At 39.1% G+C, this 288,358-nt stretch overlaps 6 protein-coding genes, 2 long non-coding RNA genes and 1 other non-coding gene across 12 annotated transcripts; 5 read left to right on the top strand and 4 right to left on the bottom strand.

Moving 5' to 3' along the window:
* Positions 1-57,323: 57,323 nt before the first annotated feature.
* LOC137093481 (uncharacterized) lies at positions 57,324-60,091 on the top strand. Its single transcript, XR_010908471.1, has 4 exons — positions 57,324-57,685; positions 58,228-58,320; positions 58,848-58,969; positions 59,688-60,091. It is a non-coding gene; the product is annotated as an uncharacterized lncRNA (long non-coding RNA).
* A 34,164-nt stretch (positions 60,092-94,255) lies between these two features.
* Positions 94,256-196,966, top strand: tmeff2b (transmembrane protein with EGF-like and two follistatin-like domains 2b). 2 transcript variants are annotated; one of them, XM_067459059.1, is made up of 9 exons: positions 94,256-94,738; positions 123,066-123,175; positions 138,710-138,860; positions 155,303-155,329; positions 166,755-166,851; positions 181,496-181,644; positions 186,384-186,507; positions 187,164-187,322; positions 196,341-196,966. In XM_067459059.1, the coding sequence occupies exons 1-9, from the start codon at positions 94,567-94,569 to the stop codon at positions 196,435-196,437; spliced, it is 1,086 nt and encodes a 361-aa protein (XP_067315160.1). In that variant the 5' UTR covers positions 94,256-94,566; the 3' UTR covers positions 196,438-196,966. The 2 variants fall into 2 exon arrangements, with proteins under 2 accessions (XP_067315160.1, XP_067315161.1); XM_067459060.1 differs by having other exon boundaries at positions 94,258-94,738; positions 138,710-138,839.
* On the bottom strand, positions 189,379-231,018 carry LOC137093972 (uncharacterized). Of its 2 annotated transcripts, XR_010908581.1 has the most exons (4): positions 230,882-231,018; positions 203,593-203,735; positions 189,718-189,774; positions 189,379-189,518 (listed from the first exon to the last, which is right to left on the bottom strand). It is a non-coding gene; the product is annotated as an uncharacterized lncRNA (long non-coding RNA). The 2 variants fall into 2 exon arrangements; XR_010908580.1 differs by lacking the exon at positions 203,593-203,735.
* Positions 209,716-230,284, top strand: cavin2b (caveolae associated protein 2b). The gene is made up of 2 exons (XM_067459058.1): positions 209,716-210,548; positions 227,561-230,284. The coding sequence occupies exons 1-2, from the start codon at positions 209,991-209,993 to the stop codon at positions 228,452-228,454; spliced, it is 1,452 nt and encodes a 483-aa protein (XP_067315159.1). The 5' UTR covers positions 209,716-209,990; the 3' UTR covers positions 228,455-230,284.
* Positions 231,019-231,277: 259 nt separating the features above from the next.
* Positions 231,278-231,359, top strand: trnas-cga (transfer RNA serine (anticodon CGA)). Its single transcript has one exon. It is a non-coding gene; the product is annotated as a tRNA-Ser (tRNA).
* A 225-nt stretch (positions 231,360-231,584) lies between these two features.
* nabp1b (nucleic acid binding protein 1b) lies at positions 231,585-238,386 on the top strand. The gene is made up of 6 exons (XM_067459062.1): positions 231,585-231,809; positions 236,094-236,232; positions 236,327-236,398; positions 236,485-236,572; positions 236,652-236,718; positions 238,067-238,386. The coding sequence occupies exons 1-6, from the start codon at positions 231,716-231,718 to the stop codon at positions 238,255-238,257; spliced, it is 651 nt and encodes a 216-aa protein (XP_067315163.1). The 5' UTR covers positions 231,585-231,715; the 3' UTR covers positions 238,258-238,386.
* A 1,330-nt stretch (positions 238,387-239,716) lies between these two features.
* LOC137093968 (uncharacterized) lies at positions 239,717-244,418 on the bottom strand. Of its 2 annotated transcripts, none has more exons than XM_067459056.1 (2): positions 243,168-244,418; positions 239,717-239,856 (listed from the first exon to the last, which is right to left on the bottom strand). In XM_067459056.1, exons 1-2 carry the CDS (start codon positions 244,401-244,403, stop codon positions 239,854-239,856), a joined length of 1,239 nt encoding a protein of 412 aa, XP_067315157.1. In that variant the 5' UTR covers positions 244,404-244,418; the 3' UTR covers positions 239,717-239,853. The 2 variants fall into 2 exon arrangements, with proteins under 2 accessions (XP_067315157.1, XP_067315158.1); XM_067459057.1 differs by having other exon boundaries at positions 243,386-244,418.
* Positions 244,419-260,360: 15,942 nt separating this feature from the next.
* Positions 260,361-261,899, bottom strand: LOC137093480 (uncharacterized). The gene has a single exon (XM_067458289.1). The coding sequence runs from the start codon at positions 261,869-261,871 to the stop codon at positions 261,113-261,115; it is 759 nt and encodes a 252-aa protein (XP_067314390.1). The 5' UTR covers positions 261,872-261,899; the 3' UTR covers positions 260,361-261,112.
* A 7,347-nt stretch (positions 261,900-269,246) lies between these two features.
* LOC137093745 (uncharacterized) lies at positions 269,247-271,561 on the bottom strand. Its single transcript, XM_067458591.1, has 2 exons — positions 270,960-271,561; positions 269,247-269,367 (listed from the first exon to the last, which is right to left on the bottom strand). The coding sequence occupies exons 1-2, from the start codon at positions 271,559-271,561 to the stop codon at positions 269,247-269,249; spliced, it is 723 nt and encodes a 240-aa protein (XP_067314692.1).
* Between the last annotated feature and the right edge of the window lie 16,797 nt (positions 271,562-288,358).

The following is a 288,358-nucleotide window of genomic DNA, read 5'->3' as shown; positions in this document are numbered from 1 at the left end:
ACACACACACACACACATGTCATGTTTCCATGTTTTATGGGGACTTTCCATAGGCGTAATGGATTTCATACTGTACAAACTGTACATCCTATCCCCCTACACTGCCCCTGCCCCTAAACCTACCCATCACAGGAGACATTCTGCATTTTTACTTGCACAAAAAAACTCCTTCTGTGTGATTTATAAGATGTTTTCCTCATGGGGACCTAAAAATGTCCCCACAAGGACAAGGATTTCGGATATTGCCATCTTTGTGGGGACATTTTGTCCCCATAACGTAGGGATTACCAGGTCACACACACACACACACACACACACACACACACACACACACACACACACACACACACACACACACACACACACACACACACACACACACACACACACAGACACACACACACACACACACACACACACACACACACACACACACACACACACACACACACACACACACACACACACAAAAGAACACCGTGAGGAACTTCAGTGGTTTTATTTTACAGTTGACTGCATCCTTTTTCATTTATGAATATTTATCTCAGCTGTTAGACATCAGACTGACTGGAAATACATTTTATAAGCCTATTATATTGCTGTTATGCCTACTCAATTTCTTGTCTTTTGTTGTGTTACATATTTTCTTGAGGACTGTAAGTGGTTATAAAAACTAAACGCCATGTTTTATATAATACTTAAAACTTTGAATATTTGAGTAAAAGCAATAAACTTTATTTACATTTATTTATTTATTTATTTGACTGTTTAGTTATTTTGCTAGAATTCCTTATTAGATGCATGGCACCAGATGTGGGCCTCCATGCCCATCCATGCTACCGTTACCGTATATGATATGAGTGGAGGGCGTTGGGGGCCCACATCAGTGTTTTTTCAGGGGGCCCATAATTCCCTAGCTACAACCCTATACACAGTGCATCGCAATTTGGTGTGAAAGGGACAGCATAGCCGCAGACCAGTCAGGGTGCCCATACTGACCCCTGTCAACCGCCAAAAGCACCAACAGTGGCACGTGAGGCTCAGAACTGGACCACGGAGAAATGGAAGAAGGTGGCCTGGTCTGATAAATCATGTTTTCTTTTACATCACGTGGATGGCCAGGTGTGTGTGCGTTGCTTACCTGGGGAACACATGGCACCAGGATGCACTATGGGAAGAAGGCAAGCCGGCGGAGGTAGTGTGATGCTTTAGGCAATGTTCTGCTGGGAAACCTTGGGTCCCGCCATCCATGTGGATGTTACTTTGACACATTCCACCTACCTAAGCATTGTTGCAGACCATGTACTTTCTTTCATAGAAATGGTATTCCCTCGTGGCTGTGGCCTCTTTCAGCAGGATAATGCGTCCTGCCACAAAGCAAAAATGGTTCAGGAATGGTTTGAAGAGCACAGTAACGAGTTAGAGTTGTTGACTTGGCCTTCAAACTCCCAATTCTAAAAATAGGTGGGTGCACAGTGTGTGTACACTCTGCTTATTACAGGCACAGTGACGAGCAGCAGCACACTGACATATATTACAAATAAAAGAATTACAATGTAAAAGATTATTATTGTAGCCTACATAAAGATAAAAATGCCTATATATCAAAGTGTTTAGTCATTGAATGTATCAGCATGACTTATTGCTACTTATTTAACCGATCTTGGCAATACACACATGTATTTAAACTGACTCATCAGGTTGAGGGTGTCTATATTCCACCATGTAAATATCAAATCCACCATTTAAGGTATTTTATATTTAGTCCGAGAGCGTATCAAAGTGTATGCACACTATACTGTCCATGTCCAGAAAGGGAATAAAAACATCATCAATGTAGTCCATATGTGAGTCCATGCACCGGTCGTGCTAACCATTTCTCCCATCGTTAAACTAGCAGAAGTGGATTCGGACACTTTATGAGCTTAGATTGTTCAAATAGGGCACATTAAATTGAAAACAGCAGATGAAACAAACATCAATGCAACATGATTTGGCACATTTTTATTCCACTAGATTTTTAAGAGGATATTTTTTTGTGTGACATCTTATCAGTCATTGACCCAGCTAATAATTAACTAATCATTCAAACACCCCCTGACTAGCATGTTTTAAATATTTATGATTTTGCAAATCACTGTATGCAATTTTGATGCCGTTTTAATCTTCCGTTTTAAGCTTCATAGGCCTAAAATATCTTGAAAAAAAGGTTAATAGAGTGTAAACTGCTATACACATTTGTGTGTATTCATAAATCTAGTCAAAGCAACACTCAGGTCCTCTAAAGATGGGAGGATTTAGTCATTTTCAGGGGAAAGAACTTTCTGATTCTTTCTGTTAATGTAATTCTAAACTCTTATATGCGATGAGATTCTTTTATCCTCAGCACACATGCTCAACGGGAGGCTTCTGTATCTCAGATACATCTCTCTGGTTCGGGGGAGGGGGGGGGGGGCGGGGGGTGATAAAAGATTTTTTTTTTTTTTTTAAAGAAGTAGAATATCTTGAATTGAATATTACCGCACCACCTCCCGCAGTGAAAGAAAGGTAATTTACAGATGGAGACAGAAAAAGTATCAGTGCATCTGCCTATCCAAACTCACTCTCTGGCATTTTTTGGCTTTATAATTAATCTGTTTTCAAAAGTTTGCAATGTGACAGGATTCTAGTTACTTTTCAAAGCTCCGCCAGGTGCGCAAGTTTTCTTTGGCATGTTGTGACTGTTTTATCATTGTGGAAATGCTGTGAAATGTTGTCTTCATGCTGCTATGAAGATGTGCGTTTTACAGCCGTACAGAGCTACAGAAGCTGAAAGACCTGTCATTTATCGGCAAATCGGCTCAAAGCGACAGCATGATTTATCGCAGATAAAAACAAATCTTTCTCTCAGATAACTCTTCGCGGTTTCATTCTCCTTTTTACCCTGCAGTAAAATGGCATTTAAACAGTGCAATGAGAAGTCCTCTCATATCTTTTTCTCTTTTCTTCTTTTATACGCACGCACACATAAACACACGCGCCTCTTTCCACACAACAAATTGACAGGGTGAAACATCTTGTTTTTCTGAGATGAGAGGGACGAAGAAGATGGGATGTAGCATGGAAAAATCTTCAGCTTCTCTGGCTTTAGTTTTCAGATAATGACACATGGTCGTGTTAATGTATTCAAGACCTAAAAGGTCATGCATATTAATAATCTGCTTTTAATGCTGGTTGTGTACACGAGTGTTTCCGCAGTCGTATGGGAAGAATCCTGTAAGAATTAAAAATGTATCTTCGCTCTCACACAGGCCTTTGACCTTAGCCCTCCTTTGAGACGGGACACGGTCTTTGCAGATTTAATGTCATTTAAAAGTCAGATCTCTCAATATACATTTGTTAGCACACAAGGGATCTTCTCCCAACCCTACGGAGCTGCCTTACATAATAATGGCATGTTTACTTTCCAAGCTCAGTGAAACAAAATCTAAGTTGTCTCATTTCAATGAGCTGTCATATGATTACCAAATGTTATACATTATGTTTATTCACCAATGTTTCATCAATTGTTTTGTGATTCATAATAGATAGGCTATTTATTGTGACTTACAACTTACCCCACATTTAAATTGAACTTTAATTCAGAAAATATGCATCGAATTGATAGGCATTTATGTTGTATAATGTAATATTTCTATTTTTAAAAAAATGCTGTTCTTTTGAATTTTCTATAGAAAATGGGGAAATTATGTTGAAAATTCAGCTTTTCAATCACAGGAATAAATTACATTTTGAAATATAGTCAAATAGAAAACATTTGTAATAATATTCACAGTATTAGTGCTTTTACTGTATTTTTGAGCAAATAAATGCAGAACTGGTGAACATAAGAGACTTTTTGCAAAAATATAAAAATATCTTCCTAACTTTTGAACAGTAGTGCCCAGGAAGAAAAATGTTTTTGAACATGTAAACTGGCACACTTTCTTCATTTCTACTATATTAGCAGTGTAGCAATAATATGTTAATAAAAAAATTATATTTCTAATACTACTACTACTACTACTACTACTACTACTAAAAACTTGCAATAAATAAAAAAATAAAAAATCTCACTGCCACCAAACTTTTGATAAGTGTTGTACAGGGAGTTGAATTAAGACATGTTTATATTGCACATACATGTATATATATATATATATATATATATATATATATATATATATATATATATATATATATATATATATATATATATATATATATATATATATATATATATATATATATATATATATATTTGCAATAATAGACATAAGAATGGAAATGTTAAAATAATAATAATTAACAAAACTTGTTACCAACCAAAAAAATAAATAAATAAATCCTTAATATCTGACACCTTTTGTGAGTTTTGTGCAATGCTAAACTGATAAAGGATGATAGGAAGCTTCCAAACTAAGTATTTGTTTATTTTATTCTGCATAACTCATCACATTCGGAGTTGCTCTTTCTGCACACAAAAATGAAAAAGATATTTCAGAAGTTAGACCTGAAAAAAAAAAAACGTTTTTTGGGGGTGTTTTCACAGTTTTTGATGCGACTGCATGAAACCGCTCTATTTCTTTGCCTCGCGCCTTTGAGAGGATCAAAGACCTTTGCTTTCAACAGCATACTTTTACTCCATTATATTTGACTAGAGGTTATCAATGTTGGGTACTTGTAAATATATATTTATTTATTTTCCTTTTTTGATTTTTCTATCTCTTCCAACATTCCTTTTAATATTACCATGTTTTTCTGTGGAATTTCTCTTCTTTTCTGCAAACGTAACATAGACAAGCACACTATCACAGCAGCACTGCTTGTTTCAAAAGTCTTAAAAAAAGTTAATTGGTTATCATTTTCACAACAGTCCAGTTGAAGTGTAAGAAAATGACTTCCGAGCCCTTAAACCAGCCCTCGCTTTTAACTTCTGTCTTGCCAGACACTAAATTTCCCCTATCCAAGGCTTTAGTGTTTGAAATCCAAAACACTAGCGTGTCGTTTCTCATCAAAACTCTTTTAATGACTTAAGCTGCACTGAACTTTGATCCAAAAAGATGATTTACGCTGAAATCAGGCTTTCTTATGAAAACTTTTCTGTTGCATCTTTTTCTCTTCATTATGCCGATAGACATGGGTGAAAAGGCGAGTATATGGATACAGCTGGCAATTAACACCAAGTTCATCCATGAAAAGAAACAGGACTGAGAGAGATGGGAAGAGAACCCTTGATCATTATCATCTCAGACTGTATGAAGATTTCAGTGCATTAATACGCCTGCACATTTTGATTTTGCCCAGTGCTTATAAGCTACTGCTGATGAGGACAGGCATTGTAAGAGTTTCTAATGCTCACACATGCAGTCCAATTTGGTTTTCAAATTTCAAATGCATTTGGGTTTTCTTATCTTTAGAACTGACTGTCTGATATGAAATGTGATCCTTTTATGGTAATGATGTAATTGCCAACACAATGCCAGGACATTTTCCCATGCAAAAACTGAGAGCTGCCACTGTGGAAAGGCGCAACAGAAATGTTGTCTCTGCTCATGTCTGTCATGACATCTGAACTCAATGGAAGAATATTTTATGCATTCATGTCTATACCGTCCAAAATGCTGAATCTTCGCTCAGTGACTGCAATTTGGTTCAGCTGGTTCAGGTATGTTTAATTAGGATTGGAGACAGCGGCACAGAACTAGTTTTTCAGGGGTGGCTTAAAACTTGGAACATACTCTGCAAAATAAAATAAATTTGCCCTGGGAGCGAGAACTTTTTTCTCTGTTCTTGCGGAGTAGGCCTATGTTGCAGCCTTAATATGTGGTGACTTAATCACTTAATTTGCATCTAATTGTGATTGTGTATAGCCTGAGTGGAATCCCTTAAAACAGTAGAGGAATGGAACACAAATCGAATGGATTTCATGTTATTGCTCTTTAAAGGTCCCGTTCTTCCCGTTTTTGAAGCTTTGATTATGTTTACAGTGTGCAATATAACATGAGTTCATGTTTCGCATGTAAAAAAACAGTATTTTTCACACAATTTACTTATCTGTACACCGCTGTTTCCTCTGTCCTAAAAACGGCCTGATGATTTCCTTGTTCTATGAAGTCCCTCCTTCAGAAACACGTAACGAGTTCTGATTGGGCCAGCGCTTCCCGTGTTGTGATTGGACAGTAGCTTAGCGCACTTTGCCCGGAAAGGTTCCGCCTCTTACCATAACGGGGAGATGTAAGCATAGATATCCATAATAAGGACTAAATATCTTACGGCGGAGTCACCATCGTCATCACCGACGGCCATCTTGTCACAGGCAAGCGTTCTGTTGGGCTCTGTGGAACCTGATGTAAGATGAGTGATATGAACATAAATACTCTTATCTCGCTGAAATCTTGACGGATTTACAAATGGTTTGGTTTCTTACAAACGTTATTAACATGGATACAAATCTGGATGCTTTAACACATTGAAATTGCAGCTTTTCGTTTCGATAAACGACTTAATCATGCAGCTTGTGTATCACGGCTAACTTACATGCACGTTATCAAGGCTGAGACCACAATCGAGCTGTTCAATTATGTGGGTTTTATTGACACCAATAACGATTTTATGACAACCAATCTTTTGTCTAGTTAAAATAAACTTAGTTTGCATGTTTTTTTAAAAAAAAAAATACAAATTATTTTACTATAATAGTGATATTCTTATTATAAAAGCATATATATATAGCTCTGGAAAAAATAAAATATATATGTGTATAAATATATATATAATTTCTCATGTTGCCATTCGGTACACAGTTTTAGTAGCCTATATATTGATTTAACATTAAATACAATGTGTGTGTGTGTGTGTGTGTGTGTGTGTGTGTGTGTGTGTGTGTGTGTGTGTGTGTGTGTGTGTGTGTGTGTGTGTGTGTGTGTGTGTGTGTGTGTGTGTGTGTGTGTGTGTGTGTGTGTGTGTGTGTGTGTGTGTGTATTCATTGCACCTATTTGTTCTGTTCAATGTTACTTTCATATTGAAGTCCATGGTTATAATTATTCATAAGTATGTAGTGTCATAACTACATCTCTAACATTTATAGCAAACGAAACAGTTAGTTTACAGTTACTTTGTTAACAAGTTATGGTTATTTGAAAGTACATGCACAATTAAAACACACTGTTACGAGTGAGCGAGCTGCCTGTGACAAGATATGTCCAGCAGTTGCGGACGGCGACCTCCATTGGCCAACAGCGTGCACGAGACATCTAGCCTTTATTATGGATATCTATGGATGCAAGCGCTGAATGCACGCTCTTCTCCCCGTGGGAGAGCAACAGGACCACGCCCCCTTTTTTGCGTGTTCTTGTGGGCGGGGGTTTAGTCAACAAACGGTTCTAGTGACGTCATTCCTGAAGGAAGTGCAGGGGTGTAGTCCAAACCGGCCATTCGCTGTAGGCTTTGAAAGGGAACTTCTGTTAAATAAAATATCTCGCTTGGCATTGAACTTTGAGCTTAATAATTTTACAGGTATTATTTATGCTCTAACAGCAACATTACACACTAACTAAAGTTTAAAAGATGGAATCGCGAAGAACGGGACCTTTAACAAACACTGGTTAGCACTGGATCATCATTCCTGAGCAATGCTTGCCTTTTTCCGTGGCATATTCTTTTCCATACAAGGAGTCTCTGACAAAAACATGATCTAGCCATACTTTAAGCATAAACGGTAGATCAACAGGCTTCTAGTTGTCAGAAAAAATGGCAAAATAATGTTATTTAAAAAAACAACAAAAGATCACAATTGCAACAGCTTGTGTTCACTTACATTTGTGTTGCAAAAAAACACTTTTCTATCAGAACCTGCGTTAACTTCTTAAGCAATTTGAGCTAGAGTAGCGCGTCTGTTGGTCAGACCACACGGGCCAGCCTTCGCTCCACATGTGCATCAATGAGCCTCGGCCACCCATGACCCTGTCGCCGGTTCACCACCATTTCTTCCTTGGACCACTTTTGATAAATACTGACCACTGCAGATCGGGAACACCCCACAAGAGCTGCAGTTTGGAGATGCTCTGACCCAGTCGTCTAGACATCACATTTTGGCCCTTGTCAAACTCGCTCAGATCCTTATGCTTGCCCATTTTTCCTGCTTCTAACACATCAACTTTGAGGAAAAAACGTTCACCTGCTGTTATTCAGTTCCAGCGAGATGTGTCACTGTCCGTGGTGCTGAAAGAATTCACTTTTAGAATTATTTCTATGACCAGACATTTATATTCCACTTAAAGATGAAAATGATGATCACGTACCAAAGGTAGCAATAAACCCATTAAATGGCATGTCTTTTAGCTTAAGGAAAACATGACAGTATGAAGCATCTGTGCATTAAAACTTTTTGAGCAACACAGGTGGATGTGTATTTCAGTGACTCCAGGCAGCCCATGGGAGCTGTAGTCAGCCATAGAAAGAATGATGAGGAATAGATTAAACCGGGAAGAGCAAGATCAGAATGGGGCCTTTGGGACAGCTTTAAAGTATGGCAATGTACAGACCATAAAGAAGGAGATTTCACCTGGCTCAAACTCCCAGCAGTCTCAGCAATAAACAGATACAGAGAAATATCTTCCCTGTCACAGAGTAGATCTGTGAACAGTGATAAACCTTAAGAAATCAACACCACTGAGTGCAGCATGTAATATGTCATGCTTTATGATGTTATTTTATGAGCGCTTTCCATGAATACGTTTCAAAACAAGGGCTCAAAAAGGGTTACACTTTATTTGAAGGGCATTGTACTTAGTCAAATAAGTGCTTACTATAGAGTCATGGTTAGGGTTTGGTTTAGGGTGAGCTATTTATAATTATGCATAATTTACTTTTATAATAAGTACATATATACACTGTAAAAAAAAATATTTAGAAAAAAGTTACCTGGTTGCCTTAAAATTTTGAGTTCATTGAAATTAAAATTTTGAGTTAATACAATGACAATTTTTTGAGATTCGACAACTGTTATTAAAATATTATTAAAAGATTTTGTAAGCATATTGGGTAATTGTGTGTGTGCTATTTCTGATGAAATAAAACATGCCAAATAGTGCTATTTTCATGATTTATCAAATTTTTTATGTGGTTCAGATACAAAAATATCTTGAGATTCTATTTATTAAACAAATTTCCTTCATTGTATCAACTCAAATTTTTAATTTTAATAAACTCAAAATTTTAAGTTTTTAATTTTTTTTACAGTGTAGTAACATATATCTACATCACCTTACAATTAAGTGTTACCAAAAACGATAACACTACATAAGGTTTTATTTGTTAATATTACTTAACTACATTAGTTAACATGAACTAACAATGAACAATGCCTCTATTGATTCATCTTAGTTAATGTTAAAGGCACAATATGAAAGATTTCTGGATTAAAATATCCAAAAACGACTATAACTGTGTTGTATATTTGGTTGACTTGTACTTACATTATCCCAGATGTTTCCCAGAATGTTTAAAACATTCTTATTACAAATGTTTACATTTTATTCTACGGCATAAAGTACATCTGCCTTACCCCGCTTGTGATTTTTGAAGTTATGTCTTGAAAAAGGCGGTTGCTAACAAATGGCTAAATGGGACTACAGAGGCTGTCGAGGAGATGGGTAAGACAGGTAAACTCACAGGTCTGCTTCTACAGCCTCACTATGCTTATGATTGTCCTCTTATAAACTATTCTAACTCAAACATTCTGGGAAGATGTTTTAAGATAAAAACTGGAAGAGTTGTGAGAAGCTTGGTGATGGTGACGCTGAATTTGTGTAGTTCGTGTAGCTTACCTGTAATTTACCTGTAGATTTTGACTTCTGGCGACAGCATTTAGACTTAAAAAAATTCATAAAAGTTCAGTTCATCTGTGATAATTATCTTGATGGACAATAAGTGGAAGTATCCAAACATTGTTGATCGCAAAGGTTGTTTTTAGCGATAATCCAAAAGTCTATGGGAAACTCCTATTGGGTTTCTCTCGAGGAACCGGCATGGTGCTAACTGTCGTAAAAGCCTACAAAGTGAAGTCATACCTGCACCACTCTATGGGGGAAATATTTGTGGAGCTATGGAAAAAACAAACAAACAAACAAACAATATCTTTCCTCACATACTCTTTGGAGGATTCAATACTGTCCTCTTCGACCAATCGGATGCTCAATGATAATCTATAGCCTTGTCAATGAAATCACTCATGTTGTTAAAGATGGCGAATGATAATTGGTTCGGGAAGCAACATGTGGTCTGACATGTTTTTTGTTCATAATAAAAGATTTAGGAGTCAAAATCGCATAATCTGATGTAACAGACAAACATATTGAGTCTGAACCTGGCATAAATATTATTCATGCACAAAATAATCATAACTATTAATTTAACCAATTTAACCGTTATCCTGCAGCCAATCTAATTTCCACGTTGTGATTTACAGATAAGCTTGCACAGAGTTGAAGTATCATAAACAAGGTAAGCACCATGAACCTTTCTTGAAAACTGGCATTCAGTTTATGCATAAAGATCATAACCTTCAGGCAGTGAAACATGCACCTGCTTATAAAGTTTTGGCTTACTATATGAAGCCGGTCTGCAGTTTATGTGGGTTAATGTAGCTGGAGGGTAAGTTGGTGAGGCCAAATTTAACAATAAGCTCGGTTTAGTCTAGGGCTTTGACAACACTGCAATTTAACAGAAACCGCAATAGGCCTGAACAAATCTGCCACAAGCCTTCCTGAGTACATGAAAGCAACAAAGTGCTTATTTTGAAATATTCTGAAGTTACTCAACATGTAGAGGGCCTGACTAAAGAGTTTTAGTAATTCAAGAGAGATAGAGAGAATTCACACACAACTTTAATCCAATCACCTTTGCAATGAAACAACAGAATGTAAAGATTCCAAAGAAAATGAAAACAATTCACTTGATTACTTTATACATAACGACACACAAACAGCTCTCTTGGGCCCCATTTACACTGCATAGTTCAAGTGAACCAATTCCGTTTTTTTCCTCTCATGTGGCACAGATCGGATATGACATGTGAACGTGTAAGCAGGAAAAAAACGCCTGAATTCCGATATCCTCAGATCGGATTCAGGCCTCACTCATATGTGGTAATAAACCCGATATGATTCGGATGCGTGCATTAGCGTCTGCCCTGTAAGCGGTCAAATCGGATATTCCCCAGTAAATGCGAGTCGTACGTCATTGAAAAAAAGGACGGAGGCGAATGACGTCAACTCAGGTGGACACAAACTGCCAGTGTTGCCGAGTCTGCGGTTTTCATGCGGAAATTAGCTACTTTAACACAGTTTTGAGTTGCAATTGGACGGGTTTTGTTGTGAAAACCTGGCAACCCTGTCTAGGGCTCTCCTCTTTTTCTCCGCCTTATGAGAGAAATGTTTTGCCGATCTTTAAAGATGTGTGGAACACTGCAGATAGCAAAACATTGTGCAATCATTTTGTCTGCGTCCATTGCATATCGCACTGTTTTACTTCCTTTCACTGGTTAAGAACGTCTTGGGCTGTTTCGCCAGTGTACAGTGTAAATGCAAATATCGGATACGTGTCACTTTTGAAAAGATGATGTAAGCGGGTCGTCAAAAATTTCGGATATAGTCACCAAATCGGAATTGTGCATCAAGACCTGCAGTGTAAATGCAGCCTTGGACTCTTTATGCCTTCAGGCTTTCATATCTGCATCTTTATGTGTAACTCTTCAGCCCAGGAACAGTTCATCCCTCCACCAGAGGGAGCCATCACCTGAGTTCTAGTGACACTTCCTGTTTGTAGTCTTACTTCCTGTTTGTAGCTTTATAAGCCACGTGCTTCTCTTAACACATTGCAAAGTATTACCAGTTTATTCTGCCATGCCAAGTGTTTTCTCTTGCCATCATCTTTGCAATGTTTTTAAACCCTTTTGCCTGTTTACTGGATCTTCTCCTTGTCTGCCTGCCCAGTTTTGTTCCTGAACCTTGTCTGGACTTTGATTATTTCTTTTGCCTCTCATCTTTGATTGTTTGATCATTTAATTGTTCTTTCTCAATAAAGTTCCTCTGCAACATGGATTCTAATCCCCCTCCAGCTATAGGTTCGTTATAGAATACTTCGCCTGACCCAAATCCAGCTGTGGTTACACAGCTCAGAGCCAGGATCACTTATCAAGGTGAATCTTCAAGCTGCTAATGAACACCTGACACACTATACCCAGTCAACGCCTTCCCCATGCACTGACATGGTAAGACTGGCACTGCAAGAAAAGTTTGATAGATCTGCTGACAAATGCAAAGGGTTTCTGAGGCAGTGTTGCTACAGTTTCCAGTCAAAATATTGCTCTTCCAGTGACCGTTTTTACAGAAGATAACCAATCATGTGTTACAGCGCTGTGTTAAATGGCTGCATTGAACCTCATTCATTTTCAGACCGTCACCAAACTTAAAATACCTACGATATCATGTAATCCTCCTATCAAAAGCAAAGTAGTAGATAATGCACCCATTGGCACCAGGCAGATTACCCATGAAACAATCCCTATCCAGATCCAAGTAGGAATTTTCCATGTTGAAAACATAACACTCTATGTCATGTTGTCTAATCAGGTTACCCATCGTTGGTACTCCATGACCCACTGATCTTGTGAAAAGAAGGGCAATTGCTTGAAAATGCACGGTGCCAGGTTTTGCAGTCAGCGAAGGCAAACAATGCAAAAAAAGAAGACAGTAGGCCTACATGTAAAGGCAATGCACAAGAAGTCTTTGGATAGACAAAGAAATCAAACGCGAGTAAATATCAGCGTGGCTTTCCAACGAGAACTGAGGGACCTCAAGGGGCTAAAAAACGACTCAATACTGGCTGTATTTCTACTGGACAGGTAATCTTTCATTTCGATTATACATTTTTTTGGTTTATGTTTTCATGAAGCATGTATCACTAGCACATGTAGCTGCCTAATATAGCTAACATAACATTACTTAACATAAAGTTACAATTGTATGCACTTAGCCATTAGTAGAGATGATAAATACTCAATATGCTTAGCTCAAGTTGATCGCTTTCGTGTTGAATCGCTCAAAATTTAACTTTAGATAACAAAATGCATGTGTAAAAGCTAGTACACCGCATCCAGGAACTTTTTTTTAGAACTAAGTTAGCTTTAGCTACTACTAATCAACAATGCTTTCATCATGGAAACTCTTACATGCAAAACACAGTATATGTTATGAACCTTACACGAAATACATCTTCATCACAGTATAACTGATGTTATTGGGGAATTTTTTTTATCAATGCTACTCGTTTTTAGCTTTGCCTTATAAATATAACTAGCTCGTTACAGAATTAAACAAAAATATATTTTCTAGCTTGATAGTGAGTACTAAAAGACATCTCATTTGTTTACATTCATACTAATAAAGTTCATTTTTTTTATTACATGTGATTCTGACATGATTTCCCTACATGCACACTGCTCGTCTGAGGTAAATAATGCGTCTTCCAGCTGAGCGGTCGGTGAGGCGTGGTTATGTATTTTGGGGGCGTGGCTTTGGAAAGAGCCCAGAAGGGAGAAGGTGGAGTGAATGGCAAAAATGAGCTGTCTTTAAAACAGTCGTGAGAGGTCTACAGACACTCAAATTTTATGCTTTCTTTTTTAGAGTACTTACATTTTAATTTTGTATTGATATATGAAGAACGTTTAAACAAATTTGGAAAATACGTTTTTTAACCAATTCTTACCTACCCTACCTTTAAGTACTGTTATCCCCTGCCATTAGTTCCCCAGTTTTTCAGTCACTTGTCAATTTCAGAGATCTTCTCAAAAGCTCTGTAATTGTCTACATTGATATTTTCAGAGATATTCTCAAAAGCTGTGTGATTGTCTACAATGATATTCTTATCTACTCAAAGACCAGGGATGAACACATTTAACAAGTCAAGACATTACCCAAACGTCTACTCCACCATCAGCTTTGTGTGAAGGCAGAGAAGTGTGAGGTTCATACCACCACCATAACATTCTTTGGCTATAACATCCACCCCAAGGGAGTAGAGATGGATGATCACAAGATCAAGGCAGTCACTGAATGGCCAGCTCCCACAACCGTCAAGGAACTACAAATATTTCTTGGTTTTGCAAACTTTTATAGACGATTCATAAGGAACTACAGCACTGTTGCAGCCCCTCTCACTACATTACTCAGGAAGACCCAAGAAGTTGACTTGGCCAGAGAATGCACAGGATGCTTTTTAACAAACTCAAGTCCTGCTTCACCACTGCTCCCATCTTAAAACTTCCATATCCAGGGCTCCCCTTCATAGTTGATGTGGATGCTTCTGACAATGGCATCGGAGCTGTATTCTCCCAGCATTGTGGTTCTCCAGGTAAACTCCACCCATGTGCCCTTTTCTCTAGAAAGCTCACCCCTGCAGAAAGTAATTACGTTGTGGGAAACAAGGAATTGCTGTCCATCAAGTCTGCTCTAGTGGTGTGAAGACACTGGTTGGAGGGATCCAGATACCCATTTCAAGTCATCACTAGCCACAAAAAGAATATCAAGAAAGTACCCAAAATCTTAGACAGAGGGTCTTATAGTGGGTGCACACTTCCCAGGGTTCAAGTCACCCAGGAATCCAAAGAACTACAACGCTGGTAAGTAACTCTTTCAGGTGGTCCACTCTTCTCCATGCTGTGACTGAATATGTCTATTCCTGCCATGTCTGTGCACAAGTTTGAACTCTCCGTCAACTCCCTGCAGGGCTGTTGGAACCTCTGCCCATCCCTCAACGATCAACAATCTGGTCAATCTTGGCAATATACTTTATCTCAGATCTCCCTAATTCCAATGGTTTTACTGCCATCTGTTTCGTAGAGGATCGTTTTTCTAAGTCATGTCATTTGATCCCCATGAAAGGTCTACCCACAGCCATGGAGACTGCAGAGGTCCTGTTCAACCAGGTTTTCAGGGTGTATGGACTCCCTAAAGACATTGTTATTGACTGGGGACCACAGTTCACCTCACGGTTATGGAAGGGCCTTTTATCATCAGTTAAACATCAATGTTAGTTTAACCTCTGTCTATTACCCTCAGGCTAATGGTCAAGTGGAAAGAGTGAACCAGGAGATTGGATGCTACTTGCTCTCCTATTGTAGTCGTGAACATCACCAATGGAACACTTTCCTGCCATGAGCTGATTATGCCCAGAACTCCCCCACTCATCTGACTTCCAGCATAATCACCAGCTCATGGCAGGAAAGTGTTCCATTGGTGATGTTCATGACTACAAGTAGCATCCAATCTCCTGGTTCACTCTTTCCACTTGACCATTGGCCTGAGGGTGATAGCACTTCAGTCGCACTTCAGTCGAGGAACAGTTCATCCCTCCACCAGAGATAACCATCACCTGTGTTCTAATGACATTTCTGTTTGCACTCTCACTTCCTGTATAGCTTTATAAGCCATGTGCTTCTCTTAACACATTGCAAAGTATTGCCAGTTTATTCTGCAAACCAAGCGTTTTTTCTTTCCATTGTCTTTGCTTAATTTTATTTTTATTTTCTTTCTCAATAAAGTACCTCTGCGACATAGATTCTAATCCACCTCCAGGTATGGGTTTATGTTAGGATTCAAGGACTGGAATGGATCGATGTTTTTCTGCTTATGCAAAATACAGTTTTATCCAAACTGAGACTGAGGAAAATCAGATGTATGAATAATATGGCACATGATTTTCTAAACCAATGTGTGTAAGTGTGTTTGCACTCATAACGCATACATGTGGAAAGGTCACTACGGTTAAATGCACCCTTAGAAATAAAGGTTCAAAAGGGGGTTTCATAGAGCAGCAAACTATAGATGAACCATTTTGGGATCTGCAAAGAACATTTCAGTGAATAGCTCTCTTGTACAGGATTTACAACTTTCTAAATGTTACTTATTTATGAATTTTGGATTTTAAAATGGATTTGGATTTTATACACTTTTTAATTTTACTTAAAGGTCCATGTTTCTTCAGTTCAGTTCTTAAAGCGAAACAACATAAATGGCAATTAACTGTATACATTATTTTCGAAGGCAAATAATTAAAATTTCTATTATTACTCTAATTAATTCACAACATCCTCCCCATGATAAACAATTGTTCTTCTCCTTCAGATGTAGGTGCTGAGCCTGTGGTGGAAAGCAAGCGTCAATGCCGTGAACTTGATGTGAGCAGCGAGTGGTAGCCAATGCAGAGAGATGAAGAAAGGTGTAACGTGGGCCCTTTTGGGCTTGTTGAAGAAGGCAAGGCGTGCATCTTGATCGCACACGATTGAAGTCCAGCCAGAAGCGTTTTGCAGTTGGCAAGGATAGCAATGACCAGGGCCTGGACGAGAAGCTGTGTTGCATACTCTGTTAGGAATGGGGCTAGGAAAGCACAAACCTGCATGACTGAGCTGCCCTTGAACTGTGGTCTTTAAAAGGACAGCTGGTCAAAGATAACTCCAATATTTCTGATCAACCTTGAAGGGGTAATCAAAGACGAATCTGGCTGGATGATGAAATCGTGCTGTAGAGTCAGATTGGCAGGGAAGACGAGAAGCTCAGTGTTTGCCAGATTGAGCTACAGGTGATGATCTTTCATCCGTGCCAAGATGTCCTCCAGACCACTTGAGATTTGTGCAAGTTACTGTGGGATCACCTGTGAGATAGGATTCAAACCAATGGAGTGGAATCCCTGTGATGCCTAGTGATGAGAGTGTGGAAAGAAGAATCTGATGATTCACAGTTTCAAATGCATTAGATAGATCAAGGAGGCTGAGGACTGATGATTTGGAATCAGCGTTTGCAGTCTGCAGGGCATAAGTGACCAACAGTAATACAGTCTGTTGAGTAGCCCCTTTTGAGACCTGATTGGTTGGATGTCCATATCAGGTCAGACGGGTTGTTTGATTTGCACCATTTTCTCTCCGGTGCCCTGAGTTTGGTCTGGTGTTCACGAAGAAGCTGTAAGCACCACACTGTTTTCTTCCCTGTGTAATGTTGTGCACCCACAAACGTCATTGTGAACCGGCTTTCTTCTCCCCGTTAACTTCAAAGCCAACGCAAGATCCAACTTTCTCAACATTTTGTATCTCTGCACCACATAGCACTGTTGTTGCAACTGTTGTTATAGCAACAATAAATACACCCTCAGCTGCTATTTGGTACCAAATGCTGGCAATGTTTTTTTAGTTTTTGTTCTATACTAAAAGAGCACTCTTGTCAACTTTTTCTTGTCAAAAAAGACACAGCCTTCGTGCTGTAACGTTAAATGTTTACATTCAGAACGTCGGGCCGGAAGACAAACAGAAGTGGATGAGGGCTTGCTTTTACACTGTAAAAAATTATTTAGAAAAAAAGTTACCTGGTTGCCTTAAAATTTTGAGTTAATACAATGACAATTTTTTGAGATTCGACAACATTTATTAAAATATTATTAAAAGATTTTGTAAGCATATTGGGTAATTGTGTGTGTGTTATTTCTGATGACGCAGTGAAACATGCCAAATAGTGCTATTTTCATGATTTAAACAATTTTTTATGTGGTTCAGATACAAAAGTATTTTGAGTTTCTATTTATTAAGCAAATTTTCTTCATTGTATCAACTCAAATTTTTAATTTCAATAAACTCAAAATTTTAAGGCAACCAGGATACTTAATTTTTTAAGTTAAACCAACAAAAAACAACCAAATTTTTTTACAATGTATGAAATGAAGTTTTTGTTGGGATGCTGGAACTGTTGTTAGAACTGATGAAGAGATCGTATAGTTGAGCTTTTGATGAGCTGCGGGAGAAATGGATTCCAGAGCTGGATTGGATTTGAAGATGTAGGCTGCTGACAGACCATTTTGAAATGGGTGGAATCGGTAGATTAATGACAGTAGAATGTAGAGATGAAGTCTGTGAAGAAGATTGATGAGGAGCAGAAAAAATGGGGATCTTAAGGGCGGAGGAGAGAGCAGTCTTCTGAAGCCTGGTTTGTATGAGTGCTGGGTTTTTTGTTTCTGTGTTTGGATGTGAGATCTGATCTTACGTGAGATTTGACTTGGTGTCTCGGGAAGAAAGGACAATTCATCGTCTGAAAGGAAAAGCTGGATTTCCAGAGTGTTAGGCATTGTTCAGTATGGCATTACCAGATGCTGGAACAGCTGATACTGATGAGAGGTAAGCAGCTGCTTATATACTCTTGCTGTTAGCTTTTGATTGGAAGATTGGATTGGCTCGCTCCTCCCTAAATAACTTTTAGGAACTTCACAAAGACAAAATCATCCCTTTCAGTCCTTCACTTTTGCTTAGATTTACTCATTGTTGTCCTCCATTTCTCCTTAAATGCAGCACAGTTGTCATTTGCAAAGGTCCAAGCCAGCTGTAGATATTATTCGTTTTGCACCAGTAGTAAGCATTTTTAACATAATTTGAGATGAAGTCATCAATATAAAGTGATTCGTTTATTGTCTTTACTACCTCAGGAAGTTGGGCTTCGTATTCCTTCAAATGCTTTCTCACTAAAGCTGCCAGAAGGAATGTGCTGGGGGACACTCCAAACACCACCTTTGTTATTTGCTTCCAACCTTTGTCTTCATGGGGTGGTGCAATGAGCCAGAGGAATAGCAAGTATACGTTGCATAGCAGCCAAATAGAAATATTAACAACTGCCTTACCTAATATCCTTGGCTTGGACCAGGCCAGGTTACAGAATGAAATCAAAGAGGGTGGTTCTGAAATGAATTCCCCGACCAAACCCCCCTCTGACACAGGGCCTGCTTCCACCATACCTTTAACGATGCCCTGCTCAAGGTACAAGGTACGTTCAAAACTTCATTATATCTGTCATACAACAGTATACTGTACATCCGACTGCAACATTCTTTAAAGTCCATCAGATCTTTTCCTTGCAATTCTGTAGTTATGCATGCATGCTTCTTCAGAAACATTGGACATTGTGACTAGGTCCTGCACAGATAACCTAAAAATGCTCTCAATGGCCACAAGTGCATGTGTGATTCATTCTACTTGGCCTGACACTATACACCAATAGTAATCTGCAAATCATTGTATGACAAGTGCCGTGGTCTTAGTAGACTGCCAACTGCAAGTCTTTTAGTTTCAGCTCTGCTTGGATGTGCTCAGCTGGAATCTTCATGACAGCGATGCACACCCGGGGTGTCTCGTGTGCTTCGACTTCAACGACTTCAACTTTCTGCTCCTTGTTCCAGAATTACAGCTGTGTTGCACTTTGTTACAGATGATGCAGAGCTTTAAAACTCTTACTTTGGTCTCACCAATTAAACTTTTCTTTCTCTGCTCAGAATCTCTTTCTGTAGAAATCCAATAACTTCTGAGACCTTCCATTCATCACTGGTTCCTCTTTGATGACTACTTTTGAGAAATGTCGTCTGATATCATCTGTAACTGAACAGGGCATGACTCTGATATGACACCCAATGATTCTAAGCTATGGATCTGTACTTTACATTCTTTGTAAATTAGTCCCAGAGTAGTCAAATCATTGGATTTCTTAATAGGGCAGAAATTCAGAAACTTGGTCATATGGGCATTAATAAGCAGATCCTGTCTTCTTAACTGGTTTTGAAGCAGTTTGTTCACATCAGCGTAATTGCTGTCTGTCAACATCATACGGCTATTGCCGGGTAGATATGCCTTAAAGTAATGTTTTTCTCAGCGGGTCATTTCCTATCAACCTATGTCTTGCAAAAGTCTCATTTTTGGAACCGCATACAGATCTTTGTTTTCGCCGGATTCTTTTAAGTTGCTCTGCCCTTTCGGATGTTGCTTGCTAGTTTCCCAGGTTTTCAGCACCAAAGCTTGTTGTGTCTTTTCTTCTTAGCAAGCGATAATGACCACTGACAACTTTCATTCAAATAAAACAAACTTTACTGAAGTTTTGTGCAGTATTGGGATGCAGCACACACACATTGAATTACTCTCTCTCTCTCTCTCTCTCTCTCTCTCTCTCTCTCTCTCTCTCTCTCTCTCTCTCTCTCTCTCTCTCTCTCTCTCTCTCTCTCTCTCTCTCTCTCTTCCCTTTTTTCTTTGCTGCGTATTTTCACTGCGTCTCGCACTAAGCATTCTGGTAAAATTTATTCTTAAAGCTGAACAACATAACTGGCAATTTAAACAGGTCATATGTTTTACTGTAGACAATTAAACAGCCTATTATTGCTATTATTACTCAAATTATATATATATTTTTGTTTTGTTTTTTGTGATCGTGTCATGTCGAGCAGTGTCATGTCATGATCGTGTCACGTCGATTCACCTTAGCTGTAGACAGACAAATTACTTGTCGCTGGAATCGCATCACTTCTGGCTAGGACACACTGAGGAAACAAATCAGCAGACACTATTCAGACCGTCTAGACTGTGAGACTTCCTTCAATACATCTCTCATCTCTTTTCTATATTACAGAAATTATGCTGATGGCTAAGATTGGAGTGAATTATACAGAACATTTAATTTATTTGCAATTATGGCAAACAGTTAGACCTGGCACTTGTCTTTTTTTCCTTCCCACTTGGTTTGATTTGAAGGTTCAGTACTCTTTCAAAAAATGTGTAATAGCACCCCCCACCCCCCCACCCACTCCTGTAAAGCAGTGAAAATCATTTCCTTCAATGGAGGGTAAGCTTTGTGGGGGAAAGTGTTAATAAACAGTCAATGATCAAGGTCGATTGTATCTAGCCGATCAAAAGGAAGTGGAAAAATGTGGCAGACTGCAACTCATACACTCTAAAAAAATGCTGGGTTGTTTTAACCCAATGTTGGGTCAAATATGGACTAACCCAGCAATTGGGTTGTTTTAACCCAGCGACTGGGTTGTTTTAATCCTTCGGTTGGGTTAAATATTTGCTTTAGACAACCCAATCACTGGGTTAAAACAACCCAACTGCTGGGTTAGTCTATATTTGACCCAACATTGGGTTGTTTTTTACTCAGAATTTATTAGAGTGTACTGCATTAAGAAAATGTCTCTATTAGAATGTAAGACTTTTCACGAGTTTGTGTGCCCATATAATCTTAGTGAAAGTGGTAAACAGATTTGGCTTGCTGTCTGCTATTGAGGGGCTCGGAGAGGATATTCTACCCGAGCTCCGATTGCCCCCCATAACAGGCAAAATTGAATGAATAAAATAATGAATGAATGAATGAATGAATGAATGAATGAATGAATGAATGAATGAATGAATGAATGAGTCATTTATATAGCGCTTTCATATGTACTACTGTACACCCTAAGAGTTTTACACTCGTGTCAGGGATCTCTCCTCAACCACCACCAGTGTTGTGTACACAATTGTACAAAAGGAGGAGCAGGGGAGGAGGAGGGATGCTGCAGGAACTAAAAAGGGGAAGAGTTAAACTGCTGGTTTTATACCTTGGTATTAATTGAAAGATTAGATGGGCGTACTCCTCCCGAAATTACGTTTATTAACTTCACTTAAAGTTAACACAATAACATACAAACTCAGTTCAAAAGAAGCTGTTCCCTTCCACAAACATGATTTGCAGTGGACCTCCCATTCACCAATTGCAAAGAGCTTTTTGCTTCATTACTTCTGATAAGCAACAAAGGCTCCAAATATAAAGTACTGTCCATTTTATCATGAAAATCAAACAATAAATGCTGTTTTTGTACACTCTTAAATGTGACAACTGGCTTTATAGCTGACCCAAGTTCAAGTGGCAGTGTGGATCTCTTCCACTATACACAAAATTCAAAAAATGTAGCCGAATATTCTAACCATATACATAACAAAATCTTAAGAGATTAACACCAAACAATCTGCTGATGTCATTGTGAATAATCAGACACTGGTATTGGTGGAGAAATGTCATATCTGTGCGTGTCAGTAAATATGTATATGCTGTACTTTCAGTTACTTTTTAAGGAAAGAAACTAAACGTATATGCAATTTATTTATATGACTATGTGCATAGAAGTAGATTTATGCAACAATGTACTTATCTCACTTGCACAAAAAACATTCTATAAAGTGCACACAATGTATCAAAATAATATTAATTGCAAGCAGAACTCTATGCTTGTCAGTTTTCCACACGACTTCATCTTGCATAATTATTACCACATATTTTGCCACGGACTTGCACCACAGTACTTTGCACATGTATATAATTAAATAAGAGATGATCCATTCCATATGTCATAAAAAATGACTTTTTAAATGTTATTTTTAGTTTCAGTGTTATAATTTTAAGCACAAAAAAATCTGTCAAATTCTGTCATGACAACACTAGGGAGAGATTGGCATGGTAATATATATGGCAATGTAAATGTATTTGGTCTTGGAAGAATAGATCTGTTATGTGCTGCTGTTGCTGCAGAGCAAGTACCGAGGCTTGCTACTGGCAATACATTGCTGTGAGCATGTAAGAAATGCTGCTGCTGCTGCTGCACATATAGCACATAAAACAACCCCTGTAGCAGATCTACACAGGTGGAGCTAGGGAAGGTGGAGGGTTTCTGAAAGTGCACTACAGACTGTTAACAGCAAACTCTGCCTGAAGTTGAATAATGAGCTGCAGCTCATTGGCTGCTGATGCAACAGCAACCAATCGTGTAGATAACGATGTGATCGCTAGCAAACGAGTTAAGAACCGATCCGTCTGCGGCATTTAGAATTTCAGGCCAGAACATCTGTTTAAGTGTTTATGTGTCTGATTTGATCTTATTTGAGTTTATTTGATTCATGCTGCATTAATGCAAATGTATCTGAATCCAACAACTGTCTCTAGGGCAGAAGAAATTATGGACCAACTTTAGAGAAATGCTTTCTCATTCGGTCCAAATAGAATAACCTGTACCAGAGAATTCGAGATTTTCTATATGCCAGAAAAAGAATAAGAGACAGCTGTGCCCTTGTTAAAATGTAAATGAAATGGCTGCACTGTCCTGCTTTTAATTTCAATACTAGATGATTCAGTCATTTGGAAATAACGTTCATGGTTTGTGTGCCATGTACTCGCTTTTTTTATGTAAAATCATAATGAATAGATCCTCTAATCATTTAATATTGTACAAAGTAGTGTCACATTCATTAGCCACTGGTTAACCTTTGTTTAGGCTTCCTGTTTCCTTCAAGCTCAGATGGAGTGATTGAGTCCTTCATGGTGTCAGGTACACATGTGTACCACATAGGGCTCTTTTACAGCCACTTATAGGGTCAATTGGTGCTTAGAAATCGCAAGCACAGATGGCATACAGCAATTAACATAAATTAAAATCCCCACTCAATTTCAGTGATCGGCTGTTTTTTGAGTCCCAAATGGATGTCATATCCATCCTACCGATTGCACCTACTGATCCCTTAATGGCATTTTGAACAGTCCCTTTGTGAAGTTTGGATAAGTTTTGATATTAATGTATAAATGAAAACAAAGAAACTGATTTCACAACATGACTTTGTTTGCAAGTTGTCACACCTCACACTTTTCACTTGGAATAAATATAGGATACAAAACGTTTAATTCTGGACATGATAACAGTTTGAAAATGTGAGTCATTTCTTTATTTCCTAGCACACTAAAAAGTTTCTGGTCTAGTTTCAGGCCTCTCCAATTCAATTTTTTTTTCTAATGGCCAAACTGAATTTCTGTGAATTAAATTTTAGCAATTGTGGCAACAGTCTTTAAACATGGGCTCAATCAGAAATAATGCGTTGAGCCAATGGTAATTTACCAAACTGTGACATTGGTATTGGTCCAATTAAATATTTTAAATTGTATTGTTTATTTCTCACTGTCCCAAAAGACAAAAAGGATTAAAAACTAATATATTAAGCAAAATACAGAAAACAAACAACAGGGCTGACATTTTATCACATTACTTTAAAACTAGTATAAATCAGAAAAACTAGAAGTCTTCTCCATAACAGGATGTCTTGCTGAAGAAAACTTGATGTGGTGAAGAAAACCGTCACTGAATAGGCTAAAAACCTAATGAAAAAGTTCCCCGGCATCACAGCTGGCAAGTGACAGAACAGAAGTTTGTGATTTATATAATGAGGATGAGATGAATGGATGAAAAAGAAAATCGCAAGTTTGACGTGTTTTATATTAAAAGGCAAATAATCCCTGAAAGAGACTGACACACCTACTGCAATCTAATGGCACTGTTTATTATGGTCGCATGGCGCACATATCACACAAATGACTTCATTTACTTATTACTTATTATTTTATATTAAGTGAGGGAAATAAAAATATGGGCTACCACATGCACTGTAAAAAAAAATATTTCAAAAATAAGTTACCTGGTTGCCTTAAAATTTTGAGTTCTTTGAAATTAAACATTTGAGTTGATACAATGAACATTTTTGAGAATCGACAACCTTTATTCAAATATTATTAAAAGATATTATAAGCATATTGGGTAATTGTGTGTTTTATTTGGGAAGATTTATCAGTTTTTTTATTGTGGTTCAGATACAATGTTTCTATTTATTAAACTAATTTCCTTCATTGTATCAACTCAAAGGTTTAATTTCAATAAACTCAAAATTTTAAGGACACCAGGTTACTTAATTTTTTAAGTTAAACCAACAATATTTTTTTACAGTGCATCAGATAATTATGTGATAAGTGGATAATGAAACCAGTGAATGCATGCACTTTCAAAAATGCTGGGTTAAAAACAACCCAAGTTGGCTTGGTAATGGACAAACCCAGATATTGGGTTGTTTAAACCCATTGAATGGACCCATTCAAGCAACCCAATTTCTGGGTTTGTCCATTTTCAACCCAACTTGGGTTGTTTTTAACCCAGCATTTTTTAAAGTGTGAACTTGTGATTCTACTAAATATATTTTAAACTTCCTACCGGGTCATAAAACAAAATAAATTGGGTTGTTTTAACCCAACGATTGGATTGATTTAACCCTGCGGTTGGGTTAAATATTTGCTTAAGACAATCCAATTGCTGGGCTAAAATAACCCAATTGCTGGGTTAGTCTATATTTGACCCAACATTGGGTTGTTTTTTACCCAGAGTGTATGCTCACCAACATAAACCGGCATAAACCAGCTGCCATGCTTCAAAATATACCTAATATGTTGGGGGTTTTTTTCAACAGGGAAGTGCCACCTACAATGATTAGCTGAACTTTACATATCATTGTTTTCTTGCGCCAGTTGAGTTGTTTTTTTTAGCCTTCCTTCACTGATACTTGCAGGAAAAGAACACTCAGCCCAATGTTTTAATTCTCAAGTGCACACCGGCCTTTAAGCCAGATGGGGCCTGATTGGGTTTCTGATATCCAGAGGCAATCTTAATCACTACCAAACACACACACACACACACACACACACACGCACGCACGCACGCACGCGCACACACACACACACACACACACACATTCTGATGAGAGAAGTACTTCTGGGAGAGATAATGACCACTAAAAGAGGAGAAGAAAGAGATACAATCACACCATCAGAAATTAGCCATCCTCTATGTCCTGATTAGCTGCCCTGGAAGAATTCAGATATCTGCTCTTCTAAGCACCTGGACCTGCTCGTACACCATTTAGAAGTTAATGTAGATATGAATTAAAAGAACTCGACTTGCTCAGCATGATAATGGTGCATAAAGTGGAAGTGAATCAAAAGTACTTCAATAACAATTTCTTTCACAGTTTATTCCCTCAACAAGCTGTCAGACTGTGTTTTAGAGGCCATTTATCTGTCAAATTATAAACTGATGGAGGTGAGGGGTGAAAACGTGTGTGTGTGTGTGTGTGTGTGTGTGTGTGTGTGTGTGTGTGTGTGTGTGTGTGTGTGTGTGTGTGTGTGTGTGTGTGTGTGTGTGTGTGTGTGTGTGTGTGTGTGTGTGTGTGTGTGTGTGTGTGTGTGTGTGTGTGTGTGTGTGTGTGTGTGTGTGTGTGTGTGTGTGTGTGTGTGTTGGAATGAATCTGTGTTTGAGCACACTAAATATTACTGATGTCCTAGCAGTGCTTTGCCACTGTGCAGTTTGCCAATGCAATGCAGCATTCACAGTAATTAAACACACAAACGACCACACACACATGCAGTGAGAGAGGTAAATTATTTCACAGCAGGATGAAAGAAAAAAGGAAATGTAGTTTAAACAGAAAAAAGTTTACAATCACTTTTAAACTTTTCATCTTGATTAACATATACAAGAACTGCTGCAGAGAACCTTATATCAGGTTTAGTAGAGTGAGTATCTAATAAGTGTAATTAATGACTAATGCATGCACTAGCAAAACTAGGAAATAAGAACAGGGGAAAAAAGAGTTTCACTAAAGAGGGGTTTTTTTTAACGAAGCTGGCTGACGTATCTTGTTTTCACAGGTAAAGAAACTAAACTCAAAGAACCAAAAAACAGATGATATGTGACAATATGTTTTCAAATTCTGAGGTTGTTATGCAGATGTTTATGCAGATTCTAACCTTGTCATACGTTTATTTGTCTGGGGAAAAAAATATTAAAGGGAATCATTTTGATTTGATAAGGGAATCATCTATATAGAGGAGATTCCATATTGAGTACTGTACATTGTCTAAATGCACCGTTCGTTAATTTATCAATACAGCAGCCCTGGAAAAACTGTGACGTCATCGCCCAGCTCAGTTCAGTTCTCAGACAATGTTGTCAAAGCAGGCAGAACAATAATATTAAGAATAATAAGTGTCTTATTCTTATTATAAATCAACTGAACAGAGCTGGATGATGACATCACTGTTTTCTCATGTGACCTACAGCAACATCAGTGTAGCAGATCTATTACTCTAGGACCCAATATTGTCATATCCATTACCATGCCAAGCACTCCGAGAGTTGTCATGAATAGCTTTTTTAGAGTAGTAATGAAATAGCCATTGAAAAATGTGTTGAGAAATGTGTTTGTATGCATATAACACATATAATGTGTGCTAGATTTAGACTTATCTTCCTTTTAACATAATTTAAAGCATATCTTTAAACACAATAAGGTCTTCTTTGTCACATCTTCCTCTTTATGATGCCCCAAATGTTTTCTATGGGTGAAAGATCTTGACTGCAGACTGGCCATTTCAGTATGTGGATCTTTCTTCTACATAGTCATGATGTTGTAATTGATGCAGAATGTGGTCTAGCATTGTCATGTTGGAAAATGCAAGGTCTTCCCTGAAAGAGACAACGTCTGGATGGGAGCATATGTTGTTCTGGAACTTGGATATACTTTTCAGCATTTATGGTCCCTTTCCAGATGTGTAAGCTGCCCATGCCACACACACTTATGCAACCCCATACCATCAGAGATGCAGGCTCCTGAACTGAGTGCTGATAGAAACTTGGGTTGTCCTTGTCCTCTTTTTTTCCGGATGACATAGCATCCGAGTTTTTCAAAAAGAACCTTACATTTATATTCGTTCCATTTTACATTTTTTTGTCCATTTTAAATGAGTCTTGGCCCAGAGAAAACGCCTGCGCTTCTGTATCTTGTTTAGATATGGCTTCTTTTTTGACCTATAGAGTTTTAGCGGGCAATGGCGAATGGCACGGTGGATTGTGTTCACCGACAATCTTGTTATTTCCATTACAGTAGCATTCCTGTATGTGATGCAGTGCCGTCTTTGCCTTGTTTATACTTTTGCCTGGCTCCGCAACACGAGCCTCCACTGACTGCGCGCACTCCTCCCTAAATGGGCGAGGCATTTATACTTGACGCGTTCGCCGTTGTGCTATTCTTTGAAATGACAGATGGTGTTTCTTAGCCTGATGTGGTCACAATTCTTCTGCAGTAGGGCTCGTCCGCCCGATGCCATGAGCTGCTCCCATCAAAGGCAACACAGGCCCTCCTGGCCAGGTAACCAGGCAGCACACCATTTCTATGCGTATTTGGGGGGGTCTCTGGAGGCTGTCCTTGTCACTTTGCTTTTGGGGGGATACTCTGGGTTTGAGCAAAAAAAATTAGAGCCCGAAGTCTTGCACTTTGGCGTGCAAGGTTTTGCACGCCAAATACGCATAATCTTTACTCTATTTAATTGATGTAAGTGTGAACTCCAATCTTGGCCCTTTTTAGCTCCAGTCCCAATCAAACACACCTGAAACAGCTAATCAATGCATTCATAGGCATTGACTAGCTGTTTCAGGTGTGTTTGATTGGGGTTGGAGCTAAACTGTCCAGGACAGTGGCCCTCCAGGACCAAGATTGGGGACCCTTGATTTAGACATTCATTATTTAGACAAATTTGAATATTGACCATTTATCAGTTATCAGCTGTAATGTTAAAATAACTACCATCTTATTGTACAGTATCAGCCAGCCATATCGGTGCATCATAAATAATTAACATCCCTTATTGTTTTATTACAACATAAAACCTTTTTTAAGTAATAAATGATAAATAAATGTCATTTTTATTTAAAAGGATTAATGAAATTATGAAACTAATTATGGTTGAATAGGGGTGGGAGTACTACATAGATAGTATGTGAAGTGAAACACAGCCAATTTTGTATCACCCACACACATTAATTACCCATGAAAACATGTAATTAGACAAATATGTCACTAATGCCCTCGTTCATTATTGGCATTCTGTTTTCTTCCGTATGCATGTGTATGAAAACCTGCTATACTTGGCAAGCCCTGGCCTTTAGAAAACATAAAAAAAAAAAAAAAAAAAATGTAGTCTGGAAAAAAAAACAGCTGTTTGAAAGTTAATGGCTAAAAGCTACAGGAAACAAAGGCAAAAGCAGAGGGAAAAACAACAGAAACATTCATGAAAGGATTTGTCAGTAGGAATCACCTTTCATCATGGAAAATGCACCAAATCATAAAAAAAAAGATCAGCAAAAATGAGAACAAAACTGAACACATATAGGTGCAAACTATAAGAGAGAACATGAAGTGTTGCATGTATGTTTCATCATGTATTCCAGTATATATTTTTATGAATTATTAATTTCTTTCCTTGTACAGACATTCATTTATTATTTTTGTGGTGTAGAGGGAGTAAAATATTTCTTTGATCATGCTCTAAATGTGGGCACTTAGTGTGTAATAATGTTTTTGTTCAGTTAAGTGGTCATGAGCTTGAAGAATTTTCTCTGTTGCTGATCTTAAAGATGTGACAGAAACCCCATTTGAGAATGACGGAACTACCCTGAGAAATCCATCAGAAAATTCTGCCCTGCAGTGCAAATACACGATATAACATCCACCATAGTGCAGAAACCGTAGCAGAGAGAGGTAGACATGCAATGATTTGGGGGAGATAGGGTTATTGAAATAAACAGAACCAATATTCATCTCAGTGTCCTTCACCATCAGGACAAACAATCTAAAGGAGAGTATAAAGGACAGCTGAGAAATATCTGAATGTGTTTAGAGGAAAGCTGCAATAATTGACCCATGATATTCTAAACAAGTGTTAAGGCTATGTTCAGACTGCCATCAAAAATCAGATTTTTTGATCATAATGTAACAGCCTCCTCCTTTGCTGAGTTTTTCTTGTGATAAATGTGGATATGCCTATGTTGTTACCAATGCAACCCATGCAGATATGATATGTCTGGACACAAATTTGATCACTAGTGTGGACAGTCTGCCTGAAAAAATCTGATTTGAGAAAGTTTTGTGTGTGTGTGTGTGTGTGTGTGTGTGTGTGTGTGTGTGTGTGTGTGTGTGTGTGTGTGTGTGTGTGTGTGTGTGTGTGTGTGTGTGTGTGTGTGTGTGTGTGTGTGTGTGTGTGTGTGTGTGTCAAATCAATCAATAAATCAATCAATCAATTAATCAATCAATCAATCAATCAATCAATTTTATTTATATAACGCTTTTGTTAAATAAGACAATATTGCAACAAAATTTGATTTGGCTATACAGTTGTTCTGGAGAAAACAATGATGCTATCAGCTTGTTTTAATTTATCATATAGCGACAATGTTGGCAGGTCAGTATTATAGTTAATTAAAGCTGCAGTCTGTAACTTATAACTCTAGTGGTTAATAAACAGAACTGCATGCGTCTTGCGGAAGAACATTGCACCCAGATCTACTTCTCTCTGTTTATGTCTATGGCGGATCACGTAGGTACTGTGCTCCTCCGCAGTGGTACCTACCGGTCTGGCCTGAAATAGTCCCAATATAAATACTTATTATAAGTGTACCATAATGATTCAGGGTAAGACAAAAACATGGTTTGGATAATGGATTCATGTTGTACATTCTCATTATATAATCTTTGTAAATCTTGAACACAAAAAAGTTACAGACAGCAGCTTTAATTAACTTTATTTGTATATTTAGTTAAATAACTTAGATCATAATTTCAGTGTCCCCAACTGAGCAAGCCAAGCCAACAGTGGCAGTGACAGTGGCAAAGAACCAAAACTCCACCAGGGCATGATGGAGAAAAATAAACCTTGGGAGAAACCAGGCTCAGTCGGGGTGCCAGTTCTCCTCTGGCCTATTAACACACCGTGTATGATTATTATTCTGGCAACCTTACAGGTCAGAAATCATATTAGATCGGAATATTTTACGGAAAATAACATTTTTACAGTATTTTCTTGTAACTTTGAATTACGTTTAAAACTATGTAAACATATTACAAACAATATCTGTAAATAAACTATTTGACTGTTATTTTAGTGATTATATCATTAATGACAAATTACAGTAATTCTCAGTTTCATACAGGAAAATCACTGTATTATTTATACAGTATTTTTCTGTTTTCATAAATAACATACAAATTCGTCGTTCCTGACCCTCCAGGCAGGGAAAAGAGTCGCGCTAACGTTCAGGGCTTGGTCAGACTGCGCAAGCATTTCTGCCCGCCTCCTGGCAGCTCTCTGAGTCCACCCCCTTCACACTCGCCGCCAGTGTGTCTCGAGGGGCGGGGTCGGCTCAACCTCTTGCCACTCCCACGCCAGGGAATGGAGACGCCTTAGGCTTTCTCCCCCTGAGTCCGTCGGATCCCATTTCCACTACCCGTTTTCTAGGAGACACGGCTCAGTCTCTCCAGCAGTCAGTGGACCATGCGTTTCCCACTCAGGTCATCGCAGCCTCCTGGCCACATATGGACGCGATTCCTCCACGGAGTCCCACCCTAATCAGGTATGCCACTGCACTTCACTACTCCTCTTCTCTTTTCATCCAAGAGTGGAAACGTTTTCTAGGAGTGTCACCCTGGGTGCTTCACACAATTCAGCTTGGCTACACACTTTAGTTTTGCTGCCCCCCCCCCCCCCCGAAGATCCAAATTACAGCATCCCTCTACCGCCTTCTGAGGGTGTCAAGGTTGCTTTCAAGCCCTATCAGTGTGGCGAGACCCTCTTTTTCTCCAAAGAGGTGTCAGCACGGGGGTCGTTTACCTTCGCCAGATTATCTGGACTAAGGAGACTCAAGCCTGGCACGTTAACTGCCCAGAGCTAAGAGCGGTCTCCCTGGGCCTTCGGCATTTCCTCACCCTCCTCACAGGGCACCATGTTGTTGTCAGCACAGACAACATGGTGGTAATGTCTCATGTGAATCGCCAAGGGGGCTCTCGGTCGCACACCCTGGACAGGCATGCGTGCCGTCTCATCCTGTGGGCCAAGGGCAAATTCCTGTCCCTCAGGGCAGTCCATATTCCCGGGGTTCTGAACCTCACGGCAGACTCCTTTTCGAAGCAGAAACTCAAGTCAGGGGAATGGATGTTAAATCCTCTCACAGTAGCCCAGATCTGGGAGCGGTTCGGCAGAGCGGAGGTGGACCTCTTCGCTAAGATGGAGTTGTCCCAATGCCCGCTTTGGTTCTCTCTAAGTCCTCCTGCGCCGTTTGGAGAAAAAGAGGGTCTCGCCACACTGATAGGGCTCGAAAGCAACCTTGTGACACTCTCAGAAGGGTGCCTGAAAAACCTCCCACTTGGAAGAGTAAGCTTCCTCATAGAGGGAGCTATGGCATTAGCGATGGTCTCCGTAGCCGTAGCTGCCAGTCATTTACCGTTTTTTTTACTTTTTTTTTTTACAGTGTAGGTATCACGCAAGAGACGAGTTTATTTAGCATGGCGCGTCGATGTGTGTGTGTGTGGTCCTGGCATTCCTTATGTTGTACTATGCTCAAAGGGATAATAATACAATATTTTGTATGTAGTGGGGACATATTTTTGTAACTCTGAGGAAAGCAGCTTATAAATCATGAAAAAATTTTATATATGTAAATATTGTGAACGCTTTCTGTGAGGATTGTGTTTAGGGGTGGAGTTAGTGTTAAGGATATACAAAAATACAGTTTGTACAATATAAAAATCATGTCTATGAAATGTCCCCTTAAAACATGGCAGCCCAAACCGTGTCACATGCACACCGGGCTCTGGCCTGGTCATATCCTGAATCTTCTCAAGGCTTTGATCAACTTAAACAAGCTTTTACCACTGCTCCTGTTCTCATGCACCCAGATCTTGAATTATCATTTGTAGTAGAAGTGGATGCTTCGACCACTGGAGTAAGGGCCACGCTTTCTCAGCGGCAGGGGAACCCTCCATACTTCACCCATGTGCTGCCTTTTCTCTGAAGTTATCTCAGGCAGAGAGAAATTACGACATTGAAAATCTGGAATTAATGGCTATTAAGCTAGCCCTAAAGGAATGGAGGCACTGGCTCAAATGGGCTCAACATCCCTTTTTAGTGCTCATGACCACATAAATCTTGAGTAAATCCACTGGTCTCACTCCCTTTTAGTGCATACTCGGCTTTCGACCACCCCTGTTTCACTGGGCAGGGAAAGCATGGAGGTTCCAGCTGTGGACCACTGTTTTAAGGAGAGCAAAGGGGTGTGGAAAACACCTCATCAGGAAAGTTTGGCACCAGAGCCAGGCCAATACCCAAAGATCAACCATCCTGAGCAGAAGGTCAGGTTCTCAACCATGGAAATCCAGCTCCGACTCCCATGTAAAAAGTTATGTCCAAGATTTATTGGTCCATTTACCATTGTCAAACAGATTAATCCAGTGATTTACCAACTCAAGCTTTCTATAAATTATCATATTCATCACAATTTGTAGACTGGGAGGGTTACGTCCCCAAGGACAAGTTCAGGGTCGCAAGAGATGATATCCTCGATCCTTCTTTAATCACCAGAATCCGTGTTGTACATCCCAGCCATCCAGCGCCTCAGGGTAGAGGCAGACCCAGACATTGGGATCGCCGGTCCGCAGCACACTGGGCTCTTCCTCTCCATCATTCATCCACTCATCTCCCCAGAGTTTTAATGAGCCACACCTGAAACATTTCATTAGAGTGTGTGGAGCAGATATAAATGCTGAAACAAAGACCTTTGTGTCTTAGGGCGTTTCTCAAAACCAAATACACAAACTTCAGATGTGTGGCCTTATTAGATTAGACTTGGTAAGTTCGACTCAAGAGAATGAACTCCAGAGGAAGTCTGGGAATTCTGCAAACGAACCAGCAGCGTTCTTGATCACTCAGCTCGCTCTGGCTACTCCGGTTATCTCTGTATGTATTTTTGACACTACAATAAAACAAAATATGTTATAAAACACCACTCTGCCTCTATTCGTTATTCAAAAAATAAATAAATTCTTGAACATATTAATACAGTATATGGTTCATTCAATATGTGTGCACATATGATTATCTTCACAGTAATAGGCTACAATTAAATATGACATAAAACACAACCAAGTCTCTTTTTGTTAAATGTCCATTTTAATTATCAAAGAAATAAATGAAACTTCACTTTGCCCTCAGCTAAAACTAATAGCCAGGGAACAAATTACAGATTCATGGCACCAAAGATTGGCCGTTAGATATAAACAAGACAAATGATATCTCATTTTTAACAACTACCGAGACATCAGAGCCAGTGCAAACGGCTGAAGTTCTAGCAGAGAAAAGGCTGCTTTCAGCGGGGTTAACGAGCACCGAGCACCTGCTGATCAACTGGACCTCACAATTTCGAAAACGGCAGATCAAGTTAAAATATGCGCTTTATAAATAAACCACATATTTGAGCTTTAAACAAGTACATTCTCACCTTAAAAGTATTAAAACTACATTTCTTGATGCAATAACAGTAGTATTATTATTACATTTACATTTATGCATTTAGCAGGTGCTTTTATCCAAAGCGACTTAGAATTGAGGAGTACAGGAAGCAGTCATGAAGAGGCGAAGAAACGCAAAATGTGCCCTAAATACAAAGGTTTGGATATTACTCAGAGTAGCAAAAACTAGAATAGGGAGGGAAAAGAGAAAAATAGAGGAGGAAGAGTTAGATTAGAATGTTTGTTTTTTTTATGATAAGATTAAGTGCTCATGGAAGTGATGAGTTTTTTGAATGAAGCGAGTGATTCTGTCGTCTGTATGGATGATCATTCCACCAACCAGGAACAGTGAATGAAAAAGTTCTGGAGAGGGATTTCATGCCTCTCTGTGATGGTACCACAAGCCTACGCTTGTTAGCTTGTTACATTATACGTGGGTTTTACCATTGTATGATGCTTGTTGTTTGGTGCGATATGCATTTTGGGATACTGGTCTGTCTGATGTCCACACAAGTCTCCTCTCGATGCATCCTCGATAAAAGGGGTGGATCAAGGACACATCTGGTGATTTGAACTTTGCTTGGCTAGATGTGAACTTTGAATTGGAACAGTACTTGGGCAGTGATTGATGACGATTCACAATTCCATGAGCAGACAAGTAGCCAAGAACGCATGTTGAGAAACAGCTTTGGTCTGACTTTGAAAACTGTAAAGAACCAAATTCACAGAATGTTCCCTGTTATGATTATAAGGAATCGATTCGGATCAAATAACACAAAAGGGTATTGAATTACAGTGAAAGGAACCGTAATACATATTAAATTATTAAAAAATTATATTTAACACTTTATCAATTATTCGTCCAGCGATATGCTGAAATTAGAGTACGTTATCAATCTTGAATCGGGATATTACCCGTTACAACGGCAATAATTCTCTGGCCCGTTTGGGCATCCTTGATCAGTTTTACAACCGGTTCAGGGTTCGGAGAGGGGGGTCTCTGGAATGCTTTGTCGACTCACTGCTGGAATATATATATATATATGTTTAATCATTCGAAGGGACACAATTTAAGTTTTAACTTACTTGAGATGCATTCTGTTCTGTTTCTTCATTTCAAAGTGTTAGTTGGAATCCCCACGTCAGTAATATCAACTGCAGCCCTGGATGCCGGACCTTGTCAAAAGATATCCATTTTGTCTGGTGTGCTAACCAGCAAAACGTGTCAACAGAAAGTCTTGTCTTGTACCTCAAGAGTCTATTAACTCAGCTTGAGAGTTTGACTGAGAAAGCCAGAGAAGAGCAGAACCGTGAGATGCATAGTCTTAGTTGTTCATGTTTAAATGCTCTGGCCAGTACAATTCCAACAAGTGTTATTATACCAAGAGACAAAACAATGGAAAATTACTGCTTCGAGTTTGAGTGTTTGAGTTCCTACAGTAAATCATTCATCATTTGATTTTACCAGGAGGGATGTTCACAAAAACCAACTGAGAAAACCCCTCCAAATCAAATCGTTCAGACTCCTCCACCTTAGACACAAATAACTTCATGCTACCGTGACTGATAATATTTTATTTCATTGCCTTTGTACCAATCAATAAATATCTATTTTATGAAATCTAACAAAAATGATTAATGATGTTATTTATGGCCTGAACAGAAGATAAATGAAGACATTATTCCCTCATTTTATGAACTGATACAAAATTCAAGACTATTCTGTTTCTTTCTCTCTCTTTTGTCATGTTGCTTTTCTTTTTGTTTTATAAGAATAAATGTGAATGTGAAAAACCTCTCCTCTCAAGTGTGCATAACAACCCTTGAAAACAAAGAGCTAGGTTCACTTTACTGTACACGGGATGTAATAATGTTTTGGTATAGAATTAACCATTTTTTTCTGCTCCGCTTCACCTCAGCACATCATTCCAAGTTTGTGACTATTAATAGCGAATTCTCCATGACATGAGTCTGAACCAATGGCATAGGATTTTCAAAAGCATGCTGATGTAAACAAAACAATCTTACTCATGCTGACTGTCAGATCCGAGGCAAGCACACAAAGCCACCTCAGACAGTGCACAATCATATCCACACATACACAGAATTACAGTATTTCAAAATATGTCTCTGTATTCACGCATACATTTTATTTTATGCCTTAAGTGAACGTTTGGTTAACTGTTGGACACTGGATGTGTAACATTATATCCATGCATTACACTAGGTCTGAATATATAGGCTGTCTGTTTAACCGCCTTCCATAACTTACAGAAAAAAACGTGACTGGCTCAGCATATGACATCGGACATAGTGTAAGCGTTTTGAATTGCGAGAGGCGTAACACTTTCTTTGTAAGTTGAAAACAGAAGGCAGTCTGGCAGGAGCTAGATATTTTAATTCATAAAGTTTTAAATATGGATATCTTTCTTACAAAAATTCAGCAATTCACCTCAAAGGGCCTTTATTGTGGATTACTTATAAAATGGATGTATGCACTTTATTGGGGTTCTAATTTTGGGTTGCCCTTATAAAGCTTGGATTAGCCAGGACATTTTTTAATATAAATCTTATTGTATTCGTTTGCAAAAAGAATGTCATACACACCTAGGATGGCTTAAGAGTGGGTAAATAATGGGCTAATTTTCATTTTTATCTCTGTCCTTCTTAGGTGTGGTTGCTAGGGGATTTTGTTTTTGAACCTTCAGAAAACCTTAACTTGGTTTTTGTCAGAATTTACTTTGCTGACTTGCTCAATTGTTTTTTTGTCTGACAAATCATAAATCATTTTGAAGTTTTCTTGAATAGAGAATGAAAATAATTATTTTTTTTTTGCTGTTGAAAATTTGCTCATTGCGACTCATTTTGCCAGCACGGGTCAGATATATATAAATATTAAATGCATGAACGTCTCAGGTTACGTATGTAACCATGGTTCCCTGAGAGGGAACGAGACACTGCGTCGAAACACTACGGGAACGCCTCTGCGTGGTTGCTTCATGAAGCACTAGTGAAATCTGTCCAATAGTGTGGAGATACGTCATAGGCGGGTGACGTCATCGACCAGGAAGCGAAGCTATAAAGCACACACGGACAAAACGGTCGTCAGCTTCTAAAAAAGTCGAACAAGTCGGTCACAGGCATGCCGGGAGTATGGCATCGCGACGTAGTGTCTCGTTCCCTTTCAGGGAACCATGGTTACATACGTAACCTGAGACGTTCCCTTTATCGAGGGAACTCGAGCTGCGTCGAAACACTACGGGATCGAAATACCCATGTCGCCATAGTACCAAGTGTCTGTGAACTGCTCAACCCACAAACACCCGGGAACCTGGGGTAGAAACTACATCTAAGTTGTAAAACCTCACAAAAGTGTGCGGAGAGGACCACCCTGCCGCATCACACACCTCTTGAAGAGAAACTCCTGATACTAGAGCCATAGAGGCCGCCATACTCCTGGTTGAGTGCGCTCGGACTTTCAAAGGTGAAGGCTGTCCAGCCAACTCACATGCTAATGAAATAGCCTCAACTATCCATTTGCTCAACGTCTGCTTAGATGCTGGTTTTCTCTTACTCGGGGACCCAAAACACACAAACAATTGATCCGATTTTTGCCACAGGGCAGCTCTGTGGACATAAGCATCTAGGGCCCTCACTGGGCAAAGCAGATTTAACCTCTCCTGGTCTTGGTCAAGGAACGGAGGCGGAGAGAATGCCTGCAGCATTACAGGACCTGCTACATTAGTCGGGACCTTAGGAACATACCCTTCCCTCGGGAACAAGAATGGACAGTTTTTAACGTTAGGAACTTCTCTGGTACCTCTTCAATAGTCTCAAACGGGGCTAGCATTAGGCCTTCTAATACTATGGCCAAGTCCCAGGTAGGCACCACCCTCGAGCGTGCTGCAGGCCTCAGCCTGTAGGTAGGCAGATATAGCCGCCACGTAAACCTTTAGAGTTGAAGGGGATAACACTGTGGAGAATTTTTCTTGCATAAACTCTAGTACTGAACCAACCGGGCAGTGAACTGAATTTAAAGAACGGCCTGTGCACCCTCTAAACTCTCCATTAAAGGGCGTATAGTCTCCTCGTAGAAGGTGCTCTGGAGTGCAACATGGTTTCTATCACCTCAGTAGATAGACCTTATTCTACGAGCTGGGCCCCCTCAGAGGCCAAGCCTACAGTTTCCATAACCCCGGGCGCGGGTGCACTACTGACCCCTTCACCTGGGAGAGAAGGTCCCTCCTGCCAGGGATTTCCCACGGGGGACCTTCGAGGAGAGACACAATGTCCGACAGCCATTCTCGGCCCGGCCAGAATGGAGCTATCAATAATAGCTGGGGCCCCGTCCCGGCGGACTCTATCCTGGAAGCAACGCCAGAGGGGGAAAGACGTACAGACGTGGCCAATGTGGCTGGATACGTGAGGGAGTAAAATAGGGGACAGTGCGTTGTCTTGCGAGACGCAAACAGATCCACCTGAGCTCGCCCGAAGCGATTCCAAAGGAGTCTCCATTCCCCCGGCACTACGGAGTCAGAGCTGCATCCATGCACTTCGTGAAAGTGCGGGGCGATAAAGCTAGGCCGAATGGCAGCACCCGATACTGCTTCCCCCTCGAAAGCAAACCTGAGGAATTTTCTGTGCTGCGAAAGGATGGAGATGTGGAAGTATGAATCTTTTTGGTCTATTGTGACACACCAGTGCTCGGACCTGATCTGACACACGATCTGTTTCAGCATGAGCATTTTGAACTTTACTCTCTTTACTGCCCTATTTAACTGACGCAGATCTAAAATAGGCCTTAGCCCCCCATCCTTCTTTGGAACTATGAAGTACCGGCTGTAAAACCCGACTCTCTGCAGTGGGGAGGGACCCTTTCTATAGCCTCTTTTCGCAGAAGAGTCTGTACCTCTTGCTCCATGACCAGAGCCTGCTCGGCGCTTACTACTGTAGGAGTAACCCCTCTGAATATGGGTGGGGTTAACCCGAATTGAATTCTGTACCCTTTTTCTATTGTGAGCAGGACCGATTTTGAGATTTTTGGCAGAAGTTTCCACGCTGCCAGAAAATCTACTAAGGGAACCAGCCTTTTAAGGCTGGCCTCTGGATTAGAGGTCTTCACGGGGCACCCGAGACCCGTGGACCCGGGATCCGACCCGGGACCCGTACGGGTTCGGGTCTATTTTTTAAATGGTCAGCCGGGTCCGGGTCGGGTCCTAATCTATTACTTCGGTTCCCGGGTCTGTTAATGTTGTAGCCTATGTAATACGTCAATCGGACTCAGAGAACACCTGGCCGTGAGAGTCAGCGCGGCTTGTGTGTTTTGTGTAACTTACAAATTGCTAAATTAGGATAAGAAAAGTGTGAGCCGGGAAATGAGGTTTAGAAATACACAACAACAACAAAAACACAAGCGCTCTCTCTCTCGCGCGCGCGCGCGCTCTCTCACTCTCTCGCGCGCGCTCTCTCAGCCTTTTAGAAAGCGGGCAGATTTAATGCATGCGCGCGGTAATAATGTACTCAAGAATATATTTCAAATCAGCAACAAGACCTCAGGTGAACTGTCACATAAATGTTTTCTGTGATGCTCAAATTGCGTAAAAAAAGGCTCATATTTCAGGTTGCTCCAGCTGACGCGCGAGTGCAGTCTCAAGCGCGTGTTATGTTTCTATGGCAACCCGAGCTTCCGCAGACCGCAGTGACTGTAATGACTTTAAAAATAATATGAATGAACCGTCTTGTTTAATCTTAAAGTTCTGCTAGTCAGACTCAGAGAGATTATGGCAAATAAATAATGGTAACGCAAGCGGCCATGGCACTAAACGAGCAATAGTTATTAGTTCAAAAGGGCAAACAGTCAAAGTTATTATGCGAATTAACTCATAAATCCGTCACTATGAAATAAAATTGACTTTTACAGCTGAAATGAGTGAATTAAGCATGCTTGGAACAATTAATGAGGAATATTGTAATACATCACAATCAAGGTACAAGGGAGACAACGGCTATATCGTTAGGTAGGCTGACTGAGACAAAGTTATTTTTCGCAGCTTGTTCATTAACTTGTTAACAGCAGTAACGTTATATTGTGTAATATGAGACAATCGGTCCAGTCGCGTCTGTGTCTTCCCGGCGGGTTCGGTTCCAGCTATCAAATAATAGACGGGTCCATGTCGGTTCCGGGTAATATATTTTTGGCATTTTTCGGATCTGCACGTGTCCGGGTCCAGTTTTTGAAATAATAGACGGGTCCAGGTCGGGTCTGTGTTGAACATTGCGGGTCTCTTCGGGTTCGGGTGCGAATTTTTGGACCCGTGAAGACCTCTACTCTGGATTTCTCTGGGCGGTCAGCCCGATGTCCTGTAACTGCATACCGGCAGGAAGCAACCGAACTGACCCCCTGAGGGCCCTCCTGGGAGGGCACAAACATCCCCACGCCGCTACGTTTCAGGGCGGACATGGAGATATATGTTCGCCGGGGACCGCCGCGCCCTGAAGCACCATAGGTGGCAGGGTTGGCAGTCCGGCCCCCCAATGGCATCGAAAGAGAACGGGCGCCTCGGCAAGCCGCACTCTCCCGAAGGTGACTGCCTTTGGAAGCCCTGCGCTTCTGGCGTCAGGACTTCTTCTTTGCCGAGGCCTTCCTAGAGATAATGACAGACCTTAAGTCTGCCCTACCTCGGGAAGACCTCGGCTGAGCGCGTTGCCCAGACCCCCAGCTGTCTCTCTGTGGGGGAGCCCGTGCAGCCACGCTCTCTTTTTGCTGCGCTCTGTAAGAGGAGGACGCACTCGGCTGGGGCTGCTCCCGCCCAGCAGCCCCAGAGGGATAAGATTTGAGGGGGAGAAAACGTTGGAATGCGGCTGCTTGTTTCTTTGCCTCTTGGAACCTCTCGACGAATGTGTTGACTGAGTTGCCGAAGAGGCCGGCCGGGGAGATAGGAGCATCCATCAGAAATTTCTTATCTCGCTCCTTGATGTCAGAAAGATTTAGCCACAGATGTCTCTCCGTGGCCACCAGGGCTGCCATAGAGCGGCCGATAGATTTGGACGTCTCCTTGGTGCCCCTGAAGAGACAAATCTGCAGCCCTCCTAATCTCCGCTATTGTTTCTCTCCCCACTTCCTCACATTCATCATCTATATCCCTCAGCAGGTCAGCCTGATAAGCTTGTAAAACAGCCACCGTATGCAAACACGCGGCTGCCTGACCTGCTGCCGAATACGCCCTGCCCACTAACGCTGATGTTGTTCTAACAGGCTTAGTGGGCAGCTGCGGAACCCTCAGCGACGATGCAGACTCGGGGGAGAGATAGCTCGAGAGCGTCTCTTCCACCTGAGGCATCACCGCATAACCATGGCTCTTCAACCCCATAATATTAGAGTATTCACATGTGGCGGGGTTGAAGACTCTGAATGATGCCTGTTTCGCCCAGGACCTCGCCACCTCTGTGGTGGTGGCGGGAAAAACGGTAAGCCCCGCTTTGGAGGTTGTGATCTGGATGGTAGGAAGCGCTCGTCTAATTTACTATACTGACGGGCTTCCTGTTTCTCGGCTGGCCAGTCAAGACTTAATCTGGCTACAGCGCGAGTCACAACTTCCAAAAGCTCCTCTTGAGCGTGTGTGTGTATAGGTGAGATGTGCTCTTCATCATCCAGGCTCACAACATCTAGTTCCTCGGAACTGGAATGCTGCTGCACCTCAGCATGAGCAGAAGAAACCGCAGAGCATGCTTCTAACTCGTGAACTGAGGCGTGAGATCCAGCAGGTAAGGGCAGAGATAGGGGATCGCCCGTCTCTAACCCCGCCGCTAGATTCATTTGCGATCCCCAGGACGCGAGCCTTCACTGCGCCTCGGCAACAGTGGGACCCGAGCCCTGAGGACCGCAAGCCGAACCACCCTCCTCGAAGAGTGCTCGGCGTGATCAAAGCGTTCTCATAGAGAGCTTTTTGCAATGCTCACAGCCAGCCCCCTCGAGAGCTGACTGGGCATGCTCTAGTCCCAAACACATTACACACAGCTCGTGTGTATCCCCACCCGTGATGTAGCGTGGGCAGGGAGTGACACACTGCTTGAACTGTTTTTCTCAATAGACAACACAAACATGAAATGGACAAACAATATTCACATAGAGCGCTTGTGAAGACACAGAAGCTGACGACCATTTGGTCCGGGTGTGCGTTATAGCTTCCTGGTCGATGACGTCACCCGCCTATGACGTATCTCAACGCTATTTGGCCAGATTTCACTAGTGCTTCATGACGCAATCACGCAGAGGCGTTCCCATAGCGTTTCGACGCAGCTCGAGTTCCCTCAATATAGGGAATCAGTAATTCACAATAAGATCATTTAGTTTACATTTCATGCCAACTCAAACTAATTTAATAAATAATCTTTTTATAATATATAATTATATAGCAGTGATGTATCCTATAAAAAATTCCAAGAAAAAATATAAGGTAACACTTTATTTGAATGGTTTCTTTAGAATTTTTTTTTTTGGGGGGGGGGGGGTTGCTAACTAATGCTGTCTTCACGTGCTATCAGAATTACCATAAATACTAGTGTGGTGTGGCAAGCAGCGGGGCGAGGGACCGCGAGAGCGGGCCGGTGATTAACGTTCACGAGTGCCAGCTGCGTGGCACACTGGTCTCGTCTCGCGGCCATGTAACGGGAGCATATAAGGAGGAGCAAGGACAGCGGAAGACGAGAGAGGACCAGGCCTGGAATTTTATGTTTAGTTTTGTTTATGTGTTTGTGGGCAGTTGTCCGTGAGGGGCTGCCCACGTTTTATTTTGTGTGTGTTTGCGGGCAGTCGTCCGTGAGGGGCTGTCCGCGGTTTTACTTTCATTTTGTTTATTTATTTTGAATAAATGTGTTTGAAACGTTCGCCGGTTCCCGCCTCCTTCCTTCCCATCTACAAACCGTATTACATTGGTGCCGAAGCCCGGGAGGAAGGAGGGACGCGCTGTCGGAGAGCCCTCGCTGCTGAGGGGGATCGCGGTGCTGAGGAGTTCGGGCAGCGCGGATGAGGAAAGACCGCGAGGGCTGCCCGAGGCGATGGTGCTGGAGCGGGAAAGGTGGGACAGAGACCTCGCTGCCGTGCCCCTGGGTCGAGGTGGGGTGGCTGCCGTCTGAGAGGGAGCGGAGGAGTCGCCGCGCTTGCCGGGGGCCGGAGCCTGCTGCCATCCGCCTGATAGGGGAGGAGCAGGGAGCGCGGGGCTCGCTGCCGGGTCCCTCGAAAGGAGGAGTCACCGCCGGCCGCCAGGGGGCGGAGGAGGATGGAGCGGCCCACCAGGCGTCCAGTGCCATCGCACAGCACCGCGAGGAAGAGCCTCTCGGCGGGCGGAGGGCCGAACGGCAGTGTGTCTGGGAACCGGACCAGAATTTTTTTTTTTTTTTTTTCCCTTCTTTCTTTTTTCCCTCTCTCCCCTCTCTCGTCCGCGGGCTCCGTGGGCTCCTCGTGCTCCCGTCTACATTTCTCTCGCCTCTCTGTCCTTACCCCCAGGTGCTGCGGCTGCCGTGATCGGCCCCCCCGGGAGAGGGGGGGAGGGGGAGTAGAGCGCCGTCTCGGGAGTGCCCCCCGGCCTGCGAGGGGCGATGGGGGTATGTGGTGTGGCAAGCAGCGGGGCGAGGGACCGCGAGAGCGGGCCGGTGATTAACGTTCACGAGTGCCAGCTGCGTGGCACACCGGTCTCGTCTCGCGGCCATGTGACGGGAGCATATAAGGAGGAGCAAGGACAGCGGAAGACGAGAGAGGACCAGGCCTGGAATTTTATGTTTAGTTTTGTTTATGTGTTTGTGGGCAGTCGTCCGTGAGGGGCTGCCCACGTTTTATTTTGTGTGTGTTTGCGGGCAGTCGTCCGTGAGGGGCTGTCCGCGGTTTTACTTTCATTTTGTTTATTTATTTTGAATAAATGTGTTTGAAACGTTCGCCGGTTCCCGCCTCCTTCCTTCCCATCTACGAACTGTATTACAACTAGTTTTCTGGTTAATAAATTGGATATGAACGGCCTCTCAAGTCAAAATTTGAATACGATGAGCTTGAAATCATGACATGAAGTGGGAAGACGAAATTTCCGATAGCAGGCGAAGGCAGTGTAACTCTTACTGTCTGCTTAATATCTGCTAACACTTTATCCTAATGGTCCCCAACATCTACAGACTATCAGTCCCTTTGCAAGGGTTAACCTCTACCCTTAACACTAATAAAGTACACTAATAATCAATTTAAACTCTAAAGAGAGTGTAGGTGCAATGTTACTTATAGCCAAAATAATTTCTAAAGGGGACCATTAAAATAAGTGTAACCAAAAATACATTTTTTATTTGATTTAAAAAATATAGATTAATATCAAAAATAAATATGGAATCTAGAAGTGAAAAGAGAGACAACAGTATGATATGCTTTTATGACTTCATAACTCAGAACAACTTTTGACAGATGAAGAAAAGGCTTCATACCCCTCTGTATGAGATTAAGTTCTGTGATATAAACTACATATACAGTGGGTACTGAAAGTATTCAGACCCCCTTAAATTGTTCACTCTTTGTTATATTGCAGCCATTTGCTAAATCATTTAAGTTCATTTTTTTCTCATTAATGTACACACAGCAACCCATATTGACAGTAAAACACATTTTTGCAGATTTATTAAAAAAGAAAAACTGAAATATCACATGATCCTAATTTTTCAGACCCTTTGTTCAGTATTTAGTAAAAGCAGCTGAAAAACACCCCCACAGCATGATGCTGCCACCACCATGCTTCACTGTTGGGACTATTGGATAGATTATATTTTTCTCTACACATACTGCTTAGAATTAAGGCCAAAAAGTTCTATCTTGGTCTCATCAGTCAAGACAATCTTATTTCTCACCATCTTGGAGTCCTTTAGGTGTTTTTTTGTAGCAAACTGTCATGTGTCTTGCACTGAGGAGAGGCTTCCGTCGGGCCACTCTGTCATAAAGCCCTTACTAGTGGAGGGCTGCAGTGATGGTTGACTTTCTACAACTTTCTCCCATCTCCTGACTGCATCTCTGGAGCTCACCCACAGTGATCTTTGGGATCTACTTTACCTCTCTCACCAAGGTTCTTCTCCCCTGATAGATCAGTTTGGCCAGACGACCAGCTCTAGGAACGGTTCTGGTCATCCCAAACGACTTCATTTAAGGGTTATGGAGGCCACTGTGCTCTTAGGAACCTTAAGTGCAGCAGAAATGTTTTTGTAAACTTGACCAGATCTGTGCCTTGCCACAATTCTGTCTCTGAGCTCTTCAGGCTGTTCATTTGACCTCATGATTCTCATTTGTTCTCACATGCACTGTGAGCTGTAAGGTTGAATATATATGGGTGTTTGGCTTTCCTAATCAAGTCCAATCAGTATAATCAAGCACAGCTGGACTCAAATGAATGTGTAGAACCATCTAAAGGATGATCAGAAGAAATAGGCAGCACCTGAGTAAAATATATGAGTATCACAGCAAAGGGTCTGAATACTTAGGATCATGTGATGTGTCAGTTTATATATGTATATATATATATGTCAACAATTCTGTGTTTTCTGTCAATATGGGTTTCTGTGTGTACATTAATGAGAAAAAAATTAACTTAAATATTTTTTGCAAATGGCTGCAATATAACAGAGTGAACAATTTAAGGGGGTCTGAATACTTTCTGTACACACTGTATATAATATAATTCTAAAATGTAGAATGTGCAATGTTTTTGCACTTTTATTGCATACTCACTCTAAGTCTAAGGGTTATCCGGGTGTGGGTCATTAAAGTTAAGCTCAAAGGCCAAAAGAGCTTAGCAGCAGTTAAACTGTTAGTTAGTTAAAGTATTAACTAAAGAGAAAGGTTTTTTTTTTTTGCTGTGCTTGTGATGCCAGGCAAGAATTTAATTTGTTTCTTTAGGATTTGGGCCAGAATCAGTAGACAATGCCAGTTTTTACTGCTAATTTGCCAGCGTAAATATTGAACAGTGTACAACCACAGATAAAACCCTTTGGTACTCCTCTTTTCCAAACATACGGTTATTGTTAATTTGATTAGGTTTTTAAATGCATCTGTAAATTACTGAATATTTCATGCTACTCTAAATATAATATTTTTTTCACACAAATATCTTGCTTGTTTTCTCTTGCTCAGAAGACACTGTGTCAGCACACTTAGGAAGGTCTAATAATTTGAAATGGTATTTCATTATCCCCCAGCCTCCTTTTTACAGAAATGCTTCTGAAGTTGTACGAGTCCAAGTTTTCTTTGCTCTTATAAAGTGGGGCACCACGAGCCACAGGCTCCAAATATTAGAAAGCAATATGAACAACAGATGCTGAGGCATAATTTGAGCACTGGCTTCTCTCACTTGTTCTTTATAAATATTTCAGCTCTATTGCAGGGCCAGAAATTCCAAATAATGTGAAAGAAGGTTGGCACGAGCTGCAGGTATAACCAAGCCTAGGTATTGTCAACCTCCCAAAGGAGACATAAATTCTTCTAAGTTCGAGCTCAAGTTGTTTAGTATGGTCGGTACTTTTGAGTCATTGTGAGATCGTTCACTGAGCCGTATATGCACATTCCCGGGAGGTTCTATATTGTTTAACATTTGTCTTGGAATTGATTCTGAGCCTATAAGCTACTCTTGTTCCAGTGTGTTATGATGATCACTGTATATTCTGCTGTGTCTGCACATTTAATCTTACACCATGGAAGCTCATTAGTAAAGTTGGCCTGGAATCAATTCATCAGTTTTTCCCAAAATTTATAAATAATAAAATAAATATGTTACACACACATTGTTCAACTGCTTGATGCAAATATCTAATCAGCCAATCACATGGCAGCAACTCAGTATTTTAGCCATGTATACGGTCAAGACGATCTGCTGAAGTTCAAAATGAGCATCAGAATGAGCAACAAAAACAAAAAAAAAGTGATTTACATGTGATACAAGTGATTATTTTAACATGTTGGTGCCAGACATGCTGAGTATTTTAGATACAGCTGATCTACTGGGATTTTCATGTACAACCATCTCTAGGGTTTACAGTTAATGGTTTGAAAAAGAGAAAATATCTAGGTGCAGTTATGTGGATGAAAATGCCTTGTTGATGCCAGAGGTCAGAGGAGAATGGCTAGACTAGTTTGAGCTGATAGAAAGGCAACAGTAACTCAAATAACCACTTGTTACAACCGAGGTCTGCAGAAGAGCATCCCTGAATATGTCCAACCTTGAAGCAGAAGGACAAGAGCAGCAGAAGTCACACCGGGTGACTTCTGTCAGCTAAAAACAGGGAACTCAGGCTACAATCCGCACAGGCTTACCAAAATTGGACAATATGAAACTGGAAAAACGCTGCTTGGTCTGATGAGTCTAAATTTCTGCTGTGACATTCAGATGGTAGGGTCAGAATTTGGCATAAACAACATGAAAGCATGGATCTATTCTGCCTTGTATCAAGGGCTGCTGCTGGTAGTGTACTGATGTGGGGGATATTTTCTGGGCACACTTTGGGCCCCTTAGTACCATTTGAGCATTGTTTAAATGTCACAGCCTAGTGCTGTTTCTGACCATGTCCATCCCTTTATGACCACAGTGTGCCCATCTTCTGATGTCTACTTCTAGGAGGATAACGCACCATGTCACAAAGCTCAAATCATCTCAAACTGGTTTCATAGTCAAATAGCCTTCATAGTCACCAGACCTCAATCCAATACAGCACATTTGTGATGTGGTGGAATGGGAGATCATGGACAAATCTGCAGCAACTGCCTAAAGCTATCATGTTAATATGGATCAAAATCTCTGAGGAATATTTCCAGCGCCTTGTTGAATCTATGGCTCAAACATAGGTGTATCTTGTGGGTGGGACAGGTGAGACATGTCCCCCCTTTTTGCCAGGTTCGATAATGTCTCTAACACTTTTTTAAACATTTCGTGGCAGGGATGTACCTAATACAAATTAATCATCTCTAGTTGAACAGCAGAGCATTTATTGTGTTTGTTTGTTAAATAAGAGGTGATCTGGCGCTGTAATGGGCTGTTTTTTAAATCATGCTGAGCATTTGTTAATGCTGTTATCAGTGGCGGAAGACAGCTATGCTCTCTTCACTGATCACTGAACGCCATAACTACTCCGTTTCTATTTATTCACTAACGTGAAGAACCTTAGAACTAACAATATATTGTATTATTGGGACTAACAATATATTGTATTATAGTAGATGTAAGGAAGGAACTATCATGTTAAACATGGTTTTATGTCAATAAATTAAACTCAATGTACAATTGAAATTGATTTCTGGACATATTAATGTTATTTTTTTGGAAATTGTTATTGTTACACCACCCACACACACTCCTGTCCCACCCACATTTTATAACAAAGTTATGCCACTGGCCATGAAGTATTAAAGCAGTTCTGAGGGCAAAAGAGGGTCCATATACTGTAGTTTATAGACCCTAGCAACAGTATAGCCATTTTTATTTTTGATTACTATATTTAGTAATAAAAAACATACCCCCCCCCCACACACACACACACACACACACACACAATATGGTTACACACACACAGGAGTAACAAACAAACAAACAAACAAACAAAAAACTACAAAAAAAAAAAAAAAAAAAAAAACATCTTGCTAAAAATAAGTCTCATAACAATTCTTAAATTATTTAATTCTTCAGAAGGGGACAATATTTGGAAGAAATGGGTCTTAGGTAGAACAATAAAGATGTTTATTCACACTGATATTCTCCTATTTTAACTCTGATGTTGTTACTACTAACATATTACAGTGCAGTTAATATTTAATATTTTCCTAAACATAATTGGCTTCTGAACCGGTAGACTACTAATTAACTAAACAATCTGTACAAGACACAGTTATGTCCAATAACACCACAGTCGAAATGCATTTACATAGATTAAAAAAATAGTAAAAGTACAATAAATACAGGCTCAGGTTTTGCCAAGTATTGTATATTGTCTGTTATATTGTCAACATAATTCGTCTTATTTTGTCAGTGGGAACTGTTCGCTGGTGATGAATGATGTTTATTAAAATAGAATTCAAATCAATCTCATAACATGCCAGACAACATCCTATATTGGGCCTTTGGTTTACTGTGGAGGGAATCAATCCCATTAGACTGAAATTTCTTGTTGGTTTTACCTTTAATAAAACCTGCTGCAAACATACACGTCTGTCTCAACTGCAATTTTATATATATATATATTTATTTATTTATTTTTATTTTTTTAATCCCACCCGCTAAATCACAGCTCCAGTATATGATGCATTGCTGACTATATCCAGCACTGTGGTGAAAACTGTTAGTAGCTACTTTAGTTGAGGTTATTATTTTAATTGTAGTGATCATTAAAAGTTGAATTTGAATGTGCTCTCATAATGTTTCTCAAATAGCATCAAGACAGAATTTGGGTTAATTACCTTGTCCATCGCCATCATCTCTGCCCTCTGACTGCACAGTAAAGTAACACACATGACATCATCAACATATTCCGCTCCACATTCATTCAGCGAGTAAGAGATCTGCTTAATGCCCTGTGCAATCTCTGGCTGTTACATGCCTACAGCTCACCACAGATCTTTTATAGATCATCTCCCCATCTGTTTCCTTGTTTCCTTTCTTCCCTTTTCTTCCCACAGAGAAAGAAGAAGACTCTTGTGTTCCACTTGAGTGCTTCCATATTCTCCAGATGCGACACAAGTGTTTTGAGGTGCTCTTAATGGAAAGCAAGGGAGCTCATAAGCTCATAATACCTGTCAACTGGCCTCACGGGAAGATGGTTTTACATGTATTCAGGCATCAGTGTTTGAAGTGCTGTTTTATAATCTGCCAAGCAGGGGCTGTTTGCTTCATCTGTAATTCACACCTGAGACTTGGTCATAAAGAGAACAGATTCTATGCTTGATCTTAGCCACAAGGCTAAAAATGACACAAAAAGAAGGCTCTCTCTCTCATCTGGACTTCCTGATAGAGATACGTACACAATATTAAAAGAAAACAGTTATGCTCTTAATTATCGTTCACTATTAAAGATAAAGGTTTCAAAGGGGGCATTTTACAGTGATCCACTTTCAATGAACAGCTTTCAAAGCAGCATGAAGAAAATTATTAATCTAAACCTTTTTACTATAAAGAACCTTTTATGCAATATAAAGGCTCCAATGATGGTAAATGGTTCCTATTATGCTCATTTACAGGTTCATATTTTTAAAAACAATTTTCCTAAAATGTTTACTACAATCATTTTTCTTATAATTTACATTGTTGCAACTGTTTCACCCTCGGTCTGAATGGTTAGGCATGTGTGAATGTGATTGGTCAGAAGTGATTGTGATTGGTCTACACTTAGAACGTGTATCAGAAATGTAACGGCCCTTACAATAACCGGCATATTTCAGCTCCTGGTGTTATAACTATTTATACTACTGTAAGGTTTTGATTTCAGTTGTGTTTAATTGATTTGAGGCCAATAGCAACAGTCAAGAAAAAGTGAGAGATAAAGCAAGGGCAGTCATGGCCTAATGGTAAAAGAGTCAGACTTGTACCCAGAAGGGTTCGAGTCTCAGATTCGCCAGGAATTGTCAGTGGAGGAGTGACCTTCCACCCTCAATACCAGGATTGGATGGGTTAAATGGGCAAAAATTGCCCACTTGAACGGGCAAAAATTCACCATACTTGGCCACACATCACTTCACTTCACTTCACAGAACAAGCTAATCAACTCAAACACCTTCGCTAGATCGACCTGAGTAGTATGTTTCACAATGGTATTTCTTAATTTTATACCTTTCTTATATTTCAGATATAATGTTATAACAGTGTAATTTCTCCGTTTAAGGATTAGTTCACTTTAAAATGAAAATTACCCAATGATTTACTTACCCTTAAGCCATCCTAGGTGTTTATGACTTTTCTTCTTTCTAAAACACACTCAGTTAATACATATCCTGAGACTTCCAAGCATTATAATGGCAGTAAATGGGGACCACAAGTTTGAAGCTCAAAAAAGTGCATCCATCCATCATAAAAGTGTTCCACATGGCTCCGAGGAGTCGATAAAGGTCTTTTGAATTGAAGCGATGCACTTGTGTAAGAAAAATATCCTTACTTAACATGTGATAAAGTAAAATTACACATACACACACACACAATACATCATTGTATAATCCCTGGATAACTTTTGATTCCCTAAATGTTCATGTTGTTTACATTATATGCATTTAGTGCAGATTGATAACAAAACACAGGCATTTAATGTAGTTTCACTCACCGCCTGTGGTTTCGACTCGTGACTGGGAACAAACAAACACGCTTGCACTACTCCGTTGCTGCTCCAGAAAAACAAACTGCATCCACTGTTTCCTTAACGCTGGGTTATTTGGGAAGCCGAAAAGGTTATCTTTCCCTAACGAACAAAAACGCACTTCTTTAGTGACACTGTTGGTTTTGTGGTCTAAAAACATGACAGCACTGCCGATGGTTCCCGTAACCCAAATGAAGCATATTTCTGGGCACACTCTTTCTCTCGCTTGGGTTGACGTATCGGCACTCATCCAAGAAAAGTGCCCATACAAGCAATTCTGTTTATGAAGTCATACTCTAAAAAAACTATCCGAAACATATTTGAATCCTGAAAGAATGTGTTTGGCACAGAAATACTCTGTCATACATCCAACTATTATTATTATTTTTGTTACATTTTAGCTATGTTTACCATAAGATTTCAATTCTTCAACAGTGTAAATAAGTCAAAATGCATGAAATAGCATTAGACCCCCCAATTTAAATATGGAATTTTTTCTTACACAAATGCATGACTTTGCTAGCCTAGAAATCTAGACGCACCCTAGCGGCAGCAAATATAATCTGCCCACGAGTGTCGTCTAGCAACTCTTGCCGGGCCAATCACATTGTGTATAGAGTCAGTGGGCGGGGCCATTTTGACGACGGCTGAGTTGCGTTTGCGTGCTTCTAGTAAACACAGAATCTGGCGAATGGCGGTCTTTCGAATCAGCTTTGACTCTGGAAGACTTGGAGTTAAGCTTTTCTCTGAGAAAAGAACAAAGAACGGCACTGAAGTCATTCTTAAAAAGGGAAGATGTGTTCGGAGTTTAGCCGACCGGATACGGCGAAAGTTTAATCTATCAACAAGTTCCGTTACACCTTCGTTGCTCTGGTTGGTTGTAGCGCTATCCTATCACGTGCAGAGGGAGTTTGAAAGACAACCGTTTATCCCGCCCCTCGTATTTGAACCCTGTCAATGGTGAGTTTCCAGACCAAACATCTTGATGTGGGTCTGGCTTGTCAGGCTATCACTTTGCTTCAGAAGGCCTTAATTAACTCCCGGAGCCATGTGGAATATGCTTATGATGGATGGATGCACTTTTTTGAGCTTCAAATTCGTGGGCCCTATTTACTCCCATTCTAAAGCATGAAAGCGTCAGGAAATTTATTAATATAACTCTGATTGTCTTCCTCAGAAAGACAGTCATATCACACACCTAGGATGGCTTGAGGGTGAGTAAATTGTTTTGAAGTGAAATAATCTTTTAACGTACTGACCTCCTGCATCAAACTTCAGGAAGCAGTGGAAAAAACGGGGTCAGAAAAGAGGAGAACAAAACAAAAAGTTGTTGTTGTACTGCTGAGGAAAAGTGTCAAAATACATTTTAACCATTGATTCTTTGATTCCTCTGCTGTTTAAAGTTCCTGTGATGATGTCTTGCCCCGTAGTAGAAAAAAAACAACCTTTTCTGGCTTTAAAACTACTTTTGTTTGTGGTAAACCAAAGTAGCCAGCAAGCAGATATTATGCAAATGTGTTACGTACGTCATGGAAATAATGGCTATAAATGAGGCGTTTCAGGCAAGTGTTTTCTGTTGGAGAGATTATGGCTGTGCATTCAACAAAACATTTTAGCTAGCTGAAAATGCCAGGTGCTCGTCTAGGCAGCTGTGACAGCTTAAGAGCTTTTTTTATTTCCTCCCAGTCGAGGCGCTTTGGTTGCTATAATACGGAATATCTGTGGAAGTGTTTCAAGTATCTGATTTCACATATAGTTTGATTATGAATATAAAAATGACAACACAATGAAAAGTAGACATGGCTTAACATGTAGAAATAGAGGACAGTTGGTCTGTGTAGGATTTGACCCGCCCCTCCTCCATTGTGATTGGATGGTTATGTAAAAATTGACATTGAAGAGCGCAACCAGAAAAAATAACTGCGCTCAGCATGAAACAGATGCATTAAAATCAACTGATAAAAAATGACCTCTGAATATATGGTCGTCAGGAAAAAAAAAAGCTTTTGGTGGACACTATGCCTATACCTCCATTTGCAGTGGACTTTGCTCTTTAAAACTTTGGGCATTGTCCTTTAAAATAATAGGTTCTCTTAAAGGTTCTTCATGGAACATCAATGCCAATAAAGAACCTTTATTTTTAAGAGTGTTGTATGCGCACACACTGCACAAAGATTTGCCATCCATTAATCCATCCATTATCTCAAAAGACAGCATGTAAATCATTCTATTTATCTCTAATGTGGCTTGCAGTGAACAATGGTAGAATGTCCTTTGAAAATGACAAAACAAAAGCAAATTGTGTTGATTTTGGGCCAGCTTCAGTTTAAATAGGAACCTACAGCATCCAAATGCATGATGAATCTGAAGGCTGTATTGATTATAGAGAAAGCAGATTGTTTGGCTATGAACAATGTCTGGCATGCTGCTGATAGTCTAGTCAGTGAGAGAAGAGGAAGCAAGAAAACAGGAAGATGCCCTGTACATAAATTATTTTATAATTTGTTAAGCCCTATATGACAGTTAAATTCAAGAATACAGTGGCTTCAAAATTCCCATTTGATATAGGGCAATTTAATTTGTGTAGTAGAATAAAACTGGAAAGTCTTGAGTAATGTTAACCACAAACCTTATTTTATTCATAATCCCTAAAACCTATAACCGCAAAAGTAAATTCCAGAGAGAATCCATGGCTTTAAAATGCTGATTCTCTTTTGCATTTAGGACTACAAACTAAACAGCTCTATTGAATTTATTTTTTCGCTTATATAATAACATATAAATCATGCATAACTCAATTCTCTTATATTGCAGTTCAGACCTTGAACCTTACATTGCAGCGGTTACTACTGTGTCACTTTCAAAGAGTGCAACACATTTTACATTTAGTTAAAAACACATGAAAGGCATGTCGCTAGACTCTTTTTACCGAGACACAAGCCTCTGTGAAATATCACTGTGCCCCAGTAAAACACTGATAAATCCTTGTCTGACAATGAAGATTATACTATTCTAACCTGATAATAATTTTTTAACTATCGATCTAATCGGTCGAAAGAGTTTTCAAAAAGGTCAGAAACTGTTCATGACTCAGCTTGAATAATTTGTACAGTTTACTATCGCTGTGTTGTGCTGGCTGTGTGGTAGTAACAATCGATTGGTTGCTGCGAAGGGTTAGTTCACCCAAAAAGGAAAGTTATCTCATAAATGACTTACCCTCATGTCGTTCGACACCCGTAAGACCTCCGTTGATCTTCGGAACACAAATGAAGATATTTTTGTTGAAATCCGATGGCTCAGACATGCCTTCATTGACACCAATATCATTTCCTCTCTCAAGACCCATAACGCACTAACGTCATTACAAAGCCCATCTCACTACAGTGGTTCTACAATCATTTTATGAGGCAACGGGAATAGTTTTTGTGAGCAAAAAAAACAGCTAAATAAAATAACGATATAGTGACTGGCCGATTTCAAAACAAAGTTTCGAACCATTATGAATCAGTGTATCGATTCATGATTTAGATCACTTATGTCATGTAATTTCAGCAGTTTGATCCGAATCATGAATCTATGTGAATCAAACTACATACTCAACTTATACTAACCTGAACTCTACACTACACTAACATAACAATTAACTGCAGTCTACTAATTCTCTAATGCCCATTACATTACATTTTTTGTAATGCTCTATGGCCTTGATAATAGCATGTCATTTTCTCCCTCAAACTCCCTCATTGCCACCTGCTGCTTCTGCTAGTGATTGCTTTTAGAGGGAAAAGCTGCCCATAACTGCTGGTCTAAGATCTGTTTTCTTCGTAATAATAGTAATAATATTATTAAAGCTGCACTGTCACTTTTGCGTCCGCTAGAGGGCACCTATTCAAAATAAAGGCGTAGTTTGATGAAGCCAAGTTTGAGCTCAGAATCTTGGGACATGTGGTCTTCACCTCACAGCCGGTGGAAAAGAATCGGGATAGGACTCGGGCAGAAATCATGTTGATGGATGCAGTTATTAAAGTTACTGTAGTATGAAGCAGAGCAGGAGTTGTCCTCACTGGGCCTTACTAGTTAAAAAGGCTTATATATCGGCCAAAACATGTTTTTATTTATATCTGTTGTTTTGCACATGTTTCTGTGATGGGTAGGTTTAGGGATAGGGGTTGGGTTAGGCAACGTGATCTCATGAAAATACGTGAGTATTTTAAGTTACCAGCCACCGGCTCCCATAAATCGTGGCATTAATATTGTTTATTTTATATCCAATAGTCACATCAATACATGTTTTCAGTCACATTTATTAAATGCATGTTACTAAGTTAATCAACCTAATATAAAATAACAGAAAATATAAAATAACATTTTGCTCTCGTGACTTCTGCTACAAACTCATTTCGGATGACTAGATAATGTTAAAAGAAGACTGAATTTTAAAACCGTCAGATGAATAACATTCTTGCCAACCATTTTGCAGTATTTAGCTTGTTGTTTGCTGTGAGACATAAAAAGGCATTTTCTCCTATTCAGCAACTGGCGATCACAAGATACACCAAAACACAACATCAATTCACAAAACACAACACTTTATTCGTTCGCTGTAATCCAAATCGTTAGAATCCATATGTTTGCGAGAAACAAATCCATTAGCCTTCCATTAGTCTTCATCTCCTCTCAGTAGCGCGACGGTAAACATCAAATCTCGCGCTCGTTGTGAATTCAAATTTAAAAAACGCGCCCTCATGAAGCGTTACGACATGATTTACGGCAGTGGCATCGAACGCTCATTGGCTCTCGCCTGCTTCGTCACAGATTTTGACATGCCGTGTTTCAGTCGATTTGTATTTGAAATGGGAAACGCGCAACTTCACGGAGAGAAGCCAGATTAATATTTTCATTGATTAATAGCTACACTCTAAAAAATGCTGGGTTAAAAACAACCCAAGTTGGGTTGAAAATGCACCGACCCAACAATTGGGTTGTTTTAACCTAATGGTTGAGTTGTTCTTACCCAGCAATTGGGTTGTCTTAAGCAACATTTAACCCAACCACTGGGTTAAAACAACTCAACCACTGGGTTAAAACAACTCAACCATTGGGTTAAAACAACTCAATTGTTGGGTCGGTGCATTTTCAACCCAACTTGGGTTGTTTTTAACCCAGCATTTTTTAGAGTGTAACATTCTGCTCTGTACCTCATACAAAACTATTAACGTTATATACCACCATAGAGGACAGCGACTGCAACACATCTTCATTTGAACTACTTTTGGTACCGCTTTTGAAATTTTTGCAATAAATAAATTATTGTGAGTACACTGGTCTGTCTGTTATGCTTTGATTTATAACAGTACGTTGTTTTAATAAATGCTAATGGGTAGGTTTAGGGGTAAGTGTAGGATTAGCCGTTCAAAATATTTTTTTAATGCTATATTGTTATCAAAATCGTCATTTTCCAACGTTTTACCTTTTATTTTCTTTATGTTCTGTATTAAATTGGTAGGTTTAGGTTTGGGGTAGTGTTAAGGGATCGTACATTAATCCAACACAGTCTCACCCCTACTCGTCAAATGTTGCCGAACGGTCAAGGGACCCTGACGTCAGCTGTTGACGCACAGGGTACCCCTAAATCGCCATTTTTCGACGTACTGGGTAATCCACTGATTTCAATGAGAAACCTAGGACGTCATAAACAGACGTGTTGGGCATGTGAATGTTATCGTTATGATGGAATATATTGGTGTATAATTTTTACATTATGACATGTTGGAGTGTGATTCTCAATTTAATCAGCCAGCACAATTGTATTTACATTTATTTACGCTACGATACACGTTTGAAACAGCAGTCAAACCCCACCCCACCCTAAACCTACCCATTTGCGTATTATATGATATAAAACACAGACTGTAACAGACAACAGGCACACTTTATTGAAAAAGTCCAACTATTCCGAGGCCAAACGATTGAATTGTGTGAAGAAAAGACCCAAAAGCAATCACCGTCTCTATCCGCGCCGCGCGCCGCGCGCGCCCCGGCGTCACACTGAAGACGCCACAGGTAGACCCCTCGGCGTCACGCGATGGACGAACTGGGAACCCAATTGCTTTCAGTGGGAAACCTTTGGCGTCAACATTAGACGGCAATTCTATCAGTATGAAATCGCGCTGAAGAAGTCTCATTCAGAACACATCGCGATGTTTGGCATCAGATCACGTGTGCCACATGTTGGTGAGTAGTCATACATATTATGTCCTAATATTTGATATAAAGTATTTTCTGCTTGTCGTTATCGATCATGTTCAGTCACTGCATTGTATCTGTCATCATCTCCACTGAGGCTTTGCATTTCTTTGCTTTCTAAATAAACACACCTTGCTAATAGGGTGATTAAACACTGTCACGTGACGTGCTATAGACCTTTAAACATTTGTTAATATTTAATAATAATTACTAGTGTAGTTCCAACGTGGGATTTGTAGTAGAAGCACAATAAAAAAAAAAATAATAACAAAAAAACACTTGTCATGCGTTTACCACAGTATTGGTAGTTTTAATGTGATATTTGTTGTAATTAAACAGTAACCACAACAATTGATATTTTTAATGTGATATTTGTTGTAAATAAACAGTAGCCACAACAATTACCATGCTTTAAATGCATTTTAATGTAAAATCCAAATATTGTTATTTAAATAGTATACTTTATAATGCTATATATTATATATTATGACTTTTTTCTCTCTTTCTTTTTTTTTTTTTTACCTGAAAAGACCAAAAGGGCCTCTCGGACTCAGTCAACCCATTCTTGTTTGTGGAGAAGTAACGGAGAAAACCAAAAGCTGCAACAGCAAATATTTGTAATGGTATGTATGTGTTGGTTTGAACCCTTTATCAAACATTTTATTTAGCATTTGTTGTTACTTATTCTTACAAATCCCATATCTCAATCAGTAAGAACATATTCCCGAAGTCTTAATAATTCACAAGATTTAACAAGTTGTCAAATTCGTATGATTCTCGTACATATAGCTCTGAAAAAAATGAAGAGACCACTTAACATGGATTTCTAAATGTTAAGTGGTCTCTTAATTTTTTTTCCAGAGCTGTATTTGTATATGAAGAGTTCAGATGCAAAAGCCTCAAAAAGCCACTTCGGTCACATGACATCAGATATTCAATTATTTTTTCTTAATCAGATCACTTGCACTGTTTATAACGTCCCGTTTGCATGTAAATAATTTATGTGATCACAAAATCAAGTGAGTTATCTACATTTTCAAACAAATTCTTATGATATAGCTTGCTATTACATACTTTTAACTGTCTTAATTTATATGTTTTAAAAACAATAGTATTTGCACAGAGTAAATGATACTTTCTTGTTTTACAGAAGAGAAGAAAGACCAGACCTTATATCGAAGCAAGCTAAGAAAATAAGTCCTTTGTTTAGGGTGAGGAAGGAAGATGGACATCTTGTGCCCGAAGAAGACAGAAAAGTGCGCAAGTCCATTGGTAAGTCTTGTATTGAAGCGATGCTGTAATATGTAGTACAAAATTTGATGTTGATCTCTCAAAGGACTATTCATTTCAACAGGGATCATTCTTTCTACTCTGATAAAATACGTACCATTATTCATGTCTAAATATTTTAATAACTCCTAAAATAAGCAAATGAGGTTCTGTATCTTGGATTTATTTAAAATGGTAAATATTTGTTTTCCCTTTTTGATACAATTATTATTACACTTTTGGCCTTCAGTTCTTAAAAACTGCACCGTCTGTTTGTCTTAGATAAAAGCAGACAAGTGTGGGAAAAAGCATTTAGTTGTTATAAACTCCATGTATTTCTCCATTGTTTTGTAGACCATGGATGGTTCTGGGTAGCTTTAGAAGATAATGAGTTGGGACATATTAGGAATCAAATAGTAAATGTTCTTTGAATTATGTGAAATATCTGGTTAGTTCTTTCTAAAAGATCTACTGTTTAAAAGGTTGCTGTTGATATGGGTAAATTAGTTTTTGTTCAGTACTTGGCTAATATTATGGGCTGAAATATTATACATAATGCTTCAATGTGTATATTATTTTATGTACTGACTGCTGCTTTGTAAATTTAAATCAGGAATCGGCATTTCTGCCCATTTTGAGGTGGAGAGTTTACTGAAGAACATAGGTTAACCTGACTGTACATTAAACTTAATATGAATTGTGTTTGTTGTTTTACTTTTAGACCAGGACTGGAGAACGCCGGATTATACGACTTCTTCCTCTGGTTGAGAAAAGGCTACACAACATCAGTGATCACATCATCTGTACATTGATTATACTGTAGGGTACAAGTGGGCGAACTGTTTAGAAGAAGAAGAACTTGAACATGATAGAGGGAAGAGACAGAAACCAGTCTAGTTGTAATAATGAATCATTATTTTCCAACACTATATCAAATCTGTTTTCTGTATCATAGTTGACTGGATGGGATTATGTGGCACTCATTTGTGTGGCTTCAGCAGCTGTGAATGGATTAATATGATGTTAATGTGTTTTTTAAAACCCATTTTTATTTATCTTGAATCTTATTTGACTTTATTCTACTTTATCAACTGTATACTGTATCCTCCAATAAAGTGTTGAGTGATAAAGTATGGTGAGTATTGTGTATGGTGTTTGGTACAGTAAATACACATTCAACAAGTTTATTTAGGTTATCTAATTAATTACCAAGAATATTTTTACTTGAGAAGTAAACATTTTTTATCTGGTTATATTATATTTGGTACAATGCTCCAAAAAGTTGTATATACTTGCATGCTGTGACAAGTATGTCAGTTTTCAGTGAAATAAAGGGAAGGATTACAAACACTTCAAGCTTAACTGAAGATGATCCATGTTGATCATTCTGGTACATCTACTACTGCAATAAAAATTAAAGCATGCACATTTTCGATGCCAGGTACGTGAAGAGGGTGTAGATGAAATTGTGACAATGTCTCTTGTTATTTTACTTAATGGTGCATGGTCCTATATTTAATAGTAATAATGAAGTGTAAATAATATAAATAGTTTTTGTTTACCCTGGAAAGTGGATAATGGCAAGTTGTTGCAGGTTCATCCATTATATTTATTAGTGTTTATCCATAAAATAAAAGAAAACGTAATAATTATTATTTTACAACATTTCTTTCAAATATTTCTGTATTTCATCAGATGGTCTTACAATATCAAAACCTATACACAAGCATGACGTTAGAATAGAAAAGACAAAATACTCTGATATTTAAATGTGACTCAAAGTTTGTTGTCCGTGATGAGGAGAATAGATCTGTGTATGTTGTACTGCCCTTACACCTCCAGGGACCCAGTAGTGGCCCCTTGAAGAGCAAAAAAAAAGCATATTTCAAATGGCTTTAACTCAAAGTCTGGTTAGCGTATCACAGAGAAAATTGGCAGGACAACTGCATATGCAATGTTTACTAAATAATGTTGGCCACAGTTTTCAGACATATATGGAAAGCTGCCATAAAGGTTTTTTTAAAAGTGCTCACAGTAAAATATACAATTTCAGCTTGGCCCTCATATATGTCATATAGGTTTACACAATGAACATATTTTAATATCCAGTTGTCCATTAAATATGTTATTTACTTAACATTTATTGTTTCATTATGAAACCTTTTAAACTACATTACCCATATATCTGTCATTGTATCAATGCAATGGGAAACATGGCGCTGTAGTTCATAGAAGTGTGCAGAAATGCTTAGGGTTAGGGTTGGGTTCTCAGTAAAGGAGTCATTTCTCACAACATAGCGACACTTTATAGTTAGCTTAACGTATTACTGACGTAATAACACCAAAACATACTTTGTAACATGAAACGCCGTTTTATATGAGTTAAAACAGATAGTCCAATCACAGCGCGTTCTGCGATAAAGTCACAGCCAATGACAACCCAGCTGAACAGAGGCGTCACACTTACTTGTCCATTTATGGTAAATTATATCACATCTCATCCGGTTCAACTGAAGGGGTAGATTCCTTAAAGAATTAATATTTAGGCTAAATATTATATTTATTATAATAAATATTAAATATTATTTATTCTAAATATAGGCTAAATATTTATTTATTCTAATTAAATAATAAAACTCACATTTTAAAATGAAAGTCTTCTTTGTGTGGTTAAACTGATGCATAATAAATATATTTGAAAGAGAATCCTTTTTCTATGCAATGGTCTACAAGCATAAACTTCTTTAAGCCATCCTTTACAATCTGAACTCTTGGAATTAAAACAAATATAACAAAAGCACAATGAATGCACACAATTTTGTAAGCATATTCCAATATTTAATGTCAAACAGTTTAAATACAAATGTAGTGCCCATATATATATATATATATATATATATATATATATATATATATATATATATATATATATATATATGCAAAAAAATAACATTTTACATTCTAAACTTTAATACTATATATTTGCGATTATTGTTCACTTTTATTGTAACTAAATTAAATGGCAATTAAAATAGTTGATGATTATTGTAAATGTTAACCATTTTCAGTAAGAAAATACTTCTATAAAGTACATTCATGTTACAGTTACATTAACAAGGTAGTGATATAATGATAGTGAAATAATGATAGAGGTAGTTATGGTGGACATGTACTTTAGTGACCATTGTAATAAAAGTTTTAATGAATAATTATTGATTTCAAAAGGTATTAACTCTCACTATCTTCATTTGTTCAAACAAACAACAAATGCAGAAATATACATTGGACTATAGCATCATGAAGTCAATGCATGACTAGAACTAGTGGATGGCAATAGATATGTCCTTCACTAAATCTCCTGATGATAAAGGCATAGGCAGACATCAAGAACAGTTTATGAATATTGGTTCTGCATATATCAAAGAGATCATAAGACTCCACAGACTCCACATGAAGACTTTGAGACACTGTGACAGAGCAAAGGGTGCACTTCACTGGACATGTCCCATGTATGCCCAAACAACAACACCCAAAAACACTTATGAAGTGGACACCACCAGGAGGACGCACGAGACAGGGAAAACCAAGGAAGATATGAGACAGATGTTTCACGAAGACCTCAATGCCGGTGTTCCATGAGAAGATGTGAAAACGTGGCCACAGATCGAATATGTTGGAGGACACATGTTGCCCAATGTGCCCAGGACAGGACATGATGATGATGTTGTCAGTTTATACATAACTGTAGGATTTATTTCTGTAAAAAACGATGCATAATTAAATGTTAAATACATTTATGTAATAAGTTCACAGATATGTGTGCATTCCCATTATTAAAAGTATATAATAGCAAGCTATATCATATGAATTTGTTTGAAAATGTAGATAACGCACTTGATTTTGTGATCACATACATTATTTACATGCAAACGGGACGTTAATAATAATAAAAAATAATTGAATATCTGATGTCATGTGACCGAAGTGGCTTTTTGAGGCTTTTGCATCTGAACTCTTCATATACAAATACAGCTCTGGATATACTATACTATTTAAATAACAATATTTGGTTTTTACATTAAAATGCATTTAAAGCATGGTAATTGTTGTGGTTACTGTTTATTTACAACAAATATCACATTAAAACTACCAAAAATATTAACAAATGTTTAAAGGTCTATAGCACGTCACGTGACAGTGTTTAATCACCCTATTAGCAAGGTGTGTTTATTTAGAAAGCAAAGAAATGCAAAGCCTCAGTGGAGATGATGACAGATACAATGCAGTGACTGAACATGATCGATAACGACAAACAGAAAATACTTTATATCAAATATTAGGACATAATATGTATGACTACTCACCAACATGTGGCACACGTGATCTGATGCCAAACATCGCGATGTGTTCTAAATGAGACTTCTTCAGCGCGATTTCATACTGATAGAATTGCCGTCTAATGTTGACGCCAAAGGTTTCCCACTGAAAGCAATTCCCAGTTCGTCCATCGCGTGACGCCGAGGGGTCTACCTGTGGCGTCTTCAGTGTGACGCCGGGGCGCGCGCGGCGCGCGGCGCGGATAGAGACGGTGATTGCTTTTGGGTCTTTTCTTCACACAATTCAATCGTTTGGCCTCGGAATAGTTGGACTTTTTCAATAAAGTGTGCCTGTTGTCTGTTACAGTCTGTGTTTTATATCATATAATACGCAAATGGGTAGGTTTAGGGCGGGGTGGGGTTTGACTGCTGTTTCAAACGTGTATCGTAGCGTAAATAAATGTAAATACAATTGTGCTGGCTGATTAAATTGAGAATCACACTCCAACATGTCATAATGTAAAAATTATAACCCAATATATTCCATCATAACGATAACATTCACATGCCCAACACGTCTGTTTATGACGTCCTAGGTTTCTCATTGAAATCAGTGGATTACCCAGTACGTCGAAAAATGGCGATTTAGGGGTACCCTGTGCGTCAACAGCTGACGTCAGGGTCCCTTGACCGTTCGGCAACATTTGACGAGTAGGGGTGAGACTGTGTTGATTAATCAATAAAATGGTCAAAGGGAAATTATATAGATATCTTTATGATATAACAAAAAAAAATGTTTTTACCAGTATAAAGTTTTGTATTCTTAAAAAAAAAAAAGATTTCATGATGGATTCGTAAATATTTTACGTTTTTTAGCCGTAAATACTACGTTTAAATGTTGCAAATACGTCTATATTTTACATTTTAGCACTTCTCCAAACGTACTAAGACGTACGTTTAGTCTCTTTGAAAGTAACGTATTAATACCTACGTATTAACGATGAGACCAGGCTGGGTTAGGGGATAGAAAGTATCATTAACCTGATATAAAATCAATGGAAGTCTATGTAATGTCCTCACTAATATAGTGAAACAAACCTGTGTTTGTGTGTGTGTGTGTGTAATTGCATGGTGCCTGACAGATTATCCTTTAAATCCTGTACATTTATCAATTTAAAGTGTCTTACGTGTGATTAGACACCTGGAAGATTTATCATTACAGTGATTTAGGCCTGTTGGAGAACAAAGCAATGCTGTGTTTTAGTAAGACGCTGACTCAATCTGATTACTCCTCACTTACATCTGGGCTGCTGACAAATACAGGTGTTTGCCCTCATCAATACTTCCTTCAACTTTCTGAATTATTGATTGCCCTGAGCTCTGTCTTATTTTCTTCAGCCAAACATCTAGCTGGATACAGTTTTAAATTCTTTGAAAATTGTAGAAAAATGGTAGTTACACCGCCTATAGGCTCATAATAATAATGCACTCTTTAAATAACACAAAAAAATACTTTCAAAAAAAGAAAATTTGTTGCCTCAAAATAGCAACGTGCCAACAATGTACCTGAACACACATTGTTTTCAGACCAGCACGCCCAGGGGCGCAAGTGCATTTGCTATTTAAACAACCCGGCGCAGGATGTGAAAATAATAACCATGTCAGGCTGAAACTAGCAAAAAACACTTGACGCACCTACCGTCACATTGCGCCAGTTGTACGATTGGGCCCATTGTGTGGCAGCCTCAACGAAGGAAAAAAACTAGAATTCAATTATTACTGTGAAAAGGCCCCGTTTACACCAGGGACTAGATGATGATGTAAATGATCCGCTTTGAAAATACCATGTTTTTTTTTGTGTCAGCTTTTAAAAGCAACTTTGTGACGAGCAGCTGGCGCTAATATGCAATCACACCACTGGCCTCATGCCGATCTCTCATGGCTCTCGCCCGCCCTGCTTGTCACAAACATGAACTCTGATTTAGATACCAACTTTTCCATATAAGGCTACCAAATCCTGATTATCTGTGTGTAATAAAGTTCATAGATGGGAAGGAAGGAGGCGGGAACCGGCGAACATTTAACAACTTTTATTAAATAAACAAAACGAAAGTAAACCGCGGGCAGCTCCTCACGGACGACTGCCCACACATAACAAGACATAAACAAAGCTCAACATAAAGTCCAGGCCTGGTCCTCTCTCATCCTTGCAGTGGCGCCACCAGGGGGTGGCCAGGGGTGGCCACGGCCACCCCTGGACAACCCCTGGCCACCCCACTGGCCACCCCGCTGGCCATGGCGTAGGTTTGGGGGGGGGACGCTTGGTACTAGTCCCAATCAATATTTAGAATAAGCAAAATGACGCGTCCCGTATCAAACCAATACGGACGCGATGCACAAGATTGGGTTTTAGCGGCGCTTTGCTGCCATAGCGACGGAGTCTCGAGAGTCGAGAGCATGCGCTGGAAACTTGCGCGGTTTTTAAAAAACATGTCGAGCTCGCGTCCACAGTTTGAACGCAAGAGGATTTCCAGATATAGGGCTGAATAAAAAAAAAAGGTATCATGAGTGGGTCTGTCCAGTAACTTAAGATGAACCTAAGACAAACTGCACCCTTTGCAGAGAAGCATTTCAGTGTCTCAGACTGACTGACTGAAAGCATGCGATGACAGACACATCCGTGAACTAAAGGTAGGCCTATTGTTTTTTTAATGGATAATATAATATTCCATACATTATGAGAGCTTGGCAGACTTATTTTTCTAGACATTAGAACGGTTAATTAATAGATTATAGCCTATTAATGTTATCAATTTATCATTTAGCAGTTTGATATTTAAAAAATATTTAGATTAAAATGGGACAAATAATTACATAATAATATAGTCATAATAGTAAATTAATAAAGAGGATTAAACATTTTTGAATTTCAGAATTGTCTGTAAAGTGGTTACTGGTTCAGAATGACTGCTTAAAGAGACAGTGCACCCAAAAATGAAAAATCCGTCATAATTTCCACACCCTCAAGCTGTTCCAAACCTGTATGCATTTCTTTATGTAGAATACATATGAAGACACATTCCTACCATGGAAGTCAATGTTGCCCCCAAAGCAAACATTTGGTCACAAACGTTCTTCAAAATATATTCTTTTATGTTCAACAGAACGAAGAAACTCATACAGGTTTGGGACATCATGAGGGAGAGTACATGATGACAGAAATTTCATTTTTGGGTGAACTATCCCTTTAAAGTACACCAATACAGGCTACTAAAGAGATCTTTAGAAATAAATAAAATAATCAAAAGTAAAATACTTTAAAATGTGTTCTGTTGCAAGTTTACATACTTGATTCCATGTTTATTGTTGAGCTGCTGTCATTGTTTCATTGTCACTCTTATCACTCTTTAACTGCCTAAGTTCATTAATTATTTTCAAAAACGGATTCAAAACTGATTTGGAAAAAATAACATACACACAAAATAACTTATTTTCAATATAAAAAGTGATTGTGGACTGGATATTTTTTGACCTTTTATCACAGTCTTGGACATGTCAAAGATTAGTAACAACAGCGGCTCTGATGCATTGTTAGTTTGTGTGCAGCATCAGATTTAGATTTTTTTAATCCCTCATTTATATGCAGTTATTATACTCTATACAAATGCCAGAAACTAAGCTTCTTTTTTTTTCTTCAGCACAGGCCTATCTAAAGGGGTAATGGTGCCACCTGGTTATCAACTGTAAAAATTACACATTTTACCTCTTCCCAACTGGGAAAACCACCAACAATCAAGAATGCATGATTGGTGTCATGGCTTTCCAATAATTTTTTTTGGCTATAATGGAAGTATATATTTGTGTGTTTTTTTTCGTTTTTTTTTTCAAATCCGTTTTGAAAATCATTATGAACTTGGAAAATAAAGAGTATTATTATTTTGGTACTGGATAATTTGAACTGAAGAGCCTCATAAATTAATAGACTTATTAATAAACTTTGCGCGCTCAGACAGCAACAGGTCAGCTCATGCCCGTCAGTCAACAGTTTCAAAAGAAGTTAACGTTAGAAGACGAAGACTACTGGTAAGTAAATAAGTAAAAAAATATTTTTTTGTAAAAGACGACGCGGAATTATGTGTCGTGACGTGCTACAGGCCGGTTTACTACACCAGTAGAATACAATTCTGAAATTATGGTTTCTAGTTTTGGTGTGCCACCCCAAGATTTTAAGTGGCCCCATCTGGCCACCCCTATGAAAAATTTCTGGAGGCGCCACTGCATCCTTGACTGGTGTCGCTCGTCCTTAAATGCCTCCGAGCTCCCTCATGAGAGGACTCGAGACCGGTGTGGCTCGCAGGTGACGCTCCTTCGCAATCACTTCCCCGGTCTCACTCGCTCCTCCCATGTCCCTCGCTCGTTCACCTTGCCACACTGTGCTCTCAGAATACATATCAAAATATGGTCCACATCTTTTGTCACACTGTAATTTTTTTGTTTTGTTGGTTTAACTTTAAAAAAAGTAAGTAACTGTCACAGACACACCAGGCTCCCACGTCACAGACTCACAGTGCACGCTCTCACCTGAGTACTGATCACCCACACCTTCAGCTCATCATCACCACAATCACCAGAAGCACAAAAGGCACACACACACACACTCATTCACTGTCCGGTCTCATTTGTAAAAGGTACTTACCCTTCTGCTTACTTCAAGGACTCCTTCGATGTTACTTACCTATCTCCAGCGTCTGCTTCCTAGTCTTCAGCGTCTTCCAGTGTCCAGAGTGTGTGTGTTCCGTGTCACCGCCAATCGCCTGATCTCCACGACAGCCATCTGCAAGTACACACAGAGTGTCAACCCAGAAAACCTTCACAGACAACCCTGCACATCAGCCAAATCCCTCAGCTGCACTACTGTTCAGTCTACTGGTTCTCACAATTAACCTGTTCACTTTACCCTCTGTCTCCGTAGCTTCTGTACCATAACAGTAACATGATTCCCTTAAAATTTTGAGTTGATACAATGAAGGAAAATGGTTTAATATCGAAACGCAAAATATTATTGTATCTGAACCACATATAAAATGTGATAAATCATGAAAATGTGATGATGTGCATCATCACAAATAAAACACACACAATAACCCAATATGCTTACAAACTCTTTTAATAATATTTGAATAAAGGTTGTCGATTCTAAAAAATATTCATTGCAATACATTTTTATATAAATTCATTGCAACTTAATTTCAATGAACTCAAAATTCTAGGGCAACCAGGTAACTTATTTTTTATATTTTTTTATGGGGACAAAAAGCCTTTTTGTTTTTATTGATTGTACTAAAATACTTTCTACTTTCTGCACTAATCTATAAGTGCAAATAGGCCTATCCAAATGTTGTACCTATCCATCCATCTTCAAATTTCATGGATTTAAATTTTTTTCCACCAAAACTTTTAAACAAGGCTTTGTTAAACCAACAATTATTTTTTTGTTTCTTTTAAAAAAAAAAATAGTATTTGAATAATCAATTTCAATTCTGATTCCTTACATTCAAATTGACATCCTACAAATCTGTATCCTATATATTTGCTACCTCAGTTCTACTTCTATTTAAATTCAGGAACTGAATTAAATTAAATTCTAAATGGCTCATTCCCCTGTTACTGCATGCTGAAAAAGCACAAAAAGAAGCTTTAGTCTCTAACGTGGGTTATCGGATCACAACATTTCTTTGAACCTGTACTTCTCCTTGTTCACTTGGGATTGGGTGTTTAAGTGTAAGTTTGTGACACTACCAAACTTCTGGTTGGCGATGAAATGAAGACTGTTGGACATTTGATTACACAATTACTGGACTGACACAAATATTCATGGAATCAAACAGTATTTTCATGGTTTATTATGAGTAAGTGAGAAAAGCACAGGGCTCTTTTGAATTCGATTGATTCTATGAAAAGTCCATAAACACTTGAATCTGGTGATCCGCATCCCTTCGTTTAGAGTAAATGTGCTCTCTCATGTTTGAGAGTGGAGTGCTTGCATTGCTTCAGTCCGTTTTATTCTCTCCTGGCCTCCTCTTTCCTCCCTTGAGTGATGATTAGCATGCTCGCTAATGCCTGCTAATGCACTTCTCTTCACTCAAGCCCCTTATCCTGCTTGCTCCTGCGTGGGTCTAAATAAAGACGTATTATTGAGCTCCCAATATCACCATGACAATCATTGGCCAGTGCTATCGTTCCATTAGCGTTGACAACAAAAGACAGGAGCAGTCTAATTCATCAATCGCCAAGCATCACTTTCAGGGAACTCGTCAATGGATCGTAGCCCTAATGGTGATCTCAGCTTTGAGCTCAATATCATCAAGTTGGCATTTGTGATTCAGAGCTAATGGAAATGTTGCAGTCTCTGACCGAGAACGACCTCAGGAAGCTATTGTCTGCTATCGCTAATGATAACGATGCTAGTTCATGTTACAAAAGAAGGTTGAAAAGAAGGGCAAAAGTGTCATGCTTATTCAAACTAGTGGATGTGCATAATTTAAACCAAGTGGACTTTAAATGTAACTTTTTAAAATGATTAATTTGTAGGTTTAAATAAGAGATGTTTGTCTAAAAATTCTATGGCAGAAATCATTCGTTCATATAGCTAAATTTGGTCATTGTGATCACTAATTGTAAAAATTAAGGGTCATTTAAAAAAAGAAGAAAATAAATGTAGATTCTAATTTAGCAAGGATGAATAAGGTCTTAAATTGGATGAAGGATAAATGTACCGTAGTAAAAGCATTTATAATGAAATGTCCTTAGAACTTTCTATTCATCAAAGAGTCCTTAAAAAAATATATCATAGTTTTCACAAAAAAGCAGCACAACTTTATTTATTCATTTTTTATTGCTTACAAAATATTACTTTTTGAAGAGGTGATGAATTGAGGGATGAATTTTCCCTTGAGCTTTTGATGTATAAAAGGTCATGGTAATATAAAAATATCCTGTAAGTTTCAGAGTTGAAAACTTCTTTGTTAGTCAAAGAAAAGCTTTTATAGACACCAGGCTCAGCAAACAATCCTGTGCTTCATACTGATGTCAGTGCGTGACTAAACACCGTCTCTACAGAATCTACAGCGCGTCTAATCCAGTAGCCTCGCCCACCGACTCATGGAGGGCTTGTGCTAGCTGGTCAACAACAATTTCATGCTGAGGAAGATTAAGATATTGCGCTATTCCTGGTTGTGGAAGAACACAGTCGCTGCATAAGCTTTCTTCTGATCCCAATATTAGAAATGAATGGTTAAACTTTATTTTTAATAAAGTTCCAGCTCACGTGGGGACCATGTTCAGTTCAGTTCACAGCAGAATAGTTTGTAAACAAATCTCCAGTCGATGCTGGATTTGGATCTGACTGGAATGGTGCAACACACTTATGTGAGTAAAACGTGTTTTATATGTATTAGTACTGCATTGTTATAGACTGTTTTGCTTATGTGTACGTGTCTAACAGAGCATACCTTTAGTACGCTGGACTCAGACATATATGGGCCAGGGCTCGCAAAGCCCGCAGGCCGATGAATCTCATTATATTCCGTTCTTGTTCTGCTATTCTCTCTCTCTCTCGTTTACATCTGAAGGGTGGCGCGCGCCAAACGTGTATGTGTGTGCGCGTGGGTCACCCTTATATCGTCCGATATAAATAATAGTCCAATCAATTGCGTGTCGATGAGAAATAAAACTTGTGTTTGTTTGATAAAGACGTTTACGAGCTCTGTGATCGAGAAAATCATTCTGGTTGTTGCTTCTCCCTCATTCTCTCCCCTCTCATGTCACTGAACTTACAGCGGAGCTTAAGCTCATTAAATATGCAAATCTTTTCCAATCCTAGCCGAGGGCGTTTACTTCCAAGTCTCCAGTGCGTCACGCCCATCAAAACCATTCAGGAGAGAGCCTCAAAACCAGTGTAGAAAATAGCCTATTACTTATTATTATGATGTTTTTGAATGTAAAAACCACACGAATGTCATTAGTTGACCTCAGACAACAGTATAAAACAATTTTAAAAAAGCCAGTTCATAACACCTTTAGCAAAAAGCTAGTAGGAACTATAACAAGCTTCTTCCTGGGTTGGTGACATCAAAAACCCTAAAATATACATAAACCCTGCCCCAGAAACACACATTAAGGGTGGTGGGGGGTTATGTACTGTATTTAATTGCAATACAGTACATAACACAAATGCAATAGCATGTCATAAAAGCAAGATGACAACATAATTTATAACCGTAATTCAACTAAAATACACCTCTATCTTCATGCAGCATATATTCTCTGGCTCTGTAGGTATTTTATAACAGTTGAAGATTTTTAATCACATATCAGCTACATAAATTCATCAACTAACTATTCAGAAACACTGCTGCATTCTACATAAGCCCCTTTCACACTGCACGTCAGACCCGCAATATTTCTGGAACATTGCCGGGTCGCCTTCTGTGTGAAAGCAACCACGTCCCGGAATTGATTACCGAATTGAACCCGGGTCAAGGACCTAGTAACATTGCGGCATTCGACCCGGGACGAGCGCTGTGTGAACAAAAGCCGAAACTAATGCCGCATATTAATTACTATTGCCGTTAATATTAGTGATACATGTCATCTATAAAAGAGTGTACAAGAGAATTGCAATGCTGACAAAGAAGCCTTATTCAGTTGCCTAAAAACATTTAAATTTGAAAAAAAAAAAAAGATTAAATGCTGTGTTTGTGGTATACAGGCGTGGATCAGCTGCGCTCGGCAAATGCGGCAAATGTGTAGCTACATTTTCTTGAGGTAAAGGAAATGGGATATTTTGGTTTGCTATGGACAACGGTAACCAGAGTGAACAAGCAAAATACAAGATTTCGCAAATGCGTTACAAATACCCTGGGGCTAAGCCCCCCCATCTTCCAATCCTAGTGACGTCCCTGAGTGCGTGTCTTAGGCCGTGTGTCCACTAAAGTGTTTTTAGCCAGCTGAAAACGCTAGGTGCTCAGCTGAAAACGCCTCGCTGTGAGTGCTTGAGAGCGTTTTGGTAGGCAGCGTTTTTTCTCCTCAGTTGAGACTTGCTTGTTGTTATGATATGGAAAATCCGCGGATGTCTTCCTAATTTCACAGGTAGTTTGTTCCTGTATTGATTCTACATTGTATCTGCAATTTTATATAAAGTATTTACCCTGGCATTTGTTTTAAATCATTTTGTTCCGTTATTATTGCTTGATGTCATCTGCAGACGACACGCAGAATGTGGCGGTTGGTCTGTGTTGTGTTTGTCCCGCCCCTCCTCCACTGTGATTGGACGGCTGGGTGAAAAGTGACAGTGATGAGCTCTGCGTTTTACTCAAAGTTGAACATTCTTCAACTCTCGGCGACCAGTAAAAAACACTGAGTGCTTAGCGTGTGAGCGTGAGATACTCGCTCAGCGCCTCGGTGTGCTCAGGCGTTCTAAAAATGCGGAGCTCTCATTTAAAACAATTGAAAACACCAGCCAGCAGTGTGAAAAAACGCTTTGGTGGACACGCGCCCTTAGTGAGGTAATCGGAGCTGCTAACACAAGCTCTTGAAGCTCCGCAGCTCATTTGCATTTAAAGGGACACACACAAAAACTGTGGGTTATAATAATAGCTATACACTCTCAGGCACAATCACAATTTGTTTGTGACTGACATAAAGTCTCTGCTCCCTCCCTTAGGAAACGGGGGTTACAATAGGTAATCTAGACGTTCTATTTCCTGACTGGTTCATTGGTTCATTGTGTTCAGGTTTTCCTTGTTTAGTGATTAATCCATGTGTGTAATTATCCTTCATGTTCCCATTCTCTTCCAGCTTAGTCTAACGAGTTCACTGGAGTCGAGCAGCAGTAAGAACCCATGTGCTGTTTATTAAACATAAATGTGAACTAAAACCCAAAACCTGAAACACATGCTTTAAGTCAGACGCTGATCGATCTGGTTTAGCAGACCAATAATGTCTTAATTCAATTAAGTGTGTACTTGATGGTTGATGACTAAGTGACTGTGTATACAATATCAGAGCTAAGAAAATGGCGGAAACACTTTTAAAGCTTCGGCCTCCATTAAGGTTAACATACAAGTACAAACTAGATAGTGTCCATTTAATGTACTTAGCTATTTTGTCACTATAATACTTAAGCTGTTGAGTTAGAGCCAAAGGCAAGTTCCATCTTCGTTCAGCGAGCTGGGCTGGTAAGTGAAGCAAGCTAATGCAATTATGAACTCAATTAAGTCGCAGTAATAGCGTTTCCATGAACGGGACCTGCTAATCCCTTGACTGAAGTGTCTGATAGTGGAAGGCAGCAGTGAAAAAGTGACAATGGGTCTCATTTAACAATCATGAATACATTCACACAGAACTTGTTCTGCATTTTAAAAAAATGCAAGAACTGCTTCTAATTTGTCTATTGACATTGATGAAATGCACTGCATGTCAGAAGTTTATGCAATGAAAATGGGCATAATTTGCTCACCCTAATATTGGAAATATTTTGATATTAGCTGTTCATTTTGTTCTTACATTAAACATGTTCCAATTTTGTATTAGACTACAATGGCTTTCATTTAATGGACAAAAACACATTGCTTAAATTATCTTCTAATGTGTTCTTATCACTCAATGGATTCTATTTCATGTGGCCTAAATAATCGCCAACACACAAAAAACTCTTTAAACCAAAAGATCTCATGTTCAATTACAAATACAAAGACAAACTTAGATGTTTAGAATCAGACACTCTGTGTGGACAGGCAAATTTCCTGTTGCTGGTACATTGTGTTCAAGATATTATGTTATGTTATGGTTGTGCAGTATACCCTTATATAAAGATAAGAATTGAATTTTTTTTTGGTATTATAAATGTTCTGTGCATATAAGAAAGACTTATATGAATAAGTAGAGAACGAAACAATGAAGTTTATTCATAGTATACTGTAAAAAAAGAAAAAAAGAAACCATATTAATTAAGTTAAATTTACTTAAAAAATGGCAGCAATGGGTGCCAAAAATTCACTGTAAAAATACAGTGGCAATGTTTCCATTATTACAAAATGGAATATTGGTGTCTGTATATTTCACAAAGTGATGTATGTTTACCAATCTACTCAAATCTACCAAAATCTGATTCAAATGGCCGTCCATAAAACAATAAATACTTCCATAAAACCATCAATTCTTGATGGTGCAGAGGGTTATACACAAAAATAATCATCAAGGTAACACACATCGCACAAAAATAATGCAATAAATATTAACTAAATAACAATAAATGTAACAATGTTATTACATAATCAATCACACAGGGATTTTTGGGAATATGCTGTTACTGTTTTTCACTGTCATTTTAGTTTTTTTTTTTTTTTAGCAAAAGCCATAAATGACAAACTATGACAGCAATTTACAGTAAAATCAGAATGCTATGTTAAACCATTTACAGCTTTTCGCAGTAATTTATACAGTTCAATTAACAGGTTTTTACTGTAACAATTTTACAGGTTACTTTACAGTGTAATTGAGCTGTGCAACTTATTTTGTTTGTAAAATGTATCAAACAGCCCTGAAAAAGCTTGACAGAAAAGTCTGGAAAACTATTTGTTTACACTTTTCACATCCAGAAAACAAAGCAGATGTGACAAATGCAATAGGAAGTCTTGATGAGGCGCTCAGCATGCAGACAGATATTGCTTTTGTTTATCCGTCCTCTCGCCATCAAATCGAGGCCTTGCTTGAAATACCACAATTTAGGAGATGTGAGAATTGCTGCACATCAAACGCAACGGCTTCCTCTCAAACCCCCAAAGATCTAAGAATAGAGATGAACAAATGCAGAAGACACAGAGCGGATCTTTATACACACGTCCTCAAAGTGAATGAGACCTCCAGTGTCTATACAGACTAGAACAAATAGGTTGCTCCATAGCCCCGAGAAATCTCCCATCAGACACCTCTCCCTTGGAGCAGATCACATGATTAGCCACATCTATCACAACGACTTTGTTTGTGGGCAAAGAAATAGCAGTTTGACTTAATACAATTTAAACACATGAGAGAGGGAACCGAGGAAACACATGCTCACATGTGCACTTGAAAATGAACAGATATGTCACCAGTGAAAAAGAAGTCCAGGGGACGTTTCTCAACCCAAAGACTGAATACCAAATTTGTGCCAAAACATGCTCCAGGTCATCGAGGTTTGGCTGGTTAGCATGACCAGCTAGTTGATGTCTACCAAAGATGATCTTTCTTTAAAAATAATCTTCTTTTTTTAATCTTTAATACCTCATTATATATCGTATATGCTTTTTGAATTCTCACACATAAAGCAAACAAGTTTGAGCTTCTTATTTCACACTGTTGTGTGAGTTGATGAATGTTTATATATGAATAAAGGCCTAAATTCAATCTGTTTCTTAGGGTGCTTTCACATCTCTAGTTCGGTTCATTTGGTCCGAACCAAGGGCAAACAATTATACATTGTTGCATTTTTCAGCTTTTTTGGTTCCTTTTCACACCACACTGATTGCTTTGGTCCGAACCAGTTGAAACGAACCAAAACACAGGCACGTGACAACATCCACATCACTCACTGGCCATGGCGTATTTCCTAAACTGCTTTTCGATTGGTCAGAATTTACGTGTGGGAAAATTCCAACAGAAGAGGCAAAGCCAGCAAACTATAACAAACACTATGAAGAGACGACTGCGCGGGCCAGTTTTGTCCCTGGCCATAATCTACTACACTGTGTGTATTTACCACAGTATGCAAACAAAACATTTCTATGATGAAGCTCGGATGCGACATGAAAACAACGTTCTAATGCACTGCAGACGGCGAGCGCGCATCGCTCGTCACTTCAAGAGGAGGCGTGCATTAATTATTAACTCTTGACATGCTTCCATCTTCCGAAAATATTGCCAACGATTTATCAGGTAATAATATCATGCACACAATGTCAGCGCAGCTAACTACGGCAGCTGGTTCAGTCCAAAAATGATCAGTACTTTTGCAGTTGGTTCTGTTCGAGGTCGGATCACGTTCTCACCACAAACAAACCGCTCCAGAGTTTGTTTGAAATCGTACCGAGACCACCTCTTCAAGGTCTCGGTACGCTTGTTTGGTCCGCACCTGAGAGCGATTGCTGCCTTCAGACCTGACCAAACGAACCGCACCAAAGAGGGAAACGAACTCTAGTACAGTTCAACCGAACTAAATGAGACAGGTGTGAAAGCACATCTTACAGGTCTGAGGGAGAGTAATTAATGACAGATTTTTTTGCGGAAACAATCCCTTTAAATTCCACATAACCAAGAAAACAATGTTTAAAAAAATGATGTTCTGAATGTTCAGAGAACATTTAATAATAACATTTGTATGTCCTTATTGGACCCCACTTTATATTAGGTGGCCTTAAGTACTATGTATTTACATCAAAAAATAAGTACAATGTACTTACTGTGTTCAAATTGTATTGCAAAACACCTTTGCTGATATTGAGGTGCGATACGGGTAGAGTTAGGGACAGGTGTGGTGGTGTGGGTGAGTTTAAGGGTTTAGGGTTGAGCGAGAGATGTGAGAAGAGCACACCAGTCTCAAGTCCTCTCATGAGGGAGCTCGAGGTCATATAAGCACGAGTGACAGCAGTAAAGGACAAGAGAGGACCAGGCCTGGACTTTATGTTGTGTTTTGTTTATGGTTTATTATGTGTGAGCGGGCAGTTGTCACTGAGGGTCTGCCTGCTTTACCTTTGTTTTGTTCATTTTAATTGATTTAAATATGAAATGTCTTTAAATGTTCGCCGGTTCCCGCCTCCTTCATCCTTATTCTATGAACGCATTACAGTTATCAAAATTGGTTACACTTTATTTTATGGTTAGGATTAGGGTGTGGTTAAGGGTTAGTTGCATGTAATTATGCACAATTTAATTTAGAAATTAATATAACGTGTAACAAGGACATTGTAAAATAAAGTGTTACCGCAAAATTCTCTTGTAACTGTCACAGACACGCCAGGCTCCCACGTCACAGGCACACAGCGATCACTATCACCTGAGTATTAATCACGCACACCTGCAACCCATCATCACCCCCAATCACCCACAGAGTCACGCACACACACGCAGTAGTTGTCCGGTCTCGTTTGCAATTGGTACTAACCTCTTATGTTTACCTTGAGGACTCTCTCGAAGATACTAAAGGCGGGCATACACTGTGCGAATTCGGACACTCGGAAGGTCGTGAGATATTGCAGACGCTACGAGTCATTTAATTTGATCATCGCATTAAATCAGCTGGTACACGGCACGACTGTTTGCACCGCGAGCCGGCCGCGATCACACCAGTTTTCATGTAACACAGACACCGGAGCTTTCAATGTTGCTGCTATTCGCCTTATTCACCTGGCGGCCATTTTGAAAACTCTAACGCCGTTGTGGGGTACACAAACCCGGAAGCTGGACTCCGATACAGTACTAATCAGTAGCAGCATTCTGTTTCACTGCACTTCATCACTCAGGAAAAAATCCTACAGAGGACAAACCTTACACCGTTTTCCGGAGGATAAGGGATTACATGGAGAGTGGATTAAAAAAATATCAGAAGGGATCCTGGTCGTAATTTCTGCATTTTCCTACAGACGAAGTTCGAAAGACTCAAGCAATAGCAAGACTGGGACATGTCAAGTCAGCTTTATTTAGCGCTTTTACAATACCGATTGTTCCAAAGCAGCATCACGGTGTAAACAGGACAACAAAATTTGATTTGGCTGCAGTCATTCATGAGAAAACGGTGATGTTATCAGCTTATTTTAATCTATCATATAGTGTCAACGTGGACAGATCAGTATTATAGTTGATACAGTTAATTTACATGTGGGAGATATGTGTATGTATAAGCTGGATCTTCATATATGTAAAATAAAATGTCCATTTATATAAAGAATAAAGTACAATTTTATTACACATGGATGATGTCTTTCATAACTTGACGACTGGTCAGAACATCAGAAAGAAATAAGTCATTCAAAAACATTGATAGGCATACTGGTCTAGGTTTGTAAGTGGTAACTATGTACATTTATTGGTATGGAGGAATACAAATGGCCTGCTTGTGTATTGTAAGTATGGAAAAACGTACTAGAAAAGGGCAAAACATTAGAAATTACATTAGGAGGAAAATTAAAAAACATTAACAAATGAAAACTTTATACATAAACATATTATCAGTGATGCATTACATGATTTTGTTACACACAGCAGGCAGAAAGTGAGTGACACAGAATGCTGCTACTGATTAGTACTGTATCGGAGTCCAGCTTCCGGGTTTGTGTACCCCACAACGGCGTTAGAGTTTTCAAAATGGCCGCCAGGTGAATAAGGCGAATGGCTTTAGATACAAAAAAATAAAGAAAAAAGGTGTGAAAATGATTTGTTGAAAAGCAGAGAACAGCCATTCCTTTTAACCGAAACAACCAGAGGGAGAGAGAAGAGTGCACGTGAGAGAGAGAAAGTGTGTGTGTGTGTGTGTGTGAACGCAGTATGTGGCAGCCACTGAGCTAGTCATATAGATTGAGCGTATGTGACGTGCTTGTGCATGATTTGGCAATAGGGGACAGCTGGTAAAAATCGGGCCGACTCCCCGAACTTTTTAAACATGTTTAAAAATTATTGTAAGGTCGGGAGGTGCTCTTAACGTGCTCGGCTCGTCTCGTATTTCCTCTCATATGGTGCGAGCCGCGACCATACGAGCATCCACGATGTCCACGCGATTTCTCCCGAGAAAAAAAAATCGTCTGCGAGTTCGTACGACAGCAAAAATCGCACCGTGTACGCCCGCCTTAACCCTTCTTCAACGTCATCTCCCAAGTCTCCAGCGATCTCCAGTGTCCAGCGTGTGAGTGTTCAGCATCATTCCTCTCCAGAGCCCTCTCCTACAATCTCCAAGTGCACCCTGAGAACTCAAACCAAGACCCATCACCAGCATATCAGCATTCCGTCAAGTTATTACTCTACTTTCTATGTAAAGCACTTTGAATTGCCATTGTGTATGAAATGTGCTATATAAATAAACTTGCCTTGCCTTACTGGTTGCTAAATAAACCTAATTCACTTACCATCTTGTCTCCGTAGACTCTGTACCCCATAACAGTAGCATGTTCTCCAGGTATAACAGATCTCCTTGGCATACGCCAATCATTTTATATACGTATATATAATTATCTATTGATTATATATATATATAGTACAGGAAGTTACTTTTTTCATAGTTCTTAGTTGACAAAATGTACATAAAACTGCACATAAGAAGTTGGAGCTATGGCATGATAGTGTTTGCTCAATACATGTAAAGAGTAAAAAGCTGTTTGTTTATAATGCACATTTGAATATCGCCTCTCTCTCTCTCTCTCTCTCTCTCTCTCTCTCTCTCTCTCACACACACACACACACACACACACACACACACACACACACACACACATGTTTGTTTTTGTGAATTGTGGGGACATTCCATAGGCGTAATGGGTTTTATACTGTACAAACCGTATTGTCTATCCCCTTACACTGCCCCTGCCCCTAAACCTACCCATCACAGGAAACATTCTGCATTTTTACTTTCTCAAAAAAACTCCTCCTGTATGATTTATAAGCATTTTGAAAAGTGGGGACATGGGGTAATGTCCTGATATGTCACCATTTTCTGTAATACCTGTGTCATACACATGTTATTATACACATTTTTGTCCTGATATGTCACAAAAACAAGCACACACACACACACACACACACACACACACACACACACACAAACACACACACACAGTTCACAGTATCAGTTTCTACTTTCCTGCAAATAAAATGCAAAAAGTCCAAAACATAAAAAGCAAAACAGTAATCACAAAAACACCCATAAATATGATAGCATTGCTAGCTTCGAAAATATTAAGCTCCCTCAAGAGATGCAATTTATCTTACATGATTTTTGGACTCTTCTCAAGTGGCAGAGAGAAATGTCAAAATCATCAGAAAGAAAAAGGCAAGAAAATGAATTATAATTTAAACATCTGAAAGCCATGGCAACAAAGAACAAGATTATTTGGGTTCATCAACATATCTCTTCTTATTTAATGTCTTTTTGGGTAATTAATTCAGCACCAAAACCAAACACCAAAGAGAACAGTGTTTTTAAGTAATGAAAAAAAAAAAAAAAAAAACTGGATAGCCTGGGTGCCAGCTGAACTCAGCCCCGCCTACAACATTTGAGTTTGGGCAGTTCAGTCTGGACTTGATCCATAGAGGAGTAATTATGCCCGAAACTGTTCGGACCAATGAAATTGTCAGGGCGGGCTTTAGACGATGAAATGTCTGTTATTTTGCATTCCTGGGTCTATATATCACATAATTGAGGTCACTTCAACCCATGGACAAGGAAAAAAACCCTCGGGACAATTGAGGTTTTTCCTGGTTGGGTTGAAACACATCCCATAATTACAGCCCAATGGAGCAGTATCAGACTCAGATTCTGACTAGAATTGAGTATGACCACGTCAGGCTAGGTAATAGGGGCTAATCCAGTTTACTGATGTCACTCATGGGATTCCAGACATCATTCAAGACTCATTGTATTGTCCCCTAACACCCGATCATCAACACCACAACAGACATCAACAAACCACCAAATGATTTAAATATCATAGAATTAATGTGCATGTTTTATCTGGTAGAGAATTTCTTAGAGTTGCAATGCGTTTGTAAAATATTCCTTGTGGGATGCAATTTTGTATTTTTTATTATATCAGGTATTTTAAGCTGTAATTTGGTTGTTATGGGGCATGTTGTCACATTTCACTTCCATTCTTTCGGGGTAAACCAAGAAAAAACGTATACACTCACTGTATCAATGAAACAAAATCACATAATTGTATGTGGTTTATAAAAAAATACTCTGATGCCCAAGTGGATTTACACAAACTGAGACAGTCAAAAAGCATTAGATTGTGCCCTGCTCTCCTCCTAAATAGTGAATATGCCATGGTGTAAGCACAAATGGCTTTTAAAGGGAATGGGAGATGAGACTCCAATTGGTTTATTGCATGTTAAGTCCAAAACACACCCGTGACTCATTAAGAGAATAGGTACAACCCTTTTGAACATGCGTTGGGAACGCCAACCATTTTTAACTAACAAAATTAGATTCAGACAAACCCTAAGTGCACCTGCGCCATGTGCTGTGGAAATGAATGAATATTCTTTTAATTAAAAAACACAAACACACTCCAATTCATATTGATGTTTCCAGAAGAAAGGCTTTGTACAGACAAAGATCTGAGTCTTCAAATCAAATAACAAAGCCTCCTACTACTTCTAGACAACTTCTTGACTTTTACTTCTATCCTGCTGCGGTGAAGGATATTAGAGGCTATTATTTTATTTCATTCTCTCTGAGCCAATCAATAAATATACACTATATTTCATGAACCACAATGAAAAATGTTTTTTTCATCCATAACAGAAGATAAACCATGACATTACTCCCTCCCATTACTCTCTCTCTCTCTCTCTCTCTCTCTCTCTCTCTCTCTCTCTCTCTCTCTCTCTCTCTCCCTCTTCCCTCACACACTTGCTGTTACTTCATTCCTCAGACAGATGAGCCTCTCATTTATAAGCTCCAAAAAAGCGTGCTTTTGTCTGTGAATGACAGTGATATTATTTTCTCTTGGTCTGCGTCCTGCATGCTCTAATCAGCCTTGCCTCCCGGAATTGATTTATTCAGATGTGTATCAAGCTGAGCCATCTTTGAACACTTCAATATTACTTTATGTTCCTTCCCCTCCCTCTGCATTTCTATTGTACTTCTCTTTGTTTTATTCATGGGCAAAATCAGCAGCGGTCATGATCTCAGCATAAATGTGTAGCTTATTCTTTCACTTGCCATTGGATTTTTTTACTTTTTGCCTTTCGAATCCCCATTTCATGCCTGACCTGCTTTTATGGAAGAACACCAGAGATCTGGATTTGCATCCAGCTTTGACAAGTACCCGTAAAATCTACTATGGCTTTAAAAATCGTAGTATCTTTTTATCTTCTTGAACCCCCACACGTCAGTATGAAGAGTTGAATGCTCGGATACATAAAGAACCGTGTTGCGTGTTCGACTGCAAAAGACTTCTGCTGATCGGGCCACAAATGTAGATATTATGAGTGTATTTGCATTTTCACAACTCTACACTTGAAAAGTACAGAGAACATGACAGTGAATGTAGATTTACCTTCCATATCCATCCCAAAACATGCTGGGGGGAAAAATACTATGGTGCCAAATGTAACCCTACTGTATAATTTTTAAAACACAAAATTCTAAGGCCTCTAATTATCGATGTGATCAAAACTTTGCTGAAAAACTTGCTGTGCACAATCTACTACATGCTTTCTGTTGTCTGATTGAGTTTATCTTTTTTTAGCAGGTTATAGGCTTTTAGTATAATTCTTAAAAACGTCCTGCCTTTAGATTGAGGCATTCTTGTCATTTTGCTGTGAAATCTTTACAGATTTTTCAAAAGAAAAACTTTTATTGTTAATAATATATTTCAAGATTGAAAATACACTTTTCTGGATTGAAGGTTTAGGTTTGCTTGATTATCCGTGTATACATATTTTTAAGTGTTAAAATGTAAACTAAAATTTGTAAGAACATTTACTCTCAATCATCATTGTACATGCATTATGTTACAATAAAAACTACAGTACTTTGATAATAAAACTATTCATTTCAACATCATCTTATGTAGACATATTGTTTGGAGATATCATTTTTGAGATAGATATTTTCATGCATTCTGCTGTACTGTTATAGCCTGACAAGCCAGACCTACATCAAAATGTTTGGTCTGGAAACTCACCATTGACAGGGCTCAATCCGAGGGGCGGGATAAACGGTTGTCTTTCAAACTCCCTCTGCACGCGATAGGATAGCGCTACCACCAACCAGAGCAACGAAGGTGAAACAGAGCTCGTTGATAGCATAGACGGTTGATTTATTAAACATTCGCTGTATCCGGTCGGCAAAACTTGAACACATCTTCCCTTTTTAAGAATGACTTCAGTGCCGTTCTTTGTTCTTTTCTCAGAGAAAAACTTAACTCCATGTCTTCAGAGTCGTGGTCAAAGCTGATTTGAAAGACCGCCGTTCCCCAGTTTCTGTGTTTACTAGAAGCACGAGTGCAACTCGGCCGTCGTCATTATGTTAAGCCCCGCCCGCCCACTCTATACACGATGTGATTGGCCCGACCAGAGTTTGGTTTTTACAGCTCAGAAGGGTATTGAGTTGCTAGACGACACTAGCGGCAGATTAGATTTGCTGCTGCTAGGGTGTGTCTAGATTTCTAGGCTAGTACTGTTATAGAATTGGTCGGTATTACTGGGAACGCCCACAAAAAATCATATTCGTTTATGCCGCGGGGGGAAACAAGCTATTTGAATAAACACAGACCTTAAACCCACGTAGACCTTGTTAGGTGCTTGATCTTTATTCTTTGTAATGATTACAATTGATTTTTGTTTGGTGCAAAGCTGAAAGGTTGCTGTGTTCTTCACCTCTAATAAGTAAAAAAAAAAAAAAAAGGTATAGTATTGTATGTTACCTGTAACCACTAATGGTGAGTTCTGTTTTAAGTCAAGTCTGTTTAAAGTCATCATTGATTTTTGTATCTGTCACTTTGTATTTATTATAAACTGCACTTGGGTTCATAATGCTTGACTCCAGTGGACCATTTATTAAAACAAACAAGAAAAATGAATAACGAAACAAATAAAGCTACATGCATGCAAGACAACCGAGAACGGACAGAGGTCTAGACTTTATCTAGACCTTTATCTAGTTTTATAATACATTTAAAACTTACAATATATGTAATAAACATACTGTAAATTAAGTACATAAATTACGTAATGTAAGTCTTCATCGTGTTTTATGAAGCAGACGTGTATTATTTGGGGGAGCAGCATGCATTTTGATGAGAAAATGACACCTCAGGCCATTCTGTTGGGTCGTTTGTTCTATACAGTTTAAGTGCAAGATTGTGTTCAGTTTTAACTCTGTTTCTTCCATTTAGTTTTCTCTGAATAAATTGTTTATTGTAAGTTTTAAATATAAAAAATATAGGTAACACTTTATAATAACTAACGCTATGAAGCCTTAATAAATCATTAGTAAATAGTTAGTTCATCATTTATAAAGCATTAATATACTTTAATAGGCAGTTTATAAATACAACTATAAATGCTTTAGTCTTGATTTATAATTATATATATATAATGTGTTTAATAATTGTATTTTCATACTTGATAATTTATAAAGTATGAAAATAAAATTATATATATATATATATATATATATATATATATATATATATATATATATATATATATATATATATATATATATATATATATATATAATGTGTTTAATAGTTGTATTTTCATACTTTATAAATTATCAATTTATCGTTTCTAAATTAATTAATTATTTTTTAGTTTTTAACTTAAATTTGATATTAAGTTACTAGTTGTACAGTCTCCATTTTTGCATTTTGAAATAAATATTTCTATGTGCTATATTCCTCGGTGTTATGTTCGTTTCCTTTTTCTGTTCAGAAGAGAAATGAGTCTTTGTAAAGGCCTTATGAGTTATAAATAGTCCTCACTTTAGATGAGCTCACAGAAATAGTTAACTTACAACTACTAAATGTTTTATAACTACCTGAATTAATCATGAACTACAGTAGGAATACATGTTAATAAAGCATTTATTAAACACTGAGCAACTATTACTATATGTCTAAATAATACAATGTATAAATGTACATTTAAATGGTTTATTAACCCTTTACTTACACTTTATAAAGGATCATATGAACCACTGACAACAACTAAATAACTGCTCTGTAAATAATGTACTTAATTTAGGAATGATAAATTAATCATTTATAAAATAGGAAAACACAATTATTAAACACATTATAGATTATAAAAAAGAATAAAGCATTTATATCTATATTTATAAACTACCTATTAATGTCTATTAATGCTTTATAAATGATGAATTAACTATTTACTAATGCTTAACTAATGCTTCAAAGTTTGTAGTTATTATAAAGTGTTACCAAAATAGCAATATATTAATTATACCTAGCTCATTCATGTTAATTCTTAGTACAATAACTAATGTAAGAGACAAATTTAAATATTAAGTATAGGTTGAATTAATATTAAGAATAGGTTGAATGTTAATGAACAATAGGCTACATGTATCAACCTTAGATGATGTTAAAAATGGACTCTTGGATTTCTCATGTCACTAGCTTCAAATATACCACTTTGCTGCAGAATGACTGCATAAAAGCATCCAGATGGATGTAAAAAAAATGCAAATAGGCTAACGTTAGATGGTAACAAACGTGACATTAAAACTTTGGTTCAGACTTGCCTGTGTTTTTGTCACGTTGTTTTAAGGTAATAGTATCCTGTTAGCCTCGATGGCATTCATACAGAATCTAGTCAATTAATGAATGACTTCATAGTGATAGGAAAACATGTATTGTAGTGTATTACATAATGTTTTGTTGTCAATGTTTTAAATCTGTTGAAGACCCGCTCTGTGCAGTGTGCAGCCTCGTGTATCAGTCGCTATAGCAACGGACGCAACACGGAAATTAATCGTAAAAACATACATTTTATGTACACTGTAATTTTTTTTTTTTTTTTTAAACAAGTTACCTGGTTAATTTTTAAATACCTTAAAATTTTGAGTTCATTGAAATAAAAAAAATTGAGATAATACAATGAATTTTTTTTTTGAGAATCGACAACCTTCATTAAAATACTATTAATTTTGTATCATTAAAAGCGTATTGGGTAATTGTGTGTTTCATTTGTGATGACGCAGTGATACATGCCAAATTGTGCTATTTTCATGATTTATCACATTTTTTTTATGTGGTTGAGATACAATAATATTTTGAGTTATTAAACCAATTGTATCTTCATTGTATCAACTCAAATTTTTCATTTCAATAAACTCAATTTCAATAAATTTTAAGGCAACCAGGTTACTTACTTTTTTTAAGTTAAAACAACTTTTTTTTACAGTAGGAAAACTAGTGGAGTAAAAGTAAAAGTTGAATACAAAAATTGAATATGATCAATAATAAAACTCAAATAACCGATTCTCCCCAAAAACTACTCAAGTAGGCCTACTGTAACGAAGTAACTGAACTTTGTTACATTACACCACTGAGAATGAGCTCTATATTATCCGGCTACTACATGAGCCATACAAACCGGATATATCAAATATGATACTCAACAACAACAATCACACATGCAATTTTTGTTTTTTGATTTTTGAATTGAACAACCTTCTAATCCAGTTATTGTGGAGCATCCACACTGTACATGCCGGTTAGCAGGTAGGCTAAATGTGAGAAGTTGAAGACCCACTCTGGTGTCTGATTTGTCCTTGCCTGTATCTGTTCTTCTCTTAAATCATTCACATTTTGTCCTGAAGAGAGAAAGGTAAAGACAAACCCTGAGGTCTACATGATGAAGCCAAGATTTATAGTTAAACAAGAGCTATATAAAACTCAATAGTCACAGTCGGGTCAAGTTGACAGATGAGAACACAGACACGCAGAATCAGGTTAGATATACCTTGAGGGAGTCATCGGATCGGTTCGTCTTTTATTGCTGCCCTGAATGCAGGCAGAGCTGGGACAAACCACAGATGCACTCTTGTGGTTTGGAGGTGCATGGCCCGTCTGTACAACTGCAATACAATCTAAAACACTCTCACAAGGGTAAAGTGCATTCCGAAATTTTACCACAAGGGTGCATTCAACATATTCATAAAAAAAGCTGTCTTGGGAAAGCTGACTGTGATTTATGAAGTTTTAAAATTGTATTCATCACATGTTTTCATTTGGAGGAAATTGAAAGTCAATGTCAACTGATGTCATTTATAAGCTACTATGCAGCACATTTTCATGTTCTCGTTTTAGTGGACAAAATATTAAAAACTTTTAAAGGTGGTAATCATATTAATTTTGTATTAACCCTGTAGCCCAAGATTGGTTTCTGACTGAAACAAAGCAAGGCTGAGCCTTGTCCGTAACTGGATGGGAGATCAACTGGGAAAAACTATGCTGGTAGAGGTGCTAGTGAGGCCAGCAAGGGAAGCTCACACTGTGGTCTGTGTGCCCTAACACCCTAGTATAGTGATGGGGACACTATACTGTCAATAGAGCTCCGGAGGTCACGTGACCCATTCTGTTTACGACGTCGTTTTGGCAGGAACAGCCGGCGCCAGCATAAGTTTCAAGGCAACGGAGTTCACTGCGCACTTTAATTCAAAAGACATAGACTTGTACATAGCAAAACTATTAAACATAACATATAACCCTATGATACCCCCGGGGTGTTTTCACATGTATTGAAAAAGGAACCGATAGCTTTCCTGTCAGGACACCGCATTAAACTTAGTTGAAGCCTAAATCTACATATAAACGAAATATTTACGGAAGCCTCCAAACAGGAGTAACAGTAACAGAGAATAGCAGGCAGACTGAACTGCATCGATAAGCTCTTGTTTTACATAACAGACTTCAGGTGCGTCTCTATCAGTCCCCTAGTTCAGTAGTCCGGGCACTGATCAGGAGTCATGTCCTATGTCCTGATCTGTGCCCTGACTACTGAACCAGGGAGCTGATTGAGACGCACCCTTCAATTCTTTACTCATATATGATAACATACAGACCTACATGTATAATACGCCATAAAGTGTGTATCATATGCACGCCAAAACTCATTTTGGCATATACATTCCACGAGATTGCAAACTCGTACTATTTATACCCATTTTCGTGAGATCGGGCTCCATGGACATTTCCAAAACAGCGTGCCAAATAAAGTGCCTGTCAAATAAAATCAGTCATAATTAATAAATGTTAATTTATTTCAGTATTTATTTATTGATCCTTAATTTTGTTTCAAAGAGCCTTTCTTGATGTTATTTATGTATAAAAGTATAAATGTTATTCATGATTAAAGGGTTAGTTCACCCAAAAATGAAATTTACTCACCCTAATGTCGTTCCACACCGTAAGACCTCCGTTCATCTTCAGAACACAGTTTAAGATATGTTATATTTAGTCCGAGAGCGTATGCAAGTGTATTCACACACTATACTGTCCATGTCCAGAAAGGTCATCCAAAGTAGTCCATATGTGACATCAGATAGTGACTACGACTTTATTCAGCAGTTTTCTCTTCCGTGTTTGTTTCAATCCTCAAATAAAGATTGGAACGGTTGTGAATCAGCGTATTGATTCATGATTCGGATCGCGTGTCAAACTGCCAAAATCACGTGACATTGCCGATCTTCACTGTCACTTTTTAACAATGTCCCTGCATGCTAAATAAAAGCAGTTGTTTTTTTTCAAAAGACAAACAGAATCTGTGTATTACAGACAAACTTCATTTCTAAATGGCCAATAAGTATGTATACAATGGCAATACATTAAGTTGAAATTTGTTAATCCAGCCACAGTTTAAATATACTAATATGTAATGTAATTTAAGCACTAAATGGAGAAGAAACTCTTACATTATCTGCACATTTTAATATGCTCACGACAGCCTCAAAGTGATTGGCTGCCTCTGATTTGCATAATGCTTTTGTCCCTCCCACCTCCGCACTGGTGAACACATAGTTTATAAATACAGTCTATCCCAATCACCGAGCGACTGCATGTGTAAAAGCAGCCCGGCATATTCATTTAGTAAAAGTTGCAGTTCAAAGGTACTGCATAACAGAAGCGACTCTGTAGATGTTCAATTTAATTTCACCAGATAACGCTAATCTTTCTGTTCAGCACCGAATATGAGTGCGCTTCCCAGAAAATCGTTATGCATGTGTTGCCGTTACTTCAATAGCATCTTTACAAAAGTTTTCAATTAATCACATGGCTATAAATAAGTACTTCAAAGGTCAAGTTCAACCAACCAAACTCATTCCAGTAATGAAAGCAAATATCGTTTCAGTTAAATTAAAAAGATCTAGAGGAAAGCTCCATTAAAGCAGCTCATCTGAAGAGCACAATAGGAGTGCCGTCAGTGTGAGATGAGGAAACCGAAGCTCTGCATGTAAAAAGGAAGTGTTAGACAAAGGCCTCTTTAGCCATGCTTAAAATATGGTCTTCTTGTAGAATTAGTGGAGGAGAATCATTTAACGGACTACATTCTCCCGTTGGCAGTCATATTAGTGTTGTAACAAAGACAGTCTTGGGAGCCCTATTTTCAGTCTGTTAATTGAATTGTGTGGGAATTGTTGTGCTGAAGCGGTCCTTAAATAGGTGGCTGGCAGTGTTAGACATTAACAGACATATGAGTTGACATTGCAGATTACACAACATAAGAAAAGGAAAAGAATCTTCTCTCTCACAGCGCACATCCAACCACATACACATTTGCACGCTTGCATTCCCTTGCCTGTATGCGCAAACAATGACACACACGATTAGCTCAAACACTCTCCCATTCTTTGTCTTCACCTCTGAGCTGTCTCAATTCCACTCCTCACCGAGATCCTTGTAAAATCCCCAAAATCCTGCTGCTGTTGAGCAGAGCTTCTGTCCGATCCCACCAGCTCAGAAGTGCATTACAGCACAGCTGGATTGGGAGCAGGGCACACCGAGTGCTGTAACAGGACGTGCAGTTGAGCTGGGAGCCTGTCTACAAAAGAAAAAGGGACAGGGAATGAGGAACAGGATAAGTCTGAGCCTTAATGCTGATGAGGGATTAAATCTGTCCATTGACTGCTGTTAAAATAATTATTTTAAAAATTCAAATAAAAGTGCAGCAATAATCTGATAAAGCTATGCCAGCCGTACTCTCTATTGCTCATGAAAACGGTCTGCAATCAGTAATCTGTTATTTTTTCAGGATGAGTCAGTCATATTGAATATTATTTTTGTCTTTAATAAAGACAGTTAATTTATGTTTTCACATGCCACACATTCACTGATAAAATACTTTTGCAGTTTGGAGTATAGACCACCAATAATCTCTATGTATTCAATAATAAAAGGTTTTATTGTTTAACATATCATTTTTTACATTTATTTTAATGATCAAATACACTATATTGTTCCAATCACTTCCCTTGCCAAGGATGTATAAAATAAAGTCCATAGGCATGCAGACGCTTCTACAAATATTTGTGAAAGAATGGGTCACTCTCAGGAGCTCAGTGAATTCAAGCGTAGTACCGTGATAGGTTGCCACCTGTGTAATAAGTGTATTCGTGAAATTTCTGCACTACTAAATATTCTACGGTCAACTTAGTGGCATTATAATGAAGTGGAAGCGATTGAGAACAACAGCATCTCAGCCCCGATGTGGTAGGCCATGTAAAATCACAGAGTAGGGTCAACGTATGTTGAGGCACACAATGTGCTAAAGTCGCCAACTTTCTGCAAAGTCAATAGCTATACAGACCTCCAAACTTTGAGTGACCTCCCGATTAGCTCAAGAACAGGGCATAGAGAGCTTCATGGAATGGGTTTGCATGGCCGAGCAGCTGCATCCAAGTGCAATGCAAAGTGTCAGATGCAGTGGTAAACACGCCGCCACTTGACTCTAGAGCAGAGGAGACGTGTTCTCTGGAGTGAAAAATCACGCTTCTCTGTCTGACAATCCGATGGATGAGTCTGGGTTTGGTATTTGCCAGGAGAATGGTAATTGTCTGAATGCATTTTACCAGGTGTAAAGTTTGGTGGAGGGGGGTTATGGTGTGGGGTTGTTTTTCAGGGGTTTGGCTTAGCCCTTTAGTTCCTGTGAAATGTTGGACAATTTAATGCTGTCAAAATTATGGGAACAGTTTGGAAATGACCTCTTTCTGTTTCAACATGACTGCGCACCATTGCACAAAGCAAGGTCCATATGATGATCTATGGATAAGAGAGTTTGGTGTGGAGGAACTTGACTGGCCTGCGTAGAGTCCTGTCCTCCACCTGATGGAACACTTTTGGGATGAATTAGAGCGGAAACTGCAAGCCAGGCTTTTTCGTCCATCAAAACGCTTCTAAAAGAATGGTCAATAATACCCAGAAACACACTCCTAAACATTGTGGAAAGCCTTCCCAGAAAAGTTGAAGTCAAAAAGCTTATGAATATACTTATACACTTTTTTCTTATTTCCTCAGTTCTTCAATACCATTTCCTGCTATTGAATTTCTTCCCCAAACTTGAACCAGAGCCTAAAAGATTTAGGTTGAAAGATGTTTACATCACAGACTAGAACTGTGGTTCTCAATCTGCAGTCTGTGAAGGATATAGCATGAGCTGATTGCCTAAATGAACAAATCGACTGAATAATGAACAAATTAAGTGATTGTTTACATTAATTTTTGATTAAAGCAGATTATGCTGTTTTAAATGTTCAACCTTCTTTAGTCAACGTTTGAGCATGAAAAAGGTCTGCAAAGTTTCCAAGCACAAAGTCACCCCAAAGGGAGTTATTCTCTATATCAGTAAGCATTGTTTCTGAACTCCACGAATGAGATTTTTTTTTAACATTCAAAGCATTTTTCAGATCTACATAACGTGCGTCAGATCTTAAAGTGACGGCAGCATAATCAACCAGTTGCTGTGATGTCTGTCATTAATGTTAATCAAAGAGCAAAAGTAACAGAGAAAATTTTAATTTATTTATAATTTATGTAGTTAAGACTTTAAAGTGTTTGATAACTTTATTCAATTTCTGTATATATGTCCTATCTGTTAGACATCAGTAGGTTATCAGTATTAGTGTGTGACACTGGCCTTGATTCATAAAAAAGATGTCATTATAACAAATATAAAAATATATATACTGCCTTTATGTTGTTTCGACATTCATTTGGAAAGTTACTGCACAAATTATTACAATATAAATAAAATATTAAAAGCTCAAATGTTTTACTTTGTTTACTCACAGAAAAATGTGTGATTAATTAGTTAATTTTACCTAATTAAAACCTATTCTAGCAGACCATAAACAAAATCAAGATTTGTAAAAAGGATTAATATGGCTATTTTAAATGTCTCTGTTTTCTCAGTTACTCATAGTTAAATATCACGATATGTACTGTAAGTGTGTGTTCCAAATTCTTAGATAGTGAAAGTTGCAGTCTGGCAAAATTATAGATCAATTTATGGGATTCTATTTCAAGACTCTGATATAAATGGAGGATCATTTGTACATTATTTGCTGTAAAACCGTAGGTTTCAGTTAGTTGGTGGTTTGCCCAGATTCAGGGTTTTACTGTTGAAGTGGTCAGCAAACTGAAAAAGTTTAAGAATCGCTGCTCAAGGATACAGCTGATCATACAGTCAACAGAGTTATTGAAAACAAAGCTGGAAGAAAAATCTACAGAAAAGAAATAATGCAAAACCTGAGCAGGGTTGTAGAAAAATGGAAATCAATTGAGTTTAAGCCATGCATCCTTATCCCGAGAACAAGCGCAAACTAGGTGTGACAGGAGAGGAGAACAGCTGACGGACAGATAATTATGACTGACACACCGCTTCACTGATGAAAGGAAACACAGAGAAGCATGCAAACTCACTCATTTAAATGTTTACGCTGAGATACGCAAGGGTGTTAGAAGAAAAGTGCTTATGCATCATTTCCTTTGGACAGTGAAACTTGCATATGCTTAATCAATGTTTAGCTGTGAATGTTGTATGGAATACTGTTTTCCCAGAATGCATTGCAAGTGTTGGTTTTGTAATCTAATGGGATTGCTGAGGCAATTATCACTATTTCTCACCCCTGCAGGATGCGAATACCATAAAAACAACTTTGTAGGCCAACCCATTATTATTATGGTGTTAATTCTCTTTTATGCTATGCCTGACTATAACAATTTAGACAATTGAGTGTTCAGTTTCTGCTTGAACGAGTTTTACAGATGCTATTAGACATTTTAAACTGCTAAGGTTTATCAGTTATATAATATTATTAGGTCAATTATATGGCACAAATGTAAACCAGGGCCTGCATGGATTTGAACTGCCAGATATCACAAATATAAACAGTTCAATAGACTTTCTATCAAGTTTTTCACACCTCTGGTAATACTAAAGCCTTACATGTGTCAAACTAATTTTTAAAATCTCAGATTAAAACCATACATGAACACTCTCTTCTTCCAATTCCGTCTCGCGGGGTGCTTCTGTGAGTTGATTCAGATTCGCGATTCGCATAATGAATTGTTCAGACCGCTTTGCGAACCCGTCTGATGGACCCTACATGGAAAGGAATCGACTCAAGTGATTCGTTCAAACAATTCGTTCGCCAATCCGGCGGTATCAGCTAGTTGCTTACATTTGCAACTGTGTTTTTCAGATGGTTGCAAAAGTAACAAAAATGTCTGAAGGCATGCGAAAACGGCCAACCTATTACGTCGAAAACTACATTTATCGAGTAGCTAAAGCATTTTGTTGTTGTTGTCAAAATGACTTGATTAGCCTAAACATCTTTGTAGGCTGATTTCTTTACCGAGTGGGGTAACTGAAGGAAGTCTCACTTGCACTCTGATCTCCGCTTGTGATGCTGTATTACACGGCTCGGTACCCGCTACACCCGATATAGCCAATCCGCGCCACCGTGTGCCCTCCTCTCACCTTCATCATCACCCTCATCCTCACAGTCAGAGCCAGACACCAGCCGAACAAGACACTCTCAGACAGACCTCATGTAGGAAGAGAGAGAGAGAGAGAGAGAGAGAGAGAGAGAGAGAGAGAGAGAGAGAGAGAGAGAGAGAGAGAGAGAGAGAGAGAGAGAGAGAGAGAGAGAGAGAGAGAGAGAGAGAGATACTTAAGCCAGCGCTTTAGCATTATTTTCCTCTCAGAATGGAGTGATCAGCATGATCAACTAGTGGATCCGGACAGCTTTTTCAGGTCCATGCTTGGATGTAAATATCTTTCCATCTCCGCTTTGAGTTTCATCACTGCAACCGGACACTTCCACTTGTCAAGACAGTCCAACCGCACCGGTATCAGAGCACATAGGCTACATACATGGGGATCATCGCAGCATTGCCCGGAAGATGTGTATCACTGCTCCGCAGCTGAGATCTGTGTCGCCTGCGCTCGTCGTGGGATCGGATCCCTCGGTTCATGTCTCCGTGTCATTCCCGGTGAACTGAGATGGCTCTTTGCGCTGTGCTGCGACAGACACGCAGACCGCGGCAGGAGAATTGGACACATTTAGTTTTACTTACGACCTATTGCTTTTTTTGCATATTACCACTGAAACAACTTTGCGCGTTCCCATCATCGCTGAGCGACTGTCAAACACCCACCGGGTGGAACTGCTCCGGTAAGAGACCCGAACACGCGGCTGGCTCTGTTTAACTCTCTCCAACGCCGTGCACCTTTGCGCGTCTATTATCGCAAGTTTGTCTGTTTTTAATGGGGTTACTAATTAATCATTGAGCTGGGATTTTATTTAGAATAACTTAGTATAGCTCACACATATTAATGTTTTGTCCACCTTGGTCAAGCAGGGGTCAATCATTAAAACATCTAATCCGAGTTGAGTGTTTGTGTAGGTTATAGGCTACATTGGATGTAATGAGATTTTTAAAAAAGTGGACTGCAAAATAATGGCAAACAAACATCTTTCGGTTGTCACAAAAAAGCAAACATGCAACGCCACCGGTCGGCTATCTGACTCAGGAACAAATTACTTTTAAGGAATCGTTCGAAAATGACTAAACGACATCACAAATTATCGAATTCACCCAGTTTGGACGAACTCACTGAATTCTTCAGAGACAGCACTAAATCAGCATTTGAACTTTCTAAACTGCAAGTGATTTCGATATTGAGCACGTCGTATTGTGCTACGAATCTGACATTTTAAATCAGTAGCCTATTACTGACTCAGTCTTGTATATTTGTTGTAATTATATTTTAATGAATGACATTAAAATATGCCAACTTGAATGATGTAGGAAACACTGGGACCTATGCAAATCGAACCTGTTCTGAAAATCTAATTAAGATGATCTTACCAAAACTGTCATTTTAAAACTACAACACTGGTAGCACATCTCGTCAGGAAGAAATATAACTTGGACTTATGTGTCGACTGTCAGGAGGAAAAATGGGGGTGTAACAGCTTGTCCACATTTGTACCTGTTCTATCCCATAATGTATTAATAGGGTGCATAGTATTACTTTAATGTGCTAATATGCGTACGGCATACATGTGTGAGTGTGCTGCTCAAGGGACTAGCAGGTAGCCTACCATTTTTAGTGTGGCTTGTCATTCTGAAAGGTAGCTCACATTTTTGAGGTACCAGCAGCGATTTTTAACCGCTAGGTTTACCAGTAGGAATTTGCATGTGAAATCTTTGAAGGCTATTATCTGGCCCCAAACAAGTACATCTGGTGCTGCTTTACTCTATATCAGTGGAGTAAATGTAGCACTGAAAGGGAGCGCTTGTCAGAGATACTTTGGGAACAAAGGCCCCGCTGTGCAATTATGTTTCTCTTTAAATAGCTGTAGGGGGGCAACAGTCTACAAGAAATCTATCTGTTGCACAGACCTACAGTGCGGTCTATGTGAGATGATTCAGTGCTGAACCTCCTTCGTAAAACAATTTACTCCCTATATAGACACATCAGTAAGAAATCTAATTAAAATGAATGGAATTAGAGTACAGCAGACCTGTATATTTGCTGTTGACATGTTCTTCTCTCCTCTCCCTCCTCCTGTGTGTTGGGCTGGGCTCCGTCATATCGATTCCTTCCCATCGCGTAACCCCACCACAGTGCTGTCACATGTGTTGAAAGCAGAGCTTGATAAAATAAGCTGTCAGATAGACAAGCTGCCAGATGGCTGGCTTGACTATATTCCAATACAGATCTATCAGAGTCCATTACACTACAGGTCTTTTTGTTGTAAGCTTATTTTCTCTTTGGCAGACTTACACAGTCATGCACAGTAGTTTAGGCAGGTCACACCACTGGTGAACTATTGAGAGCCCCAAGGAGCTAATAAAGTGATTATTTGAATGTTTAAATGACCCATGAATGCTTGCTTGAGTCTTGAAGAATGGTACACTGCCAATCATACTTCTTAAAGAGCCCCTATTATGAATATAACCTATCATTCAAGCTGAATGTTCAGTTTTCAAACCTTTTTTACTCCAAGGACCCACTCTTCTCTGAAATAAATACCGCAAGGACCCCCTACCACCCCCACCACCAACACCTTTTTTTATTCACACACAAAAAAAACTTTATCTTTAACCTTAACCTTAAAGTTATTACTTTTCAGCTCCAACACTGTAAAAAAACAACAACAAAAAAACGATGTCTCCAATCGAAAATTTTCAAGTGACTGATCGCATCAAAAATTTTCAGTTGGCTGAACTGAAATTCTGTGAATTGATGCAATTTAATTCACAGAAATTCAATTCGGCCAACTGAAAAATTTAGATGCGATCAGTCACTTTTTTTCAGTGAACACAAAATTTTCAGTTGGAGACCTGAATTTTTTTTACAGTAAAGGAATAATTGCTGACAGGCCACGGCCGTTGATTTATTTGAAAAAATAATGAACACCCGAGGTGGTAATGCGGTCACAAAGCCTTAAAGTAAGAATTTAGTCTTGTGTTATATTTAAAACAATACAAAAGCTAAAATGTAAAAGAAAAAAATCTGTAAAATGTACTGGCAGCTTATTTCTTGGATATTATCCAGTAATTTTGCAGACATTTCCGTTAGCCCTAAAACACAACGCAATGAGGGACAGGGAAAGTACCTTGTAATTTTTATTAGAAATAAAGCTAAATAATGCTACATATATTTGCCAACAATTAAGTGAACAATGGAGTTTGAAAATTTACATTGAAAATGTGTACAAAATCTAATGATCTCTTGAGATCATAAGGTTTTTCACAGACTTGTGGATTTCATGAAATTGTGGATTTAACATTTATTTTGTCACCCAAATTAGTATATTGATAATATATACATTTTTAAATTACAACTATTTTTAATTAAATTAGAAATGCAAAATGGAGGCACTTTAGCTAGCGGGCTCAGACTTCTGGACCCCGCTCAAAACAAGTCTAATTATCTTACGAAATGTTTCCTCTGAAGTATTGTAAAATGTATCTTGATTTGAGGATATTTAACAACACTAAAATACTTAAAAAAGAAGATTTCCTGAGAGCACCTGACTATTGGGCCTTTCATCTGCAAATTTCTCTCCTTTAGACTGTGAAAGACCACAGGGATTAGTCTAATCCTGCACCTCAGCGCTTTATTCCTCATTCCTTAGACACTCAGTACGCGGGAGTCTATTTTGATTGTGTGTGTGTGTGTGTGTGTGTGTGTGTCAGAGAGGGAGAAATATAAAGACTATGAGAGTGGAAGGTCTTCAGGGAAAGCTTGTCTGAGCTCCTGGGCTAATGAGGAAGTTGTGGTGCCCTATTTTGGGTTTCTTGGGGTTTTCCGTTCGGTTCTCACTGTTTTATCCCGTCTTTAATGCCATTATTGAGATTTAATCTAGTAGAGCAGAGGAAGGATGCCACTACTCAGTCAAGAAAAACGAGGAGGAAGAGAGTTCTCTCCTCTATTTATCTCTGTTCTGCCATCATTACTTGGCTCAGAGGAGGCATGACTAATGTATGCCGCCAGGAAGATGTTGCAGGGCTAATTGAATGGCTAACGCAAGAGTGTTTGTGATAAAACAGTAATGCTGCTTGGCTCATTCAGGGAGAACGAGCGAGTTGGTATTGAATGGTGGAGTGTGAGTTGTGTACCTGGAGGTGAGCAGGAGAAATAAAGGACAGTAATCGGAGAAGTCCCTCCAGAGTGCACGCTCATAAAGCTGAGTGGTTAGGAAGAGCACCATGTTTAAATATGCATGATGGCAGATGTTTCTGTTTTTCATTCTGAACAGTGTTATTTCCTCTGTTCTACAATTCCTAAACATTGTAACAAGCTCACACACCTGAACAACATGTAAGCATAGAAGCGTTACAGACGATTCACAGTCTAAACCTGTAAATAAACAGAAAGGTTTCGGTCTAGTGTAAACAAATAAGAAATATTTAAGATTCTTTACCTTTTCTTGGTTACTAATCTAAGAAGCAATCATTCATCAATTAAAACAAACACTCTAAAAATGGCTGGGTTAAAAACAACCCAATTGGCAACCCAGTGCTGGGTAAATATTGGACAGAACACGTGCTGGGTTAAATTAACCCAGTGGCATTTTAAAAAATCTTTCGTGCATTAGCCTACTGTAAAACTAGACAATCATGAAAGAACAAATGAAGAATGCATGTTTAGACTGTTAAAACAATCATTTTTATTGCTTGACAAATGGTACAATACACACATGTGTTAAAATTGGCAACAATGACAACTACAAACCTAATATATTCTGTCAATTTTTTCACGTTTAAATCGAACTTTTATTTTGACGGGTTGCCGTGACTTTGAGTCTCTGTGTTTATTATATGACACGCGCCCCCGTCATTCAAACAGAGACGCAAAACATGGAAGAGTAATATTTAAATAGTATTTAATATACACAGACACTCGTATATATTCGGCTACAGTCTGGAGCCCTGCGTGACGAGACTGAACGCAGCTGCGGGACCGAATATAGTCTACTTGTGAGTCGATGCAATACAGATCATACTATCGTATGGGGATCATGGTTCTGTGTAATCACAAACTGTATTAATCTATCGTCTCACATGCCAAACGTTACCTAAACTAACACGAGTCAGTACATTGCATCGGATTCTGAGGTAAAATTTTTGTCGTCTTAACGTCATGTAATCTTATATTTGTTGCCGCGAAGAAGAAAAAAAAACTATAATTATGCTAATTAAAATGATTATTAATGAAAATATACGAACTTATCTTTAGTTATATCTGCAACCAGTGGCTTTGCCTTTTGCATTGTCCTTTCAAAATGACAGTTTGGGATTGAATTTAAACGAACCGAGGCGGGAAGCACGTGAAACAACCAAGCACTGGGTAACGTTAGAATCAACCAAGCATTAGAATCGACCCAGCAGGTTTAACCCAACGACTGGAAATTTGAAACTACCCAATGGTGTTTAAAATGTGATCAAATAAACCAACAAAAATTACCCAACAGTCTTAAACCAGCATTTTGGGTTAAAAAATAACCCAGCATTATTTAGAGTGAACCTGTTTCATATAGTGTGTAAAATTTTAAAGTGTACAATAAATGAGTTATTGTTCCAAAAAAAAAGAACTGATTCTGAACTGCCTAAACAAGTCAGCAATTCTGCAGTTCCAGTATAGGTTTGTTACAAATTTGCATAATGCCATTGCTAGCATATGGTATTCATTGCGTCAACGCCTACTTCATTGTGACTATGTCTACTTTGACAAGCTCCCAAACACTGTGGTTGTAGCTGAGGCCTGGAAGAGTTTGGTTTGTGTTGTCCGCTTAGCATGTGCTTCCAAAGGATAAGGACACAGGCTTGAATTGATACAGTAAAAATGACGCCATCATGCATCGTTCGTATCATTATATATATTAACATGTGCCCTCAGCAGTAGAACAATCACAACAGATAGCACCAGAGTAAGCAAAGGAGGGGTTAACTGAGGGAAAAAAGGGGATGCTGCAATGTATATTATGAGATCATTGAAATGTTTTTCACCTTGATAAACCTAGGAGATATCCCAAATTTAGGAACCTTTAAAATAGCACATTAGGGACACAATATGTAGATTTTTTTTGACTAAGATCTACCAAAGCCTTCATATCAGTTTGCTTTATGACTTTTGACCTAAATCTGTTTAGGCCTAAAGCCACAGTTTTATGTTCTTCAAATAATTACACAATTATTTGACGCATTTGCATCAAACAGTAGGCAATTATGCGGTATATCCTAGGGGTGCAAAAGATTTAGAACACAGCCCACAAATTTGGATGGGGCTGGAGTTGCCAGCTGCAAAGAAACAAACATCAAATTCAGTGTTTGAACAATGATCCCTACGCACAACGAGCAATGAACACAAGACAGTAGGATCGAGCCCAGTGCATTATGGGTGTAAGAACCCTATCTTTTTAGCCAAAGGGAATGCCACCACCATTTTTCTCTGTTTGTCTAGTCCTCTAGTACCAATTTAAAACAAAACATTGTCTTTTAACTGCGTAGACAGACAAGTTTTATTAAAAGCAGTGCCAGCTGTGATTTACCCATTTAAAGTTAGCTAATGTACATAATTGAAATAAAACAATGAATTTGGATGATGGAAATTACAAACAGAACTGGAACAATCTAGTGACTATTTTCTGGTGTATTCATATACTGTAAACTTTCTCAGTATAGAAATAATTATGCAAATGCATTCACAAATGATTACCGTTTACCATGTTAAAGGTCTTCACAGGTGAAGATTCACAGCCTCAGTAATTTAGGAATAAATCTTGTCTCGATGAGATTTGATGCAAGGCATAGCTTTAAATTGCAGTAAATTGTCAAATAATTTATCTTATGAAGTGTTATTCTCAGAAGCTCACACTTTGCATAGTAAAGGGCTGTTGGGTGTAGGCTACTGGCAAAATGTTTAAAAGTAAGTAAATACTTTTTGTAGATAAATTATTTATGCAGTCATTGCTCAATGAATCCGTTTACATGAACAAAATGCTCAAAATGCTCATCAGCCATATCACCCTGTAACCCAAGATTGGTTTCCCACTGTAGCTAAGCAGGGCTGAGCTAGGCCAGTACCTGGATGGAAAAACTCCTGGGAAAACTAGGTTGTTGCTGTAAGATGTGTTAGTGAGGCCAGCAATAAATGCTCAACCTGTGGTCTGTGTGGGTCCTAACACCCTAGTATAATAATGGGGACACTAAAAGCACCGTCCTTCGGATGAGACATTAAACCGAGGTTACATGTTGTCTTGGAACAATCCCAGGATGCCCTTTAGGAAAATAGTAGGGGTGTAACCCTGGCATCCTGGCCTGTCCATCATGGCCTCCTATTCATTCCCCTCTCCTGATTGGCTTAATCACTCCTCTCCACCAATCAGCTGGTGTGTGGTGGGCATTCTGGTGCAATATGGCTGCCGTCGGTGGATGCTGCACATTGGTGGTGGTTGAGGAGATTCCCCCCTTCCATGTAAAGTGATTAAAGAGGTATATAAATGTAACAAATTATTAGTATTATTATAATTATTATTATTATTATTGTCAGCTAGACTTCTTAAAGTGATATTGCTGTGCTGGTGAAAGTATATTTAAGTGTACATGACGTTGCATAATCAAATGACATTTTAAAAACATGAATCCTTCTTTGGTCTGACTGAAATCATACTGCCAAAAGTTTTGGGACGCCTGCCTTAACATGCACAATACCTTTAATGATATCCTATTCTTAATCCGTTAGTTTTAATATTGAGGTTGGCCACCCCTTTGCAGCTATAACAACTTCAACTCTTCTAGGAAGGCTTTCCACAAGGTTCCACTGATGTTGGACGAGAACGCCTGGCTTGCAGTCTCCGCTGTAATTCATCCCAAAGGTGTCCTGTCGGGTTGAGGTCAGGACTCAGTGCAGGCCAGTCAAGTTTCTTCACACCAAGCTCACTCATCCATGTTTTTTTGGACCTTGCTTTGTGCAATATTGTGCATTCACGTTAGAACAGGAAGGGGCCATCCCCAAACTGTTCCCACAAAGTTGGGAGCATGAAATTGTCCAAAACATCTTGGTATGCAGAATAAGGATGTTAACTGATGACCATTTGACCGATGGTTGACCGTATCAACGTTAACCGATCAAAGTTGTCGGTTAAAAAAAAAAGATCTCTAAATTAGGCTATTATAGACAGTGGACTTAACGCTACTACAGTTAGAAATCTCATTCCAAAATCTTTTTGTGTAAAGTGAACAAATCCCTCACACTCAATTTTTCATAACTCGCCTGTTTGTACTTAATAAACCAATAAAAACATTTGCCGCGAGGTCACAGCGTTTGGGTTTGTGCGCTTACAAGGTTTGCAAAAAGTAAACAGGCTAAAACACTCGAGGTTAGAGCCAGGGCAGACGACAGTATGAAGCGTGCAAAGAAAAGTAGTGTGGGACCATTTCACCAAAAAGAATGACAGATGTAAGTTGTGTGATACAGTGCTTAAATACAGTAGTAGCACATCATATTTCTTTATTATTGTTAGCACTACCTCAAACTAAAAAGTGGCGTCTCCTTGGAGCTGTCATTTTCTTAAATGAGGCAATGTTTCAAATGAGCTTCTAACGCTAGACAAATGCCTTTATTTTCAACGCGATCACCTTGTACCCGAACCATTTCGAAACTAAGGAGCCATTTGTCCTCCGATTACAAACAAGCTTCTCGGTGCCGCGTTTGTGGGACTCATGTTTCGCACTGTAGGAGATTTTAAAAAAGTGACGTGAGTGGAAGGGAGACGGCGGCGCCGGGACAGTGTGTGTGTGTGAAAGTGGGAGGCAGAGCAGAGCGGCAGAGAGATGCGACAGAGCAATTCAACCGGCTGATGAGGCTCGGTGGTCGGTCAAGAAAATGTTTAGTTTTAGCCATCCCTAATGCAGAAGCAGTAAGAATTCCTGAACTGAGAGGCCAAGCGCAATACCTGAAAAAAACTCCACACCATAAGCCCCCCCTCCACCAAACTTTACACTTGGCAAAATGCAGTCAGGCAAGTATTTTCTACCTGGCAACCATCAAACCCAGACTTGTCCATTAGCTTGCCAGACAGAGAAGTGTGATTCGTCACTGCAGAGAGATGTCTCTGCTGCTCTAGAGTCCAGTGGCGGTGTGATTTACACATGTGATGTAAGGTTTGGATGCAGCTACTCAGCCATGGAAACCCATTCCATGAAGCTCTCTATGCCTTGTTCTTGAGCTAACATGAAGGTCACATGAAGTTTAGAGGTCTGTAGCTGTTGACTCTGCAGAAAGTTGGCAAATTATGTGTACTCTGGCCTCAGCATGCACTGACCCCGCTCTGTGATTTTACGCCGCCCACCACTTTGTGGCTGAGTTGCTGTTGTTCCCAATCGCTTCCACTTTGTTATAATACCATTAACAGTTGACCATGGGATATTTAGTAGTGAGGAAATTTCATGAATGGACTTATTGCACAGGTGGCAACCTATCACGGTACTACGTTTGAATTCACTGAGCTCCTGAGAGTGACCCATTCTTTCACAAATGTTTGTAGAAGCATCTGCATTCCTAAGTGCTTGATTTTATACACCATTTTGCTATAGAAGTGTTTGGAACACCTGAATTCAATGATTTGGAGGGGCGTCCCAATACTTTGGCAATGGAACAAATGAAGAATAACACAGCACAAGATAAACAAACATGCAATAAGCTCAGGATGTCTAAAACTTTGAACAATAAACAGGACAATTTTGTCAAATTCATCTAAAATAATTCTGTATTTTCAGTTTCAGAATCATTAATAATTTTATTCTGGTGTCACCATTGTCCTGTGCATTGGGTTACCAGCATTAAGTCTAAGCATATTCATTTCCACCCCCAATGTAATAGCAAAATGTAACATTTTAATAAACAGTAAATGTTTTTTTAATGGATACGAGAGAGGTATGTATCAACTCGTTTTAGTTAAGGGAATAACATAGTTTAATATGAAAAAGCAGTGAAGTATCCCATTAACCTTTTACCATATGTCTTGGAATATTGCAATAATAATATATTCTGAGTTCAGTATTGTGATATGTATCGAATCGTGACTTGAGGGTATCGTTACACCCCTATCCGGCAAGGATTTGTTGCATATTAAAAAACAGAAATTTTCTAAAGCAGAAGTGATTGAAATCACATGAATGAAAGTTGAAAATACCTGCCATTTGCAAAAACGTATCGTGTCTTTAAGGTCACTCTCTCAGGCATTATGTTCCCTCCATTTTCAAAGTGGTTAAAAAGGTTGCTCTGTCTTGGAATGCGTGGAATTCATGTGGGCTCCTTAATTTGTTAAATTAGCACATGTAATAGAATTTTCTGCATTCTGGGAAAAGAGTTATGCCCTTGAAACGTTTCAGATATTAATGTGTGTATTTTTGTCTGTGTGTGCTCACAGCCATCCAAACTCGCATTGTGACGTGATTCTCCAGATAAAATCTTGAGCGAATGTGATTTGTCTGGCTACACGAGACAGACAGGAAACACTGTTCATTCGATCGGTACTTATGGGCAGCTGTCACATGCAGCCATATGGTGGTGAAACCGAGCTTGACTCCCAGGGGCTTTGGGTCGATGCTCCACAGGTGTGCCAGAAGGTGCGAAGTTCAGTCCTTATTAACCTTATTAAACACAAACACAATATTCCAAGGTTACCTCCAAAAAAGTCACAGACAGAGCTACGTCCTTCATTTAACATGAGTTCTGTTCCTGCTTGTCTATTTTTGAAAATGAAAGCCAACAAGCTCAATGGTAGATTAATGATGAGTGTATAAATACTACACTAATGGCCGGGCTATTCTTACTGGACCATCTGTTACGAGCGACAGGGTAGTGCTCACTTACATGCATTTGTTATTAACATGGCTACCATCAACAAACGTCAGTGACTGAATTCAGGAGGTGTGACAGCCCAGAAATCACTACTGAATACTGAGATTTCACTGTATGGGAAATCTGTTTACTACAATGTAAAAAAAAAAAAAAAAAATGTTTTTTTGAAGTTGATTATTGAGGTATGTTTTACGAAAGAATACTGTTCTTTATTAAGAAGCATTTATTTAAAACAATTCAAGACAATTCTTGATTTATTTTTATTTTTTATAGAATATTGTTTTTATTTTTATTGAGTATTTATTCTAAATGATGTATCCATGCTCATCATTATCTCATTGGGCCTCATTCGTGAAACTTTCATAAATATATGAGCAAATTCGGAGTAATTTGTGCGTTAAATGGACTTTTACGAAAACTCTGCTCCAGTTTCACAAACGCTTTGTATTCGCCTTATTTTCGAACGCGAAAGTAAACATGGGTCCAACTTCCGTTTTTTGTGCGGCGCTTCTGTTCCCTTGCTTCCCTGGGCTAACTAACGTTATCTGAACTAAATTAGGGAACTATGTCGTGGGAACATTTCCATAAATCGCTGCATAATCGAAATGGCAGGTCAGTGCCACACCCTCAAACTATTCACGAGTGGGAGGATGACATGAAGTGGCCTCATATAACGTATGAGGACATATTTAATTCTTTTGTGTTGTCACTTGGTTTCTACAATGCGCAATTACAAAAGTACTGAGGCGTATCAATACCTCCACAGTGGAAAAGTTTGCAAGGTGTTAATCAATAATAACATCGATGACCTGATTTTCATGAAGGCTGATGTCCAACCAAGCCAAAGCAAGTCTGACGTTCACTCTGCATGGATTCTGACTACATCAACCGGCACTATTGTGTCGCGGGTCAGGGGAAATCCTGCATTCACGCAGCAGCGATCTTAGTTTAGCAAACAGCATAAAACATACCTAGACTACTTTAAACTACGTTAGCACCAAGCTAATCTAGCAACACCTGTACTAGTGCTAATTCAAATAATTATATTGCATTTATTGCTTCCAATTTTTTACTAGCAGGGATGAAAAAAATACAAATATATTAAATTATAATATACTGTTGTCAGTGATATACATACAGTTCCTTTAACATTGCCTTGCGTAGCAATTAAAAATCCGTTATCTTGCCTGTCTCTGCTAACCTCTTAACACGTCTCCTTGGATTTTTTATTGGGACTTCGTAGCCCAGCCACTTTTCTGGTATCGGATGGTCCTCTGTAGGTCTTGTGTGCATGAAATGAAAAGAACAAACATACGGTCGCTTCGTTGGTTTCTTCAAATTTAAAGCTTTTAACCACAGGCGAAGGGATTCCTCATTCTTCGGCGGGGGGTAAAGGTCATAGGGGACGCCTCGCATCCACATTCAGCTCTCGTACGCGTTTGATGAACAAAACACTCCAATTAAATCTTTCGTTTGTACCAGTTATTATGACAACCTCTAACTGCACAACCAATCCCGGTCTTCCTCGAAGCCATAACGATGAGTTAGTTGTTACAAATGAACACTTGTTCTACGATGAAAAGTTGGTTAGCTAGGAAGTGCCAGACCGGAAGTCTCACACAAAAAAACGTCAAATGGCCGTGTCCGTATTTCCGTAAAAAATAAGGTTAATACCACAGATTCGTTAGTTAAAAGTGTGTATTTTAGTGAATTCCAAACATGTGTAAAAAGGATGCGGGTGCACTCTTATTCATAATTTGCATATTCCCCGCCCATGAGTTACAAATGCAAATGACGTGACCAGGAACGCTGTAGACTCTTCTAGAATTCTTTCTCAGGTTTGGATCCAGGATTTTGCATAAATGTTGAAGAAACTAATTGGCCATATGACTAGCGATAAATATTAAATGATCGTGTGTCCACCAAGGCATGTTTTAGCCAGCTAAACACCTGGTGCTCTTGTGAAAATGGCCAGCTGGTGGCGCTTGAAAGTGCTTTGCAAGGGCACTAGACTCTATACACGATGTGATTGGCCCGTCCAGAGTGGGGGGAATACAGCTCAGAAAGGTTTTGAGAGTTGCTAGACGACACTCGTGGGCAGATTAAATTTGCTGCCGCTAGGGTGCGTCTAGATTTCTAGGCTAGGCCTGCCCTACATGGTGCATCAAAATGCAATGTTATCAGTTTGCCTAAATTAGAACAGAACATTCAAATGTTTTACGCACCATTTACTCGTGGTAGGGAGCAGGTGTATATTTATTTCGTGCCAACTAACATTTTGAAAATATGAACATTTTCATGAATCCGAAAATTTACGTCAGAGCGGCTTTACGAACGATTTACACACAAATTCGTTCTGCTCGTGTTTCATGAATGAGGCCCATTGTCATTATCTGTGCCCTCATTAATCTTTTAAATGGTTCATGAATTGAGAAATACAATTTTCCTTGGGATATTGACATATAAGAGGTAATCATACTAAGAAAATTCTTTACGTTTCAGAGCCGAAAACTTCCTCTCGCCAAAACTCCCATTCTAATAAATGAATCTCTTATTTACATTGTGTTTGCACTGTAATGATGAAAGCATTTGTGAGAGTTGGAGAAACCGTGTTACAATGATAAGGGGATTCATGTGCTTAAGATGTGTGATCGGCTACAATAATAGAAAAAAAAATGTAATGCTATAATCAACATTTTTCACAATTAGCCTTGAGAGCTGTAATAGTAAAAACATGATATAAGTTTTCGAGTGAGTTCCACATGTAATACATAGCTATTTCAAATATAAAGATGTTAGGTATTCACAGCAGTGGGCGTTTACACTAAAGTCTCACAGCAGACGGCCCTTAAAACAGCGTTCATATCAGAGGGCTAAAATCTGGGTAGGAAAATGCCTTTTATTGCTAAATTATGACAATATTTGATATAAAACTCATAGGCCTATTAAGATTATAAGTGCATCCCTTGAAACATTATAGAACAATAAAATAATACAGTTCATGATCCCTTCAATCAACAAGATCTTTTCTATGATGACGTTGTTAGAAGATCACAACAATGGCAAAGCTCTATCATCAGTCATCCAATGACTTACCCATGGACAAAATCTGGTCTCACCTTACATTTATTCTTTTTCGAGGAGCCATTTCGCTCAGATATACGTCACAAAAGAAAAGTCTATTACAACTTTAATTTCATGCTGAATTTAGTGTTAGCCTACATAGCATACCATTTTTGTAGCCTTATTATTTGTGAAATTTACTAGCAATTATTGGGTGAAAAAAATTCTACTCCACATATTTTCAGTGTAAAATTACTGTTTTTAGCAAAGATGAGAGCTTTTTTTTTTAGCTGTAGGGTTGCCAGACGTCCCCGTTTTCAAGGGACAGTCCCGTTTTACAGTCCTGGAATGTCCCCGTTTTACAGCTTTTTCAAAACAATCTGCAGATATATTGCAAGAAAAAAAAGAAAGAAAGAAAAAAAACCCGTCCAACCAACATACCAGCTGGTTATAGGCGCAATGGTGTAGGGATTATTTTCACCAGCAGAGGGCGCTGTGAGCTACGCTGACTCTACTTGATCGCGCATGCACCGCTACTACTTCATGAAGAAAGTTGCAGAGAGGGCAGAACTCCATTATTGTCAAATATCAAAAGAAACGTCGTTATCGCTTTTAAAGTAATTTACTGGTGTATTACTTACTAACTATTCATGTTAAGTTAAACTAATACTGTTTTATGTGCTTTATAACAGAGCCTCAACAGGGAGAGGGATTGTTTTTTTGTTTGTTTTTGTTTTGTTGCAGTCACAAAGCAGTGATTAACCTTACCACACATCTCTAAAAAAACAATTACACTTGCATCAAATACATGTGCAGAATGTACTTTCTGCTTTAAAAAAGCCTAAAATGCAAAATAACAAGACGAATTAAGAATAGTAAGAGTTATTTTCAAGCACAAACGTAATAAAACATTTGAAGTAAAAAAAAAAGGTCATAATTATAAAAATGTAAATATTAAATACAATTATAAAATGTCAAAATATTTGTTAAATAGTTTTATTCATCATATTTATGTTGATTTATTCTAGTAATGTGTTTTTGTTTTGTCATGTTATTCGTTAATATTGTTTTGAACTGCTTGTTATTTACAATGTTTAGAATGATTTGAAACAATATTTTAAATTGTTCTCTGATATCTAAATAGAGGGTATGTGGCTTATTTAAGCTAAATATTGTCCTGATAAAGTTTTACAGATCCATTTACAACCCTAGAAATTGTCCCTAGGGTGTAATGCTCTATTTTTGCCTTATTTGGAAGGGTCATGCATATTAATGCAGAGTTTTGCTCTGTTTGGCTGTTTCACTGCACGGCTCAATGACAGCTAACACATCTATACCATCTGTAATGACAATAATTTTACAATAATAGCTTCTTAACTTTGAATCACGAACTGAACTGGGTAGCGCGTAAATATGTTGTTTACAGTAACGTTACAGTTTGACAGTAGAGTACGGACTTAAAGGGGGGGTGAAATGCTGTTTCATGCATACTGAGCTTTTTACACTGTTAAAGACTTGGATTCCCATCCTAAACATAGACAAAGTTTCAAAAACTAATGTTGGACGTTTGATGGAGTATTTCTGTGTCAAAAATACTCCTTCCGGTTTCTCACAAGTTTCGGCGAGTTTTTTTCGAGTATGGGTCTACTTGACGTTAATAAGAGCGGAAGGTCCTTGTATGGGCCGTACGGGCTCTTCTCCCGGTAGGGTGCGCGCGCGCGTGACTAGAGCACGTTGTAAACAGTCTCTCAGATGCAGATCCAGTCGTCCGTGAACACTTATGTGGCGCCGCGCTCCACTTTATTCCTATGGGTGACGTCGAGCGACTTTAACGCTTCAGCACAGCATTCCGGGAAGGCAGCGCTGCATTTGAACCGATTTGAACGCAGAAATGACGGGAAGCTTGACAACATCGTTTCAGTTGCGTCTCAAAATGGATTTACACGCCACTGCTGTCACAGGACTTTACCAAATCATACCAAAGAAGTGTGTTTTTGACGGAGTGGTCCCAGCGATAAAGCTTCGACGGTGAGTTAACTTAAACTGCTTCAAATGTCTCTGCTATTGGCTACCGTCGCATGAGTAAACATCAGTAAACGACACGATCGCGTGCTTCGTCATTCAAATGCGCTAACGGTTACTCCATTGTTGTTCTCTGTATAACGTTACAGTATTCTGACGTGCAAAACCGTTTTGCTTGCTACTTCTAAGGTCTAGTCGCATACAATAGTCCATAAACCGAATCATGTCCTCATACACTGCGAGTAAACACACAGAAATGTGGAGAGGCCATTAAATACAGTAACTTACATACCACAGAGACGGACGTCCTGATGTTGCCGTTTCTCCTGTTCAATTTATTTCTCCCTCAGATTTGATTGTGGATCATTATCTGTATTAGCTGAGATAGATGGGTTTCTCCACGCTTGAGGACGTCACCGATTTGCGCGCTTGTCATTCTTTAGCTCCGCCCACACGATACGCCTCCAGGCGCTCAGTTTTTTCCGGAAAGACTCGGTACAGCCTATATTTCTTTTATAAATATGATAAAACTAAAGACTTTTCGGAGATATGAAGGATGCAATACTACTCTATAGCAGAGTTTCCGCTAGAAAAAAATCGTGCCGGTCAAAGTGACCGGCAGAGTTTTCGTTTTCCGGACATTTTGATGATATGCCGGTCAAAAACTCCTGAAAGCAGTTTATGTAACTTTAAAAAAATGACATAATCAGGCCGTATATGCAACATGTTTATTAGCCTAACTTTCAAATAGACGGAAAAAAAACATGAACGTCCGATTGACGTCAATCAACCAATTTTTTTAACTCATAGGTGTAATTTGCGGGTGGGACAGGTGGGACAAGTCCCCACTACTTTTTTAAAACATCTTGCTTCATGGATTAACCTAACTAATACAAACAAAACATCTCTGGTTAACTAGAAAAGTATCATTTCATTCGTTTGTTAAATAAGAGGCGATCGCTCGTTGCCGCTGTTATCAGTGCTGCAGATTTCTCTCGCGGCTCATGCAGCCTTCACACAGACGAGCGCTTTAATCTAACAACGCCGTTGCAGAGACTTTCTGTTTGTTCCGGTCAGATCGCGAAACAAAATGCACAAAAACTGTTCCTGCTCTTGATGTACAATCACTGATGGTATTCGGTTTTGATGAGAGAGAAAATAGGCTACGAGGGCATATTAGAAACGAACTTCTGACAAGTTTAACAGACTAGACCAGTGATTAAGCAAAGTGTGCAAATCTATTTGCCTTTATTCACGTGAAAAATCTTGGCACAACACTATTGTGTTTAGATGCAATTAATAAATTTAATTATAAACTCAGTATGTCTCATTTAGTTGGTAACATTTAAATTGGCCACCGTGTGAAATGACAAAATCATATAATAGAATATAACAGTATACTGATAACTGTAAGCAGGTAAGCACTACAAGATGTTTTTGAAATCATTAGAGAAAACGACAAAATTACTTACTCACAAAATTACGTGTGTGAATAAGTGCTAACTGTTTAAAATGTGCTTGCACCCGATCATATTCAGTAGAAGGTAAAAAAAAAAAAATCCCTTAAACTTTAACATCCCGCTCATGCCCATCGCCGTGATCATCTGTATCAAGCTGGTTGTTTACCGTGTGAGTTCTGAACACTGCACTATGCTTATTTAAATCTTTTCGTTTCTACACATATTAGACTACATATTCCTCATGTCTGTGAGGCAAGCCTGCTGAGTTTCAGTTTATTTGAGACGCGCTTCAGTTCATGAGCAATGAAAGCGATGGCTTCCGCGACCTAGTCTACTTATTTATTTATTTCTTATTTATTAAATACATGCAATTAACCGAAGAAACCTTTATTAAAATTAAGAGACAATTTGTACAAAACGAAAGAAAGGCTTTTTACTAAACAAAACTTAATATTAAACTAAATATAACCACCAAAATCATTTCTGACCCACTTGAATCTTTGCACTTATAGCCTATCATAATCAGATGAAATCTAAAAATAATATTATAATATTTAAACATAAATATGAAGAAAAAAAACATTGTTTAATGGCTACAACAAGTATAGTAAGCTACAGATTTATGTCATGTCTGAGCTGGATTTGAACGAACATCATTTTACCGGTGGGTTCATGAGCACGCGCCTGCGGATTATTGAGCTGATCACACCGGCTCCGCTCCGCTCATTAGTCATTACAGGCTCGTTCTCGATACTTAGCCTACACGGGCAGGGCCGGTCTCTCGGGTGCATGGGCTCGGGCAGGGTTGGGCTTTATTTTTTTGAGCCGATCTACGCTCAAGTTCTGGCGAAAAATGTAGTGCTGTGCCGGCCCGTTGTCATAAATTGTTCTCGTGATGGAGCGGTAGTGGAGCGCTCTCGGAGCGAGTAAAAACCTGAACGCTCCGACTATTAAAAAAAATCGCTCCTCACTCCATTCAAAATCTCGCCGCTCCACTCCTCGCTCCGCTCACATACTCTGCTTCGCAGGCTGTAGAGAATTGCAATCCTCCATAGCCACGGAGCGCTGTCATGACAGCGAAGGCATCACGTCGCAGGCTTACGGTATCGATAAGAGGCAGTTTTAATCTGACAATTTGACCGAAAAGATTTCATTTTGTCGGACATTTAATTTTTTTCCCGGCCAATGTCCGGTAATTACCGGACAACGGAAACCCTGCTCTATAGGTACTCAAGATTGACATGAGATTGACTGAAACTGAGTGTTTCACCCCCCCTTTAAAATTTAAAAAAAAAAATGTTTTAATTATTAAGCCAAACAAAGTGATGTAGAAGCCACTCAAAATAGTCAGTGTCATGTTTACTATGCACCCGCTGAAAAATAATCATACTTCAGTTCTCAAAAATGTATATTTATTTAACGAATTGACTAGAAGCATTGTCAAATGACTATCGTTTCAACTTAGATGGTGGAGAAGGTGACATTAGCTACAATGATCGAGTGAGCTACAGCAACTTAACAGTAGTAGTAAACATAGTTAGCTTCTGAGTTGTGTTGATGATGAAATTTAGGCTAATTTAGATTTCAATCCGTCAAAAGGCATCGACATGCGTATCTACTGTTGTATTTTATTACGACACTGGCAGAAAATAATGTTAACCTTTGTCATTTGACATACTGTTGTGCTATTTGGAGTTTCCAATTGTTACTTTACTAGCATCTTGCATTGGATCTAGACAACACAGGGGATATTATCGTAATGTTGTCTTACTAAGAAACTTTCAATTTAATCAGAAATGGGTTCGACAGTCAAGAAGTGGATAAAATCACTACTTACTCCTTGTAGTAATACGGTTGGAATTGCCCCTTTCTTCAGCTTTAGACGCTGAGCGGATCCTGCTTGATATTGTCCCAGGTTATAAAAACTGTCCGGGGTGAAATGAGCCGAGAAAACAAACAACTTTGAATTAAATTGTTGCGGTATACGATTATAGATAAACATCATCCATGACTTATGACATTTTTTATCTGTGCGAAGGGTATGAAAAGTCCTCACATCCCCTGCACAGCATGGATCATAACATTTATTTCCACGATCTGCCGTTTTCGCTATCCTCTCGTGACGCTAGTTTACCTGCTGAACTCCCGATGATTCGGCTGTTCAGTTCCGCCTAACAATGAACATTGGCTGGCATGCAAATGTTGGGGGTGTGCATATTAATGATCCCAGCTATTGCGTCACAGTTGCCGTTATGTTGAGAATCGCTTGTTTTTCCGTGGTGTTTTTCACAAACAGGATTTACATATGAAACAGGAGGCAATGGTGTTTGAGACTCACTGTATGTGATGTTCATGTACTGCACTCTTAATATTTCACTATGGCAAGGTTAATTACATTTTTCATTCTAGGGCACCATGAACTGTTAGAGTTACAACATATAAATCAAGTCATTAGTTTATTTCTATTCTGTCTATTCTTTCAGGGACTGTCACTCATGTCAGAAAGAGAGTAACTAAAGTAACTTATGAGACATAAGAGATTTTAGTGATATTTTGACTGCTCAAATATCAAATGTCCCCGGTTTCCATTTCAGAAATTCAGAGAGTGTAGCCTTCCACACACCTAGGTCACAATGTCCGACTAGTCATCTAACAAGATTAAAAAAAGATTTTTCGGTTGCAATATACTAATAATTATTACTAATATTTAGTATGATTGTAGCATGCTGTACTGTAGCCTTTTAGTTTATACAGTGAACACTTCTGGTAAAGCTGCGTCTTTGCAATGTAGCATACAGTATACTGTATTGTGATGTACATAAAAGTGAAACTAATTATACATTTTTTTTAAAAAACAGTGTACGTGACTTGGTTCCATCCATCTGTTATTTTTTTGGATAGTAGCAGGTCTGAATGCGAGCTTGCAGTCCAATGTAGAAAGGGACAAGATTTAGAAAATAGGTTGAATTTCTATTTCATGCTGACTTTAAATTAATCCCTTTGGCACTGCCTGAACCGCCATACACATTCAGATTAATGCATTTAGCTGTTGCATATTTTCTTGCTCTTAAAATTTTTTTTGTTAAAAAAATATTTAACCTTTAAAAAAATGTGTCTGAAGATCCCTGCATTCTGTTTCATACACCACAAGAATCCATTTTATGTCAAAACCCTTAAGAAATATGACCAATCAGGATAAGGTGAAACTAAAGCCTATACAGGGTTTGATTAATCATGCTGACAACTCAACAACTAGCTGATTTTGAAAATATGTGGTTTTGTACATACTTACTTTTACAAGATACCACCAGTGTCAGGAACAACTAGTTAGACTGTTCAATATAATCCTCCTAGGACCCAGGAGGTAGCTGTCTATAATGCCTGTTTTAAAACAATAGTGTATAATAAAAGAAATGTATATTTGAGGGTATAGGCTAAGCAAGCAGGCTAATCAGCTAATGTACGGCTCCAAATATGCTAATCTTTTATCTTCCGAAACTTAATTAAGAAAACACAAAGAACGATAAATGTTTAATTTCATAATATTTAGCTTTATTAATATTATATGTAACATAATTTAAAAGACATTAATAGTAATAGTAAAATAGTTGAGACAACACCATAAAGCAATTTTGGCGGATTTCTAATCAGGCACTGAATAGAGTAACCAATATAAATTATTTCAGCCAATGGAGGTCCTTTGGAACTAAATATAAAAAATAATTAACAATAATGAAAAACAAAAGCAAGCATTTCTAATTTTTTCTGCTGAAAAATTATTTCACATTTATTTCCATGTTAAAAAAAATAAATCTCTTTAATGCTTCCTTTCCCTGACATCTAAGAAATATAGCACATTACACTGTTTAATATAATGTCTCTGTTCATAAACACAACAGCGGTCTGGTAGCAAGAACTCACATTAGTGTGAGCTTTAGGTAATACTGCTGCAGATGCTTGGTAGCTTTTGCACCCTGCGGGTTAATGATACTCAATCCATTTGCATATTCATTTATTCATTTAGCAGATGTTTTAGTTCAAAGAAACTTTGCCCCAAGTTCATTAGCACAGCATATGCAAGCACAGATTTCTTGTGATGTGTTGTTTGTCAGCAAATGTTCTGATATCTCTGGTGTCACCTTTGGTATACTCTCAGTTCTGTTGTTGTCGTTGTATTTCCTATACCACTTCCTGTGTGATGTTCACTGTTCAGCCAAACAATGTAGCTAGCTAAGCTACCAAGAAAAATGAGCTAAGCTGAAAACTTTGATTACAAACTTGTTCTGTTGTTTGCTATATTATATAATCATATTTGCAATAAAGTCAAGTATTTGAGTAAATGTAATGAGTTACTGTACTTAAAGGAACTGTATTTCAATTAATGACATAAAATGGCCCTTATATTTCACTAGACCTTAAGAAATCATGTTAAAGGGATACTTCACCTACATCAAGATGTTTGGTCTGGAAACTCACCATTGACAGGGCTCAATCCGAGGGGCGGGATAAACGGTTGTCTTTCAAACTCCCTCTGCACGCGATAGGATAGCGCTACACCAACCAGAGCAACGAAGGTGAAACAGAGCTTGTTGATAGATTAAACATTCACCGTATCCGGTCGGCTAAACTCCGAACACATCTTCCCTTTTTAAGAATGACTTTAGTGCCGTTCTTTGTTCTTTTCTCAAAGAAAAGCTTAACTCCAAGTCTTCCAGAGTCGTGGTCAAAGCTGATTCGAAAGACCGCCGTTCGCCAGTTTCTATGTTTACTAGAAGCACGCAAACGCAACTCGGCCGTCGTCATTATGGCCCCGCCCACCGACTCTATAAACAATGTGATTGGCCCGGCAATAGTTAGGCGATTACAGCTCAGAAGGGTATTGAGAGTTGCTAGACAACACTCGCGGGCAGATTAGATTTGCTGCCGCTACGGTGCGTCTAGATTTCTAGGCTAATACTTCAACGCTTTTTGATATTAAACTATGTTATTCCGTTAACTAAAACGAGTTGATACATACCTCTCTCGTCTCAGGTCGTGTGGTGACGATCTGATAGCATTTTGCTTAGCCCACTAAGCCCAGTTCATTCATCAAGTTAGAAGCCACCAAACACCTCCATGTTTCCCTTAAATACAGTTACATGAATAGTTGAGCGATCAAGTATGGTGACATAAAATAAAACGTGCCGCATTTCAAAGCGGATTAAAAAGGAGAACTAAAATGTATGGCGGAATAGCACTTCTGAGAGTACTTCGACTCTACGCAGTAAAAAGTCACGCCTGAAACATCTCTTAATTTTTGACAATTTCTGTCAATGGGGGAGGGGGAGATGTTAGGGAGGATGTTTCAGTCATTTGAAAGTGATTGCAGTACCAGTTTCAGTACACAGTCTTACATACACTTCCTTTAAGTATCTTTTTAAATATCTTTTGGCTTTGTAGTTGTACTGATTATCAAAAATATTAGCAAATTATACTCTCTACTCGACTATATATTTGACATGGTTGTAAAATAAGAAAAAATGGTTCCTCCCTGTAATCTGCGTTCAATGCATGCGAGTGCTGCCAGATGACACGTAATTTTCACCGTCATCATCACCCGGATATATTCGCCAGAAGACACGTGTCATGTTTACGAAGAAACTCACTCGTGCAAATATTGAGTTATTGTTCAAGTCTTGCGCTTGAACGGACAAACTCACACACGAAGTATGTCAACATGTCCATCCTAATGAGTATCCAAGCAGACATAGTCTGTAGGCTATATGCCTTAAAGGACAACTCCGGCGAATTTTTGCGTTTATCTTGATCGTTATATCTTTGTGAGTACAGTCTATAGAAAAAAAAAAATGAACCGGATTGGTGCTTGCAACACAGAGTTATTACAGTTAATGCTCAGAGCCCCCACTCAGCTAAAACGGCAGCTTTGGGGGCATACACGTTTGGGTGTCTTTGTGCCTCTTAACAGACACAAAATGCAATTTTAAATGTCTGTCCAACATGAACAGGTCCCTTACATGACAATGAGATGCGTTTAGCCACTTAGCCATTGTTTAAATTCATCTAAACAGTGTGTTAGACGGCTATCTCGCACTGAAGTATCTCACGCTGAAGTCCCGTCGGAACTCAGCGGTAGCCGGAAAAAAAGGCAGTCCAGTTGGGAGGAGTATCGTGTGTGTAAAGCACGATTATTTTATTACTGCACATCTTTCCTCAAGCCGTGTGTGCCCAAATGGAAGAATAAAAAAAGTTTACATTACCTCCACAGTGGTTGCCCGTCTTCGACCACGGAATGGCATTTTTCTTTAGTTAGTCAAGTGTTCGCTGCAAATTTTCACATTCTGTTGCCACAATTCGGAAAGATACAAACGGGAACCATTTCTTCTTCACTTGTGAGCCTGATCAGATCATCACTCTAGTGATGTCGGTCATGAACGAATCGTTCTTTTTAACCAGTTCTTTTTAGTGAACCGGGCGAACCAGTTCTCCAAATCAGACTAAATCGTTCTAAACGGTTACTCACTTTCAGACATGAGTGACAGTCCCTCCGAATAGAAATAAACGAATGACTTGATTTATATGTTGTAACTCTAACAGTTCACTGAATTGAGTCATGTTTTGGTGAGAGATCTAATGAACTCACAAACCGCTGATACTGAGCATGCGCGAGTAACTGAACGTGCAGCGGTCCTCAGATCAGCAGGACAGAATCGAAAACCGTTTCTCTTGGACACAATACTGAGGACCGACGAGCCGATGAGCAGAGCCTCTTCTTACACACGATGCTCCCAACTGGACTATTTTTCCGGCTACAACGGAGTTCCCACGGGACTTCAGCACGAGATACAGCTCCACCGATCCACTGATCGGGCAGGCCATGTAATACAAAAATAATATTCCAATCAATTGCGGGTGGATGAGAAATAAATCATTGTGTTTGTTTGATAAAAACGTTTAAGAGCCCTGTGATCGAGAGAATCATTCCGGATGTCGCTTTCAAAATAATCCTTCCCTCATGTGAACTGAACTGACGGGAGTTGTGAAGCTCATTAAATATGCAAATCTTAGCCATGGGCATTTACTTCCAAGTCTTCAGTACGGCACGCCCATCAAAACCCAGCATTCAGGGGAGAGCCTCAAAACCAGTGTAGAAAATAGCCTATTGGTTATGATGTTTTTGAATGTAAAAAGCACACAGACGTCATTAGTTGACCTGCAGACAACAGTATACTTAAAAAAAAAAAAAAAAGCCAATACACGACACCTTTAAGACTTTTCCTCAAGTTGTATTGGAATTGGTGACTTGTAATAGAGTAATTTTCACTGTAAGGAATCTGGTTTTCAGATACTATTACACCTCTACATATTTGTTCTCTGCGATATAAAGTACTGTACTGTTGTATCTAACACCATTGCAGAAGAAAACATTTTATCTGAGCTGTTATGGATTTGCATTCTGAATTGGCTTAAAAGTCAGCTATTGCAGCTTGATTCGCCAATGAAATGTAGTTATTTTTAATGAGTCAATCAAAATGACTCGCAAATGAGTCACACAAACTCTAAAACATCTCACTTACACACTGAAATAGTGTTTAGTTGGAGTGGTTACCAAATTAACATCTGACTCACTTGCTGAACCACAAGCCATTACTTTCAGTTATATTCGATTCGAAATAAGAGATGCACCATACTATAATGGACAAAGATGTTCTTCTGCTTGCGTACATTGACCTACAAACAGTACATTGACGTCTAAAGCCACTTTTCTAATTTCTGTTCAGTGCTTTACTTTATGCTGTGTTCCAAAAGTAATGTCTTTGAATGATCTTTATTAAGGCTTTTATCAGCAAATATGTGGTTCATTAGATTAATTAATCTGCATATCATGTAACAATATATATATATATGTGTGTGTGTATGTGTATATACATAAGCAATGAGTGAACATTTAGTCCTCAAAGTTGATGTGTTAGAAGCAGGAAAAATGCTCAAGTGTAAGGATTTGAGCGAGTTTGACAAGGGCCTAATTGCGATGTCTAGATAACTGGGTCAGAGCAGCTCCAAAACTGCAGCTCTTGTGGGGTGTTTCCGGTCTGCATTGTTCAGCATCTATCAAAAGTTTCAAGGAAGAAACAGTGGTGAACCGGCGACAGGGTCATGGGTGGCTAAGGCTCATTGATGTACGTGGGGAGCGAAGGCTGGCCCGTGTGGTCTCATTAAACAGACGAGTTCAGATTGTTCAAGAATTTAATACTGGTTCTGATAGAAAGGTGTCAGAATACACAGTGTATTGCAGTTTTTTGCATATGGGCCTTAATAGCTGCATGGTCAGGGATGCTGACCCCTGTCCAACGCAGAGAGCACCCACAGTGGGCACGTGAACATCAGAACTGGACCACGGAGCAATGGAAGAAGGTGTCATGAATTACATTTTCTTTTACATCATGTGGATGGCCAGGTGTGTGTCTGTCGCTTACCTGGGGAACACATGGCACCACTATGCACTATGGGAAGAAGGCAAGCTGGAGGAGGCAGTTTGATGTGGATATCCCTCAAAGTACTAGTAATCATAAATTAAATAATTGTCAAGGAACTGTAATAATTAAATTCCTTATGTTATTTTAGTTCAATTCGCACAAATTCTAAGAGGTAATTTTTAATGTGAAGCACTGAATCCACTGAATATAATAAATGGAAATGGAAGTGACCCCAGCACTGGAGTGCCACAACTCCTACGCTAAAAATTCTCTATTGTATTTGCGTTTGCAGTGTCATATGGTGTGTGTCGTCTTTCCCTTCCACTCAGCCTGCCTGTCTCGGGTTCATTATCATTCCTCACAGACTTACTTATCCTGAGACTTTGGCTGCTTGTCTTGTTTCAGCACCGCTGTATCACTCTGTGCCGCCCCCCTATCCCCCCCCCCCCACTCGCTCTGTCTCGTGCGCGAACACGCACGCATACCCCACTCGTTTGTCTCGGCTAAGTAGTCTGCACCATCGCTGAGGATGATGGGCTGCACAGCCAGACACAACTGATCCGGCAATATTTAAATTTTATGCATGTCTCATCTCAGCAAGAGAAATCATACCGCCCATCTGTGCTCTGCACTCACTCTCTCTCTCCCTTCCTGTATCTTATTTTCTCTCTCCTCTTCTCATTAATTTGGACTCGGGTCAGTTTGTCTACGAGTTTCATATACTTATCAATATAGCATGTTTTACAAGATTTTTCCAGACTTTAAATTTGTTCCAATAATCCTGCAACCTGTCAGATAAACACTCCATATAGATCTTCACGTTTTGTTCCCCGTTTTTTTTCCGGAATGTCTTAAGCATGGCATGATATTTTCTTCAGAAGAATTCAGTAAATATGAGAAGAGCTTAAAATATACAATTTATTAATATATTTATTTTGCAAAAGTCACAGTAGGATCAAAACAACCTTTTTTTAAATAATATATATTATGACATTTATATATTTTTAGAGTTCACATTTAAAAGTTTGTGCTAGGTTAGATTTATTAAAGTATTTTTCTTAGCAAGGCTACATTTATTAGATCATAAATACAGTAAAAATAATAATAATGTGAAAAATTATACAATTTAATATAAAATGTTTCTATATGAATATATTTTAAATTGTAGTTTATTCTTGTGATGCAAAGCTGATTTCAGCAGTGTCCCTGAATCCGCGCCATAGCGCTAATCTTCAGTGTCACATGATCCTTCAGGAATCATTCTTATATGCTCCTTTGATGCTCAAGACACTTTTATTATAATTATCAATATTTAAAACATTTAGGTTTCTTATTATTTTTGTGTAAACCACTACAGTTTTGTTCAAAGAATTATTTATTTTAAATATAATATTTTGTGACATTATAAATGTCTTTACACCTCACTTTTGATCAATTGAATGCGCCCTAGCAGTCAGTGATGTGTACTAAAACCATATTGCACCTTTATTGTATTTAAGGACTATTTAATTAGTGTTCAAATACATGCTAAAATTTCAACGTGTGAGCACTTTTCCACCCACTGTAGTAGCGATCAAGTAAAACTGTCATTTGTAACAGCTTTTAATGCACCATAATATACTGTATTTTTACAGTAAAGTATTTTGCTGGAAGTGCAATTTTCATCTCACAGCATAGCATACTAGAATATATTTAATGCCATTTTTCTTTTGTCAATCTTAAAGAATGAATTAAAATAAAAACAAATATTCTTGAAATGTATTCACTAATCGATCCTTTAATTCAAATGAACTATATTACTTAAAAAAAAAAAAAAACTTTTTGAAATATACTTTTAAAAAATGTACTCTAAGGATTTCAAGAATATGATCAATACATTTAAGTGCACTTTTTTCACAAGGGTCGTTATGGTTCCATGTTGTAACGTTATACAATGTGACGTCTGCTCGGCCCATCCTGTTCTTTGACTTGCAGATGGTGAAGCTAATGAAATATTCATCCTGAATAATCCTGTTCATCTTTGTGTTTACAGGGAGAAGCCTTTGAGTTTTTACTCAAGGCACTAAATAGTATATAATAGTCAGATATAGAGGTTGTGTGTAAGGTTAGATGTCACACATTTAAGGGTTTTGAAACATTGCTGATGGTATCTGTCTGTATCTTACTTTTATTTGGTGTGTGAGAGAGTTCCGTTTGAAGTTTATTTAGTAATATTGTAAATGGGTTATTTTCTATTAGTGTGTGTATTGTCTGCTGTATGCCTATATGAACTTACCATTTATGTTGACAGACAAGTAGAAAACCTCAGTGCATTAAGAGACATCCTGCCCACATTCTATGCAGGTCTGTAAGCTGGGCTGTTATGACCTCAAACCAGGGACACGCTCTATTTTATCAAAGCAGCTTTTGTAACAGAGTATCTGTTGTTTGCTTCTGCAGTCATGATATGCTTTAGCTTTAATATCCTCTTTCCAACTTGGAACCAAAAGTCCTTTTGTCTCGAGGAAGTAATTCTGTGAGGTTGTTTCACACCAGTGATGTGTTTATTCAGTTTTAATGAACTACAGTGCTTCATCTGACCGCCGGTGCACTTAGGGGAAAGATTGGTGGAGATGTTGAACCGATATGAACTGATTATGAAACATTCAGTTCCATTTTTGAGACATTATACACTAACTTGGCTGCTAAATGAGATCCTGTGACCCGATCTAACTGGTATTGTGAAATCATGAAAAAAAAAAAAAATGTGCAAAAATATACTAATAAGATACTAATAATTAATATACTAAGAACTGTTTTCTGTTTTAATGTATTTTGTAAATGTAATTTATTAATGTGATAGCTGCTTATAATCCTCTATATTCCTCTTTATACTGATCTTTTTGCCAATACCAATAATTTTTTTTTTGTATGGAAACGATACATTTTTTGACAAGAACGAAATCTTTTTGTAACATTATTAAATGTTTTACTACACTTTTGCCATTTTATGCATTTTTGCTAAATAAAAAAAATTCTTCAAAAGAACCAGACCTTCAAAAATAGTTTTGTACAATATCTGTTTGTAATCTATAATCTATATGTGTGTGTTTCTTGACAGGATTCGAAGAGCAGGACACTGATCTCTTTCTGTGCGACACAAACACGTGCAAGTTTGACGGCGAGTGTCTGCGAATCGGGGACACGGTGACGTGTATCTGTGATTTTAAGGTAGGAATCAATGCTCCTCGGATACTAACATTTCCATGCTTTATTAGCTCCATGTGTTGAACGCGTGACCGTGTTAAACACCACATGTAGAGTAAACAAGCTGTCACCAATTAAAATACGCCTTTACATGCCTTCTCACAGAAAAAACACACACATTCTCTCGCTCAGTCAGAGTGCTCTGCTTCGCTCAGACATCATGCATCTGTGTCTTGTTGCAGGCCAAGCTGCATCACTCAGGTAAATAGCATTATCTGTCTGCTCGAGCAGTGCGCGGGGGGGAATTTCCTTTGATGCATCTGCTCGATCGCCCGGTCTTGCTCGACACAAAGATGCCTTGTGCACTTAAGAAGGGTCACGCTGCATTCATTTCTGCCCTTAATACAATTGAGCGGCACTAACGCTAGTCTGGGGCCATGTGAGTGCCTCTAGCTGTGGTGGGGAGGGTTATTGGTTAAGTATCATGCGCAGCAAGAGACGGTACCCGCCGCTTTAAGGGCGTGTGTGGGGATGCCCTACTCATGCGGTTGGATGCTGCTGCCCAAAGCCCTGCCCTGCCTCCAGACTCCTAAACTGAAAGTGGAATGGGAGATGTGTGTGTGAGAGAGATGAATGGATGTGATTCGCACAAGTTCACTTACTGACACACTATTGATCCAACTCTCATACACAGAAGGAGGAATGGAAGGCGGTCAGTCTCTTTCTGGACCACTAGCTGCACCAAATGGAATTGCAATCTGTTTGTTTGACTAACCTGTTTTGTTGAAGGCATAAAAACAAGGGCACTTTCAACTGGTGTTGTTTTGGGGTGGTGCTTCCTGTTTGTCCAAACAATGGAGCATAGGGAGTGTTTAAAACAGTGTATGGGTGCTTTCACACCTGCTTCATTTAGTCCGGTTGAATCGTACTAGAGTTCGTTTCCCTCTTTGGTGCGGTTCGTTTGGTCAGGTCTGTCTGAAGGCAGCAATCGCACTCAGGTGCGCACCAAAAGCGGACCAAACAAGCGTACCGAGACCTCCTTGAAGAGGTGGTCTCGGTACACTTTCAAACGAACTCTGGAGCGGTTCGTTTGTGGTGAGAACGTGATCCGACCTCGAACAGAACCAACTGCAAAAGTACTGATCATTTTTGGACTAAACCAGCTGCCGTAGTTAGCTGCGCTGACATTGTGTGCATGATATTATTACCTGATAGATCGTTGAAAATATTTTCGGGAAGATGAGCTTGTCAGTTAAGAATAATTAATGCATGCGTCCACTTGAAGTGACGAGTGATGCGCGCTCGCCGTCTGCAGTGCATTAGAACGTTGTTTTCACGTCGCATCCGCGCTTCATTATAGAAATGTATTGTTTGCATACGCCCGCGCAGTCGTCTCTCCATAGTTTTATTATAGTTTGCTGGCTTTGCCTCTTCTGTTGGAATTTTTCCACACGTAAATTCTGACCAATCGAAAAGCACTTTAGGAAATTCGCCATGGCCAATGAGTGATGTGGATGTTGTCACGTGCCTGCGTTTTGGTTCGTTTCAACTGGTTCGGACCAAAGCAATCAGTGTGGTGTGAAAAGGAACCAAAAAAGCTGAAAAATGCAAAAATGTATAATTGTTTGCCCTTGGTTTGGACAAAAATGAACAGAACTAGAGATGTGAAAGCACTCTATGAGTGTTTATTAATTCCACAGCTGTTTTTGTTTTGTTTTGAATGGTTGTTCTCGAGTCCCTTGTTTTATCCTGAGCAGTTAAAGGGTTTTCACCCAAAAATTTAGTTCACCCAAATATGAAAGGCCTTCATTGACACCAATGTAATTTCCTATCTCTAAACCATAAAAGTCACTAAAGATTAGAGGTCGACGATAGTGGATTTTACCGATACCGATAGTTAGGTTGGACCTCGCTTGCCGATAACCGATTAATCGACTGATAGTTTTTAAAAAGATACTAGATTAAAATATAATAATAATACAGAAAATAACAGGTAAAAAAGCAGTGCTGAACTTTATTACAAGAAATTTAAAAAAGTACTGAACCATGAAAATGTGTTAAATTTCATATGTAAATATGAAACTATTAAAATGAGTTCTAACAGAAACAAAATTCTACAGAAAATAACTAAAACATTAAAATATTACAAATTAATGTTTCTTAAGCTATAACCTAGAAACATGTATGTAAATGTCAGGTAACAGACTGCAAATCCCATTTGTTAACAATCATGTATTTATTTAGCTAGCTTACATGAACTAAATGGATTATGTAATGTACATTTTACAGCATGTATTAATATTCGATCAATACAATTCTACCTTAATCATTCATATTAGTTCATAGTGCATAAAAAAGGTTAACATATAAAACTAACAATGAATAAAACTTCTACAGCATTTATTAACCTTACTTAATGTTACAAATTGAATATTATTGTATTATATTAAGTGTTATCATTTCATATAAATCCAAACAGTAAGCTTTTTTAGAACAACGGTTTTCTTATCAAAATAACAACATATGTATTGACGTCTAATGTGTTTATATTTTTGTTGGATGCATGATACAGTTTCTCACATCAAAAAAAGTTTCTCAGTAACATCGTTTTAAATGCTTGAGGTAACCGTTGCTGCTAATATTAGCATCCTGTCAGCCACGATGACAAAATACATATACTGCTGTTCTTCCCCTGCTAAAGCATCTAGTCAACAAATCAATTACTTTATAATGATTTGGCAAGATGTACTGAAGTGTTCTGTATTCATACCATTTCTCTGTTGGTGTTTTAAACGCGCGTCAGATGTGTCAGCGCGATCTGTGCAGCGTGAGCGGTGAAGCGCGGAGCCTCACGTGTTAATGTAAACAATATAATAATAGTTTTTCATTTGGCCTCTCTCTAGAGGCCGCTCTCGCGCTATATAATGCCAGCAGACCCTTCTCAGAGCTCTCGTAGGTTACTGTGTAATGACAGCAGCCTTCTCAGCCGCTCCCGCAACGGACGCAAACCGGAAAAACTATCGGTATTGATTTTTGCCGGAAACCGATTGTTCCACCAATCAGCTATCGGTGCCGATTAATCGCTACAAAGCCCATCTCACTAAAGTGGCTCTACAATAATTTTATGAAGCGACGAGAATAGTTTTTGTGCGCAAAAAAACTAAATAATGAGTTATTCGGAATCGATACACTGATTCATAACGGTTCAATACTTTCTTTTGAAATTGGCCCATCACTATATGTCGTTATTTCTTTTTTTTGTGCACAAAAACTATTTTCGTTGCTTCATCCAATTATTGTAGTACCACTGTAGTGAGACGGACTTTGTAGCAATGTCTTTAGTGCCTTTTATGGTCTTGAGAGAGGAAATGTCAATGGAAGCCTTTCTGAGCATTTGGATTTCAGCAAAAATATCTTCATTTGTGTTCCGAAGATGAACGGAGGTCTTACGGGTGTTGAACGACATTAGGGTGAGTAATTATTGACAGAATTTTCATTTTTGGGTGAACCATTTAAACTGCCCAATGTTTCTCCAGAAAAAATCTTTCAGCTCCTGCATATTATTCAGTTTTCTGAAGTTTTCACCGCCCGGCTCGTAATGCATCATGTTTCCTTCTGGCACATCAGTGAATGTTTAAACCTTTTTTAATACTTGTGTTTGAGTCCCTCAGTTGTCCTCAGTGTAAAAAGACTGATCTCAAAATCGTACAGTCACTGCTGGACAGGGTTCAGATATGCAAAAGATGCTGGAAAACTGAAGAATATGCAGGATTTTTCTGAAGGACGTTAGGCAGTTGAACTGCTAAGGACAAACAAGGGACTAGAGAACAACCATCACGAAAAAAAAAAAAAAACACATGGATCATACAGGTGACAACATACTGTATTAAGAATCAATGGTTCATAAACTTTTGAATGGGGTAATTTTAATAAATGCAGCTATTTTTTGTCTTATGTAATAAATGTAATTTTTTAAAATGTAAAATACAGTATATTATTCAGTACAGTACTAGTCAAGTCAACTTTATTTATATAGTGCTTTTACAATGATGATTGTTTCAAAGGAGCGTCACAGTATTAAACAGTAAAATATTGCAACAAAATTTGATTTGGCTGTACAGTCATTCTGGAGAAAACGGTGATGTCATCAGCTCATTTCAATTTATCATATAGCGACAATGTGGGCGGATCACTGATATAATTGATATAGTTAATTTAGTAATTAATTTTATTTAGATATATAGTTAAAAACTTAGATCGAAATAATACAATAAATAGTTTCTTTTAATTTAGACTTAAATTTAACTGAAACTGGGCTGTCATTTCTAAAAATTTTAATATCCTGTGTGTAGTGGCTGTTAGTGTATTTTCATCTGCATAAAAGTCAAGCAAAATGCTTTTTCCCTCTTTATGGCTCTGAGTCATGTTCCAATTTAGAAAAGAAAAAAAACACTTAAAAACTCATACCGACACACTTTAAATTACACATCTATGCATGTAACTGTCATACAATAATGGATCTAAGAGAGGAGGTGTAGCATTGAGGTGTACAAGTGTAGCATTCTTGCACAAAGCTTAAATCGGTAATGGAAAATCAGAAATGGAAATGTATTGGAATAAAGGTTTTCCTTTTCTCAAATAGGGTATTTTAAAATAAAAATGTACTAGGAATTATCTTTTCTGTTATTTTATTGAAATATACTGTTAGCGGCTTTTGCTATGTTTCACCACCAGTTTCACTTCACATCAGGAAAGGCCTCCGTCCGCTTGCGATCCCCCGACATCACAGAAAATGCCACCCAAAAATCAAGATATATGTGGCAACAATTATAGAGGTGTAGATTATACAACTCATTATACAATCTTATATAGGTTATATTGATTTTCAGACTTCCACAACTTACAGTAGATCTGGGTTCTTCATTCCTGGCACTGGAGAGCCACTTTTCAAAGTTTAGTTCCAGCTCTAATTACTGTTGAACGCACATCAATAACGAATTAAGGTCTCTAGGTTTGAATAATAATTTAAAAAAATACAAATAAACCTTTACAAAAAACAACAACCAGGTGTGTTGGAACAGAATTAGCACTAAACTACTGAAAGTGGCTCTCCGGGACCAGAAATTAAAATTCTGGCATAGATGAACACACATGACCAGCAACATATACTATTACCTATTGGATAAACAGAAATATGACCTGTCCAGTCATGGAGATGTCAACAGGATCAAGGCTATTATTTCTAAACATTACAAGAACCAACGATAAGAGTAAAGCAATGAGAAACCAAGGAGGCTGTGGAAGGACGGGGCAATTTTGGATTTATTATAATATTCACCAAAGCATGTTACTCATTTCACATGCAAAAAGCTATTTTTTTACATTGAAGTATTAAAAAAGCAATAAATAAATAAATGAGTAATTTCAAGGGTCAGAGAGAATGTGGAAAATTATCATTGAAAATAAAATTATAAAGAATGTATTAAATGAATATGGTGAAGAACAAAGGCTGTTGAAGGATTGGGCACATTTGGATTGAGTATAATATTCAGCAAAGCACTGTTACATATTTCACATACAAAAAGGGCATTGGCATTGAAGTCATAAAAAAATCAAATAAAATCAACTATTTCAAGGGCCAGAGAGAATGTGGAAAATTGTCCTGAAAAGTGGAAATAAAATGATAAAGAATGCACTAAATGAATATGAGAGAGAGCATAAAATAAAAAATAAAATGACGATGATGATGATGATGATGATGATAAAGAATTTCAAGGGTCAGACAAAAAGGGGAAAATGGACATAATGAATGTATTTAATGCGCATTTTTCAAAATACTATTTATCAACAGATTTATTTTTAGACCAGAGAAAGAAAATGATTATTTACTGAATGAGTGTGTGCAGTGTGACACACTGCCCCTTCCATCACCTGCTTGTATATATGGCCGCTTGGGGCCTGGCAGCCACAGGACAAACAACACAAACACACACATGATTGCTGGTATTCTTAAGAAGTAGAGCACTCCTCTCTAGCTCGGAAATACACTAATACACGCACACTTTATTCCTATAATTATGAGGACATTCCATAGGTATATGGTTTTTATACTGAGCTAATGCCTAATTGACAAATTTTCTAATTCTTAACCCTAAAGGCCAGACACACCAAGCTGCCCAACGGCGGGCTGTTTGAGCGTCGGTCCGCATAGTTTATTTTTGTGGGTTCCGCACCATTGGCTCTAGTCAGACACTGTGGGGGGGGGGTTTTGGGGGCGGATCAGACTCGGGTCATCGCTGAGAGAGGGAACTCTGATTGGCTGTTCAGCTTAATGGAGCTGTCAGTGCACATTCTGCACAAGAATAAAAGCGAAAATGATGAAAGCAAGAAAGGAAGTCATGACGGTACAGACAGAAGGCTGTTCTAATTTTACTTCATCTTACTTGAGCCAGGACTTTAAGTTCAGCTAGGAGGGAATAGTGCTATTGACAAATTTAATTTGTGGGTACATGGAGAGGACATAAATTTTTCTCAATGAAAATATAAATTAAATCTTTCTCAACTAATGTTGTAAACTATAAAGGGAACCCTGCCAGCTGATACAGTAATTAAAGGTTAATTCAAAACTTTGTTTTGCATGTAAGAATGTTTTTATAATAACTAAGTTAATTATAACTTTTAATGATATTAGAGTAAAAAATATAATTAATATGCAATTTATTTTGTAATATAACTGGTAGTTAGGAGGAAGAGATGCTCAGTTTGTGTGCACTCCTGTTTGCTTGAATTGATCTATCGGTAAGCCTCGTTTCCCTTAGTTACTGTCGCTAACTCTGACAAACAAACGGTATCAGTGTGAAAACCTTATGTTTGGTCTGGAAACTCACCATTGACAGCGCTCAATCCGAGGGGTGGGAGAGACAGTTGTCTTTCAGACTCCCTCTGCACGCAATTGGATAGAGCTACAACCAACTAGAGCAACATGAAGCAGAGCTAGTTGACAGATTAAACTTTCGCCGTATCCTGTCTACAAAGCTCAAAACACATTTTCCCTTCTTAAGAATGATTTCAGTGCAGTTCGAAAGACCGCCATTCACCAGCTTCTTTTTTTAAGCTTCAAGTTTATCAGTGTCCTTTTTTACACAAAAAAATCACTGTAAAGGTACTTGCACACTGAACGCGAATAAAGTGTCTGTAGTAAATGATTTCCATGTTGAGTCAATGGAAAGGTGCGTTGGCTGTGTTTGGATGTCCTGCAGCGCCCGTTTCACACCGCGCGATGGATGCGATTCCACCTCACGCGATGATGGCGCGAATTTTTCAGTTTGAAAACAAAAGTGGAAAAGAAGACAATGCTAAATAAAGTCGTAGTTTTTGCAATTTGATGTCACATATGGACTACTTTGATGATGTTTTTATTACTTTTCTGGACATGGACAGTATAGTGTGCCTACACTTAGATACACTGTCGGACTAAATATGAAATATCTTAAACTGTGTTCTGAAGATGAACGGAGATCTTACGGGTGTGGAATGACATTAGGGAGAGTCATTAATGACATAAATTTCATTTTTGGGTGAACTAACCCTTTAATGCTTAATATGTTTTTATGAAAATGAAAAGAGGCAGAGTGGTGTTTTATGACATATTTCTTATAGAGTGCCTTGAACGCTCTATACCTTTCTATTTTTAAGTCACTGTTAAAAACTTTTCTATTTTCTTTAGCGTACTGATTACCCTGATGTGTTTGACTTTTAAAAATTGTGCTTTTTATTTTTTACTCTGTTCTGGTTTTATTTTTATGTATGTATGCTATTCTTGACCTTCTGTAAAGCACTTTGGTCAGCCTGGGGGCTGTGGGAAATGTGCTATATAAATAAAATTGAACTTGAACTTGAACTTGAACTTGAACGCGCATCTATTTCGCTTCAATTGCTCGTTTTCTAAGCGCATCCAATTCGCTGCGAATGCGCGAATGGTTTCAAAATTTTCACGTGTTAAATTACACGCGGTAGACGCAATTTTGACGCTCTATTCGCGTTCGGTGTGAACGTAGCATAAGAGCTGAACAAACAAAGCATTCAAAGTCTCATTCACAAACTCTCTCTCAAATTCCAGCTTCATGCATTCCTTTTTTATCAACACTTGAATATGGGTAAGTTTCATAAAAAAGCAACATTTTGAACAAAAAGCTGAGAAAATCACGTTTTTGTGGAAGACTGTATCCAGATCAGATTTAGAACGATGATCAATCACAGATTAAGTAGATTGAGTCCATCAACACCCCTAATGCTTCACAGTCCTGTAGCTCGTCCTGGGTCCACATTTCAAATTAGTTAGTTTTGATTCATATGGTGTTTAATGTTGATGATCACGTTATTTTGCATATGCATCTGCTTAAATACGATCCCTTGATTTCTGCATCTTCCTCATGTGTGTTTTGATTAGGAGATTCTGTACTCATTTAGAAGATGCGTAATAGCGCCCCCTAGCGTCCGACAGTGGAAAAACACGGAAACCCAGAAAATTTCAGTTTTTGGCCGGGAAGCATTTTCTCACAATTAACAGAAAATTCTGTTAGTTGGGGAAAGAGTTTATCGTAACTTAATGAGAGTATAACAACCAGAAAATTATCCCAGGATACCTGGAACCAGTGTTACAGTACCCCAGACACATCATTTTACCATTTTCATGTCATTAACAGCACCAAACTGATCAGATGAGAGCTCCAGATTTTCCAATGATTCTCTATGCCACTGAAACCCAAAGATGTCCGATTTCTGGTCCCCGTGCAACTGATACTAAACTGCCATTGGCAGTATGTTATGCCATTTTAACAACACACACACACACACACACACACACACACACACACACACACACACACACACACACACACACAATGTACAGTTTTTACATTTATAACCTTACCACTAAACCTACCCATCACATAAATCTTCCTAAATGTTTACATTTTCAAAAAACATCACTTAGTATGATATTTAAGTTTTTTTCTTCATGAGGACTAAAAATGTTATTTGATATGTGAAATACAATGATATTTTAAATATTTTAAAAACAAGAAGATATTGCCATCCCCATAATGAGGGGTTTAACACACACAAACATACACACGCATTCAACATCCACAGACAGAGGCCATCACCTTGGAAGCGATATGAAGAACTGAGTGCTTTAGCTCAATAACGCTAGCAATAGCTTCCATTAGGAGCCACTATCACAGTAACATAACCTCCACACACACACACAGGAACATGTTCACCGACTTTTGCCCAGCCCCTTTCCTTCTCCTCTCTTTCTTTTTTTCCCTCACCTACCAATTCATTACTGTATCTAAGAGCTCTGATTAATTCAAATGTCTTTCTCCAGTGCTTTTTTCAACACATTTTAGTCTAGAGTCAGATAGTGTGTGTAATTTGGCAATATTTTTGTGACAGTTTGAATGCATTGATTTCCCAGGAGCCATGTGGAGTCATCTCTAATGTATTAGAGACTTACAGTATAAGATACTCGGGTTTTCATACAGTATTGCTTTAATATTACAAGACATGTTTCTTGCTCTTTTAATTAGGGGATACAGTGACCCCTTTAGGTAATCAAGGGAATATCCCTTTATTTCAAGTTCCCCAACAAATTGTCTTATGATGAAACTAATTGAAAGGTGTATGCTAATTATGTTTAGACCCTTTTTTGACAGCACTGTGCTACACTATAATGTGTTACTACAAATTGCGCTTTCGTTAAAGGAATAGTTTACCAAAAAATTAAAACCCTGATGACATTCTGAACCAGTACATTGTACAAAAAAAAAAAAAAAAAATCTACAAGTCATGGCACCATGTTTATTTTTTGATTAAGTAATTTATCCAACTGCAACTTGTTTTAGGTGCCAGATTAAATTTAAAAGAACTGAAAAAAAATGAGTTGAAATGCCAGCATATTTGATTATACTTAAAAACTTAAGTTGAGTTGCTGTTTTAAAATTCTTAAGTGAATTTAATTTTTTATGCAGTATATGGCTCTTCTGTGGAAACTAAAAGGAAACATGTAGGCGAATGTCTTTTAATTAATTAATAATTTCATACTTCTCAGGGAACTTTTGTTACAGAAACTGCATCCATTGCATCTGCCATGTTTTCTCACTGACGCCCATGCACTCGGAAACTTGAGTTTCCCCACACATAATTACGACATTGTGGTAATGTTCATCTCGTAAATATCTTTCTGACATGACTTTAATGCACCATAAAACTTGCCACATTAGTCTAGAATTAATGTGCAGGTGCAGCAAGTGTGAATATATCATCTGTTTAATGTTGCTCATCCAGTCATATATAAAATGTATTAATCTTGAGTCTTTTGTTTTTAAATGTTACACATGTGAAGCTGTTTCAACACTGATCCCAAGCTTATCATTCATGTGCTATTCATAATCTTATCTTCTAATTTGCATCCATAAACTTGAATCTAATGAGTTGGATCTAAATCAGTAAAAAATCTAATGAGCTAAAGTTCCTTTGATTTTTAAAGCAAGACACTCCATTATTGAACAGACATTACTACATTGTATACATTAGCATATTTTAAACTATATTGGAATATAAACCATTACCTCTCATTCTCTTAACACACACACACACGCTGTGTTTTCATGTTTTAAGGGGACATGTTTTTTTATATTTATGTTACCAAACATTTGTTATAACCGTAGTAAATATAAGTAAAGTTTAAATGCCAGTACAAATTACTACCATATTGATTATTAACAAATATACAAATATATACAAATTATGTTATTGATGGCCAACGGACCTGTCATTTAACAATTAGCTTGGTTGCCATCACCGGCATTTCTTTTATAAATTAATGCATCACTTCCATTTTTATAGCCTGACAAGCCAGACCCACATCAAGATGTTTGGTCTGGAAACTCACCATAGACAGGGCTCAATCCGAGGGGCGGGATAAACGGTTGTCTTTCAAACTCCCTCTGCACGTGATAGGATAGCGCTACAACCAACCAGAGCAACGAAGGTGAAGAAGAGCTAGTTTGAAGATTAAACTTTTGCCGTATCCAAAATTTCGACTAGCATCTCCGACCGACTGAAACATCTCGGATTGACGGTGAAACCGAAAGCATCAAGCTCTGATCACTTTTGTCCCCCCTTTATAAGGCATTTGTTAATTTGTATTGCGATTAGATTGTGATTTGCAATATTTTGAAAATAAAATAAAATTGAGGAGTCTTTGAGAAAGAGATAATTTTTTTCTTTGAAAAAAAAAAAGTAATTTCAGATGTGTTAGAAAATTTTCAGACTTAAGCATAGTTACGCTAGTTATTTATTTACAATTATTTTCATTTTTTTTACATGATTACCAGATCTAGTGTAAGGAAATAAGCACAGAAAGGTCAGATCCAGAGCTGCTGTGTGTATTACCACATGATCACACTCCTCCTCATCAAAGTAGCCGGTGTAATCCACATCTGGTAGCCGAGTGTTGTTCTTTGCTCAGGTTTTAACGAAAAGAAAAAGTTAAAATCGTTTAAAACAGACGTGATAACTGATTCAAACGAGTGATGTTCCACGGCGGCATCCATCTTAGTAATTTACAAAATCTGCTTCACCGTCACTGCGCTGTCGTCATCGTGTAAAGCCCGCCCCAAAGTTTCTGATTGGTGCCGCAATTTCAACGGATTAGAAATGGGTTTGAATGAGCTCTTTGCCAGACTACTTGCAGAGCAAATCCAAATTTGCCGGAAGTTGTCTGGGTTTTTCCAGGCTAGCTGACTTCAAAACTCCTGAAGTGTTTCCAGATAAGTATGCCATATTTGTCAGACATTCAGCCAACAAGCCGGGCTTGACAAGGCTGAGACTAGATTTCAAGGGAGGACCCAATTTATGGGTTTATATTTCATATTTATAAAAATAAATGTAGCTAAAATCTTAAAGTTGCATAACTAGCGACTTTCTCTCATTTATCTTAGCTTAGCTAATTCTTATTTGTCAAGGTTATTTAATGGATTAGCTAACATGACCTAGCAATAAGCAAGTTAATTGAAGTTGAAATTAGCTTTAGCTAAGATTAATAAATCCTATACAAATACTGTTCATTGTTACTTCACATTAACTAATGTATTTAACTAATGTTAACAAATGAAACCTTATTGCATAGTGGAACTGTTATTTTTTAGCTAGCTTGCCCAGCATCACTTCTGATCCTGTGGTAATTACAGCAGCTGTAGTTTTGGATCTGAAGCTGTTCATATGCATGATATGTATAACACTGAGACCAGGCTGGTAGAAGATACCTGTTGTGGCTCTCCGCTCTGAGTGCCAGGACACAGTGAGAGATGCAGTTCTACAGAGCAAGAAAAATGATATGAGAAATAGATGAGAGCAGTTACAGTAAATGGAAGAACAGGAAGAAAGAATTTCTCTTTAATGACATGTTTAATTATCATCGTCAAAAAGCAGCTGCTGGTTGAAGATGTATAAGGAAACAGCAGTTATATCATATTTCCTTCCTCTCTATTCATTCTTCACCTGTTATTATCCATTTCAACTGTTCAATTCTTTATAAATTCCATTCATCTCTCAATTCTGTCAATCACACATCATAAATGCTGTCTTTTTTCTGCTTATATTAAAGGTTTGAGCATCAGCCTGGAAGCAATGCTGTGTTTTCTTCCTGGGTTGACTTTTGTGAAGTCAGTGAATTGAAGTGTGAAGTGTCTACACACACCTGTTGAAATCTTGTTCTGGAGTATCTGCCTCCAACTGCAGATTCGTGGTCCTTTTTCTGTCTAATTTGTTGATTTGTACTGTTTTTACTTGCTTTGCCTCACACATTGTATCAAATTACAAGACTGAGATATAGGTGTTTGGAGAAGCATTGTAAAACATGACAGCAGTAAATCCAGCAGGTTCAGAAAAACAAAAATAGAATGTGTATATTGTGGGGTCCAAAACTAGATGGAATTTGTTCCCCAATCGTTTCCATTGTGGTCATTTTTGACTGCGAACAGAGCAAGTGTGACTAATTTTTTTTTTCCAGAACCATTTAACCTTTTTGAATCATGGCCATGACTTTTTTTGTGTGTTCACATAGCAAGTGTTAAAACCTTTAGCAAGTTTTGTACCATTACAATGAAGTAAAACATTCTAAATAAACAAAACGTAAACTTTTTCGGTCAAAATGACAGAAGGGCACCAGAGGGCTAATGGGACTTTGTTGAGACTTGGTTTTAAAGAGTTAGTTCACCCCAAAACTAAAATTCTGAAATTAATGAATCACTCTCATGTTGTTCCAAACCTGTAAGACCTTTGCTCATCTTCAGAACACAAATTAAGATATTTTTTATGAAGTCCGAGAGTTTTCTGACCCCACAACGACCACATACAAGGCCCAGAAAAATAGTAAAGACATTGTTAAAATAGTTAAAGGTCCTGTTCTTCGCAATCCCATCTTTCATACTTTAGTTAGTGTGTAATGTTGCTGTTAGAGCATAAATAATACCTGTAAAATTATAACGCTCAAAGTTCAATGCCAAGCGAGATATTTTATTTAACAGAAGTTCCCTTTCAAAGCCTACAGTGAACGGCCGGTTTGGACTACACCCCTGCGCTTCCTTTAGGAATGACATCACTAGAACCGTTTGTTGACTAACCCTCCGCCCACAAGAACACGCAAAATAGGGGGCGTGGTCCTGTTGCTCTCCCACGTGGAGAAGAGCGCGCATTCAGCGCTTGCATCTCCCCGTTATGGATTAGAGGCGGGACCTTTCCGGGCAAAGTGCGCTAAGCTGCTGTCCAATCACAACACGGGAAGCGCTGACCCAATCAGAACTCGTTACGTATTTCTGAAGGAGGGACTTCATAGAACAAGGAAATCATCAGGCCGTTTTAGGACCGAGAAATCAGCGGTGTACAGATAAGTAAATTGTGTGAAAAATACTGTTTTTTTACACGTGAAACATGAACTCATGTTATATTGCACACTGTAAACACAATCAAGGCTTCAAAAACACATGAAAAACAGGACCTTTAATAGTTTTCTGTGCAAAAAAAAACTAAAACAAAGACTTTATTCAACGATTCACGTAAGCACCACAATGCATGCATGTGGTGCTCAGCCAATAGTGAGCCAGCATTCTGCTGTAGAAACCGGAAGTGCTGCACTGTGTGAATAGCCTATATAATAAGACTAGTGGAAGAGGGTGACAGGGAAGAAAAGAGATTGTTGAATAAAGTCATTGTTTTTGTTTGTTTTTTGTGCATGAAAAGTATTCTCATCGCTTCATTAAGGTTGAACCACTGGAGTCACATGGACTATTTCAACAATGTCTTTACTACCTGACTGGCCCTTGAAATTGGTCGTTTAATGTGGGGTCAGAAAGCATTCATCAGAGAAAGATTTCATCAAAAATATCTTAATTTGTGTTCCAAAGATGAACGAAGGTCTTAAGGGTTTGGAACAACACACGGGTGAGTAATTAATGACCCTTTAATAGTATGTTAAAGGGATTAACCACCCAAATATGAAAATTCTGTGATAATTTGCACACCCTCATATTTTCAAGAACGTTGACGTCCAAACAAAACGGACCATTGACTTCCATTTTATGGGGGAAAAAAACACGTGGATATTTCTCAAAATATCTTCTTTTATGCTCCGCAGAAGAAAGTAAGTCGTACAGGTTTGGAAAGATATAAGGGTGAACTATCATGTCAGTATAAAAGTTAAAATACACTATAGTATTATTAGATGTTTGTTGATAGTTAGGGTAAATGTGTTTCCATTTACATTTAACTGGTATAAACATGACATCTGAAACAATTAACATGACTGTTCATTTCAGAAGTCCACCGACTTCACTGCAATGTAGGCCTACATATCAGTGGACATTTCCAACAGATTCAGTGTGATTCATTAAATCACCTTCTCTGGTGTTTATGGCTGGCTGCCTGTGATTTATAAATCACGCTAGAGATTTCAAACTTTGAAAGAGTCACCCTCCCGCTCGTGTCTCTGGTTTGTCCTTCTCACTTGTACTCTCTTTTCCCCTCAGGCCATTAGTCAGCACTTTTGTTTGTTGTGAGTGTGTGTTTCCAGTGTGTTTGCTGTGTGTCAGTTGTGTGCGCATGTGTGTATTCAGATAGATTGATGACCTCTTGTTTAACGGCTGATGTAAATAACCTCTATGTTCTTCTTTGGGGTTGATATATGAATGAAACCGGTTCACCTTCTGTGTTCTTGCCTCTGGGTGACCTGCTTCCTCCAGGCGCCTCACCACAGCTGGCCACAACGACACCAGGGGTCTTGTGTTCCCCCCTTCTGTGCTGTAGGGTCACGGTCAGGTGTAATACCAGCCATTATTTCACTATTCACTATCTGCATGCTTGTACACCCGAACAGGTGTCTTGTGTTTCAGAGCGGCGATGTAATTAAAGTTTGTCCTCATCTGATCTCGACCATTAAACATTTACAACAGAAACATGCATCTGTGACACCTGTGTCTCTTTCTCTCTTTACAGTGCAGCAGTGACTACGCTCCAGTGTGCGGATCCAACGGTGAGAGCTATGAGAACCACTGTCTCCTGCGCAAAGATGCCTGCAAATTGCAGACGGAGGTGGTGGTGGTGTCAGAAGGCGCCTGCCCTGTCGGTACGTCCTTGAGTCGTAGAGGTGACTGCGTTTTTGCCGATAAATCTCCATGGCTGTAATCATTAACACTTTATACAATAAGGTTCTATTTGTTAACGCAACAGGTATCAGGAACTATCAAATAACAATACTTCATTTCTAAATACTGTCGTACCAGTGCATTTAAAATATTTGAAGTTGCATTTTGGAATGTGTATGAAATTATTTTGTGAATTAACTTTAACCTACTAATAAATGCGATTAAACGTCTACAATTTACTAATGTTAAAGGCCCACTGAAATCAAAATTGAAGTTTTTTAGCTTTTAGTATGACTGCGTTCACCTTAAAGTTATGAATAAGCTGGTATGTTCCAAAACTATGACAAAATTTGCATTTAGGAGATATAAGCATTCAAAATTTACAGTCTCTCACTTCCGTTAAAACGAATCTCAGATTTTGATGACATCATCGCAGACTTCACTTTCTCGTCAAATCTTCTGTCCAATCAAATGCACTCTAGAATCTAAAGCCCGCCCCCTACACTGCTGAACCTGCAGCTGAAATCGGTCAGTTGTTAACACACATTTACTAATTTCTACATGGTGAAAGGCACATAGCACACTAAGTATGTGATAGGAAATGATTCAGTGTAAATATGCTTTCATTTGAGACGAATAAAGTCTGTTTTCACGTTAGTTTTACGCACCACAGCAGCACACACACACCAACAGCTCTGGTCTAAATTCAGAGCACAGCGCCGATCATATGCGCAAGTCAGTGCAGAGAAAACTGGCTTCACCAAACAGAAAGGTGGCAGACCTTTCTGTTTGGTGAAGCCAGTTTTCTCTGCACTAGTCAGACTGTATATTAACGAAACGCTATTGGCTGTTTCAAAAAAGGGGAGGAGCTGCTAACAGCTGGAGCCGTTTCAACACATTGAAGATACAAGGCACTTCAGTGGGCCTTTAACAAATTGTACCTTACTGTAGTTTTATACACAAAAATAGACCAAATCTTAATAATTAAACACGTGAACCAACTAGGTATCGTGAACCAACACTGAATAATAATTTTACAGCATTTATTAATTCTACACTGTAAAAAATTATTTAGAAAAAAAGTTACCTGGTTGCCTTAATTTTGAGTTCATACAGTTACTACAATAGTTAATACAATGAACATATTTTTTTGAGATTCGACAACCTTTTTTAAAAGATTATTAAAAGATTTTGTAAGCATATTGGGTAATAATGTGTGTGTTATTTCTGATGACGCAGTGAAACATGCCAAATTGTGCTATTTTCATGATTTATCACATTTTTTATGTGGTTCAGATACAAAAATATTTTGAGTTTCTATTTATTAAACTAATTTCCTTCATTTTATCACTCAAATTTTTAATTTCAATAAACTCAAAATTTTAAGGCAACCAGGTTACTTACTTTAAGTTAAACCAACAAAAACCACCACAATTGTTTTACAGTGACTTTCACTAATACCTTGTTTAACATTTCAAGCTGTATACATTAATATTTGCTAATGTATTACTTTTTATTTATTTATGAATTAACTTTAACCTATTCATAAATGTTTAAATATTGTTATTTAATGACTTACTAATGTTAACAAATTGTTCCTTATTTTAGTGTTACCAAATCTTTAGAAATAAAATCTTAGCTCTATTTGAGAAGCAAATCCACAAACATGTTTTCAGAGACTGCGGTTATTTTTCTTACAATTTATTATAACCTTTTCTTTTTTGGCTCACAATGTACCCAAAACATAAGTTTAAGCTGTGTGTGTGTGTGTGTGTGTGTGTGTGTGTGTGTGTGTGTGTGTGTGTGTGTGTGTGTGTGTGTGTGTGTGTGTGTGTGTGTGTGTGTGTGTGTGTGTGTGTGTGTGTGTGTGTTTAATATTGCTTTTTAAACAGATTTGACAGTAATTAAATTTTATTCCATAAAAATAATATCGTGTTTTCCAGATTTTTCAGGCAAGTGAATTTTAAATGCAACTTCCCAACCAACTAACCAAACAACCAATAAATAAATAACTACATACATACAGTACATACATATGTATACACATACATGCATGTATATTTAACAAGTTGCACAAGGGAACTGAACCTCGGCCATTTTGCACATTTAAAGAACTGGTGTTCCCTCAAAAAAAAAAAAAAAAAAAAAAAAAAAAAAAGGTGGGGGGTATAGGGTTAGGCTTAGAATCACTCTATTTTCATGCATATGCGTTTGAGCTTTGCCAATAAGTGTCAACAAATTCAAAGATAAATTTAACTGCAAACTTCCATTAGCAGGGAGCGGTGGTATGTCAACGTGCCCTTGACGCTCAGAGGCGCAAAATTCCACAGAGAAACATCCAGCGGGGTTCAATCTGAGTTCTGACTTCTGACAGTGCTCGGGTTCCTTAGAGCCACACCGCAGAGGAAATAATGACGATTATAAGCTAAAATAATGATCATTCACTGACAGCTAATGACTAGTGAGAGTGACAAATGCACCTGGTGTCGGGTGATATACAGAACAGTTAGTTCTGAAAGTTAATGCTGATTATAACACTTGTGAAACGTGGTATATGCACTCACAGGCAACTTTATTAGGTACACCTGTTCAACTGCTCATTAACGTAAATATTTAGAGCAACTCAATACATTAGACATGGACATGTTCAAGACGATCTGCTGAAGTTCAAACTGAGCATCAGAATGGAGAAGAAAAGTGATTTGAGTGACTTTGACATGGCTGTTGGTGCCAGATTAAGTATTTCAGAAACTGCTGATCTTCTGATTTTCACGCACTCAACCATCTCTAGGGTTTACAGAGAATGGTCTAAAAAAAGAGAAAATATCCAGTGAGCAGTGGATCTGTGGGTGAATATGCCTTGTTGATCCCAGAGGTCAGAGGAGAATGGCTAGACTAGTTTGAGCTGATAGAAAGGCAACAGTAACTCAAATAACCAGTTGTTACAACCGAGGTCTGCAGAAGAGCATCCCTGAATATGTCCAACCTTGAAGCAGAATGACAAGAGCAGCAGAATACACACCTGGTGACTTCTGTCAGCTAAAAACAGGAAACTCAGGCTACAATCCGCATAGGCTTTTAAAAATTGGACAATATGAGATTGGAAAAATGTTGGCTGGTCTGAGTCTCAATTTCTGCTGTGATTTTTCAAATGGTATAGGGTCAGAATTTGGCATAAACGACATGAAAGCATGGATCCATCCTGCCTTGTATCAAGAGTTCAGGCTGCTGCTGGTGTAAAGGTGTATGTAAATATTTTCTGGGCACAATTTGGACCCCTTAGTACCAATTGATTGTTGCTGATTATTGCACTGGGCGCCCATCTTCTGATGGCTACTTCCAGTAGGGTAACTCACCTAGTCACAAAGCTCAAATCACCTCAAACTGGTTTCTTGAACATGACAGTGAGTTCAGTATACTCAAATGGCCTTTGTAGTCACCAGATCTCAATACAGTAGAGTCTTTGGGATGTGCGGGAACATAAGATTTGCATCAGCCGACAAATCTGCAGTAACTGAGTAATGCTGTCACGTAGCCTAGAAATCTAGACGCACCCTAGCGGCAGCAAATCTAATCTGCCGCAAGTGTCGTCTAGCAACTCTCAATACACTTCTGAGCTTGAAAAACCAAACTCTGGTCAGGCCAATCGCATCGTTTATAGAGTCGGTGGGCAGGGCTTAACCTAATGACGGCAGAGTTGCGCTTTCGTGCTTCTTCTAGTAAACACAGAAGCTGGGGAACGGTGGTCTTTCGATTTGGCTTTGACCGCGACTTTGGAAGATTTGGAGTTAAGCTTTTCTCTAAGAAAAGAACAAAGAACGGCACTGAAGTCATTCTTAATAATGGAAGATGTGTTCTGAGTTTTGCCGACCAGATACGGCGAAAGTTTAATCTATCAACGAGCTCTGCTTTATCTTCGTTGCTCTGGTTGGTTGTAGCGCGATCCTATCGCGTGCAGAGGGAGTTTGAAAGACAACCGTTTATCCCGCCCCTTGAATTGAGCCCTGTCAATGGTGAGTTTCCAGACCAAACATCTTGATGTGGGTCTGGCTTGTCAGGCTAGCTGTCACGTCAATGTGGACAAAAATCTCTGAGGAATGTTACCATCACCTTGTTGAATCTGTCACAAAAAATGTATGCAGATCTTGAAGGGGCAAAAGGGGGTCCAACCTGGTACTAGCAAGGTGTACCCTAATAAAGTGGCCAGTGAGTTTATAATAATATTTAAAAGAAAAACAGGAATAAATTATGAATGTACAGTATGAGTATAGAACTATTCATTTAATTGGTCTTCAAAAACTTTAATGATTTTGATGTTTGAGTTCATATTAAAATCTTGTGTTTTGATTGTGGACATTTTGGCAAATCTTATTTCACTGCTATAGTAGAAACACAGTGTGGAAGTTCAACACACACCTGCTGTTGCAGCTCCCCTTACACACTGCTAATGTGTGTTGTGTGATTTAAATAAAAATGAAATGTATTACTGAAAAACATGAAACATTTCAAAAAATACATTTTGTGCAGGCTACAGTTTGTTTTGCTCAGGAAGGCGGCTGAGATGCAGGTTTGACTGACAGTGTGACAGTGTGACAGGTGATCTTTTGATGACAATTCCAACACATCTCTGGTACAATATTACAGAAAGTTATAGTGTTAGAGAGAAAGAGAAACAGAACACAGTGCTGACAGAGGTCACCGGTGAAGACTGATACTGAAATTGAATCTTTAAATAACATTTAATATCAGAAACAATTCTTGTTTGTGTTCACCACTTCACCCGTTGTTTTCCCCTCTCATTTCTTTCTCTTTCTTTGCCTTTTCTTCATTATCTGATCAATTATCCGAAGTGTAGAGACACAGCTACAGGAAGGCTGTTCAGGAAAGCTCAAGGGAATCACAATCGGGCTTGTGTACTGCTATAACGGCAAATGACTTTGTTCCACCTTTTTCCATTTTTCTCACACAGATACACACTTTTACTCATTAGAGGTGACTTCACACACACGTATTTTGATCCAGTTACTATGTCCTCTTTTTGTCCTCTGTCTTTAGCCCAATTTTTGACATGTTTTATTAAATGAGGAAGGCAGCTAATTTAATCAAGAACAAAGATAAATATTTCTTAATAAATATCTGCACTACTGTTGAAAAGTTCCAGTCAGTAAGGTTTTCATTTATTTTTTATAAGAAAATAAGTTTGAATGATATCTGAAGTATCATATAACACTGAAGACTGAAGTATTGATGCTGAAAATTTAGCTTTGCCATCAAATAAATAAATATAAAAAATATATTTAATAAAAAACATTTTTTTTATTGTAATAATATTTCCCAATATTACAGTCTTACTTATTTTGCTCAAATAGATGCCACTTGGTGAGCCTAAGATACTTAAAAATAATAATAATAAAATAAAATTAATTAAAACAAATATTAAAGACCACAAACTTTTGAATGTTATGAATTATGCAAAATAATATTTTTTTTCTTTTTTTTCTTTCAATAACTTGCGTAATAGATTTGAATGGAGTCAACACTATAATTTGTGCAACGATTGTAAAGCAAGGCCGTAAGTCTTGAACATTGGGGGGACCAATTTTTTTAAAAAAATATAAAGATTAAAATAAAGAATAAAGAAACAGGGAACGAAATTCTAGATCTAATTCTAGTTGGAAAATAATAATTTTGGGACTATTTGCAAATAACATTTGCATTAATTTGCGTCAAATATATTGTAAGTCTCTAAGAATTTTTGTAAACCGTGTCGATGGTCACAGGTTCTAAGTCGCCCTCATATAGTTTTTTTTTTCTTTATTAAAAGATATTCAAAGATTCTATATTAAAGGGTTAGTTCACCCAAAAATTAAAATTATTTCTCAGCCATCAGCTTTAAACAAAAATATCTTCATTTGTGTTCCGAAGATGAACGAAGGTCTTACGGGTGTCCAATGACATGAGGGGGAGTAATTAATGAAATCATTTTCATTTTTGGGTGAACTAACCCTTTAAGAGCATGGACATGTTTTTGTGCATTTTTTTGGTAGTGATTTCACCAGAAAGAATAGAGTCCCCGCAATGGCATTAAGCGATAGATTGACGTACTCATCTATGTGAAGACTGTGAATGAGACAAAAGAGAACGTAAACCCAGCCTTGTCCCCCTCAATGTCTATGATGGTTACGGTTGTATAGTCCAAATGATGTCATTTCTTGTGTGTTGTAATTAATATTACAGTTTATGTAGTGGAGAAAAATAACAGGTAGGTAACAGGGCTGCACGCAAAATATGGGACACAGTTAATTGCTACAATTCAAAATGGCTGTTTTCATCAGCTTTGTAGATTTGGAACAGGCCACAATTCCCATTTTAAGTGGGGGATACAGACATTAAATATGTTTAAAACAAACTGATTTTCATGCTATGTGAATGTTATGTTTGATACAACATGTATAACAAAAACAGGGGAATGTAGAGTCCCAGCCATGGTAGAAAAGCAGTCATTTGTATGTGTGATGCAGAGATGTAGGGCTGTTCAGAGGCAAAGGCAGTAATCAGTGTCAAGTAAAGTGGGCTACATTTCCTCACAGACCACAAATCATTGTGTGTGCTATATGAGTGTACACAAATCTGACTGTGTGTTTGGAGACAGAATAAACACAGGTCACAGTGTTCTCAAATTGATCACCCATTACTTGTAAAGAAGAGAAAGATAGCGGGAGGTAGTTATAAATCAGACCCTGTTTTGTGTGTGTGTGTGTGTGTGTGTGTGTGTGTGTGTGTGTGTGTGTGTGTGTGTGTGTGTGTGTGTGTGTGTGTGTGTGTGTGTGTGTGTGTGTGTGCGTGCGTACATGTGCTGAGGAAGGGGCAAAGCTGAAGGAAGATGGAATCGGAAAAGTCATCATTAGTATAATCCATCAGAGCATCTAGACGCTCCCCACAGAGCAGTTTGAGAGTAAGACGGGCAGAGAGAAAGAGAGACAGTCTGATGTAATACCAAAAGGACAGACTCAGACAAATAATTTGGCTAATTATGGAAGATCATGAGTGCAGCGGGGATTGCTCTGATCAGCAAAGGGAACGAGGAATGATCTGGAGAATGAAAATGCAGACTGAAGATGAAGAAATGAGATGCTGAATACATAGAGCCTCTGTCTCTCTCTTTTTATTTCAGACAGCCGAAGTGTCACAGGTTCAGTGTAATGTGGTCCTGTAATTGAGTCCCTCATTAAAACCACAGCCTCATGAATATGAACGAGCTCAGCCTCATCTGCATACCTCATCTGCGACTATTTGTGCTACCTGTGACCCAGCAGGGGACACAGAAGTTTGAGAAGGAGAAAGAGAGGAAGTGAGAAACTGAAAGGGACATTGCAAAATATTGTTTTTTTAATTTGTTCTTTTATTTGTTCTTGTTTTTTTTTTTTTTTAAATGTGTGTTGATTTTACATGATTTAAAGCAGCACTAGGTAACTTTTGCTCTCAGGGTCCCCCTACAGTTGGAAAAAAATATTGTCCTCTACTACTGTCGTAAACTCTGTCATCCTACATCAGGGGATGCGCGTGTGCATTTGTTGACATGACAACCATGATAGCCCTGAACTAGTGATGAGCGGGTTGTCTCATAACTCACGGACCCCGTATGTCTATTTAATGGTCGCGGGTGCGGGGCGGGTTGTAAAAATATATACAGTGGTGCGGGGCTGGCCAAATAATTTCATAAAAGCAGGACCCGCGGGTTGGAAAAAAAGCAGACCCGCGCATCACTAACAGTTACCCTGAACACTGTTCACATGGAGTTCTGCTTGCGTCGCGTGTGAAATGTCTTTATCCCAGGTACAGTCAGTGGCATATGCTTCAGCATGTCATATGAATATAATTTAATGGGTTTTATTTTTCTCAAATGCCAAATGATCACGATGCTCACGTTTACAAGCCAGCGTCATTATAGTAGCCTAGTCTATTGGTTACCGTTTTACAGAATATGATACTTCAATTCAATGTTTGAGTGGGTAATCACCATAACAAGCATGACAGCATCGGTCGGGCGCGCCTCCTTCAGCTCACGCCAACGACCAAACGCTGGCCCAATGTTGATCCTCGTCCTGCCTTTAATCCCATCACTTTTTCGTTTCCTCTTTTTGCTTTCCTCCAACAAAACCTTTGCTTTCATATTGTTCTGTGCTGCTTCGGACATGGCTATAACATCTGACAAACAAACGATAGTTGGGCTTGCACGTCCAAATGCAAGGAAGTGGGGGTGGTGGTGGAAGTGACGTATATGCCGTAAATCAGCGTATTGATTCATGATTGGGATTGTGTGTCAAATTGCTGAAATAATGTGACATTGGCGATCCGAATTCTGAATCGATGCGCTGATTCATAATCGTTCAAATCTTTGTTCGCAGATTGAAAACAAACACGGAAGAGAAGACAATGCTGAATAAAGTCATAGTTTTTGTTATTTTAGGACTAAAATGTAATTTTCAATGCTTCAAGAGATTCTAATTAACCCACTGATGTCACATATGGACTACTCTGATGATGTTTTTATTACCTTTCTGGAAAGGGACAGTATACCGTACATACATTCAATGGCGGAACAGAAAGCTCTCGGACTAAATATAAAATATCTTAAACTGTGTTCCAAAGATGAACGGAGGTATTGCGGATGTGGAATGACATTAGGGTAAATAATTATTGACAGAATTTTCATTTTTGGTTGAACCAACCCTTTAAGTTCTATAGGAACTACAGTTTCAGTAATGTCAGTAATTCGGAAATCTTGTTATGCATTATGGTTGTACTTGATATGCATTTTATGCATTTATACTTGTTATGCATTTACACAACAAAAGTGTTTTGTTTGTTTCAAAGGGCAATTTTTTTAAACCGATTCAGTTATTTTCTCTGTGTAAACTAATCTGTAAATGTGTCGAAGTGGTACACGTGTGTATTACGTGTTAAGTCATAGACATGCGTGTTTATGGGTGCTTTCAAACCTGCCTCATTTAGTTCGGTTGAATCGTACTAGAGTTCGTTTCCCTCTTTGGTGCGGTTCGTTTGGTCAGGTCTGTCTGAAGGCAGCAATCGCACTCGGGTGCGCACCAAAAGCGGACCAAACAAGCGTACCGAGACCTTGAAGAGGTGGTCTCTGTCCGCTTTCAAACGAACTCTGGAGCGGTTTGTTTGTGGTGAGAACGTGATCCGACCTCGAACAGAACCAACTGCAAAAGTACTGATCATTTTTGGACTAAACCAGCTGCCGTAGTTAGCTGCGCTGACATTGTGTGCATGATATTATTACCTGATAGATCGTTGGCAATATTTTCGGAAGATGGAAGCATGTCAAGAGTTAATAATTAATGCACGCCTCCTCTTGAAGTGAAGAGCGATGCGTGCTCGCCGTCTGCAGTGCATTAGAATGTTGTTTTCATGTCGCATCCGCGCTTCATTATAGAAATGTATTGTTTGCACACTGTGGTAAATACACACAGTGTAGTAGATTATGACCAGGGACAAAACTGGCCCGCGCAGTCGTCTCTCCATTGTGTTATTATAGTTTGCTGGCTTTGCCTCTTCTGTTGGAATTTTCCCACACGTAAATTCTGACCAATCGAAAAGCAGTTTAGGAAATACGCCATGGCCAGTGAGTGATGTGGATGTTGTCACGTGCCTGTGTTTTGGTTCGTTTCAACTGGTTCGGACCAAAGCAATCAGTGTGGTGTGAAAAGGAACCAAAAAAGCTGAAAAATGCAACAATGTATAATTGTTTGCCCTTGGTTCGGACCAAATGAACCGAACTAGAGATGAGAAAGCACCCTAAATGCGTATGTGTGCATGAATGTATAGTCTTTCTTTACCAAGTGACTACTTGTCTAGCATGCACAATAAAGCGTTTTTAGCCATTTCCACGGATCCGTTTGAACAGAGATCATGTTGATAACCTCATCTGTACAAAGAAACAAATTTCAGTTTTTAATACATTATTTTTGCGTAAACGTACCCTATTACAATAAGTTATATTATTAATGATATGTCTATTTCAGTCATGAAACTAGCTGATAAGTCCTTTACATGCAGTCTGCAAGAAGCCACATCATTACAGCATGGCACAATAGTCTGGTTCACTGTTTGCTGTAATTAATCCTTCAGCACGTGCTCAGATTTCCTCTGAAACCCTCCACCTCCTCCAGCTCCACCTGCCTAGATCTGCTACAAGATTTATGTATGTCTATTTATGCAGCATATGTCTGTATAAGCAATAGCAAGTTTACTTGCTCTGCAACAGCAGCGTAGCATATCTAAGTCAAGCATATCTAATCCGCAGAGACTAAAAACATTAACATTAGCCAATGTGTAAAAAATGGATGACATTGTGATCTGTATTGAGAGCAGGGAGCAGGTGGAGGAAAGTCTAGAGAGGTGGAGGTTTGCTCTGGGAGAGAAGAGGAATGAAGGTTAGTCGCAGCAAGACAGAATACACTTGTGTGAATGAGAGAGAAACAAGTGGAACAGTGAGGTTACAGGGAGAAGAGGTAAAGAAGGTGCAGGATTTTAAGTACTTAGGGTCAACAGTCCAGAGCAATGGGGAGTGATGAAAAGAGGTGAAGAAGCGTGTGCAGGCAGGTTGGAATGGGTGGAGAAAAGTGTCAGGTCTGTTGTGTGATAAAAGTGTACCAGCAAGAATGAAAGGAAGGGTGTACAGGACTGTAGTGAGACCAGCGATGTTGTATGGTTTGGAGACAGTTGCACTGAGGAAAAGACAGGAGGAAGAGCTAGAGGTAGCAGAGCTGAAGATGTTGAGGTTCTCTTTGGGAGTGACGAGGATGGATAGGATCAGGAATGAGTACATCAGAGGGACAGCACATGTGAGATGTTTTGGAGACATAGTTAGAGAGGCCAGGTTGAGATGGTTTGGACATGTTCAGAGGAGGGAGAGTGAATATATCGGTAAAAGGATGCTGAGGTTAGAGCTGCCAGGAGGTCAAGAGGAAGACCAAAGAGGAGGTTTATGGATGTAGTGAAGGAGGACATGAAGGTAGTCGGTCTGAGAGAAGAGGATACAGAGGATAGGACTAGATGAAGGCAGACGATTCGCTGTGGCGAACCCTTAAGGGAACCGCCGAAAGAAAAAAAAGAAGAATGTGTAAAAAAAATAGTTGTTGTCTCTAGCCTGTTGCCATCCAATTGGCCTTTTACCAAAAATATTTTTTGTGTAATGATTATTACCATATTAGTTATTTCCATACATACTTTTGTATATAGCACAAATTATACAGTTTATTCCGAATTCTAAATATTTGTCAAATGCAAAGAGTAGACAATTAAAATTCGCTAGTTTACTGCTTTATGGTTTCACAAAATAATAGGTCTATTACTAAATTAGGAGATATTAATCAAAAGATTATTGTAAAGTGGGACAGCTTGTGCTGCCTTTTTTATAAAGACCATGGGTTTATAGGGCAGTTCATTTGTCCTGTATGCAAAATTGTACTATCCATAAATAAGACACAGTAGGTATACAGGTATAAGGTATACAGTAAAATATTCGGTCATATAGCAACAATCTTTAATGTACTCTTTGAACATGCAGTCAAGCAGTTTGACGTTGGAGTCAATGCATGAATTCAGATCATTTAAACCAAATAAGTTATTAGTTAAATTAAATTAATTTATTTATTAATTAAAAAAAATTAAAAACCCACTTTATAATTGAAGTGAAAATATATATGTATGTAATGTATTGTATTGTGTTATATAGCCACTATTATTTTTCTGATTAATATTTATTAGATTGCAAAAAAATAAAATAAATAAAAATTACAAAATAAGGATGAATAGTTCCAAACTAGGTTTTTGCAACATTTGAGGTGTCGACAGAATTTATACGCGAAAGTTAAACAGAAATAAATGATCAATGAATGCCATTTCCATCAGCTATATCGGTAACATTTTGATGCGCTTTTTTTGTTGCAAAAAATGCAATCCTTAGATGGAAACCTGGCTATTGCCATATTCAAAAATCTGCTAAAACTATTCAGAGAGATGTCATGATTGAAGTAAAATGAATTATTTTGCAATAATGCATTATCACTTACTTAGAAAAGTTAATATATTTTTACAGAAAAACAAGACAAAAAGTTCTGATTAAGAAAAGCATTGTTGCAGTGCTTCAGGAGAGGCACAGTTCGGAATTAAAGGAATAACACATTAAGGCCTCGCCTTCCTGTGGCCATCTCAAACGAAGATTTATATTTGTTCTGGGCGGGGAATAATTGGTGGGGTGATTGATGGGAGGGCACAGAGCTATAAGCTGCTCCTCTCCATCATAACAAATTGATGAATGTCAGATTTTCCCAAAGCTGCCGTCGAGCCTAGGGGCGGACGGAGAGAAAGACTGAGAGCGAGAGAACATAGTACAGTCTAGTCATAGCGGCTGTGCCCTTGAACTTGAGAGAGAGAAAGTGGGGTTATCTGGGGCTACCTATTGTTTTCACCTCAAATGAAACCACAAGAACTCCATTATTTATATTTTGAGAGGTACAGATGCAGCTGGAGGACAGATTTATAAGTGTTAAAAATTTGAAAGTGACAGCCACCCACCCTTCCCTTCCTCCTCTAATGTATACATTTCCCTATACAGTTCTTATTCTTTCTACCGCTAGTTCTCAGTTCTGCAGATCAGATACATTGGAATTATAAAAGCTCAGTTTAAGTCCTGGGAACGATCTAGAATTAGAAGCCTCAAGTGTATGTTAGTGTTCCATAAATGCCTCTTTTAAGTTGGGCTAAGAGAGAAGTGCACTGTGCTACATTGACTTTTGTTTTGCATGAAGTCTGTGACATTGCTTCTATTCTTCTCTGCTCTGCCTGTGCAACCTTCACCGACTCAGATAAAGCTGTAAAGATTCATAATAGATAAGATGGCTATTGGGAAAATGACACAACAGGTGAATTTATATTTGTAATCAAAGCATGCACTAAACCGAATGAAACAGGCCACATGGCAGGCAAAATTCTTAGAGAATAGAGAACTTCTAACCTTACACAGAGACAATTTTATGTGACACTTATTAGGGCAGGTGAATAAACCAAATATATGCTTCTCATGATCTAAAAAACATTTTGATCTCTAAGTATTATAAAAGAGGCATAGCGCAAATCTGCCAGTGGTGAGGAGGGAGGGGTGGATATTTATATAATATATATTTAGCGATATAGCATAGGTAAATATAAATAAGAATTTAAGAATTTGAAATTAAATCATTACAATGATTAATAAATTATTGTCAATAATGAATACAAATGTCACATTCATTTAAATTGCACCATTTGGTTTTATTTAAAGCTGCAGTCCGTAACTTTTTTGCACTCTAGTGGTTAATAAACAGAACTGCATGCGTCTTGCGGAAGAACATTGCAGCCGGAGCTACTTCTCTCTGTTTATGTCTATGGCGGATCACGTAGGTACTGTACTCCTCCGCAGTGGTACCTACCTGTCTGGCCTGAAATAGTCCCAATATAAATACTTATTATAAGTGTACCATAATGATTCAGGGTAAGACAAAAACACGGCTTGGAAAATGGATTCATGTTGTACATTCTCATTATATAATTTTTGTAAATCTTGAACACAAAAAAGTTACGGACAGCAGCTTTAAAGGGATTTAAAGCTCTAAACAAAAATGAAAACTTACATTTTTCTCATCAGATTTACTCAACCTCATGCAGTCCCAGATGTAAAAATAAAATAATCTGTATAATACTAGTGTATGACCCTCAAAGTTGAAATTTCAAAAACCACACAAACGTGAAAACGATGGTAATTCATATGACAACGGTTGATGAATCGCTGTCTTATGAAGCAAAACGATAGATGTACTAATGCTAATATTTTAAAAAGCTAATTTTTAAAAATGTTAATATTTGAATAATTTTGAAGGTACTGCAGGTGTATCCCTCCCCCCTGACTCGAGGTTGCCAGATAGGCTGCAGCTGTGGTAACTAGAGCAGATCTGGCAACCCGGATGCAGAAACACTACTGACTTTGTGATTGGTAGATAGGTGGAGGGCGGAGCTTCAGGCCACAACAAAACATGTCAACATCAGTTGAGGGCTAAACAACTTTTAAATGACAATATCCTGGCCAGACTACTGTTGACAGTGATATAAGTATTTGTAATTAACATGATTTCTTAATGTCCAGTAACATATCAGGGTCATTTTATGATTCATTGAAATACATTTCTTACATACAGTTCCTTTAACTATAAACCTGATTTCATGCAAAAGGTCCCTGAGAGTGTTGTAAATGGTACATGTTGGCCTGAAATTATGGTTTGTTGGTCAAAATGTTACAAATATTAGTATTTTTCTGGAAAACACCATTAATTTAGCTTCAGAAGACATTTGCTGCATCTCAATTCGTCTACCTATACTACATCCTAATGTTTTGTACTCTTTTGGTGAAAAAAAGTACATACTTCTGAGCAGTGGCGTAGCACCAAATTTTGAGCCCTGGGTACAAACCATCTTGCTGGGCCCCCGTACCATGTATGTGTATGTATAGAAAACGGACTTCCCTGCCTCGGGCCCTGGTTACTCAGTACCCTTTATCCCCCCCAGTCCCACGCCCCTGCTTCTGAGGGTGTAGTAGAAGAGGAGGCAAGCTTTGGGACATACTACTTCATCATCTTTAACGGGCTGCCCTGTCGCTTCGTTACATGCATCCTGTCACTGTTTTTAAGTGCTCTGTCAATCATCTTGTCACAGCTAAAATCCTCCACATTCAGTGTAATTTAATTTCCTACAGTTTCGGAGAGAAATGCTGTAGCACGTTGACCTAGCCTGGGTGCCAGTCGAACTCAGCCCCGCCTACAACATTTGAGTTTGGGCAGTTCAGTCTGGACTTGATCCATCGAGGAGTAATTATGCCCGAAACTGTTCGGACCAATAAAATTGTCAGGGCGGGCTTTAGACGATGATGGACAGATGATAAACAGTAACGTAATCGTCCACGTCATCAAAGGTGCTTGGGTTGAATTTGTTCCAATCCTAAACATAGAACTTGTTCGTGTATGCATTCACCTTCACTATTTCTCTCAGAAATGATGATTGTGTTGGTAAGTGTATCCTTTTTTTTGCAACACTGGCAAAAATCGCAAAGGGTAAAATGTGTGTTATTTTGGCAAGGTTGCCTGCTAAAATTCGCATTCCTGGGTCTATATATGTCACATAATTGAAGTCGCTTCAACCCGCGGGCATGGAAAACAGCCCGCAGGAAAACCGCAGACTTGGCAACACAGTGCTGTTGAGTTCTGTTGAAATTTGACAACTAAAGTTATGTGTTGCTCCGTTGCTCTGATTGGTTGTAGGTCTATCCAATTAAGGTATTTCCTGGTTCGGTTAAAACACATCCCATAATTACAGCCCAATGGAGCAGTTTCAGACTCACATTCTGACTAGAATTGAGTATGACCACGTCAGGCTAACATTGATCTGCCATTCGTGAGTCTTTAATGCGGAGACTCTCGTGTTTGAAATTTAAATATAATGATGTGTTTAAAAGGTAATGGCCAAACGTATCATTACAAAAGTTATCAATGCTATTGCAGATGAAATATAATGTATATAACACTGAATAAATATATTTTCATTAGGTTAGAGACTTTTAACGCGTGTTTGTAGTTGTAACCGAATCCTTGTCCAACTCGCAGTGGGTTTTTGGCAATATTAAGCAATATTAAGAGTGTGCACGGATCTGCACTTTGGATTCTAAAAGGAAATAGACAGTAGACCATCTGGGAATCTTTGGAATACTCATTTCAACATACTACGATTTGGGACATACTAATTCTGTTTTCAAATTCTATTTAGGTGCTTTAACTTTGGTGGTCCCATATATATGGACTCACATAATTTGATCTTAATTTGTGTCTATTTAACGGAAGTAAGACAGATCTGGTGAGAGAAATTTTATTTTTGGGCGGAGTATCCCTTTAATATCAATTTGACATAATGCCTCTTTTCTTGATTATTAATTAAACTATAACATGTTTCTTTTCTTTTATTAGAAAAATAGTTTGCTTAGTGAGCAAAGAGGGCTCAAATCCTAACCTAATTCATTTTAATGAAATGAAAACGCAACTGAACTTGACAGCCAGTAATCAATAAGCATTTTGTTCCACAAGAAAAAAAAAAGTGCACGGCTGGGTAGATGATGACAGAATTTTCAGTTTAATGCAAATGATTTACAAAAACAGCAACTCATTTGACAGATGGATTTTAGAGGTGTGAATGATTGATTTTTGTCACCTTTCGTATCTATGAGCGTGCAATCTAATTACCAAATATATTGTCATTTTGTTTGCATATTGTAACTAAATCTGTTTGAATGGATATGACACTTCTGTTCCTGACAATCTGTTTTTCTGCTCTGTAGATGCTGGCTCTGGATCAGGGGATGATGGTGAGTATTTTCAACTCATATTTAATTAATATGGAGCGTTACAATAATGATCTCATATCCAGTGGTGTAAAGTAACGAATTACAAATACTCTCGTTACTGTAATTGAGTAGTTTTTCTCAGGAATTTCAATTTTTTTTAAGTAGTTTTAAAAAAGTGTACTTTTACTTTTACTTGAGTACATTTTAAGTTCTGTATCGGTACTTTTACTGTGCTATTTTTCCCAAACCTGCCTCGTTACATTATGTTTATTTATTTTCCTGTCAACGTGATTGGCTAAGACGAATAATCAGTCCTGTGTGTCCATGCGTCATGCGCGTGACTCCCGTCAAATCAACCATAGCCAGTTGAGAGTGTGAGACACGCGCGCTTTATGAAAGGGGGTGCTGGCTAATGTATAATGAATGAAATCGTCAAATTGCCTTAAACAATTACTACAAATGGACCGCAGAATATTACATTTTCTAATAAATGCATAAATTGTCTGTATTCTGTTAGCACTGCACAATCTTGCGGTGCCATCTGCTGGAAATTTCATTTAGCTCGATTATTTGCCAGGCTTCAAAGTGCATTAGGCATTAACCGATCATCATTGCTAGATCTTTGTCCCTTACGTCGATTTCATTTAACATGTAAGCGCATTAAACCTGCTTTCTGTCAGCTTACTGTAGTGCATATTTTAATGTAATGTGTTCTCACATGGCGATTTAAAATTGTATGCCATATTTACAGCCCGAAAGTTTGGACATTACTACTTTTAATGTTTTTGAAAGAAGTTTCTTCTGCTCATCAAGCCTGCATTTATTTGATCAAAAATACAGAATTTTTTAAAAATATTGTGATATATTATTACAATTTAAAATATTTAGTATTTATTGTATCATACTTCAAATTATCATTTATTTCTGTGATCAAAGCTGAATTTTCAGGATGGTTCCTCCAGCCTTCAGTGATCATGATCCTTCAGAAATCATTGTAATATTCTGATTTATTATGAGTGTTGGAAACAGTTCTGCTGCTTAATATATTTGATGAATAAAAGGTTCAAAAGAACTGCATTTATTCAAAATAAAAACATATTTTCAAATAATATAAATATCCTTTACTATCAATTTTTATCAATTTAACACATCCTTGCTGAACACAATTATTGATTTATTTCAAAAAAAGAAAGAAAAACCATGACTGACCCCCAATTACTGACCAGTAGTGTATATTGTTGTTACAAAAGATTTCTATTTTTAAAACATTTACTTTTTTTTTCTTTTTTCTTTTTCACTTTTTATTCATCAAAGTATTATAAAAAGTATCACAGGTTATGAAAAAATATTAAGCAGCATAACTGTTTCCCACTTTGAAAATGAATCATCATATTAGAATGATTTCTGAAGGATCGTGTGACACTGAAGACTGGAGGAATGATACTGAAAATTCAGCTTTGTATCACAGAAATAAATTATAATTTAAAGTATAATAAATTGAAAACAAATAATTTACAATTTTAATAATATATCACAATATTAAAAATTTTCTGTATTTTTGATCAAATAAATGCAGGCTTGATGAACAGAAGAAACTTCTTTCAAAAACATTACAAATAGTAATGTCCAAACTTTTGGCCTGTACTGTACATCAGATAAAACATCAGATTTATATTTAAATTAGGTTTATTTTGTAATTGCAAGCAAAAATAATCAGTGGTGAAAACCATTTACTCGATGTTACTCGAGTTACTTGATTCTTATTTCTATTCTTTTTACAGAGAAAACGTCCAATGAAATTAAAGCATGAATGCGTCTTGAAAATAAATAACTTTTCTTTGAGAATTTTTTTTTTTAATAAATGTTTTTTTTTCTACGTAAAATTATTAATGTACAACGCTTTGCAACCTATTTTAATAACCCACAAGAAAACCTCTACAGAATAGTTGTCATAAATGTTACCAGATTATTGGTTGATTTCTCAAATATTACATGGCTGTTTTTTTAGTGCTAACAGTCAAAAATAAAAATAAATATTTCTTGGTGATATCATGTTTTTTATTCTTACTGAGAATCATCCATAAAAGAGTAAGGGTATAAGGTGGACTAACATTCATAGCATAATACTCACTACTCACTACTCTTGAGTACTTTTAAAAGAGCTACTTTTTACTCCTACTTTGAGTAGTATTTAGGACAGGTACTTTTACTCAAATTTCATTTTTTGACAAATAACAGTACTTCTACTTGAGTCTGCTTTTCAGTACTCTTTACACCACTGCTCATATCTCGCTTTGTCTATTCACATCTGCACACACATACACAATCACTGAATTCGGATGGCAGCAGCTTCTGTTCGCCTCTCTTGATAGATGTGAATATGCCAGTGGTACTTATGAAGTGAATCCAGGATGAAGAATATCACTCTAGAGCATTGCTAATTAAAAAGAGAGAGAGAGAGAGAATGTACTGATGGGAAGATCTAGAAAGAGAGTAACAGAAGAAAGAAAGCGAGATCGAGGGAGGGATTCTCTGAAGTGAGGGATGATATCTATTCTGAAATATTAGAAACGTTTGACTGAACAACTAGGAATTAATGTGAAACAAGGAATGGAGAGAGAGAAACTGTGAAATAGCAGGCATTTTGCTATATCATGCTATATAGTATGACCTTACCAAGTTGCATGTTTATATCAAACATAATTTGCATTATTGATTAAGTTTTGTGTAACAGTGTCTTCACTTTTGATAAAGTGGTGTGACACAAAAAGTAATCTGAAAATTGTTCATTCAAGTGCATTCATCAAGGTCCAATCAAGCACATTACATTCTGGGATGAAGTAATGTAGTAAACTCTGTGTATACTGTGCACAGTTATTGTATGCAGGGAATACACACAGTTTAAAAATAAAAAAGGTACAAAAGCTGTACCCTTTCACAAGGAACTAATATGGACCAGGTACAAAATAGTTTTGAGTTTGTACAGTCAAAGGTAGACACTGCTATTTTTTTGAACACACCCCTTTCAACTAATTGCCCAATTGCACAGCCTTAAGAGCGTGCATATCATGAATGCTGGGTCTTGTTTGTTTTCTGAGAATCTACTGAACCTACTGGTAACTTGTTTGCCACGTAGCAATAAAAAATATACTAAAAACCTTGATTATTCTGGTTAGTCACATTGTACTGCTATTATTTTGAACAAGACTGTGTGTATATATATATATATATATATATATATATATATATATATATATATATATATATATATCTTTAAAAGGATTGATCACCCTAATGCAATCAGGATAAATAAATAAAAAATTTTCATGGCATATAAAGGCAGTGAATAGCAACTAACAACAAGCTTTAAAAAAAAAAAAAAAAAAAAAGATACAAACATATTATTAGATGGTCCCACATGACACGTGTTGTATATCCCACATTTTCTGTGGGTAAACCATAAGGTTTGGTAAAAAAAAAAAAAAAAAATTCCTTGGCTGTTGGTCTTCTGTGCATGGTTGAATGACGTTCACTTTCGTGAGACTCAATTAGGATTGCGGTTCATTCCGACCCGTTCAGAAAAAGCATACACGCACAAAAAGTTTTGGGAAGTCAAGACTAAGAAAAGAAAATGTATGGGATGCATGAGATCATTCTGTGATACGTTTGTATATTTTTTTAAAAGCTTGATGCTGGTTGCTATTCATTTCATTTCTCCTTTTGTGGTCCGAAAAAGAAAGGACGTACAGCGTTAAAACAACACCAGGGTTTGATCAGGGTATAATGACTGAATTTTCATTTTAGGGTGAACTATCTCTTTTAAGGGAAAAATAAGCTACAAAGGTACCCATAAAGCAATGGTTCACCTGAAAATTGAATATTTTCACTCGCATGAAAATGTAATTTACCCTCAATGATGGTTACCCTCAAATTGTTCCAAACCAGGGGTTGGTAACCAGAAAGTTGACTGTAGTCATTGACTTCCATAGTATTTTTTTTCTACTGTGGAAGTCAGTGGCTACCATCAAGTGTCTGGCTAACAAAATTCTTCAAAATATCTTTTTTGTGAAGAAATAAATTCATACAGGTTTGAGGGGGAGTAAATTATGACTACATTTTCATATTTGGGTGAACTATTCCTTTAACTTTTGAAAACGTACCACTCCAACCGACAGATTTTGTACCTTTTTTTAAAAAAATATTATTTGAGAGTGCAGATGACCTAGCCTAGAAATCTAGATGCGCCCTAGCAAAAGCAAATCTAATTAGCCGCAAGTATGGCAACTGTCAGACTTCTGCGCTGGGAAAAAAACAAACTCTGGTCAGGCCAATCACATCGTGTATAGTCAGTGAGGAGGGACTTCACCTTCGTTGCTCTGGTTGGGTGTAGCGCTATCCAATAGCGTGCAGAAGGAGTTTGAAAGACAGCCATTTATTCCACCCCTCGGATTGAGTTCTGTTAATGGTATGTTCGCAGACCCAAACATCTTGATGTGGGCTTGGGTTGTCAGGCTACAGATGACCTCCTTCATTTGCCAAAATGCTCTACTTGACTTTACATTTCCAGAATGAAGGATAATCACAGCCATGATTTTTTTCCCCACTCATTATTTGATCAGACTCAAGCCACAAAAATTCTAAATAAAATGTATTTATTTCCATGATGTCCATGTTTGAGAAATATTGCCTTGTTAATGTTTCAGTTATTATTCAATAAAATAGTGGGCACTAATACATTGTGAACTGTGCAGAATTAAGAAATTATACAAGGTTTCCATTTCAAACATCAGCCTTTCATATGACTTACATTAAGTCTTTAATGCAAGCAACGTGTGCCTTTTTGACTACCACACGGAAGGCATTGCAGATAGAGTTATGGAAAGCCAATTGTAGGAGGATGCTACTGTAAGAAAGCAGAAAGTGCAAACAGTAAACAGTGAAAACATTTATTTGAGATTGGAATAGAAAAAGAGCCCGACAAGAAATAAGAAAAGCACACTCACCTAAAGGATTATTAGGAACACCTGTTCAATTTCTCATTAATGCAATTATCTAATCAACCAATCACGTGGCAGTTGCTTCAATGCATTTAGGGGTGAGGTCCTGGTCAATACAATCTCCTGAACTCCAAACTGAATGTCAGAAGGGGAAAGAAAGGTGGTTTAAGCAATTTTGAGTGTGGCATGGTTGTTGGTGCCAGACGGGCCGTTCTGAGTATTTCACAATCTGCTCAGTTACTGGGATTTTCAGACAACCATTTCTAGGGTTTACAAAGAATGGTGTGAAAAGAGAAAAAAAACATCCAGTATGCGTCAGCCCTGTGGGTGAAAATGCCTTGTTGATGCTAGAGGTTAGAGGAGAATGGGCCGACTGATTCAAGCTGATAGAAGAGCAACTTTGCCTGAAATAACCCCTCGTTACAACCGAGGTATGCAGCAAAGCATTTGTGAAGCCACAACGTGCACAACAATGAGGCGGATGGGCTACAACAGCAGAAGACCCCACCGGGTACCACTCATCTCCACTACAAATAGAAAAAAGAGGCTACAATTTGCACAAGCTCACAAAATTGGACAGTTGAAGACTGGAAAAATGTTGCCTGGTCTGATGAGTCTCGATTTCTGTTGAGACATTCAGATGATAGAGTCAGAATTTGGCGTAAACAGAATGAGAACATGGATCCATCATGCCTTGTTACCACTGTGCAGGCTGGTGGTGGTGGTGTAATGGTGTGGGGGATGTTTTCTTGGCACAATTTAGGCCCCTTAGTGCCAATTGGGCATTGTTTAAATGCCACGGCCTACCTGAGCATAGTTTCTGACCATGTCCATTCCTTTTATGACCTCCTCTGATGGGTACTTCAAGCAGGATAATGCACCATGTCCCAAAGCTTGAATCATTTCAAATTGGTTTCTTGAACATGAATGAGTTCACTGTACTAAAATGGCCCCCACAGTCGCCAGATCTCAACCCAACAGAGCAATGTTTGGGATGTGGTGGAACGGGAGCTTCATGCCCTGGATGTGCATCCCACAAATCTCCATCAACTGCAAGATGCTATCCAATCAATATGGGCCAACATTTCTAAAGAATGCTTTAAGCACCTTGTTGAATCAATGCCACGTAGAATTAAGGCAGTTCTGAAGGCGAAAGGGTCAAATACAGTATTAGTATGGTGTTCCTAATAATCTTTTAGGTGAGTGTATATAGAAATCATCAAACACTGGTCTGCATGAATTAGTCCAAGAACTGGATAAAAAAAAAACTGGGTTGCTGTTGTAAACAGTAAGACAAATATAAAAGAAAATTATAAGGAAATCAAGATCTCCTCATAAAGTTATTTGTTTAAAAAAAAATTGGTTAAAAAGACAATCAAAGACACGGTTAGAGACAACACAAACTTAAGACCTGTAATTGACTTCATCCCATTGATTTTTTCAGTAATGACTGGCTGTGCTTCAAAATGTTATGGCAGACAAGGTCAAAGGTTACAACACTTGACTGGCACGCTGCCACTGGGATGTAATAGCTAATGTTTCTCTCTTAGAGTTCTCTTTATTGGGTAATGCTGATGTGAGTTATGTGAAAGGGCTTTTACTGACGCATGCAGCGGTGTTTATGGAGTGGTACAAGGCTCTCCATGATTTTGCATTTCAATAATTCATTTTTTTTATGATTACACTAAGATTTTTGTGTGCCCCTTATACTATTTTAAAGGTTCCTAATTTTATTCCCACAATACATTTACATGAATCAAAGCAAAACACTTTACTTTTCTCAATATACATTACACATCACCTTATTTCTCAAAGAGTTTGTTGAAAGGTTCAGGCTCACTAAACCTTACACTGACCTGCTTGGTCAGATGAGCCAGTTGTTGTGATTGATCTACCAGCGCACTACCAATAGCGCACGTCAGCAACGAAACGGCCATTACCGTATCTGAATTTCAGCTCCGGAGGCTTCCTCAGAGCTACTATACACGGTGATACGAACAGTAACAATGGCTTTGTTTGTTTCCTGATCATTTCAAGAGTCCTCATCCTTTGGGAGTGCATACCAAGTGTATTCACAATGCAGAAAACTGTGTCTTAGCAACATTTCAACAGCTCAGCGCAAACTCTTCCAGGCCTCAGATGTTTGAGTGTTTGAGTAGGGTGACCATATTTTGATTACCGAAAACCAGGACAATCTGTCCGGGAATGAGATACTCAAACGAAGTTCACTCAAAGATGCCTTATTAATTGTGATACATTTATAGTATGCCCCCTCTGTAGCAATAGAAAACTGTTATATTACAAAATACTATATATAACCAAAATGTCTTGTGTCCTGGGAAAACAGGACATCTGGTCACCCTAGTTTGAGGGCGGGTCAAAGTAGATGGCATTCGTGGGCAGCCAATGATGACTATAGGATGGCATTATGCAAATGTTAAATATTATGTAGTTATAACAGGAAGTACAACTTTAATTGCTGAGAACTCGTTTCAGGCAGTTCAGAATCCTTTCAGAATCTCCGTCTTAGTGCGCTTGTTCGCACGCCTTTCGCCACTTGCCGCGATCCAGGGGCGAAATTGACTGCGTACACGTCCTTCACCAAACAATTGAGACACCGCTTTTTAGGCCGCCCATGTGCTTAATGTCCAGTTGGTGATAAATGATAGGCCGTTTTCACCACTGTCTTGTCGGCGCTTCTAAAGACGTGACCATACCAGCAGTGTTGGGATTCGTGTATCTTGTCAAATATGCTCTTTCGGACATCTTTGTTTGTGATATGGTCACGTTAGGCAGAATCACTAGAATGGTATCTTCATCTCCATGACATGGAGGGCCTGCTCATGTCTGAAAGAATCCTTCCAGAATAAATGATTTCATTTCTTAAAAAAAAAAAAAAAAATGTTGAACAACTAGCCAGCCACCCTGCCCATCCCTCTTACTGATCTGGAGTTGATAAACAGAGACTGGGAAAAAAATAGAGCGGAACAACAGAAGAATGTGACTCAAAGAGCAAAGAACAGGAAATTGAGGGTGAGAAGAAAAGAAATGAAATAAGAGAGGATACAAAACGAAAGCAGATAGATAAAGGCATCTGAAAGCCACACAAGAGGGAGAAAGCGTAGTACAAAGTGAACAAATGTATCCACTGTGGGAGAGAAATAGAAAAGGGCAGGAAGAAAGACGGATGGAGGGGGTGCAGCCGCTTAGAGACAGATCGGTGTGGCTCAAAAGAAGAGTTTAGCTTGAGGAAAGCATTGCCCCTCCTCCAGTAGGATCAAACATGTTTTAATGTCTGAGAGTAAATCATTGATGAGCTCTGGCTCATACATTCCAAATCACACACATACACACTTAGAATCAGATATGTTCTATCGACGTGGATACAACCTTCTTGATCTGCCTCACATAACTGAGCAACGATACGCAAGAATCTACACACACACACACACACACACACACACACACACACACACACACACACACACACACACACACACACACACACACACACACACACACACAGAGGTAATGACAAAAGACCTACTATTATTTCATGAATAGTGTAAATTCGGACACGCTACTCTTTTCATGTACATTTTTTCACATAATATATCCTTGGAAAAAAACAGCTAGAATTAAATTATTGAGCAAATACAAACAACATCTATGCTCAGAGCTATATTTTAGCCTCCAAAATGAATTATATTCAGAGCAGTGGTGGAAAGAATACTAAAAAAAAATGTCCTAAGTAGATATACTTTTACTTAAGTACTGATAAATATTATGACTCAAGTAAATACACTGTAAAAAAAAAAAAGAGAAAAAAAGGCAAATTTTGAACTTTTGCAGTACAATCGACTTGGATGTTTAAGTTATTTCAACTTAAATTATGTTAAACTGACTTTAAAAAATGAGTTACATCTTGTATAACTAATAAAAAACAAGTTTAACATTTCTTAACTTATATTGATGAGTTAAAACAATGTAAAAACGTGTTGTCATAACTTGACATTGAACATATTATTTTTTTACAGTGTAGTATGACACTCTGCTCAATATCATTGGTTTAGTTTGTGTAAAAAAATCTAGTAGCTTATAATTTCTTTGGCGTTTCTTGCACAATAAAATTTTTAGTGTTTAAAGGTGCACTATGCAACTTTCCATCCACTGGAAGGTGCCTATTCAAAACAAATGCTTAGTTTGATGACGCCAAGTTTGAGTGCAGTATCTTGGGACATGTGGTCTTCACCTCACAGCCGGTGGAAAATAGGACACGGGCAGAAATCACGTTAATGCATGCGGTTATTAACGTTACTGTAGTGGGAAGCAGAGCAGGACCGAGTGTTGTGGAGCTGAGCACGGCTGCTGGAGCGATTGTTAAACAAATACCCGCCTCGTGAACAACGGGACTTTTATTATGACGGGACACAGTCGCCGGGCGCCTGCACTGATCCGCTCTTCCGGTTATGATTATGAGGTAATGCAGCTCTGTTTATGTTTGTGTTGAAAATGATGTAATGCCGTTACTCCGTGCATTCACTTATTCACACTGCTAAGAGTAAAGCGCTCCTGCCAAATAAAACCCGAAACCGAGGGTAGCGCAGATATGACGCAATTGACAGGCGACTTCCTCAGACGCTATGCTGAAACGTCCCGGTCATTAGTTAAAATAGCAATTTTCTCACAATTTACAAATAGTTGGAAACATTTGGGATATTGTAGAGACTCAACTGAACAAAATATATATAACACTGGCCTAGTGGTTTTTGGATATTTTACTGCAAAAATACTACATAGTGCACCTTTAAATTGTGTTAATTAAACTGTTTTGAATGCAGTTGGTTTTGTGATTGGGAACAACTTCATTTAAAAAAAAAAAAATACATTTGGGTTGTGTTATCGGTCAGCCACTGGCGATGGCATCGTATTGGCCCAACCCTACTAACATTATTCATTTGATTGTAAGCGACATCAAGAAGGTGATTCATTGCTAATCTCTCCGTTTTAGCACATCCATTTGTCTAGCTTTTATTAGCAAAATTACACGCTATCTCTGACTTTCTGAATCTGAATGTGACCGCAGTGCAGCAGCTCAGCCCTGACACTTCATACGCCATAATGTGTGGAAAATCAGGCCATTCTTTTACACCCACTCAAATTAGCATTTTATTTCAGGCTAAAAGCTACTGCTTGACCCATATTTAGCCTTCAGAAGCCCTACCATGCTATGTTTACTTGGATCTTTTCATTTACTGCCAATTGCTGCTCTAGCACTGCAAATTTGCAATTAGTGGCGTACTAATTGAAGGGCTTTAGTCATGTGCTCTGTTAAAGCTTAGATTACATTGCAAATACACATTGAATACTGCTCGTTTCTTTCGCATAACACCACCAAGGTAAGGTGTCTCTGTGTTGATGAACTTGTGGTAACATCAGATTTTCATGCAGGCGAGGGCCAAGTCCCTGGCTGTTTGCCATTAATAACTTGTCACAAATCACTTTTACGGTTAGGTTTTTATTTTGTAGAGAAGCAAATTGGCTGATACTGCAGCCAGTAGACTCATACCTAGCAATAATCAACCAATTATTTAACCATAGACCTCATGGCATCTGCTGTCATCATAGAATATTTTTGTTACTCAGCAAGTGTTCATGGGTCTGGTGGACCCGCTGCATTTTTGGGTTAAACATTTTATGTTAAAATACTCAAAAGATGTTTACTTCATTCCAATTACAAGCAATATAAACAGCATGGTTTATATTTTTTTCTTTACCTTTGTTAGATCACATTTAAGAATTGCAACCTCGTGTGGGAACAGCAGGGATAGAAACAAAACCTCACTATTGCACTCTCTCACACTTACACACAATCTCTCTCACATGCACACACACACACACACACACACACACACACACACACACACACACACACACACACACACACACACACACACACACACACACACACACACACACAGACACACACACACACACACACACACCAATATGCCATCCTGTAACATCTGAAACCTTGCCAGCATATTTTTATAGCTGACTTTTTATAGTAAATTTTACAGGATATTTTGAAGTATACGTGCATATATAATTCTGTGATATGTTTTACATTTTCTTTTTAGAATAAAATTACCAACTTATTTGTTGCCATGGCTACTTTCATAGCTAGCATTCTAAGTATCCTCAATAAAAATAAATCAATTTAATTTATTTTTTACTTTTTGCATAACCTTACTTAATGATATTTTTAATTGATAGGCTGCAGCAACTCCGCAACCCTAGAAAGGATAAACAGTGTGGAGGATGGATGGATGGACATTTGAAATTTTTGACTGAAAATGAAGCACAATAAAAACCTAATGATATGAACCCCTTTAAATCCTTCAAGATCTCTTTTCTCACTTGTTTTTTCTCTCTTTCGCTCTCACCAGTTAACGAGGGTTCGGCAGAGATCAGTCAGAAGGAGACATCAACGTGCGACATTTGTCAGTTTGGGGCAGAGTGTGATGAGGACTCTGAGGACGTGTGGTGAGTCATAAACACGCGCGACATCTTTTCAGGGTCATGGCGTTCTGTTCTTCAGAGAGCCGGGGGGCTTCAGGAATATGGGGGTGTGTCTAATGGTATGTATCAGATGCAGAGTCTTCTGCAGGCCTGTTTCTGTTCTTCCTGGCACTGATTCTGATGGCTGATAAAGTCTACAGCATTTCACTGTAATACATTTCAGCGCATAGCCGAGGGTGCGTGCTGTATGGTGTGTGCTGCAGTAAATAATCTCTATTCAATTGTCCTTCTCTTTGTCTTTCCATCTCCTTTCTTTTGTATTCTTCATCTCTCTCTTGCTCCCCTTTTAGCTGTGCGATCTCTCTTGTGGTATCTGTCTATTATCTTTAGTGAGGCTTAGGATTAATGCAAGAAAAACAATTTGCCAGTAGGATAAGTAAAATAAACTTAATTCAAGATAAGCAAATTGATCCTGTTTTGTAGATGTTTAGATATTTTTACTGGAAATCAGGCCAAAAATACTAATTAAAACAATTTTTGAGTGACATCAGCTGAACTATCTATGTATAGTATGTATATATGTATGTAGGTATGTATGGTATTGTAAGTATGTATGTATGTATGTACAGTGGTGGTCAAAATAGTTGGTACCCCTGGTAAAAATGATCAAATATGGCTGTAAAAAATAAATCTGCATTGTTTATCCTTTGATCTTTTATTCCAAAAATTCACAAAAATCTAAACGTTCATTGAAGTAAAATAATTGAAAGTGGGGGGTAAATCACATTATGAAATAAATTATTTTCTCCAAAACACGTTGGCCACAATTGTTGGCACTCTTTTATTAAATACTTTTTGCAACCTCCTTTTCCCAAGATAACAGCTCTTCTTCTATAATGATCCCCGTTTCCACCGAAATTACCTGGAACAATTTGTACCAGGAACTTTTTTTCCTCCAGACCTGCTACTGTCTGCGTTTCCACCGTGGTCTAAAGTACCGTGAAGATTTAGCAAATTAGTCCGGTGATGTAGGACTGTGCGACTGACCCTCCCAGTCAATGACGGACAGTAATATTTTTTGCGCGACACTGTCGCTATTACTGAACGCAGAATGAACCTCGCAAAAGACTTAAAAATGCAGGTTGAAATAAAATGCTGCGTGAGCTAAACTAATCAACAGGTTCAGCGCCCAAGTCCCGCCCTCGAAAGTTCCTGAACTTTGAAAAAGTACTATCTCGCGAGCAGGGCCGTTTGGAGGGAGAAATATTTACCCGGAACTTCATTTAGACCCTAGTTCTTGCAATCGAAACAAACCGAGTACCACCCCAAAGTTCCTAGTTCCTGGGGAAAGTTCCTGTGGTGGAAACGCGCCTATGCTTGATGAGTTTGGAGAACACCTGAAAAGAGATCAGAGACCATTCCTCCATACTGAATCACTCCAGATGCTTCAGATTCCCAGATCCATTCTGGCGCTTCTTCTCTTCAGTTCACCCCACTTATTCTCTATAGGGTTCAGGTCAGGGGACTGAGACGGTCATGGCCGAATCTTCATTTTGTGTTCAGTGACACATTTGTGTGTTGATTTTGATGTTTGTTTTGGATCGTTGTCCTGATGAAAGATCCAACCATAGTCCATTATAAGATTTCTAGCTGAATCCATCAGCTTTTGATTTTTTATCTTTTGGCATTTGCTAGAATCCATGATACCATGTATCTGAAAAGAGGTCCAGGACCTCCAGCAAAATAAAAAATAGGCCCACAAAAGATCCAGCAGTATTTTTAGCCGTGGGCATGGGGTACTTTTTGTCCCTGTTGGCATCAAACCCATCTGGTAGATTTGCTGCCAAAAAGCTATTTTTATAGTTTCATCTGACCACAGAATCACTCCCTTTTGAATTCGCAGTCAAGTCTGACAACTTAATATGCTGGAGTTTGTTTCTGGATGAGCGAGGAGGAATTTTCTTGAAACCCTCCCAAACAACATATGGTGATGTAGGGGTTGTTTGTTTTTTTGTTTTTTATATAGGCTTTCTGACCCCATGACTCAAGTAATCTCTCCGATTCTCCATCTGTGATCCTTGGAGAGTCTTTTTGCACTTAAACTTTCCTCCTCACCATGCATTAGGACAATATACTCGCACGTCCTCTTTCAGGTAGATTTGTTACATCTTTAGTTGATTGGAGCTCCGTAATTATTACCCTGATGGTGGAGATGGGGATTTTCAATGCTTTAGCTATTTTGAAGTTCAGCAGTCCACATCAGGACTATATTCTGTGGTTATACACATTGTGATAAATGATCATGGGAATTTGGCCTTTGTGCCTCCTTATATTTATACTGTTGTGATACAAGACTGTGATACAAGACATCATAGGACAATTTCATGTTCTTTGTCACCCTGGTGTGCTAAAAAAAAACTTCAAAGAAACAAATTTACAAATATATATATATATATATATATATATATAGAGAGAGAGAGAGAGAGAGAGAGAGAGAGAGAGAGAGAGAGAGAGAGAGAGAGAGAGAGAGAGATTGTCTCACTCGAATTGAAAACACATTCAATTTGCCAGTAAGATAAGTAATACACTTAATTCAAGTAACTCGATCCTGTTTTGAGAATATTTAGAAATATATACATATAATTTTTATTTAATTTTTTCCTGGAAATGAGGACAAAAATACTGATTAAGTCAATTATTTTTCCAGTTCACGTCAGCAGAAAAGGAAACTACTGGTAATTTCAGAGGCAAAACATGTTATTACATTTAACATTCATTCAAGATAGTGTATTTTTAATGTCATATTAACTTTACCAACCTCTCATCTTGCCACATGTATAGCAAAAATTGCAAAAACTGATTCCAGGTCAGTAGTCTGACCCTTTTGTAATCACTCTCACATGGACAAGGTTTCAGGTTTCTCTTTTCTGTTTCATTTCAGCCTTGTAATTTATTTAACCCATTGACTAACATGTTGTCCCTTGGCATTCTGTGGCATTCTGAGCCGATTGTAAATGTTAATTGTATTGTCGCCGGACTGTTAGGGCAAGTTCTCTGTCAGTCTGGAAGGATGATGGATTGTTTCCTAGTACAAGGCCCAGCGTTTAGGACAGTGGACAGGAAACCCAAGAGATGGAAGGGCAAAAGAGTGCAGCTCTCTGCTGCAATTCCATCTTCAATTAATAGAGTTCCTCTTCCCTCACAGACAGATTAAAACCTCAGGACCATGGGAGGGCAATTACCATTCAAATATCCCTCACAGTAATACACTAACCAGACAGATCAGAGGGAGGCAGAGAGAGATAGAGATGGAAAAAAGGGATGGGAACGACTGAGGGAGAAAATGGCAGAAAGAGACAGAGATGAAAAGAGGGAAATGAGGCGTTTCAGGCTGTTCATCTGTGTAAGTGTGTGTACGTTAAGGGTCATGTGGTCGGTTAAAAGCAGGAGGGAAGAGGAAAAAATATAGGACCTGAAAACCCTGACTTGCAATAAATAAAATAATCATTAAAATTAAATAGATAAAATATATTTGGTTTACTTATATGCTTATATTCCCCATAATTTAAAGAAATTGCAGTGGCTATAAATAGCAACAAAACATTTTCTTTGGACTAAAGCCTTAAAGGGTTAGTTCACCCAAAAATAAACATTCTCTCTGAAAATTTTTGGCCGAATTCAAAACAATGTTTCGAATGGTTATGAATCAGCATATTGGTTCATGATTCGGATCGCCAATGTCATGTGATTTCAGCAGTTTGGCGGTTTGACACACGACCCGATTCATGAATCGATATGCTGATTCATAACCATTCGAAACATTGTTTTGTCAGAGCATCCACAAATCTTTCCACAGTGTTGTTGGCAGGGCAGCCAGAGCAAATTCTGACGCATAGTTACTTAGAGTTAAACCCTTAAACTCGCGGCTCAATTGTAGCTACTCGTGATAAGTGAAAAGACTGTTCAATTTTATGGATGTCGCCATCTTTGATATGACTTCGATCTCTGTCACTATTGTTACAGGTAACAGAATACAGGCTTGACTCTTGTTGCATGTTTATCCTGATAAAAATTCCCCCTATTAAATATCTTTATTAGTAATAATGTATTATTACTTTTTTGCTATGATATGTTGATATGCAATGGTAAAAGGTAGAAAAATGAGTTCGGATGATGAAGACGGATAATGCCACCTGCCGTACTTTAAATGCCATCCTGTTATCAGCAAATGTCTTTTGTGATTTTGTCGGACTCAATCAGATATTGATAGATACAGATAAATAGCCTCTACCAACAAGGCAGAATATTTGCAATTATATTAGCAATATATTTGTTTGCACAGTGCAGTCAACTACAAATTGTATAAAACATGACCAATTTTAAAGAGTATTACATTTTCATTTTACTTAAAATTGGTTAATTTACCGCAGTGAACCGAATATCAATTATTCATGTCAAAATTATGACATTGCTTTTTATTCTAGGTACATTTTAGACAATAGTTGATCTAACATATCAAATAGTTCTCAATACAAAAACATGGGGTTTCTGCCTGTGTAATGATTTCATGGAAAGTGCCAGGAATTGTTAAACCATTATATAAAAAAAGCTTTTTCCCCTCATGTCTGACTTCTTTTCATTACTGACCAAAGATAATGTCATTTAGCAGCACTACAAAAAGGTCTGTGCCACACCTGCCGATTGCATGTCAGAACAGCAGCTCAATTTTTCACTGTGAAATCAGAGGCTTATTCTTCTGCAGTCACACTTCTCCCTCATTCTGCTGATTACTTTGAAAAGATGTGCTTGTTTTTTTTCTTTGTTTTTTTCTTTGTTTGTTTCAGGTACACAATGTCTATAGAAAGTGTGCTGGTGCTTCATTTTCACAGGTTTTTAAACTTTTTGTGGTTTCCACAACAATATTAAAGTCCCCCTGTAGTCAGTAATTGTATCCCTTAAAACTCATCTTTGATCAGCAAATTTTATTAAATTAAAAAATTAAATTAAAAAAATTATTATAAAAAATCGGTGGATTTCTTTATTATTATTCATGCCCTAAAATAGCCTGACTGTATCTGTACATCTTTGCTTAATTTAGTAAATGAGATATGCTAATTAGCCCTGCTTCCAATCACTCACAACAACTCAGAGACCCACTCACTCAACTTTACTGTAGTAAACGCTGCACAATGACAAGTGGAAATACTGGTTTAATTAAGCTAATTAATATGTTTGAAGAAACTGAGAAGAAATGGAAGAGCGAATTGTACAGGCTTGTAAACAAGCTGATGTAGCAGAATGGTAATGTGTTTTATGTATCGCTCTTCTGTCAGAAACATAACAGTAATTAATATGATACGCCTTTTGCTTGACTGTTATCAAACAACTAATAATGTGTCGCTAATATTGCACAAACCAGAAACACTTTGAGCAACTTACATCAGTGGAGAAAAGCATATAGTTCATCATAACATTTTAATATACATTATGCTGTAAGCTATCATTTACATCATACTCATACATCATATACATGTATGTATTCATATATTATGTTCAAATAATGATAAATTGCTAAATGTACACCTTTTATATCAACAGAAAAATATACAGCGATAACCTGGCTTCTCTTGAGACTCCCCTGCTTCAGAGCATATGCTAAAGCCCTCCCACACGTTGACATGATTGGTTACTTCTTACTGTTTAAACTGGACTTGTCAAAGCAAACATTCTTTCTCTCTTCCATTTGTCCTGTTGTCGGCAGACTCAATCATGTGGAGTATGTCAGAAACTGAACACGCATCTCTCTGTTCTGTATCTAGTGTAGACAGTGTCGTTAATTATAATGCGTTTATTTTAGGGCTGGCAAAATTAACGCGTTAATAGCGTTAACGCAAATTCATTTTAACGGCACTAAATTTATTAACGCGCGTTAACGCAGCGCACATTTTCTGTTTGAAACATAGCACTTAGTTGGAGAAATCGGGATAAGCCATTGACGTAAAGGATGCAGCAGCAAACATTAATAGGGAAATAAAATGGTTATCATTAATATTCTAAACCAAAAGTGCAGTTATTGCCTATAAGCTACCATATTTTCTGTTTAACCATAGACACCAGGTCGAAAGAAAAGTCTGTTTACATTGAGCACATTCTCTGCAGTCCGAGAAGCGATGTGTGAAAACACTGAAGCTCACTCTCGCTCATGTCTGAGGTAAATCATTGACACATCACCACTTACAGTATGTGTTATATTGAACTAAGTGCATTACAGTCGGCTAAAACGAAGGCACAGGCTACTATTCTGAACAAGAACGCTCCGTTTCTCACACTGTTCACGTGAATCGAGGCATAGTTCGACGCGCACACGTAAAATACCGGCAGTTCAATAGAGAGCGCGCCTCTATTAAAGGGGTCACACTATATTCCTACTCGTGGAATATGGACCTCCTCCGTGGTACTGATGCACTCACAGGTCCGCATGACAGCTTTCACATATTCTTAAAATGTGAGAAATCCCTGCTTATTCTGAATTTTAAGCTAGACTTAAGAGACATGAACAAGTTCTTTGATAAACATCTATGACCTTTGATACATATCTAGTCTTCATGCTGTTTTATTGATTATATGGTTTCACTAATAATAAACATACATTTGCATAAAGCATGCATATTTGTCCATATACCCATGTTGATTAGAGTATTAAAAACTTAATTCAAACTTAATTTAAGATACATTTACAACAAATAAAAATCTAATTAATTTGCGATTAATCGCGAGTTAACTCATGACAAACAATGCGATTAATCACGATTAAAAATAATAATCGTTTGACAGCCCTAGTTTATTTGCTTTGGATGCAACAATAATAGGCAAATGTCCACCGTTAACTGACTGAACAGCAGGTGGCGGGGCCTTTTGTGCAATGATGTATATCAATGTCTGCATATGGTAACTATTCCTCACTGTAAAAAAAAAAATCCCCATAAAATTTACAGAAAGAAAACCGCAGCATGGTTGCCAGAACTTTACAGTAAAAAAAAAAAAAAAATGGTAGCAACGTTTTAGGTTTTACAGATTTAAGTTAAAAAGATTTTAGTATTTTACAGTAAATGACTGTATTACATTAACTGAAATAATGTTAAATTACCAACCTATTGAAATAGTAATATCTGTTATGTACCTGTGATATATTTTGACAACCACCAATCACAGTGGTGATGAGTCACATGATGAATCAAAACTCATCACAACCAGCTTTAAGGAAGAGAATTTTAATATATAGACGGTGCACAGTGTCATTCACACAACATTAAACACCATCATGGTAACACACATGAAATTTTAAAAATGCAAAAAAAACTTTAATTTATCAATATAAAATGTAAGAACATAATATACATAACTGATTAGAAAAAAACAAGAAAAACTAAAAAGAAAGTTAATTCTACGAAAATACATCAAATGTGATGTCATGCAGGGTATTCTGTAAATGTAAATGTACGTTTTTTCACTGTAAATTACACAACAACTTATTTTTAACTTCCAAAAACTGTACATTTTTACTGTTAAATGTAAGGTTAGATCTATTATATATACAGTTATTCACCATATAGTACGGAAACTTTCTACAGGAACTGTTTTAACTGTAGTATTTTTACAGTCTTTTACTGTTAAAATCATTATCTTTTTTGCAGGCATATGCAAATGTATTTGCCTGTGTAATGTCACAGGTCACCCAATATCAAAACACACTGTCTTTCAAGCTTGAATAAATAAAATGTTAGGAATTTTAAACTATAAAACTTTTGCAATGTTTTAACAAAGACCTCCTATTTGTCAAAAGATCAAGGAAAATTGAATAACACGTGACCTTTAAACATTATTGATAATATAAAATATTTCTTGAGCAATATTAGAATGATTTCTGAAGGATTTTTTAACAGATTATTAGTGACATTTTAGAATATGCATCATTTATAATAGTGATATGAATGTTTTTAACTGCCTTTTTGATCAAATAAATTAGCAAAATAAACCTATTTAAAAACACTACAAAATTTAACTGGGTAAACCCAGCCTTATCTGCCAGTGATTTGATTTCTCTCTGCAACTCAGTCTGGAAAACCTTACATTTATTTCTACTGCGTCTGTTACACTTTTGCGGAAACCAATCACAGGCTGGCTTATCCACCTATTGGTGGGTTTAACACGATGATGGATAGAGAAGCGATGGGTTGTTGCCCGTTGATCACACCTCTTGTGCTCTGATTGGTTGAAGGACTATCCATTGCAATAATGCTCGTTGATCCACACCTCTTGTGCAGTAGAAAATACAGAGCAGACTCTCCAGACCAATTTTCAATCTTAAATTGAGCTTGATCTGCTGATAGCCAGAAAACTAAAATCATACCAACCCCAAACTTTTGAAAGGTAGTGCATACAGAATATACACCAAATAATAAAGTAAATATAAAAATACATTTAAATGAACAACAAAACATAAAATTAGCCTGTTCAGAGAGAGGGTGGGTATTGGTTGTGATTTGTTTTGGTCTAAAAAAATAAGACTAACAGACTTGAAAAGATAGTGAAAAAACCTATGGTGGATGTATATGGCCTTTTAGAAAATGTTTGTGCGTTACAGTCGCTGTAGATTTTTGTGGTTTAATATGCAGGGAATCTTTAAACCAAATATAGCTGCTCCAATTCCACGAGATTAAGTATATCTTTGAGAGTCATGAAATCCCTACTGATCCTTCCTAAGTTGCTTTCATCAATTATATTTCTGGAAAGCTGTGAAAAATGAGAAAATATAGTTTCCATCAGCCACAGCGAACAGTGAGTGTGCTAGATTGATTTGCAGAGCTGTAATTCCAGACGTTATAGAAGTCCTCCCTCTCTCCATCACATCCTCTCTCTCCATCACTCTCTCTCTCCTTCTTTACCTTTCATTCCACCTAGAATCTATTTGTATGTGCGTGTTGTGTCTGATAACCAATTAGCAGTTACATCTGCGCGCATTGATTCGGCCTGGTCCTATAGCACAGAAATCCAGCTCAAGCCAACAGTAATCAATTCATACCCTCTAATCACATTTAATTCAGCCCAGTGGAAAGCAATGAATTTGCTTCAAAGCATGCTGTTTGAAGAATTACATCTTGTGTACGTGCCTGCATGTGCGTGTTCTGTGTCAAATGGTTGTGTGAGAACATAAGTGTGGAGAAGTGAGAGTCAGACATGGTTCATGTTGCTTCGCCTTGTGTATGTCTTGCCAAATGCTGCCAGGTCTGGTCTGTTATCCTCTGGGCATATATGGAGGGATTAGAAATATTACAGAGGGGTTTTATAAATCAATACCAGACTCAGAGATGAAGTGCTCGCCAGTAAATATATTACACAGATAATGTCCAACAAATGTATGTGGTCTAAGAGCTTTTTTCTCTTTCTCTCTCTGTCTAAGAATTGTGTGCCTGAAAAGTGTGCCTGTATGGTAATTACTGTATGGTGCTAGTTGTATACTTCACAAAGCCAGACACACACACACACACACACACTTTATTAACTAGCTATATGACTATTTATCACGTTTTATTCTTTTATATTCAATGTTAGGAGTACAAACAGTTTGGTACAAACTACAGCTGGGATTCAGTGTTACCCCGGATAACAGAAAATGGGCAAAGAGGTGGCGGGACATGGGCGGAGCTGAGGTGACGCGAAGACTAACAGTCAGCGGATAAATGGCTATCCACCTGTCAATCAAAGGGACCATGCCCTTAATTATGCAGAACTTTAAGGCTTTATATAATACAAATAAATGAGTTATAAAACAATTCACCCCCTCAGTTGTCATGAAGGGCAATATTAACCATATAGACCAAAACCACAATTTGTACCAGGCAGGCTGTAAACATTTTATTTTATTTTATTCTGCTGTAAAGTTGGGCATTTTAACATGAGGCTCAATGAGATTCTGCTACCTTCTGGAGCCTGTAGTTAGTCAAAGAATTGCAGTTACTTCAACAGAAACTGGGGGAGGTTGCCTCTTAGTTTCAACGCATGACCGTGAACCTTTATCGTTGGGACCGCTCCATCTTTCAGCATTAGACAAACAGCAAATCCAGAGTTGAACTGGGCCTTATTTATAAAACAATCATCGCCGAAATGTAGGGAACAAACTGAACAGGGTTGTCTTGACCAGAGAACTAAAAACATTTGGTGACATTGTTGATTTTGTGAAGCCCTGTGACCTGTGCAGTGCAGCCAACGACTACCCTAAAGCCAAGCAAAGCACCTTTTGTTACGTATCTCTCTCGCTCTGGTCGAAGTGTGTGAAAGTCCTTCCGGGAGAAGTGCCCGTACAAAGAAATTCCGCCCTTATGGACATCAGGTAGCCTAGAAATCTAGACACACCCTAGTGGCAGCAAATTTAATCTGCCCGCAAGTGTCGTCTAGGAACTCTCAATACCCTTCTGAGCTGTATTCCTCACAATCTGGACAGGCCAATCACGTCGTGTATAGAGTTGGCGGGCGGGGCCATAATGACGACGGCCGAGTTGCGTTTGCGTGCTTCTAGTAAACACAGAAACTGGCAAACGGCGGCGGTCTTTCGAATCAGCTTTGACCGAGACTCTGGAAGACTTAGAGTTAAGCTTTTCTCTGAGAAAAGAACGGCACTGAAGTCATTCTTAAAAAAGGGAAGATGTGTTCGGAGTTTAGCCGACCGGATACGGCGAATGTTTAATCTATCAACGAGCTCTGTTTCACCTTCGTTGCTCTGGTTTGTTGTAGCGCTATCCTATCGAGTGCAGAGGGAGTTTGAAAGACAACCGTTTATCCCGCCCCTCGGATTGAACCCTGTCAATGGTGAGTTTCCAGACCAAACATCTTGATGTGGGTCTGGCTTGTCAGGCTAGATGTCAGGCAGACCCATACTCAAAAAAAAAACTTGTGATTACTGGAACTTGGGTTACTGAGACTTGTGGAAACCGCAAGGAGTATTTTTGGCACAGAAATACTCCATTAAACATCCAACTTAATTTTTTGAAACTTTGTCAATCCAAGTCTTTACCAGTGTTAAAAGCTCAGTATGCATTACTTCTTTTATTGCATCAAAGTTAATTATACTTAATTTAAGACAGCATTTTTTTGTGTGTGTGTATTTGGTCATAAATATTTCTGCTTAGTAATTGTATTCTTTTTGTAAAATTAATTGTAAAACAATTTTTTATTTAATTTAAATGAGTTGCCAAGGCAACATTTAGTTTTTTGTATTATTTTTAAAAACGTTTTAATATTTCAGCTTATATTTACATTTTATTTTGTTTTGAATGTGTAGTTTCATCTTCACTAGTGGTCTCAGATGTTTGGACTCCTCTACACATGCAAAAATATCCATAAAGACACAAACAGACATAAAAACTGGCAAGCTAAATTTGGCTAAAAAAAGATTATATTTAATCGGAGGCAAACAGATGGCGATATCGAAGTTCATCCACATAGATAAATATCTCAAGAGATGCAGAGATGATGCTCATTCTGCCAGAATAGCAGTAGACTCCAGTAATGGGGTGTCTGGCAGAACTGTGTGTTTAGATAAATGAATAAACTGATAAACTGCACATGCAATGCAGAGAGTAAACTGAACTGAACGATACGGTTTAAGAATGCTTGAATAAATGAAGAATCGGTGCGCATCTTTTTATGTGCTTACCTGCAGTGTGTGTGTGTGTATATATATGTTTGCCCTTTTGAACTAATAACGATTGCTCGTTCAGTGCCATGGCCGCTGACGTTAGCATTATTTATTTGCCATAATCTGCCGTGTCTGACTACCAAAACTTTAAAGTTTCGGCTGACTCTCAAACAAGACGGTTCATTCACATTACTTTTACAGTCACAGCGGAAGCTCGGGTTGCTATAGAAACATGACACACTCTTGAGACTGCACTCGCGCGTTAGCTGGAACAACCTGAAATATGATCTTTTTTACGCAATTTGAGCATTACAGAAAACATTTATGTGAGAGTTCACCTGAGGTCTTGTTGCTGATTTGAAATATATTGTTGAGTACATTTACCATGCGCATGCATTAAATCAGCCCACTTTCTAAGCGGCTGAGAGAGCAAAAGAGAACGAGAGTTCGTGTTTTTTTTTAAATATTTCTAAACCTTATTTACTGGCTTAACTTTTCTCATCCTAATTTAGCAATTTGCAAGTTATATAAAACACACAAGCCGTGCTGACTATCACGGCCAGGTGTTCTCCGAGTCCTATCGATGTATAGGCTACAACCTTAAACAGACCCGGGACCCGACCCGGACCTGGCCGACCATTTAAAATATAGATTTATAGAATATAGAAATAATGATTCAGTGACTAAGATAGATGCTACGTCCCAATTCGCCTACTTATACTACGTCCTAAAAGTATGTACTCTTTTTGTGAAGAAAAAGTACATACTTTTAAGTATGTAGCAGAAAAGTATGCAAGCTTCGGGACATACTACTTCGCCATCTTTAACGGACTCTGTCGCTTAGTTACGTGCATCCCGTCACCGTTTAACTGCCCTGTCAATCATCGTCAGATTCGTCACAGTTAAATCCTCCACATTCAGTTTCATTTCCTACCGTATCGGAGAGAAATGTAGCCGCACGTTGATTTGCCATGTGTTGGTCTTTAATGCAGAGACTCATTTAAAAGTTAACGGCCAAATGTGTGATTTCAAAAGTTCACAATGCTACTGCAGGTCAAATATAATGTTGAGAGCACTGAATACATATCTTTTCGTCAGGTTAAATACTGGTAATTGATCACTCAACCTTTATCTAAACCTCTCTACTTAACCGTCTGACTCACACACCCGTCATGTTTGTAGTTTTTTTTAACACTTTTCATCCGCGTTTGTAGTTCGAATCAAATCCTCGTCCAACGTTGGGTTGTGGGTTGTGGGCAATATCAGGCGTTAAGAGTGTGCGTCGATCTGTACTTGGAATTCTGACCAGAATTATTAACCATCCGGGTATCTTTGGAATACTCTTTTCAGCATACTACGATTTGGGACCTACTAATTCTATTTTTGAATACTATTTAGTATGGATAGTATGCGAATTGGGTCGCAGGGTGATTAAGATAGTCGAATGATTTGAATGAATCTCAATGACTACTCACTCATTAACTGACTTACTGCAGGTATTAATTTTATATTTAAAAAATCTTTTCATGTTTTAAATAAAAAATAAATAAATATCAGTATTCAACGTTGTTTAAAACGTTGAATCAAAACTAGGTCAAAACTAACATCAAAAACTAGGTAAAAATGCTCAAGGAAAAAATACATTTCAACTTTTGGGAAAAGATGATTTCTGTCACTGTTGTGAACTGACCACCACACAGAATATGAGGAATATCAAAAACTTTAGAAGTCAGCTGATCACCAGCACTAAGGTACCAGAACAATAACACAATCAGCAAAATATCGTCTAATTATCATTATCAAGAAAATCCCAGAAAATATCGAGATATAATTTTTTGTCAATATCGCACACCCCTAATGGCCGCTTGGTTACATTCTTCCAAATATCTTCCTAACAAAATTACAGAATATGAAAGGGAACTGCTGGAACTGAATGTGTCTCTTTACTTGGCAAATGGATGCAGAAATCATCAAAATGATGCAGGACGTAGCCCTCTTTTTATAGATGCGTCTGTCTCACAAACTCGAGAGTCAAAGAAACATATTTCCTATGAGTTGGATGTGTTGTTGGATATGTTTATCCAAGTATTTATCTCCCAATTTCTTTGAACGTCTCAAGAACAAATTTCTGTCATGACCACTATTCTCAAAGATGATGGTTATGTAGGTTTAGATAAAGGGTTTTGAATGATTCATTATCAGTATACCTGACGAAAATATATTTATTCAGTTATTCACATTATATTTTTCATCTGCAGCACTATTGAGAACTTTTTTAATAAAACGTTTGGCCATTATCTATTAAACGCATCATTATATTAAATTTTAAAAAACGAGGAAACTCTCCGCATGAAAGACTTACGACTGGCAGATCAACATGCTACAGCATTTCTTTCCGAAACAGTAGAAAATTAAATTAAACTGAATGTGGAGGATTTTAGCTATGACAAGATGATTGACAGAGCACTTTAAACAGTGACAGGATGCATGTAACGAAGCGACAGAGCAGCCCGTTAAAGATGATGAAGTAAAAATGTCCCAAAGCTTGCCTAGCCTTCTGCTACATACTCAAAAGTATATACTTTATCTTCAAAAAAGAGTAAATACTTTTAGGGCATAATATAAATAGGCAAATTGGGACACAGCAAAAGTTTTTTGCAAATTTGTGAAAATTGCGTATTACGTGTTTCAAGTGTGTAGATGTGTATGTTTCTTTACAAAGTCACATCACCAACTACTGGCCTGTCAGTATAACACGATTTTAGTCGTTTTTTTCAGATTTGTGTGAACGTGGACCGTTTTCACAAGGAAAAAAACCCATGAATCTCCATCTCTTGTGAACAGTAAAATTTACTCTGCTCTTCTCTCTCTCTCTCTCTCTCCCTCTCTCTCTCTCTCTCTGTCTCTCTCTCTCTCTCTCTCTCTCTCTTTCTCTCTCTCTTTCTCTCTCTCTCTCTCTCTCTCTCTCTGTAGGTGTGTGTGTAACATTGATTGCTCCCACATCAGTTTTAATCCAGTTTGTGCATCAGACGGCCGTTCCTATGACAACCCCTGCCAGGTGAAAGAGGTGTCGTGTCAGAAGCAGGAGAGGATTGAGGTCAAATACCTCGGACATTGTAAGGGTCAGTCTCAACTCTGTTTATTCAACACAAATGTGTTCACCTCTGCTCCAGCCTGACAGTCTAACCACTTTAATTCTACTCCTGATCTGAGGATGCACTGAAGAAAGTTACCCCATGATAATTTGTATATACAATTCTGTTATTGTTATACATCATTTGTATGCATTATTGGCCCAATTTGAATTAAGAAATATAAAACGTATTTTTCCTGAAGGTTCCTGAAGAAACTGTAAGCGTTGCTACTGTAAAAAACAACAACAACAAAAAACAACCTAAATCAATACATACATACACACACACATACTCACCTAAAGGATTATTAGGAACACCATACTAATACTGTGTTTGACCCTTTCGCCTTCAGAACTGCCTTAATTCTACGTGGCATTGATTCAACAAGGTGCTTAAAGCATTCTTTAGAAATGTTGGCCTATATTGATTGGATAGCATCTTGCAGTTGATGGAGATTTGTGGGATGCACATCCAGGGCATGAAGCTCCCGTACCACCACATCCCAAAGATGCTCTATTGGGTTGAGATCTGGCGACTGTGGGGGCCATTTTAGTACAGTGAACTCATTGGCATGTTCAAGAAACCAATTTGAAATGATTCAAGCTTTGTGACATTGTGCATTATCCTGCTGGAAGTAGCCATCAGAGGATGGGTACATGGTGGTCATAAAGGGATGGACATGGTCAGAAACAATGCTCAGGTAGGCTGTGGCATTTAAACAATGCCCAATTGGCACTAAGGGGCCTAAAGTGTGCCAGGAATGCATCCCCCACACCATTACACCACCACCACCAGCCTGCACAGTGGTAACAAGGCATGATGGATCCATGTTCTCATTCTGTTTACGCCAACTTCTGACTTTATCATCTGAATGTCTCAACAGAAATCGAGGCTCATCAGACCAGGCAACATTTTTCCAGTCTTCAACTGTCCAATTTTGGTGAGCTCGTGCAAACTGTGGCCTCTTTTTCCTATTAGTAGTGGAGATGAGTGGTACCCGGTGGGGTCTTCTGCTGTTGTAGCCCATCCGCCTCAAGGTTGTGCGTGTTGTGGCTTCACAAATGCTTTGCTGCATACCTCGGTTGTAACGAGTGGTTATTTCAGTCAAAGTTGCTCTTCTATCATTTTGAATCAGTCGGCTCATTCTCCTCTGACCTCTAGCATCAACAAGGCATTTTCACCTACAGGACTGCCTCATACTGGATGTTTTTCCCTTTTCACACTATTCTTTGTCAACCCTAGAAATGGTTGTGTGTGAAAATCCCAGTAACTGAGCAGATTGTGAAATGCTCAAACCGTCTTGCACCAACAACTATGCAATGCTCAAAATTGCTTAAATCACCTTTCTTTCCCATTCTGACATTCAGTTTGGAGTTCAGGAGATTGTCTTGACCAGGACCATATCCCTAAATGCATTGAAGCAACTGCCATGTGATTGGTTGATTAGATAATTGCATTAATGAGAAATTGAACAGGTGTTCCTTACAATCCTTTAGGTGAGTGTATATATAAGTAAGTTGTTTTTTTTTTGGGGGGGGGGGGGTTGCATAACATTTACGAAAATGTCTATTTCAAACAAAGTTTTTTTTTTTTTTTTTACTTTCTATTCATCAAACAACCCTGAGAAATGCATTTAAATAAGATTATTAAAAGCACATCACTAAAAAAAAAGAAGAAATGTACCTTGTTTAAAAATCGTGCCAAACTTTTGAATGGTAGTGTAGGTTAATATATTTTTTTCTTTTTTAAACCTTTCCTATTTAGGGAAAGAAATCAAATATTCATCAAAGATTTTTGCTATTAAAATTAATCTTTCTCACTCATAGATGTTGAGCAGTAGGACCTATTCGGACCTACTTAATTAAATTCGGTTTGAAAAGATTTTTAACAGGTTTGTTAAAAGTCCCATTTATAAATAAATCTGACATTAATGTTTTCTTAAAGAAATATTCTCCTAGAGTCTGGTTATTATTATGCATTTTATTTATAGGTGCCTTTCATGGCACTCAATGACACCTTACAAGTTCATGGCTATGTTTAATTTAAAATGAAATAAAAATATTAATAAATAAAATTGCTCCAAACATAGACATTAATAGCTCTCTCTCCTCTCCTGTGAAAAAGCTGTGTGAAGGAGCATACTGAAACCAGTGAATCTCTGGAGAACTAGCCTGCTTTGTGTCCTCAACAGGCCACCATACCCTGATACCTCCCAGTGTGTGTGACAGTTTGACTGAGTGGTGTGACCTGCTTCACAGACAGTGTCAGGAGAGAGTTTGAGAATGAGAGAAAGAGAGAAGAAAAGAAAGGAAGAAAGATTGTGATTAATTGAGTAAACAGAGGAGGGTGTGGTGTCACTGCTGTAGCATTGATCCCTCCATTGACTTACACGGATACCCTTCAAATGCTCTCTTGCATGCACACACACATTTTTCTACTCTTAGAACTCTACTCTTTTCTACCGCTTAGAGACAAAACATACTCACTGCTAATAGTCTAAAAAGGATAGTTCATCAAAAAAATAAAAATAAAAAAAAGATTCTCCTATCATTTGCTCACCCTCTTTGTGCCAAGTCTAATTATTGTAGAGCGGTCTATGAGGAATAGATTAACTAAATCATTTGCTGAATCCTTTCCTTTCCCCACAGCTCTCAAATTTCATTTCACATTCACATATAGATTGTGTCCCAATTCAAAGGCCACATCATTCGAAGGACTCTGACTTCATTTGACATGCCTTAAGCAATACTCATGTTTAAAAGTTATGTAATTATTGTAATTAACCTATTTCTCTCAACAACAAAAAATCAAGTGGCGCGCAATGAATTCTAGGCAAGGCCACGATGCATCCATCTGTTAAAACAAAGAATGCATTTGGAGGCCAAATTTGACAGGCACGGTGCAATCAGCCTTCGAAGGATGCAGCCTCTGAATTGGGACACAGCAACTGAGTGCTGCGGAAATCCTAAAACCCTGTAGAGGCCTTGTCCCAAATGGCACCCTAAACCCTCACGGTCTTCTTTTGAGTCCGCACTTTCACGATGTTATGCCGCTTTGACTGGTAGAAGTCCACTGCGTAGCTCGCGAACCTGCGGGCTCAGCTGAAGTGCGCATCGAAGGCGCATAGCAGCCGCAATGGGGCGCTCACGAACACCCTTCTTTAAGCTTAAATGAAGAATGTGACACCCTACGGTCTTGTGGGCTTAACGGACACGCACATGCAGCGGCCATTGTAAGTCCACAAGACCGAAAGTGCACATAATGTGTGCCATTTGGGATAGGGCCAGAGTTTATCTCCAACCCTAATTAAACACCTGATCCAGCTAATCAAAGTCTTCAGGATTACTAGGCTGAATCCAAAATCTAAACCCTAAACCCTCAATCACTATTCCCTACGTTAGTCCACTTATACAGTTCACTTGAAGGAGTGAATGAAAACAAGTGAGCGAATTCTGACAGGCGCTGTGTGTACATCTGCTGTACACTTGCTATTGCGGTGCAATGTGGGATTGAATGAGTGCACTCAATATTGTCAACCATGGTTTTGGACACCACTACAAATAGCTGTCCCCTCAAATAGTGCCCTATTTAAGGGCATAGGGGGCGATTTCGGATTCAGTACTAGAAACTTTTAAGCAGGTGAGTTGGAGCTAAACTCCGCAGGGCACGACAACGATGTACTAACAATGGTAAGGTTTTTCACTTCATGTTTTCTGTGTACAGACGCCATTATCAAAATGTTCCCCGTTCACACGGATCCTTAAAAAAAAAAAAGACTTAAATCACTGTATAGTGCATGCCAGGCCTTTAGATGACAATGTAAATTTGAGAAGAAAAACTCGCCTAAAGACTGAACACGTAGTACGCATGCGCATGACATCACCGGAAAAATATTTTTTTTGTAGTTTGCACAGAGACAATAATGGTATTGTTTTTTACAAACTTGCACTTTGAATTAGCATTTTCAAGTCCCCAAAACACTGTTGTCGTATAAATGTTTTCTGTTTTTAGTTAAAAACTGTGTAACTGGAAAGGGGTTGTGTGTGATGGTTGTTCTCAAGTCCCTTGTTTGTCCTGAGCAGTTAAACTGCCCAACATTCTTCAGAAAAATCCTTCAGGTCCGTCAAATTCTTAAGTTTTCCAGCATCTTTTGTATTCTTGATCCAGAACTTGACTCAAACAGTATGATTTGAAGGTCATTCTTTTCAATTGAGGGATTTAAACACAACTATTTGAAAAAAGATTCAAATGTTCATTGATGCTCCCTAAGGAAACACAATGCATTATGAGCGGGGGGTGAAAACTTATTGAATTTAAAGATCAAGGTAAATTGTACTTAATTTGTCTTCCAGGAAACATCATCTGTTGCTTCCGAAGGGCAGTATTAAATGGGGGGGAGAAGGCTCCCATTTTTCCTTCTGAAGCATCAATGAATGTTTTAACCTTTTTTATAGTTGTATTTTAGTCCCTTAACTGTCCTCGATGTAAAAACTGTCTGATAGACAGCTAAAAAAAATAGTGATTTGGCTCGTGGTGGGTGTTAATTTGCCATCTTGCAAACCATCTGTCATGTTTGCAGCGGTACTGTCGATCTTTTATTAATGTTACACTTTTTACACTACATTCATGATCTCATCAAAGACACTACTTAAAAAAAAAAACTGACAATATAAACATGGTTTCAGAACTACAACAGTCTACAACTCTCTCTTTCTGGGTGTGTTTAGAGGAGAAAGACCAGGTGAGCGAGGTACCGTGGGGTCTTTACATCCCGTGTCCGGAGCGTTACAAGAACTACTGTGTCCATGGAGAGTGCGAGTATCCTAGCAACCTCTCACCCCCCACCTGCAGGTAACCACACAGCACCTCACGACACATTCAACATAGTAAACTCTTCCTTCTACCTCACCTAGACACCCACAGACTTTTAAAAGGACATTGCGGGATTGATTTTGAAGAAGCGGTGAGAAGACAAAAGCAGGGGAGAGAACAAGAAATGAGAGAAGTGAGGAAAGATTTGAAGGAAGGAGTAAAAGAGAACAGATATGGTGTATGTGCCTCCCCCTGAAAGATGACTCATTCCAACCAGCTGTTTGTGTGTGTGTGTGTGTGTGTGTGTGTGTGTGTGTGTGTGTGTGTACGGGCTGGCTGGCAGGTGTCCCTTTAACCGCCTCCTCTGAGAGGTCGAGGTTCTAATTAAACAAGACTATGTTTTCCCAGTGTGCACTAGCTCCCTGCTGCACACTCACTCACTCCCACACACACACACACACACTTCCACTGCTTTTTTGCACCTATAAACACTGAATGCCTAGTAATTATTCACAAACAATGGCATCAACATCCTACTGCCATGTGATTATTTGCACGCTCTTTCACTCCTCTCGATCATCACATCGACACGCTACCCGATGTCACGGGTTCTGCTGTTATAGTCTACGGATCATGCCCATATTCTCTTTGCTTTAAACACTAACATTGTTTTATCTTGTGTGTTTGTTTTCCAGTTGTCATTCAGGCTTCATTGGGCCACAGTGTGACAGGAAGGACTATAATGTGATGTATGTGGTACCTGGTTCTGGAAAACTGCGTTACGTTCTGATCGCATCCATCATTGGAGCTCTGCAAGTGGCTATTATCTGCCTGGTAGTGCTCTGCATCACACGGTAAGCTTAAACACACAAATTTTCCTCCAAACACTCAAAATTCACAAATGTACAGCTATGTTTTTCTGATGTTTGTCTCATGGAGCTTGAAAAAAAAAATCTTACAGTTATGGAGACAGGTAAATAAGTCAGAAATGACAAATTCGACTGAAGTCCATCCTACATTTACATTTTTGTTAGAGTGGAACTGAAGCTGTCAAGATTTGTGTATGGAAATGGAAATTGTTATTTCATAAGAGCATTAATGAAACTAAACAGCGCAGAGATGTCAGTTCCGGGGAATCACGGCAGCACACATGGAATGCCAAAGAGCTCACACTTTATTTATTGTTTTGTCTTTATTTTGTGATCTCCATAAAACAAGTAATTTTAAGTTTTGATTCTTTTATTTCTTTTATATATATATATATATATATATATATATATATATATATATATATATATACACATACACATATATATATATATATATATATATATATATATATATATATATATACACACACACACATATACACATATATATATATATATATATATATATATATATATATATATATATATATATATATATATATATATATATATACACATACATATACACATACATACTACAGGAGAACAAATAAATAATAATAATAAATGCTATATGCATTGTATAAATGAATCATATGTATTAAAACACTGCATAGTCTTCATTGTGTAAATAAATAAATAAATATTTACTCTAATTAAAGATACAAAAGTGGATTAGTCAAGAGCAGTGAGAGATTTTTTTTTGTTATTTGATTAATATGAATGACAGACAGCAGGAAAATTAGACAGCTGTCGCTTTAAGTGTTGCCCGGATTTCTCTATGACTCTAGGTCCATTATATTGTAACACTTGTATTTTCTTTCTTAGTTTTACTTGTTTACTTACTTAAGTTTTACTTGTTTCTTGTTTACAAGGATACTTGCAAAGACGGGCATTTAGACACATGTATGAATATTTAACCATTTATGGGCAATAAAGTGCCAAATATAACTGTTTAAAACTCGCACGCTCTGTGAGAAGCAGATGTGTCTGCTTTTGAGCAGCCTCGGGTTTGGTTTTGTAACAAAACAAAAAATCTAGCTATGTTATAGTTTTGTGCTTTGCTTGCTTGGTGTGTTGTGACCAAAAACATGCGAGAGAGAAAGCACATGCGCAGATTAAACACACACACACACACACACACACACACACACACACACGTGTATATATATATATATATATATATATATATATATATATATATATATATATATATAATTTGTATGTTTTCATTATGATAGGCTGTATCATTTATCATCACAAAACTGTTCAGTCACAGCACAGCAGATGACAGAAAACAAACATTAACCATGAATAATGCAAAAAAATTACTGAGGGAAAACTTATCACAGTTCCACGCAATGATGCAGGAAAAGCTACACTTTGGAAGAATTATGATCAACTGTCGATGCTGTTCTCTTCCTTCATAACTCGTACTGAGAAGGATATATTTGTGTAAATAGTTTAGCAACACTGCGCTAACCTTTTGAAGTTTAGAGTTTGAGTTTCAGAAAAAAACGTTGTGTTAGACCACGGCAAAGTTACGTAATTGGTAAGTCTGTGCTTTTTCTCTTACGGCTGTGCTAATGGGGCTGCTGTGTTCTGCGTTTGTTCATGTGTTTGTTTACCGTTGCAAGCAATCTTTAAATAAAACATTGTAAAATGTTCGTAAATAAGGAGGAAGAAAAATACTTAGACTCATGTGTTCTGGCCCAGAACTGTGACTCATATTTTACATCTGGGGCTCATCTGGCCCTGGTCTGTGATGCATATTTAGGCTATCAGACATTAAGGCCCAAACATCCACACGATTTGTAATTTTCTAAATAGTTTATTTTAAAAAGGCAAAAGAGAACACTACAGCATAAACAACCATCTGTAGACATGAATCCAGATGCACACAAATACTATACAAAACAATACAATCAGCAAAAACAACACAAATCATATGGTTAAAGATCAATGTTAATGATTCAAATTACAAAACCTAATGTGAACACTACACATATTTACTGCACATTAGTTTGGTGTGACCGGGCACAGCAGCCACCCCCGCGGTCGTAAACCAGAATAAACCATCTGATGGCGTAGAGATTTATCAGACAGTCTTCCTCACTGCTCCTGTAAGACATACAAAAAGCACACAAAGATAATAATGTTAGATTCAGTATTCAAAGATTCTTTATTACATGACATTATATTAAAATGCTTGCACAAATAAATAATAATAAATGTGACTAAAGTGGTATGGAGTGAGTGGTGAATGAAGGAGAGACTGGCATCCATATGTGATACTTGCAAGCCTTGGTTGCCATCTTACTGAATATTTTGGAGTGGAGGTTAGCTGAAGTAGGATGGCCCTGGAGCTGGTTGGTTGCTAAACAATAATCATAAAACATAAGGAAAAGGTTATAAGGGAGATATTTTAGTTAGATTTGGAACAGAAGAGTTCTAAAAAAACAGCAACTCCCTCAGATGTCCCGACTCCTTGGTTAAAATAGGAATTTTCTCACAATTTACAAATAGTTGGAAACATTTGGGATATTGTAAGAACTCAACTGGACAAAATATTTAACACTGGCCTGGTGGTTTTTGGATATTTTACTGCAAAAATCCTACTTCAGACAGGTCCACTTGAGTCAAATAATAGACAAACATTTAGTTAACTTTTTATTACGTATTATGCATACATTTAAATTTAACGGAATGGCTCTGTTCTAAATTCCCCATCCCCTTCATGAGCTCCATGAAAAGCCAAGACAGGGAACAGCAGCATCTGGGGACAACCTCCCAAATTGCCAAACTAGGAAGGCATTGTAAATCCCCCATTTAGAACAGAACATGCATCAATGACACAGTTGACACTGATTAAGTTAAACACGGTTAAGGAGGAGGTGGGTTACAAAGCAGCGTGCAGTGGAAGCAGCAAGCAGACATACTGAACTAAAGCTACAGTTAAGTACGACGCCCTGTTTGAGAGTTGCCAATTGAGTGCATGGGAATTGGATCAGCTGATATGGGCGGGATTGACATTTTTCCAATCAGCTGATAGCAGAGCTTAACTACGTGGCCTGCCAGAACTAACGCCGACGCTTGATTTCTTGCACCTTTAAAATGTAATGATCTTGGGTATGTGCCGGGTTCTTCGCCTCTCAAGGTCCTTTCACACTAGACGCAATTTTGACGGGCGATGGTTTTATTTTTTGATCACAATGACCTATTTTTGATCAAAAACGGTAAAAGCTGAAAACTTTGCACCCCTGTCGATGGAATCAATCTACTACATCTGTTTTGATCGTCGTTACGAATCTGATCCAGACGAAGTCTTTGACAAAAATGCAATTTTATATATATGCATGTTCAGTTATTCATACAACAATATATTTTGGGGGCCATGAAACTTGTGAAAATGATTTTAAAAAATGCTGGCGCTGGCTGGCAACTTTTTTTTAAAGCGCTGGTAGAGAAAGAGTAAATTGCATGTACACATAAAAACACATAAGGATACGGTGACAGCTTTGCTGATTATAATGGGGTTGGAGAGTTCTAGTATTGTCGCATTGCACATTGCCTGCGTATAATTTATTCAAAATTCAACAGCTTTGTTTTTCCTGCTGCCGAGAAGGACAGTGTGATTTTCTTGATTGTCTGACTGATTCAATAACAGTTTTCAGCTCGATAGATGTAAAGCCTACAATAAATAAATATGGCATTCACTTGCAAACACAAAATACGTTTATAAATGTAAACCATGTAAATCAGAATAACTGATTACAATATCCAGAGAAATAATCAACAATAGTGATTTACGTTTATGAAACCCGACACGCGTGCAGTCATGAACAAACACGAAGTGAAAGGTGCTGGGGCCTCAGATGGATCGGGAGTGCCGTGTACTCCGCAGTGCCCCCCTTCACCTTACAGCCCGCAACCGGTTTCTATAGCAACACACTTTCTAAATGCAGCAGGGACTTAGGACGTCTTTCTCTTATCTGTCGTCTCTTGCGTTCTCGCTCTTTAATTTTCTCAAGTCCTGTCTTTCACTTTCACTGTCTCTCTCTCTCTCTCTTTCCGTCTAGCTAATCAAAGATGCTCAAACTGAAGCATGTTTAATCAAACACACTCCTGCAAGGGCGTAGTGATTAGGTGATTGTAATGATTCTCTCACACCGCTCTGCATGCAGAGTTTGAGAGCTACAGTCAGAGGCAGCAAAAGAAATGGTTCAGAGAGATTGTAATAGAGTGAAAATACAAGGAGCGAGGACGGAAAATCAAGCACTCTCTGATGAGCAATCATTCAGACTCTTTGACCTTTTAAAAGTTTACAACCCACAGTACCGCTGGTCTGTTTTTCCTCCGCTGTGCCTCCACCTGTAAGCAGGCTTTCTGAGGCCTGTAATGTGTTATGGTTGTGTTGTGATTGTTGCTTTGTTCTGTAACGAGGCTCCCAGGGACGAGCGGGGCAGTGGAATGGACCGTGATGCCATAATGGCTCTGTTGCCCTCAGTGTTTCCTCCCCAGGGAGAAATTGCCACCTCGTTTTCGTATAATCAGCACAAATGGTCTTTGACTACAATCCATTTAATATAAATCTCCAAAAGTAGCCCTGCAGGATCCTAAAGCAGAGGGTTTATTGATTAAAGAGAAAGATTTGCCAAATAGTGCCACAACAATGCAGCAAAAGTGTTTCCTAGGGATTTAATGCCTAGCTTTTTGGGGATAAATTTTGCCCAGTCGTGAATACTGACTCATGAACCTTGGCCCTCTAAACCCCATCATTTACTCATCCCCTCATCAGAAGAAGGTAAACTCAGTCTAAAATCAGCCTAGGTAACGGTGTTCTCTTCTATATTATGCATAAGTTACCTTTGACAAGGAATGCAAGCAAACAGCACAGTGAGTGTAAGAGTTATCACCAAAATACAACTAAATATAATAAAAGGCAAATCCTCATTGCAAATAATATATATATATATAAATAATTGTGAAATGTATGACACAAAACCGACAAAATTTGATGTAAGTGGACACATGACAGCACTCAGACGAAAGCAAATTAGCAACAGACGCTTCTGCATCTTAGACCGTGAACAGCAAACGTGGCATTTTGGAACCCACCACACAAACAACAAATGCTTATAAGTAAGGGATAATGTAAGAATAAACCCCTTCAGAGTGACTCAAGACCTGAACACTCCGTCGGGGTTTATTCTGCGATAACAGCCGGCTGGGTGTACATTTTCCCGCTTATTACATGGCTACTTGTCTCTAATAAATTAGACACAAAATAATGTCTTGAATTTAATTATTTGATTAGGTCTTACGCAAAGAAAAAAAAAAACAGTTCCAAACTGCTTTAAGCCATTATCTATTGCTGAAATATGTATATTGTTTTACCATATATGTTGAAATGAATGCTGAAAGAGATAGTTCACCCAAAAATTAAAATTAGCCCATGATTTACTCACCCTCAATTCATCCCAAGTGTATATGACATTCTTCTTTCAGACTAATAAAATCTGAGTTATTATTTAAAAAGTCCTGGTTAAGCCAAGCTTTGGCAGTAGTTGTAGCTGTATTTGAAGTCCATAAAAAATGCAGCTGTCTGTCAAAGACAGATGTTAAAGTGCTCCACGCGGCTCAGAGGGTTAAGAAAGACTTCTGAAGTGAATCGATGAGTTTGTGTAAGAAAAATATCCATATTTAAAACTTTATAATATAAAGTTCCAGCTTATCGTCTTCCACGGAAAAAGTGTTGAAACTGCAGAGGCACTTTCAACACTTTTCCCATAAATTGAATAAGGAATGTGATCGGACGAAAGGCTTTTATTAACCCCCCGGAGCCGTGTGGAGCACCTTATTTGACGGACGAATGCATTTTATATGGACTTCAAAAACAGAACTACATCTGCCATTAAAAAGCTTGGATTAGCTAGGAATTTTTAAATATATCTCAGATTGTATTAGTCTGAACGATGTCATATACACCTAGGAGGGTGAGTAAATCATGGGCTAATTTTCCTTTTTGGGGTAATACCTTGAAGTCTTCCTCGATGGTAACCTGTGGTGGTTAAGTGTTTCAGTCACAAGATGGCACCAGACAGTCAACGCCAGCGGAGTGACACGTTAAGCATAAGTAATACAAGTCAAGATAGCTTGTAGCAACCAGATGGGCGGTGTGTTATTAAACTTTAGCAGCTGTTATGGGAATAACATACCGCTGGAATCAGTGATCAACCATTCAGAAGTATTTCACAGAGCCAAAATAATATAAATAGACTGGCACAGAGGCCTATTAAATGCATGTAACAGACCATAATAAACATAAAAAATGGTTTATTTGGGAAAAATTGTACTTATGCAGACTTACAGCAAATGTGCATAATGGTTGCGGAGTTGGTAAATTTACAGATTAAAGGCGGGCGTACATCTAGTTCTAGTGGTATCACTTGTAATTGCTTGCTATTTGGGATAGAAATGCTTTCAAAAACTTTGGCTTTCTACACCAAGTTAACTCGTTCTACACCATTGATGGAATTTTCCCGTTTCCTGTTTTTTCAGTATTTTAAAGAAGGGGGCATCTTCTTAAAGAGTAGAAAATCTCTGGATCAAAACACAGGAAACAAAAAGTGCAGAAATAAGAGATAAAAGCATGGTTTATGTACATTGTAGTAGGATATAGTACAGGCCAAAAAAGCCTCACGCCCGTTTCCCAAATACTCCATTTGCAGTTCGTATTTTTTTCGTACCCATGTTAACGGATTACAGCTTTTACACTGCACACGGATGCGGTCCGTCAGTCTGTTCCAGGAGCGGTGCGTCTGCAGCAGTGCGCCGATCGGCTGCATTAAAGTGACAGAACATTGTTCGCATTAAAGCCTACGTTAAAACCTGATGTCTATGAAAGAGTAAACAACGAGAATTGCAATTCTGACGAGATGTTCAGTGACAAATATTGGATTTTAAATAAAAAATAATGAATAAATGCTTTGTTTGTGGTATGCAACAGAGGAGCAGTTGCGCACTGCAAACACATATGTGAAAGCAGGGCTTGCGGTGCGGTGCGGCTCCTGCACCGCAGACGGAGTATGTGTGAAACGGGCATCAGATGACGCCAAATGACGATTTGAGTCATTGAGGGTTTTCCAGGTAAAAAAATAGAGAAATCTCTCATCTCAGGGGGACATGAGGGAGGGAAGCACTACCGGGTTTCTACTGATACAAAGCTTAATGCTAATCTGTGAAGTAACCTTTTAAATAATGCACATGGCTGCTTAGAAATATGTATAGCCGTTCATTTTCTCAATACAACCGCCATTGGCTGGTGTGACAAAAATGTAATATTAGGCTATGAATATAAGGCTTCAAGACTTTGTAGGTGATTAGTTTGTTCAACCCATACAGCCAGTAAGTTAAAGGTTCTCTTCACTGTGTAAAACTTAATGTTTGCGAGCGAGAGGATGGAACTAATTAAAACAGGAACAGCTTCGGTCTGGTCAGGAATCAGTGTCCCCCGCGTACCCTGCTGCCTCCGAGCCGATTTAAGAGCCAGGGGCGCACTCTGCCCTATGCAAAACATGACATTTAATAAAGCGACGAGAAAAATATAATAAAGATTCCCTGTGGTGGAAGGTTTCCCCTGCCGAGCTGCTAGGGAAGAGAGAGAAGCTGTTAATGAGACAATTTAAACCACAGCAAGTGGTTTAAGCCTGTCTGTCAGTCTCTGATCTCCATTCGTCTCTCTTTCCGCCTGCCTTTTTCTGGCCATTTTATACAATATGATTAGAGCTCTTAATTTAACACATAAATGTAGTATAATTAATTATAGACATTACAAAAAAATAACCTGTTGAAAAATGTACGCATTTTAACCATGCCCACTGACCTATATATAAATTCTGTAATAAGCAGTTTTAGGTGAAACACATTAAAAAGTAACGCAAGTTACATAGTCAGATTACTTATTTAAAGAAACTGGTAAAGTAATGCATTACTTTTAAATAAATAAAAAAATCTGTTACTTTTTCAAATAAGTTACTCTTCTTTTCTTTATTCTTTATTTATTTATTCACTGACACCTTTCCTGTCCCATGTTGACAGAGATTGGGAGTAATGTGCAGAGGCATTTCCTTTAGCCCAAGGCTTATTCATTTCACGTTTGGCAGGAAAGGGCCAACTTTACAGTAGCCAAAAATATAACTTTTTGCACACAAAAAAACAACAACAACAAGCAAGAGCAGTCCAAGTGAGAAAAGTAATGAAAAAGGAAACATTAGTTTCCATAAAAAGTAACTATATGGAAGTAACTGCAATATTGTAATGCATTACCTTTAAAATTTCCCTAACACCGATATTCAAATTAATATTTTACAGAAAAAAGTGATGCAGGCTCACTCATAAGAACATAGATCAGCCATATAAAAATAGTCCTGTGTGAAAGTCCACCTCAGACACAACTCAGCTGAAAATTAGATTACTATGTCAGTAACTTTATCATATCAGTATTGATGTGATTTTTTTACAGACCTTTTTTAATTGACATCCTTAATCTAAAATCTAATCTTAATGTGATTGATTTTTCTGTTAAAAAAAAAAGAAGAAGAAATAAAGAATACTGACTGCAGTGGTTTTGTAAAGGTCTTAGTTTGCTGTGCTTATTTGTAGGGCTTCACAATTTGTTTACTATCTTCGAGAAATATTTTAGTTGGCTAGTTGAGGAAAAACAAAACAGGAAGTGGCGAAGTCACGCAGTCCATGAAATACAGATTGTTAACGGTGGGTAATTACAGTAACAGTCCGATAATATTTATGCTGTCATCAAGCTTTAATTTTGACAGAAAACCACAGCAGTGTCTTAACAACAGCTAGTTTATAACCGTTTCTCATTACAATTTTGGGAATATGGTTGGGAATATAAAATCCTTTTTGTGTGTGTGTTTACAGAAGGTGTCCACGTGGGAATCGGATAGCACGGCAGAAACAAAATGTTCCACACTTCAACTCCGAAAACACCCTGCGGGCCTCCACCAGACTCATCTGACGAACCTTTAAACTTAGAGTGACATGTGCTAAAGACAGCAGAGGAAGGCCCCAGGGAATTGTGGGAACACACACACCCTTCCAGACAGGTGTGGAAGAACTGAGGCGGGACTCCTGGCAGTGTGCAAACCTTCTCGTCTCTTGATTCCCATAGGATGCAAACGGGATGGGCCTCACGGGATGGGCGTGCGGTGGTTTTTCTGCCTGGCCTGCAGGCTTGAGTAAGGCTCAGTGGGAAAGAGAACAGGCAGTCAGCTTCGTCAAAGTGTCAGAGCATACAGCCAAAATCACCTCTTCCCTGGGGTTGCAACGGTCTGGAAAAGAGGATTGCTTGTGGTGGATGGATGAATGGATAACGGATGGATGATTGGAGCGGTGTGCCACATGTTGCCTTGTATTTGTTGTCTATGACACCATCGAAAAAATGAGCCCTCAAAGGTTCTCTTTGGCTATGTATTATATATTTCCAATAGGTTAACATACTTGTGATGTTTTTCTTCGTTTTTATTCGCTGTAATGTAAATAAATAATTTATATCATGTGATCTGCTGCATTGTGTATGACTGACCTCTACAATGTAAAAAAAATCCAGGTAACATTTACAGTAAGGTTTAATTTGGTAACATTAGTTAACTACATTAGTTAACATGAACTATCAATGAACAAAACGTTTACTGTTCCTGCTGATTCCACTGCAGAAAAATAAGTCATGTTCTTCCTCACTGTTTTTGTTTTTTCAGTTTAAATGTCTAAAGATTTTTAAATGGAGATATATTTACTAGGGGTTTGATATGATATTAAAATGTGACGAGATTTCTCGTTGAGTGAAAAGCGGTCTTGCATTATCATCATGACGGAGTGTGAGGGTGAAATTAGCATAGCATTCATTTTCAATGCAATCAAAAACAGAGATGCACGTTGCATTCGAATCAAACGAGAGAGTGCATCCGTTGTGATGCGTACAGTGCATCTGGAAAGTATTCACAATGCTTCCAAGTTTTTCTACATTTTACGTTACAGCATTATTCCTATATTGATTAAAATCTTTTTTTTTCTTCCCATAACTCTGCAAACAATACCCCAAAATGACAACATGAAAAAAGTTTGTTTGAAATCTTTGCAAATGTATTAAAAATAAAACATTTGAAAATTCACATGTACATAGTTTAAGTATTCAAAGCCTTTGCCATGACACTCAAAAATGAGCTCAGGTAATCCTGTTTCCACTGATCATCCTTGAGATGTTTCTACAACTTGATTGGAGACCACCTGTGGTAAATTCAGTTAATTGGACATGATTTAGAGAGGCACACACCTGTTTATATATGGTAACACAGTTAACAATGCAAGTCAGAGCACAAACCAAGCTATGAAGTTCAAGAAATACTTCATGAGACCTCAGAGACAGGGTTGTATCAGTCACAGATCTGGGGAAGGGTACAGAAACATTTCTGCAGCATTGAAGGTCCCAATGAGCACAGTGGTCTCCATCATCCGTGAATGGAAGTAGTTTGGAACCAGCAGAACTTTTCCTATAGTGATCAGGGAGAAGGGCCTTAGTCAGGGATGTGACGTCTCTCCAGCGTTTCTCTGTGGAGAGAGGAGACCCTTTCAGAAGAACAACCATCTCTGCAGCGCTCTACCAATCAGGCCTGTATGGTAGAGTGGCCAGACGGCACATGACAGCCTGCTTGGAGTTTGCCAAAAGGCACCTGAAGGACTCTCAGACTAAGAGAAACAAAATTCTCTGGTCTGATGAAACAAAGAGTCAACACTTTGGCCTGAATGGCAAGCGTCATGTGGATGAAAGCAGGCACCACTCATCACCTGGTCAATACAATCCCTACAGTGAAGCATGGTGGGGGCAGCATCATGCTGTGGGGATGTTTTTTCAGCGACTGGTCAGGATCACGGGAAAAATTAAATCAGCAATGTACAAAAACATCCTTGATGAAAACCTGCTCCAGAATGCTCTGGACCTCAGACTGGGGCAAAGGTTCATCTCCCAACAGGACAACGACCCTCAGCACACAGCCAAGATAACAAAGGAGTGGCTACAGGACAACTCTGTAAATGTCCTTGAGTGGCCCAGCCAGAGCCCAGACTTGAACCCAATTTAACATCTCTGGAAAGATCTGAAAATGGCTGAGCACTGACGCTCCCCATCCAACCTGGTGGAGCTTGAGAGGTCCTGCAAAGAAGAATGGGAGAAACTGCGCAAAAATAGGTGTGCCAAACTTTTAGCATCACACTTAAAAATACTTGAAGCTGTAATTGGTCTCAGAGGTGCTTCAACAAAGTATCGAGCAAAGGCTGTGAGACTTATGCACATGTGATTTTACTTGTTTTTTATTTTTAATAAATTAGCAAAGTTTCAAACAAACTTCTTTAACATTGGTATCAGGGGGTATTGTTTGTAGAATTGAGGGGAAACAAATATGAATACATTTTAGATTAAGTATGTAAGATAACAAAATGTAGAGAAATTGAAGCGATGTGAATACTTTCCGGAAACAGTGTAAGTTAGATGTGTGCTGTTATAATGTGTTGCTATTGACGACAGTCGTTATACTTATAACAAAGAAAATGCCACACTAGATTTTTTAAAAAGTACATAGAGCTGCTTGTTTTATTTGCTGTTTGTTGAAATGTTTTAAGTGTGTGCATGAGTTTTAGAATTTGTATTGATTTATGATTCGGATCGCGTGTCAAACCGCCAAACTGCCTAAATCACTTGACTTTGGTGATCTGAATCAAGAATCAATACACTGATTCATAACGGTTCGAAGCTTTGTTTTGAAATCGGCCAATCACTATACAAGTCATTATTTTGTTGTTTTTTTGCACACAAAAACTATTCTCGTCGCTTCATACAATTATTGTAGAACCACTCTAGTGAGATAGATTTTTCACACGGGGCGTAGGCGTTAACGCTTCCCATTTACTTTGAAAAGGTGACATCATCCGTTGCCGAACTGAATTGTGGGTTCCGTCGCGGCGCTTCACTCGCGTTGCAAGCGGCAGAAGTTGAAGAATTCTCAACTTTTCAAGCGCCAGCGCAGGTGCCATCCAATCGGATCGCCGTATGCAAATATCCTCAGCAGACGCTAGCCAATTGCGTTCATTACTGCTCCGTGAACCATCCAGACCATAGACCGTTAAAAATCCAGACGCAGCTCCTGGACCACTACGTGATATTCTTCCCGCTGTCGGCGCTTTTTCAGGATTTAATGTACTTAACAGCTTCGTGCACCTGTGCAGTGCGCTGACAACAACTACACGGGCAATCGCACTCGCACATACAACCAAAAAAGGCGCTTTTTTGTGTTGTGTTTTGGTCCAAGCGGCAAGTTAATGTGATTGGCTGTTGTCACTATGACGATCGCGTCAGCACCCAGCTTCAGCCACGCCCTCCGTCAAGCGTTAACGCCTACGCCCCGTGTGAATGCGGCGTTACAGTTATGACAAGATTAGAGTTATAGCGATCACAAAACACAAACAGTTCTCATGAACAACTTGGTAACGTTAGTATACAAGCTTGATAGTCCAGCTAACAACATATTACAATTATGACCGGATGGGTTATATAGATGAAAAGAGGAAACAAACATATATTAGGGGTATAGTATCTTACCTGTCGGACACATTTTGTGAGCTGACGCGAAACCTTGAAACACTGAGGGGATTTAGATGCTCCATACGGTGTGGAAAGGAGCGGGTCTTTATCATCGCTGAAGTGAGCCACAATACGATCGCAAATGGACTAACAAGCGAACATGACACACGAGCATATTCAAGCAAAAGCCAGTATATATTATTTCTTTCTTGGCTAATGTCCGTCCTGTGTGACTCCTGTGTTTTGAATAATGACGCGCACTGAGCCTCTCTTCTCACCATAGACACGGCCCTTACCTGCAGATTGGCTACAAGTTTGTTATTCCACTCGGCCAGAGTGCTTTTTCTAAAACAGTTTAAGAATAACACTTACACCACCTTTAATTAATGACAGAATTTTCATTTCTGGGTGAACTAACCCTTTAAAAATACTGTGCAAAAATCTCATCTAGTGAACCCAATCTCACATCTCATCTTGGGGGTTAAGTGTCTCTTTACACTCCTAATATTTACTAAGCAAGATTACATAAAAGTCTTGTTTTTTGAGACATTTGAGAGAGCGGAGATTATGATTATTTAGAAGGAAAAAAAACTTAATTTAAAGGGGAAAATAGTTTACATACCCCACAGACTGCGATTTAAGACCTTTTTAAGGCCTTCATTTTTGAAAGGGTGAATTTAGACCTGCAGAAACCCTTCAGTATTAACGGAATGCTCTTCCAAAATGACTAAACAAGGTCTTTCAATCACTCCAGCAAAATTGTTTCCCTAAAATGTCCTTAACCTTCCTGCTAAACCTTCCAAGGTCTTGTGACTTGTGAAAAATATTCATACCATCACAGATTTAGAAGTACCCAGAACTCTGTTGATTAGCTTTAGGACTGAGAAGCATCTATTCTCGTCACCTTGTTTCTCTTAGCACAATCTGACATGAGCAGGAAAGGAAAGTCTGTCTGTCTGCCTCCTTCGGCCCAAAGGGAGTTGTAGGCGGATGAAGCCCAGCAGCCGGTCGATGGCTGTGAGCCGCACCCATTACCCAGCAATCAATGCTGCCACAAGATCCGACAGCAGAGACGCTGTCACAACCTCAGTCCGGCTCTCTCCTACGCCTCGGAGCTGTCAAATACAATCACCGCCAACAAGTAGTGTGTGTGTGTGTGTGTGGTACTGTTACCAATGCCCTCTGTGACCTAATATAACTTGTGGAACCAGATCCAACAGTCCTTGCGAGACAGAATGGCGTTAGTGTGTATGTGCGAGCAAGCATCGATATATAAAACTATATATGATGCATGAAAGAGAAGTACGTTTTTTTTTTTTCTGTCTCTCTCGTTGCCATTATGATCAATGGCCTCACGATGGCAGTGTGCATCAATAATGTGATTATTTCCCATAATCAGAGTACGGACCTAATTGCAGTAGGATGCTTACATAAGACGAGCAAACCTCTTCATTCCTGCTTGCATACAATTTTTCTTTTTCTGATTATTCGCTAACAATTGGCGTTATTTTTACGTCCATTATCCACACACCCCATATGCACAGCAGATATGATTTCACAAACAGCAGGTGTGCTACTGGCGGCTGTTTTAATCTATTTGGATTATTTTTTTGCCTCGGTGTTGATATGTATATGAAGATCCACATCTGACCGCTCCAGACACGTCAACCCGCCCTCCATCTTGGAACGGTCAGCGTGTCGTCACTCACAGAGTATCACTTATGCCACAACATTGCGCATTTCCCGGTTATGAAGCGAGATTTAAGGAGTTCACAAATAAATGGTTATCCCATTCACAGCTGAGAACGTGTTGGTTTGTGTTTTTATATGTATTATCTCAATATTACTATAAAAATAGTAACTAAAAGTTGAACTAAAATAGTTTTTACTATGGTACTTTTTAATGTTGTGTTAGCTAACACTTTCGTCTTGTATTGTGTTAATTTAGCAAAATCCTCTGCTGAAGTCTACTGCAGATATAGAGAACCATACATGCCTCTAACTAAGGTTGCCAACGCTCAGACAACTTGTTCTCGAATGTTCACAGACTGGCTTTGACTGTTCCAATATGGCGGACAGCGTACATACAGCAGCCCATAGAAACAGCCGCTAGTGAGGCATCTATTATATATAGCATATATTTACATACAGCAGCCCATAGAAACAGCCGCTAGTGAGGCATCTATTATACATAGCATATATTTACATACAAAAGCCCATAGAAACAGCCGCTAGTGATGCATGCATATGAATATCTGTAGAGAGAGAGACCGAGACAGTCCAGCATGAAAAATGCATTTTTCGCCATAATTTAAGCATTTCGAAGTTTATGACAGAGTTGTCAAACTTCAGTGGTGACTTAAAAATATGAAATGTAATCGTAAGCTTGGTGAACAGCATTGGAGAATGTTCTCCATTCAAAGAGAGGGGAGCTGTACCTGCATGACTGGAATAGCTGCCAGAGAGGTGTTTCAAAGATGGCCGCCAAGTGAAATGGCTTGCCTGAAAGGGACTTTGATTAGATTCATGTTGCGGAATGTTTTCAACATGAGTTTCTTCAGTGCCCCGATAATGTAATGCCTTTTTATCACTAGGTTTATGAACCCGCACGTGTTTGTGTACATCGCAAACATGCGCACTTGGGTCAGATTGAAGGGTTTACATGCCTGTTTATTGTGAAATCAGCTTATGGCACTACGTTAATAAATGTTACAGTATCAATTTAATCAAAGTATTGTGTTTACATAAGATAAAGTTAAAATCGCAATATTGCCTGAATCTCATTATAATCAAACGATGTGGGTGTATGTAAACACGTGACTGTTGTCCATTGTGAAAACTGATTATGCGATTAAATGCAATCAACTTTGCATTGCTGTAAAGGATAAGCGAAATTTCCATGTGCATCATCAGAAGCAGTTTTTAGAAAAATAAAGGGATGTAGAATATGGTCATACAGAATATGTGCTTTATAAATACTAATAAACAACCAATATCCTGGTAATATGAATGCTTATAATAAAATAGTTAATAGTGAGAATTGAACCCTAAACCAAAGTGTTACCATAATTTTAATTGGCTTTAAATCATTTTCAAAAATGGCCTTCATTGTGACATTAATTTTGAACACATTTTGATTTGACTCAGTCCGCTTTATCATAAAAAAACCTAACAAACTTGAAATGTGAAATGGTTTGCTTGTAAGTGTGCTTTTGTTATCTTTCAAATAAAGGCCACTTTGTTTGATATTTGACATTCAGACAATGACATTCAGGCCATATTAAGTGTGGCTTTATCAGGCTTCTATAGCCTACTCTCATCAAAGCACAAAAGAAAGACTCCCAAGAGTCTCATATAATGTGATAATTTATATCAGTGAAGGAATGTAAAGCCTTATAAATAACCCTGGCTACCACAGGCGATTTTCTCTCACAGTTATGAATAATCTACACCAGGGTTGTGTGTGGCTGTGGAATGATGTGTTTGAGGTTGTAAGGTAATAAATTATTTTCATGACATGCAGTATGTACTGATTCCCACCTTCCTCCCACATGGCAGTACCAGGTACACCAGGATCCCTCCCTCCCTCTCCATGGGTTTCTGGGCTGTCAGCAGGGAATCTCAATAACAAGTACAGCAGATGCTCAGCAGGCAGAGCCAGCAGTGAGTGAGATCCACGGCTCCTGGGGTTAATACAAGACAAGGGGAGGGGAGGGGAAGGGTTTGGTCTTCAAGAAAGGAAAAATGTAAAGAAGGGCTCATAGGGGTCAAGGTCAGAAAAAGTATGACAAAAATTAGATTAAAAAGTAAAAGGGAGAAAAGAAAGGTATTAATAATGAATAAAGCCAAGGCAAACAGAGCATTTTTCATTTTATGATAATGCAGAGATTGACTTTAGACACAGCTTGATCGAAGGAGAGAGAGAGAGAGAGAGAGAGAGAGAGAGAGAGAGAGAGAGAGAGAGAGAGAGAGAGAGAGAGAGAGAAAGGGTAATACAATAATTGAGTCAGGAGTCAAAAGGTTTAAAGGGGCACTTTGATGTATCATATGGTTAATTATTTAAATATATAAAATGATAATGGAATTTTAATATACTTTCACCTTATTGTTAATAGGGTCAAGACTCTCACTGGTGTGTGAAAAATGCTACTCCGTGTTTAAATGGTGAGAATTATGAGTTAAATATGATAAATGCCAAAATAATGGCAAAAAGAATATAACCTGGAAAAAAAAAAGAGAAAAGATATTTAATTTCTAAATTACATCAGATGAACAGTTGGAGGTAATGCATTACAAGTTATGCAAGTTACATAATCAGATTACCTTTTTCAAGTAACAGTTAATTTTCCCATTTATTGACTGACACCGCTCCTGTTGAGAGAATTTGGGAGTAAGTGCAGAGGTGTTGTGTAAAAATGATGGTTATTGTAGTTCTAAGGCCAGATTTACTAAACAGTGCAAATTAGCGCAAGCGCAATTCCAAAAAATGCCTTTTGGAGTGGAAAGTTCTACGCGTGATTTAAAAAAACACAAACACAGCCAGATCATTTCCATAATGACTGACGCAATCTTCCAAGAGCAGCGCAAATTAGCGTTTTGCTTAAGACATGCTTTTTTTGGGTGTTAAAAAAATTTGCAAATCCCAGAAAATTGACCAGGGCAATCCTTAGTAAATCATCTTATATGATTCATTTTTATACTCTCCTCCCATTCATTTCGCATCTAAAAGGGAAACTCCCATAAATGCATATGCAATAAGGTCAGCTGCAAAAATAACCCTGTCCTCGCCTTTTCAGCGCTAATTTTTCACTGCCTGTCTTTAGTAAATCCTGACAGTAGTTTTTTTAGAGGCCAAAAGAGGGTTTGCACTGGCGCAAGCTGTTAGTAAATCTGGGCCTACATGTGAGCAGGCATTTACACATCACTTTGCATTTGCATTTTACAGCCCAAAATAGAACCTTTTTGTTGTCTGAAGGGTTAAAAACAATCCAGCAAACCCAGCCCAGGTTGGAAAAAGTAGTGTATAAAAAAGTTACTAAGTAACGAATTAGTTACTTTTTTTAGGGAGTAACGCAACATTGTAATGCATTACTTTTAAAAGTAACTTTCCCCAATACTGGAAGAAAGTAATGTAAGCACTTGTTTGAGTCTCTATCATGCAGTATTATTCTTAGACTTAAGAAGAAAAATACTTTTAAAACACTTCACACAGAAACTTTGTTCTGTCAAAACCAAAATTCAGCTTCAAATGCAACCCACAACCCATAAAATACTGAAAACATACTGTCCAGAAAACACCAGCTAGATTAAACTGAAATACAACACTGTAGTTACAAATCATCCCATAGAACAAAATTCCAAGGGGTCAGTGTTTGGCTGGTTATCACAGGCCATCAGTCCCTGCTGGTACATGTTGTAAATAGAGCAAAAAGCACTTTTCTCTCATGGTGGCCCATTTGAAAGTAGAAAGCAGCCAAGAGCAGGCTTTTAAGAGACTGACCTCACACAAAAGAAGACAAGGGCATTCAAAGTAATACCCTTTCCATTCACCACATTTGTCAAAAAAGGGGTCTGATAAGACAATGAAAATATGAGAAACTGTGAGAAAGTGAAGGTGATAAGAAGGTAAGTCAAAGTCAGTTATCCGAAACCCAAATATTAAACTGAGATCCTCAAAAGATGTTCAAAATGTATAGACAAACAGAGAAGACGCAGTAAAAAAGTAAACTAATGGCATGCTGTAAAAACCAATGAACAGAATAATTAAATGGAAATTTAATTTAAATGAAACCATAAAGATAAGGGGGCGTGGCTTAAGTCACAAATATGTCAAGACTAAAAACAAAACAAAAAACAGAGTTGTTCATGAGACTCGAGTGTTTCAGGCAGCAAAGGTGTTGTTAAAAAGTAATTAGAAAAAGAATTATAGGCTGATCATTTCGTTAGAGCAGTGTGGAAAGTCCTGTTTCTAGATTCCCATTCTAAGAGGTAAAATCAGGGCCGTTTCTAGCCTTTCTGGCACCCTAGGCAAGATTCATATCTTGCACATCCCCCCAACCAAATCTTCCCTTTTCCAAATCATACCAAAGAAGTGTGTTTTTGACGGAGCGGTCCCAGCAATAAAGGTTCGGTCCTGCTTTGGAAGTAGGCGGTGAGTAAAACTGCTTCAAATGTCTGTTGTTGGCTATCATCGCGTGAGTAAACATCAGTAAACAACACGATCGTGTATAGTTAATTTATCAATGGAGCATGCGATCTATGGTGTGTGTTTAAATACATTTGTTTAGCTGACCACTATAGGTGTCAGTAAAACCACCCAAACATAAACCTAGCGTTCTCACAAAGCGTGCTTCGTCATTCAAATGCGCTAACGGACTCCATTGTTGTTCTATGTATAACGTTACACTAGTCTGACGTGCAAAACCGTTTTGCTTGCTACTGCTAAGGTTTAGTCGCATACAATAGCCCATAAACCGAATCATGTCCTCATAAACTGCGAGTAAAGACACACAAATGTTGACAGGCCACTAAATACAGTACATACCACAGAGACGGACATCCTCCTGTTGTTGCTTCCTCTGTTCAATTTATTTCAGCCTCCGGATCTGATTCTGGATCATATATGTATTAGTTGAATCTGATTGATAGCTATGGTTTATTTAGGGTAGCGTTTTCTTCTCCATGAGAGCTGCGCACTCATCATTCTTTAGCTCCGCCCACACGGTACGCCTCCAGGCGCTCGTTTTTTTCCGGAAAGACTCGGTACAGCCCATATTTCTTTTATAAATATAATAAAACTAAAGACTTTTCGGAGATATGAAGGATGCAATACTACTCTATAGGTACTCAAGATTGACATGAGATTGACTGAAACTGAGTTTCACCCCCCCTTTAAATCAATGAGCATGGCGTGTGGTCCGTCAGCCATTACCGCAGCGCCACTATCACCATGGCGACTTCACTCCAATAATCGCAACTAATCATAATGCCTCGAAATAGCAAAAGTACGAAATATTAATAATAAAATATATATGAAATAACTAAAAAATCTTGTTGGGATGGGGGCCCACTGGCGCCCCTCAGCTGTTGGTGCCCTAGGCGACCGCCTAGTTTGCCTATGCCTAGAAACGGCACTGGGTAAAATAGATATTATTTTGAGGCCATAAGAATATTTTGTTAAGATAATGGCACCCTTACATCAAGCCAACACTTTTTGGTCTGATTGTCAGGCATTTACAAAACTTCAATCTTCCAAAATATATACTTTATATATTTTGTGAAACCCCCGGTTTCACAAAAAACGGTGTAAGCTAGTCCCCAACTAAAATGCATTTTTGAGTTGTTTTAACTGAAGGCAACTTGCACAGATATCTTAAAATAAGTCTCTGCCATTGGTTTGTCTCAAGATGGACACCAGTAACGTTTTTTTCTTTCTTTCTAAGGCATGTTTATAAAAGCTACATAAATGTCCTAAATGAACTATGGCCTAATCCTAGCTTAATCTAAACCCTGTCTGTGAATCCGGGCCGAAGTATCAGCGTAGATAATACAGAAAGTTAAAAGAGTTTGAGATATAATATAATATAATGTAGCTTTGTATTAATGTCACACTCTCTGGAAGTTTTTTATTAAAAATAAAATGGTATTTTATTAATCATCTCCATCTTGTGACCACAAACTATTACCATTTTTCCACAAGTTCACAACCAAATGTGGCTACCCTTCCAGGACACAATTTCTAGCATCATTCTCGGCCAAGTTTTGATGCCTTTGATAAATAATATACTTTTAATAAACTTACTGAACTTGTCACAATAAACTTTGTACTAAACTTGGAACAATTCTTAAATTTGAAGTTGTCTGTGTGAGTTATTTGGTTAATGCCACTACTGACTCCTACTGGTGATATATAACACTAGCTCTATACTCCTCACAAACAGCTGGATAACTTTCGTGCTTTACTTCCTCACCCCCCAGGTTTTACACAATGTCACAATATAAAATTATATTACAATTTGCCATTTTGTTTTGGGTTGAGGGTTGCTATTTGTGAAGGTTCATTTCAAAATATGTTCCTTAATAATACTCTTTGACTCCCGTTGTGTAAAATGGGTGTTGTGGTTGGTTAACTGGCTGACCTGGTGTAACTTCACTATAAAACAGAAGCAGAAACAGATATTCCAGAATCTTTTTTGTGTGCTGCACTTGCGCTCTGATGTTGCAATTGCATAATGTTTTCTCCAGGGGGCGACGAGTCATTTCTAAAAAGATATGCAATCTGAGCCAAGTACCTTCAAGCCTTTTGAGATATTCCCATGAAAAACAAGAGATCAGGATACGAGTTCCCCAGAATGAAAACAATGGAGATAAAAGCCAATAAGTCGAGAATCTCCACCCTTTTTAACGTAATCCTAACGGGCAGAAGAACTTTCCAGGTGCATTTCTCTCACCCCCTCTACCAATCGGTCTCTTAATTCCTCTTTCGTTGTCATTGAAATGCATGTTAAACTGATATTCCTTAATTAATGAAAGGCTTTAAATTACCATGTTTATTACTACTGCACTAGCCCAACACTAAACAAGCACATGCATGCCTGTCAACTGCTTTGCATGTAGTAAACTCAATATGGACTTGTGCCAAAATTCATGTGCTTGTATGCTATGAAAATGTGTTATGTAATCCATCTAAGCATGTAAAGTATCCCTAGAGTACAGGTTAGAGGTCAAGGGGAACATGAATGGACTCTTTTCCTCTCTCAGAGTTCGTGTTTCCACAGCCATTACCATGGAAAGGAAAAAGGAGGGAAGATGACATAATGGAGGCATGTATAACAATGCAGCCAGAAAGGAGGAAAAGGGAACAATTAAGACATTGTGTTTGTGTGTATAAGAGGCAAACAACCAAGAACATGACAAGTTAATGAGGTTTTTTTTCTTGTTACAATCGTACTGTTATCCACAATTTTAAAGATTCGGTTTCATGCTGATAGTGTTTTTATTATTCACTATATTTCCCTGCATGGTGAAGTGTAATGCAAAGTTTTCCAGTTCTAATGTTAAGTTTCGCCATGCTCCTGCTACAGCTAACAGACAGGAAAAATGACTCCACTCAAACGGCTTGAGAACTGTTTGTGTGGATTTCTTTCCAGAATAAACTTCAGATGACTTCAACTGTATAAGAAAAGGCTCTAACAAAACAAATAAAGGCAAACATATACATACATTCTTGTGCACATCTTTGCACACATAGAAAACTTCTCCAAAATGTTGCTTAGCAAATCTTTACTCAAGAGGAAAACACACACCGTTGTTCTATCTTCCATTATCTTTCACCCTCCCGCTTTATTTCTCTGGCACAGATGAGCTCATTCTTCAAACATGACTCTTAATATACTATTGCTCTTTTCAATCTAAACAGAACTAAACCAAGAGAGCCAGAGAGAGAGTGAGAGAGAGAGAAAGAGAGAGAGTTGGGGGGGGGGGGGTACTGCATGCGGAGAGAGTTGCTCATGTTCCACCGTACACACCCACATACTCGCACTTGACACATGCAAACACATAACTCCCTCACCAATGGGCCGGGCTAGGTGCCATGGAAACCAAGCTCCGCCCCCATAGGGTGTGGATGGGCTTTTTAAGCTGTGGGGAAGCCTCTACGCAGCTCTTCCAATTGCACAAGAGAGGGAGGGAGAGGCAGAGAGAGAGAGGGTGAAAAGAGTAAGTGTGTGGTTATCTTCAAAAAGGGGTGGGAACGCTGAACCTGGAAGCTGAAAAGTTATTCCCAAGCCTGTAAACAGGAATTCAAGCTGTAAGAACGTGGCGGCACTAAAAATCGACTGGAAGGGGAACCTGGGAACCAGCTCACATAAAGGTGAAGTTAAAGAACAAGTACATTTTCCTGAGTAAAGTTATCCGTTGATACCAAGAAGAGCCTCAGAATGGGAGAAGATGCAGTGCAGGCAGAGAGGAGCAGCATGGTCAGCACACATGAGAACCAGGAGCTGGTGGTTCCAAGCCCCAGCCCCACTGGGTCATCACCCACACATAGCCTAAGCCAACTGGGCACTGTCGGCTTCAACGCCGGTAGCGGAGAAACTAGCAGCCCCGGAGCTCTGGGTGGGGGCACCACAGGCACTCTACCTAGAGATGGAGCTTCACCCACAGGCCCAGTGAATGCCATCACTGTCCTGACACTTCTAGATAAGCTGGTGAACATGCTGGACACAGTGCAAGAGAACCAGCATAAAATGGAAATAAGACAGGTCGAGATGGAGGGGGCGGTGAGGGGCATCCAGAATGATATGACCAAGCTCTCCAAGAGTCACACTTCCACCTCCAACACGGTCAGCAAACTCCTGGAGAAGAGCCGCAAGGTTAGCGTCCACATGAAGGAGGTCAAGGACAAGATGGATAAGCAGGCCGTCCAGGTGAAGAAATTGGAGGCCAACCATGCTCACCTGATCAAGAGGAACAACTTCAAAGTGCTTATCTTCCAGGTAAATGTGCAGTGTGTGTGTGTATGTGTGTGTGTGTGTGTGCGCGTGTGTGTGTGTGTGTGTGTGTGTGTGTGTGTGTGTGTGTGTGTGTGTGTGTGTGTGTGTGTGTTGGGGGCAGTTGGCGGTGGGGTATTTGATATGCTCAGGTAAAGACAATGAATGATTGCATTGTGCGAGTATTCATTGCTGCGTGTCTGTGTTCACTGAACCAACTGTCTCCAACTCTTTTAACAATGAGGGATATTACTGTCCTACACAGCTGAGTAGATTCTAATGAATCGAAATGTCATTTGACTAAATTACCCCATAGTTGATTAACAGATATCATGCCTCCCTTAGGGTGGGTCCATTTCTAAAGCAGGAGAGAAGGGTCATAGATCAGAGTGTGAAGATGAAAGCAATGCGTGAGAGGGTGTGATGTCGCTTAAGGTCATTGTGAGGTGGGTTGGAATAGAATAGCTAATGCTTTGGGGTCAAAAGCTCAGATAACACTACCTGAACATTGAAGTATTTCTGGGATGGTAAAACAGAGTTAAAACTATTTTATTTGTGGATGTTAGAACAACTGCAATTGGAACTCCTTTAAGTCCTACGAATTTTGCACTTGCCTCAAAGTATTAGCCTCTTGAATACCCAGCCAGATTGTTCAGATATCCCTATATTTCACAAAAACTGAGAGAGAGAGAGAGAGAGAGAGAGAGAGAGAGAGAGAGAGAGAGAGAGAGAGAGAGAGCACTCTCAATAGGGGAGGCTTGTTTTGAAGCTTAGCCAAAAGCTATTATTTAAAGCACAATAGCCTTGAATAGAAGGTGTGTCCAGAGATCAGCTACAGTGCAGCGTAATGTGTATCCTGTTGTCAGGAGGCCCGTGCTGAAATGTGCTATGCTACACTGGTGAGCTGCTGTTTACTGCAAGACCTGCAATCAACTGAATGACTCAGTGATTCCAAAGTCAGAGAGTGCCGAGAGAGCAGAGGCCTTCCATTTCCCCCTCTCCTCCCAACTGTGTGGTTACTGCTGAAGTACATGATGTAAAGAATGAGAGGGAACCTAGTGAAACACATTTTCAGAAAGTCAACATTCAGAGTGTTTAAAAAAAGATGGGAAGGTAAATTGCCCTCGATGAAAGTGTGAAACCCCTCAACTATTACACTGTTTTAAACAGTAAGTGCACTCTTTCTGAGAATAGTTTCTACAGTTGCCGTCACAGACAGAGTGCTGTTTGTTAAAGCTGGCCAAAAAATGTTGTGTGTGTTTCTATGGCAACTATGTTGTTTATTTCCAGGGAAATTTAATTGGAGAGCGTGACAGTTGAGATTTCCTTCTTTGTCCAAATTATTTTAGGCTCGTAACTTGCAGTGATTTAAAATGCTTTTTCATTTTCTAAGCATTTGCAAAGCAGTCCAGACATGTCTGGTTTAAGGGAATGTGTTTAATCCAGTCGTGGGGTTCTTGTTGACTCCTGAAATGTCTTTCATTATAGTTAGATTGGGTGGGACAGTGGTGGACATGGGGAAAAAGTGTTCCTACAGCTTTTACATTTCCATCAGACATGCCTGAAAGACCCACACAAACATTCCTTGACGGTCCTTGTCTTATTTAATGTTCCTTCATTAACCCCCCTTCCTCTGTCCCTTGGGGTTGCCTGGGTTTATTTCTCATGAATGATAGGATCTGAACCAGTACTGAAACTAAACTCAGCTCATTAAACAGATACTTGTGCTTCAGCAGGAGAATCAAAGAAACTTTTCAAAGTCACTTCTGCAAAATATTTCACATACTACTACTCAAGCTTGACAAAAACTGAAAGACTTTCAGGTGAAACCAGAACACTTTGCCAACACATGGGCTGCATTGCATTTACACTTGGCATTAACATACGATCACCGCGATTCCGATCAAGCAGATCAATCAGGACATAGCGCGTTTACACTTGTCAACATGAAGTGGCTTCTGTATTTGAATAACCGATCAGATCTCTCTTTCCCATGCAAAAAAAGAAAAAGAAAAAAAAAAAACTCTGCAGAAGATTGCCCTGATGCAAAGTCGACCTGAAGTGGTGGGTTTTCTTTTTAAAATAATTTTTAGTTGCGGGAGATGAATGGTTCTGCATCTGTGGGCGTGGCGCGAAGGCAAACTTTCCACCATATTTGCAATCTACTCTGCCCTTGATTCAAACGCAAAAATCACAGTTACATGCAGCGATTCCTGTGAAGAAAAGAGTTTCTCCGTTGAATTTTTCTTTAGCATTCGAGCCAGTTTCTCTCATAACCATGTTTACGCATTTAGTCTGCTATAGACCTTCATATATTGATTTGTTTCTGTAGCTACATTCAAGCTTACCTTGAATTATCACATGGTGTCCTCCATCTTTCTGACAGTTCGGGAGAATAATGACAGTGGGTGACGTCGTTTTGTGTGACGTCGACCTGTGAATTCAGACACGACGGCTGGATTGCGTTTACATTAAACTAAGATTCGATCATAAAGCGCCCTCGGCTACACCAGTACACAAACACGTTTACACTCGTCTTTTCAATGCATATGTTGACAACATCCAGATGCAGGTCGCATGTTAATGCCAAGTGTAAATGCAGCCTGGTCTATTTGTCTTTTAACATTCCCAGTTTGATTTCCTCATCTCCATAGCTACATTCAGGTGTTCACCACACCCTCTCTGCCTGTGTTTTTCACTTTTAACTTCCCCTGCTGCTTTTGGATTAGGCTCTCCTTTTAGGCAGACTGCAGGCACTAGACAGAACGCTGTTCTTGCATAAGCAGAAACTCTGGCTCAAACGCTCACATTCCAGAGGTGGAGCAAGTCTCTCTTCATTTTAAAATTATATAAATAGGCAAATCACCACAATAGATTGGTGTTCAATGAGACGTGAAACATGACATCGGTCAAACAAGAAAAGGAGGACAGAGCTTGTAAATTATAAATGTTTGTTATAAAATGATACATTCCATTTGTGATTTTTGAGCATGATGCAACTTTCAATGAACACATTTAACTAATTGTCCTTGTGTTTCTCAAAACATAACATATGGGTTGTGTTATAGCTGCACAACATCTCCAAGTTCTCATAAATACCAGTGCACAATGCTTCAATTTTCATCATACTGAAAGCCAAATTTAGAGTAGGAAAGCTCAAGATGGAATATTTTACAACTAGCCCTTCACTATCACCTAATAAGGCTATCTGTGCCTCTCCAGAGAGAGGAGAGAGAGGGGGGAGGGGGAGAAAAAGTGTCAATGCAAGAAGGCCTGTAGGCAGAAAGAAAGGAGACGAGTGTTTGTTTTCCATTGTCCATCAAAAAGGCATTATCTCTCTCTCAACTCAGCTTAATGTTACAGTTCCCACTGGTGCATTGGGCTGATATGAAAATGAGACAACATGAGAAAAGGGCTGCGTTACAATTAAAGATTTACAACATAGCTGCTCAGAGATATTCTGCATCTATGTGCAAATTGCTCATGTAACTCATCTTGTCTCTCACGGCACACTACATATGTTTGACAGCAAACTACCTGGAACTGTATGTTAGAGCTACAAATTCACTATAGAACAAAAACAGGTAAGCCATCTTAACTAAGGACTTACAAACTCAAATATACAGGATGAAAAGAAATAAATTAAATTAAACAGCAATAAACTAACATCAATAAAACAATAATGACAGTACTGTCTTTTTATTGTTGTTGTAAGGACACAACGGGGGGACATTAACATTTCATTCCTTAGCAACAAAACATCAAAAGGTTAGCAGATAAAAAGCATTATCTATTTTCCAAATATGGAACGTGTGACTGTTGCAGTCCCCAACAACTGTTACAGAATGTACTGTAAATCTGGCCTTACTGAGCAGGAGGTAAACAATCACAGGAGTCAATCACATACTTTTCAAATTGTTACTTTAAGAGGATAGATAGATATGTAAATATATATATAAATTCATCGTGATATTGTTGGAAATAATTGAAGGTGCTGTATGTAAGAATGACAGCTAGTGGTTGAAATAGGTACTGCAGTCCAAATTCAGAATATAGTTTGCCCTGCCTCCTCCTCAGACTCGATGCTCACGCGGGTTGCCAGGTTTAGGATAAGCAGCAGGAAAGAGCGTAATTGACAATGGAATGTGAGGAGACTTAAGGGTCCTTCACACTGTGCGATTTTTCAAAATCCTTTGCGAATGTTGCTTGTCAGACTGTACGAACATGATCGCCGCTGTAAGCCATGTCACACTGTAAGATCTCAATTGTCATTAATGTCAGACTGTACGATAGTCAAAGCGCGCTAAAAACGGACGCACGCAAGAAAACTCGTCTGAGTTTTATATCATCAATCAATGATGTGTTCGGTGACAGTGAGCTGCAATACACGTGAGACTGAAATGGCTACAAAGAAATCTCTAGCTCTCGTTTTGGTCATAGTTTGTCTTGAAAAACCGAGATATTTGACGATTGTCGTGGGAGAAGTCACACTGCAGGATTGTGTGCCAAATCTTCTGACACTGCCAGAATTTCGTCTGAGGTAAAATTTGATCGCAGCGCTCATTAATCGGCTGCCGGTGAACATGTCAAACTAACGACCAAAGACGTCAGATTTTAGCCTAGGATCTGAGGAATCTTTTACGATTTGCAAAATTTGTCACAGACGGCCAAATCGTGGGCAAAATCACACAGTGTGCACCCGGCTTTAGACACTAAGTTGATTAATTTATTTTTCTGCATTTTAATGTGCTTCCATTCGTAGGGATTTTTAGATGGATGCTGAGGCTTTTTAGGTTGGGTAAAAACTGCGATCTCTGACCCCGTTAGTTTACTGGCTTCCATGACAGCGATACACTGTTTTCTCCACAAACTGACAACCTGTGGTGGCGAAATACTATTGGGTAAACTGGCAATGAGCATTATCGCACAGACCAAAACAAACACCGACATAGCAGACACATCAAAATACAGATATTTCAAAGTAACGTTTTTCAAAGAAACAAGTATGTGAACTTAGCATGTTTCCTAAATATCTGCAAACATATTGTGGTATTATTATGCTTTAGTACAGTCAAAAACACACATACAGCTCCTTTAAATTACCAAAATAATTCAATTGAATCCTATCCTATTGGAATGTAACAGAATTTAAGAACAGCCGAGCAAATATTTACACCCTCAATGGAAATATGGCCTCGGGGTCCATTTCACTGTACAGGTATAAATACTGAATGAGCATGTGAAATGAGTTACATGAAAGGGACTGAACATGTCTTTGCACATGGGACTAGTAACAACCATTAGGGGTGGGTTATCAATACAGACTTCCTCTTTCTTAAATCCTCCATACAATTTCGATTTTATTTCAAATATTTTGGGGATATTTTAGCTATACTTTTTTATGAAAGAAGAAATAAAACCGGTAATGCATCTTTTTGAATAATTCATTAAAAGAACATTGTATAAGAATCACTTGTTTAGGGAAACAGGCTACATTGGTTACATTAGATGCTTTCATATTCACACAAAAATAAAACTCTCTTTTATTTTTACCCAGCTGTAACTATTACATTGAACTCAAAGGTTTTACTTGTGTCAAGAGAATGAACAGACACGTTGTAAAGCGTTTAAAACACTCTCAGTTTAGCTTTTACGCTGTACATTTATATTCTCTACATATTTTGTATTTATCTGACAGCTGTCTAACACACTACCAGCAGGTGCTCACTCCCTTTTCTCAACAGCCACAATGAAATCAAATGAAATGCAAACAAATCATGTAAATCCATATTTGACAAACAAAACTAAATTGAGCACAAGCATACTGAACATTTTATACACCAAGACATGATCAAAGAAAAACACACACAAAAGCACACCTGTGAGAGCGCCATGTGCTAAATAATAAATGATTGAAGCAGATGAAGGCAAGTGATACAGAATGTTCTCAGTGTAAGATATAAATTTAAGTTTTGAAACTCGCTGGGCCTGGTCCTGAGATGAACATGTACTGTAATTATCTACAAAAACAGACATCCTTTTGCACTATGGTTATGAATACTGACAGAGCTCTGGCTCTTTGGTCCTATCTAAATACACACATACACACACACTAAAGAGACAAAAGCTGTTATTGTGTGTGTCCCGTGACAGGGAGCTAGGCCAGCACAGAGAGAAGGCCATACACACTCACAATGCCATGAGAACTCCTGGGGACAATATGCTATATGCTGGAGCAAACAGCCCAGAAACATTTGACAGAACACACATCATTTACAAAGAAAACTGCAACAGAATCATGCCCTTTCACACTGATCTTACATCATCCTCATCTTTCAGAATAGAGGTTAAGTAATAAATCACATCAGGACCCCTGATCACCCTGGGTTTATTTTGCAATAATGACTTCTTGACTGCAGTCACTGCACATATTCTAATTATTACATTATTACATACAGGCTGCTTTATAAATAAATGAATGCATACATAAATACTGAAATAATTTTATTATGTGAGAGATAATTGAAAGCAGAATGCAGCGATTGATGAATCCAAAGTCAAAGAGCCATAAGAAAATGTGGATATAACAAATAATTCTTAAACAGGTATAAAAGTAAAAACTAAAACTACCACATAAGTGGTATATTCAGCTTTAGCACATGATGTAATGTACATGCATATTACACAATGTAAAATATAATGTGTTGGGGATTAACAGAATACTTTTATTGTTAATGTGATTATGCTCATGACCATAACTGCAATAACACATGTTAAGTATATATCACTATACAGGCATAAGGTTTAATCTCATTTCATGCACTCTGATCAAAGTGACAAAACAACATCTCTTAGAATAATTGAAATAAATAGTTTAGTTTTAAGAGGGTTGCTCATGTGATGTAAACATCCTTGATTCTTTACTCTGATGGCTGGCAATCATCGACTGTTGGTGTACATGTAAACATGGCCATAGTGGCATGAAATGTTTCCAGGGCTGATTTTTTAGAGGGAAACCCCTTTTCCGCTCAGCTCTCCCACCCTGTCCTGCTTCAACTATTTTATTCTGCTTGACTTCTTACTCACGCAAAACACAAACACATACAGTGCAATTCTTGTGCACACAAATAGTGTTGAATCTATAGCTAAACAAGCCATAAAATTACACAAGCCTTTAGAAAAATCTGTTCACTACAGTATATCAAACGCTGCCAACAAAATGACCTAGATATAAAAGGGTGTATATATTTAAAATTATTCAATTATCACATTGGACTAAGAGTTGTAGGTTTTTGGGACCACTTCATTAAAATGAAGCATCCAAACAAACAAACTAGCTAACATGACTAACCAAACATTTGAAAGAGAGATAAAAGAAACAGTAATGCTATATGCTGTTATCATGATACTATGGGAGCTTGGTTCTGCCAGAATAAAAATAGAATAAAAAAAGGTAACTGCAAATTCTGAAGTTGTTGATCTCAAGTTTTGAAAAGTAAAAAGATTTGTGAGATATAAACTCGCAATTGCGAGAGAAAAAAATGTCAGAATTGTGAGAAAGTTACATTTACCTTTTTTTGTTTTTTATTCCATGCCAGAAATAAGCTTGGAAAAAGTCACTTGTTACTTGAAAAACTACACTATAATGGAAACAGTTCAACTACAGTCACGCTACTAAAAAGAAAACAAAAACCTAGTTTTAGTTCTACCCACCACCACGCAAAAATGTACCCATTTTCTTTTCTCTCTCTGTGTGCTTCTCTAAATATTTTTGACAGAGACAGAGAATGTACATGGGTTACAGGGCTGCCTTTGGTGTGACGCAAAAGAAGGGAACACAGGCGAGTGTATGAGGTTAAACAGCTGCTTCCTGTCAGATGTGTTCTTAATGGGCAGCAGGATGGGATATGCAAGCATTTTCTGGGAATTACAGGGGCCGGGGGTCCCACTGCATCTCTAAAGATTAAAAAAAAATAGCATAAGCTTGAAAATAATTTGCCACCATCTAAAAAACCTTCAAAGGCAGCCACTTACATCCCTCTCTTCACTCTCCACACCCCACCCCTGAGCAAATATTTACCCCCAAATCCTTCATAAGTAGGACTAAAGGTGACACGTATGTCAAGTGTGTTTAGAATGTAAAGTGAATATTGAGAAAACAACTGGATTGCGTATCTGATAAAGCTGACAGGAATGAGAGAAGAGAGCAAGGCACGGAGAGGGGTCTGTGTGTGTATATCTGTGGACATGCACTTGTCAAAACTAATACAGTCCAGTCCTCCATTTCATTTGTTTTTAAATTCACTTTATGAAATAAAACATGTTAGCTTTGTAAAGAAATTCATAAACAGTTTGTTGACCAGTCATTCCTATTGGTCAACAAACAAATTTGAAACATTTAAGATTAGGCCTTTAGATCAAAAGATTTGGTATAAAAACTTAAATTCTCTCATTTATTTACCCTCGTGTTGCTCAAACTAGTAAGATTTCCAAGCCTGTGTTCCCTGGTCTTGCTTGAGTAGACTTTTATGTTTTTTCCTGCTCTGTGCCATGTTTTTTTATTCCTTTGTTTTTCTTGTTGATTAGTTCTTTGATTGTTACCAGGCGTGTCTTATTTGCCAATCACTTATACAGTGTTACAGTGTCCAGTGTGAGTCTTGCCCTTACATAGATGTTTTGTTGGGGGTGCTAATTCTGGCCCTGTCCACACGAAGCCAGAGCTTTCCCAATCCGATCTCTTTTTTTTTTTTTACTCGTTTCAAGAAATATCTGTGTACACAGGAGATCAATGAAACTGACTCAAAATGATGTACATGCCAGGCCATTATGTGGCGCTGCAATTCTGCCACAGAAATACACTAAAAACGGAGAAGAGTTGTGGCTAGAAGAAGTATAGCAGTGGTAGCAGGTGAGACATTTGCTACTTAACAGATGTGTTTTAGCCTACACATACCCTAACCCTAAACCCATCCTTAAAATAATGCAAATACGGTAAATAAATGATGCATGCTAAGTGCCCGTAGTGGTATCACTTTAGTCTTTCACCGTGCCTGACGTAGTGTGATGACATCACCATTTCACAAAATATACGGATTGGCTGTACACATTAAAACGCAAGATTATCGTTTTCAGATTTATCCACTCTAGGACCCTGTTTCAGAAAATATCATATTCATGCTTCCAAAACGCAGGATACATGTGGACAAAACGCTGATACGGTACAAAATGTATACGTATCTAAACGTGTCTCTGTGTGGATGGGGCCTCAGTCTGCTCCGTCCTTGGCTCCCCAATCCACCCCGGTTCCCAAAAACACTGGACTTGAGGGCGCTGAGGCCACCAGACTTGGAAACTCTGGGATTCGTGATGGGCCAGGCTCCACGGCCACCACTTTAAGTCCACTCCACTTTAAGGCCCATACATATTTTAATGAACACAATATAAATAACAAAAACGCAGGAACTAGAAAACAGAATGAGCACCCCAACAAAACATCCATGTAAGGACAAGGACACAAGAAACACTAGGGTTTAAATACACAAAGGGTAAGTGGCAAACAAGACACATCTGGGAACAATCAAAGAACAGATCAACAAGAAAAACTACAAAAGGAGTGAAAAATATGGTGTAAAACAGGAAATAACATTAAAGTCCAGCCCACACAAAACCATGGCATATACTTGCCTACTATATAGTAGGCAAAAAACAAAAGAAGTAGTGTTCACAAAAAAGTAAAGCTTTGAGCACTGTTGAGCTGTATTCGTAAACACCTCTGACTGGCCTGTGTCGGGCTCGCGCGCTCATCGGATGTGCCTGTGATTGTCTACAATGATCAACGCACGGGAGCGTTTAAAAGCACACAGGAGTGTTTGAAAGCACACTGAAGTTTTTGAAAGTGTTTTAAAAGCGGGATCGTTTGAAAGCACAAACAGGCGTCAACCAGTTAACTGGTAGATTGATAGGCACCTCCATTCAAACGCTCTGTGTGTATCTGTATAAGCGCTCTGTGAAAAGCGTCATTGATATTTACAACAAAATTTTTGAAGCACTAATCCTTGCAGCCAATCACAGACATATCTGATGAGCGTGTGAGCACAATGGCCAGTCAAGAGGTGTTTACAATTCCGCTTAACAGCGCTCAAAGCAACTTGGTATCGCGTTAGTACTTTTGACAACACTAAAAAGATGTCTGTCTGAACTCACAGTAATAAAATAGTAGGCAAAAAGTACCCGGATGACCTACTTCTTCCGGCAAGATTCTGACGTTTCCATATGATGTACACTTTACTATCCCATGATGCCACGGGAGAGGATTTGTGAATGGCAGTGATGCAACATTATTGACACTGGGAGGTCACATGATAAGGGCAACATGCCGAATGTCCAGATTACATTCATACTATGCAGAATACTTTTTAGTGGTTGTGAAGAAATTCCTTCTTTTAAATAAGTACCTACTCAAGAGGGAACACAGGCTGGGAGTTAATTCACGGAGAACAGACTTTTCAAAGCATAAAAGTAACTTCAAAAGGGGTTTATATAACTAAATTATATTGAAAAGCAAGGGGACGATATTATTTTGTAGCTTCTTGTTGTTTGGAACAACATGAGGGTGAGTAAATTGTTATAAGTTTGTATTTATGGGTAAACTATCACTTTAAGACTTTGAGAAACTTAAAGGGTTAATTCACCCAAAAATGTAATTTATGTCATTAATGACTCATCGTTCCACACCCATGACATAAATTTCATTTTTGGGTGAACTAACCCTTTAAATAATAGCAGGCAAAGAGTAATGCAGGCATTCATGTGTCTATAACAACCACATCTGGTCAAATAAACATCAAATAAAACCCATTCTATTCATGCTCAAAGAAAACAGACACAAAGCATACATTGTATGCAATGACGCAGACTCACTGTTTACCAAAACATTCTCTCTAAGAATCGATTTCTTTAATAAGCTGTAACGGAAACATATTTACCCCTTGTGAGATCCCCTTATATTCTTGTGCATATATGAGAAAACATATATCAACTCAGCTATCATAAGCGCCTGCATTGCCCAAGGCAAGAGGGACCGGTTTAGTACGCAAATGAATCAAACCTAGAGTATCATTTGACAGGTTGTGCAGCATGAGGTAATCATGCTCTTTAGTGACAAAACTTTTTTTTGAGAGTCAAACAACTAGAATATGAAGACAATGTAGCCGTAGAGGAGACTATAGTCATTTACAAGTCAATTCCAGATCTCATACCTACAAGGCAGAATGCATGGAATGAACTGTTTGGTTCCACACTGAGAAAACAACAGGAACTTGTGTCTCTGGAGGCCATGAGGGATTCTTTAACCTGTTTGTAACAGCTTTAGTATTCAATGCTTAATTTTAGGGACGTATGATACTTTGTGTTTTTGCACTCAGCATAAGCGGTTCATCTAAAGTGATTTCAAATACAGTTGTTCCAGGGACAAGCCTGAACCTGGCCAGAAACTGTTCACATAAAACAGCACAATTACGCAAGCTCCTTTCAGACACATCAACACTCTACTCTAATTCTTAGAGACCATCTACAGTCAAGACAAAAACTCTGAATGGCGGTTGATGGATACTCTTCTTGCCACACAGGCTTGTCCAGTGGCTCAGCACATTTACCCTCTATCTTTTCAAATTAGCAATGCAAGCTATGGATTGCCACTTCTAAGTGGAAGTGAAGTTCCTGAGGCCAGTACTTGAAAACATGCAAATGCAAACAAAGAGCAATGCCAGAGGCATGAAGAGACTCAATACATGGCATTGACTGAGTTGTGAGTAAATTGTGCCATACAATCTATATCTTGGGCTTTGACCTTAAAGGAACAGTCTCTCAATAATAATACTAAAAAGAGGTTCACCAAAAAAAAAAAAAAAGTAAATTATACTCTATTAAAGATGCTATTCACAATTACATTATTTTAATGGAAATTATCATTATAACATTTTATTTAAAGATATAATATAAAAATAGATAACTGTTTTCAGTTTTGTATAAAGACCTTGCATAATGAACCCTTATGTATTTATTACCTTAGAAAGAGCCATTTATCTCCACACACCGCGGGTCCCCTTTCAGTGAAGTCGCCATTTTGCGCCGTCATGTTTCTACAGTAGCCCTAAATGGCAAACTGCTCTACATAGCGCTAGTCACTCTCTGCTGTCTCAGATGACGACATCTTTGTCCTGTGTCGGCCACCGTAGCTTCTCTATGTGCTTCGAAAGGGAGGGGTGAGCTGTGGGCGGTTGCAAGGCACGAACTCAGTTAGAGGCTGCTAAAATGTACACACAGTGCACCTTTAAAAAGATATTATAGATTTTAAAACAATGTTCACATGAACATAATTTTTATAATGCAACAATTTGTGTGACCAGTTGTGACCAGGTAAAGTTTTCAGGTTTGTTAATGTAATAAAAGCTTGCATAGTTCATGTAATAGGTTTAAAATTATACAGAGTATTACTAATATTTGTGAGTATGACCTTGAAGGAGGAAAACGTGTTTATTTGATCTAGCCATGGTTACAATTTTAGCTTGGTGCTATACGTGAATTGCATTCAGTAGTATCTAATTCATAATCTGTAGGAGATGAAAAGCAAAGCTGGTGTGCCAAATATCACAGACATTATCACTGTTATACAAGACTGTGTATCTGTTCTTTTATTTTTTTCAACTCGTTTTGGTCTGAAGTTTCCCTCATAAAATTCTAAAGTAAAGCATATGATTTCCCTTGTGATTCTTCTTTCTGATTCACAAAAGGTTATCATTTGGCATCTCTACAACTTTTTCTTGATGCTTAAATTTTAAACATGCTACTTGTGTCATAATCAGGAGGTTCATTGAAAACTAGCCACACCTCACCAAAAACCACATCAAACAACCCCTTCACAACAGAAAGTAGACTAATACTTAGCAAAGAAACATTCCAAAGCCTATACAACCCTTTGCTTTCAAATACAAGATTACAGCCAATGTTATGTCACACTGTTTTCTATATTCTACAACTATGTTTCTAAGTCCGTTTTAGTAATTGCTCTCCGATGAGAGACTGATGGAACGTGGAAATTCCGTGTTAAAGTTTGCAGGGACTCTGCCAGATTCATTCTCAAACTGTGCCAGCAATATCAAACCAATACCTTTGATCCATATTTGCCTTCCAAAGTAAAGCCCTTTTCGTGGGTGGACAGATCCACTAAATCCCAAAAGCGTTATTTCACCCCTGATTTAGCATGTTGCATATATCCACAGGGATTACCGTCAGTCATTATGTATCCTTTTTGTTAGTTCTCTTATGCTAGGTCAAATCTCTCTCTCCACTTTGACAGGCCAAACTCGCATTCCCTCACACAGAGAGCTTCAGAGGCCAGAGTTAAAGCAGAGGGTTCAGAAGGGAATGCAACATTTCTATCACGTTAGAAAAGCAATGTAAACATTAAGGCCGTTTGCAGGCAGTACTCAGAGATAAGAGGAATCAAGGCATGTTCGAATTCAATGTTTGCGTAACATTCTGTCTTGAAGGTTTCCTTTATCTCTTCGCCTTTTGAACAGAGCTTAGATACTAAATATTCTTTGCATGATACCTCACTTCTGTGCATGTGGTTTGGGGGTTCACAGAAAAAAATTGTGCCATTTCTACTGAGAAATAAGCAACATTCTAGTATGTTTACAAAGGAAAAACCTTTCAAAGTTTTCTCCTACAATTACAACTTAAGGATTACATGGTAATATTCTTGTATGATGTGCAACAAAAATGTAGTTACCAAAATGACCCAGATCAATTTGTCCCAGGACCTTTTTCCCAGGAACTCTTTTTCCCCCAGACCTGTTGCTGTCTGTCATCGCAGTCTAAAGTACCGTGAAGATCAATCAGATGACATAGGACCGCACGCAACTTTCCAGAACCCACTAGATTTCTTCCTCGCAAGTAAACGTAATAAAGCCTGAACCTCGTCGTAATCCCTTTTTTTTTATTTTTAAACTCCAATGTTGATTTGAACAGCAAATGACTCTCAATGCACACACCGCAACAGAATTTTAGGTTAAAATAAAATGCTGCGTGAACTCAACCAATCAGCATGTTCAGAGCCCAAGTCCGATCCCCAAAAGTTCTTGAAAAAGTACTACCTGGCAAGCAAGGCCGTTTGGAGGGGGAAATTTTTACCCGGAACTTTATTTAGACCCCGGGTCCTGTGGTCGAAACACACAGAGTACCACCCCAAAGTCCCTAGTTCCTGGGAAAATTTCCTGCGGTGGAAATGTGGCTATACTGTACACTCCTCTTTTAAAATGTAGTTTAGTGTTTCATGAGCCTTTAAAGCATATGTACAAGTATTGCCCAAATACGGGAGTATCTGCATCCACATGTACATTTGTGAGTGCTTACATTACAGACTGTACAAAAACAGTGCAGTTAAAGTGATTAACTGGGAGGGTTCCTGTGTGACGTGACCTCATCCGTATCAGAATTTAGAGTCTTATCGCTAAGAAAGAGAGGCTCTCTTGCTCTCCTGCGCATTTCTGGCATGCCATGGAACATTCCGATGGGTGGGGGGCAAACAGGGCTTCTGTCCAGGTGTCCCCATTGCTGTACTCCACCCCAAGTGCTTCCTGACTCTTGTCCTACTCCCTTCCAAAGTCCTAAACCAGACTTCCCTGCTTTCTGCTCGCTCTCTCTCTCTCGGCTGTCCTCCAAAACTCAGTGGAAACTCTGATATGAGCTGTGTAGGGTCATGCCTGGCCTTCCTTCCCAATCGTCTCACTATTCTTCAGCCTTTACGATTGTCTCCAGCAGGGAAAAAAGGGTCGGTACACAATGTCTTTCGCACCAAATGTTTTTGTCCCCTTGTGTCATTTAAAATGAAAAGTGCATCTGCACTACACATCTACACTGCATACAGTTCTTCATTTTACAAGCTGAGCAGAATGACCTTGAATATATTTGACACAGATGGTATCATCTTTTTAAAAGTCAAATTATTGAAACTATGATAAAAATTCATGGTGTGGTAAAGGACATTTCTTTGGCAGTATGCTTTTAAGATTAAAAAGTGTATTAAACTGTTTTAAACGCCTTCATAATGCCTGCTATAAAGCCACAGAGCACAGACAAACCTGTTGTACATTTTAATGGATAGTTCACCAAACAATGAAAATTCTTCCATTATTTACTCACCCTTGAGTTGTTCCAAACCTGTATGAGTTTCTTTATTCTGCTGAACACAAAGAAGATATTTTGAAAAATGTTGGTAACCAGACATTTGACGGTAGCCATTGACTTCCATAGTATTTTCTTCTTCTATGGAAGTCAATGGCTACCATCAACTCACACAGGCTTGAAAAAATTTGAGGACAAGCAAACGATGACCGAATTTAATTGTTTTGGTGAACTATCCCTTTTTTTCATAGTGATTTTGATCTGGTCAATACACAAATTTTCAGGGAGGTTTCAGAGCACAGGGACTTCTCTGGTTTTATGTTAATTTGAATTAATTTGTCAGATTATTTTACTTTCTTACTAAGCTTAAGTCTTTACTACTATTACTAAGTCTTTCTTACAGACTTCACGATAAAGCTTTTTACCCTGTTCTAAAATTAAGATTTAAAAGACCTAACCTATGCTCTTAAGTTTGAGTATCTTAAAGGCATGCAAGGCATTGATATAGAATGATGTTATGTTGAAACTATTGAAGATATCTCCCACAAACACATGACAGCCCTATGTATCATTGTCACTCTTCCAGTCCAGTTGCCTAGACAACCAAATACAAATCTTGTAGGCACCTAATTGAGCACTGACTTGGTTTCCTCTGTGGGGAAAATTTTGCCTCTTAAAATAATAATGCTTTAAAATAAGACTTAAAGGGGGGGTGAAACACTCAGTTTCAGTCAGTGTCATGTCAATCTTGAGTACCTATAGAGTAGCATTGCATCCTGCATATCTCCGAAAAGTCTTTATTTTTTTTATAATTATATAAGAAAGATGCGCTGTTCCGAGTCTTTCCGAAAAAAGCCGAGCGGGTGGGGGCGTGTCGTGTGAGTGGAGCTAAATAATGACGTGTGCAGCAGCGCGCTGCAGTGAGGAAAGTGATTCGCTCTGTGAGGAAAGTGATTCGCTCTGTGAGGAAAGTGATTCGCTCAGTGAGGAAAGTGATTCGCCCGCCGCGTGAGGAAAGTGATTCGCTCTGTGAGGAAAGTGATTCGCTCAGTGAGGAAAGTGATTCGCCCGCCGCGTGAGGAAAGTGAGTCGCTCTGTGAGGAAAGTGATTCGCTCTGTGAGGAAAGTGATTCGCTCAGTGAGGGAAGTGATTCGCCCGCCGCGTGAGGAAAGTGAGTCGCTCGGTGAGGAAAGTGATTCGCTCAGTGAGGAAAGTGAGTCGCTCGGTGAGGAAAGTGATTCGCTCAGTGAGGAAAGTGATTCGCCTGCCGCGTGAGGAAAGTGAGTCGCTCTGTGAGGAAAGTGATTCGCCCGTCGCGTGAGGAAAGTGCTAATACAGATCGACCGCCGGCCTATCAGTGGGTAAGTCAGTAGCTACTGGTTATATCACCTGTTTAGCATCCTACAAGCCAGCGCTTTGATGGGCGTAGCCTGTTGCTTTCGCTCTCTCCCTCGCTCTCTCTCACGCGCTTCCGGTAGAATTGTCCGTAAGGCCCATACAAGGAAATTCCGCCCCAACTAACGTCAATGGGAACGCATGATCTCAAAAAACTTGCCGAAACTTATGACTAACCGGAAGTAGTATTTTTGACAAAGAAATACTCCCATCAAACGTCCACCTTAACTTTTGAAACTTTGTCTATGTTTAGTATGGGATTCCAAGTCTTTAACAGTGTAAAAAGATCAGTATGCATGAAACAGCATTTCACCCCCCCTTTAAAAAGTATGTGTATGAACGGTGTATACAGAGCAATCATATGTGATGTGAAAATAATGCTGAAAAAAGGTTAGAAATTAATCATTTTCTTGACTTTTCCATTTTTGTTGTGCAGGAGGAAAATGAAATCCCTTCAAGTGTCTTTGTGAAGGAACCTGCACCGTTACATGAAGTGGAAGAAGAGACCCCGGCCGTTGATACCAACCGCTCTCATGAAGAGGGCCTTCAGACCATCGCCCTTTCCTCAGATGAGGAGCAGGGAGCAGAAGAGGATGACGATGAAATTTTGAGGGTTTTGGATCTTGAAGATGAAACCAGAGTTGAAAAATCTCGAGCTGAGAAGATCAAGCGTTCCAGTCTGAAGAAAGTGGACAGCCTGAAGAAAGCTTTCTCCAGGCAGAACATTGAGAAAAAGATGAACAAGATCGGCACCAAAATTGTGTCCCAAGAGCAGCGTGATAAAATCAAGAAGAGTCTGACACCAAACCACCAGAAGAGCCCTAGTGCCAAGAGCTCCTCTTTCAAGGTCTCTCCTCTAACCTTCAACATCAAGAAGAACCGCAGTGGGGACGGTGAATCGGAGACTGAGGCCTCAGCTCAACCTGAGAGCTCGCCAAGTGCCCTCACCTCCATCGAGCTGGCCCCAATTGAGAGCCCAACAGGAGACCTGTCCTTCAAAGAGGTTCACTCCCAACTTGCACCAGGACAAGAAGAAGTAAAGGCAGCTGTGGAGGCGATGGAGAAAGATGAGGTGCCCAGCATCCTGAATGGCACAGCTGAGGTTGAGCTGTCGATCACAGAAGATGTAAGCGAGGAGTATGCTCTTTCTGCGACCCTGCCCCAGGACGCCTCCCAGATAGTGGTGTCCCACAATGCTTTACAGGAAGAGGATGAAGAGGAAGGAGAGGAGGAAAAGGGAAAGGAAAGAGTGCAGAGTGAAGACAGCCCTCTAGCAGAAGCTGCAGCTGCAGCCCAAGCAGAGGGTGTTGCTGTAGGACAAGCATCCTAATGTCCTGACCCTCCATTCCAGCCCCTGGAGACCCTCCTAAGCTGAGAAAACACTCTCTCCCTTATCAGTGACAGCCATCCTAACCAAGAACCCAGACATCTTCCCTGTCCCTGTTGCAGAATACAGACTTACAATACAGTCCATTCAAAGGCAAAATTCATGAACTATATGACATTTGCTTAAAAAACCCAGAATGACAGCAGAAGGAACAGCAGAAGGGAATGTGAAAGCAGTCATATCAGTTCGTCTTATCCTACAGGCTGTTTCAAACCTTACGCTTGTGAGAAACCCACTCCAGCTGGTATTACTGGACATTCTGTCTTCCTCTGATAGTGACTACCTGTCAGCTGAGAACGTTGGCGAAGGAAAACAAAATCGCTTACAGCCAAAGGAGTCAATGGACGCCAAGTGCACTCCATCTATCCGATGGACACCATAGCCTGGCTTTCATCCCCCAATCCCACAATTCATTTATTCTGGAACAGCCTGTGCACAGCTGAGAGTGATATCGACTTCATGCAACCTATATAATTTTCAATCATGGTCCAATTAGGATTTGTTTGAGAGGTTAAACAGCACAAATATACTGCCATGTTCTATCTCTGTATTTATCATCAACAACAAAAAAAGTGTTTTCAATTTTAGATTTTCAGTATACTGTGAACCCATAAACATATAGCGACCAAAAGATGTGAGAAAGCTATAGCTGGAAAGCATACTGACCGAAACTAAAATACAAATATAATTTCTGATTTCTATGTTTCTGCTTCGTAGTGACTAATAAACATTTAGATAGCCTTTTTCTGTCTTGAGTGAGCACACACCATGCTCATACACATTTCAAATCTGGAATGCAGCTTATATGGGGGATCCTGGTGTTCCCTGAGCTCCACGTCTCAGACCTTTACTCAGAAAGCATTCCAGCTTTTGATAAACGGCCCTTTTCAGAGACCATTTCTCAAGCTCCCGTTGGCATTGTGCTGGCCGAGAAACAGGCACTGTGAGGCCAGTCTAGATCACAGGCATATTTCTGAAAGTGATGAAGGAGATGATCAGCCGAGTTGGATGCAAATAAACCAGAGAAGTGTGGAAAGTGGTGGAGAACTGAAAAAATATGAAAAGTGAAATTCTGTTTGGATTGTTGTACTAATGTTTCAAATTGTGAGAACTGAATAAAACAAGGGCAAATATAAAATCCCCCCATCACTTTGGAATACATGCAGTTAACTGATATTTGTGCACACATCACCATTTGCTATTATAAAAACACATAAAATAAAACAGTGCTGTCAACTGATAAAGAAAAGCATAGGGAACAGCACTGACCAGTCGAGTCTGAATTGAAACTGTTAGACAACGAGAATAGAGTTTGGTTCTTATATGTTTTTTTTAAAATTATAAGTCAGAGTAAGTGGGGATCTTTTTTGTGTTTATTTACAGCATATTTTCATTTCAGTATTCCAGTGCTGAACAAAAATATAAAAGTGTGTATCTTTGCTTTGGGTGGATGTCTCTTTCAGATGAAAGGGATGAGGGTTTTACTTCTTTTAAATAATATAACAGATTTTAACTAAAGTTTGCTGATGCTTGTAATCCCTAATCTGTATTTGCATATCCTTTAAGATGTTAATTGCAGCAATTACTTCATAATATATAAGAGAGCTATACGTTGTCTTGGTTATATTTTAGAAACATTATAATTCACGCCAAAGAAAAGGCTCAGTTACAGCAGAGACCATATCAAGTTTCTGACACCTGTTTACCAAGTTGTTTCACGCTCTGTTCAAATTGTTCTTATAATGAAAAAATAAATAAAAATGTTGAACCTTGCCTTTTCATGTCTAGCTTGTTCTTTCACATATTTAGTACGCTTCCAGTAACAAACTCTAACCTAGACTTTGAATATATTTTAAACCTACATTCATATTAGATGCTTAATATTGAAGTAGAATTGGCTGGACATATTATGTTTATGTTATGTATGTTCTGCAGCAGTTTTTCTAACTCGAATTATAGCTTCTCATTTGTGGGAAGACACATCATGGCCATATGGTGCATTAGTTTTTGGCATAGGTTTTTGGTCAAGATCTTGTTTTGACAATGCAAGTCCAGCACTGTAAAGTCTCCTCCAGCACATCCCAGAGACTTTCAATGAAGTTAAGATCTGAATTCCGAGGTACCAAAATGTGTGAAAATGATTCTTCATGCTCCTTCTCAACCGTTCTTTCACAACTTGATGACATAGTTATCCTGGAATACGGCCATGATGTGTCTTCACGTGGTTGTTTAAAAATGAAAAGCTACACATTCCATCAATTAGGGTTAGAAGAACTGTTGCCAAAAATAACATGGTACACAATTTTCATTGCAATACTGTGTGCAGTGTGTGGGGGTGTTACAAACATTCGTAAAGACAATGATTCTTACCTGCAGTGTCATGGTAACGGTGAACTGTTCACTTATACCCTGCTTATCAAAGTTATATGGCATGGAATCTGTTTCTGAGCGTTCTTCATATGTCATGTGTACTATCTTGAACCCATGCTTGCCTCGAACCATGTTTCAACGTGAAGAGTGGTCAAACTGAAAACGCGCCCTCTGTGACAATTGAAAAACTCCTTGGGCACTAGCGCCATCTGGCGTTATGATGACTCAAGTAAAACAGCAAAAAACAAAACAAGCCTTATGAACGCTAAAATATGTAAAATAACGCCGATATATTTAGTTTGGTTATTCTACCAAAACTGCATTGTAGATTCCAAAAATAACGGTATAATACAGCGATTAGTAGATAGAGCGTTTTTCATTTGTACAGAGTAGGTAGTCACGGTGGCCGAGAGGTTAAGGCGTTGGACTCGAAATCCAATGGGGTTTCCCCGCACAGGTTCGAATCCTGTTCGTGACGACTCACTTTTGATTCATTTTCATGCGCGGAACTTTAAAAACAATTTCAGACCATACAAAATGCACAAATAATCTGATGCATTTTAGTCACTTTCGTTCTTACAGGAAAATTAACGCGAACGTAAATCATTTAGCACTTTTATTTTTTTCTTTAAATGTCCCTTGTTAATATGGGTGAATCGTTAAACAGCCTTTAAATAGTAAGTTTCATGTGCGCCATTTGATAAAAGCGCATCTCATTTAGGTAGCTTATATAAATGCCTGGCACAATCAGTCATCTTAAATCACAAGGTGATCTGAGGTGGCTGGTATTACCGAATAGGATTTCCTGTCTTTTTTCGTTTTCTTGTATTTAAAATGGCAAATCCGTTGAACGAAAATGTGTGCTTGATTAAAGACCTTAAACCTGGAGTAAAAAATATAAATTTGGTTTTCATCGTCCTGGAAACTGGTAAGTCATATTTGAGTGGGACGCATTTGCTTTTTATCTACCAAACACGGCCTGCACGATTGCGTTGCCTGTCCAAGTTTTGAAGAAAAGTGTGTGATGCTCACAGATAGTTTGAAGCACTAACTTCATAAAAGATTAGTATTAATAATGTCTTACAAGTCCGTGCTGATTTCCTTTTTATTTATTTTTTATTTTATTTTGAGAAAGAAAAGAAAAATAGCGAACCGTAGCGAATCCAATAACGAATCGTTTGGATCTTTTCTGTGACTCGTTTGAGCTGAGTCACAAAGCCCGTCTGGTCAAATTCTTCACGGTTCGGACTGAATCACATGCTGTTCTCGAGTGGGCTACTTCATTATTTGAATGGGCTCATTCACTCCTAAATTAACTTCTTCAGGATTATTAAATGTGTGAACGAGTGAGCACATTTATACAGAGTTGTGTTTAAATGTAGGGAAGTGACGGGGTTAGATGTAACACAGTACTGTAACAGTTCAGAAAAGAGACGTCATCCATACAGACTCTCCCAGGAGAAATTACATGTGATTGTGAGCAAATTTGTAGATTGTATGACCCCAAGAAAATTCAACAAGACTATTTTGCCTTGCAAGCATTTAATTTTTAGGTACAATATAACTTTAATGACCCGACGCAGCTATGCAATTTCTTAAGTTTAATGGGATGCTTTGTAGGCCCACATGCTAACACATAGCCTTGTTATGGCTGTTAGGGGTGGAGAGTTGTAACAGTTTATTTAAAATGTTACAACCAACCCCTATGATTCCAATGAGTAAGCTATTAATCACATTCTCTGTTGAAGCAAATTAAGCCACATGAGATTTTTATTTTATTTTTGTATCAAGGGATTTATTCAGTTAATGTGTTTCCATCATAGTTTATGCTCTTACCAGCTAAAAAATTATTTGCCTCATTTGAACCCTCAAGTTTGTGCACATTATTAGAATGTATGGGCATCTTGATGTTTCTATCCAGGGTTTCTTAACTTTCATAGAAATTAATTTGATAAGTAAAAACGCATCCGTTTTTAATGAATGCCTGCAGCTGTGAGCTGTATCCTGACAAGCCAGACCCACATCAAGATGTTTGGTCTGGAAACTCACCATTGACAGGGCTCAATCCGAGGGGCGGGATAAACGGTTGTCTTTCAAACTCCCGCTGCACGGCATGCACGCAATTGGATAGCGCTACAACCAACCAGAGCTAATCGAAAGATTAAACTTTAGCCGTATCCGGTCGGCAAAACTCAGAACACATCTTCCCTTCTTAGGCCGTGTGTCCACCAAAGCGTTTTTAGCCAGCTGAAAACGCCTCGCTGTGAGCGCTTGAGAGCGTTTTGGCAGGCAGCGTTTTTTCTCCTCAGTTGAGACTCTGCTTGTTGTTATGATATGGAAAATCCGCGGAGGTCTTTCTAATTTCACAGGTAGTTTGTTCCTGTATTGATTCTATATAAAATTGCAGATACAATGTAAAGTATTTGCTCTGGCTTTTGTTTTAAATCATTTTATTCCGTTATTATTTGCTTGTTTTCATCTGATGACGACACGCGTAATGTGGCAGTTGGTCTGTGTTGTGTTTGTCCCGCCCCTCCTCCACTGTGATTGGACGGCTGGGTGAAAAGTGACAGTGCTGAGCGCTGCGTTTTACTCAAAGTTGAACATTCTTCAACTCTCGGCGACCAGTTAAAAATGCTGAGCGCGTGAGCGTAAAATACTCGCTCAGCGCCTCGGTGCGCTCCAGGCGTTCTAAAAACGCGGCGCTCTCATTGAAAACAATTGAAAACGCCAGCCAGCAGCGTGAAAAAACGCTTTGGTGGACACACGGCCTTAAGAATGACTTTAGTACCGTTCTTTGTGCTTTTCTCAGAGAAAAGCTTATTTCCATGTCGTCCAGAGTCACGGTCAAAGCTGATTCGAAAGACCATCGTTTGCCAGTTTCTGTGTTTACGAGAAGCACGCAAGCGCAACTCGGCCGTCATTATGTTAAGCCCCACCCACCGGCTCTATACACGATGTGATTGGCCCAACCAGAGTTTGGCGTTTACAGCTCCGAAGTATATTGAGAGCATAGACCGTAAAAAAATATGGACGACTCGACGTCATCCGTTTCCGCTTGCCAGAGTCGAAGCTTTCAAGCGGCCTGCACAGCGCTGACATCTTGGGATCGAGTCTGTGCAGTAGCGATTTCGGGACAGGAGTTACACAGTAGAGAGCAGGAAGTACAGCTGCGATATCAAAAGCCTGCCCACACTCTCACAGATGCAGAACAATTAATTATGTTGGTGTGAAATAAACAGTTATGGAAATGTAAAAATTAAAGCTAAAGCTCCAATCTCTTCCCAAAAATCTCGAAAAAAGTCTGTTAGTGCCTCAGTGACAACTTCACTCAGAGAAGACGTCGATCTCCGCTGTCTATCATGATGCCCAGTCCCAGTCTCAGGTCTTTTGCAGACTCCAGGTTTTCTTCCAGAATGGTCCTGTATTTGGCTCCATCCATCTTCCCATCAATTTTAACCATCTTTCCTGTCCCTGCTGAAGAAAAGCAGGCCCAAACCATGATGCTGCCACCACCATGTTTGACAGTGGGGATGGTGTGTTCAGGGTGATGAGCTGTGTTGCTTTAATGCCAAACATAACATTTTGCATTGTTGCCCTTCTTCCACATGTTTGGTGGGTCTCCCAGGTGGCTTGTGGCAAACTTTAAACGACACTTTTTATGGATATCTTTAAGAAATGGCTTTCTTCTTGCCACTCTTCCATAAAGGCCAGATTTGTGCAGTATACAACTGATTGTTGTCCTATGGACAGAGTCTCCCACCTCAGCTGTGGATCTCTGCAGTTCATTCAGAGTGATCATGGGCCTCTTGGCTGCATCTCTGATCAGTCTTTCCTTGTATGAGCTGAAAGTTTAAAGGGACGGCCAGGTCTTGGTAGATTTGCAGTGGTCTGATACTCCATCAATTTCAATATTATCGCTTGCACAGTGCTCCTTGGGATGTTTAAAGCTTGGGAAATCTTTTTGTATCCAAATCCGGCTTTAAACTTCTCCACAACGGTATCTCGGACCTGCCTGGTGTGTTCCTTGTTCTTCATGATGCTCTCTGCGCTTTAAACGGACCTCTGAGACTGTCACAGTGCAGTTGCATTTATACGGAGACTTGATTACACACAGGTGGATTCTATTTATCATCATTAGTAATTTAGGTCAACATTGGATCATTCAGAGATCCTCACTGAACTTCTGGAGAGAGTTTGTTACACTGAAAGTAAGGGGGGGGGGGGCGATAGAGGCGCGAAAACTTCAGTTTCTGAGAGGGATACTGCAGGCTTGATTGAGAGTTGCTATACGACACTCGCGGACAGATTAGATTTGCTGCCGCTAGGGTGCGTCTAGATTTCTAGGCTATGTGAGCTGAGCTGTGAGTGTGATCTCCCACCCCCATGCGCGGGTTGAAAACATGCGGAAATAGCTCCCTCTGCTGGCTGTAGTCTTTAGCCTCTGGCCAAACATTCCAAAGATGACGCAAATATCGTCAATTTGCGTCATGGGAGGAATTTTTCCAGCAAAAAAAAGGCATAAATCTCTCGTCTCACAGATTAGCCATATACTAATCGCTGAAGTAACCCTTTATCTAGTTCATGTTGTTCAAAACAGTTTTTTCTTTGTTCTTCAATAATGTTTATGCAAAAATTGGACCGTGTGGGTGTTATTTCAGCAAATTATGGTGTTTTATGGTGAAGAATTATCTTCCCACAGCTAGTGTTACAGCTCAATCCAGAATTGTAACAACAGAACTCTTTGTATTTGACATCAACTCACATAATCTGTGAATGTGTTGTACATTGCCAAATGGGTTATATTTGTAGCAGACAAATGTGGCTAGCAAATATCACAATTTGAGACTTCTAGCACAAACAAAAAGTGTTACAACTTTCTACGGTCTCCCCTAAATGAATATTAGTATTGTTTAAAGTCACCATGAAATCAAATTTGACATTCTTATTTTTATGGGATATTGCTTTATTTATTATAAATTATTTATCTGTGAACATCAATATACATTTTAAATTCTTGATGGACAAAATCTAGTCCGCCCTACATTTTTCTTTTACACGGTTTCATTCGTATATACACCACAATAGGGAAGAAAAGACTATACTTAAACAAACTGTACAAAAAAATATTCATGAAAGCTAACTACCCAAGCCATTTGACTTGCATTTAAAATGTGTACCATGTTTGTGCTTCTTTAACAAAATATTCCAGGGCGAGTGTCTAAGACAAAGGATGGACACGAAGTGCGTTCATGTAAAGTAGCTGACAGAACCGGAAGTATCACCATATCAGTGTGGGACGAGGTGGGCAGCTTGATACAAACCGGAGACATCATCAGACTCAATCGAGGGTGGGAGTTAAGTTGATTAGGCTATTGGTAATAATATCAATGCTTAGAATCATAATAAAGCCCCTTTGTTAAAGAAAATTATATTTGATTTCAGATATGCATCTCTCTTCAAAGGATGTCTTACACTGTATATTGGGAGAACGGGGGACCTCCAGAAGATTGGAGAGTAGGTCTTCACCGCTGATTGAACTTAAGTTATTTGAAAGCGAAATGATGATTGCGATAACCAGTACCTTCATGCATCTATCAAAGGTTCTGTATGATATTTTCGGAGGTGCCAAATTTCAGTGAGCCCAACCCAGAGGTGCTGGCTAAAATCAACCAAATAAACAACACCCATGTGAGTGTAAAAAATACTGCTCAGAGGACATGAATGGTAAGATGAGTGCAGAATGAGTGTCTGTTTTATCTCTTGACAGGTGAAAACGGAAGCTTATGGCAGTGCTTCTAGTATACCGAATCCCGTACCACCTGCTGTACTTACAGGTTGGCACTTCAGAACTTTGAATGATTGTTTGACAAAGCCAGTATTTATTCCAAATAATGATATTTAATTCAACATTATTTTCTATGTTGCTGTCCTTCTAATCCTGTGTTTATTGGCCAAGGACCCTGGAACCCCTAAGGTGGCCTCAATATATTTCCAAAGGCCTGAAACTTAGCTTAATGCCCTGATGAATTCACAGTGAAGTTCATTTTCATACACTTTATACAATAGATTGCTTTTGAAGCAAGCAGCTTTACATGAAAAACCGTGTTCGTGTCACTCAGAATTACAACTTCAGTATCTACTATAAAGCAGCTCTCCAGCGTGTTCATGTGTTTACTCGCAGACACCTGACCTTGGCAAAGTAAACTAGAGTAGATTTCCATGTCAAAGAAGCGGGAGCCTCACAGCCATGCCTACCTGTCAGCACGGATTCGTGGTGTCTACTAGTCAGTGAACTTTTCTAGAAAGTTCGCTTTGGCACGCTCTTTCCAACTTTAGAAACAAACTACAAACAAACTTTGTTTTGGTGTAATTTGGTTCGTACTGACGTCACACCAGTTGATTCTTTGATTTCAATATTGGGGCCTTTAAAATAAGTTAAAATGGCTCAAAATCAAGGTATAAGCCGGATTCATATTTCTTATTTTAAATTGTCACCTCAAGGTACACTATTTGTGTGGCCAAAATCGCATAGTCTGAGCAGGTACTACATTTGAAAAATGTAAACAAAAGTAGTCTGTGTTCTGTATAGTAGGCTATAAATGTGTGTAGTATTAATGTAATCCAGACATACTACATCATGTTGTCATTATCATGGGACCTACCGGCGTCAGTTGCATCACTTCACTTCCATTCACAAATCCTCTCATGTGACCTCTTGGGATAGTAAAGTGTCGATCAATTGCACACTTCAAAATCTCGCTGGAGGTAGTAGGTCATCCGGGGACTTTTCGCTTACTTTCTAATATGTATTTGTTACGGCTCTATTGGCGTGCTGTTTTTCGCATACTGTATAGTAGGGACATTTTGGATTTTGAATGCAATGTATGCAATGTTTGGCAAATTGCTCTGTCTAAATATAAACACTTATTATAGGCATAACGTTACCGTAGTGATTTAGGATAAGATAAAAACACGATTCGGAAGATGGATTCATGATGTACGCATATGATTGTTGTAACTTTTTCACACACAAAAAAAATTACATACTGTACCTTTAACAATTAAATGGATAACTAAAAGAGACGTGGTTCTCACTTAACATGATGTCAGTCAGACGGCGCTCTGTCTATATGGGTGGTTCTTGGCCAGAATTAGCTGACATATCCTCTCTGCCCCTCGCAGCCAATGGCGCTGCTGTGTTTTCTCCTTCTGCTGTCCCCCGAGAGACCTCCTATGGTACAGGTGGGCGTCATTTGAACCGCAGCCATTGGAAGAGTGGCAGTGCTTCTCCAGTTTCAGTTGGAGGTCAGGGCCCAAAACCCATTGTCACCATCACTAATGGACGGGATCCTCGCAGAGCACTGAAGAGATGAGCAAAAGGGAAAGTGTTATTTGTATTTATTTTTAAATGTTTTTTTTATTTTATTTTTATAATTGAGCTTTTTTTGTTGTTGTTTTAGTTGATTGGTTACGATTTGATTAATGGATAAATTCTGGATTGATGTTATTTTGCAGAACAAAGTAGTGTTCAAATAAAGCTAGCTAAAATCATTGTCATGTTTGTGTATTCATATAAGTTTGGGCCATTAATAGATGTTGGAATTCTCAGATATTACACTAGATGCGCTTTGAATGTCAATCATCTAGCAAAGACTTTTTCGCAAATGGATAGCACAACTTTCTGTATTAAGAGCCAGAATTTTCAGGATAAAACTAAGGCGAGGCTCACCTCTAGGGGTGAGATGGTGCAGCTGTAGGTTTAGATATTCAATTGAGGCTCTAATTGTGATGTTGATTTCCTTGTGTACAATAATATATAATTTATTTATTTATTTTTTACCCAAAGAAATACACATCTATAAGTGCTTATGCCAGCTACTGGTGTTTTGCATTAAAATTGCATTGCATGAAATGTCAAGTCCTAGACCTAGAGTGTTTATAAATTAAAAGATAAAACTTCATGGAGTGGCCTGTTGCCCAAAGCTGGTTTCAGTTGCTACCCAGGTAAGTTCAAGATTAGTTTAAGCAAACTCTGGTTTTTCGGGCTCAAGAAGGTGTATTGTTTTTTAGTGGCGGTTATCACCATGGTAACTTACACTACTCAGCTAGCCTGCTCTGGAGCAGGTTTTATTCTGGGTTAGCAATACCAAACCCAAACTGCAGTTTATAGTGAAAAAACCTTTAGAGACAAAACTTCTCATCCTTTGGCACTAATTATGATATTTATAATTATACGAATTATAATTAATTATAATTATACGAATTATAATTCATATAATTATATTAATTGACAAGTAGACAAATAATAATATAAATATAAAACATGCATTATTTTAAACCATGTGTATTTGAGCTCTTTGTGAACCTATAATAATTAGGAATATTTCTTTGATTCACATCATGCATATAACAGTAACTTATCTTACAGTAAATGTAAACCATATTTAAAATTTTATAAACACTTAAATCTGAAATTACATTGCAGAATGTCATAAACTAATGGCCAGAATTATTAGCACCCTTGGTATATATATATATATATATATATATATATATATATATATATATATATATATATATATATATATATATATATATATAAACATTTTTTTTAAATCACAAAAACCTAAAAATTTAAAACCGTAAAATGATTGAAAATGGATGGAAAATCTTATTATGAGATACTTGTTTTTCCTCTAATACACATTGGACACTGTAACAAGTTCGATATAGTGAGGAAGGAAGAGGACACGGGGGTCGGCAGGACTGTTGATGCTCTTTTATTCTTCATAACTCAAATCAATAAACGTGCACGCTTCAGCGTGTGCTTGTCTCTGTGTATGCTCAGTTTCGCTTCCGGGTCACGCACTTCCGGCTTCCGGATATCTCAGGGTCTCGGCATCAACAGTCCGACTCTCTCTCTCCTCGGTCTCCGGTTCCGCTGGTGTTTTATCCCGTCTCCGCGCTCATTACTAGAACAAGAGACAGGTGTTATTAATCTGCGTCCAACCCACTCACTTACCGCTCGTCCCGAGGCCCTCTCTCCCGCTGCAGACCTCGCTGAACCACGCCCCCCTTGCCACATACCCCCACCGCCCGACTCAGGCCGGGGAGCCGTCCGGCCTGCAGCCCCCCCCCCCCCATTTCTGGAGAGGAAATCGGCCACAGCCATCTGAGCACCCGGCCTGTGGACCACCTTGAACTTAAACGGCTGAAGAGCCAGATACCAACGGGTGATCCGCGCGTTGGTATCCTTCATGCGGTGGAGCCATTGGAGAGGAGCGTGGTCCGAACAGAGAGTGAACTCCCGCCCCAGGAGGTAGTAGCGGAGGGTGAGAACGGCCCATCTGATGGCCAAACACTCCTTTTCTATGGTGCTGTACCTAGCTTCTCTCTTAGAGAGCTTACGGCTAATGTACAGCACCGGCCGCTCTCCCCCCTCCACCTCCTGGGCCAGGACTGCGCCCAGCCCCCTGTCCGACGCGTCAGTCTGCAACAAGAAAGGGAGAGAAAAGTCAGGGGAGTGTAACAGCGGCCCGCCACATAGGGCAGCCTTTACTTGGGTAAAAGCCTGTTGACACGGCTCCGTCCACTGGACCGTATCTGGTAGCCCCTTTTTAGTAAGATCAGTCAAAGGGCTGGTGAGGTCCGAATAATTTGGTATAAACCGTCTATAATATCCCGCCAGCCCCAAGAACTGTCTTACCTCCTTTTTGGTCTTGGGCCTCGGACAGGTTGCAATTGCGGCAGTCTTATCAATTTGAGGACGCACCTGTCCATGACCCAAGTGGAAGCCCAGATACCTTACTTCCACCCGCCCAATCGCACACTTCTTCGGATTGGCCGTGAGCCCCGCTCTCCTCAGCGACCTCAGGACCGCCCTCACATGCTGCATATGCCGCTGCCAGTCGTGACTATAGATCACTATGTCATCTAGGTACGCCGCAGCATATGCAGCATGGGGACGCAAAATCCTATCCATGAGTCGCTGGAAGGTCGCGGGTGCCCCGAACAAGCCGAAAGGAAGCGTGACGAATTGGTGTAATCCGAACGGCGTGGTGAAAGCTGTTTTTTCTTTGGATAATGGAGACAAGGGGATCTGCCAATAGCCCTTTGTTAAGTCCAGTGTCGAATAAAATCGAGCCGAGCCTAACCGATCAAGCAACTCGTCAACCCGTGGCATTGGATACGCGTCGAACTTCGACACAGCGTTCACCTTGCGGTAGTCCACACAGAACCTGACCGAGCCGTCCGTTTTGGGGACCAAAACTATCGGGCTCGCCCAGTCACTGTTGGACTCCTCGATTACTCCCATGTCGAGCATTGCGCCTAATTCGTCCTGAACTACTTTTTTCTTGTGTTCAGGCAAGCGGTACGGCCGGCTGCGAACTACCACGCCCGGCTCGGTCTCGATATGGTGCTGAATCAAGTCGGTACGTCCCGGTAGGGGCGAGAACACGTCGGCGAACTCCGCCTGCAATTTCGATAAATCAGCGAGTTGTAACGGTGAGAGGTGATCTCCCCCAGGGGCCAGCGCGACTGATTGCGCTTTAATGCTCGCCTCTGGCCCGAGATCATCCTCTCCCCCGATCACCGTTGCCAACAACACCGATTCCACCTCATTCCATTTTTTCAGCAGATTGAGGTGGTATATTTGACGTGCCCCGTTCCTATCGGATCGTATCACTTCATAATCGAGCTCTCCTATCTGTCGTGCGACCTCAAACGGCCCCTGCCACTTCGACATTAATTTCGAGCTCGAGGTTGGGAGTAGAACGAGCACTTTCTCTCCCGGTGTGAATTTGCGCAGTTTAGTACCCCTGTTATATGACCGGCTCTGGCGGTCCTGGGCTTGTAACAAATTCTCCCTAGATAGCCGCCCCAATGTGTGGAGTTTTGTTCGCAAGTCCATGACGTACTGAATTTCGTTTTTGGCCAACGACGGCCCCTCCTCCCAAGTTTCTCGTAGGACGTCCAGCACCCCCCGTGGCTGACGCCCGTAGAGAAGCTCGAAGGGGGAAAACCCCGTGGAGGCTTGCGGGACCTCGCGCACAGCAAATAAGAGGGGTTCTAACCACCGATCCCAATTCTTGGCGTCTTCTTGTACGAATTTACGGATCATGGATTTAAGAGTGCGATTAAATCGTTCGACCAACCCGTCTGTTTGTGGGTGATAGACGCTGGTTCGAATGGATTTAATGCCCAATAATCCATACAATTCGCTTAACGTGCGTGACATAAACGCCGTGCCTTGATCAGTGAGGATTTCTTTCGGAATCCCCACCCGGGAGATTAAACGAAACAGTGCGTCCGCAACACTCTTCGCCGAGATGTTGCGGAGAGCCACTGCTTCCGGGTATCGTGTTGCGTAGTCCACGATAACTAGCGCAAAACGATGCCCGCGTGCGGATCGTTCTAATGGCCCGATGAGGTCCATCGCAATTCTCTCGAAGGGGACCTGCATTAATGGAAGGGGGCGCAATGGCGCTTTTGGGGCGGCCAGTGGGTTCACCAACTGACATTCAGGACAAGACGCGCACCACCTGCGCACATTGTCATAAATGCCTGGCCAAAAGAATCGGGTCATTAAACGATTCAGCGTGGCCGCCTGTCCCAGGTGGCCCGCCATCGGGTTAGAATGAGCCGCCTGAAAAAGCATTTCCCGGCGGCTCTTTGGTACTAACAATTGGGTTGTATCCATTTTTGACTGAGCGTCTTGGGTCACTCGATACAACCTATCCTTAATTATGGCAAAATAAGGATACGTGACGGGCAATGCGGGTTGAAGGGGCTGACCGTCGATGGTGCGGACCTGTTGAAACGCATGTTTTAGCGTCTCGTCTTGAGACTGCTCCAGAGGGAAGTCATCGCGGTCCGAGAGAATCAGTCTCTCGACCCCGCTCGATTCCTCTGAAGCTGTTCCCAAGGGCCCCGTATCAGCCTCGCCAACCTGCACTCGCACCGCCCCGTTCCTAGCCTTGTTTCCCCAAGCGGCATCCGCGCACAACGACCCCAATAACGCCGAAAAGGCGGGCCAATTCGTCCCCAGAATTAGCGGATGCCGGAGGTGGGGACTAACCGCCACCTCAACACTATGCTTTTTCCCCCTAAACTGTATCGTGACTGGGACAACCGGATATTCCACCACATCCCCGTGCACACACCGCACCTTAACCACGCGGCTTGTATCCAACGCCCCAGGCTGAATCAGGCTTTGATGGATCGAGGTTTGGTTACATCCTGAATCCACCAAGGCCTGATATGTACCCCCCTTGATACTTACAGGAATTTGGTACTCTCCTGCTTGATCGGGGGTGGTCCGCTGGACGTCCGGGATCCGGATCATTGTTCCGATGTCCATCATCGGACATCGGTCCACAAAATGATCCGGATCACCGCACCGCCAGCAGGCCAGCCCAGGCCTACCCGCCGCCCCGGCGGCGGGGAGTGGGTTGGAGGCTGAGCGCGGATAGGGGGCGGAACCGGATCCATAGTCACTACCCGTCCCCAGCGGCCCCGCCCCCCTGGGCGGGACCCGCGAACTCCCAGACGGTCCAGGGCCCATCCCACCCCGGCCTCTGGGGGGAACGCGAGGAGGGCCTGGAGGGCGGGACCTGGGGAGAGGGACAGGTCGAGAGAGAGAGAGAGAAGGGGGAGAGAGAGAGGGAGAAGTTAGTGGGGGTGCGCCGACCCCCGGGCACGCCACCAGGTGGTCCTCCGCCAAATTGATGGCCGTCTCCAGCGACGTGGGCCGGTGGCACTGGACCCACTCGGCGGTCTTCCTGGGGAGCCGAGTGATGAACTGCTCCAGCACCACCAGATCGACGACATGGTCCACGTCGCTGCCGCCGGCCAGCAGCCATCTGCGGCACTCGTCCCGGAGCTGTTGGGCCAAGGCGAAGGGTCGACCGGACTCGCCCCACTCCAGGGAGCGGAAACGCTGGCGGTGCTGTTCTGGGGTCCGGCCGACCCGCTGAAGAATGGCCCGCTTCAGGTCATCGTAGTCCAGGAGGTTCGCAACCGGTAGATGTTGCGCGGCCGCCTGGGCTTCGCCGGATAGCAGTGGAATGAGGCGCACCGGCCACTGTGCCCGGGGCCACCCGCAGGCCTCCGCGGCTTTTTGGAAGAGATCCACGAAGGCCTCGGGATCATCTTCCGGCCCCATCTTCTGCAGGGGCACGTGCACCGGTGCGCTGGCCCGCCCAGCGGCCTCGGCGCGAACCTCCCGGTCCATCCAGCTCCGGAACTGCTCGCGGTCCTCTTGCTGGCCTTGGACTATGGCCGCGAAGCGGCGCTCCTGTTCAGTCCGAAGGTCCAGCAACGCCGTGTGATGTTCCTGGTGGAGGGCCGCGAGCGATGTTATGATCTCCGCAAATGGCGAGGCGGAGGGCGTTGTCATGGCGGCGGCTCTGTCCTGCTTCCTTCCCGGGTTTCGGCACCAGTGTAACAAGTTCGATATAGTGAGGAAGGAAGAGGACACGGGGGTCGGCAGGACTGTTGATGCTCTTTTATTCTTCATAACTCAAATCAATAAACGTGCACGCTTCAGCGTGTGCTTGTCTCTGTGTATGCTCAGTTTCGCTTCCGGGTCACGCACTTCCGGCTTCCGGATATCTCAGGGTCTCGGCATCAACAGTCCGACTCTCTCTCTCCTCGGTCTCCGGTTCCGCTGGTGTTTTATCCCGTCTCCGCGCTCATTACTAGAACAAGAGACAGGTGTTATTAATCTGCGTCCAACCCACTCACTTACCGCTCGTCCCGAGGCCCTCTCTCCCGCTGCAGACCTCGCTGAACCACGCCCCCCTTGCCACAGACACAATTAATGGCATATTTTTATTTAATACTTTTTGCCAGCCCCTTTTGCCAAGATAACAGCCCTGAGTCTTCTCCTAATGCCTGATGAGTTTGGAGAACACATGACAACAGATCAGAGACCATTCATCCATAAAGCTTCATGTTGATATGCTCTCTTCTTCAGTTTTCTGTATAGGGTTCAGGTCATGGGATTGGGATGGTTATGGCAGAACCATCCTTTTATGCTCAAAGACCCATGTTGTTGAGTTTGTTGTTTTGGATCGTTTTCCTGATGAAAGATCCAGCCACGGCCCATAATAGTTGAAGCAGAGGCTGCCCAAATTTGGTTGTTGGTCTGTTGGTATTTGATAGAATCCATAATATTTGAACAAGATGTCTAGGACCTGATATAAAAAAAGGCTCACAATATTAAAGTGCCCCTATTATGCACATTTAAAGTTTCCTAATTTTGTTTTAAAGGTTTCGTACAACAGGTTTACATGCATTAAAGGACAAAAAACACTTTAATTTTCTCATAATATATACATTGCATGACCACATTTTTCAGTGATTCTTAAATGACCCCTTTCCGCAAGCTACTGTGCTCTGATTGGACAAATGGCCCACATCGTTATGATTGGTCTACCACTTGGAAGCTAAACGGCCATTACCATAACTGAACTTCTACAACTACTGCATCGTATCAGTGCATTGTAGTATCCCTAAGGAATGTGTAAAATTGTGACCAAAACTGGTACTGCAATAGCTATCCCCTCTTCCTCTCCTGCCTGACTCGAGGTTGCCAGATAGGCTGCAGGATCCAGCAGGAACGTTTGTAGCTGCACCTATGGCAACTACACTGTAAAAAATTATTTAGAAAAAAAGTTACCTGGTTGCCTTAAAATTTTGAGTTCATTGAAATTTAAATTTTGAGTTAATACAATGAACATTTTTTGAGATTCGACAACCTTTATTAAAAGATTATTAAAAGATTTTGTAAGCATATTGGGTAATTATGTGTGTGTTATTTCTAATGACACAGTGAAACATGCCAAATTGTGCTATTTTCATGATTTATGACATTTTTTTATGTGGTTCAGATACAAAAATATTTTGAGTTTCTATTTATTAAACTAATTTCCTTCATTGTATCAACTCATATTTTTAATTTCAATGAACTCAAAATTTTAAGGCAACCAGGTTACTTACTTTTTTAAGTTAAACCAACAAAAACCACCATACATTTTTTTACAGTGTAGAGCAGATCTGGCAACCCGGATGCAGAAACACTACTGACTTTGTGATTGGTAGATAGGTGGAGGGCGGAGCTTCAGGCCAAAACACAACATGTCAACATCAACATCAGTTGAGGGCTAAACAACAACTTTTAAATGACAATATCCTGGCCGGACTACTGTTGTCAGTGATATAAGTATTTGAAATTAACATGATTTCTTAATGTCTAGTGACATATCAGGGTCATTTTATGATTAATTGAAATATATTTCTTACATACAGCTCCTTAAATTCATTCATTGCTATAGGAGAGGAAGAATTGCCTAAACTCGTTTAATAATCTAAATCAATGACATGTATGCTCAACACTATACCGGCTAAGCGACTAAAAAATGCTACCAGAGGTCTCTTTCTTAATTTCCTTAATTTCCTTTGTCAATAGGATAGCCTACCGAAACTTTTAAGCTGGCTATGATTAAACCGTTTATTTAAAAAAACACAACTTAATCCCACAAAATTAGTGTCTTGAATTTGTCTAACTTTGTTCCTTTTTAGAAAGAAATGGAGCAAGGATATCTGCAAGGATTTCCAGTCAGGATTTAGACCTTATATTATAGTAGTCTGCATTATTTACATTACAGTCTGCTCTCATTAGAGTTACAAATGATTTACTCTCATCATCCAACCCTGGATGTATCTCTCTATTAGTGTGACTCAATCTTAGTGCTGCATTTTTTAATTTTTTTATTTGAAATAATAACAACATACAAAACTAAAATAGCAGCAAAAATACTGAAAAAAGGGCATAAATACAGTAAAAAAAAAAAAAAGGGTAATGTAAATCGAACATACACTAGACCATATCATCAAATTATCACATAGTACAACTTCAGTTTAAAACAATTCTTTTAAGGCTTGGGCTGTTTTACTCCAATAGGTAACTATGTAAAAACGGAGGCATTTTAATACGATGACGCATTTTTAGCCATGTGATGCAGTCATATGACCAATTCAGCCAAGATGGTGAACGACATTGTACAGCAGTTGTTTTGTATGTTTTCTGTTTTGACAGCCTTGTTAAATATGTCAGTTTGTACATACTGTTAAAAAACTCAGTGCCTTTTCTCGACATTGCCGCAAAATGTCAAAGAGTAAATAAACGAGAAGCGGAAATGACGCATGAAAGCGTTTTCAGTGTAGATGAAAATGTTTTGGAAAACGTTTGAAAATGATAGTGTGGACACGGAGCGTTTTTAGACGAAAACTCCGTTTTTAAATTTATCCGGATTAGTGTAGACGTAGCCTAAAATACAAAACCATGTATGTTCAACATCCGGTAGAAATATATATACAGTAATAATTATTCATACTTTCAGGTTGTGATTAAGGAGCAAGCTGGTCCAAATAAACTGGCACTGACCCATCTTTCAAAAGCAAGCATTTTGTGAATCCCCCGTTGAACTCCGAGATTTGAGAAGCAAGCATCATTAAAATGACATTTGAGGACGGGTTAAGTGGTTTGGGCAGATAACATACAAAATAGGCAGGCATGCAAATGTCTTTTCTAGTGACGTAGAACCACCAAGTCGGATTTAAATTACAGACAACTCTTTTAGGTGGTTCAGAGTCGATTCTTTCTTTTTGGAGACAATAACTTTATTTATCGTGCACTTTCGACTTTACAAGTTTGCAGACCGTTTACTTTAATAAACAGTTATATTATACATGAAAGGGAATATTCAAATGTTAATTTGTGAGTCCATAAATGTCTTGGGCAGTGTTGGGTAAAGTTACTTTCAAAAATAGAGGAGAACGGGGCACAACCTAACGCTTTTACACTGTCTCAGTTATTGTAAATCCACTTGGGGTTTAGAGTATTTTTTTTTTTCTCACATTAAAGGTGGGGAAAGTTAGCCTAGAAATCTAGACGCACCCTAGCGGCAGCAAATCTAATCTGCCTGCGAGTGTCGTCTAGCAACTCTCAATACCCTTCTGAGCTGTATTCCCCAAACTCTTGCCGGGCCAATCACATCGTTCATGTATAGACTCGGTGGGCGGGGCCATAATGACGGCGGCCGAGTTGTGTTTGCGTGCTTCTAGTAAACACAGAAGCTGGCGAACGGCGGTCTTTCAAATCAGCTTTGACCGCGTGACTCTGGAAGACTTGGAGTTAAGCTTTTCTCTGAGAAAAAAACAAAGAACGGCACTGAAGTCATTCTTAAAAAGGGAAGATGTGTTCGGAGTTTTGCCGACCGGATACGGCGAAAGTTTAATCTATCAACAAGCTCTGCTTCACCTTCGTTGCTCTGGTTGGTGGTAGCGCTATCCTATCGAGTGCAGAGGGAGTTTGAAAGACAACCGTTTATCCGCCCCTCGGATTGAGCCCTGTCAATGGTGAGTTTCCAGACCAAACATCTTGATGTGGGTCTGGCTTGTCAGGCTTAGGGGTAAGTGCTATCTGGTAACCGTTGTTGGTATTTCAAATCATCAAAACAAACACGCCCCTACCCCAAAAAGGGTCTCGCCCCTATTTTGATAGCGCCGCCCCACACATACGTAACCCAGAGGCATCAACGGCTATGGCAGAATCTCTGTGTATCTAATCCAAGGGGGTAATCTAGCACTCGGAAAGCGTTCCACCCATAGGGGCGGCCATTGCTATAACCAAGCCATCACCTGCTGTTAGCATCCCATTGACTCCCATTCATTTTTGAGTCAATGTGACAGTGAATAACTTTACATCTGAGGCGTTTAAAGACTCCATCTGTCCATTGTTTATTTCTAAAGATAATAAAACAATGCATAAAAGGCTTCATTACTTTGTATCTTACACTATCGCCCCGTAGAAGCTGTTTTTGTAAAAATAGGCTAACGATTGCGTCATAACCAACGCGACCCTGCCGCACAGTTGAGGAATTACCGTATAGACAGGAGGAGACGCTCAGAAACAATCTTTTACTGTCTATGAGGCAGTCGGGGGGACGTGGAAACATAAAGTCTGATAAAGTCAAGGGAGAAGAATGGGGAGAAGCCGATAGTGAGCCAAAAGCAATGGGAGAAAATATTTAAACGTGATTCAGATTTCACTTTCCACAACTACTAGAAGACCTACAACTGTCAGACAGGAGGCTCACGTCACATCTACGTCGTCAAGCTCAGTCTGAGCCTGCGCAGTTCGCTCTCATCAGGAAGTGAGTGCCTCTGATTGGCCTCATTTTTGCCGTTGAAGTCAATGGGATAGCTCTTTCCATTTCTTTTACTGTCTATGATCTAATCCAGGTCGAATATTCAATGAAAAAGTCATCCCTTCTATAACAAAAACACAAACCGTTTTTGTGAACAACTCAACACGAGCAAGACAGTCCAACTAACGACATATTACAATTATGACAAGATTAGAGTTACAGCAATCACAAAAACACACACACAAAGCGTTCTCATGAACAACTCGATACAATTATGACAAGATTAGAGTCATAGCGATCACAAAATCACAAACTGTTCTCATGAACTATAGCACGAGCCGACAGTCCAACTAACGTCATATTACAATTATCACAAGAGATAGCGATCAAACTGTTCTCATGAACAACTCTATAAAAAACAAGCACGACAGTCCAGCTAACGACATATTACAATTGTGACTGGATTAGGGTTATATAGATCATGAAAAGAGTAAGCAAACATATATGTATCTTACTTGTCGGAGACATTGTGTGAGCTGATGCGAGTAGTATGAAGCTGCAGACTCGGAGCCTGCATCCACAGTCCCGCACTCAGAGTCCCGCATTTTTAAGACCCCTCGTTTGTAAGAAACAGCGCCTCCTGCTGTTCTGAAGACCGCACAACACCCTTATCCAAATAAGATTATTACGGTGTCGTTTCAATTAAAGTTTTCCAAATAAATCTAAGCAAGTTAGCCTAACGATTTTGCAAACATCTTTGCATTCCCTAAAAATGTCATTGATTTCTCTGACTAACAAAGTACCCAGTAGTTTTTTGTTTTTGTTTATTTAAATAAAAGAAAATTACTGATGGAAGATATACAATTACAGATTGAACTATCCTTTGAAAAATGTTATGTGATATTATATTGCTACAATGTTTTTTTAATTCCAATTCCAATGTTTCTTTTAGGTCAACCTATGCTAATGGTCTAATTAACATATTATACATTGCTAGCATTAAAAAACCTGTTGATATCTGGAATCCAAAGCAAAACTCAAACAAGAATAGACAAAACACCAATAATAAACAAATCTGTACAATTCAAAAATGGTATTACTAATTGTAAACTGTATTATTTACAGTAGTTATTATTTTACCTTATGCAATTGAAGATACAAAGCAAAGTCACTAACACAATTCTTTCTTCCTTTTTTCTTTGCTTTGTCCTGTTTACCGCAATATGATGTTTAGGTGATAGTTAAAGTACAGACTCGTTCATTATTGGTGTTTTGTCTATTCTTGTGTGAGTTATGCTTAGCATTCCAGATATAAAAAAATATCGTTTTGTAATGTTAGCATTGCGTATAATATGTTAATTAGACCATTAGCATGTGAACCTGAAAGAAATATTGAACAAAAAAAAAAAAGAATTGTAGCGATATATCACATAATATTTTTCAGAGGATAGTTCAATCTGTAATTTGATTGAGTATTCATCAGTATTTTTCTTTCAATTGCCCACACTTTTTATTAAATAAATAAATAAATCTACTGTGTACTTAGTCAGAGAAAACAATGACATTTTTTGGGAATGCAAAGATGTCTGCAAAAGCGTTATTTTGTGTAAATTTATTTTTAAATGAAAACTTTAAATGAAACGATAACGTAATATTGCATCTTATTTGGATAAGGGTGTTGTACGGTCTTCAGAACAGCAGGAGGCGCTGTTTCTTAAAAACGAGGGGTCTGAGAATGCGGGACTCTGAGTGCGGGTCTGTGGATGCAGGCTCCGAGTCTGCAGCTTCATAATGTTGGCTCTCAGGTGCAGATCCAATCGTCCGTGCAAATGCAAAATACTGTTGCAATGCAAAATATTTTAGTGTAAATGTTGTTTGTAAGCACTGTAAGTGAAGATCATCTTAAAGCTATCCCCCTTTTGTTACTCAAATGAACCAGCAAACATTTAGTTTAGTTTGATCTGGTTCTGGTTCTCCATGGACAAATGCTCACATCGTCCTCTGGTGAAAAACATATTCAGACAGCCTTAAGACGCTTGTGATTGTCTGATTTACTGTGGCTTATGTAACAATAAGGTTTCTTTCTTTGAATACAGTCCAAAGGTACTGTTACTACCTCTATTTTTGCAACAATAGAAGAAAATCATTACGACATTATATTATTATAAGCTTTTAAGTTTGAGGCAGTTTCACATTGTGCTAGCCTCCCTGTTTTATTTTCATCTCTATGACCAAATAGACCTGGATCAAGTTAAACTTTCGTGAGTTGTGCTGTTTTTATTTTCTCCATCAACATGCAACACTTTACTTAAAGCTTTTATAATGCATCATATATAATGTACATTATAATGCACTATATCTTGTGGTAAATATATTATAACCAAAGGTAAAGTGCATTATTATATTTGCAGATTCCTGAAACTGGTTATAGTAATTCCTGAGATCCAAAGCTTGGCGTCCGAGATGACCGTCTGGATCAAGTCAGGCAATGTACAGCAAGTGTGGGTAACTCTCTACTTAACTTCTTTATATATAATGCATTATACAAGTATTTGAATACATGAATAATAATACATGCATGCCCCTGCTGGTAGATGCTGTAACTACACTGTTCGTGGGATAAAAGCATCTTCATCCATTGATGGACATTATATTTTGACTCTAAGGGATTTTCTGCAAGCTGTATAGTTTACAATATGGGCTTTGAGACTGTGTGTGATGCCAACAGTGTTGTCACGATGTATAATTTTGCTGAGATTCATGCGATTGCTCATTGACAGCTCTCAGGTATTTCTACCAGTCTTGACACACACACACACACACACACACACACACACACACACACACACACACACACACACACACACACACACACACACACACACACACACACACACACAGCTTTGAGCTTATACTGCCATCTGCAGTCAGGCCAGGAGCCCATGTGGAGACCAGCACTAACCAGACACAATTCAACACTGAATCATGATTATATTCATGTGCATTTGCATATAGTCACTCAGGTTAATGAATATGTTTTTTTGTTGGCTCATATATTGTCATGAAATTATTCTATTTTAAAGCTTTAAGGGTAATAATACAAACATCATATTGGTCTTTCTATAGTTAGAGGGCCTGTATCTTTACCAGAGGGGGGTCTGAGGACGGGAACAAAACTATGGCTTCTTTTTTGACCTATACACCGTAAAAAAATATTGTTGGTTTAACTTAAAAATGTAAGTAACCTGGTTGCCTTAAAAATGTGAGTGTATTGAAATATAAAATTTGAGTTGATATAATGAAGGAAATTAGTTTAATAAATAGAAACTCAAAATATTATTGTATCTGAACCACATAAAAAATGTGATAAATCATGAAAATAGCACAATTTGTTTCACTGCGTCATCAGAAATAAAACAAACACAATTACCCAATATGCTTACAATTTATTTTAATAATATTTGAATACAATTTGTAGATTCTCAAAAATCTTCATTGTATTAACTCAAATTTTTAATTTCAATGAACTAAAAATTATGGCAACCAGGTAACTTATTTTTTTAAATAAATTTTTACAGTGTAGAGTTTTAGCCGGCGACGGTGAATTGCACGGTGGATTGTGTTCACCGTTTTCTGGAAGTATTCCTGAGCCCATGTTGTGATTTCCATTACAGTAGCATTCCTGTGATGCAGTGCCGTCTAAGGGCCGAAGATCACGAGCATCCAGTATGCTTTTCCGGCCTTGACCCATACACACAGAGATTGTTCCAGATTCTCTGAATTTTTGGATGATTTCATGCACTGTAGATGATGATAACTTCAAACTCTTTGCAATTTTCCTCTGAGAAACTCCTTTCTGATATGGCTCCACTATTTTTCACCGCATCATTGGGGGAATTGGTGATCCTCTGCCCATCTTGACTTCTTGAGAAACACTGCCACTTTTATACCCAATCATGTTGCCAAATTGACCTAAAAAGTTGCACTGATCTTGAGCTCATCTGAAGGCCACATGAAAGTTTGGAGGTCTTTAGCTATTGACTCTGCAGAAAGTTGGTGATTTCTGTGCTCTGTGACCCTCAGCATGTGCTGACCCTGCTCTGTGATTTTACGTGGCCTACCTCTTCATGGCTGAGTTGCTGTTGTTCCCGATTGCTTCCACTTTGTTGTAACACCACTCATAGTTGACCGTGGAATATTTAGTATTGAGGAAATTTCATGGATGGACTTATTTCACAGTTGGAAACCTATCACGGAACCACACTTGAGTTCACTGAGCTCCTGAGAGCGACCCATTCTTTCACAAATGTTTGTAGAAGCGTCTGCATGCCTAGTGCTTAATTTATACATCTGTGGCCATAAAGTGATTAAACACCTGAATTCAAAGATCTGGAGGGGCGTCCCAATACTTTTGGCAATATAGTGTAATTATCAATTAACTCTCATTAGAGTATTAATAGACCGTTAGGGTTAGTAGAATAAGTTGACATATAGTTGCAATGTTATAGTTATTAGAATGTCTAAAGTATACAGGTCCTTCTCAAAAAATTAGCATATTGTGATAAAGTTCATTATTTTCCATAATGTAATGATAAAAATTAAACTTTCATATATTTTAGATTCATTGCACACCAACTGAAATATTTCAGGTCTTTTGTTTTAATACTGATGATTTTGGCATACAGCTCATGAAAACCAAGGCATACAGCTCTCAAAAAATTTACATATTTCATCCGACCAATAAAAGAAAAGTGTTTTTAATACAAAAAAGGTCAACCTTCAGATAATTATGCCCAGTTAGTTTAAAATCATCTTTAATTTAAAATCATCTTTACAAAACAATGAGATGGGTCTCCCTCAAGGGTCAATTTTAGGTCCACTGTTGTTTTCCTTGTATGTTAATGATTTTCCAAATTGTTGTACAGAAACTAAATGTCAGTTATATGCAGATGACACAGTCATTTATGTATCAGCACAGACTCCTCGCTTAGCTGCAGATATATTAACAAATGAAATGACTGGTGTGTCACAGTGGCTGCAAAACAACTGTTTGACCTTGAATTGTTCAAAAACTGTCTCAATGTGTTTTTCAATTAGAAGGAAGGAAATGAACGGTTTTATAGTTAAGATCAATCAAAAGGCAATAGAGAGAGTTAATGATTTTAAATATTTAGGTGTTATTTTAGATTCTCAATTAAAATTTGATTTGCATGTAAAAAGGTTGTGTAGAACCATCAGAACAAATCTGAATTGTTTTTATATGATTAGGCCGTATATACCCCTAAAAGCAGCCAAGTTATATATGCATGCAATGGTATTCTCCCATTTATCTTATTGTGTGACCGTCTGGAGTCAGGTTTCTCAGTCGACTATTAAACCTGTTAGATCTTTATATAAACGAACATTAAAAATATTGGACAAGAAACCAGTCAGATGGCATCATTGTAACATTTTACAAAAGTATAATTTGCTTAGCTTTGAACATTTCAATAATTTTTCTCTTATTAAAATGGTTTTTAGATGTATAAACAATCTTGCTCCAGCTATCATATGCCAATTAATAACAAAACAACGCAGTAAGGGAATGACTACAAGAGGTACAACTAATCAGAATTGCACAATACCGAAAAGGAAAACTACATTTGCACAATCCACATTTTCAGTTCAAGGTACACTGCTTTGGTACAGCCTGCCAGTTGAACTAAAAATGCAAACAGAGTTAAAACTCTTTCAAATAAATCTAAAAAAGTGGTTCAAACAAAAGCAGGTTTGTGAACATTGATGGTCATACAAAGTCTTAGTTTTCTTTTCTTTTTTTTCTTCTTTTTTTTCTTCTTTTTTTTCTTTTTCATTTTCTTTGTGTGTGTGTGTGTGTGTGTGTGTGTGTGTGTGTGTGTGTGTGTGTGTGTGTGTGTGTGTGTGTGTGTGTGTGTGTGTGTGTGTGTGTGTGTGTGTGTGTGTGTGTGTGTGTGTGTGTGTGTGTGTGTGTGTGTGTGTGATGTTTTCTTGTTGTTTTAAAAGCCTAACCAGGGACTGGGGCTGCAAATTAGCCTTTGGCTATAAGCCTATATGTGGAGCATCGGCAGCATGAAATTGTAGCAATGTTTTTTTCTGCATTGTCCCTGTCAAATAAATAAATACATACATACAAGTAAAGTAAACATCATTTAAATGTGTCTTATCTATGAAGGGCCTGAATCAGGAAGAGTCATGAATCTTTCAACTTTAAGTATGCAGACTTTTTTATTTACACCGGGTAAAGGTGAGGAGGGAGTGAGGGACGGTGAACTGCTTTAGGAGGAGTTGTAGATGCGGTTGTGTTTGTTGATCCACAAGTGCTTTAGACACGGATCGTTCATGTACCGATCAAGCAGCAACTCTTTTTCTCTTCGCTCCTTCTCCTTGATTATTTTCTTCTCTTTCTTTTTCTGGGCCTTCTTCTCTGCCCAGGTGAACAGAGAAAATGGCACTTTTCTTTTTCTCTTTGTCTGGAGATTCATATTGTTCTCGGTCTCGTTCATGGGACCGTCAGGAGAGGCTTCACAGAAGAGCTTCCTCATGAACTCTGCGATCTGAGGGTCATCATCCGAAGGGCCTTCTATGGCCTCAGAGTCTCCCATTTCACTGGGGTCATAGTCCTCTTCCTCAAATGCCCGGACCACTTCAATTGACCATGCATCCTCCTGCACCTCGTCCTCGTCCTCGTCCACCTCCAACCAAGCAAGCACCTTTCTCTGCCTGATTTCAGCCTCCGGCGTTTGGGGGCGTTCAGACTTGTGTAAGTCACTGGCCCAGAAGGTCTTCCCCGTGTACTCCACATACTCGCTCTCCTCATCCTCTATGTCGATCAGCATGAGTTCTGGAGGGGGCTCAAACTGGGAAGAAGGGAACGGCTGAGGCTTCCGGCTGGGAGGGCGTCCCAAAGCAACGGCTTCATCGGGTGCAGGAGTGGGGCTCGGAGGAAGTCGTTTGGGATGACGCACTTGGGATGAAGAGATGGAAAAGCGTTCATCAGGTTCTGGATCTGAATTCTGAGGACGCTCAGGTTTTGTCACTGGCGGCAGGGGTTTGAGGTGAGCGGCTGGTAGAGCGTGGTGTCCGGAGACACTTCGGAGCATTGGTAGTTCTCCCTCTATTGGCTTTAAGGGACATCGGATGGTTGAAGGGAGAGGTTTGACCTCCACAAGAAGCGGCATTGGTTCTGTGACCTTTCGCTGCTTCCGTTTTCTCTTCTTCCTTTTCTTTTCTCCATCTTCCCTAAGCTCACTTCCTCCCTCCATCAACTTTTCCAGACTGTGCATCTCTCGTTTTTTCTGCTGTGCACATCCTCTCTTCTTTATCTTGTCGGGTGTTATTTCAGCCTCATCTTCATGACGGCCTCCCTTATTGACCTTCACCTCTCTTTCCTCCTCTCTCTCTCCAAGCGGGTACTTCTCAGGCACCTTGCGGCGTCTCTTCCTGGACTTCTTGTCATTGGCAGTGTAGTCGAAGGCCTCACACTGCTCTGGAAGTTTCTCTGCCGCAGGTTCTGACTGCTGTGCTCGTGTCTCCCTTCTTAGCAAGAAGTGAGCAAAACGGTCAAAAAGTCGAGATACACTGCAAAACAACGCCATTATAGACACTGAATGCTGCGAGTGACTTCAGTATCTGTCGTGGATATCTGCAGAAAGTGTCGAAAGTCTTTCGATCTATTCGCTCCTCAAACACCGACAGCGAACGAGAGTCAGATTTGCAGCTTTGTGCTGAACGGAATCTCCACTATGATGTCACAACAGTGAGCTCACTGATGATCAAATCAAATCAAATCAAATCAACATTTATTTATATAGCACGTTTAAAAACAACACAAGTTGACCAAAGTGCTTTACAGGCTCCACAGTTAAGTAGCGTTTAACAGACATCCATAGACACAAAGCATTCAAACCACCTATAACTAAGGACAACTGAAAGCAACTGAAAAATGTCACAACAGTGAGCTCAGCCACACTGAGAAAAGTCTAGCATTGTTGTTGTTCGTTTAATGTGTATTTTCTCATTGAAATAGCTTACAATTATTATTTTATTCCTTTAAAGTTAAGTTTTAGTTTATATTTATGGCTGAATCCATTTCTTTACATGGATACAATATAAATTGGCAGAGGTACATTAAGTTCAATTTTTATTTATTTGCCACACAATTATATAGGCATATATAACCAGCAGTGAAATGTGAGTCAGGTCCGTTCCATGGACAGTGCAATTATAAAAAATAAATAAAAAAATAAAAAAATAAAAAAATACAACACAGCACAGCTGAAAATATACATAAATATAGAAATAAAAAAAATAAAAAAAATTATCTAAACAATAAGACTATGTAAAAAACATTATGTATACTGTAGAATTAAATATAGGAAATATGGAAATAATTAGCATGAGACTAAACTACAGTCCTAAATAATAAGATACCCAGGCATATACAAGAGGCAATCTGCATATGTGCATTACTCTTAAATATTAAGATACACGGGCATGTACAAAAGGTAAAAGTGCAAACAGGTGACACTGTCAGAATGTCAAAGTGAGGTAGTGAAAGATGGAGATCTTACTGACTAAGTGGAGACATAAAAATGTTAAGGGGCTAGTTTTGAGTTTAGGAGCCTGATGAGTAGTATGAAGCTGCAGACTCGGAGCCTGCACCCACAGCCCCGCACTCAGAGTCCCGCATTTTTAAGACCCCTCGTTTGTAAGAAACAGCGCCTCCTGCTGTTCTGAAGACCGCACAACACCCTTATCCAAATAAGATATATTATTACGGTGTCGTTTCAATTAAAGTTTTCCAAATAAATCTAAGCAAATTAGCCTAACGATTTTGCAAACATCTTTGCATTCCCTAAAAATATCATTGTTTTCTCTGACTAACAAAGTACCCAGTAGTTTTTTGTTTTTGTTTATTTAAATAAAAGAAAATTACTGATGGAAGATATACAATTACAGATTGAACTATCCTTTGAAAAATGTTATGTGATATTATATTGCTACAATGTTTTTTTAATTCCAATTCCAATGTTTCTTTTAGGTCAACCTATGCTAATGGTCTAATTAACATATTATACATTGCTAGCATTAAAAAACCTGTTGATATCTGGAATCCAAAGCAAAACTCAAACAAGAATAGACAAAACACCAATAATAAACAAATCTGTACAATTCAAAAATGGTATTACTAATTGTAAACTGTATTATTTACAGTAGTTATTTTTTTACCTTATGCAATTGAAGATACAAAGCAAGTCACTAACACGATTCTTTCTTCCTTTTTTCTTTGCTTTGTCCTGTTTACCACAATATGATGTTTAGGTGATAGTTAAAGTACAGACTCGTTCATTATTGGTGTTTTGTCTATTCGAATTGGAAACGAATCCAAATGCGATAAACTCATTTATTCGACAGAACTGCACAATGTTTACAAAGTCCGAAGACCACAAGGAAACTCAGAACACGGCAGGAAAGGTGCAGAGCGATCAGGCAGTCCCAGAAGACGGAGAATGACGGTGAGCTGGTCAGCGGCTCGTGACGCAGGGGAAGCAGTGGGCAGATGAACATCAGGAATCCTGGAATCCGGAACAGAGGCGATCTCCCGGGAGAAACAAGGCTGACACCAAGGACCACAGAAGCCTGCAAAGATCTGACAATGAGTGCAGTCAGTGACACGTATAAGAAGGCAGCGGTGATGAGTGCAGCAGATGATGTTCAGGCAATAATCAGAAACCACACAACACAAAGTAAATGAGACGATAGATTGATGAACCGTGACACAATCAGCCTGTGGCACTGCTGAGGTGTTATTGAGGCCTAGGATGCTTTGATAGCGGCGTTAGCTCATCCAGAGTGCTGGGTCTTGCGTCTCTCAACTTTCTCTTCACAATATCCCGCAGATTCTTCAATGGGGTTCAGGTCAGGAGAGTTGGCAGGCCAATTGAGCACAGTAATACCATGGTCAGTAAACCATTTACCAGTGGTTCTGGCACTGTGAGCAGGTGCCAGGTCGTGCTGAAATACGAAATCTTCATCTCCATAAAGCTTTTCAGCAGATGGAAGCATGAAGTGCTCCAAAATCTCCTGATAGCTGCATTGACCCTGCCCTTGATAGAACACAGTGGACCAACACCAGCAGCTGACATGGCACCCCAGACCATCACTGACTGTGGGTACTTGACACTGGACTTCAGGCATTTGGGCATTTCCTTCTCCCCAGTCTTCCTCCAGACTCTGGCACCTTGATTTCCGAATGACATGCAAAATTTGTTTTCATCCGAAAAAAGTACTTTGGACCACTGAGCAACAATCCAGTGCTGCTTCTCTGTTGCCCAAAGTGGCTTGACCTGGGGAATGCGGCACCTGTAGCCCATTTCCTGCACACGCCTGTGCACGTGGCTCTGGATGTTTCTACTCCAGACTCAGTCCACTGCTTCCGCAGGTCCCCCAAGTTCTGGAATCGGTCCTTCTCCACAATCTTCATCAGGGTCCGCTCACCTCTTCTCGTTGTGCAGCGTTTTTTGCCACACTTTTTCCTTCCCACAGACTTCCCACTGAGGTGCCTTGATACAGCACTCTGGGAACAGCCTATTCGTTTAGAAATTTCTTTCTGTGTCTTACCCTCTTGCTTGAGGGTGTCAATGATGGCCTTCTGGACATTTGGGTTTTCATGAGCTATATGCCAAAATCATCAGTATTAAAACAAAAGACCTGAAATATTTCAGTTGGTGTGCAATGAATCTAAAATATATGAAAGTTTAGTTTTTATCATTACATTATGGAAAATAATGAACTTTATCACAATATGCTAATTTTTTGAGAAGGACCTGTATAGGAGAAGAAAGATTAATTAAACCAAAAAATGAAAATTAATTTTAGCTTGATTTAATTGAATCAAAGGTCAGCAGCAAGTACGTTGGTTTTTATAGTATTCTGATTTTGAATTTGACTGGTTTTATTTATTTTGAGAAATACTGAATATTTTTTATTCAAGTGATATTAGTAAATTATTTAGTACAATATCCATCATGTTTACACACAATGCCTCTTCACTTCCAGCTTTCTCAACAATGGGACAGGAGAGCTGTCAGTCAATAAATGGAAAAACAAAGTAACTTGCATTACTTATTTGAAAAATTAACTCAAAATTTTAATGTACAATTTAAAAGTAATGTGCTACTTTACTCATTACTTGAAAACGTAATCTGATTATGTAACTCAAGTTACTCAAGTTACCCCCAACACTGGGCTTGCAGAGCATTCGCAGCTTATGGACCGCACACCTCTGTACAGTCGATTTTATTTCTTAGTTTAAAATTGAGCAGCTGGGCAGGCTTTGGCTTCAAGATTACTTCCTTTTATAAGCAGGGCCATTCTTATCAGCGGTGATTGTGATCAGGCACTGAGAGCAATCGCTCAACATTGAAATCTCAACATTATGCTGAATGCCATCATGAAAATAAAATGATCATCTTAAATGTTATTAACATAGGAAACATATTTAATTTAGACAAACTGTTCAAACGTATAAATTGGATGTATGTCCAAAAGTATACATAAAGAAAAGCTGGTCACAAACGTGTGTTTACCTGCATTGATCATTACTGATGATTAATCATATGCATCTTAATTATACTTTGACTCATTTGAATGCAACACTTGAAAACAGAATGCAGAAGCAAATTCAACAAGGATAACAGTCAGATTTCCCTTAATTACATTAAGTGCTAACAATGTATATTAATGTAAGTTAAACATTACTGGTTCTGATTAATTGATTGAAAAAATGTTTGTAAGTTGTAATACAGCCTTTCAATACTATTGATGATACATATCAGAGCAGAGCAAATTTAAAGAGTACACCATTTGATAAAAAAACTGTTCTGTTCCAACACTTATGTACTTTAGAAATTAAAAATAATAAACATCATAATGAAGATATGAAGTCAGTAAAATGAAGTCAGTCTGTTCTGGTCAGCTGGTTCTGACTCCTCTCTCACACCTCTTTCAGCAGAATCCCATAAGGACGAATGGACTTCTCCACGATCTCCTTCTCTTTAGCAGCAGAGGTGCCGTCAGGAATCTCAATCAGCCAGTAGTCCGTTCTTTGGCACACTTTTCTCATGTTTGGATTGATCCTGTTCTGCATCAGGACTCTGTATCTCTTCCCGGTCTTTTTAGATGTAAATTCCTTGCTGTAGCCAGAAGCCTGATCTATGTCGTATGTTGAATAGATTCCTCTCCCGTAGAGTTGTCTAGGTCCTGCTGTGTAATGGGTTGTGACGATACCTGTAGCACCCTGAACGCTGGTTCCATGATAGGACACGGGCCACTCGCCAGCCACTGAGTGACTCCTCCATCCGTCCGTGCCCAGCCAGGCGTTTCCATCAGGGTACTTGTCCAGGACTTTGAGAGCAAAGCGGTACCATCCGCATGGACGTGTATATGGCTCACTGCCCCGCATGCATACTGACTTGTCATGTAAATGTGTGAAATCATAATCAAAGCGAGGTTCGAAGAATTCATCCATGTCCACAAACATCTCCTTACATACATTTAAGTTGAAACCTGCCACTGTTGCTAGTTGCAGATCTAATACATCTGCAATATGTTTGACCAGTACTTTTGAGAGATAATTACATATATTGAGCTCATTAGGATTCATCTTTCCTGATAATCCATTGTAAGGCTTCACAGTTGTTTCGAGGAGGGCAGACAGCGCCTCCAGAACAACTTCCCTGTCCACTGTAGACATAATCCCGATTTGCAATCTTTCTGCTTATACAAACTGGTCTAGCTCTTCCTCTGCTCTGCTATAAATATGGACTTGACTATGACAAAAAGGAAGGGGTGTTTCTTTTTTACTTTCTGTTATGACGTATCGGGGTCTACAAAAGTTCAAGTGTCTGCCATGAACAACATAGTCGTTACATTTTTTAGTTTCACTATTTGAATAACTTAAAAATTTGACAAATAATTAATAAAAAAGGTAATAAATAAAGAAATACATAGCATATTAGTAGAGCATAAATTACATATATGTTGTGATTGATCTCTTATTTAATGGTCATAGGAAATTATTGTACTTAGACAATATTTTGTTTTGTACCAGGCCCAGAAATCAGTAATGCCCCAGATGCATTTTAAATTCTGCAGATAAAAGACAGTATAGCTCTAGTCAGAGGGTTGTTAAAAGTGATGTTTTCTGCCAGTGTGACTAACTTTGAAAGACAATGGACCCTATTTAAATGATTTGAGCGCATTGCTGATTGCAAATAATGAAAAAACACTCATTTCTTGATCTCCGTTGTGTTTGAAGAGTGCATGTGTTGATATAATCAAATGTTTATTTTAAACCACTGGATCATTATTGAATCGCGATTCATCCGATTCTTAGCATTTAAAATCGAGTATCGGCCGAAATTTATGATTCATGATTCAAAATACATGTTTCAAGATTGATGCATATGCCTTGTCAGGATTTTTAATCGATGCATCGAGAAAATTAGTGAATCGTTACAGCCCTAGTCTGTAAGTCTCCAGCGAGGCACGTCCATCAAAACCCAGCGTTTTGGAGAGAGCCTCAAAAACAGTGTAGAAAATAGCCTATTACATATTAGTTATGATGTTTTTGATTGTAAAAACCATGCAAATGTCATAAGTTGACCTCAGACAACAGTATAAAAAAATCCAGTTCATGACAACTTAAAAAAAAAAAGATCAAATCAAATCAAAAGATCAACTAAATACCCCATTTTTTTTTACAGTTTCCCAGTTTGTGTGTGTGTGTGTGTGTGTGTGTGTGTGCGTGCGTGCGTGCGTGCGTGCGTGCGTGTGTGTGTGTGCGTGCGTGAGTGCGTGCGTGCGTGCGTGCGTGTGTGTGTGTGTGTGTAATTTTTGTGGTTCATCAGCATTCAACATTTTGCCTGAAACAACCTTTCATTTTCTACAGAGTCAAATAAAGTCACATGGGTTTGGAATCATCCATTCAAGGGCACAGGATTTCCTTTACGGCTGTTTACGTCCTGTCACAGGATGTCTGTGCTCAATCAACACAGTCTCCACATGTAGTGTACAACCACCAAACTAAAATGTTTGGTGTACAACCACTAAACTAAAATATAGTGAATCATTATAATGTGCTTTGTAACATTGACGTGTCGTTTCTTGATATCTTTCAAAAGTTCACACTTACATCCAGGGGTGTAGCCATCTTTTCAGAAGTGAGGGGGACAGAAATGTCGTAATTTATTGCATCTCTTGCTTTCGGTAAGATATTAAATACACTGCTGAACAATAACCACTAAGACATATAATATTTTATGCCAATTTTATGATTGGTTTATGTACTTCAAACACTTGTGCATTAAGTCTCCATAGATTTTATGCAATGGAAAAAAATGTATCATCATTACTCCAGTGTTCAGTGTCACATGATCCTTCACTAGTCACTCATATGAGGATTTGATGCTTAACAAACATTTATGATTATTATCAGTGTTGAAAACAGTTGTGCTGCTCATGTGGCTTCATTTTTGTGGAAACCATCATACCATTCAAACATTTGTGGTAAAAATTAAAAAAGAGAGAAATTAATACTTTTATTGATCCGACGTGCATTAAATTGATCACAAGTGATATTTGTAATATTACAAAAGATAATAATTTATTTAATAAATGCAAATAAATGCTGTCCATTTAACATTCTATCCATCAAAGAATCCTGAAAAGTAAAATGTATCATGGTTTTCACATTTTTAAGCAGCACAACTGTTTTAAACAGATAATAATCATACATGTTTCTTGATTATAAAATCCTCATATGAGAATGATTAGTGAAGGATCATGTGACACTGAAGACTGGAGTAATGATGATAAATTCAGCTTTGATCACAGGAATAAATTACACTTTACTATATATTCACATATATAGTATGCTGTTTTAACTGTATTTTTGATCAAATAAATGCAGCCTTGGTGAGCAGTCATTTAGCGCAGCATTATTGATATACTTTATTGTCAGTAATAGCCTACCTTGAGATGGCTTGAACAACACACATAAAGCATATATTGTCTCAATGGTCTGATTGTGTTAGATGTATAACTGTCTGTTGTGTTCTTTGTGTTTTGAGCATCCTTGTTAACGTGGCTGCCTCCCACGCAGAACGCTGGTTCGAATCCCGCTCGGAGCGGGTCGACTATTGGTGAGACCCAGTAAAAGTGCAAGGGATGCACAAAAATAAAAAGCACACTAATGTTTGAAAACGTTAGAGCAGTGGAAACGTGTTCTCTGGAGTGACAAATCACGTTTCTATATCTGGCAATCCTATGGCTGAGTCTGGGTTTGGCAGATGCCAAATAGATCTTGCCTGACTGCTTGTGTAAAGTTTGGTGGAGGGTGGGCTATGGTGTGGGGTTGTTTGTTCAGGGGTTGGGCTTGGCCCCTTAGTTCCAGTGAAAGGAACTCTTAATGCTTCTACATTCCAAGACATTTTCCCTTCCTGTTCCGAAATGACTGCACATTAGTGCACAAAGCAAGGTCCATAAAGACATGGATGGTGTGGTATTTGGTGGTCTTTATAAAATAAAGGCAGGCAGGCTTCCCAAAACTTTTGGCAATGTATTGTATGTATATGTGTATTTCTGTTTTTGTTTTACCCCTTTGTATTCATTTGTTTAACTGTGAAATGTTAAGAAGGCACTACTATGTAAGTGTGAGGTTAAAGATGAGGCAATTTTCAAGCGCACTCTCTTTCTTTGGATGGCATGGAAAGACGTACGCTTTTATCAGCTGTGATAAAAATGTGCTTGACTTTTTTAATTAATTATCGTTTATTGGATATTATGTTTAAAATGTGAGTAATTTTATTTTGTAAAACTGAGGTTACGTAAGTAATTGGAGACGTTCCCTTTTGATTCAGTTCACTTCAACATTGTATTTACTAACACTTATGGGGAATGTATAAAATCATGCCATGTTACCGTGAGGGATCTTGGCCCGACTAAGTATGTCAATCGTTCACACACAGAGCCATAATGAGTGTGGAATGAGATGTTTGTGCCTTCTGTTTTGCAACCATGAAATCGAAAGTAGGCTGTTAAAAAAGGACAAAGGGGTTTCAGTTTAAAAAAAAACATTCCTATGTCACGAACAGAAACAATTAAACGACAGACACAATGTTGATCAACACACCACACCCTAAGTGCTAGAAACAAAAAGTGAAATTATCTAGACCAATAGAAGAATTAGTTAGAACTAAATACAAAAATGTATTGCATGTTACATGAACAAATCTGAGAAAAATCTTATTGCTTTGTTTTCCACTCATCCAAGTCTTTTCAAGAACAGGATGCCCATCTTTGAACTTCATATTTAATTTCAGTGTTTTTTTGTTTGTTGTTTTTTTACATTTTATTGTCAGAACAAAAGTAAAGGGTTATGTTACAGAAAATCCTTGCAAAAAGTACAAATAAGAAACAGTATCTCTCATAGATAAGTGGAGTATTAGATAAGTAAAATCACATTTTAGAGAGTTAATGGATAAAGTGTTATAAACTATTGGCCACGTGAGCTTAATAGTTTCATTTTTCGTTTCAAAATGAGCAGCCTTTGCCCCCAGGACAGCAAAAAAGATTTGTGGAAAATCCCTGTACTTTTTTTTATGAGTCATCAAGCATTCAATTCATTATTGAAATACAATATAGCTGTAACAGTTAGTCCACTAGAGACAAGTTGCAAGTTGCAGAACCCAAGTGCAGTTTTATTTACAACATCCCAAAACATGAAGACTTTGACTTTGCTAAAACACTAACCATCAGCAGGTTACAACAAATAACACTTGATCAGGACCGAGGCAAACATGAGGGCTTAAATACACAAGGACTAAGGACTAGACAAGACACACCTGTAAACAATGATAAGACAATGAGCCAATGAAAACATGACAACAGAACACAAGAGAGCTCATGCCAGGATCATATGAGGGCAAGAAATTGCATGCAGAGGTGGACAGTAACCAAGTACATTTTGAGTACTGTACTTTACTTGAGTTAAGGGACACCCTGCGGTCTCATGGACACGCGCACACAGCGGCCAATGGCCATAGTCCACAAGACCGAAAGTGCACATAAAGTGTGCCATTTGAAATAGTAAGAGTGTAGCCTAGAAATCTAGACGCACCCTAGCGGCAGCAAATTTAATCTGCCCGCAAGTGCCGTCTAAGAACTCTCAATAAACTTCTGAGCTGTATTCCCCTCACTCTAGACGGGCCAATCACATCGTGTATAGAGTCGGCGGGGCCATAATGACGACGGCCGAGTTGCGTTTGCGTGCTTCTAGTAAACACAGAAACTGGCGAACGGCGGCAGTCTTTCGAATCAGCTTTGACCGCGACTCTGGAAGACTTGGAGTCAAGCTTTTCTCTGAGAAAAAAACAAAGAACGGCACTGAAGTCATTCTTAAAAAGGGACGATGTGTTCGGAGTTTAGCCGACCGGATACGGCATACGGATACGGTTGCTCTGGTTGGTGTAGCGCTATCCTATAGCGTGCAGAGGGAGTTTGAAAGACAACCGTTTATCCCGCCCCTCTGATTGAGTCCTGTCAATGGTGAGTTTCCAGACCAAACATCTTGATGTGGGTCTGGCTTGTCAGGCTAGTAAGAGTGTGCAATGTCGTGGAATGTATACACCAAAACTCATTTTGGCGTGTATATGATACGCATGTTATGGCGTATATATGACACGCTCCTGGGTAGGATTAGGGTGGTGGGGTGGGGGGTTCATATGTATAATACGCCATAAAATGCGTATCATATGCACGCGAAAAACAGCGTATAGCATAGGCACGCCAAAATGAGTTTTGGCTTATACATTCCTCGACATTGCACACTCGTACTATTTATACGCATTTTCTGGAGATCTGCCTGAAGAAACATGACAGTGAACATGATAAACTTAAAAACATGAACATGAAACAACCAAAAGACAGTGACAATAGCCTATAAAAATGTCACTAGTTGCATTCAAAAATCTATGATGTGTGAGAAAGAAAAAAGAAAAACGTCAGTCCGTCTTTCTTTTTTAATTTATGTATTTAGCATCAGACAAACAGTGTAATTCTTGTTACTGAACCACCAGTAGGTTGCTATATTGCCATTAAACAAAAAAGACATTTCTTTAGCAGACCCATAAGCAGCAGCATGCAGTGGTTTGAGTTAGAACATTTCACACTAGCCTCAAGTCACTGAGTGCAATCTCTCGACACTTACATGACATGATGCTGAATACCTGTCTAGATTTTTTTATTATATTCTGTGAAATAAAACACATTCTCATCTTAATTCAATTGTATTAACATGAAGGACACGTATGTATTTAGACAAATTGTTCAAAAGTATAAAGTGGAAACAAAGGCACAGTATATGACTAATAAAAATAGGCCTATAGGCGTACACAATAAAGCATATCTTGTCAAACATTTGTCTTTACATAATCATTCACTGACAATGATTAATCACATGCATTTTAACTATACTCTTTATTTTTCATTTAGTGTTATTTAAAACGATAAATTGCAATTGGATTTTAAACTGAATACTGAGAAAATTAAACATACAATTTTAATACTTGAAATCCTGAAACATGAGGTGTTAGCAATGCAAATAAAACAAATTCTGGTTCTGAATAATTGATTGAAAAGCTTATATAATTTTCATCATTCATCTTATTACTATTGAACTTGAAAAAAAATCACAACCTTTCTTTACCATTGAGAATACATTTTAAAAAGGTAGAATGAATCAAATAGTTTCAACAACAAAGAGATGCTAACGTATTAATTACAACAATCGTCATAATCATAATCATTCTGACACAGTACTTCTCAAACACTGACAGAACTGTATATTTGCATGTATTTCAGTTCTACTGTACATTCTTCAGTTTCCTGCAAATCACAGCCAATATTTTCCCTCTGGCTCAAAGAGTGTATTTATTACAGTTATTACAGAGTTTTTGGAGCACTTGACTAACATTCTAAACACTTGTCAAAATCTGCTAAGGGTTAATAATTGAACAACAGATTAAAAGGGATTTTCACTACAACACACATCTGCAGTTTTCATGGGTTTAAATCATATATATATATATATATATATACGACAGCTGAAAGTAACATTTTTGACCAACCGAACGTCAGTCTCTGAGGAACATGTCCTTTATTTAACCCTCAAAATAAACTTCAGTAAAAATAAGCATAATGAATTGGTGTGTGACAAAACAATTAGCTCACATGACGAGACATGAGAGCGGGTTTACAAGAACAAGATGATGATATTTTCCACAGTATTTGTAAGAAATCTATTGGATAAATAGTGTGCAGGTGCATTTTGAAATATTTTAACTTATCATTGTGTAATTTCAGTTCTACTTTCTGAGTATGAATTATATGCACTGAAAGATTGTTTATAATTGTATAACAATATACAACCACTGTAAAAACTTCAGAAAAGACTTCAGTACTGGGAAGATGAATGTGTGTTTAAACTGGGTCATTTCAGAAATGTGAAATTATTTTTTAATTTAGTGTACATTTAAAAGCACATTTTACACCTTTATACAATTTTATTAACAAGGAAACATCTTGCATTTAGACAAATTATTCAAAATTAGGCTATAAAGTGGGAAAAAAAACAGCAACAGCAACACAAGGCCACACATATTGGTTTACATAATCACTGACAAAGATTAATCATATGCATTTTAACTATACTCTTTTTATGTTTTATTTTATTTTTATTATTTAAAAAAAAATGCATATTAGATATTAAACTGAATACTCAAAACACTAAACAAAATTTTCATACTTGAAATCTTGAAACATGAAGTGCATGAAATTAAAAATGTCTGGTTCTGAATAATTGATTGAAAATCAGACTTGGAAAAAAATCACAACCTTTCTTTACCATTGAGAATACATATTCTATTTGAATTAAGGAAGAGGAAATCAAATCAAAAAGTTTAAACAACAAAGAGATCCTCATGTATAAATATAAACAATAATTACAACAATCGTCATAATCATCTCAGGAAACTCAACATTGAGGCGGTCAGCTGGTTCTGACTCCTCTCTCACACCTCTTTCAGCAGAATCCCATAAGGACGAATGGACTCCTCCACGATCTCCTTCTCTTTAGCAGCAGAGGTGCCGTCAGGAATCTCAATCAGCCAGTAGTCCGTTTTGCCACATACAACCCCAAATCAGAAAAAGTTGGGACAGTTTGGAAAACGCAAATAAAAAAAGAAAGATTTCTAAATTTACTTTGACTTGTATTTCATTGCAGACAATATGAACACAAAATATTTCATGTTTTGTCTGGTCAACTTCATGTCATTTGTAAATATGCATCCTTTCCTGTCATTCAGACCTGCAACACATTTCAAAAAAAGTTGGGACAGGAGCAATTTAGGGCTAGTAATGAGGTAAAAGGGTTAAATAATGATGTGATAGTGATTTGAAACAGGTGATGTCAACAGGTGATTGAAATTATGATTTGGTACAAAAGCAGCATCCAAGAAAGATCTAATCCTTTAGGAGCAAAGATGGGCCGAGGATCGCCAGTTTGCCAACAAATACGTGAGAAAATTATTGAAATGTTTAAAAACAATGTTCCTCAAAGAAAGATAGGAAGAGATTTGGATATTTCACATTCAACAGTGCATAACATAATTACAAGATTCAAGGAATCTGGAGGAATTTCAGTGCGTAAAGGACAAGGCCGCAAGCCTAAGCTGAACAACCGTGATTTCCGATCCCTCAGGCGGCACTGCATCAAGAATCGTCATTCATCTATAAGCGATATCACCACATGGGCTCAGGACTACTTTGGCAAACCTTTGTCAAGTACCACAATACGTAGTTACATCCACAAATGCCAGTTAAAACTGTACTGTGCCAAAAGGAAGCCTTATGTTAACAGTGTCCAGAAGCGCCTTCGACTTCTCTGGGCTCAGAGGCATCTGGGATGGACCATCACCCAGTGGAAATGTGTACTGTGGTCAGATGAATCAGTATTTCAGGTATTTTTTGGGAGGAATGGACGCCGTGTGCTCCGGACCAAAGAAGAAAAGGATCATCCAGACTGTTACCAGCAACAAGTCCAAAAGCCAGGGTCTGTCATGGTATGGGGTTGTGTCAGTGCCCTTGGCAAAGGTAACTTGCACTTCTGTGAAGGCACCATTAATGCTGAAAAGTACATAGAGATTTTTGAGCATAATATGCTGCCTTCAAGAAGATATCTTTTCCAGGGACGTCCATGCATATTTCAACAAGACAATGCAAAACCACATTCGGCACACATTACAAAGTCCTGGCTGCGGAGGAAGAGGGTACGGGTACTTGACTGGCCTGCCTGCAGTCTCGACCTGTCTCCAATAGAGAATGTGTGGCGCATTTTGAAGCGAAAAATGCGACAACGAAGACCCTGTACTGTTGCCCACCTTAAGACTTGTTTGCAGGAAGAATGGGACAAAATTACACCTGAAACACTTCATCACTTGGTGTCTTCAGTCCCTAAACGTCTTTTAAGTGTTGTGAAAAGGAATGGCAACTTTACAAAGTGGTAAATGCTTTACTGTCCCAACTTTTTATGAAATCTGTTGCAGGTCTGAATGACAGGAAAGGATGCATATTTACAAATGACATGAAGTTGACCAGACAAAACATGAAATATTTTGTGTTCATATTGTCTGCAATGAAATACAAGTCAAAGTAATTTTAGAAATCACTTCTTTTTTATTTTATTTGCACATTCCATACTGTCCCAACTTTTTCTGATTTGGGGTTGTACTTTCCTCATCTTTGGATTGATCCTGTTCTGCATCAGGACTCTGTATCTCTTCCCGGTCTTTTTAGATGTAAATTCTGTGCTGTAGCCAGAAGCCTGATCTATGTCGTATGTTGAATAGATTCCTCTCCCGTAGACTTGTCCAGGTCCTGCTTTGTAATGGGTTTTGATGATACTTGTAGCACCCTGAACGCTGGTTCCATGATAGGACACGGGCCACTCGCCAGCCACTGAGTGACTCCTCCATCCGTCCGTGCCCAGCCAGGCGTTTCCATCAGGGTACTTGTCCAGAACTTTGAGAGCAAAGCGGTACCATCCGCATGGACGTGTATATAGCTCACTACCCCGCATGCATACTGACTCGCCACTTAAATGTGTGAAATCGAAATCAAAGCGAGGTTCGAAGAATTCATCCATGTCCACAAATATCTCATTGCGTAAACCCATGTACTGAAGAGAGCTTCCCACATCACCGCTTACACCAAACAATTTCAGGCACAGTATGGCAGCAGTGAAAAAGTGATATATACTGAGTACAGTATAAGAATCCAGTGATCTGTTTGATCCAGTGTAAGGCTTCAGAAAAGTACCTCCGTTCATCGTGGTTCAGGCAGGCTGCACACAATGGAAAAAGTCAGTGTTGCTCTTATAGTTACAGTCAAACCAAACATTATTAAAAAAGACCAGCGGGTGCAGGATACTTTAGTTCATTTAGTGAGGATAGCAAAATAAAGTATTCTGTGACATATTATACCCAAATATTCTTCATACAGTGGACTTCCATTTAAATTTATTTTTAAAAAATTGGGACCAAAATTATTTAGACATTTTGACCTGAGGATGTTTTAAGTGTTTTTTCTTTAAAGGTGCACTATGCAACTTTTCCATCCGCTAGAGGGCACCTATTTAAAACAAAGGTGTAGTTTGATGATGCCAAGTTTGAGCATAGCATCTTGGGATATGTGGTCTTCACCTCACAGCCGGTGGAAAAGACTCGGGCAGAAATCATGTTGATGGATGCCGTTATTAACGTTACTGTAGTATGAACCAGGACCGAGTGTTGAGGAGCTGAGAAAGGCCACTGGAGTGATTGTTAATGAGCTGAACAACACACGCCACGCTAGCAGCGGGACTTTTATTATGACGGGACACAGTCGCCGGGCGCCGGTGCTATTTCTGTATGAGGTAACGTAGCTCTGTTTATCATATTAGATACATCTGAGTGTGTTGAAAATGTTATGACGTCATGTTATGACGTTACTCTATACGTTTGCTTGGCGGCTGCTGTGACACTTGTTCACACTGCTAAGAGTAAACCGTTTCTGCAGAAACTGAGGGTAACGCAGATATGAGGCAATTGACAGGAGACTCCCTCAGATATCCGGGCTCCTTGGGTAAAATAGAAATTTTCTCACAATTTACAAAGAGTTGGAAACATTTAGGATATTGTAAGAACTTAACTGAACAAAATATATATATAACAATGGTCTAGTGATTTTTGAATATTTTACTGCAAAAATACTACATAGTGCACCTTTAATTGCCAATGCGACCTTTTACACCACACACTCAACAGATTTAGCAAGTTTAGCATTGCTTGGCAATTGGTTGACATAAATTGGTATTATCTAATTGTGTTCTTAAATTTAACAGCTGACAGCTGATTGTAATCCATGACATACTTTTCTATCAAAGTTAACTCTTGAGTTCTTGTCATATTTTATTACCATTTCCTATATATACACATCTCCAAACCCAGCACAAATCGAAGATCTGACCATACCTTTAAATTTGAGAGCGCTGTCCCGAAATATCAGCGGATGACCGTACTTAGCTTAGCCAAGGTCCGGAACCTCTATGGAGTTTCAGTATTCAGGTTCAGATAATAGGTATGAAGAAAAGAATCACTCTGAGACTTCTTTAGAGAGGTAAACGAATTGGCCCATTCAAAGACGTTGGTTTACTTGCAAAGCTTCAGAATAAAAATTCCATTATAAAAACGAGTAATCTTCACCACGAGGTTCAGCCTCAAACACAGATATCTTTACATTTCACATCACATTTTATAGTTCATACAGAAGCACAGGATTAAAACCATCAGATCTAATTACTCAGATAGAGCAACCATTCACTACCATAGTATTTTTTCCTATGGTGGTGAATGGTTGCTCTATCTGCTTGGTTACAAACATTTTTCCAAATATCTTTTTTTAGTGTTCAACAGAAGAAAGAAACTAATACAGGTTTGGAACAACATGAGGGCGAGAAAATGAAGACAAAATTTTCATTTTTGGGTGAACTTTCCCTTATAGAAATCTCACTTACTAGTCAGCTGCTGGAATGATTTTAGTTCGCTTCTTCCTGACTTTGGGATAGGCAGAGATTTCCCAATCTGTTGAGTCTAAAATCAAACAGAAACCATACCTGTCAAATCATGAAAACAATTTGTTAGACTCTTTTTTTTTGTTTTGTTATTATTTGATGTTAGCCAATTACCAACAAAGCTATCATTATTTTTGTGCCCATGATTCTCTGATATATGTTATCTATTAAATCTTACCATCACCAGGCAGGTTCTATTCTGTACAGGGAGTGCAGAATTATTAGGCAAGTTGTATTTTTGAGGATTAATTTTATTATTGAACAACAACCATGTTCTCAATGAACACAAAAAACTCATTAATATCAAAGCTGAATATTTTTGGAAGTTTTAGTTTTTAGTTTTAGCTATTTTAGGGGGATATCGGTGTGTGCAGGTGACTATTACTGTGCATAATTATTAGGCAACTTAACAAAAAACAAATTTATACCCATTTCAATTATTTATTTTTACCAGTGAAACCAATATAACATCTCAACATTCACAAATATACATTTCTGACATTCAAAAACAAATCAGTGACCAATATAGCCACCTTTCTTTGCAAGGACACTCAAAAGCCTGCCATCCATGGATTCTGTCAGTGTTTTGATCTGTTCACCATCAACATTGCGTGCAGCAGCAACCAGAGCCTCCCAGACACTGTTCAGAGAGGTGTACTGTTTTCCCTCCTTGTAAATCGCACATTTGATGATGGACCACAGGTTCTCAATGGGGTTCAGATCAGGTGAACAAGGAGGCCATATCATTAGATTTTCTTCTTTTATACCCTTTCTTGCCAGCCACGCTGTGGAGTACTTGGACGCGTGTGATGGAGCATTGTCCTGCATGAAAATCATGTTTTTCTTGAAGGATGCAGATTTCTTCCTGTACCACTGCTTGAAGAAGGTGTCTTCCAGAAACTGGCAGTAGGACTGGGAGTTGAGCTTGACTCCATCCTTAACCCGAAAAGGCCCCACAAGCTCATCTTTGATGATACCAGCCCAAACCAGTACTCCACCTCCACCTTGCTGGCGTCTGAGTCGGACTGGAGCTCTCTGCCCTTTACCAATCCAGCCACGGGCCCATCCATCTGGCCCATCAAGACTCACTCTCATTTCATCAGTCCAGAAAACCTTAGAAAAATCAGTCTTGAGATATTTCTTGGCCCAGTCTTGACGTTTCAGCTTGTGTGTCTTGTTCAGTGGTGGTCGACTTTCTGCCTTTCTTACCTTGGCCATGATTATTGCACACCTTGTGCTTTTGGGCACTCCAGTGATGTTGCAGCTCTGAAATATGGCCAAACTGGTGGCAAGTGGCATCTTGGCAGCTGCACGCTTGACTTTTCTCAGTTCATGGGCAGTTATTTTGCGCCTTGGTTTTTCCACACGCTTCTTGCGACCCTGTTGACTATTTTGAATGAAACGCTTGATTGTTCGATGATCACGCTTCAGAAGCTTGGCTATTTTAAGACTGCTGCATCCCTCTGCAATATATCTCACTATTTTTGACTTTTCTGAGCCTGTCAAGTCCTTCTTTTGACCCATTTTGCCAAAGGAAAGGAAGTTGCCTAATAATTATGCACACCTGATATAGGGTGTTGATGTCATTAGACCACACCCCTTCTCATTACAGAGATGCACATCACCTAATATGCTTAATTGGTAGTAGGCTTTCCAGCCTATACAGCTTGGAGTAAGACAACATGCATAACGAGGATGATGTGGTCAAAATACTCATTTGCCTAATAATTCTGCACTCCCTGTAGTCATGGAAATTAGCACCCCCCACCAGCCAAATGCGGGTGATTTTGAGTTGTGGCGGATAAACTCGCTTCACCTACCCGCCACCGTGGCTCGATAAATAAATACGGCTCGATTTCTTACACAAACGAATCATTTTGTGTCTCAAGATAATGTGTCGTCATAAGCCACAGGGTTGTTTTTTTTTGCTCTCATTGAATTGTTACCCATTCACATGATTATATGACCTACACACAGCAACGGTTGGAGTTAAAAAAACTTATTTGTGTCCTACTGAAGAAACAAACTCACCTACATGTTGGATGCACTGGGGGTAAGCAGATAAACATCAAATTTTCATTTCTGGATGAACTATCCCTTTAAAGGGATCCCATGGTGTTGAGACTTGTATGGCTTAATATAACATAAACAATGTCTCTTACTGAATTATGTAGTAGAAAACCCATGAAAGATCTACATTATTTAAAAAAATCGATTTTATATTTGGACCATGGGCGGCGCCATTTTGTTTGCGTTCTAGGTTGATGACGTAGAGTGGTTGCACTACTCAATCAGCTGGCGCTACCCGTAGCTATTTTTACCACAACGCAACTCGAAAATTGTTTCAGAGTTAAACAAAGCAATGAATTGCTTTGTAATTGTACTTAAAACACACTCAAACATACATGTGCACACAAACTCACCTACACAAGTCACAAACAGATCGGCGGGCGGCCACACACACTTGAGAGACTGTCTCAATCGTCTCAATCGAGATGTTGGGCTGCTCAGTCTCCACGACAGGGGCTGAATCTGAAATCGACCTCCTATACCCTGAAATAGGGCATTATTTGAAGGGACGGCCATTTGTAGTGTTGTCCGACATAATAGTGGACATGTTCGAGTGCAGTCATTCAGTCTCACGTTGCACCGCAATAACGAGTGTACAGCCGATTTACAAACAGCTGTCCGACTTCACGCACCCGACCCAAACATACATGTGCACACAAACTCTCTCGCTCACACAGACACACACACACCCCAACAGATCGGCTCGAACACACACACACGCACACACACCCCAACAGATCGGCGCGAACACACACACACACACACACACACACACACACACACACACGCGCGCTGCGTGCGCGCATACATAACCCTCAATCCCTGTGTTGATATCATAGATAGACTGTTGATATGCAGTAGATTAACTGTAATGCCTACTGTATCCAGCAGAGGGAAATATCTAGGACGATGGGATAGGGTAACGTGAGGAAGAGAGGCAGGATGTTTTGGTGATGATGCATTGGATTGGTTTGTGCATTAAAGTTTGAGCACAAGCTCAGTGAATTAACCTCAATATTTAAACTTTCACTTTCACTAAACTTTTCACTTTCACTAATACAACTTGAAGGAGTGAATGAAGACGAGTGCATGAAGTCGGACAGCTGTTTGTAAATCGGCTGTACACTCGTTATTGCGGTGCAACGTGAGACTGAATGACTGCACTCGAACATGTCCACTATGGTGTCGGACAACACTACAAATGGCCGTCCCTTCAAATAATGCCCTATTTCAGGGTATAGGGGTTCGATTTCAGATTCAGCCCCTGTCGTGGAGACTGAGCAGCCCAACATCTCGATTGAGACAGTGCAGTCTCTCAAGTGTGTGTGGCCGCCCGCCGATCTGTTTGTGACTTGTGTAGGTGAGTTTGTGTGCACATGTATGTTTGAGTGTGTTTCAAGTACAATTACAAAGCAATTCATTGGTTTTGTTTAACTCTGAAACAATTTTCGAGTTGTGTTGTGGTAAAAATAGCTACGGGTAGCGCCAGCTGATTGAGTAGTGCAACCACTCTACGTCATCAACCTAGAACGCAAACAAAATGGCGCCGCCCATGGTCCAAATATAAAATCGATTTTTTAAATAATGTAGATCTTTCATGGGTTTTCTACTACATATTTCAGTAAGAGACATTGTTTATGTTATATTAAGCCATACAAGTCTCAACACCATGGGATCCCTTTAAACATGAAGGCATATCCAAACATTAACCAAAAGTTAAAATGATAAATACATTTTGCATAAATATTTAATATGAAAGAATTACTTACCCATTCTAAAAGTATTAGTCCTCCAAATAAGGAAATTGTTGATTTGTTCTTCTGTTTTTCAGTCATATGGTATGTGTGCTGGCAAACAAGAGTTAAAGATAGTTTGAGGATGAAGAAATACTTTAAATAGTCTTAAAGAATACATTTTTTATTAGTTTTAAACAGACCCCATTTATAATGAATCAATTATATTAAAATTCTTACCCATCTATTTCAATAATTTCAACAACAACTAAGATAAAGGGATAGTTCACCCACAAATGAAAATTATCCTATGATTTACTTTAGCCTAAAGTCATTCTAGGTGTATGACATTCTTCTTTCAGACAAATTCCATCAGTTATATATAAAAAAAAAACATCCTGGCACGTTTAGATGCACTTATATGTACTTCAAAGCATAAACAGACATTCGCTGCCATTATAAAGCTTGGAAGAGCCAGGACATTTTTGGTATAACTGATTGTATTTGTCTGAAATAAAGTCATATACACCTAAGAGTAAATCATGGTCTAATTTTCATTTTTAGGTGAACTATCACTTTAAAGCGTTAGTTCTCCCAAATTTTTGAACTCTGTCATCTTTTACTCAAATTGACTTACATAGTATTTTTTCTATTCTTTTAAGATAATTTTCTAACTACCATCCTGTCCTGACTAAAACATGTCAATAAGTGATTTGAATTGGTATGCACAGGTCATAGTTATGCTTTATTGTAAATAAATATTATTATCTGTCCTTCAATAATCTTCCAAGACAGGCACCACACATTTTGTCTACCATATACATACCCTTTTTAATGCAGAACAGAAAGAACCATCATCTGTCAGCCTTGGTTTCATATTAGGGGATTGTCAAAAATCAATGTTGATGCAGCTGTTGAACTTGATGCTTCTGAAGACAGAGACATCAGACAGGTCACATTTTCTGCGAAAAACAAATGAGGTCAACATTTTCAGAAAAAAACGTTCATGAAACAATCCTGCCTAAAACTTTGTCACTAATTTTGCACATAAATAGCCTTCCTTTGTTAGTCATTTCATCTGCATCTTTGAATCTGGATTTCTACCTAATACAAATCAGACACAAAGATTAAGTAGTGCAATAAGATTACAGTTTGATGAATGAACAATGAATTAAAGAATGGTGAAAGCTAGCCTAGAAATCTAGACGCACAGCGGCAGCAAATTTAATTTGCCCGAAAGTGTCTAGGAACTCTCAATACACGTCTGAGCTGTATTCCTCAGAATCTGGACGGGCCAATCACATCGTGTATAGAGTCAGCGGGCGGGGGCCATAATGACGACAGCCAAGTTGCGTTTGCGTGCTTCTAGTAAACACAGAAACTGGCGAACGGCGGCGGTCTTTCGAATCAGCTTTAACCGCGATCCTGGAAGACTTGGAGTTAAGCTTTTCTCTGAGAAAAGAACAAAGAACGGCACTGAAGTCATTCTTAAAAAGGGAAGATGTGTTCGGAGTTTAGCCGACCGGATACTGTGAATGTTTAATCTATCAACGAGCTCTGTTTCACCTTTGTTGCTCTGGTTGGAGTAAGTTAGTGCTATCCTATCGCGTGAAGAGGGAGTTTGAAAGACAACCGTTTATCCCGCCCCTCGGATTGATCCCTGTCTATGGTGAGTTTCCAGACCAAACATCTTGATGTGGGTCTGGCTTGTCAGGCTAGGTGAAAGCGTTAATTTTTTTTATTTTTATTTTTTATTTTTTTATTGACATACAGACATACAAACCACAATAGTGCAGTAATTGACAATCGAGTAATTACATAATTCTAGAAGTGAGATAAAAGTGTGTTAATGTATAAGGTGTGTGTGGGTGAGTGTAGGTGTGGGTGTGTATTCATAAGCAAAATTACAAATTTGTTATTTATTATATTATCACTACCATCACTTATCATCATCATACCATCATCATTGTAATAATCAGTGTCCCCTTTTTCTTTTCTTTTTTCCTATGTAATATTTATCATTGTCACCACTTTCAATGGGTCAATAAATTTCACATAGTATAATAATAATATAAGCTAATCCTCCCCCCACATCTTTTCAGTCCCTATACTTTTTATTTTATTTTTTATTTTATTTTTATGTTGTGTGTAGTGTCTAAGGTGCATTAAAAGAAGGGGGACATTGTGCGAGTGTCTCAACTTAGGACAGAGATGCTGTCCTAGAGAAACCATTTCTCGCCTGTCCTACCTGCCTTAGTGTTTATGAGGTTTTCCAATTTAAATATACATACATACACACATTTCTCTTCTACAATGTGGTGCATTAAAAACACATGAAAAGATTAGGGGGAAAATTAGAAATAATCAATCGATTTTACTATAGTAGTAGTGGTGACAATGAAAACCAGGTTTGAAATTCCAAAACAGCAATAATAATAGTAGATGATGATGATGATGATGATGATGACGACGACAATGCTAAAAGCAAAGACAACAATGGAAACAACAACAATAATAAAAATAATAATAAACAATAGCAATCATAACAATAACAATAATGAAACAATGAAACAATATTGACAATAATTGGAACTATGCAGTAATACCTGTGGATTAATTAAGAGATCGGAGGAGTCGGAGTTAAGGAGAGAGAGAGGATTCAGAGTTGTAAGAGGTCAGAAAGTGTTGGATGGCAGAGGTCGCATTCAGATGAGGGATTATAGGGGAGAGATGTGTATTCCATTGTAATAAAGTCGGTGAGAAGATTTTTCCAGTGGTTAATGTGTATTTTGTTACGAGTTTTCCAGTTCATGAGGATAGTTTTCTTGGCAATGGTTAGGGCTATGAGGAGAGTTTTAAAGTTTATAGTTTTATCTGTAATTATTGTGAGGTCCCCAAGCAAGCAAAGAGAGGGCGATAGTGGGATGTGGCAGCCCACTATAGTGGATAGTGACTGTGTGACCTCTTCCCAGAAGTGTTTGATTGGAGTGCAGTGCCAGGTTGCATGGATGTATGTATCTGTAGATTTCTGACTGCAATGTGTGCAAATTTCTGATGTGAAACCCATTTTAGCTAATCTATTGGCCGTGTAGTGTGTTCTGTGAAGTGTTTTGTATTGTATCAATTGAAGATTAGCATTTTTGGACATGAAATAGATGTTTTTACAGATTTGGGTCCAGAAGTTGGCATCAGGAACTATTGAGAGATCGTTTTCCCATTTTATTGTTGGTAAGTATATGGTCTGAAATTGATTTGAAATGATTTTGTATATTTTGGAGAGAAGTTTCTTTGGAGATGAAATGTTAACCAAGTCTGATATTGCTGGTGGAAGTTCTAAATTTGTGGCTCGGATGTTTATTTTTGCCAGAACAGAAGATTTGAGTTGCAGGTATTTTAAAAATTCATTGCTCCTGATGCCAAACTCCTGGGCCAAATGCGGAAATGTTGTTAATGTGTTGGATTTGAAAATATGGTTAATATGAGTGATACCCTTTTCAGCCCATGTGCGAAAGTTCAGTATTTTTTTATTGCTAATGAAGTCACGGTTGTTCCACAATGGGGTGCGGATAGATGGAGCTAGTACAGAATTTGTGATTTGGTGAAATTTCCACCAGGCTGTCAGAGTGGAAGCTATAGTTACAGCCTTAAAACATGTGTGTTGTTTGATTGTTTTTGTGAGGAATGGTATGTCAGCTATATTTAATTCTTTGCAGAGTGATTGTTCTATATCTAGCCATATAATATCGGATTGGGTGGGGTGGGTCCATTTGTATATGTATTGCAGTTGGTTAGCTATCGAGTAATAATAAAAATTTGGTGCTTCTAGTCCTCCTTGGGCCTTGTTTTTTTGTAGTGTAGTGAGTTTTATCCTTGGTGTTTTATTTTTCCAGTAAAAGCGAGTGATAATGGAGTCTAATGATTTAAACCAGGTGAGTGTGGGGTGGCTTGGAATCATTGAGAATAGATAGTTGATTTTTGGTAAAATTGTCATCTTTATTGCTGCTATTCTGCCAATTATGGAGATTGGAAGGTTGAGCCATCGAAGCAAGTCATCTTCTATTTTTTTTAGTAGTGGTGTGAAGTTAAGTGTTACCAACTCTGACAGTCTGGAGGAAATCTTGATGCCTAAGTAAGTGATGTGATCATGACATGTAGGTATGGGTAATTGATGGGGTGCCACATCCCATTTGGTTTTATGTAAAGGGAGGATGGATGATTTGTTCCAATTTATTGCGTAATCTGAGATTTTTGAAAAAGACTGGATTGTTTTAATTATTTCTTGTGAAGACACTAGAGGTTCTTGTATAAATAGTAGAATATCATCTGCATAAAGTGAGATTTTATGTGTTTGTTGTGGTGTTTCAATACCTTTGATTGATGGGTTTTGGCGGATGGCTGCTGCTAGAGGTTCAATAAAAATGGTGAATAGAGATGGAGAGAGTGGACATCCTTGCCTCGTTCCCCTGTGCAGTGCAAAGCTTTGTGATGTTAGTCCATTGGTTGTGACTGTGGCAGACGGTGATGTGTATAAAATCTTGATCCAGTTAATAAATGACTCTCCAAAGCCAAATTTTTGTAGTGTGGTGAATAAAAATTTCCAGTTGACCCTATCAAAAGCTTTTTCTGCATCTAAGGTGGCAATGAGAGTATCTTTCTGTTGTACTGATGAGTAATGCATTGAATTGTATAATCTGCGAGTATTGTTGGATGCGTGTCTACCCTTTATAAAGCCGGTCTGATCAGGATGGATGATATGCGGTATTATTTTTTCAATTCTATTGGATAATGCTTTGCTGATAATTTTTATGTCAACATTTATAAGTGATATAGGACGGTAGTTAGATGTGAGGGTGTGGTCTTTGTTAGGTTTAGGGATGAGTGATATAAGCGCTGTGTTCATGTGGGATGGGAATTTAGCATTTTGTTTTATTTCTGTTATTGTTCTACTGAATAGTGGAAATAAGGTTGACTGAATGTAGAAAAATGAATGTAGAACTCAGCAGGGAAGCCGTCCGGTCCTGGTGCTTTATTATTTTGCATGTGATTGAGCGCAGAGTGGAGTTCTTTTTCAGTGATTGGTAATTCGAGAGAGTTCATTTGTTCCGGGTTGAGTTTTGGTAGAAGGGTGTCATCAAGGAATTGGTTTATGTCTTCTTGGTTTGGGTCCAGATCCGATGAGTATAATTGTGTGTAGTATTCTTCAAATATTTTGTTTATCTCAACTGGTGAATTGGTTAGCTTCCCTGCTGAGTTTCTAATAGAGGTTATAGCTGTTTTTTCTTTATTTCTTTTGATTTGACTGGCTAAATATTTACCGGATTTGTTGCCATGGTGAAAAGTCTCATGACGAAGTCTGTGAATAAGAAACTGGTTTCTTTTGTTTATTATTTCATTAAGCAAATATTTATTTTCTCTTAATTCTTTATGGATGGTTTCTGATGGGTTGTTTGCATGTAAAATTTCTAATTTTTTAATTTTTTCTTCTAGTTGGACTTCTTTTTCTTTTTCCTTCTTTTTTTTATGGACTGAATATGATATAATTTCCCCCCGTAATACTACTTCCCTTTCGGGGAACTCGAGCTGCGTCGAAACGCTGTGAGAACGCCTCTGTTTAAATGCGTCGTGAAGCGCCTGTAGAACCATTCCATCGGAAAAAAGATCGATCGTCGGCGTGATGACGTCATCGACCGGAAGCTATAAAACGTCCGTGAAAACAAACAGGAACTAGCTTCTGAGCCTTCAGCAAGCGATCTGTGTGAACCTGTCTGTCTATTTGGTGTTTTTGTCTGTCTATTATACAAGAAAGCAGAGATTTTCCACCCTTTTTGTTAAATATTACATATATTAACAGAAAAAAGAGAAAATAAATAGATAGAAATGGCGAGTGAAAGCAGCAATTTCAGAAAGTGTGTTCCTCCCTGCCCACGCTACATCACGGGCGGGGACACACATCTTCTCTGTGTTGCATGCTTGGGAGCGCAGCATGCCCAGGCAGCCCTCGAGGGGGCTGCTTGCGAGCACTGTGAGCGTATGCCACTGAGAACGCTGCGCTCCCGCCGGGCACTCTTCGAGGAGGGTGCCTCGGCTCGTGTTCCCCGCGGCTCTGGTCCCGCTGCCGCCGAGGCGGAGCGGAGGCTGCAGTCGTGGGGATCACAATTGGATGTTGCAGAGGGGTTAGAGACGGGCGCTGCCTTATCTCTGCCCTCACCTGCTCCATCCAGCGGTTCTTCTCGGGGCATGGAAGCACGCATGGCGGTTTCTTCCCCCCCGAGAGAGCCGCCGGTACTTCATCTGTCCAGCTCTGAGGAGGTGGACGTTGAAAGTATCGATACTGAAGATTCGCCACTTCAGTCCCCTGCTAGTGAGGAGCTAGTTGAGGTTTTGACGCGAGCAGTGGCCAGATTAAACATCGACTGGCCCACTGAAAGATCTGAGGCAGGAAGAAAACGTCATAGTAAGCTAGACGAACGCTTCCTGCCGTCTCGCGCTTCAGAACCTCAGCGACGGGGCCTGCCGTTCTTCCACGATTTGCACACCGAGGTGGCAAGATCGTGGAAGAGACCGGCTTCATATCGTGTCTTCAGCCCGCAGACTTCGGTCTACAGCAACATTTGCGGGCTGAGACAGTATGGTTATGGGGCGATGCCAAAGGTTGAAGAGACGCTTGCGAGCCATCTCTCGCCTTCCTCGGCATCGTCCCTGAAGGCCCCGACTTTACCCACCAGACCTCTAAAAACAACGTCGGCGATGGTGGGTAAAGCGTACTCGGCGGCGGGTCAAGCGGCTGCATGCCTGCACACGATGGCTATCGTGCAGGCATACCAGGCTGACCTGCTAAGGGATTTGGACGGTAGTGATGCTGTGGGGGGTGATATTATCGCTGAATTAAGATCATCAGCCGATCTAGCTCTCCGGGCCACCAAGGAGACGGCCAGATGTGTGGGCCGCTCCATGGCAGCATTGGTGGCTACGGAGAGGCATCTATGGTTAAACCCCACAGACATCAAGGAGAGGGAGAAAGCCTTTCTGCTCGATGCGCCGCTTTCTCCTGGAGGCCTCTTCGGTGACGCAGTTCACACTGTCACCGAGAGGTTCCAGGAGTCGAAAAAGCAAGCTGCGGCGCTCAAGCAGTTCCTCCCTCTCCGGGTCCAGGTCCCTGGGGCTGCTGCTGATACCACCAAGCAGCCCAAGCCGAGTACGAGCTCCTCCTACAGGGCTCAGCAGAAACAGAGCGTCGCTGCCCGAGCTCCCCCTCAGCGTGGGGACGAGGGGCGGCGCTCTCAGACGAGGCCTTCGAGGGGCAGGGCTGATCTGCGGACAGTCCTGATCGCCAAGAAGGCCTCGTCGAAGCGTTCCTGACGCCAGAAGCGTCAGGACACTGAGGGTGGTTCCCCCCGTAGGGAAACGGTGCTTACCCCTGCCTACGGTACCCGTTTCCCTACGGCACCCTCGGGGGGCCGCGCTGCCAACCCTGCCGCAATGCCGGGGCGCAGTCGGTCTCCGCGGGCCACCCGAGGGTGGTCCGCACCCCCTTCGGGGGGTCCCCGAGCAGTCAAGTCAGTTGTTCCCTGCCGGTCCGCCGCTTCAGGGCACTGTGCTTGTTGCTCAAAGTACACCAGAGGCCAGCCTCGAGAGGCTGGTTCCCTTAGTAGATTTTCTAGACGAGTGGAAACGTCTACCAAATATATCTCGTTGGGTCCTGCAGATAATAGAAAAGGGGTACGCCATTCAATTCAGAAGTCGGCCACCTCTTTTCTGCGGTGTCCTGCCTACAGAGGTGGGCCCGGAGCAGGCTCTGGTAATGGCACAGGAAGTAGAGACACTCCTGCAAAAAGGGGCTATAGAGAGGGTTCCCCCTCCCAGCAGGGAGTCTGGCTTTTACAGCCGTTACTTCATCGTGCCGAAGAAGGATGGGGGCTTACGCCCGATATTAGATCTGCGGCTATTGAATCGCTCGGTGGCCAAGCTAAAATTCAAGATGCTTACACTCAGACAGATTGTAGCGCAGGTCAAATCGGAGGATTGGTTTGTCACCATAGACCTCAAAGATGCGTATTTTCATGTCTCCATCCTTCCACATCACAGGAAGTTCCTGAGGTTTGCCTTCGGGGGAGAGGCATACCAATATCGTGTACTTCCCTTCGGTCTAGCACTGTCACCCCGCACGTTCACCAAGTGTGTGGATGCAGCTCTGGCGCCGCTGCGTCTTCAGGGCATCCGCATACTGAACTATATCGACGACTGGCTGATTCTAGCGAATACAGAGCAGATGGCGGTTCAGCATCGAGATGCTGTTCTCGCCCATATGTCGAAGCTGGGGTTGAGGCTGAACGCCAAGAAGAGTGTGCTTTCTCCGGCTCAGAGAACCACTTTTCTGGGTGTGAACTGGGACTCGGTAATTATGCGGGCGCAATTATCGCCAACACGCATAGCATCGATCCTGGCAGCCGCCAAAGAACAGAAGCTAGGCCGAGCCGTCACTGTGAAACAGTTCCAGAAACTGTTAGGTCTCATGGCAGCAGCGTCCAACGTGATACCTTTTGGCCTACTGTACATGAGGCCACTGCAGTGGTGGCTCAAGACAAAAGGGTTCTCCCCGAGGGGAAATCCGCTCCGCACGATCAAAGTCACGCGGCGATGCCTACGTGCTCTGGTCATGTGGAAAAACCCGGGGTTTTTATCTCAGGGTCCCGTGTTGGGGGCTCATGTTCGTCGCGTAACGCTAACGACAGACGCCTCTCTCACGGGCTGGGGGGCGACCATGAGTGGTCGCTCGTCCCAGGGTCTATGGCAGGAGCATCAGCGGCACTGGCACATAAATCGGCTAGAGATGCTCGCAGTGTTTCTTGCATTGAAACAGTTCCTGCCCGACCTCAGGGGCCACCATGTACTAGTCAGAACAGACAACACGTCCGTGGTGGCCTACATAAACCACCAGGGGGGTCTGAAGTCTCGTCCGTTGGACAAATTGGCACATCGGATCCTCCTGTGGGCCCAAGGGAAATTGCTGTCAGTCAGGGCAGTATATATCCCGGGGGCCCTGAATCAGGAAGCAGACAGCCTGTCGAGACAGGGGCCGAGGCCCGGGGAATGGAGACTCCACCCAGAGGTGGTGGAGCTCCTTTGGAAGGTTTATGGGAAGGCAGAGATAGACCTGTTCGCTTCGGCGGAGAATTCTCACTGCCCGCAGTGGTTTTCTCTGACCCATCCGGCCCCGTTGGGGCTGGATGCCATGGTACAGGAGTGGCCGAGGCTGCCTCTGTACGCCTTCCCCCCGATTGTCCTGCTTCCAGGAGTTCTGGAGAGGGTACGCCGGGACGGGGCCCAGGTACTTCTAGTGGCTCCGAACTGGCCGACCCGAGTATGGTTTTCGGACCTGATATCTCTCCTGGAAGGCTCTCCGATGGAGATTCCGACCAGGAGGGATCTACTCTCTCAGGCGGGCGGGAGATTCCTGCACCCACGCCCAGAGATGTGGAAACTGTGGGCCTGGCCTCTGAGGGGGCTAGGCTCATAGAGGAGGGTCTCTCGGCCGAGGTCGTAGAGACCATCCTACACTCCAGAGCTCCGTCCACAAGGAAGCTGTACGCTTTGAAATGGAGACTTTTCTCAGCATGGTGCAGAGAACGCCAGTGGGATCCAGTTAACTGCCCGGTTGGTACAGTGCTGGAGTTCCTGCAGGAGAGGTTCTCTGCAGGGTTGACCCCCTCCACACTTAAGGTGTACGTGGCGGCCTTGGGTGCTGTCCACGTCCCTTGCAGTGGAGTGTCTTTGGGAAGACACCCTCTAATTACACGCTTCCTTCGTGGCACATTAAGGTTGAGGCCAGTTATGCACTCGAGGGTCCCGGCATGGGACTTGGCCATTGTTCTGAGGGGCTTGTCCGGACCTCCGTTCGAACCTCTGGAGGAGGTTTCGGATAAGTTCCTCACCCTAAAAACCATCTTCCTTTTGGCCATATCATCTCTTAAAAGGATAGGAGATATTCAGTCTCTGTCGGTAGAGCCCTCATGTCTAGAGTTTGCGCCAGGGATGGTGAAAGCATTTCTGCATCCTAGGCCGGGTTATGTCCCCAAGGTTCCTACGAGCCCGCGGGGCCCCATCACTCTACAAGCCTTCTGTCCTCCTCCATTTATGACGTCAGACCAGGAAAGATTAAATCTGCTGTGTCCTGTGAGGGCACTGGATACTTATGTCCACAGAGCTGCCCTGTGGAGAAAAACTGAACAATTGTTTGTTTGCTTTGGACCCCCTAAGAAGGGGGCCCCAGTATCCAAGCAGAGGATGAGCAAGTGGGTGGTCGAGGCCATCTCACTTGCTTATGAAGCTACCGGGCAGCCATCTCCACTGGCTGTCCGGGCGCACTCAACCAGGGGTATGGCTGCTTCTAAAGCACTTTTGTCGGGGGCTTCCCTCCATGATATCTGTAACGCGGCCGGTTGGTCGTCTCCTTCTACCTTCGTCAGGTTCTACGAACTAGACCTGGCATCTACAGTAGGGGCACAGGTACTCTCGTAACCGTGTGCGCTTCGGCTTCACACATACGAGACACTTGGTCCTATGGCGATGTGGGTATAAGCGTTCTCACAGCGTTTCGACGCAGCTCGAGTTCCCCGAAAGGGAACGTCTCAGGTTACGTATGTAACCCTAGTTCCCTGAGGGAACGAGACGCTGCGTCGCGTTGCCATACTCCCGGCGTGTCCGTGATCACTTACTTCAGGCTTTATCAGAAGTTAGTTCCTGTTTGTTTTCACGGACGTTTTATAGCTTCCGGTCGATGACGTCATCACGCCGACGATCGATCTTTTTTCCGATGGAATGGTTCTACAGGCGCTTCACGACGCATTTAAACAGAGGCGTTCTCACAGCGTTTCGACGCAGCGTCTCGTTCCCTCAGGGAACTAGGGTTACATACGTAACCTGAGACGTTTCCATGTTTCCCAGAGAAGTGATGCTGATGACTTTGGAGAGTCATTTATTTCAAGGAAGGATGTCCACTCTTTCTTGAAGTAGCTGTCAAATTTTGGATCTTTCAAGAGTGATGTATTAAAACGCCATCTGGTGGGGTGCTTCTGTATTGCAGGTGGGTTCCATGTGAGAGTTACCGGAGCATGGTCACTGATACTGATGGGATGAATTTTAGTTTCTACAATATTTGGTATGATTGAATTACTGATTAGAAATAGATCAATGCGGGAGTAAGTTTGGTGGA

The sequence above is a fragment of the Pseudorasbora parva genome, chromosome 12 (genome assembly GCF_024679245.1).
Source record: "Pseudorasbora parva isolate DD20220531a chromosome 12, ASM2467924v1, whole genome shotgun sequence".
Lineage (NCBI taxonomy): Eukaryota > Metazoa > Chordata > Actinopteri > Cypriniformes > Gobionidae > Pseudorasbora > Pseudorasbora parva.
The sequence above is the reverse complement of the archived record's forward strand: the minus strand, read 5'-3'. Positions and strand labels throughout refer to the sequence as shown.

What these genes read in the sequence shown, in the direction of transcription:
- LOC137093745 (XM_067458591.1), bottom strand. Translation starts at nt 271,561, where the DNA reads ATGAACGGAGGTACTTTTCTGAAGCCTTACACTGGATCAAACAGATCA. An exon ending in CCAAAGATGAGGAAAGTACA is followed by an intron (nt 269,368 to 270,959) that starts ACCCCAAATCAG and finishes CTGATTTGGGGT; the next exon opens with TGTATGTGGCAAAACGGACT.
- tmeff2b (XM_067459059.1), top strand. Translation starts at nt 94,567, where the DNA reads ATGGCTCTTTGCGCTGTGCTGCGACAGACACGCAGACCGCGGCAGGAG. An exon ending in TACGTCCTTGAGTCGTAGAG is followed by an intron (nt 138,861 to 155,302) that starts GTGACTGCGTTT and finishes TCTGCTCTGTAG; the next exon opens with ATGCTGGCTCTGGATCAGGG. An exon ending in ATACCTCGGACATTGTAAGG is followed by an intron (nt 181,645 to 186,383) that starts GTCAGTCTCAAC and finishes GGGTGTGTTTAG; the next exon opens with AGGAGAAAGACCAGGTGAGC.
- nabp1b (XM_067459062.1), top strand. Translation starts at nt 231,716, where the DNA reads ATGGCAAATCCGTTGAACGAAAATGTGTGCTTGATTAAAGACCTTAAA. An exon ending in TTTCATCGTCCTGGAAACTG is followed by an intron (nt 231,810 to 236,093) that starts GTAAGTCATATT and finishes AAAATATTCCAG; the next exon opens with GGCGAGTGTCTAAGACAAAG. An exon ending in ACCACCTGCTGTACTTACAG is followed by an intron (nt 236,719 to 238,066) that starts GTTGGCACTTCA and finishes TGCCCCTCGCAG; the next exon opens with CCAATGGCGCTGCTGTGTTT.
- LOC137093480 (XM_067458289.1), bottom strand. Translation starts at nt 261,871, where the DNA reads ATGTCTACAGTGGACAGGGAAGTTGTTCTGGAGGCGCTGTCTGCCCTC.
- cavin2b (XM_067459058.1), top strand. Translation starts at nt 209,991, where the DNA reads ATGGGAGAAGATGCAGTGCAGGCAGAGAGGAGCAGCATGGTCAGCACA. An exon ending in TCAAAGTGCTTATCTTCCAG is followed by an intron (nt 210,549 to 227,560) that starts GTAAATGTGCAG and finishes TTTGTTGTGCAG; the next exon opens with GAGGAAAATGAAATCCCTTC.
- LOC137093968 (XM_067459056.1), bottom strand. Translation starts at nt 244,403, where the DNA reads ATGAAGAATAAAAGAGCATCAACAGTCCTGCCGACCCCCGTGTCCTCT.